Source organism: Melozone crissalis, unplaced genomic scaffold (assembly GCF_028551555.1).
Source record: "Melozone crissalis strain CALT ecotype California unplaced genomic scaffold, PUWL_Pcris_2 ptg000027l_1, whole genome shotgun sequence".
Taxonomy (NCBI): domain Eukaryota; kingdom Metazoa; phylum Chordata; class Aves; order Passeriformes; family Passerellidae; genus Melozone; species Melozone crissalis.
Window position 1 is genome coordinate 36,676,284 of NW_026535805.1, and position 243,793 is coordinate 36,920,076.

A 243,793-nucleotide genomic window follows, 5' to 3' on the forward strand; every position below is an offset into this window, starting at 1 on the left:
CATGTGTAAGACTTTTTTTTGTTAAATAACAACCTCATTCCACCATATTCATACAGCAAGACATACAGTCACTATCACACATACCCTTAACAATCACCTGTGGATAAAAAGGAAAATAATTATTAAATTTGACAAATCATTGAACCAAAGAGACAAAGGGAAAGCATTGCAGCAGTAATCATATTTGCCCAATTCTTTCCTTGTGTACTGGCTCAGATTTCTTTGGTGTTTATCAGCCTGCCAAAACTGATACATTTCCTCCAAAGCTTGGCCAAGTAGAACATTTCATTCTCCATTAAAAGTCTGCCTGGAAGCACTACACTTTTGCTATCTAAATTGTTAATGTAAATTTCAAGTAACTGGTCCAGTTGGCAGAACAGGAAAACACTGTCCATTTTAAGGTAAGAAAATGCTTTTGAAAAAGCTGCAAGTAACTATTTGAAATTGCATTTCAATTAAATGCATTTGCACCAATTGTTTTTGAGAGTCCTTTCTCTAAATGATGACTTAGTTTCTTGCAGACATTAGTAAAAAGGCAGGAGGAAACTTCTGTTTTGTTTGTACCAGCCTCTCAGGAAAGTCTGCAATGGTAAATGCTCAAGGTAATTTGGTGTTCTGCTCTGTCTCAGCAGTTAAATCCTTTCAATAAAGTAAACATTTCATTGACTATAAATTGACTTTTTTCTAAGCAAAGTGGTAAGTTTCTATTTGTATCACTTTTGTTCCCAGACCCTATTTATAGAAGAACCATTTTGTCTCAGTTTCTAGATTTCCCAGACTGAGATTTTCAGTAATTTATGTAGACTTGGGCAATACTGGGTATCCTGCAATGTCTTTTGTTCACTAGGAAAAGCAAAGAAGGACATTAACCCAGAGAACTGAGCAGGAATTTAGCATGCACCAGCATATCACTCTCTCTTTAACATGTAGCCCTCAGTATAAAAGAAATTTTCAGAAAACACAAGCTTGAGAAATCATGTTTATCTGCAAATTGTGGGAAATTTCCTTGCTTTGTGGACTAAGAATTCACCTACATTTCTCCACTTTATAGCTGCCTCATTTTTTGAACACAGTCTACTTTTACTTTTGTAGCTTTTTAGGAAAGGTAGTGGCAGGTTTTCCTGTGAGGCAGTAGCAGCCCCATCTCAAATTGCCAGTGAAATCTTGCTTTGCCTCTGTGAAATAAGGGGCACAGTGTGAGAGAGAGGCAGCTCTCATAAGGATTGAATCTGGCTTGGTACAAGCTAGTATTGCTTTCTGCGTAGGATAGTCTTGAAATGTTAAAAAAATAGCCCTTTGATTCAGCCAGGGCATTTTCATCTCTTTTCAGTCACACTATGAACATCTTTTGCTCGCTGAAAAATGCATCCCAAGGCATTGGAAACAGATTAGCTATTGAAGTCTGAGTGAAGTGGTATTTGCCACCATCTGGTTGTGAACCCTACAGAGAAGCTATCGATCGGTCTGCTTGCTATTTAAGTGGTAGCCATATCCACACTGATGTCCCAATTAAGGAAAAAAAAAAGGCATTTAATTGGAAAGACAAGTTCACACATTTCCAAATTTTATGGCAGGCCCATATGAAACAAAAAATAATAATAATAAAAAAAACACCGCAGCAACAAAACCCAAAAACAAAGCAAGCAAAAATCTTCATAGGAACAAAAAAAAAATATAAAACCCTGAAAAAAAATAGTATGTCAAAATTGGATTTTTTCAAATTGGCACAGATGTTACCATATTTTACTCAATGAAATTATGAACTATCCTGGAAGGGATGGGTGAGGGAAGAAAAATATTTAATTATTTTTCTCATATAAAGAGGCAAAAAAAAAAGCACGTGGACTCCAAAATGGCAACTTTCCAGGAACCTGATGAAAAATCTGTTATCTTTTGAGGGAGAAATTAAGTTTTGTAGGTTTCTAAAATATACAATGATAGGCTTATATTCTGCTAGAATTTTTAACATCTTTTTTCTCTGCATTTTGGAGAGCTCTTGTTGTCCTAGTTTAAAAGGCAACCTATATTTTTTATACTTAAATGAATCAATTGCAGTGAAGCCATAACTCCTTTATGATCTTATTCAGAAATCATTGCTCCCTTTCACTTCTAGTGCAAATAACTAACTTTTTCTAAAGTAACTAATGGCCTGCTACTCAGAACCCTTTATCCCTGTGCAGAGCAGATAAAAGTACATTTCAGGAACTTTATATTTAGCAATTTCATTTTTAGACATTTTTCTTCAAAAGCATGTGATGCTGTAATTCTCATGAGCGTGAGGTGTGTGGTTGCCTGCAGTCCTGAAACTGTAGCAAAATATTAGTCCTGTATTATGGCTTCGGGAATCAATACATAACATATTCAAATAATTCTATTTTCAAAATACTTGATTTGTAGTAAAATTAAGCAAAAAAAGGTCTCCTTGAATCTCAGAAATACTATAACCAGCATGGCGATTAAAATGTCATCAGAGCTTCAGTTTGAGTTTCATTCGACCAGCACAAGATAATGTCCTTCGAACTCTAAATACAATAATGACATTTCAATTAATATTTTTCATGTATTTTTGATTGCCCGTAGCTAGAATGGCCTGTTCTGTTTGCCCTAAAACTGCAGCTGCTTTTTTTTCCACATACATCAGTGATAAATCAGTAGCTTCTAGGTGAGCTGGCATTGCCATATTTTTAGAATAGTTCAGTAAGATTCTACTGAAAACAACCAACCACATTTCTCACCTGTGTATGAATATGGGAAATACTGAAAAATATTTTATATTCCACAGCAATGAACTATCAGAATACAAAAAATGAAAAATGAAATAAAAAACCTTATTGCCTTATACACTGACTTAAATAGCTGTTTTTCCCAAGGCAACCATCAAAAATTTCTGGCACTGGATTATCAACAAAATAATATCTATATCAAGAAATGACACTTGTTCAGCTGAAAAAAGGAAAGAATTAAAAAGAAGTGTAGAAAATATATCCTGTATTCTGAAATACTAAATTACTGCATAGATGTGTACATATTACCAGAGAATGATATGCTTTTCAAGAATCCTTTCCTAAGAAATGGCAGGCCCATATGAAACAAACTTCGGGGGAAAAAACCCCCCCACAATTCCCAAAGAGGCTTTTTCTGCCCAAGGGCTTTGTCTAAAGACATGCAACAAATGCTTATTAAATAAGGATGTGGTGCAAGCCCCCTCTAGACTGCAGGGTTGGATATACTGCAGTGTGTGCTGGGGTCAGCGTATCTCCAAATGGATGTAGGATATCAATGGGTGATGCTTGAAAATAGACCAATACTGACGTCACACCCTAGAAATAGAGCTAGAAATAGAACATTGCCCGCCTTGTCATGCTCAGGCAGCTCCATAGGCTCTCCTGTTCCAGGCTCCACCTTCCCCAGCCCTGCCTGAGCAAGGAGGCCAGGAGCAGAGGGCCATAGAAGTGACTGAGGGGTGCTAGGAATGCACTCTCACATTACAGCATGTGAGGGATCCCTTGCAGTGGACAAGAGCGGTGGAACAGCTCTACTTTCCTTTCTGTACACCAGCCAGCAGAGCTGAGACTGAAAGGAGAGTAAAGAAGAAACTGGAGTGTAAGCTTGGCTCTGAATTACAGTCTCTTCTCCAAGCTGCTCATGAGATGTCACAGCTATGTGCCTCTTTTAAACCTGGACTAAAATGCTGCAGTCTAGATCACCCATTTACAATCTAACAGCTTAGTCCATCACCTGGTTTTGGACTTGTACATGAAATATGTCAACAGCGTGCAATGGAATGTTGGGCAAAATCCTTCAAGATTTTTTAGCCACAGCTTCAGTGTGAGTTACTAAATTGTCTCCTCTGTACAGAGCAAGCTACATGTGCAGTATTTGTACTCTTAGTGAGACTGATGGAACTAATTGAACCAGTGAAATTCAGCAAGATAGATAAAAAAAAGAAAAAAAGAAAAAAAAAGTATATTTGTTTACATGGAGATGATCCATGAAGGAACTAACTGATAAATGAATAAAAAACCTAACAATTCGTCTTGCAGTCTGTGTGCTCAGCACCAGAAGATCTCAGTCTCAAGGCAGTAAATTTCTGGTATTGGTCCTTCTTGATGCACTGAAAGATTTTACTTTAGGAAAGTTCATCAACAAGAGCTGCCCATTTTACCTACTAGAGCATATCCAACAGACCAACCCTTAAATGTAGCAAAGCAGAAGAGAATAAGCCCATGATGAAATGGACAAAGATTTACTGATATCCTTCCCAATGGTAATTTAGAACATCTAACTCTTAGGAGCATATTCAGGCCACTAGTTTTTGATGAACAGTGAATGATGAACACTCCTCCATTTTCTCATAAAAGCTGTTAGTCTGTATATAGGAGACAAAAATATTTACTACAGCTGGTCTCTAACTTGGGTCTCCCAAAAAAGCACACCATCTAGCAAACAAGGAGTTTTTCTTGCTCCCTAGTCAAAGGAAGATGACTTACTGCATTGAACCTGACATGGAGGGAGAAGCTCCTATTTGGCCAGAAGGCAGCATCCTCCTTCCTGAGATTCCCTCTCAGCTGGTTTAGGTGGCCTCCTGGTGAAGGTCTGGCACCTTTGTCCCTTGTGTTTAGGTGTCACTCCAGGAGCAGCAGGTGCTGTAATCCTAGGTACAGTTTCATATTTGGATCTAGATGCTGATAAGGACCTGGCTCAACCCAGGCAGTATATTGTTTTCCTGCTGTGGAGGCTGTAGCCTCACTAGGCCATTGTAGAACAAAAATGTAACCAATATCTTACAAGTAACCTAAACCTCAGCTTCCTATAAAAACACACAACTCATGCCAGAAGCAAGAATCCTAGCAGCATTCTCATATAAACTGATATTACTAGGGCAAATACTTTTTAAAAGAGAACTGTCAAGGAATATTATCCATTTTAGATGTTGCTCTCTTTTCTTCATTAGTCTCAAATTCACAGCTGTTATACTACATTATGCAATTGCAGTGTGTGTCTCAAAAAAATAAAGTAAATTCATGGCTCTACATTAATCAAATGGGTGTGATCTATAGGATTTGAGCTTCAATGGGTTCTAAGAAATCACACACACAAACAAATGAGGCATAGATACATAAAGAAAGAGTTCAGAATGTGCATAAATATAAATTATCTCTGAATGCAGCTTCAATGTGCTCCCAAATGGAAAAACTGAAGAAATGGAATTACTAAAGAGATCAAAATGTCTCATACTTGAATTTTATATGTTTGGGTCATTGGTCATCAGTCTTTTGGGTCTCACTTAAGTTGCTCACATTACCGTTACCATTGTAACATTTTTTGTTACAATATTTTTTTAAAGCTGAAAAGTTTTCCTAAATAAAAAAGTTAAGAAAATAGTAATGAAAACCGAAACCAAGAGAAAGTTTGCATGGGAAAAAAATACTAAAACCTATTACTGCCAATATTTTTCTGTCTAGGCTGGGCTGTCTGATCAAGAGCAGAGATAAAAATCCCGTAAGAGTGAACAGTGTTGCAATGAAGAATGTTAAACTGAATACAGGGGTATGAGAACAGCAACTGAAGACCTCTGTCTTGGCTGTTAGCATTTTGAACAAATGCTTTAAACAAAAGGCTACCAGCCACCCTATAGTCAATGTCTTCTCCTAAGTCTGAAAAAATTTCTGTGAGTCTAAGGTCAGACAAGCACAGAGTAGAAGTCTTGAAGAATCAAAATTTAATAGGACAAAGCCATTGTTCCCTGTCCAGTTCTATTCCTTAGCTGATGGCCACTGAATATAGAAAAGGAAATCTCATGCCCTGACATAGTTTCCTAAAATTTATTCACTTAACAATTTACAAAACTTAAATTATTTGTGAAACTATCATTCAACATTAAATTTCCAATAAACTTCATGTCTAATATACCCAGACCACTCATCTGATCTAGGACAGCATTCCATATTTAATATTGCATCCCATTTCTAACAGTGCTCAGAGAATGAGTTGCATAAGCAGGTTTGAACCTGGAAAACAAAGAATAAACCCTAATTCCTTAAGACACGCATATGCCTGTAGCATTCTCCAGCTAATATTATACAATATAGAACTTATTTTAAAAAGCAGCATATTTCCCCTGTTGCAATAGAAGCAGTATATGCTTTAAACATCACAGGCTCATACTTTTTACATGAGTGTTTTTGAGTGTTTTTTTCTCAAAAGAAAAAAAATAGAGTCATCCAAAAGTTTTATTTTTTGCAGAATGTCCTTTTGTTTCAGTGGAACAAAATATACCTCTTGCTATTCCATTCAATAATGACCTGCACGCTCTGTGTTCCTGACGTCTCACCATGTGATTAGTCCTTCTAGACAAACAGGATTGTTTCTCCACTTCTGTAATTGATTCTGATGTGCAGGTCTGGACATTGCTTCTGTGTTCTGCCACTTTGATTCGCCTACTTAATTGAAAATGTGTTATGTTTACAGAACATCAGAGGGAGTGTATAACCCTTGACAAAACTCTGCTGAAGCAGCTTCAAGCCACAAGATGGCAATAGTGTTTACATTTTTTATTAGCACTTAGCTTGTGCTCTGCTAGATAACCTACACTTCGGTTTATGCTAAAATAAAGTACTTGGGATTCCAGTCCAGAGTGTAATCTTTAAATCTAAAATCACGTATGTGAAGTTTTAGGCATGACTTTCAGGCCAGCAGGGCACATGCAGTGAGCTGTGCTATGGAAGCCATCAAACCACCGCCATCAGTCACCTTTCCCATGCCAAGGGAAGGTACAGTGACACTCTGGAGCAGAGAAGCATCAGTTGGCTCTTTGCAGGACAGCTTGGGTCCAAGGAGCACAATTCATGCCCTGCGGACTACAGCTGAGCTGGCACAAATCTGCAGGCCTGCTGGCGCTGTGCTTTCCCATGCAGATGGATTCTGTGCGCTGGGTGCAGCCCCAAGCACAGCTGTACCTCGCTGCTTCTGCTGGGTGCACAAACACTGGATGTCTCACAGAAAACAAAGCCCCAAAGGCCCTGGCAGAAATTCTGTGGTGGAGTCCAACAAGGCTCCATGCTGTCCCTGGTCAGCTCACTGGACACACAATCTCTTCCAGTCATTCTCCCAAACTTGGGCAGCACAGCACCAACAGTCTCTTACACACTGGCTCCTAGTGTAGGCTGCTATATAAAATAAAAATCCAATTTTTTTTTTTCAGAAAGAAAGTAATTTGCTATCATTTTAGTTTCTTCAATGGCATCCTAATATACCTACTTAACCACCTGAAAATTTAATCCTCCATGTCCTTTACATTTTCTGGGAAACTATCTACCTGAGTTGGTTAGGAGACTTTCTGTACTAAGCCACTTGCCTTACTCTCTTGAGATACAATCTAAAGCCTACTGAAGGGAATGGAATCACTACTTCATTTCAGCAGTATTTGAAACTCCTGGCTTTTCGTTTGCTTCCAGTGCCATTACTGCCAGGCCATCCTTATTCCATAATGAAGTTTATTTATACATATATATAGATAGATAGATGGATACATACATACATATTAAAACACATAACAGAAATATTTTTTTAAAATATTTTTTTAAAAAGTATTAGATCATAGTAAACTCCTAACCTTGCAATGGCAACTGCATTACATGTCTCGGCAAGGACCTTAGCAGTTAGTTTATTTAATGATGTGCTTTAATTTGGAGCATAATATACTAGGCCAGGGAATATTTGGTCTTATTTTTTGCTTAAAAAATCCTATGGTAAAGCACTTTACAGAAATTAGTAATACAATACATAAACACTAGAACATGATAAACAGCTTCACAACAATCAACTCTGAAGAACATCATCTTGTCTGTTTTATTATAATCTCAAATAAAGCAAGTAATGACTTCAGTCTGAGGATGAACCCACAGAGCAACTTAGGACCAAGGAAACCCTTTACAGAGGAGAGTGAAAGGAACAAGATGAATTCTTAAGGAAGAAGGTCTAGTTCAATTTTGGCCATTAGAAGATTAAATCAAGAAGGTAAACTCACAAAATGTATGAGCAAGTCTCCCTACAACACTGGAATTGGGAAGCAGTATGGGAGCAGAGAGGGAAGGTGAAATACTGAGATCTGTTGTGCAGAAAATGGATTATTGATCCCAAAGGCAAAAATGGCAAGGAGGAACATCTCAACAGCTGCTTAGGTTCTGGGTCAGAAAGACATCTTTATTCAATCATTTAAGCATGTGAGATTTAAGATTTAAGATTCATTTTGGCCCTGAACAAAAACTGTGTCCAGTGAGTTTTCTAAATAGATATCTAAATAGATATTGAGAGATAAGAGATGAGACAGTACAAGACTGAGTTCTGAAAACAAAGGGAAGGTAATATTTCAAGGCTGTTACCTTATGTTGAAATCCAAGCAGTGAATGTTGAGATCCAAGGAGAAATGAAGGAGGTTGGATGTGGCATTTGTCTGCAGGGATGGCATTACTTAAGTACAACCTATTTTAACACAGTAGAAAAGGTCTCAAGAAGGACTTTGAAGAAGGGAGATAAGAACAAAGGGGAGCCACAGCTGAAGGAGAGGTAAATGTTCCACAGGGAATTGGGAACAATGTCAGGGAGCATACTATCGTGAACTGATGGGTTGTGATGGAGCAAGTAGACAAAAAAGAGGGTGAGAAGAAATAGAGGGCATTAGAAATGGGGCTGTTGTTGTATGGGGAAAGGGAGTTTAAAGGATACTGTGCAGCTCAGTTGACAGCCAGTGATTTCAATGCGGTCCATGAAATGTTTCAGTTTGGTTCATCACTTTTCCCAGAGAAAGAGGAGAATGATGCCACTCTGTGCTGGCACTTCCACAAAAGGCAATACTTTGTCCTGTGCCAGCTGCTGTCAAAACTGACGATGCCGAGGGACAATGATCTCAGATGGCGACTGAGCTTCCAAACAGCTGTTGCCTCCTCTGGTTTCCTATGGCCCAGCCTTGCTCCATACATGGGACACCAGCTTGCTCTCCTGCTGCCCTCCTTCGTCCTCTTGAGTAGGCTCCTGTGAGGCAAAGATTCAGTGAAGTTAAGAATAAATTGATGTATAGCTTTAGCATGATGGTGCATTAAGACTATTCATCAGAAACCTTCTGTTTTCCTGATGGAAGTGATGGATGAGCTCTACAGGGCCTGCCTGCGTTTACTCAGTCAAAGGCAGCTGGCATTTTGGCTCAGTACAGATTGTAGAATCCATCCACATGAAAGAAAGATTTCAGTATCTCACTCTAAGCCTGAAGAATCAAGACTGGATTTTCAATCCTATTTCTCACCCCAGCTACTTCAGTGACCCATGGTAGCACATTTTATACCACAGCTTTCAAAATGACTGGTAATCTTGCTGCCACACAGCCTGATCTTCAAACATGCTCAGCTCCAATTGCCAACTTAAAAATCAAAGACTATATTTGAAAATGCTGCTATTGCCTCTGGCCCAATATTCCTGTTTGTAATAAGGAGTTAGCTTATTTCCCAAGAATGCAGAGAATTTAATTACATAATGTCTGTAAAGCAATTGGAAGAAAAGCACTATATAAGTGTTAAGCATTATAATTATATTAAATGTGTATGACCAGTATTGCAGGGAAGGGATGTGATTATCTAATAAGCAATGACCTCTCATCACCAGCAATAAAAGACCACAATGTTCTGCTAGCAGAGGCTGAATTAAATGTCTAGGATATCAAGAAATGCTTTTAAAGTTTTCACTGCACAAAAGGTTAAAAGAATTTCTGTTAAAAACATGCGCTGCCCAATCACAATATTCTCACTACTGATGGTTTTCCAAATGCTGGTACAGATATTAACTGGAAGAGCTAATTTGAGACTATCTTCTGTCACCAGTGCAGCTTCAGATGAATGAATTTTAATCTGACCCTCAAGAGTCAGTCTAGCCGAATAATAACAATGAAAAATGCATGAGAATAGCAATTTCAACATGGCTATTTCACAGACAAGCTTATTTTATGCATCACTAGCAAATAAATCAAGAAATTGGATGGACTTTCTGAATGTCTTTCACTGTTTTAAGTAAATCTATCTGGCCAGTGTAACCATCAGTTCAAAGATTGGAGGGTAAACAGAGGAGGAATATTGATTGATTGCTTTATTTGGAACGGAATTCCTAATACCACTTTTACCAGGAATTTAGTTTATAGAGGAGAAACTTGCTATCTTGTTGCTATAAACTGAATCATAGGATATTCTAATTGCTAGCATTTGGATTTCACCAGTTATCTAAACAGAAATCGCATCTTGAAAAACCCTTGTGCAAGCTTCTCATAAATACCATAGAATAAAAACTGACTGTTAGCAACAAGTTGTTATACAGCTCTGTGGAAGGGGCTAATGAAGTGTTTTTAAAAAGCTTCTACAAAATATACTATAATGTGTCCTGATTTGTAACAATAGGAATTACATATTATCACAGAAAAATAGACAATTTAGTTCAAGTTCAGGTGCCAAAAAAAAAAATGTCAGCACATTCTGGCAAAATGCTGGGGCCTGTCATTTTTACTCTAAAAGTTTCCCACTGAGAACATGCAACATGCTATTACTGGGTAAACAAACAAAAATATTGGGATTGGTGCGTCATTTATCTAGTCCTATTATGAGGTGCTCAGGTTTAAATTTCAGGCTGAGTCCCTGGACATATTTAATGTGATTTGGAAGATGGCCCAGTCCTTTGTGTTAACACAAAACAGAAAAGTTTTCACATTAGTGCTTACCAATGGATTCAAGTGGAGTTCAGACAGTTGAAATTTCATTAAAACCATCAAACCCTAAACAGTAGCTGACAAAAACAACAGAACATACTTTGTTTTTAAAGGGAAGTTTGATATATTTTACTTGAGGAGTGTTCACTTTTCCTATATAAGAACTGATGGAGCTTCAAGATATTATTCTTTAACATAAATTGCTGTATATATTTCCATATCTGAAAATCCATATAATCAGATGGTTTTTAGATGATTTTCAGTGAAATCCTCAAGCATGCACATATGCATTCAGCTCATAAAGATTCCCCTTCTATTGAATGAGGCATTGTAATTGTTCTATTAAACACAATGAGTTAGATACTTGATGTGCTATTATACCTTAGCAGATGCACAGGAAATGACTTTGGGGTGTTACGTGTGGCACTGAATGGTGGGGACTGAAGATTATGTTTGAGAAGTCTTAAACAAAAGACTCCTTTCATTTAGTCTATCCTATGTGGATCTCCATTCCTATGGGCAGTTTAAACATGATATCAGAATTATAAAGAAAATTACATACTGCCGATATACTTCAAATTGCAATGCTAAGAACAAAACTAGGCAAATGTGAATGAAACTGCACTTTTCCAAATCTTCAGCAGGAAGGTGATATGAAGCCCTTCTGGGTTTCATTTCCAGTGTCTTTCTCTCCTGGCCTGATATTTGCAGACTGATACAGATGAGAGAGAAATCCTCATGGGCTATTTGAGATAACTGAGCCCATTGCTTTCAGTGGAACTTCCTCTGTAGAATTGAAACTGTGTGATAACCAAGAACCCACCTGGAAAATGGATCTAACAAGAGAGTGGTTGAAGGAAGTATCCAATGAGAATTGAAAAAAAATGTGACTTTAAAAGCAACAACAACATATATAGGAAAGAGAAATTTGTCTTTAAGGACACATAACTAAAACTAAATGTATAGTGTTTCTATTGCAATACAGGAAAGCCTGGCTTCATAGGCTCAGAAGAAAGCCAGAATAAAATTCCATGAAACTCATAGCTGTGTTTGTACTAATAAGATGTGTTTCAGTGAAAAGATAAATTTCTGTGCCATAGGTTTGTATCACATGGTTAACACCACTTTCATCTGAGAGAGTAGCCCAATATAACATTTTGCACTCCCCAGAGTGGAGAAAAGAAATAATAAATCTTAATACAAAAATCCTCTATGAAAATGGCTGTCCTGGGGAAACTTGTTGATAATATACTTCCAGTTCTGTAGGGCTGATTCAATTCAGAAGCATACCTGGGTTTTGTCTGAGTTAGAATTTATTTTCAAACAGTACTATGGCATGTGAGCAGGGAACTGCCATCAACAGCAAGCTCCACAGCATTCTAAAGGATGTCTTGGAAAGCCACAGGGAAGATAAGTACACAGATGCAGCGCTAGATTCTGGTCCAATGGAGACAAAGCTTGAGCCTCCCCACTTTCAGTGGTATCATTTACAAGACTTTCAGAGTGAGCATATTCAACATAATAAATCTGCAGTGCCCTATCAGCAGGAATGGTTGCAATGTTATCCTTTCAATACCTTTCATTTTGGAAAAGGTCTGCTGACAGCATGATAACTATGGAAAAAAAATCTCAATAAAAAATGAAGGCATTTCAAAACAGAAAAATTTGGTGTTTAACGGATATTTTCCAGCAACTTTAATGGGAGGACAAGACTTTCTGAAACTTGGAGGAAGAAGGTTACATGATACTGTAAAATATTTTTGTATATGTTTTGTTTTGTTTGCACAAACCAAAGCATAAATGATGGAGCTGGTAAAAAATAAAAAACAGGAAGAAATAAAATACTGAATCTCTTTGAAGAAAATAAAAAGACTTGCTCTCAAGTAGGTTCTTTTGCCATTTCAAACATGTTCAAATGAAAAACAGGCTTATTGTGTAAAAGAGACTATTATTCATGCAAGGTTAAAAAGTGATCCCAAAGAAAATGTCTTTAAATACCTGCGCATGCTGCATGATAAAACTTGGACAGGACAAACACCTTAATGTTAGCATAGATGCACAGTCAGGAGAACTACTCATAGACTATTTTGTGTGTGCAAAATATTGGGACAAAGCTTAAGGATCTGCAAGGAATAAATAGTTTATAATGAATCTAGCAGAGCCTGGCAACAAGTGACCAGAGACTGACCTGTATGAACCACTATTACTGCTAGTTACTTATTGAAAATTCATTTTCTCAGTAATTCAACAGTGTTATTCAGCACTGGGATTAATCATACCATGGCAGTGTGCATCAGACTTGCTCTTTATGACAAGCTTCTTTCAGCTGGTGGCTCTCCGTATGCAATCAAGGAGCTCCATTGGGTTGCAAAGAATTGGGATTTCATGCCTGTGACTAACAGCCTGAACTAGTACAAGCAAAACAAAATGAGAATAAGAGGCTTAGCTTAGCGTTTGTTAGAACTTGCAGAAGGACATTTACAGAACCACAGGCTTCCCTTACACAGATATATAAGCAGAAGACAAAAATCAGCAAATTTCATCAGATAGTGCTGCCTAATGCTGCAAGCTTTTCAAACCACGACAAAACAAGCAAACAAAACCCTCAAGATACATAGAAAAAGCTAGTAATGCCACTAAACCATAAATGCCTAAACAATTAAGTTTTTTCTTCAGAAGAGGCTCCAACATAATAACAGAAATGCCAGGTGGTCTTTTGTGTCTTGCCATGGTCCCCAAACCAGCCATAGGCTAGAAGATCACAGTCTGTTAGACCTGTATCTTAACAAACTCTGGCACTAGCTACCAACAATAAGGGACTGAATAAAAACAAAAATGTCACATGGTAGGACAACCATGATCTCAGCAGCCTTTGACAGCAATTCACTGCAACCAAAGAGAAAGAGTCTGTCTAAAATCAGTACAGGCACAACCTTTGGAGCCACCAGAACTATACCTGGGAAAATATAAAGAGCCACAATAACCCCATGTATGGGGGAAAGCTTAAACCCCAAGTGTGGTTGGACAAAGAGATATTCTAACACTAGGCCAAGAAAAGCATTGGCATCCGCACTGTTCAATGTTAATTTGGAGAGAAGATTCAAGGGAGGCCCAGGAAACGACAGCAAGAGCCTTATGTCTTCCCTGTATGTGTTTCCACACATGCATATACATAAACAGATGACAGTGCTGAGGTAAGAAGAGAGCAAATTTGAAAGAACTCATTAATAGATGGTTTTTTTAGCTTGTTGATCCTGTTGATGTTGATCATTCGTTCCAATGAGTTCCTTAGACCAAGACACTACAACTACTAAGTCATGAAGTCCTTTGTTCTCCCAAACTCTGTTTTAAATCAGTGGGATTTTTTATTAAGAAGGATTCAATGATCTAAGTTGGAGTCAGTACAATTCCTGGCAATATAAACAGCAAAAAGATCTTGGTGTTAAAATCCCCTATTGTCCAAAGAAAGACATTTCTCTCTTTTCTGTGCTTCCTACAAAGGTGTGCACTTGAAAAACTATCAGTTTTCTTTTTCTTCACCTCCATATACTTAGTTTGTGACTATCTGTTAATGAGCTTCTTCTCTAATACATATCCAAGTGGACAGGGAACAAGAAGATAATAAAAAAGGGGAGTGAGGAAGAAGGAGGATCAAAAGAGATGGACATAGCATCAACGCTTTCTTAAACATCAGGCATGTGGCAAAGAGATAACAGAACACTTTTTCAAAATGCTCTTTGGCCTCCCTGACTGGGGGAGAAGATGCTTCTGCTAGCTGAGGAAAGCCATAAGCCAGAATTTCTTCCGGCTTTTCCTTGGTCAGGAGCCAGGCCCTCTGGCTAACTTTAATTTAAAGTTGCTGTAAACACTCTGTCAGTGCATTTATGAAGGCTGCTTGGATTCCTGGTGGAACAAGTGCACTGTGCAGTTCATAGAAACAATGGAGTGTTACTTTGAAGCAATGTACATTGGTGCCTGAACACGTGCACCAGTACAAAAATTTCTGTCCTTTAGGGCACTGACAAAAAAAGCTGCCTTGTTCAGTGCAGATGGTTTATTTTAGAGCAACATCTTTTGTTAAACTGCAACAGGGAAATAATAAATATGGAGCATTTATTAATTTCCCACTTTTTACTGAATCTTAAAATGGTAAATTCATCTCAGTAAGTTTACAAATCCACGGCATCATGATCTGGTCACCATTCACCCTCTTTACATCTGATGGTGAGAAAAAAGTGCTGTAAAGAACAAATAATTTTACCTGATTTGAAATTTTGCTTTCAAAGGGTCGTTTTCTAGAAATGTTTTTTTTTCTACTGACTATGAAAGTGTCCAGACAATCTGCATAAAACAAACCTACATTGTTACATGTGTAAGAATTCACTAAAGTTTTAAACATTTTTGTGATTATTGATACCTGACCTACATCTTGTTTCTGTCAAGCCAGGACTTTGAAGAGAACCTGAGTGATCTTTTAGTATTTTGATTTTAATGGTGAAGTTTTTTAAAGTAACATGTTTCCTTTTGCTGGACATGTTCTGCTCGTTACACACTGTTTAAACACATCTAACAAATCTAGGATGGAGGGCACATATTAAGATGTCAACTTGATAAATACTTCCAGTCTTTGGAAATATTATTTTTATCTCCAAATCAGCTGAATGATCTATTAATTAGTTAAGTATTAGTTAAGCATGGCTCCATAATAAACAGCTTTATTATTAAATTGGTAAAGAACAGCTCCATTTTGAACTTTCAGCACAGAATCATTAAAATAAGTGTTATCTTTATTGAGAGTTGTGTGTATATATCTTACAGGTTCAAAAGATAATACATCATATTTCATCACTGTCAAAACAATATTTCTCTTGACTTTGTCCAAACACATTCCAGTCCTACCAAATCAAAACATCATAAGATTTACTACTCCAATTAACAGGAGGAGGTGGCTTTTATGTCAAGGGTAAATAATCTGTATTCTATTTATTTCACAGTCTCTAGAGATTTTAGTTTGGTTAAAAAAAATAAAAAGTTAGTTTTTTGTCTCCCTGAAGTCCAGCCTTCTCTTAATAACTCTCATAAAACAACTAAATCCACAACCTTTACGCAGAAAGGGATCCCACCCAAGAAGAAACACATCCTTCAGAAACAATAGCATGTGTTCATGCATATAAATAAGACAGTGGAGTAAAGAATCTGTGGAGCATTCTGACTTACATTTTCACACTCTGGAATGCTTTGATCTGCTACCTTTTAATGTAGGTGTTTGCTAATATAATTAGGGGAAAGCCATAAACAATTTCACCAAACACAGAAGCTCAAAGATTTCTTTTCAGGATCTTACAGTGAGCCTATCACTGTGATAACTAATGCAGTGAAAAGTGCTATAAAGATTTAACTCAGACATGGAAATTATTTGCCTGTCTGCGTCTGATTTATCTTTGCTGTCCCAGGTTATTTTTATTTAACCTTCTGCCAGCCCTCCCACTGCAAATGCTGGAGTGGAAAGTTAAGAAAGGTACTCTGGATAAATTAAAGGACGGTAAAGCTGTTCAGCTTCAACCAGTTGTAGACTAACTATTCCAATACTATCCACACTTGAGTAATGAAAGAAAGCATTTTTAAGTAATGTATTAAACTTTTTGGCAAAGAAGCCTGGATATTTACAGACTCTCACAACGTGTGGCTATTTATATAGAGCAAAGAAGGAATAACTCAACTTTTAACTCGACCTGCATACAATATTATAAAATACATAACAGAAGACAAAACCCAGAAGAAAAGATGACTTATACTGTTTAGAAATAGAGAAGGCATTCAACATAAAAGTGGACCTAGAAACTGCATGTATTACAATAAACTGAAGCGTAGGACCAAAGTTTGCATACTCCCATGCAAATGTTCTGTGTATAAATTTTAGCAGACTGTATCATGGTTGTGGCGGAGCCAGATCCCATATTCCCAGACAGGGCCCTACCCTGAACTGCTGGAAAGCTTGGACTAGGAAGTGATCCAGTAAGCAGTGAGAGCATCTGGTTTGGAGCAGGAGGAGGGAGTTTAGCTGGACAGATGTAAGCCAGGTGGGGGCCAGGAACAGACTCTGGTCCCTGTTCTTTATTAGTTAGTATAGGTGTGGCCACAGGCATACACAGTGGACTGGTGTCTTCGCTTTCCTGTAGAAAAATATGCTTTTACCCTACAAATCATAGGTACCCTAAGCTAAAGGGCTTGGTTGTTGAAGGTGGGAAGGATGGAAACTTTATCATCTTTTATGGAAAAATTCATATCCATTACAATCAGGGTTCCAATCTCAGCAAGTAAACAAGACTTTTAAGTTTGCCTAGGAGAAGACAGAGAGGGAAGAAAGGGGAAATCTTCCCTCTTTTTATCAGAATTTTTCTGTCGTCCATACTGAGTAATTTTACTGTGCTTCCTATATGAATAAAGATTCTCTGTGGTCTAGGCACTGAAGATCTGATTAACAAACCTCATGAAGATGTTCACAGTTTAATACAAATGACACTTATTTGCCTACAGCCATCTTTTTAGTAAGTGAAATAACTTAATGAATAATTGAAACATTGCTATTTGATACCTGCTCAATTATTTAATGATAAAAGACAGAATATAAATTTTTAGGTAAACATTGCTACCCTGAATTTGTTTAGCTGTGCTGCTAAGATCATGGTGGCTGCTGGTTATCCTATGTTCTAACAGACTAAAAACTTTCTTTTCAGAGGCATTAGCAGTGGGGGCTCTCATAGTGTTTGTGAATTTGGGGTGTGTTCAAGAACTCAGAAAGGAGGTCAGACATTTTCATTTTCCTTTTGGTGTTGCCAATTGTATCTTACAGAAAACTCCTAATTCATCACAGAGTGCTGCCGCCAAGTATTCCACTCAATTATTGGCAACTGGATTAAATTTCCTGGGAAAAGGAAATGTAAGGAAGGTAAGATACAACATTTAGGTTAAGGATTTGAATCAATAATCAATTTACAGCCTAAAACTAAATTTTAAAAAGGGCTGCAATCTCCTGGTTGCACAACTAAATTGATGACCAAAAAGTATTATGCACAGATATAGTGTATGTCTATTCATATATTCAGATAAAGAGAAAAAGAATTTTCAGATAAAACTGAGCAGTCAACATTTCACAAGGGATTGTTTGTTTTTTTTTAATCAGACTAGCAAAATCTACCTACTTAAGAAATCTAGATTGTGTCAGCCAAAATTCAGATATGGCCCTGACCAGATATCTGATTACTTGTATAGGGGCCTCACAAGACAGTTTGAATACCTATCTTGGAAAAAGGTGGTCTGAAAGAACTTTGGAGCAGTTGTGGTTACAACCTGCAAGAAGTTGATTTTCACATAGATTGTCAGAACAAAATGTGAAAAACCATGACACAAAGAAGAGATGGAAAACAAAGTTATCCCACTGCAGCAGTTACGCTAGCACAGGGAATGTTACAACTTACCTCAGGAATATTTTTAAAAGGAACTAAATTTTTCCAAAGACATATATTTTAAGTACTTTGTCCAGACTTCTTGGAGTGATGTTTTCTATCTCCACCAGGAATCAGCCAGGGCTTCACACTTGCGTAGCAGGTCAATTAAATGTTCTGAACTTCACTCTGTGGATAGGAATCAGATTCTAAGGCTGAAATCCCAATTGCTTTGTTTCTACAACTCCTTTCAAGAAGTTTCCAGTTCTAACTTGACAAAGTACTGCCCTCCAAGCAATGTCTTATGGTTATATTTGCCCTGGAATAGGTGGATAGGTATAAGTTATTAAACATGCATATTAGACATTTACTTAATAGAAATAAAACTTTCATGTCATTAACCTGTATTCCTGTAAGTATAAATTTTGGATTAGCTCCAAGAGCTGGAGGTGCTAGCAAAAATTTACTCATTGCTCAGTACAAGATAACATATGAATTTCTAGATTTCTTGCAAAGGGTACTGACTAGTCATTTCATTCATTCTGAAAAGGACAAAATATTGCAAGGGGATGCATAATGACTTGATGTCCCAAAGTAATTTAATTGCCCCTGATGCTTTCCTAAGTTTTGATGGCAGTATCAGAAGAAGCAGGGTAGTGCTTCCCCAACTTAATGATAATGCCTTTATGTAGGACAGCAATAATTGAGTTTTAATGTCCTGCACAGTTGCTTGTCATAAATCCTCTCTGTGTGAAACTCTAACCTCTAGAGTTAGGCAAGATTAATGGTTAACAGTGTATATAATATTTATTAAACCTCTTTTTATATTGCTTGGCAATCTGTGCTGCCATCAAACAACTTGAAATAATTGACATTTAGCGCATCAACCTTCTTTTGACTAAGAAGCATGACATTCATGGAGATAGTAAACATTTGGCAATTGCTGTAAATGTCTCCAAATTTAACGCCATGACCTTTTCTCAGGTAAATGTTTTGGGATAAAATGTAAATAGTGATTTGCTGTATGTCAAATATCATGCAACATCAAGTTTACTGTCTTATTATTCTTGAGAGGTTTGCAACTTGATTTTGACCTGTTGGTTAATCTTTTAAACTTTTGTAGAAAATACATACATGTGTTTATTTCAGTCTATTTTTATTACTTGAAGATTAAAAAGTTCATTGAACTTTTTGAGGGGCTAGTTTTACAGTTCTATTGACAAGAAACCAGTAAAATTGCCCCTAAAATAATGAGACATAAATTTTAGCAAGGTGACTTTAGCAATGCCATGCATGTCACAGCATTTTAATTTTTTTGTTTGTTTTTGTTGTTCTTTGTTTGTCCTGTTGTGTACTTTGAAGACAGTGCTCCAGAAACAAACAAACCAAATTCACACTAGGAGAAGCAGCTGAAGAAAAAATTCCTACAGAAGCTCCAATAAATGTTGGACTCATTAAGGTTAAAAAGACATCACTATGTCATGATTGAACTTGGTCCAGAATGAGCACAGCAGGGGTCTGACTGCATGTGAAGTCAGAAGATAATTATTTATATTTAACCAGTTTGGAGCACTGTTACTTTGGAAAGAAAAGTCAGAAAATTTTCTTGTATTTGGCTGTGATCTAGAAATGAAGGCATTAGGTTACTAACACATTTCCTGCCAACGAAAACATGTGCAAGCGAGAAAACCTTCCTGGAGTGAGAGGAGCATGGAGAATTACTAGAAGGGTTGTTCTGCTCAATGGGGAACTAAAGCAGGATGCCATGAGAGCTGAAACAAGAAGCATGCATGTCCAAGTCCCATGGTTTCCCTTCCTATTATCCTATTCCATTGCCATTTGGCTTAACTCCACACACTCCTACAGACCCTTGATCACTTTGAGGCACAGGGAGATGGGAGTAGCAATTCCTGTGTCAGGACATGCCTCAAGTTTGCCTGAAGGCAAACCCAAACCTTTCTACTGTTGCTGTTAGCTGGCACTTTAAGCATGAATTTGAAAAGCATTTCTGATACAGCCTAAGGATAGTTTTAGAGCAGAGCACATATATATTTGCTATGATCCAGCTGTCGTTGCCTTATCATTACCATCCTTGGTCTGTTGCCATCACGTTTCTCCTCTCTAAGATGGTCCTGCTCCTCTGACTCCTTTCATCTGCTGCCTTCGGAATATTGGTTTACACCAAAAATTCCAAATAAAGCACATAAAGCCTAAGCAAGGACTGCTCTTGTAAAACTTTCTCAGCCTTGTTGTTATGTTCCATTTCAGTTCTTTCCTCCCTTACCTTCAGAGTTGTAGGAAGAATGAGGATCTTGGGCTGTCATTGAACAGCAAACCTTTCCCCAGAAAATTTAAAGCAAGACCTGATACAGATATTTTCTGCTCAACTCAGCTAATAAATGTGGGTCTCATGTTTACCGTCAAAAAGCAAACTGCAGTCTCTATTCCTAATCCTACACTCTACAGAATAATATATGTGCCAGGAACAGATGGTTCCTCATACAGCGTATTTCCCTACCAGTGGTCACTAAAGTCTCTGTTCTTTCTACAGGCCATAAAAATCCTTTGCATGGGTAGCCAGATGTTTTTGTTGTAATAATTAAGCTTTCAGTCATCTATTCGCCTGTGTGTGCCTACACTGTATTTAATGGACCCTCTTACAAACAAATATACTGTATAAAATAAAAATAACAACAACAATAATAAAACAGCTGAAATGAATAGCTGAAATAAAATAGACTACCTAGATTCCCTTACCTGGGAACATATTCAGATTTGTGCCGATGAAAAGGATAGGAAATAAATGTCTTCAGGGTGGGAGGTGCACACAGCAGCACCCTTTCAAACTAAATATCACAATATATATTTCAAACATTTTGATGTGTGATAGAAGTTAGAGGAAGTCATTAGTCTGGTTGTTAACCAGAGCATAACCTGAGAACAGTATCAGACATCCTGAAAAAAGTTAAGCAGACCTGCAGAGTAACAAGGAGCAAAATCCTCATCTGAGGACAACCAAAATTGAAAAGGCAGAGCACAGGATGCTGTATTGTTGCTTGACTTACACAACAAATGATGGAGCAGTAAGGATGAAGCATATTCTACCAGTTTGTCAGTGTCTGCAGGCTAACAAACAATAAGTGTGGCTATGTTTTTTAAACAGTAAGAAATTAGCTTTATAATCACAGTGACATACGTGTTCAGTGACTGAAGATGTCAATCCCTTAACTGCCTATTTGCAGAACAGGGAGTACAGAACTCATTGTCTCTTGTCTCAAACAACTATAAAATACACTGATGACTAAGAGAGATAAATCCATCAAGTCATTGGTAGCTGTAATCAATAACCAAATCTATAGGTTGTGCCATCAAACCCTAAGTGGCAAGAGAAGATAAAGGAACCATTTGTTATGATAATAATGAAGCTATAGTCAATAATAATGTTGCAAACATATAAAAGTTTAGTTGCATTTCACCATCCTCCAACTTCCTTAGATGCTTTGCTTCAGGATCACATTGAGAAATTTTGACCTTCCCTATTGATTAAATGGCAATTTCATATAGCCAATGATTAGATAATCCAATCATATCTGCCAAAAGTGATCAACCATATATGAAATAAAGGGCAGAAGTTGTGTAATTTACAGTACAAATGAGCTGGTTCCTGTAGCTCTGATTAAATAAAACAAAAAATCAAATTAGATAGTGATCAAATTATAGGGGTGGCACTCTAACAATTTGAATTTTTCATGATTCATTTAATTTGAGACAGCACTTAGCTAAAAACTAAATAAAGAAGAAAACCCTTTTTACTCTCTCTTTCTTTGAAGTTAATTAGTCTTACTTAAAACTATTTCTTGAAATGGCATGGAGCTATTTTCAAAGTCATTCAAGTATTATATCTGCACCACATATTAAAGTGCTGACAACACCCTCAGTGATAAATTTAATTTGGGAATAATGCTTCCTCTTTTTAAAAATATTTTTCCCAAGCTGTTTCAGTCCAGAGAGATTGCTTCTCTTACACTGCTGAAATTACATCTTCAAAGCATCAGTATGGTTTACTGTGTCCTAAACTTCATTCGACAATTCAGCCTGGAGAATTTAGGAAACTTTTCCTATGGGAGAAAGAGAGAAGGCAGGTGGCTCCCTCAGGACACAGCTCCTGGAGGGAGAAGAAAGAAAGGTGTCTGTGGTCACTGATCTGAATCTGGCAACAGATACAGGTGCAGGTGGGTATGTCAAGCATCAGGAAAGTGATGCATGCCCTGGCAGAGCTATTTCTGGAGATGGACAGACTACAGCTGTGCCTGTCAAAGCAGGGCAGGGAAATACTGTGAGGCTACCTCAGAGTAGCATGCATCATTAGACAGCTTTGTGTGACTTCGCTTTTTCCACTAATATAGGAATGAAGTTCTTTGAATGGAGAATTTGTATTAAGTTCCTGCCCAAAATGACATCTGGACTACACTGTCCATTTTTAATCAAAAACTCAATGCCAAAGAAGTAATTAGATCATCACTGTACCTCCTATACCTGGTTCAATAGGTAACACATACACAAGAATGCTTGGGTGGTCATTTTTTGACAACAGAGATTCAGGAATTAAAAATTACTGTAAGTACAGCATCAAAGCTATACTGTGGACAAACTGGAAGACAGGTTCTTTCTGGGTAAAAAGCAAGGGAAAAATCTGAAAGTGGAAGATAGAAAGAAATAAAAGAAGAATGATTTGGTACATTGTCGATTGATGTAATTTTAGGGTTGAAAAAAAGTCAAGCTAGAGAGTGGTTTAAAAGCAGGTAATTTTGAAAGAAAAGAGCCAAATGGAGGTGTTGAAAGTATGACACCTTGTTTAAATAACCTGTTTCTATTTATAGTAAAAATACTGATTAGATATAAAGAATACAAGCTTTTGAGTGGTCCTTTTGTAGCTTTGTTGTTTTACTAACACTGTTCTGTGTACCTTCATGTCCAGTACTTCAAGTCTTTGGGACCTGAATAGTTCACTCTTTTAGATTCTGACTTCCCTTATGATCCCTGGACTCAGAATTTTCTCCTCTCTTAATTATTAGATTGTCTTTCATTTGTCTGGGAAAACTGATTCTTGAAGACTTGTGACTGGAGCAAAGAAATTTGCAACTTGTTCTGCACATTTTGGCAATGAAAGAAATAATGATTTATATGAGAACAACAAATAATCACTTCCACCTTTCAAGCAAATTTTCTGTTCTCCTCTTTGCTTCCACCATTTTTTTTTTTTTTTTTTAAGTTAAGGTAGTATCTATAAAGGAAATAGTATTGAAAAGCAATCCTTATGCATGATGGTCAAGATTCAACACAAGATTAGTAACCCTAACTTTAATCTGAAGCTTAGGGTAGAATATACCTACCCTGGGTACCTGTGGATGTGCCTTTTCAGCATCAAACTAGTTCCCTGACTGTCTACACACTATCTTCAATGCAATCCTTGGAGGGGGACCTCCCCATAGTAAAGTATGCTCTATCAGTGCCAAAATCTGTCTCGTTGTAATTGAGATTTTTCCCCCTTAGGGCCACTGAGGATTGGCACCATTGACTTAAACATTATGGGCAATTCACTATAATATCAGTACCATTGTTTATCTTGAAGTAATTATATTTTTAAAAGGCTGACGCAGAGCTATAAAAAAATGTACAGCAGGTAAAACTAGACAAGTGCTCACCCATGGAAAAATTTCTAGGGTGATACCTATAAGAAACTATGTAATCAATTTAGAAACCTATGAAATTCCAAACATTATGAAGAACCTTGAAAGTAAACAGAGCCTGAGTAAATCAGGTAGTGATCTACATGATTTCAATGTAGCTGCATATAACAGAATTTGGGTTTATATTTACATAACATACAAAAAAGAAGGAAATTACAGTTGCAAATTCAAGCACATCAAAGATGATGCAGTCTTAAATCAGCTCCCATTTATTATATATCGTGATGTAGTCTTTAATGACATGATAACATACCCCTACCTCATTAAGTGTGCAGAATGTACTGTGATTAAAGGAAGAGTGTTTTACAGTAAGAAAAAAGCACCTTCTGTTACGGCACAGGATGAAAGCCCAGGAAAGCTGGGTGTAATTGTGGTTCTATCACAGACTGCAAATGTGAAGGCTATCAGAAGCTAGATAAAAAGGATTTGGAATATGACTGCACGGCAAAACTTGTACTTGCTAATTTCTGAATACTTTATATTTTCAGAAGTATCTTTCACTTAGCATTCATGTCTGTATGAAATAAGAGTTCCATGCAAGGGAACTACAACAAAGGTATGGGATGCTCGAGCAGTCTTCTACTGGTGATAAATGATTTTTTTTTCCAATTGCATTAAAATACATAATAGTTCTTAGGAACAGTAAACCAGGAAGAGCCATTTTCACAACAATGCAAATTAAATTCTAATAAAGGAATGCAAATCCATGAGGAAATTAAAACATTCTTGGCTTTTTAGCTCATCTGATACAGATTTACACATTGAGTAATGAAATAATGGAAGTTTTCAATATTCAGAATATGAATAGACTTAAACTTTTGATGTCTTCTGTTAATGGTTTTCTGTACAAAACATTTTGTTGGCAGACAGTGCTACTCTACACAAACAAACTCTAATTCTAGACCTAAAAATATCACGGTACAAAGTAAATCGTGCCTTCCATAGCTAACCCATTGTAGATATCCTACAACCATGTTTTCATTAAAACACTTTCTTTCATGTTTCCTTTCAAAGTATTGCAGAACTTCTTTCTGAAAGCCAAGCAGGAGAAAGCACTGTTTCAATTGTACAAGATACTTCTTAGACATAAGAAGCAAGATAAATAAGACGCTAAAAGAGTAATTAGTATACTGAATAATTCACGGTCATATGTTAAAATGTATAGAAACTTACAGATTTATATTCTCTGACTCACTGCTATCTCATTTCATACAGAAACATGTTGTACACTTTTCAAAATGTTAGCTGAATTGTAATTGGCACTTGAAACAAAAGCTTAGTGAGAGTAAGAACTTTCATCAACTGCTAGTGTAGCTTAAATAAGAGTAACTACAGTAAATATTTCAAAATGTTACAAAGTACAAATTGAAAAATTTTAAACCAAGATATTGGTTTTAATGGAATTAAATTTCTACATTTTTTGCATGCTGAAACTCAATACTATTTTTTGAAGGAAGTTCTATTTCTTCTGCTAGCCAATAGTGTCTGTGGGTACACAAGTACCCACAGACACTATGTATAAATCTGAAAAGTAGATGTTTTCAAAACTGTAATGCCACGGCATTTGAATGCTAAAGAAATCTCTTTAGTAATACTGCAAAAAGTAAAAATTCATCACAGAAGAAAATGAGAAAAACACATATGAACTCATTTCGGACTTGTCAACAATTTAGGAGTAATATGATAGAAAACCTGTGATCGGCAATTACCAATACCCAGACAAACTGATAAACCCAGTAAGTACTTTTTGCTCCACTCAAAATATCCTGGCTTTTATTGAGTTCTATACCAGCATTTAGAACTCATGTACTGTTGTATATTTAATTTCTTTCAGCTTTATATCCCCAAATATCTCTGATTTTCCTATGACTGTAATTCTATATATGTTAATAATTTCAGTCAACGGAAAGTACTGACTGTGCTTTGAAATGTGAAAAACAATGTAAAGGTGGTACTTAACAAATACATTAACCATACCGAGTCAATCTTTAATCTTACTTAATAGAGTTTAAGAGGGCATCTATTGTAACTTGAATGTGGAGTTTTTGGTGTTGCTGCAAAATGTGATAAAGATTTAACACATCTTGGAATTTGGGCTGTAAAATAAGCAGTATAGTAAGATATTCAGTAACCATTTATGAAAGATCCCAATGTAAGAAAAAAAGGGTTTTATCATTTTCAAACGACAAATGGGTAACCTGCTATAAAATATTAGGTAGAACATCCCAGTTTCTCTGCTGCTGCACTAACAGTACACTGATTTAACCCTTCATGCTCCTGCTTTATAGCAAGTTAAAATTAGATTTTGTACTAAGATGAATCAAGGCCCTTAATTTCATATTTCCTATGGAATTGGTTTTCAAGAGAAGTTGAAAGCCGCCTACCTGAATTTCTGAGGACAGCTGAAATTGGCCGGGGTTCTGCAAACAATTTGTGGTTTATACCTGAAGGGACCAATAAATATAAATTGTTTATAATTAGTGGATCCAGAGCTGGGCTCCATTTCTGCACCTGTGGCAGCCGCCCGCCCTGCCCGCGCGGAGAGCGGCCTGCTGTAGCGGGGCCGTGAGGCTCCTTCCGCAGCCCCCTGCAGGGGAAGTTTCCAGAAGAAAGCTCCACAGCAGGATGGAGCAATGCAGTGACGGCTTGTCTCAGGGTTGTGGGCACAGCAGGAGAGGGCAATTTGCATCCTCTGGCCTCCTCTGTGCACTGAATGCAGCTGAGCCAAGGCAGAGAATATAAATCTATGCTATGCCCGCACACATCCTGCGCACGGTCGCCGTTGTAACGGGAGGCACAAAATAGCGTGGATAAATATTGCAGGCTTAAATGTAATAAAAGGAGACTTTGGGAGCTCTGTTACCATTAAAAGCCCTTTCAATAAGGGGTTATTAGCAGCATGCATTTTTTGCTTAGACAATGTAATTGCTTCTTAAACAATAGGTGGGCCATCATTCCTGTCCTTACCTCTGGGGGACATTCTTTGCCTCAAAGTGCTTATAGCAAGTTATACAGCAAAAACTAAACATTATTAGGTAGGTGGGTGGCATCTTGATATTCTTTCCTCCTCAGGATTCCTCTGGTACTAAACTGAATGTCTGCCAACATTTGGATGAGCACCTGCATGACAGAATGTTTCTATCTGAGTGCTGTAACTATTCTTAGGCAACACTTATTTTAATATTCCCTTTTGAGTAGACTTGCTTGTTGCTCTAGATTGCTAAATATGTCTATACATTGAATAACCACTCAGCTTATATCCAAAATAACTGGTAATAATTGATCTGTGTCAGTTTTGGGGATCATGATTTGTTTGCTAAATTTGTTTAATCTAAATACCAGAAAAAAAGAAATCAAAAAGCTTGAAAGATTTTCTTCTAAGTTCATGCATTTGTTGAACTTTAAAGGAAGAGTTACGGGAATCCTGATATCCAGACATTATCTCATTATATTTCCTGGAGATATGTCAAAACACACAGCAATGCCCTTCACTAAATAACGGGCAGTCAGGAAATGTTCATACCATTTTTCCTTTAAAATCGCATAATTTTTTTCCTGTATTATCTACAATCTCTGTAAACGCTGCAATACATACAGAAATTTGTAATCAACGGCCATTCACTTACAAACTAATCCCCAGATCTTCAAATATCTTCAGATATCAAGCTCCTGAACTTCCATTGACTCCTGAAGTCTTTAGTGACCTAAAGAGCTTCAAAGAGACTTATAGGTTTTTTCCTTCACATCAGTCCTCACAAAATAATGATTTTACAAATGTATTTGTCCACCATTGGGTGTTATAGCTCCAAGAAACAAGACCCTTGAGTATAAAATTTCATCTCTTGGGGAACAAATGGAAAGGAACCCTGCAGAATGGGTATCCCAAGCCCAAATTTGCCACTGTCTCACATTCAGCAGGGAAGAGTGGCTGCAGGGGAGCCAGTGCTACATCTTTTCTGCACAAGTGGCTCTCGAGAGTTTTGCCTCTCTTTTGTGCTGCTGTGCAAGTGACACAAGGAGGATTGCAGTGTATGCAGATTAGATGTTATTGGACACTCAGTGTTTTCTAATGGAAGTAAAAATTTCCAAAATAACAAGAAGACTGTGGTTCCTTGATAGACACCTATATGTAAGCAAATAAAACCACTTTAACCTGTCTTTCTGCTCAAAAAGAAATTGTCTGTGTAACAGAAAACAAATGGGTAATCAATCTATTTTTGCAATAAGGACAGAAATAATTTCAGGTCTATCTGGCATATTCCATGGAGAGAGGTCATGACAAATGTTTAAAATAAAATAAACAGGAAAAGTGACCAATAGACTTATGCATGTATTTTAGATGGATAGACTTAAAACCCACTGCTTTCCATCAGCTCACTAGCAAAGGGGAAAGGCTACTTCTATGTTTTTTTCAATTACATGCATAGGTCTACCTCACTGAGGTACTAGGGACTTCTTGGGACTGATTAGCACCAGAATACATTGAGTGTCCCCATCTGAAGACCCATACAGAATGCCATACTTCAGAAACTACCAGGAAAAATATTGAGTGAATAAATAAGAAAGTTATGAAGCTGCAGCTATAAATAGAGCCTAGAACATCTTACTTTTAGATCCCTTTCAGCGATCAAGCAAAGCAGTTATTAAGTGCAAAGAAATTACCGGTTTTCAAATGTGGTTATTTTGAGTACATTTACCCAGTAATAGCTGTACTGTTTAAGTTAAAATGCATGCTAGTAAAATGACTCTGAATTGCTAATAATTAACTGGAAAACATTAAAGTAATCTTTTACCTTTGTTAGTGAACTGATGATAACTAGTTTTTATGGCATTCCAAATACATGTATTTAGAAACAATTGTGAGCCAAATGTTAGATAAATAGCATTATAGAAAAATCTCAAAAATAGGCAGCAGCTCAATCCTTCCCTTTTTCATTGGATGAACACAGGAATTTTCTTTAACATTAAACATTTTACAGTGTACTGCACACAAGAATATATAAAATTAAGTGCTGAAAATGATGGCTAATGATTTAGCTTCTAAGATGTGAGCTGCATTTGATAAAATTGACAGCATAACTAGGGGCTTCAGAAGAAGGAACATCAGACTGCTAGCTAACAGAATCAGATTTCTTCCAGCTGCTAGGAAAATGAAGGTCACAGAACCTGCATCCAAGTTGGCTGACATTTGTATAGCACAAGTCATGACCATGTAGTGTCTCTACAGACAGGTGCAGAAAACTTGGTTGCAAGCATAGAATTATCTCCCAGGTCTCAAAGATCAATTGTTTTTGTTGCCTTAGAATTAGGATTAGACAAATGTGAGAGGTCTAAAAATGTAAATCAATTAGGATATTTTAGAGCAGAGGAGTTTCCTATCATTTCCTACAAAACACAAAGAAGCTGGAGACAAAGGGAAAGAAGAAAGGGTCCCTTTTTCCCAGCAAAAGTGACCTGCAAAGCATTTAGCCACATGTTTCAAGGAACTCTGAACACCTCTCCACTGTAAGAAATTATTTTTTATTATTTCCAAGACTTCTCAAGAATGCTACTTTTCTTAAAGATCGCAGTAGCTTCTCTGCCAACAGCAAGTCTGTCCTGCCTTTACTAATCCTGCAGGAGAGTGGCATAGTAAGTCAAATTATTTCACCCTTCTTTGTATGCTTATGTACCTCATTACTATATTGTTTAAGTACTTGAATTATTTTCCCAGATGAAGCAACAAAATGGAGTTCAATTACTACTGCTCAATTACTTCAGTGGTCTGTTTCCTGGGGCTGATCCCGACATTCCTCTTCTCTGTGTAGTCCTTATCTAGAAGCACCAAGATTTTTGTCAGATTTTTATTTTTTTTTCGGGGGGGGGTGCATTTTTCCACACAGAATATTTACAGAATTGTAATTCTTGCACCTATATATCTTGCTGTGAATGTATGGTCAGAGAAAATTTGTCCTGTGACTGAAAGCATCTGAAGCAATGGCATGACAATTTTGTAATGGAAATGCCTAACATAAAAAGCCATATGACACAGTACTTCTACACATACCTTGTCTGAGAAGTAAAGATGAATTCTCAGTTGCATCACCAACAGACATATGGTCTAAAATCTGTTCTGTGAATATGAAATTTTGCCAATGTAATTTATAATTATTTTACAGATTGGCTTAGTTGGTATGGTACTGTATGTGACTTGTTCATATTGACTCTAAATCCTAGCAAAGAAAACAGCACCATTTACACTATAAAGAAATTGTGACATTTTCAGAAAACAGCCAAACAAAGTGTGTTAGAGGTACTTTGCAGGCTCAGTTTAAACAAATTACTTGTTATTAGCAAGAGAGGCTGTGAATGCAGTTGTTGGTATCAATGAATTTATGGTTTACAGAATGGTCATTACTAAAGCAGGAATCACCATGTGGAAGATGAGTTATTTGAGTAATGAAATATATGTAGGTCATCAATGAGAAATAGATGTATTCAGTTCCTCTCCATTTTTTAAGTGGAGAAAAGAATGGCTGAGTGGGAGGAATCAGTGTCAACTCTTTCTTTTCTGTTTTTCTGTTAGTAGAAACAACAAATCTATTCCTACATGGGAGAAGTTGATATGCATATCCTGTAATGGCAATGAAAATAGAAGTAGGAAAGGCAGAGGCTTTGACTCAATTTACAAGTATTATGGATTATTTTTAATGCCCACTCATCTATTGTAATTCCTGTCCAGAAGTGCTTAAAAAGAAGTAAGAGGGAAGATATAATAAAGCTCTCCATAAATCTCCACAAATTTCTCAGTCATAACCTGGTGTCTGAGAGATCTACTTTTGAAGTGGGAGAAGCAGATGAAATAATTTTTCTCTTCTGAAACCCCCTGCGTAGAGCTTCAGTTCTTGATCTTTTGTTCTCAAGACACTTGAGAAGTAAAGTGTTTATTTCTAAATGACTGCATGTATAAAGATGGAGCCCTAAAGACAAATTATTTTTTTCAGGCAGTAAGAAGGTTCAAGCTTATTCACAAAAATACTCTTTGCCATCAAAGTGAAACTGCATATACCAGTGTTTCTCTTTTTTTTTATTTTTTTTTCCAAGGGATCAATGATACAGAAGTTCAAAATCACTTCCAAACAATATTTGGCACTGATCTTAATCTTAATTTGGAGCATGTGGTACAAGCCAGAGATGGGATTCTGTAACCAGTTGCCCTTAAAGTAAATAGACTTAAAGTTTATATAGACACATTATCAGTAAAATTAACCATTTAATTCCTCTTCACATAGACTTATTCAAAAGGGAAGCTTATCATAAGAAATATTAATTTTTCCAGTAAGTGGAAGTGTGCATCTTCACACAACAGTGATACACCCTTGGGATTCCTTCTCCCTTGGGTATGAAGTACCACAGCCTGCTGCCTCTATCACAGGCTATAAACTACAACCCAGAGGAAGCATAAGTCTGGAAGAGTGGTGCTGGATAGAAGTTTATTCTCCTGATCTGAAGCTTGCTGTGCAACATTAGTAATTTCTGAGAAACTCTGAGCAATTCTACCAGCCAATGCACTATCTGTATGTGCTCCTGTTCTTACCACATTCTGTTACCACTGTTAATAATTTCTCAAAAGTGCTGATTTCACTTAGAGTGAACAGCTAAAGGCAGTGAGGTTGATGAAAAGCAAAGCAGACGCCTCTCAGCATTTTGTACCTTTTCTGTCAGTACGTGGTTTCTCTGTAAAATGGTTTCACTTCCGTGAGGGAAAACATCTTGGAGGTACCCACATAAAATGCTTATTTCTAGATCTCAAATATATCATGGCATCTAACTCACAAACGAAGGCTGAGGAGGCCATTTTAATGGAGTCATGCAATAGTTTAGGTTGGAAGTGAACTTTAAAGGTCATTCAGAAAAATCTGCTACTTTACAGCAAAGCCCCAATTTGAAATTATTTCCTTCTCTAAGTGGTGAACTCTGTTGTGCCAGCAACAGCCCTAAATTGCTCTCCTTCCTCCTCTTTTCCCTCCACAAGATGAGAAGCACATCTGAACCTCACTATAGCTTCCCCAAACCTTTCCAGAGGGCACAATCAGCTCCTGGAGCATTTCTCAAGAACCACATATCCTACCTATTTCCCAGAGAGAGCATGGAAATTCCCAAAGTAATTCTGCCATTGGAAAGGACTTGCATCATGTTTTTAAATATTGGGACAGGAAAAAAAGCCTTCCTAGACAAATTCCATCAGTTTATCACTGCTCTGTTCAGGTAAATTGACATCATGATAACCAGTAAGCCCATTCAGACAAATAGCCATCACAGAATTAATTTAAACATTTGAATATTATCCTAACTAATTTAGATACAGTTCGATGTTTACACAGATTAATATGTTGAAAATATCTAACAAAAAAAGAATGCAAAATACAAAAGCGTTCAGGGATAAGCTGTGTATTGTTGCAATCCATGTTTCCATGCTGCATTAAAGGCAGAATTACGGCTAGAAAAGTATATTTTATTGTTATGGTTCTCTTAAACAATATTTGTTTTATTTACCTCAGGAGGACATAATTTAATCTAATGATACACTACCCTATGGACTACCAGAAATGCCAGACCCAAAGTATAACACGAGACACAGTATGAAGCAGAAAGAGCACAGGCAGAGCCTTATCTACCAGATTTATTCTGTGAAAAAGAATGCAATTGAATTACTTGACTATCAGATTTCAGGAGATGGTCTCAAGTACATTTTAATCTTACTAACATTACCTATTTTCTTGAAAGAATTTACAATTCAGAAATTAAGAGGCTTAAAAATGTTGCTTCTTACATTTTTCCTTTCCTTTATTGCCACCTTTTATAATAGGTAGTGAAATAGTTGCTGTTTTGTATGCAATTTCTTCACTAGTTTTATGTAATTTGATTTTCTCTTAAAGCCCCGATACCTTCATGGCAAGCTGAAAACCACTGTGTGATAACTTTGAGTCAGTGATAAAGGGAACAGAATTTCAATCTCTGTGTGTAAGGGCATGCTTTTAAACTCAATGTTTATACTTAGTAGCTCTCAGAACAACTAGCTAGGTACATAAATCACAGTGATAGAAATTTAATATTACACATGTCAACGCAGAGTGTGTCTTGAAGGCCCAATTACACATCTAAATTGCTGAAAGGTTGTGAGACAAATTTATGATCTTTTATACTGATAGAAATAACTTCCTAACTCCAGCTTCAAGTAAATGCTATCTCTTTCCCTATGAGAAAGCTGATTAACTGGAATTGTTGTTTTAAACTAACAATTTGAATCATGTATTTAGACCTTGGTTAATTGCAAATCTTTCTCTTACCACTTCATAATGCAGCTAAATTGTGAAATAAATGTATTCTTCTGTTCTTTTATTTCAAAAGTCACTGAGTTTGAAGTTAACATAGTGAAGTAGGTTTTGAGTAATTCAGTACCCAAACTACATTAATTTCTGACAGGAAAATGGGGTGCTAAACTGTGCAAATGGTACCAGAAATCAGCCAAGTCAGTAGTGCATACTTGTAGCTTGTCTTTGCACCTTGTATATTGTTAGTTCTTTAGAGATTTTATTATGAGCTTTTTATCCCAATGTACAGAGAGATCCTTCAATGATTACAAAATCAGATACCATTGGACAAAACCCTCTATATTACATATACTGTGTGTGTTCTTTCTTATCTGATTTTAGACATCAGAGGATTACATATTGGCTTCATAGAGAGAGAAATATCTTTGTATTTCTAAACTTTTGAATCTATATTAGGCACTTACAGAGATTAAAGATTACTTTGGGTGATTTAACTCAGACAAAGTCAGTCCTGTGCCTATTGTATGACTGACTTCAGAGCTGTCAGCAGCTGAATAAAAAGCTCTGTGGGAGGAAGGCTCTTGTGGACATCTTACTGCCATTAATGGACTGTTGGGTGGAGTACCAAGACATTCCTTAAGATTTCCTGCAGAATTTTAATATTTCAGGCTTCATTTTGTTTTAGATGCCATAGAGGACAAGAACTGCCTCAGTAGTACCAGATATAAGTGTCATATCAAGGACTAAATTTTCCACTTCCACTTTGTAGAATCTTGGAAAATTGGATTAAATTATTTAATTTACTAATTCACCAAACATATCCTATTGAGGTTCTGTTCTGATAAAAACAATATATGAGGTCATATATTACTTATAGATACTTTAAACTGGTCTTATGATGAAGAATGGGTTACAAAGCTGCCCATTATTACTCACTTGAATATAAAAAGATTACATATTGTCCTTTTAGAAGGAAATCACCAAATTAAAGTATTTTTATCGCTAACCTAATTGCAAAATGTAATTACACTTTGTTTTAGATATAATTAATAATCATATAAAAACCTTTAGTTATTTCAATAGTAAGTGGAACTAAGCGAATCAATGTTCTCTTTAGAATTCATTAAAAATAAGAGCTCCTGTACTGTTCTTAAGTGCTGAGAGTTCTGTAATATTTTTCCCTAATACAGAAAAGTTCATTTAATAGTCTTAATCCATCTTTTTTAAAGTTACGCCAGCACACTAGGGAAGAGCTCTGATACCTTTCCACCTTTTAGCATCCAAACCATTCCTTGCAAGGAAGTAATTTCAGCCCTGGTTGCTGTTACCAACTAGGGTGCACACTGAGAATTATCCGTGGGCTATCATCTCCCTCAGAAACGTTAGGGGGAGAAAGGAGTGACCCAGCAGAGATTTGCAGCAGTTCAAGGAGCTGATGTAGCTCAGTTCCATCAGTTACAGTACCACTGGAATCATCACACACCTTTGTCTGTGCTTTTGGAAGAAGCTCAGATGAACTTTCTTCTCTCTTCACTTTCTTTACTTTTTTCCCCGGTACATCAAAGAATTGGAAGTAGGGAAAAGTTGTAGTCAGCTGTTCAAAAAAAAAGGGATGAGGTAAAAAGGAGTAGCATTGTTCCAGAGCAAACACAGAAAGGGGTTCTGGTTCAGGTTCTGTTGGCAGAGATGCGCTCCACGCTCCAGGGTGACTGTTCCTTGCTAGGTCTACAAGGGTTGTTTCCCCTCTTTTCTGAAGACCACTTTCAAAGCCAGTTGGTGCATAAGCTCCCACTGTGCACTTCTGCCTTAAGCATATTTAATCTATGGTGTCACACGTCTTCAATCTTTAAATTAAACTCCTTGATTAGTCTGTTAGTATCCAAATCTAAGATATGAATTTCATACCCTAAAAGAAATAATTTAAGAAGGATGTACTCTTCTAAAGTTAACATAATAGACCATAAATCAGTAAATAACAGAAAAGAAATGTTTTAAATTAAAAATTTTAAACAGAAAAATGTTGACATTCCTTATCTGTATCACTCTGGTAAACTTTCCAAGGGGCCACTTGATATTATGCAGCCAAATGATTTCCAATTGCTCTTACTTCAGAGCTCTGGAGCCTGGAAATAAATTTGAAGAGGGCTTTCTTGTCATTAGCATTCTTGGGGTGTTTTTTTCTTGTAAAAATATCTTTCTTAGGATATGCTATATATTTGTGATGTGCTCTAGTCTTCAGACTTTCCCAAAGACAGATGAAATTTTTGCTATGATCTAAACTCCATCATGTCTGTGATAGTTAGGGAGTATTCTATTGATTCCGCTTTCATTTCTAATCAATGGAAGTTCACTGGAGAAGTTGTGCCAAACTAGTGTTAATTCCCCCATCATGCACACTGTCAGAAGGTGACGTTTACACTTTGTCCTCTAATTGTGCCTTCAGGCTGCCCCTGAAGCAGCCCTGAGGGTGGGCTGGCAGAGAAATCACACAGGAACTTGGGTGGAAAGGAGAAGGAACAGTTCTTCAAAATGTCCCTGCTGAACATACCAGCAAGCACAATCCTTGCCAAGTCAAAGTCAGGAAGGTTACATGAAGCTAGAAGTATTTGGTCTAGCCCTCTTTCTAAAGTCTTAGACATCTTCACAGTGAAATGTTTTCTGAATTTTTTTCTTTCTTCCATGAATAAGGATCTTGCTGTTTAGGATAAGAATTTTAAAACCCCCAAAACCAAACCAACCCTTGTAACAGGGGAAAAGGATTTGAAAATAACTTAACTAGTTAGGAGTCTCCATTTTGCTAGATATTATTAAAGAAACAGATGTAAAATAACCAGAAAGACCTGGGTCCACTCAGGCAAGAAAATTATTATATATGGACTTAATTAATTGCCTTTAGAGATTACATGAGAATACTAAAAATACATCACAGGAAAATATACACAAAATTTTTTCCACCCAGCATGGGTAGTTTTGCAAAATTACTCTTTTGACCACCTTAGATGTAAGACAAAATTTAATTGCAATAGCATCTTGGCAAGTAGAGCACGATTTTCTGAAAAGACCACAACAATATTAATGTGGGATAGGCTATCAATTTTTCTGCATTATACTATGCTGGTTGCAACTAAATTAGGAGAGAACTTTAAAAGCATGATTATTGTATTAAGAGCTTTGTGGAAGCCATTAGTAAAAACTATTTTCCTAAAGTAGCAAGTAATATTTTCAGGGTATTTTTTTCTCTGCTTGTTTTTATTTAAAATGAAATACTCCTATGAAAATTTCTGTTGCTTAGGAGTACATTTGTTCCACAGGGATTTTTATTTCAAGTCAGAAAAAAGCAGCAGCAGATGATAAATTCCTATGTGCATATTTTTATGCAAATATATCTCGTAATCAATAGGGAAATGTGATAAAAAACATATATGCTCTAGAAACAGAACTATTTCTATAGAAAATATTTCCAGAATTTCCCATGAGAAGACAGTAGTTTTGAAAAGTAAGTTGGAAATGCCATTTTTAATCTGAAAAAAAAAAAAACCTATGGCAAGTTTTTCACAATATATTTATGAAAGGCATAGAAGTAAAGATTAAAGAGTGTGTTCACTGTCAACCTTAGAAACAGTACCCCTTAATTAAATATATGCACCATTCTAGCTATTACATTGAAAACATTCCTTTGTAGGAGAATCTGGCTTAGCACTCCCTGTCAACCATTTGCTATCAGGGAGAGCAGCTACTCCATCCATCACCCAAATGTTTCAAGCCTCAAGAACTTCAATAGAGGCCAAATGCTGTCCATGTTTTACTGGCCTTGCTCATTCTGGGGCTGTTGATGTGCTGGTTAGGGACCTCTGTGGAGCTTGCCCTCAAGAGACACTTTGTCCCCTTGCTTTGTTCCTATCAGCTCGTTGTTTTATCACTCTCCACCATAATACAAATCTGTCCTTTCTCATTATTCCTGTCAAACCCCTGAGCTGACTGATTTCCTCTTCAGATCTCTAGAAGGCACGCTATAAACACACAGAAAATAGAGAAATGAAGCTACAGGTAGATGCAGACACACCACAGATTGCCGTAATAGATTACATTTGCCTGCATCGTTACTTTTGACTCAGAAAGATAAAGCTGACAAGTCATTCAAAAACAAACCCACCAGAAAACAGCATAACTTAGGCTTCTCAATTTATCCATTCATGTTTAAAAATACATGCAGCAAATTCCTGGCTTTTCTGTCCTGTCTTTGAAGAGAACTGCACCTTAATACAAACAAAACAAAGGTGAAACTCTTCCTTCATGGCCTGGTCTCCAGCTTACTCCTCCATCACGTCGAGACTATTTTACAAAGTGTTGCATTTAGTTCAGCCCAGTCCCTTTGAGGCATCATTTTTGGCCAGATACAAACAGATCTCCTTCCATTGCAGGGAGTCAATGAGATGCTTCCAGTTTTCTCTAAGGCTTGATGGAGCACTCAGCTCATGGTGGATATTCAGATTGGTGTCTTCATTTGCACAACAAATTCAGGCCTATCAGCTGCATGGTTTTTTGCTCAATTACAAGGCAATCTTGAATCTAAGGCATTTCTCTCTGGCCAAAGAATAATGGAAGTCAAAATAATTGCATGTAAAAATGAAAGTGGAAGTGCCCCTCCTTTACACAAACATCTTTCCTGTGCCACTGCACAGCCAACTTCCCCTGCAGTCTGACTCCATCCCCCATTGTCCTAGAGCAGGTAGGTATTGGGTAAGAAGGGCAGTCATGAAAATTCAAAAAACTTGAGCTCCTCCTCTCACAATGACATTTTGGCTCACAGAGGACCTATGCAGACAAACAGCTCTTAGCCTAGGTACAAGATGGATGTATCTTTCTGATCTTAATTCTTCAGGACAGAAAACTGGCTTTATGTTCAAGTTAATATGTTGAAAAATTCTTAGCATCAGCCTTAACTCCTAAACTGATTTTGCAGTTTATCTCAGCAGGCAGCTAAACACCACACAATCGTATGATCACTCCCTCTCAGTAGGACAGGGGAGAGAATTGAAGAAAAGGTAAAACCAGTGGGTAGAGATAAAGACAGTTCATTAGGTCAGAAAAAGAAAAACAATAATAATAATATTAAAAGAATGTACAAAACAAGTTGTGCAATTGCTCGCCACCTGCTGACTGATGCCCAGCTAGTCCATGAGCAGTAGGTTTCCACACACCCCCCATAGCCAGCTCCCTCCCAGTTTTTTTGTTCAGCATGACACCGTATGCTGTGGAATATCCATCCCGATGGTCAGCTGGGATCAGCTGTCCTGGCTTTCTCTCCTCACAGCTTCTTGTGCACCCCCAGCCTAATTGCTGGCAAGGCCCTCATGAGAAGATGAAAAGTCCTAGACTTGGTGTAAGCGCTGCTCACAACTCAAACATCACCGTGTTATTCTCGTCCTAAATCCAAAACGCAGCACTGCACCAGCTACTAGGAAGAAAATCAACTCCATCCCAGACAAAACCAGGACACTTTTTAGACAGGTTCCTTAAACAATTGTTCCGAGCAGGACACTGATCAGGTCAGGGTGAGGTCAGATTCTCATCCTTCACTGAGAGCTGGGCAAAGAGTAGATAAAGTACAAACCAACTCACGCTCAGCCCATTCTTTTAAAAGAAAGAACATTTTAGACAGAAAGTCTAAGATCAGTTCAATATCAACAGGAAAATAATCAACACCAGACACAAATAACTACCTATCTTGACTTCTTGCATGTATTTTTCAAATTACAAAAATCATCAAAATATTTGTAAAATTCACGGATAAAAGCCAAAACTAATAAACACAAATAGAGTCACAATTATGAAATCTTTATCAGGCAGATGACTATAGGTACCACACAGTTTTAGTGAGAGGCATCATATTTATCAATCATATAAAATGATCAGTTTTCTTTGTATATAAACAGCATTGCGAAAAAAATTCAGATTGTGAAAGGTTTAATATTCAAAATGGTGTGAAGAAACAATTTTCATGAAACTCATCTCCAAAGCTTTTTAAGACAGTTAAACTACTTTAATTATACAAAATATAAGCATCTGGGTTTGACTATTTTAATGTAATTCCTGACAGCTTTCTTTTTAAAGAGAAAAATAAAAATGGAAAATTCAAAAAATATAAAATAGTAGTTGGTTTTGAATATAAAATATTCAGTGTGAACAAATATTGCCAAACATAATGCCATAATTTTGACCAATACAGACTAGACTAAATATTATTCTGTGGTGGAAAATCGAAACTCAATAAACTTTCTAATGGCTTTGAGAACCAGATTTTGGATGCAAGAGAATGAAGTAGAAAAAAAAGGTACAATTTAGTATTCAGTGGACATTCAGGTAGTGAAATTTACATGTATAGGAGACAGAGGGAAGTCATTAAAGGAAAAGCAAATTATGGGAAGGTGTAAGTCAAAATCTGTTCCTTTAGAACTTTAGTTATCTACCCTCATCATTGCTTTTCTCTTGTAGGCTCTTCTGCTCCATCTCATTCAATTTACACCAGTCTGGTTCAGCACCTACATTCAGTGATAAACTGCATTTTAATAAATGCACCCATTCTCTGACAGGCTCAGTTTACAGCCTGCCACTCTGTGATGACACTAAACTAAGGCCAGCTGTGATGGAAGATTCACTCACTACCACAGCCCTGACTAATCTGTCTTGGAAGTACGATCTGAGGAAAGCTACTTATGATTTTAGAAATACAGTAAGAATTTTATGTCAAACATTTATTTTTAAGGATTTTTTATTTGACTAAATATAGTAGTACATACTTTTGTGCACAGCATGATTTATATGGTGTGTCTGAAATTACATTTATTGCATATTGTCCATGCAGTTTCAGTTTTCAATGTACCATAGGCTGTCATTTGTAGGTTTGATAGTTCATTCATATGTGTAGGACACTTCATGTTCCTCAGCAATCATTCCATGATGTCTTTAAGGTCTGGAAACCACCACTAGATCAGTTTACTCTTGATTTATATTCTCAAGGCTGTCATCACAACAAGGTCTAGGATGTGGTTCATTTATTTGTCAACTGAAAGCTGACATCCTTGAACACTGCTCCTGGGAAAAGGGTGAAAAATATTTGGAAGTGAAGTTTTTCAAAGGATGGCAATGTCTTCAGCCCTGATCTTTGTGGCCATCTTCTCTACTGTTACCAACTTTTTTATGTAATTTTTGACTACTGATTCTGGTGTATTTTCCTCTACTGATTTTACCAATGCTATAAAGCAGGTCATATTCCTACTCCTACTCAGGGCTCCCACAACCATTTAGCCGTTGTCTCGCCGACTGTAATAGGAATTCAGAAAGAGTCAGTTTTCTGCTCAAAACCACAAACTTTTCTCAAGTCGCTGCACGCCAGGAAACAAAGCTTCATGCTGTGCATACAATTTTATTCTTACATATATAAACAGACATTCAGAGTGCATTTTTTTTGAAATGGCCCAGGCTGCAGGATTAAACAGCGTGTGAACGTGTCTGGTGTTTCCTCCCCAGGCTGGGCAGGGGATGGACAGACTCCCTGTTCCAGGGAAAGTTCCCAGTCTCCAAAGCCAGTATCAGCCATAATGTCAGGTCAGGGATGCTGGACCAGCTGGCTCTCACAAGCTATGGTAGCAGTTTCCCATTTAAAAAGTATTAATACTACATGGGCTCAAAAATCTTTAGAAGACAAATCATAAATTAAGCAATAAATCTCTTGTGATCTTGCTTTTTGTTTCTTGCTGTCATTCTCTGAAGTGATCTATCTAATCACATTAGAAAACATTTGAGTCTAGTGGTTACATATTACCGTTTTCTTTACTATAACAATTGAGAGTGGAGTTTTTATGTCACATATGAAAAATGTTTCAGCTTTTTCAAAGCAGCATAAAAATAGCAAAAAGACTTATGAACTGCTCATGAGTCACAACCTGTTCATAGTTGTTGTTACTCTTCAAAAAGTCACTTAATCTCCCCTTCTGATTTCCCTTTTAAAAATCACACATCTTTGTCTTACAGAGTTTGATATTAAGACTAAATAGAAATATTTGAACAGCACTTTAAGCATGGCAAGAGCCACCAAAAATGAGTGTATGTTTTTAATGAAAAACACATTATTATATAATTAAATTATATTATTATAGGAATTAAAAATTATATCATAAAGTGCATAGGATTCAAATACAATGAAATGAATATTGAACCAAATGAAACAGAACATTGGAACTGAATTGCTGTTAAAACAATTTTAAAACTAGCATGATTTGTAAATAGGCTTCCCTCAAGGTTATATTTTTATAAAATACATTATAAAAATGTTACTTAACTTTTAAATTAGTAGCAGTTTACTTATAGTCCTTTAAGTGTCTTTTAATTTTTTTTATTCTCAAACCATAGGCAGTTGTTAGAACCTTTACAAGATCTGAAATGAGCAATATCTGGATATAAACCAACTTTAACATCTTCTGGTTTAAAGCACCATGTTGGGAAAGACTTTAAAGAACCTGAATTCATTAGCTTAAGTTGCAACTACAATATAAACAGGCATAGATTAAATACTATAATCACCACATCCTTGCCATTACCTTTATGTTCATACTCACAATAAGGCAAATTTACAGCTCCACAGAAATTGCAGGCATCTCACAGCCTTGAAGAACTTGCAACGTTAATCTAAATTAGGAGCAAGATGATGTAAGGGGTGACTTCCCGGAATGCTGCTGAGGGGGGGATGCCTGTGGAGGGGAGGTGTGGGTGGGAAATGGGGCCAGGGCAGTGGGGGCTGCTGCTGGAGGTGCTGCATCAGCAGGGACACTGCTGGGAGCTGATTTTGCTGCTTGTGTTCTTTCTTTATAAAGCGTGGCAGGGAGCCAGCCTGCCTATGCTGTGGATAGGAGGAAGAAGTCCCCACACCACATCCAAAGGGGAAGGGAGGTGAAAAAAGAGCCTGAGCTGGTCCACTGCTTCATTCTCCATGCTTAGCCTTATGCCCCCACTGCTTAGGAATTACTCCACTACAGGTGCAAATGAATGAAATCAGGGTCTCATTAGAAGGAACCACTCACAATTTAAATGCAAGGACCAAATAATGAGATGGTTTAAACATGTGCAGCCACTAAGTCTTTTATCCTAAAACTTCATTTGTTTCTTTGTCCACAGCAAGTTAAATCAAATACGCCACAAATTGCAAGGCTTCTTACTTACTTGGATCATTGGCATGAGACATTGGAGAAGTCTGACATAGAACTAATTGTTCTTAGTTGCAAAAGCACTGCTTTTAGAATAGATATAGGATGGGGGAGAAATATGCGGGGAGAAGGTGTTGAAACGAGAAAGGCATCCATTGGAAAGCTTTGCTCCCAAGAGCCTTGTTGCTTAAAATATGAAAATACTTTTTAAATATGTCATCCTCCTATTTTTTCTTTATTAATTGTTTCTTCACCTCTTCTTCATGTATTCAATCCTCATTGCTCACCACTGCCTATGCCTCTTCATGGCTTCTTCCCACAACAGAGAGATACTTTACAGACAGTGCCACTGACTTATTTGAATTTCAGGTAATAGAGGCAAATAACATTTTACTGGTAGAGAAATAAGTCCAGAACACTTACAGCTTATGCTTTTATACCTTGCTATACTGCAGTGTTAAAAATGATGGGCTGTAATTACTTTAAAATACAATTTCCCCTTTGAACATCCTAGAAAAATGCTTTCAACTAGGTGAACTCTTAGCTCTTGACCTCTGTTCTGGGCACACTTGTGAACAGCCATCTGGAAAGGTTGTACATATTGCTACTCTTCCTGCATGTGCATATGATTACTGACACCAAGGAGTACATAGGAGTGACCTTTTAATGCTCCTATGCTGGGCAACCTGTATTTCATTTTTAATTTAACATGAAATAGGGTTTAATAATAATCTCAGAATGAATTTAGGAAAAAATATAAAGTCTAAATGAGGAGAAATCATTCACTGATAAGATAACAGATAACATACCGTTTTATCAACTCTGGTAATTTTACTACTATGCAAATAAGGAATTTGCATGATGATGTGTTTTTTGAAAAATGATTTGTAGCACACAGTCATAAAAACACACCTATATACAAGTCCTTATACTAATTAAATTGAAGTCTTTATTTGTGTCATTGCTGCTCATTTTAAGGGTATATGAAGTCTTAAATACCTCTGTGTCCTTCTTGCTATTTTTGGTGTGTCCAGTGAAAAATTTAACACTGCATCAACCAAAATTGCCATAAAATATTCCACTGAAAATACTCAATCTAGCACTCCAAAACATATTCTCCTCATAAAAACGGACTGCTAATCAGATCACAAAGTTCTGAATAAGAGCCAGAAATAAAATCAGACTAATCTAATAACTTCTTCATGAAAATTTTAACGAAAGACAAATTAATTTAGTTAAATTAAATATGCACATAGTCTAGGGTAAGGAACTTCAGAACGCTCCCTTCACTTCGTTCTGGTAAACTAAATGGAAAATTCAGACATCCAAAATGTCTGATATTGAAAGGGACCACTGGAAATCTCCCTGTTCAACCTCCCTTCTCAGAGTTCAGAGCTGGGTCCTCTACACCAGGTTGCTTGGGGCTGTGTTCAGATGGTTATGGAGTATCTCCAAGGAGGGGAAATCCATAACCTCTTTGGGCAATCTGTGCCTGTTACCATCACATTAAGAGTATCTTGATGTTCAGACAAAACTTCCCATGTTCCAGTTTGAGCCCACTGCCTCTGACCCTGAGTATCTCGGCCTTCACTTTGTTTGGACCGTCCCATCAGGTATTTATGCACATTAACAAGATTCCCCTGAGACTGCTGCTCTTTCTCCAGGCTGAACAGTCTCTCAGCTTTCCCCCTCATGAGGGATGGATGCTCCAGGCCTTTAATAATCTTTGTGGCCCTGACTGGACTCATTCCAGCAAGTGCACATCTTTCATACACTGGGTAGCCCAGCTTGTTGCAAAGTCATGCTGACTGTTCCCATCTTGTCTCAAAGTGGTTTCCAGGTAGACTCAGTCCATCGTCTTCCTCAGGACTGAGCTGAGGCTGCCACTTCAGGTTCCCCAGATGTTCCTTCTCGCAGGAGCAAGGGACACTTTCTTTCTTCCAGCCCTTAGGAGCTCACCCAGCAGCTTTGACCTTTCAGAGATGATGGAGGCTGTTGTCACAGTGACACCAGCCAGGTCAGCACTCCTGAGTGTGTTCCATTAGGTTCTGAAAACTTGCATAGGACCAGTTGGCTGAAATGTTCCCTAACCTGATTCTTCTTCACCAAAAGATCACCTTCTATACTCTAGACTTTCCAGGTTGCTTCAGGGCCCTGGAATAACTGAAAGTCAGTTTTACCAGTCAAAATTAAGATGGAAAAGGGTCTGAACTCCTCAGCTTTGCCATGTCCTTTGTCACCAGGTCTCTTCCTTAATCTGACCAATGCTAGAGGGTGTGGAGAGGATTAGATATGTGCAGTAGTATTAAAGAATTGGTTGTGTGCTGATGTGCAACCAGAATCCTTTTATACTCATATGGAATCTCTCTCAAAAATTTTTCCATTGTGTTGGTGATGACCTGGGTCTAGGGGATGTAAATGATGGATGCTACTCATCCCTTTTTCCTCCTGCTCCTTGTTCTTGCCTTTTCTAAACTCAAACTGTTTTCCACAGTATGCTGCCTACAAAATAGCTAAGAGGAAAATTTTTCTGAGTAACCTGTGGACACATCTATTTCTACAAGATTTCAGCTGCTTTAAAGAATTGTTTCCTGTTATTAAGGTGTAAAACTGCTCTTGTGGGAAAACTAGAATTTTGCACATGTAATTAGGAAAGTATTGATACTTTATTTCTGGACATGCACAGTCAAGAGCTGGGAGATTTTGGCACTAACTGAAACAAATAGCTTTTGAACATCTGAAATTGCTCCTGAATATATTTTGATTACAGTGTGAGCATGGCAATAAAAGAGTCCCTTGAGAGAGAAAATATCTGGATTCAAATTTTTTCTGGGAACTGGTTATCTCCCAAGACAGAACTGTTATGTTTCTCATTGATAAACCTTTCTATTGGTTTGAGGAATGTGCTAGAGTCTGCAAATAGGGTGCTGAGCCTTGTTTTAGGCAGAAACAATAGTTGCTCCCACACTGGGAGCACACTCCACACTCCCTTTTAGCCTCCAACATGATTTTAATCCCAGACCCTCTGCATTTTTGCTATGCTATTGACTCCTGCTCTTGACTCTGAAGGCATCCCTGGCATACACTGTGATTCCAGACCCTGGCGCTGCCCATCAGGTGAGATATCCCTGATACCAGTATCAGGTCTGCTAACAGAGAGACAAGAGCTGTTTTATTGCACTGACTAATGGAGTTCAAGAGGAACTGGATCTACAACCAGAACAATTTTCTTCTTCTTTTTAATGGGGTTATGAAACTTTGTTCTGCTTTTCTGGACAGAAACAGAAGCTCTTCTCTCAATTTTGTGCCATTTGACAAATGACTGAGTTTGTGGATGTAGTCAATACTTGCAATACTCTTGATAATTCTGCCAGCTGCATCACAAGTGTTTTGGTAACTGCATTTTTTTGTTGTTGCTCAAGCCCACATTTAGGGCCAAGATTTTTAATATTTTATTAAAAAATAAACACACTGTTACTGACAAAAATCTGCAAATGGGAAGCCAGATGCCCTTGAAGTCTCAGTACTGTCCCCCAAACTGCACACTCTCTATTTTTTACTTTCATAAATTTTAGAACATTCTGATGATTTTTGAATCTCTGGCACTAACAAGGCTGTAATTTCATTAGTATTTTAGAGCTTTGGGGATTTTATGAATGTTCTCAAACTGCAAAACACTTCCCCCATCCATAATGTGAGCGCAGTTTATAAAAGAAAAAAAAATCCATTAACATTAATGAGGCAGTTAAATATAAAAAAATAAAGCCCCACTATGAGAAAATCTCTAAAAATTATATAGCTGGTTTTTAATGCTACTAGTCACTCAGCCACTGTTTATGGAAATTCAGTGTTCTTTTGTAAAGCTAGAATCAGCACTACAGAATAACCAAAGATGAACCTTGGCCTCTGTTCCCTCAAAGTTGTCTTCATAGGGAAAAACCAAAAAAACAAATCCTAAAAAAAACCCCCAGACACACAAACCCAAAACAAAACAAAAAAAAAAAAAAAAGGAAAGGGTTTGATCTCTAATTAACTTCAGCAGTTTCTCTATTTACAAAACTGAATGTTTTATTCAATATATTGCTTATCTTCTTCATTCATCAAAAACAAATCTGCCTTTTGCTTCTTGAACATTTTTGTGAAATATTAAGCCAAGATAATGTAAAAATCAGAAAACACAGCAGTGCTGCCACTTTGTACAGGCTGATACAAAGCATATCCTCTGATACAGTCAGCAATTAAATGGCTTCAGCAGGTCTGCCAACTTACAGCACTCTGAGTCTCAGGATAGCTTGTTTACCTAAATCCATCTCTGAAAGTCACAGAGTGAAGGTTAGAAAGTTCACCCAGGTTACACACAGAAAAAAAGCCAAGAGCACAGGAAAACTATGAAAGGCCTAGGGCAGAGTTCAGAGCCAACTGAAATGATTTTGCCTTTGAGAAACAAGGCAGGCATATCTAATAATAAAATAGGATAGCCTAGCAAAATGAAATATGTGTAGGTATGTGTGTGCAGTCTCATGCTAATAATTAGTCTTGCAAAGGGTAAGCACTGTTCAAAGTACTTTGAAAAAATTACTAACAATCTCAGACAGAGGTTGCTGTCAAATAGAATAGAACTAACAGTGATTGAAGTCTGTAGCAGTAATTGATACAAACATTGACATTAATGCTGAGATACTTATATGGAACAATTCAGCACCTCATAAACCTCTTTCCATGCAAAAACTGACCTTTTAAGCTAATGACAGAGTTGCTTGTCTCTTGCATAGGAACTCAGCATGGCCAACACTGCTTTCTACCCAAATGCTGGAATAAAACCCTTTTAATCCTTTTTCTATGTCTTTTTTAGGGCAGTTGTAGCTCATAATGATAAAACAATAACAAAATGGAACATTATTACATCTTTAATCAATAAAGTGTCCTTTCCTGAGTCTTGTCTGAATCGCTTGTGCTAGAAATTGGCTGAGCTCACTGCAAATCAGTATAATAAAATGATGTTGACCAGGTCCTTTGTACAAAATAAAGAGCTTTTCTGTTAACTTTATGTTTTTATTGAGAGATGCTATACTTGAGACCACACACATTAGCATTATATATGAGAAAAAGCATAGCTGTTTCAACAGACAAATGTTAAAGTGCAGTTGATTCATTGGTTCCTTTAAGAGGACTGGCATCTGGAGCACATGCACTTCAAAGTCAAATGCTGTACTGAGATGTGCTGCTTTGAAGTACAGCTGCTGATCCAGACAAATTTTGGAGCCTAAACCAGCATACGAATCTGCTGTACTCTGAAAAAAAAATCTATTTCAGATGCCAGTTTTAACTCAGTTTAGAAAATTGCTGTCTGGATCGGCTGAACTTCAAAGCCAAACATCGCAGTGCTGCATTTCCCTTTGAAGTGCAGCTAATCCAGATAGTGGATTTTCTCTCCCTCCTTTTTTTTTTTTTTTTAAGTAGTTAAAATTGGCATCTGACCTTACTAGTATTTCTCCTTACTGTCTGCACATTCTTCTTTCCTTCTCCCTTATTTCCTCATTTTTTGACCTCTGAAAAACACAGCAAAATTCACTAGCTTGTTAGCCCCTGCACCAGCAAAGCCGCCATAAAGGGGGTGGTTGGGGGGACAGCCTATATCGGGTTACATAATGGACAGGGGACAATTACTGCACATGGCTTGTCATAAAGTTTGTTAAATAATTCTTAATTTTACCATCCAAGGAAAATAAAGCTCAATGCAAATCTCTCATAAATGCTTACATTCAAAGCATTTGTAATGACACTCTCATGGTTCTGCTAACTCATATTAAAGGCCATTAGCACTGGTTTAAAAAGTAGCTGAGCTTGATAGCATTTCAGCTTTCAGAAATTTTCAGTTATTTTGTCACAGAAGGGTCTCCTTCACAGGCAAGTCAGGAAAGCCTTAAGGAAATGGTTTTACTAGAGAAAGAACGAGATTACTACAGGCAGAATTTGCACAGCTTCTGGCAAGGGGAACCAAGGGTAAATGCAGTGCCCTCACCAGGACATATTCTCATATTATACACACATCAGGGATGCTGCTGTGTGCTACTGCATTAAAAGACAAATCATGAAGAAATGTTGCACCCTGTTCAAAAGACAAAAACAAAGGGAAAAACCCCCACTCAAACACATGCTAGTACAAGAGGACAATTTAATGACAGCATCTCTCATTTGCTGAGAAATAACTTTGCAGAGAAAAAGGACTGGACAATGACCAGCATTTTATTTACACAGATCATGAGACATGTCACTCGGGTGATCTGTTCTTGTCAGGCAGTCTTTAATTAGAAAATTCCTAGAGAGAACTCATGCTCCCATTAGGTGCTTATTAAAAACCAAAGACAAAAAGAGTCGGTAGAAAAGCCAAAGGAATGGACAGGGAACTCAGGTTACACTGAAATGCAAGCGTCAGCTGCTGCTAGCATAGGGAGAGACACTCAGGATGGGATGCTGGATTTTGAATGAAAAACTCTCAGTGCTGTTACTAGTGAGTATTTTTAGCATTAAAAGTCTAATTGGATATATATAAATATTTTAAGCTTGTTTAAAAGACATTTTATGGTTTGCTTACAGTAATACTCCCAAACTTAATGTAAAACTTGCTATAAAATATTCAGCAGCCTTTTTATAACTAGTCTTAAAAACATTTAAAGTCTTAGTGTTTTACTTTTAATTATTTTTAAATCAATGTACTTTAGTCCTTAGGTAAAGGGAACAGGGGTTTGCAATTATAATTGAAATTATATTCTGATATAGTTTTAGACAGTTTGGTGATTTGTATATGGAGAGCAGAGAAAAGAATTTCCTTAGCTCTTAATTCCCTCAGTTTCTATGATTTTTTAATTTTAGCGTTTATTTCCTTTTTAGAGACCAGGTTAAGACCTGTGCTTAAAAGCAAGTTTACCATGACACAGTAAACATCATTTATATCCTTTACTCGAGATCTGGGGGTAGGACTGTAACCCTGAATTTGCTAAAATACAGCCGCACTCCAGCAGGCATTTTTGATTTCTATCATCTGTGAGCAAGAACTGCATTGCACACTTATTCTGAAACATCTCTCAGATTCTCTTAAAACTATAACCATAGCCAGTTTTATAAGCATTAAAAAATATTGTAAATGTCACTAATCTGTAGTCTCTCTGCTTTGTAGCTGGTGTGGCTGGGACTGAACTTCTATTTGTTTATTGATACCTTCCACTGGTATGAAGATGACAATGCTTACATTTATACACGGATTATGCTGGGAGTAAGTATGTGTTTGATTGTTAAAGAGCTTCACAAGAAGAATGTATTCATAGTCTGATTTTATTTACATCCTTCATAAAACTTTTGATGCTTCAACAGTAATTTTCCCATATAAGAGCATTATATTATTATAGTATTTTCTTTCTTTTGCTCTTCCTATACCAAGCTTGTAATTTAATTTCTTTATGCTGTTATATGTACAGTCAACCCTGGCTTGGGCAAGAGCTTCTGCAATGTGCCTTAATTTTAACTGCATGCTAATCCTGTTACCAGTCTGTAGAAACCTTATTTCATTCTTAAGAGGAGCAAGCATTGTAAGTACCATTTCTCAAATAGCCATATTATTCTCTCTTCTTTATTTCTGTAGTTCAGCATATTATCCATATCAAACATGTTCCAAGGAATTTTAATTTTTGATAGAGAAGCCTGTACACTATTGCCTAGTTATTACCATTTAAATTGTCAGTATTCATGACTGAAGAGAAACAAATGACTTGTTTAACACAGTGCTCTAAATGCAACACTGATTTCGGCAGCTGCTGCATAGCATGGTGTCATGAAGAGAAAAGTGAGAAGCCACAAAAGAGGGACATAATAATGCCACTTGGCCAAATGGAGAAAATTCATATCCATCATGTGTATTCTCTGTAGCTGCAAAGTGAAAATCGGAGAAATAAAATGTTCAGACAGATAAAAATGTTCTAAGGATAATAGTGAACATGTTTTTCATGTTCTGTCTGAGTGGCCACAATCCAGGTCTTCATTTGAGGTAAATGCATTTTTGTAACAGACATTCACACTAACCTTGGAATCATGCATAGGAAGTACTTAAGGCTTTAGCTTTAACTTCAACTTGCATTGGATTATTACAGTCAGAGCAATTCCAATGCCACATGTGTGCTTAAAAAAATCACTGATCACTTCATGACTCCAGGAAAAACAGGAATTTAGAGATGGTAAGATACAGTTATTTTACAGTAAGATGGTTCTTATTTCAGTTCTGCCATTTTTTGTTTCTGTGATTGTTAGGCTTAGATATTAAGCAGTCTTCAGACTGGGAATCAACACCTAAATAATTGTTTGAGATCACAAGTTGAACATTTACCTAAAAAAAAGAGAAAAGATGTCCTGGGCTTCTGAATCAGTTTGTGAATCAGCACAGAACCACTTAGATGCTGAGTAAGAACTCAGAGAACTGGAACTCTTCTCACAGATAATATTTGGCTATTCTGGACAATATTCTGCTCTTGAGGAGCATGGTACAGAGCAACTTGACTGCTCCAGCATGGCCAGCACTGGGCTGGATCCAGTGCCTCTCCAAGGAGGTGCTGTGTATTGACATAATATCCTGTGGTGCTCCAGATTTTTGGAAGACTTATTAGCTGGGAAACAACATGGATACGTGCCAGGATCTTTGGCACGGCGCCATGCCAGGTCATGTGAGCAATCCAGACACCCACGCCACCACCCAGAGCCTGAACCCTGCTGTCCATGAGTGCTGTCTGGGTTCCAGCAGAGTGAGTTAGTTTTGGCTCAGTGCAGCCGGCCCCAGGCTGGCTCCGCACCGGGACACGCAGCTGGCCGTGAGCACATCACTGCTGAGCCCTTCCAATAATGGGAGCACGGCTCACTAACACATCAGCATGCAGCCACCTGAGGTCTAGACAGCCTCACCCTCCTGGGGTGTGCATTTCCTGAAAGCAGAGAAAATGTTTTCATTGCAAGCCGGCTTTGCCAGCACTTCAGCTCTGTTTTGCTAAGCTGGCAAAGCAGTGGTGGCCCAGCCTGGTGTCCTTACACCTGCAAATGAGTTGATGTCAGCTCAGAAAACCACTCACAAATCACAGCTAAGTGTAGCAGAGCTTTATCAAACCCTTTTTTGAGCCCCTATATAGGATGAATAGCTTCAGAAACCCTGGAGTGCCACTCAGGAAAGTTACTTGAGTCCTGAAACTAACCCAAAACTTCCACTGAATTCCTTCAGCATTCCATTTTCAAATGTACTGAACTCTTCTCCTCTCCAAAATTTGAGATGTAAACACCAATAAGAATGATATAAAACAAGTTCTGCTTTTTCACCAAGTACTGTGGAGGATCACTGAGGAGACAGCTTGACAAAAACATCACATTTCACAAGATGGTTGCCTATGGAATAGCGTTAAATGCAAGTAAGCTCTTTTGGTTTTATTTTTTTCTTCTTTGCCTTTGAACTGTTTTGAATTTCATAGTGATTCTGCCTAATGCTGTAATCCCCATCAGCTCTGAGATGTGATATTTTAGTGCAATCATTTGTTGACTGCAGCTTTAAATGTGTGTAGGAGTCCCATCTGATTAACCATTTGTAATCTTTTGTCTTGAGAAGAGTTTGACTGTTAAGGAAATAAACTTTCAATTTGAACAGTAAACACCAGTTGCCATTTAGTTAATCTGAACAATTTGTGTGCCCTTAAAATTTAGTGTAAATAACTTTTATTGAATCCCTGAGGGTAGATGTTTGGGGAGATGACATAGCATTACTGTCTGATTCTGTAAGGAAATGATGTTTATGAGTCACACCACAAATCTGCCCATCAATACGTCTTCACTAATTTTTCAACCAGGTAATAAATTTAATCTGAATTTGAGAGAGGCAGGTGTCTCAAACACAATGGATTTCAAGATATTTATTTTTAGTAGGTGATTGATCCAGGAAACTAATGGCCCCCTTGAGGGGAAAACAGAAACTTCAGATAAAAATTTTTCTGTTCTGTTGGCCCTGGTGACTTACTGAGGTGCTTGTTCACCCGGCTGGGAAAAAGACATGGCACCTTCCTGTTCTCTAAGTAGTAAATGGACCTGGAGAAATTTTTAGGAATTCAGGAGACATGAGGGGAACAGGAGATTGCTTGAGTAAAAAGGATGTACAGAGAGGAATGAACAAAAGCCAGTGTGAAGAAGGACATGAGGACACAGAGATGGAAAGGTATCCGTGATAGATAGGTAGATAGATAGATAGATAGATAGATAGATAGATAGATAGATAGATCTCTTAGATAGATAGTTCTCTTAGAAAAAGGGGAGGAGACAGAGGAATTAATCAGGGCTATTTGCAAGCATGAGGCATTGCAGGGTAACTGTTCTACCCCCAGGCTGTCAGGGTGAATTCTGGTCCCAATATCTTTTTCAGCCTGTGTGAGGGGGCTGCTTTTGTGTGTCTATGCTGTTAATGTCCTCATGCCATGAGACAAGAATATGTAGTCAGCTTTGCCAACAGGAACCAATAGCTAAAGTTTGTCTTCTGTATGTCATGCTAAAGAATTCCAAGGGGAAGGCTATGGGATATAAACATTCATCTTGCAATGTATTATGATGAATTACTTATCTGTCAGGTCCACTCATTCATCAGAGTTCAGTTTCACTACAGAACAGATTCCTACAGAGCGCAACATTGCTTCTTTAATTAATAAATCAACCCTGGAATATAAATTAACCAACTTCCCTTGGTGTATAATAGGTCATGTTCTGAAAAGAAAGCAAAACTTTGCAGACAAACCTCTTATGTTTTTGGTTCTTACATTAATATTAAAATGTTTGCTAGTGCATTAATGTCGACAGTTTGGGAAGGGCAAGTCTATCAGAAAAGTGATTACTTTAATGGTTTCACTAATTTCAAGGAAAAAGACACAGAAGCCAATGTGAAATGACAGAAAGCATGCTCATATAATTCTCATTTAAATCACTCTCTAGGGAGAAATCAAAGGTTCATTTTTGGGTTGTTATTTAGTTTGGTTGGTTTATTTTTTCCTAAAATATAAAATGGAAAAATAGTTGATGAGATATTTGAGAAAGAAAACAGAACACAAGGAAGTCTAATAAACAAAGCATGACAACCTATGAATTCCTGTTTCCTTAACAGTCAAGTGAGAAACATTTATCATATTTGGAAAAACACTACATCACTGAATAGCATTAGACTTGTGTAAAGAATGGCCAGAAACTCAATTTCCTGAAATTCAATTTTAAGTTCATAGAAAAATGAAGTCTACAGAACACATTGTGACAGAAAAGCAACACTTCAGAGTGGTACCCACAAGTACACTGAATCCTTTTCAATAAAATCTAACAGTGTTAAAATGATGTGTAAATAGATGCCATTTTCCTCTCAACTGGTATATTATTTATCCTAGTACTACCTATATTGCCTTTTATTACACAAAAACATAGTCAACTCCTATTAGTCTATTGCAATTTAGTAATTCTCAGTTAAATGGATGTACAACCTTGTATGATCAATAGACTAAATGTGGTAGCAAGATGTTAAACCAATTTGAAGATCAGATCAGTAAGTTTAGCCTCACAATATAAAATTGTAAACTCCTTTATTATTAAAGCAACATGTATTCATCTTGGCTTGCCAGGTGGTGTTATTCCAGCATATTTATTTAATAGTGTGCTAAAAATATCAGTGCAGCATTAGTATTGTCTGGCTTCTAACAGGCAGCTAGCTCAGCTGAGGTGTGCCTGGCCTTGGAAAGAGTACATCTGTGCCTTTAATTTTTCATCATCTCTAATACAAATTCAAGAGCAGGCTTTAATTGGTCAGGTCATAAAGGAATATAATTAGAGACTAGTGGAAGAGGGAAGTTGGAGGGAAGAGAGAGCGTAAACAATGCTATCTATAATCAAGGGCATCATTGAAAATTCAGTAAAGGGAATTCTGCTTAGTTTGGCTTCCTGCATTCTGCATGCCTGTCTGTGATAAGAGCTGTCTGGGAGTTATTCAGCCACTAATAAATCTTCCTTATAGACCCGTAACTCTGCTAGAATAAAATCAGAGTTTCATGCACTCTCAGTTTGATCAGTGCAAATAATTCTGTCCTTTGTACTGGAAAGAGACTTTTCAGTTGAGACACAGGGGCTTGAAACTTAAAGACACCACAAGAGATAGTAATAATATTTTCTACAACACCTACTTCTTACTGTACTGTTTTTACCCTCTCAAAAAGGCATATTCATACATTTTCTGAAGTGGGGAGTGTTGGGGGCATTTTTCTTTCTTTACTTTGATATGTTTGGCTTATCTTAAATAAGAAATTGCTTGCATTTTTTTGGTGTTTGCAGAAAGGTCATATAGATATTTTGATCCATCAACCTTTGAATTATGATATTAATAAAGTTTAAGCAATTAAGGGAAAACAGGGGAAGGACAGCAAGGTTGCTTGGAGTTAGGCTGTTTGAAATGGTGATTCCTGTTTGAAATGGTGATTCCTGCTCCTCAAAAACTCCAGCAATGCGTTCTTCTTTAAAAACATGCAAAGTGCAGAAAGAAGTATAGAGATGCCAGGTGTGTCTGGCTTCTGATAAGCACTGAAAAATCTATAACTAAAAATACTAGCAAACCTTTCCATTTTCAACCCATTCTTGGTAAACTATGTGAATGGCTTTGGTGACCTCAGTCACATTTTTGTGTAAATTATTAAGTTTTCAGGGAAGCAGATGCCTATTTTCAAAAGAGGTCTAGCTGATACCTCAGTGTTGTACTTCCAGAAATTACAGAAAATCAAACTTTCAATAAATGTCTTTTTTTGGTTTTTAGTCTGATTGTTTAAATCCAGACTTAGTGCAAATACTAGGAGGGAAACAATATTAAATTGAAGATTGTAGGCCTCCAGCTAAGATAAAAAATGGTCCAAGTCATGTTCTTCTTTGATGTTTATAACCATTCTTAAAAACAAAATGAAATGCAAGCACATGTGTGGTCACTAATTTTTATACAACGTGGACCTTTTTAGTCCACAAAGACATAATGAAATTGAATTAGGGATTCTGAATAACTTGGAACGGCACAAGACAAGGGGTGGCAAAAAGAGCTCCAGCCTTGGTCAGGGGCAGAATTCTGGGTTATCTGCCTGTAAAGCTGTTCTCTTTGCTGTGGGCAGAAAGGCCAGGATTTGACCCTTTGACTTTATCATGATAGGCTGGTTAATCAAAATGTTTAACTGCTAGCAGCAAGCTCCAATTTGATTATTATCCTGTACAGGCATGCAGAAAAAGAGAGAGTTAAATCTTGTCCTCAGATAAACACATGAAATTTCTGTTTAGTTCAATGAGAGTTGTGCATGCTTCACTGAAGGCACAATTGGCTGAATAAGAGTAGCTAAATTGACCATACTTTCAAGATAATTTAATTATATCTCTTTGTATTTAAGGATATGTACAGTAAACACTATGATCTAATAGCAATCCTTTTCCTCCCTCTCTCCTTCCAATAAAGCTTTTCATTTGATCTCAGAGGTGGACTAGATAGAACATCTGAGGGTCAAATACAAATTAATGGATGTTAAGTGCTTCAGAGGTTCCAGATGTCATTGAAAACAACAAAAATCCTTCATTCTTCATAAACTGTTATAAAAAAGAGATTTGTTTAACAGATTGGGTGATTTATTCCATATGTTATATTTGGACATGCAGAATGAGGAAAAAATTGAACTGAAAATTCTGAGATGTAGTCCCTTAAACTTTGCCCTCATGGTTAACTCAGATAAGTGGTGCAGAGCAAATAGCTACCAACTGTGGTAAGCTGAGATTTCAGAAATCTGCATATGTAATTTTGGAATTGCTTAGTAAATTTTATACACTGCAGATGCAAAGACCTTCAGATAATGCACTTTAGGGATGTAAAATATTTTAGTTAATGGTGATGTGTTCGGTGCCAGAATTTTTATTCTGCTACAACTATCATACATTAAATGAACCACACTCAAAATGGAATTAGATCTTTGCATTACTCTTACCATCCAGCTATAATTCCTTTTTAGATAGCATCATTTTTTGCTAGCAGCACAAAAAAACCCCATCAGAAGTATTAATCTAATAATACTCCAGGCAATATCTTAGGATCATGGGAGACTTAGGTAAACCAACATATTGAGTACATCATTAGTCCGAATGTGATATTTTTCAATGTATCATTATTCTCTCTACGTTAACATCTACCACAAAAAAGCTTACAGAAAATAAAAACAACAACAACAACTCTCCTGTTCATTCTGCAAGTCTTCTATAATTGTGATATCCTCTACCTGGATGATGAAAGCTGGAGAGAATGTCACCCAGAAGGGAAGGTGTGGTAGATCCCAAAGAATCTATGATGATGTTTCCATTGACAGAAACACAGGGAAACAGAACAATGTGCAGATGGAACACACAGTGTCCTCTGATAGACTGCACAAAAACCTTACTAGGCTACGTTGCCAGAACTGGATCTCTCCTTCCAGGGGAAGGTTGCAACATGAGTACTCCTCATCAACTACAGTCTCAAGATCTTCTTGAGAAACTATATCCATTTTTCTTCTGTCCAAGGCTAGAAACGCTCTGTTAGGAAATGTGGACCTCTGCCTGTCTGGAGAAAACTAGCACCTCATTTCCCACTCAACACTCAGCATTTACTAGATAGCATTAGATATGCTGTCACTGCTGACATGACTAGAACTTGTGCAAATCATGTAGAATTCTGCACTTTGGGGGAAGTACAAGATTTTTGTAGTTTTCTAAACAACAGAAATGTCGTCATTTCATGTGAATATTTTAGTCTGCAGTATCGCTTTAAAAAAATCTATTGTTTTGAAGGTGAAAGTACAAAGCGCCTTTTGCTATGAACACAGATTCAAACTTCCACAATTAGTCAATGTCACAATTCTAAATGAGCAAAGATAATCCAAAACCTGCAGCTGCCACACTGCAGGCAAGCTCTGGTGTAACAGCCCTATGGATCCTAACTGTGTGAAACTCTCCTGGTCCCTAGGCTATGGGGACTCTTACATCATACCAGAGTTATAAAAAGCATCCTGTAGATATAGAGGGCAAGAGGCCCAAGTTACAGTAATCACTCATAGATGCCAAAATAAAACTAAGTAGAAGTCCACTTAGTGACTCGTTGTCAGGGTTTTCCATTCTTTGAAAGTTTTCTTTCCTCTTCCCCTTAGCCTATACCAGACAATGTGCAGCATGTAACTCCACAACTTACCAAAGACAGAAATATGTTACCCCACACTCCTGTCCTACAAGTGAGCTCTTTCATATGTCAAAGAAATCAGGTCCTCATCAAGCAGCGACTTGGTTCCCCTCCAGCTGGATCAGATAGCATCCTTACCAGGCCAACACATCTGTTCTGAAAGGCCCTTGTAGGAACAGTTCCCCCCTTGCTACTCAGCACTTAAATGTCCTGTTACACTTAAATATATAAACAGTGTTTATATACTGCTTATGCATCAGTTGTACACTGGGGAACAGATTGCCACAGCCCCCACACAGCTGCCATCTAAACCATCCAGCTCAGAGCTTGGGCTCTTGGGTTTTGACAGTCTAAATCCACACATCTCATTTGCTGCTTGTGGTCCAGTGTTCCTTCCTTCCAGTGCTCCCAGCACTGCTGGGGTGCTGGGAGCACAGCCTCATGCACAGGCTCCAGGAAGCATCTTTCACCTGATGCTGGCAAGGCTGTTTCACATGCAGCACTAACCCATAACAGCACGTGCAGAACACGCCAGGCCAGAGTCCAGCACCCTGTGATGCTCACAGTCATGTCATGCACACCATTTCATAAAATGACCAACCTTGGGCTGAAAACTGCTTAGATTGCTTGATCCCATTATCCCGTTTATCAAAAGGTTATTTTAGAGTCTCATTCCTTTGATGGCTTGAATCTGTCTTCTAATTTCCAGGCTCACTTTATCTCTCTGCAGTTCATACCCATTTGGATTCGGTCTCCATCCTGCTGAAGCTATTCCAGCTTGTACAAATAATTTATTATTCATTGGGACAAAGATTCAGGAGAAATGGGAGGTTGATTTTGCAGTTTGGGTGCTCAGGATACTCACCTGGGATGCCTATGTCAATAAATATTGAACTATTTTTATTAAGGGCTTCATCAAGAGACAGCTCAAAAGAGAATAACCAGTCAACCCAGCGACTAGGACATGTGATTTGGTTTAAAGCTTTACTTTAAATTGAATGTAACAGGGATTTTTAAATAGGTCTTTCATCTCCCAGTGAATATCTAAGCATGAGGCAATGAGGTGTCAAGAAGTGGCGGGGGGAGTCCCTAAGTTAACATTACATTTTGAATGAAGTGCATCCTGACAATCAACCAACCACAGCACATCTGCTGCTCTAGAAGGATCACCTCAGAAGTACAGAGTGAAAATAGCCTGTCTCCAGTGCGGACACATGGGATAACTTACTGTTGGGGCAATGTTTTACCTTCTTGCACTGGCTGCTTTAACCATTTCCATGGCCAGCATCTTACTTTAACTCATGCTCCCATGGACACAGCCGTCCCCAGGTGCTGAAGAGGAGCTGCACTCCAGCATGTGGAGTGAGTGAGTCCACTGAGTGGGCTCATAAGTAACCAACAATATGAAGGTCCTTATGCATTTAATCCTGCATTTACATCTATGATTAAACAGTGACTAGTATAGTAAAACATTATTTTCATTCACATAGTCACAATTAAAACAAAGGGAGAAAAGGGCAAGAAGAGGAAAGAAGAAGAGAGAAGAAGAGAGAAGAGAAGAGAAGAGAAGAGAAGAGAAGAGAAGAGAAGAGAAGAGAAGAGAAGAGAAGAGATTTTAGGAGACTATTTTTCAGAGAAGAAGATCATATTTGGTTTACTACAAATACTGCCTTTTAGAAAGGTTTTTTAAATGGTCAGGGACAGAAACAGATAACCACTGAAGGAGAGATGATAACAGGAAGCTAATTATAAAAACTAGAAATAGCTGTGCTGTAAACATATAATTATCTTTCATTGTCATTTTTTCATCCTTTGGCATTTAATATCTTGCATTAATTACAACTTGCATGTAATGGATTTGAGAATCTCTCATATTGAAAAATGAAACTCTGCACCTAGCTTGATTACAACTTTATCTATGTAAGCCAATAATACAACAAAGTCCTTCCTTTTCAGCTCTTGAAATTATACTGTTTCCACCCATGAAAATAGTTACAGGGTTTTTTTTTTTACTTCAAGCTAATGAATTTTTCTAAACTGACCATTTCATACACCTTTTGGGGGCAGGCCAGAAATAGAGGCAATATGTGATACTCTGGACAAATCAGATCTAACACTGAGATTTGCTCTTCTCCCTTTAAATCATAGTTCCTGTGGCTTCGCCAGGCTCCACCTGCATAAAGTAATGCTACAGCTGCTTGTTCATAGGGGACAGATTTTAAAAGCATCCCTAGTGCAAGTTGCAAACTTGCCAAAACTAGTCAACTTAATGTCCTATGTAGCAAGGAGGTAAACCATGGCACATCCTAGTATATTAACTAAAAATAGAAATTTTAATGAATATAACTAATTTTAAACAATTTAAACTCAGAGGCGTACACTTTTATATCAACTCTCAAGATGTCCTCCTTTGATGACACTGGAGACTGCAGGGCACTTGACTGTAAAGCTGGGAGGTGAGGCTGCTGCTGCTCCTATCCTCTCTACTGTGAAGCAGTCGCTTCATATTAGACATGCAGTTGATAAAATTCTCTTTTTTATTGTCAGCTTAATCCATGCAAAACTCTCAATTTATGCCTGAGCTTCTCAGATAGTTCACAGTGTGAGTAATGAAGTTCCTTCTGGTGCTGTGGGCACATGCAAGTGTGCTGTAATTTCACACCACTCTTTCTCTCCTGCAGCCATCCATATTGTGGCCCACTCCATCAACATTGAGCGCTATCATTCTAGCCAGTCCAAAGAAGCTGGCGAGTTACGGAATAAACTTTCTGGTCTTGGCAAGAGCCCAAATGAAAGCTACTTGAACCCAATCAGGACCTATGAAACAGTAAGATGTCACTTTTGAGGTTTCCTCATCTAAAAAGTTTTCCTCTGTGGATTCTATTGCTGGTAAAACTGTATTTCAAAGCCTTTTAACCAGAGCGAGAAGGTGCTGCCAAAGGTTAACCTCAATTTCAGCTGAAAACACTTACTCAGAGCTGCAATTTTCAGGTTACTAAGCTCAAAGAAATGTCTATAGTATTTTAATTAGTTTGTCAGGAGACAGCTGGTGGGGGGAGGATAAGGAGTGTTTTGAAGAGTAGGCAATTAAATAAACCTGCAAAGAATTTTTAAAAACCCAAAACCTAAACTATCAATACATGGAGCAAGTGAAACTTCTTTTTAGAAAGAAAAATAACTAAACAGCAGTAGCACATCACAATTGCTTTTGCATTTGCTATTTGTCTCTCCCCACGGTGGTGCAGCACCTTCCCAATCTGGGGGCTGATCCTGCCTCATTACATGTCAACTGTGGCTGCTCAGGGAAGAGCACCTTCAAAACCATCCAGGGGGTTGCTGCACACAGGAGGCAGAGCAGGGGGAATCTAGAGCTGCTATGTGCTTTTCAGAGACTAGCAGAGATACAAGATCCTCAAGCCATAAATGGTTCTGCTTGTTTTGTGGGAAAAAAGTGACTGTGCCCCCTGTCCACTCTCTTGGATAAGCCACAACAGCATTATAAGCTCTCCCTTATAACATTCATAGCATAAAGAAAAGCTGAGCAGGCAGAGAAGGCATGCAAACCATGCAAAAGTTAATCAGCTTTTTTTCTGGTATTTCATTGTAGCACACATCACATTTATGTTAGATGTTTCCTTGTGTATCCTGTTTCATAGTTATACATTCCAGGGCTGAAATGGCCTTGGTGAGACTCCTATGTATATTGCTCTGCTCTTTAGAAAATGCCCACACAGTCAGCATGGAGTAAGGACTGCCTGAACACCATGGATTGGTGCTCTTTGGAACAGTGATATGCTCCACTGGAACAAGAACCCAAGTGAGAGGATGGCTGGAGAACCATTGATGGGATTCAACAGTGCTTTTAAGCTGCAAGGCTTATCCTGCTTTTTCTTCCTTCCTTTCCAATTTAGATAGCATAGGGTTTTCATCTTTCAAAACAAACAAGTAAACCATTTCAAATTTGAAGAAAATCAAGGTAATAGATGCAGTCAGTGGTATGAAGGCTTAAGTCTTCATGTTAGTGTTGACAAAGCAGTCAGGTCTATCAGAACAGGACAGCAAGCCAAGGGCTCAGCTTCCCAGTCCTCCAGTACACTCAGCGACCCCTTCCATTGCATGGCCATGAGGTGATCCCCAAGAGCAGAACAAAACTCCCAGCTCTGAACAGGATCTTACCATGTTTCAGTAAGCATTTTTTTTCTCCACTAAGCATTCCCATAGTGATATAATTGTGAGGTAGGCCCCTAATTAGCATTAAGATGCTACATACCCTTGAGGAAGAAGGTTAGGATATTTTGAGATTCTTTCTCAGATTTCTCACAGCAATACACTTCACAATTACCTTTCAATTTGCAGCCTAGATTTTACTCTAACCTCTAATATTTATATTTCTTTTATCACTCACTTGTGTCTCAGTAGCTAAACTCAGAATTAATAAATTATGAAGGGAAGCAAACAAAAGATTATTTCTAACTTCAGAGAAGAAAGTTCTGAGATCAACAATTCAGGCTTTCTTTTCAATGTTATCCTACTGCCATTGAAGCAATGTACTGTCTTTGACATTTTGCCTTTTTTCATCTCAATATCCAAACTAGCCACTGTAGTGGAAATGTTCAAAATATCACCTAGATCAATCCTGTTAATATGTAAGAGGATCTGAACACGCTCTTCACAGGTACCCATTTGAAAATGTACTGTGTGCTGTCAAGTGTGAGCATTTGAAAGGATGATTTTACTGTAAAAAGTGACTGTAAAAATGGTATTGTGGAATTTTATCACCTCTAGGATTTCCATATCAAATGAGTGCACTTTACAAATACAATAGAGGGTTGTTTTTTTATCTCCTAGTGTATTAAGCTGTAGAACCAAATCAGGATCCAGAAGATGTGCTGAGCTCCTTCATTCCTGTGCATCAGCACTGGGAAAACAGATATACATGCTTTGTAGGCCAAATGGGGACTTCATTTACACTCCGATGGCATATTTAGCTTGATTCTCATCTTTAGTGTGAGAGTTTTACTGCTGTTCTTCACGATTTGCACTTTATAACTGCAATCAACATCTGACAGTTGTGTTCAAAATACATCTTCACTCTCACTTCAGTTTATTTTGGTGGGTTTACACAGATATACCAGACCTGTGTTGACATCTGTGAGTCATGAACAAGAAAGAACATGTTCCAGCCCAGCATATTAATGTTTATTCTTTGACAAGTATAAAAATATTAATAGAAATATGTATTTTTAAAAATAAACCCAAGTATTATGCAGTGTGTCTCCATATAAATGTAAGGAACAGGTAAAAAATATATATTTTTAGGTAAATGAGAGTATGGTATCTTTGTGTACCATTTCAGGCGCACTACAGCCCCACAAACTTTGAAGTAAAGAAAGCACAAAAGAGTTCCGTACCTTTGCAGTTGCAGGTGTCTTAGCACCTCACATTATCACTTCACAAAAATAAGCTGGTTTCTAGTGCTGTTTTCTTTATTAGACTTCTAGGTTTAATCTCCTCATTTCTCTAATAATTTTTCTTTATTTATGACACATTTTCATTATGTGTGTAAGTAAGTAAAATTGATCAAAGTACAAATGAGACTGTCTTATTTCTTCCTTTCAATCCCTGAAACAGATAAGTGGCAGCAAATATTTAAATATCTGTTTGGAAAAAGCCTGAGTAGAAATGGAACAGAGGGATGTCTTTCAATGCCATTCTGTGGTAAAATGAAGGATTGTCTTGCCTCCATGTCTTGTTCTGGTTTTGTTCCTATGCTGAAGATTTTGGCTTTAGGTGTAACAGCAAAAACAGTAAAAATAATAAAAGTAATAGAAATAGTAATAAAAATAAGTTATAACAATACTGACTAATAATAATAATACTAACAATGTATTCTTACTCTAGAACACAACAGGAGAAGTACTGACCACAATAGCTGGAATAACTGGAGTTGTGATAACTGTGGCTTTAATTCTGATCATGACTTCATCCACTGAGCTCATCAGAAGGTCATGTTATGAGGTTTTCTGGTACACCCACCACCTCTTTGTGGTTTTCTTCATTGGTTTAATAATCCATGGTATGGGGTAAGTGTTTATGTAAACCACATGGGGTATATGTTCAGAGTTTGAGATGAAACATCATCCAAATCTACAATCCCATGCTTTTCAACTAACAAACTGCTGGGATCTTTGGTGAGATTACAAAATGAAAACATTCTGAAATTAAAATATATCACTTTTCTGAGGAATTAAAGCATCCTTCAGTTTATTCAGCCACTCTTCTACCACCTTACAACCTGTACCTTATCAATGAATGAACTTTCATGCTTGGGAACTGGAGACATTAATGATCAGGAATCAAAACTTTGTGGGTTCAAATTAGTAAGGGATGGACCTTATGCTCATAGCTCTTGTAAGGCATTTTTCAAGAGACCTTGCAGAAGCTTGAGAAGCTTTCAGCATGTCATCTACCCTATGGTAGGTGTCTCATTGGCCATTCTCCTCTGCCCCCATAAATGTGAAGTGATTTTGACCTCTCTATGCAGGGACCAGAACCCCAAATTTCCTCACCATACAGACATACAGTGTAGTAGTGCGAGGTACTATACTACAAATCAGGTTGAAAGCACTACAGTAACAAAAAAAGTCAGGCTTATGACTAGCCCAGCCAGATAACTTTTATGGACAGAGATGACTGCCCAGTTGCTGTTTCTCTCCCTGCTCCTTAGCATAAAAGAAAGGTCTATCCTCTTAGTAGAGGACTATGGTTCTTACAGTGAAGGACAGCAGATGCATGGGACCTTCCCTGAGAAGCTCAGGGACTGATAAATCCTCTGTCAATGCAGAGTGAGAGCAGCAAGGTGCTTGGAGCTGAAAATACTTCCATCTTCTGTTTCCAGCTCCACTGGCATCATATTCTTCTCCCTTATGTGCTATCCTCCACTTCCTTTTCTCATTATGTGTGGTAGCCTTCATGTTAATCTACATCCACATTTTCATTCAGGGAGTGCAATTTTGAGGTAAATCTCACGCTTTTCCTCACCCCCTGGACTTGGCTTATACCAAGGTACAGTCCCTGGGCTGCACAACCAGTGTTTGGGGTGGAAATTCAGTGACAGAAACACGTTGCTGTGTTCCAGGAGCTAACAAGTGATCCATTCACAGGACCAAGCCAGACCTGGTCCTAAGCCATAGGTAGCCCTCAACAATTTCCTGTGAAGGGCCCTCAACAAAGATTGCTTTACTCCATGGATCTTTTCCTGCTGGCTAGCTTGTGTGCACATGGCCGTAAGCTGTAGTTAAGATTTTTGGATCCAAGGGCAGTCATTTGGTGTTCACAGAATCACAGAATGGCTTGTGTTGGAAAGAACATTAATGACCATGTAGTTCCAGCCCCCCTGCCATGGGAAAGGACACCTCCCACTAGACCAGGTTGCCAAAACCCCTACCAGCCTGTCCTTGTGATCATAATACACTTTTTATGTCTATTTCATAAAATATTCAGATGCTATTGCCCACCACTAAAGTATGTACAGACCAGGATTCTTTGACAGAGTGGAACTTCCTAGCCCATGGCAGCATGTGCATGTGCCTGCTCTCTGGAGATACATGGATGCCTCATCATGAGGCAGGGAACAGGCCAGTGCAATGGTTTGTGGTGTGTTACTTTCCCCACCTCTTCTCCTGTGGTATGAGAGTTGCCACATCCAGTTTGGCTGTAAGTGTTCCTGAAGTTGGCCCAATTAATTAGTCCCATTTTACAGACACAGAGCTGCAAGCATACACTATAGACTTTATCCTGGACTGATTAAAATGCCCCCCTCCCTCTCAGGCAAAACTTTTAGAATCTAACTTCAAACAACTCTAATGATCCCTCTAATGATCCCTAAACCTTCAGCTTTGTAAGCTCCGTCTAGCCAGCTGACCAGCACTGCTCAGCCAGAAATTGCCCCCGAACTGGGGCACTGGCTGAAGAGCCCTGTCAATACCATTCAGGCTGGGAGTGCACTGCAAGAGAGCTTCTTCCTGCCCCAGAACAACCCCTGCTAATGAAAAAAGAGTCAAACCCCAAGGTTTCATTCCCCTCCCACTTCTTCTTCCTTCCCAGGTGGCTGCACAAACCTCGCTCAAAACTAACTCCTTTTCTTTCTGTCTGAACAGGCATCAGAGGCAAACTAAGTGTGGAAGGGAAAATTCAGAGAAACAATATGAAACAAACAGGATTTCCCCATAAAAATCTTCCTTCTCTGCCCATAATCAACACCAGGTGAAACACATATAAACTGAACAGTCAGGATTGATATATTTTTAAAAATTCACATAATTAACATTCTCAGAATTAAGCACGAGCACGCTAGAATTTAGTATATTTAGAGATTATACATTTAATTACACTCCTCCAACTTTATTCATAGCTTTTAAAAATACATTTAGAAAGCAGTAAAGGAAAGAGAGGTCTGTCACTATTAAATTTTATCACTTTACTAAACACTCTCAGATGCTCAAATACAGAGGAGTCAAAGAGCCTACTCCAAAGACCTTGGAAATCAAATTTTGCCACATACAGTAAAATGTACATATTCTATGCAAGGACTCTCTCCATTTCAGCTGCACTGATGGACACCAATACTACAGCACACTTCTTGCCTTTGGTCAAAAATTCACTGCAAACTAAAGGAAAGATAATTTGAACATGAGAGCAGAACAGGTTTGAAATGAAATGGCCAATTCTCAAACTTTAATTTATCTCAGAACTGGCATTTGATTATGACTGCAAAACCTAGAGAAACACAGAAACCTTGGAAAGAAACACATCATTGATGAACCTTTTTGTTTTAAGTCAGCTTGTCCGAGGTCAGACACCCCAGAGTCTGCTGCTTCACAACGTCACCTACTGTAAAGATCACTACTGGGAATGGGAGAACGCCACTCAGTGCCCTTTGCCTGAGTTCTCTGGCAACAAACCTGTGGTAAGAGTGATGTTTGTCTTCTGCTTTTAACATATTGTCCCTTATTGGGAGGCCAAATGTCCTGGGGTGAGTATGCCAGTAACTGGCACTTAGTGTCGTGTTTAGAGAGTAGCTTCACATCCCTGTCCAGGATCTCTCTCTGTGCATTAAGATAGTGCTCCCAAACTCCTCTGTAATCAGTGCAGGTGAAGAGTTTTGTAAACTTGAATTTTGGTGTCATTAACAGCAATTTTTATTTCTGGAAGATCCTTTAGTTAGAAAACACTAACACTCTCTTTGAAGGGTATGAATATCAAAATTGTACTCTCTCTGAACTGTTGCATACATTTTTTTTTAATAATTCAGTATCACCAATATCACACCACCTTGATGTGCTCACTGCACAAAGAGAGCCTCCAAGTGAAAACCTTATGAAGGTAGAGATAGAGAAAATACAATAGACCTGTAAAGTTAGGGATGCAAATTAATATTATTATTTTAACTAACAGTACTTTAGTATGGGTAGTTTAAATACCAAGGGAGAATAAGGTGCTGAGAAAATCATGTCCTTGCTTTGGGGCACATGCTTCATACTGTCCAGTCTTGATGTTTTAAGTAAGGTAAAAAGGAGAGAATTTGAAATAATGAATTATGAAAGGGAAAGGCAAAAGGCAGGAAAAACGTCCCACGGAAGGGTGATTTTGCTAGAACAAGATTGCAAATCCACAGGGGGTAATTAAGTAGCAGACTTGTACAGTATGTCAGATGTCTTGCATACAAACAAAATCATTTAACATTTTCAGCTCAAGATTTAGGTTGCTCATATGCAAGTTTCTGTTGTTTCTTCCAAAAAGAAAAAAACATACCAAAGGAAATCCTAAAGGAGAAAAATTAGCATTCAGTGTCTGGTAGCTCTTTTAATGGCTGACATAGATTTTTCTTAAACTAAACTATTGTTAGCCACTATCCAACCTGCATATTAATGAGAAAATGAATGCCTCTCTAAAAATTTCAGCTACAATGTCACCATAAAAATCAATACATGGCTACACACCATGAATACAGACACAAGCTTGCTTCCAACAGCATGCCTTGATATTCATTATCATAAAACTAACTGGAAAGAACTTCCACTTCTCTGTGTTAAACCTATTTTGTCACACTTTCCTGCCTACCCAAGGCCATACTTGCAAAGTCACATTACTTTAAATGAATTGTGATAATACCATATGGCATATAGATCATCTATATGAACAGTGCCTTGCTGGATGTGTAATGTGCTATGGTGTGATACCTGCTAGACACCACTGACAAACAGCACAGATTCACTCAGAGGCTAAAAAGCCATGGAGAGGTTTGTGCAGTGCTGGCAGGGGCTGGGGCAGGTGGGACAGCCTTGCAGCAGGGAGGGGACAGCCTTGTGCACGACTGGGACACTGTGAAGTGACCAGAGGGCACAAAATGCTGGCTAGGGCTCCTGTGGAAGGCCCCCACGACAGGGCCCTCTCTCAGTCCCACCACACCTGCTCCCCTGCTCCATATTTCAGCAGGCAGGAAGTAGCCCAGTCTGGCTTCTGCTGAGGATGATGGAGCACTTCCCTTGCACCCAAGACATCCGGACTTTTGTCCTCACAGCCTCATCTGCGTCATCACAGCCCCATCTCAGTTCATTCTCATTACAGGGGGAAACACTGCCAGGGCAAGAATACTGATGCCCTGATTAGCCAGCCAGGAGCCATGTAGCTTAGGAGCCTGTGGTGGATGCCCCATTGTCCCAGCCCAGCCAAGAGACATTTTGGATTGAGTGCTCCGTTGCACTGGAGTGATGGCACATTTAAAATCCCAGCTGAGCTCTCGCCCAGGGTAGCCTGCAACCTTATCATTCCTGTCACATGCTTTTATTTACAGGTAGCACAAATGGAAGGGAGGAAAAACAGATCTCATCATTATTGTGCCTTGATATATGCAAATGTATTCAAGACATGAGATTACCCACTGCGCAGAGACACCTGTAGTATTTAGGGACAACGGATGTGTTGAGTTTCTGCTTTAGCTGAGAATCTTCTGGCTTATGCTCGTTTCTTCCCATTATTAAATCCTGTTTTCTTTTTTTTTTTTGTAATTTAATTTTCAAGAATTAACCTTGGGAAATTGCCTGTCCATCCTCTTAGCACTTTCTAAGGAAGTCACATAATTTTATGGCTTGCTTCTCATAAAAGATACTTTATAACCTGCGCTACCCAGCTTGTGGAGCAAAGTCAATGTTTCAGCAAGTAAAGTCACTCTTTGGCAATTTTAAAAGCCACATGACTGTGGAGCATCCAGTTTGCTAGAATAAGCAGTGTAATTAACGAAAGTGGAAATAAAACAGTGTCTCTTCCTGGGGAAAAAAACCACATTCTTTTTAAATCATGAAGATTCAATTATATCTAATTATCTTAGCTATCAGTGCAACTCAGTGAAATTATCAGCTCGTATAGTGGAATAGCCAAGTATCTCTGATTGTTACCGATCAGTACATAGGATTAGCAAGTACAAGCACAGCAATCATCTGCTATACTTAAAAGTATGACCAACTCAGTATCCCAGATAAAAAAAAAATCCCCATTTATTGATAAAAAGTTGACTAATGGATTAAATGGAAATGTATCCCATTTCTCTAATTGAATATTCGGGACTTAATGTTTTCTCATGCACCATCAGAAAACTCACAGCTGACAATAACAGCTACTCCTATCTGCCTGCTTTGAAATACTTTAGACTTTAGGCGAAAAAAAAAAAATAAAGGTAAGTCTATGGGTAATATTGTATAACTGTATGCATCCATACAGCTTCAGGTCCAATGACAACTATATGTAAACCACATCTAAATAGATTAATCCTTTACCTTTTAATAGAAAAACATTTTAAGGGACTCTTCTTGGCCAGAGTACTGATAGATATTAGCACTGCTTTTGGACTGTGTTTATGAGGGAGTCCCACATGTCTCTTCCACAAGAAAGACAGAACAGCTACAGCAGCAACAAAAATACTCTCTTGAGAAAGTTAAACCAAAAATCACAGAAAATCAAGTAATTTAATTTTAGGCTACCTGCTGATTTAAACCAGAAAAGCAAAGTATTTTTGTAGACATTCAAATAAACATTGCTTTTTAATATGGAATTTTCTACAGGCTTGGAAGTGGGTTTTAAGTCCTATGGTGTTGTACATCTGTGAAAGAATTGTTAGGTTTTGGAGATTTCGACAGGAAGTCATAATTACTAAGGTATGTAACATAGCTCACATATCTGCAAAAAAACCCCATTATGTCAATTGTTTTTTATTGTTTTTAGTTAACCTCTCTATATTAGGGATCTCATTTTTCACTCCTAGCTTCAGCAACTTTTCAATCATTACCATGTTTTCAGCCAAGTATTGATTTTACATTTTGCATTTATTCCAATAGCAAATCCATAAGAATATTCCATATGGGACCAAACTTGATTAATGAAGTACCGGACTTCACACCACCACAACACAAATATCTGTTTCTGGTCTCCCTTTTTAATGAACTAAAACCACGTTCCACTGCAGTTAATGCCAGAGACTACTTTGACTTCAGTAGCAGCACACAGTTTTTACTTTAAAATCTGGAGTCTTCCAAGGAGATGAAGGGTTACACGATCAGTTAGCATATATAGTCAAAGCTCCACTAATACCACTGTAGCAATTTCCCCCATCTGTGTGCCAAGGGACTATTTAAATCACACCAGAATAGACTGAGGATGTTGCTACTGAAGCAAATGAGTCCATGTGTGTCATGCCAGGGATCAGGAACAGGTGTACCTTGTGTGAGGGGAACAGGATGTTGGATAAGTCCTGCTGCTGATTTCACACCGTGGCTGTGATCTGAGAATCTCAGTATATTATGGGCGACGTACAAAACTGTTGCTTAACTGAGATTACCTCTTTATAAAAGTGTATTAGAATTGAGCTCACTGTGCTTTTTATTTGTAATCCCACAGAGTTATCAGTGTTACATGAGAGCAAAACTAGGAATTAAGGAATTATTCTAATTATATTAGAATTATATTATGCACAGGTTATATCAAGAAAATTGACAAATTGTTGAATGGTTACAGCCTTTCCTCTGCATCTTGCACTCAGAAGTCAAACTGTACCACAATACATACTTTACAAGCTCTGTACATGAACAATATATACAACACTGTACATGCTCTCAAGCCATTGGGCAATAACACTGAAACATGCAGGTTAGGATATCTGTGACCTAATGAAAACAAACATTTACCCTTCTGAATGAGAATAATATTTGTCCCTTTATCATTCTTTAGGTGGTGACACATTCCTCTGGAGTTCTTGAGATCCACATGAAGAAACATGGCTTTAAAATGGGAGCTGGCCAATATATATTCCTACAGTGCCCATCGGTCTCACAGCTGGAGTGGCACCCTTTCACCCTCACATCAGCTCCCGAGGAGGATTACTTCAGCGTCCACATACGGCTCGCTGGGGATTGGACTGCAGCCCTCTTCAAGGCCTTTGGAGCAGAGGAAAAAGCTCTGAAGGAATTGCGGATGTTACCAAGGTTTGAATAAGAGACAATATATTTTAAAATGTTATTTCTACATTTAAAAATAAATGCTAATATTTTACCTTTCATTAACTTTGCATGTGTTTCTATGATACATTATTAGATTGTAGTTCTGGATTCATGAATAGAACGTTATGCTAAAAAACACCACAAACTACTAGGCATGAACTAGAGTCAGAAGTTACCAAGAGGAGATGATGACTAATCCAATACTTAAAGTCCATATCAATATCCTTATCTCTGTTGCTTCCATCTGGATCTCTAACACCTATATCTATACCTAAAGGTATCTATTTTGGAAGACTGTTGTTTAATAAATGACATTGGAAGGAATCTGCTAGATTTGTGCCTCTATGCTTATTGTACCCATCACTTAATATCCAAAATTCTAGTTTTTCCCTTTCAGTTACTTAGATATTTTGTGGTCCCTGAAACATCTGCCTAAACCTTACTTCTTTCTGACTGTCTCCTTTGACCTTGTCCCTATTTTCCAAACCACGCTAAACTTTATAAAGGTTATTTGTGTTCAAATTATGTATTTTTGGCATCTTTATACAAGCAAAAAGTTGGTTTTCTGTTGTTCCACGTCAGGCAGGGATCCTCTGAAGTCAAAGGAGCCATTCTGAATTACTCCAGCCAAGGATCTGGCTCTGTACTGAATGGATTCAAACCACGTAGCTCTGCTTCTGCACTGCTTGCAGGAATAGGAGAGATTTTCAGCAAAGAAGAGCCCAGAACAGGATCATTTAAATTCTAGTGGAGTGTGTAGGGCCTGGGACTGCAGGGACTGATTTCCCCCTGGAAAGCTCATAGACACCACTGAGCTGCAGAGTTTTATTAGAGGTTGGGTGCAGACAGGAAAATCTGGTCCAGTCCTTGTATTGTATCAGTTAATAAGAATTATAAATGAAATCAGTGCCTTTGTTAAAGTCAAATGGAATGAGAAGTATGCCATTTCAGCAGAAATGGAGCAAAAATTGTTCAAAGTGATTGACAGCAAGTGTAAAAAATGAAGAAGAGAAAAAAAGTTATCAAATGTTGCTTGCCACAATGCAGGGTTGAAATTAACAGTACTGTCATATATAAACACTCCTCTTTTTAATCTCATTAGGGTGCCTAATGGCATCCTTCAGTTTCTTTCTTGCAATGTACTAAAAAGAATATTTCAATAGTTAAACTAGCAATAAAACAAAAAACAGGTCTTTTTCAGAGTTTCAATATCTAAAATGAGACACCAAATTGGTGACAATATTAAAAAATAACATTCTGTGCAGAAGACAGAAGACAGAGCAACTGAATAATAAGGTAGGGTTAAGAATAAAATGTGTGGTTTTGAATTAGTTAAAGAGAATTAAAGTAAATGTTCATACATATATATAGGTAGCAAAGACAGTTGTGATTTCTGACAAATTTGGGAGCTGAAATCATAGAATAGTCTATTAGCGTGAAAATAATTAAGTTCCATGTTATGTCTCTTCAGGATTTTGGCTGACTTAATTGCTGGTTTAATACACTGCCCCAAAATCTAACTGCTCTCACAGTCAGGAGTACTAGACAATCATCATGCTGATCAGCAAATGCTTAAATTCTAAAAATAATCACAGAATCTGTTAATAATACTTTTTCAAAACTAAACATTTCTCCTGCCTTCCCTATGAATCTAATTTCTTTTCTAATGAAATGGATAGGAAGAATATGGACGATCCAAACCACAGTAAGAAAGTCCATAGCCCTGTTTTCTGCATCTCTTTGGCAAACACATTGTAATACTTTTTGGCCCTTTGTTTACTATCTTCCTACCTTTGTCCACTCTGTCTAGATCAAATGAATGAGCTGCATAGCTCATTTTTCCTTCTCCTCTTTCTCCTCCCTGCTTCTCTGAGGCTTTGTGTTTGGCTCAGCTGTAAAGCAGTGGCTGAGTAAAGCATTCAAAGCAATGATGGGATCTCTGTCACCTGAGGATTTAGGAGCAGACTGACAAGACAAATCTCTTCAAGGGATGATTCAGAAATAATTGAACCTGTCTTATAGCACAGCAACAGACTAGAGAATCCTTGAAATTTTTTCCAGATCAATTTTTCCCCAATCTGCTGACAACAATGAGAATTGCTTCCAGCCTCACATTGAACTACAGAGAAGGCTTATCTGAAAGCTGTTCTTAGGCACTATAGTTATATACCATAAATTAACCATATTTTGCAGGAATTTTTGAGTGCTCAAAAAATACTGGGCTGGGCAATAATCTAAATAATTGTACACATTTAAAAAAAAAACCAATTCTTTATGTCTAGGGTCAGATTTCTAGCAATTATGCCAGAGAAGCTGTTTTGTTTGCTACTGCACTTGCATTTTGAATATTGAAATAAAATGGTGAATGTTTGTTAGGACTTTTAAAAAAGTAACAACAAGGTTTGAGATACATTGTGCCCCTACATTTGTGCTTAGCATTGCTTGGGGATCCCCCTTTCTCTTCCTGTTAAAACACTTAATTTTAATTATGCGTGCCTATTTGTTTGTACTATTTAAGGATATATTTTAAGGATGATTCATGCAGTAAAGAGCACAAAACAACAGAAGATCTAAAAGGAAGAAAAAACCATTTTTTTTCCTAAGGACTGGGTGTTGGTGAAACCATCTTCCAAGCATGTATGTTGTGTGAAGACAGTGCTGGAAAGAACAATCCAAAGTACTGTGTGTATTTACATTTCATGTAGCTAAAGGAATGAATCTGATTATTCAACAATCTTTCTCATCTCTAATTTTGACCAAAATTAATTTCTTGGCATCAGCAACATTGATTACAGGAGGCAGTAATATCAACAAGCATGTCTCCTTACACATTTTTGCCTTTACATCAGATACTAAGTACAGTATTATGCCAAAAATGTATTCCTGAAATACTGCTTTTTCAGAAAGAGCTGAGAAAATAGTAGTTCCCTTGCATATGACGACCTTTTTCTTGCCTTCTCCTTTATTACTTCAACTCAAATACAGAACTTCTAAAAATGATTAATATAATCTGTTCCTCTACTTTGATATGTACAATATAACAAATAAAGCTCTAAAACAGGATGCTTTTCAGTAATTCATAATTAAATATGCAAATTCCACAGCTAAATTTGGACATGCAATTATATGACTAATCACATTTCAGAAAGCCAGAAAATTGCAATTGCATGCTTAAATAGATGGCCAGGCCCCAAATCCACATGGGTGCTCTTGTTCTCTCATTTCAGAGAAGACAGTTGCTTTGCGATTAAATGGCACTCACTGAAAATTAAAAGTCTTTGTATGGGCAATTTATGTGCTGCCTTAGACATGTATTTTCTCTTTTATTTTAACAGAAATTCAGTTTTGACAATGTGTAGCCCAACAAATGTTAACCTTTCTGTCACTTTATGTGTTGTTGACTCCTGACTGAATGTTTTTTGCTGTAGACTGGCTGTGGATGGACCATATGGATCTGCAACCACAGACATCTTCCACTACCGAGTCTGTGTGTGCATTGCAGCAGGAATTGGAGTCACACCATTTGCCTCTATTTTAAAATCCATTTGGTACAAATGCTGCAACCTTAACACAGTACTGGCACTGCAGAAGGTAGGTGGAAAAGTTTATTGCTTCATTAAAAAGTTCCACAAGTGAGCCTACTTAGCCAGGGGAGAGAGGCAATTCAAAGCTAGAGTCTCACTTGAGTGCTTTGACTTGCTCTGAGAAGCAGGCACTCCCTTTCCAGCGGCCTTAGGAACTGCTGGGGGTGAAGTCCCCAGAACTCAGTGTCATTCTCCAAGAAAGAAGGTAGCCCAAGCTGCAATGTTTTTAGTAAAATTTGAAGGATCAGATTTTCAATAGCAACTGGAGATAACTGCGGAATGTTTTTCGCAGCTAGACAGACAATTAGGGAGCTACAAGAGAAACTTAGCCTCTTTCTTATGAAAAATAAATCCTGCAATGTCATCTCAATCAGAAGGGAAGGGCAGCACTTGCTCTTTGCCCAGGTGCAAGTTTCACAAGGGTCCTTCAGCAGCATGTCCTGGTCCAGAAGGCTGCATTCAGCAGCCATTTGCTGCTTTTCTCACATTGCAAAGTCGGGATATTAACCAGCACAGAAGGAATATAAAAGGCATTTAAGCTCTGGATGAGATGCGTATATCAAGATGCATATTACTCCCTCGCACAACTTTAATTATTTTGTTGAAAAAATATGTTAAGATCCATAAGGTAAAGATGGCACCAAATTAATTAACATACTCTTAATTTTCTAACCTGTTACATACCTTCTGCTAATGGCATGTGAGGCAGTACTGGGGACTACAGGTGAAGAAGAGATAAAAGGTGAAGTGGGGTGAGGGCAAGAATGTAGCATAGAAAAAAATCAGCATTAGACATTCTCTTCCATATCCATCATGGCAAGTGGTAGCTTGTGGACCTTACAGCTTTTAGGCCATTTTCCAGTTTAAAAGCTGAATCAGGAACTTTCAACATTTCACATTTAAGGACAAACATTGAAACTGCATTGGAAGGGACAGATCTCTGAAAGGGTCAATACATATGGAGCTGATTGCAGGACCAAGGGGCTGATCTTTTTAAATGAAAGAGTGTTAAAACTGGCATTTTAATGATGAGCTGCCACTGAAAAAGCATCTGGGATTTTAGTAACTGAGGAGTTGAGGACAGGTTCAAATTGCCAGGGGGGATCTTTGAGGCAGAAAAAGCACTGAGAAGGGAGGGAAATAAAAATGGAAATACATGCTATTTGAGAAAAGAAGTGTATTTGCAAACACTATGATTGTACCAGGATGATCTTTTTCACTGGAAGAAGAGCTACACATATGCATAAAAACTTTATATATGTAGATTATGTATATTCTACCTGTATACAAGTAAAAGTGTTGTTGTTATTATTGTCATTGCTGTTATCTTAAGAGGAAAAGAACAGAATTTAACAATGCATCAATAGAATACTTAAATGTGATCATTCATAGGGAGAATTAGGGAGAATTTTGGCTAAATGTGCCTGCAAAAATAAATGCATCATGCATTCTGCCATGGTTTTCTACTATAGAGTTTGGCTTTTCTGAATTCCTGTGAAATACAAAATTATCAGGATTTCTACTTGTCTTTTCTTTATATCTTGGCTTCCTTACTGGTGCAGTGGGAATAGCAATGTTTATTTTTCACAGGTGTTATGAGGCTAAATTTCATCAGTGCTTGTAAAATATTTTGAAAGTGTGGATGAAAGGTCATGGGGAAGTTCACAGCATTACTTAAAAAAATTTAGCAGTGAGAGCGATTAATCTCAGGGTAGCTCCACTTTTTTTTTTTTCCATTGGTTAAAAGCTTCCACTTGTAGTATAATTACAAATAATTTAATCTTCCTCAAAGTATTCAGCACTCTCTTTTTGCCATGATGAGTGCCATAGAAATGTCTATTAAGGAAATAAATAAGAGGTTTTTCTTTTTTTTAACAACTTCGTTTTGATTTGAGTACAGCTATCATTACAGTTATTGAACTAATATTTCTTAGTGTTGCCCACATATGGTTGAGATATAAATACTCATAGTTTCCATAATGTCTGCAGCTGTATAATTTAAAAAACCAACAAATCAAAAGGCGTATACATTTATCTAATTGATTCTTCACAATTAAATAGCCTTAGAGCCCTCATTTCCCCATAATTTTTTGTATGTACTACCAGGCATGGCTGGAAAGTTTCTACTGGCTCTAGATATGCATAATACAATTTATTTTTTTCACACTAGTGGTCTCATTTTTCAGATCAATTGCTACTGAAATTGTACTGATCCATCAGATTCTAGTGTTACCAAACATCCACTTTCTCTTCCCTACAAAAAGACATAAGAAAGGTCCTACTTAGTAACACCAAATATCCATCTAGCCCCATGTCCTGTCTCCAATGGTGGCTCTTCATGAACACCTAGAGAAAAGTACACAGACCAGAAAAATCAGATGGTGATTGGTTTACTGGACACTTCCTCACCATTGAGTGACTTGTAGCTCAGTAACTCCTTGATACAAGAGCTGTGCTTCTGTCTTTAATATCCCTTTGTGGCTTTTTCTTCCATGAAGTAGTCTAATTGTTTTTTGAATCCATGTATACCTTAAACAACCATAGCATGTTATGGCAGTTCAGCTACCTACTGAGAGGAAAACAATCAGCCTCTTCCATTTGCTTTGGGACCGACTTCCACACCTGAGGTAAATATCTGCCCCAGTCTCCAGTCCTGCACAAAAATCTTGTCTCTAAGACCTAAAAACCTAGGCTCTTTCTTCTGTCAAATGTAACCACCTTTCTGATCTTTCTTGATAACAGTTTAAGCTTTTTGCCTCAAATTTAGGAGTATGATGTTGAACCTCGTTATGCATTTATGGGAAAGGCCGTTTGCTGACACCCTAAGTCAGTGCCTCCTGTAGGCTGCCAAACCCCCCTCCTGCATGACCTCTGAGATTTCTTTTGTTGTTGTTTGGTTTGTTTGTTTGTTTTTGTATGCTGCAGCCCACAGGTAATGCAGTATACCCAAGAGCATGAAGGACTGGAGTCTTGCAGGGAGGTGCCGACCTGCAGGTGTAGGAGGTTTTTGCAGGGGTATTCATGCCTAGGAGAGAGCAGCAAGACTCAGGGAAGAGGGATGTCCTTCTCTGACACCCCTTAAGTGAAAAGCTGGCTTTGCCCAGAGCTTCAGCTCCAACTCTGCCTTCAGGGAGCAGGGAGAAACAGATGAATGCTCACCAACAGATAATTACTAATGACTATCCTCATGATGGAAGCTGATTTACAAAGAATGTTCTTTCACCTTACAGAAAAGAGGTAACACAGCTCTTGCTCTTGTCCATTGTACAAAATACAGGATGTGGAAAACTGAAGGATAAATATCCATGAATTGCAAGAGCATTGCAGAAATAAGCAACTATTCAAACCCCTGCTTTGATCTGATTAATAGCAATACTGCATCTAACTCAATTTGCAAAAAGAGCACTTGGAAAATTTAAGACAGTTTACTTGGGCAAGCCATCAAGCAGATAAATGCAATGGATGGCAGTAGGGTGGGTGGAGACTAATGAAACATAAATCTAAACCAGATTTTTACGGGTCCTAAATTGGAGTCAGTTAATAGCATGAGGCTTACAAGAAAAAAACAGGATTCAGAATAATCTTTAATTATATAAATGCACTGGAACTACTTTATTTTACTGTTTTAATAAGGATTAATTTTTTGGTGCATTTATTGTATTTTAATTATATACGTAATATGTTGTGCTATGCTATGGGCAGCCAGTGTAAAGAAAGGAAGACTTCTTTGTAAACACCATTTATTTTAGCATATAAGACTAGAAGTCCTCTTTGATCTAAGGGAAACTAATTCCTTTTACCCATAGGCCATACTTCTTCACTATCTCTTTTCTTTCTAAGATTATAATCACAGCCAAAAATACTTCTTCTAACAATGACAGTCTTTCTTCATCACCAAATGCCTGCCACCTCTTAACGTGAAAATCAGACACAACGCAATGGGTGCCGCGGGATGAGCTTAAGGAAATTTTGCAGCTTCAGAAAGTTGCATCCTCTCCTCAGAGGAGTGTGCCAGAGGTGGCTTGTTCCAACCAGTGGGGCTGGCTGTTCCTGTGACAGCCAGGCCTGCGAACAGATAAAAGCATTCCTTTAAGAGGCATAGTCTGATGTTCTGGAAACCAGCTCCCCACTTTGAAGACTGTATTGTCTCAACTCATTGGCTAGCTTGCCTTCCTCCTTCCCTGAATGCGCTTATGTCCCAGTCCTGCCCACATGCTCCCAGTTGCTACCCCATGAACATTTCTTTTCTCATTTAGAAACACATACCTCCTCTCCACACACGTGTACTAAATATACATTTCCATCAAATGCACTGCTGAAAAAACTTGAGAAATAAGATGATCAAGTAGAGTCTGGGGGAAGAAATTTCTCACTAGAAATCAACAGCTATGGTGTGATACAGACTGACAGCACTCAGTGGGCTGATTTTCGAGGTGCTGAGTATATAGAACAACTTTAGGACTCAGACACAAAAAAGCTACATACAGGTTAAGGCTATAAATCTTACCTAGTTTTGGTAATTTAAAATAATGCTGTTGTTGGCCACAAATTTGAAATTCTAGAACATCAGTGGGCTTGCTTTTTCCTCATAACCTATGCCAGGGTAAATCAGCAGCAAGCCCCCCTCCATAAAGCAATGAGGTCATATTTAAGGCAAAATATTGAAACAGAAGGGGAAAAAGCAAACAGCCAAGATGGTTAGTACTAAAGTTCCACAGACAGTCTTATTTCTGGGCTGTAAAAATACCCTACTTAACCCTGAATGCCTTATCTCTGTTTCTGGGATCATACATCATTTCTATTTCTTACATAAACCACAGATGGTCTCTTACAGTACACTCAGATCTAGGAAACATCTCAAATTACTGTTAGTGTCTTTCACCAAATCTCCACTGAAGCATGGTATTACCACATTTTTCTCCCACCACCTTACCAGAAGTCTGACAACCTAATATATTAAATCTTTGGGAAATCTCTTTATAGCTTTCTGGTTTCTTTCTCTGGTTTTTCATTTCAGAAGTGTCCAACACGCATTTTTACCCCATTGATTCTGTGGAAAAGAGTTAATGATTGCCTTGGGAACATACCTTCCAGATCACCTTTGATATTGCAGTACAATAAAAGACAGAGGGGCTGGTGAGCAGAGAAGGAGATGAGTTGGAGAAAGCTAAAGGATTTTTCAACAAAATAAAAATCACAGTCATAATAAAATAAGTTCCAATCATTCAGGTTTTATAAATTTATACATTGTCCTTCCTGCTGTTCCTTCCACATCTGAAACGGTGTAGTTTTAGACTTCCTCCATGTTTGTGAATTTCTTCTTTGGATAAATTTTGAAAATACCCAGCCTGCAGAGGCCCATTTGAGGTTTGGCACCCTCTGGTCAAAATAATAGTAGAGTGTGCTGCAAGACCTGCAGAATCTGAGTAATAAGAATTGCAATCACACTTATCTTGTAACTGTGCTTCAGACTGCCATCAGGGTAGTGCCTGGACAGACAGCCTGGGAGTTTCAGGCATTCCTCCTCTGGGTAGGACAGGAAGTCACAGCTGAGTTGTCTCCATATCTGTAATGGCTTCATACAGGGCACTGAGCTGAAACCAGGGGATGGACTGGTCCCAGCCCTTTACATACCACACACTGTGAGAGGAGATTTCCAACTGGGAAATCATGACGGTGCTGAAGACTCCCTAAGGTCATTCCTGATGGGCCTAAGAGTGACTAAGTTTCAGTGCACTGATAAGATCCTGGCAAGGGAATTTCATCAGTGCTGAGACAGTTCCTACTGCAAATTTTATTAACTTGTACACAGACAAGACATTTGCACATGGTCATCAGAAACCATTCCTGCAGAAGTGGTCATATAGGACAGCCTTCTAGAAATAGATAATTAGTTAGAAGGTGCTTTATACGCAGTTAAGACAACTGATCACAATAGATCATGCACTTGCAGGAGTGGTCACAATGACCCCTGGACCAGCTGGCCCAAAAACTGGGCAGAAAAAGGTTCTTGTGGATTCCTACTGTTCCAGCTTAAGACGCCAGAGGAAGGACTCTTGAAATAGAAACTCATCATCATATGGACAATGACTAACAGTCTTATTTGAAAGGTTTTTTTTTCCTATGCAAGCATTACCTTATGCCAAGATATTAATAAATTAGCTTCTTTCTTTAAAAAAAATCAAAAACCAGCAAACTCTGCTATGTTTTTGATTTACTGCAATAGAGTAGGAAAAATAAGTCATAGCAATGATTAAAGGATGCCTCTCAGCGGCAGAAACATTTGGTTTGCTATAGACACAATTATAGGAGGACTTGATCTCTAATTTCTGCTTGTAGAACAAAACTTTGATAACAGGGTCTCCAACCCAACAGATAATAAACAAAAAAGATGAAAAGTGAAACTAGTAAAATCTAGATGAGATAAATTGTGTCAGTTTTTGATAGAGAGGAGGGTTTCAAACAATAAAAAACAAATTATGGAATAGTAGTTCATTTTACCCCTTTGGCAACTATAAATTCAGTTTCAGGTTTTCCTAGGAACTAGATGCTCCAAATTAAACATGAAATACATTTCTAAAAAAGCAATAGGGACTATTTCTCACCTGTGTTATACAGGGCATATGACTTGAAGAACTTAAATACCTTTTGGCAACATCAAGAGTTAGCCTATGGCATAAGGTCTTGAGAAACAAGGAATTCCTTGCTTAAATGCTGAATAAAACTAAAACTAAATAAATCCAAAATTTCAAATAATGATCAAATTATTTGCAAGACATGAAGGGCTAGGTATTACAAGTCAAAGCAGAGATGCACTGGCAGGGCTTCACGAGAAGCTTGCCCATTGCCTATTTTTACTAGCACATTAATATTCATTAATTCACTCATTGTTTAAGATGACAATCAAAATTTTAATATGTCAAAATGATGTTCAATTATGTTTACTATAAATTGACTGTGGAGAAGAACCACACACTATATGGTTAATGAGTTGAGCAAGTAATTAGGAAGTTTTGTTGAAAGTTTGCTTCTTGTTAAATCTCTTTACTTTATTTGACAGGTTTATTTTTACTGGATTTGTCGAGACCCATCAGCATTTGAGTGGTTTGCTGATCTTCTCTTCCATTTGGAAACAAAAATGGCTGAAAAATGGAAAAATGATTTTCTAAGCTATCACATATTTCTTACTGGCTGGGATGAAAGTCAGGTAATAATGAAACTGTTACAAGTCAGAGTTAATGTACCTTGTTTTTCCAGTATGGTAACATATGGAACAGGAACAGCTGAATAAATGATGGATGAAGCAGAGAGAAAAATAACTGTAAATATGAAGATCCTAAGACATCTGTTTACATCTCACATTTCGGAAAACAGGAATGGAGAAATCAAGCCAGGGATTCCTCCAATCCTGCATCTTGTCTTGGGTAAAGATGGTTACCAAGTGTCTCACAGAAAAGCGCATAGAGCTTTCAGGAGCTCATCAAGGGATATTTTGTCTATGTCTTAGCAACAGTCTTTCATTAGATTCTGTCATTTTTGTGCTGAAATGTTGAGAACTGTCTAAAAAGTGTAGGTTTCATTTACTCTTATTATTTAATACAACTTCTGTTGTAGTAATTCCTATATATATACATGCATTAATACATATACATATACATATACATATACATATACATATACATATACATATACCTATATATGTATCCAGTGCATTTTTGTAAAGTACTGCACTTTGAAAATTTTGGCAACCAACTCCATGGTCTAATTCATGTTGTTTGAAAAGACATTTTCTCTGATTGACTTTAAATTTGCCATCTCATAATTTCATTCGATCATACCACCTCAGGCACTTAATTCTTAGACTGGGTCAATATTATTCAACCTCTTTAGTCTTTAGCTAAACACAAGTGTTGATTTTCTTTCTCTCTCTCTCTCTCTCTCTTCCCTTTTTAATGGATCACTCAGATCATGCAGTGATAAGTCAGGCACCTGCCAGAAAAACTCTAACAGGGAAGTCTTTGCTCTACTGTTTTATTTCCTGCTGTCTCTGTTGAATGAAGGACTGCCTAGTAGAGATGAAAAAAATACAGATTTCATAGAGCTTTTCCTTTTCTGCCTCTGCTGATACAAAACCCCCATTGTTTCTTTTTGCTTTCCTTAGAGTTTCTGTCAAGTAATGAGGTATGTGCATAAAGCTGTATTCAGAAAAATCCACTCCCATTGTGAAGTATATGGCAGTTGTAGAAACTACTGCTCTGCATTAGCAATATCATAGGGTATTACCTAAAACCTGCTCTTATTGGGGAACCCAAAAACCACAAAGCTGCCCTCGTCTTTCAACTCTCACCTCACTTCCCTCTTGGGCAAATATCAGGCCAGAAGTCAGGCAGAGTGACAATGGTTCTTGACAATGGTGGGTGTCCGTCTCTCTTCACTCGTGTGCCCTGAACTTTTCTGAAGGAACTTTTTCCTCTCTTCAACCCCATGATCTCTCTCAATTCCTGTCAGAGGAAGGTTCTTCAGTGGCTATTTCTCCCACTCTGACCTGGGCACTGTGCTTGCTCAGTAACATCATCTTCTTCAGATACACACAAAGCTCCCTAATCTTATAGGACTTTATTTTTAGTAAATTCCTGTTCATCACTCCTCAAAATTTGAGCTTCTGCACCAGTAATATTTGAATGATATGTTACTTCTCCCCTGGCAAAAACCAAAACAACGATCTCAGGGTTCTCTCCCTGTCTCACCATATAGATGACCAGTGGTCAAGTGAAGTTGAACTCAAGGAGGAAGAAGGGCATTTTAAACCTTCTAGTACCCCCTCCTTTTCTGACATGTGTCTACTCCTCAGACATGTTTGTTCAATGCTTTGAGCTCTTTGCAGATTCCATGTTGGCAACAGATGGTCAAGCAGATAAGGCTTGACAAGGTCTGCCTCTGCTCGGACAAGTCCCTGCAATACCCCTGGGACTCCCAGGCAACCTTAGCACTCTGAGCTATTGCAAAGGCTAATATCAAAAATCCTGGGAAACTTCCACTTAATGAGAACACCCCATCTTATCAATGGGACAATTTTGCTGCAAACAATTAAAAAATTCTGCAGTTTTCTACCTCCCCCTCTTACCAAACACTTTAAGGTCTTTCTTAGACTATTCCAAATCCTTCATGACAGTGGCTCAAACTAACAAGAAGAAGCTTTTAGAAACACAATCTCTTGTGACAACTTTGCTTGACAAGAATAATTGTGTTGGTAAGGAACATGGAAGATCATGAGAAGAAGAAATATATAGTATTCCTACAAAATGGATCTAAATTTCAGCAACCACTTCTGCAAAAAATGATTATGATACTTAGTCCATGCTAGGGCCTGGGCTAAATGCAAAGTCCATTATTAACTTACTTTCCTCTGTTAATTTCTTGATAGTGGCAGCAATGATGATAGTCTGTAGTGGAAACAAGCCTATTACTCCTACACAAGAGCAGTACAGTTAGGAGTGACAGTGGGTTTTGGTTTTTAAATGCACCTGGGAAGCACCCAGACAAGCACAGTAATGGGTGCAGTATAGAAGGTGAAGGACAGTAAATGCCCATGAAAATAAGGATTTTCTTCTGGCACTTGGGAGCTGAGAAACTTGGTTCAGTGCTTCACCTGAGGTGATCCGCTTTCTGTACCTACCTCTACCTGAGGAGAAAATTCAAAACATTGAGGGTTTTACACAGAGCCACAGAATTGTAAGGGATGGAAGAGACCTCTGGAGATCCTCCAGTCCAACCTCCCCTGCCAAGGCAGGGTCACCTAGAGCAGGTTACACAGGGACTTGCCCAGATGGGCTTTGAATGTCTCCAGAAAGAGACTCCACAACCTCCCTGGGCAGCCTTTTACAGTGCTCTGCAGCCCTCAGGATAAAGAAGTTCTTCCTCATGTTGAGATGAAACTTCTTGTGTTTGAGTTTATGGCCATTGCGCCTCATCCTGCCACTGGACACCACTGAAGATAGTCTGGCACCATCCTCCTGACAGCTGCCTTTGAAAGATTTACATGAATTAATGAGATCCCCTCTCAATCTTCTTCTGACTGTTAAACAGGCCAAGCTCCCACAGTCTCTTCTCATAAGAGAGGTGCTCCAGACCCCTCATCATCTTTGTGCCCCTCCACTGGACCCCTGTTTTTACCCCTGCTGAGCTGGTATATCCACTGGGTTTTCCATCAGCACCAGAATGCTCTGGACTTGGCTCTTAGGTACTTTTGGAAAGGCTTTTCACAATTCTAGTAATATTGTGAACTTTCAAATACCCCTTTCCCTCTCCCTCTCCCTCTCCCTCTCCCTCTCCCTCTCCCTCTCCCTCTCCCTCTCCTCTCCTCTCCTCTCCTCTCCTCTCCTCTCCTCTCCTCATTTGATAATTGCAGAGTGCCCTTTCCATCACTCCATCTTTCTCAGCATTATTGCTTTTGCCTCTCACTTGGAATACAGGTTTTTTTGCTCTAAAATTATTATCTTGTAAATTTGCCTTTAGGCTACTCACATAGCCCTCCACTGTGATGACAAGATGGATGTAATTACTGGTTTGAGACAGAAAACCTGGTATGGAAGGCCAAACTGGGACAATGAGTTCAAGAAACTAGCTGAAAACCATCCTAGGTAAGGCAGGCTGGTTTCTAACCTTGTTAGGTAACTCTTCTCTCAGCATAAACAGTGGGAGGAGGGGAGAGCAAACCTTTCTGAATGACCCTTTTAAAACAATTTCTTCTTTTTTGCTGTGTGGAAAGAAGATTTATACTTAATGAAGATTTTAATGAAGAAATCTCGGAAAGAGAATGCCAATAAAATCTAATTTTTGGACAAGAAAATCTAATATTTAGAAGTATTTCAATATCCTGGCCTTTGTCCAGATATAATTGAAACACACAATCCAATTACTGTTCTGCACAAAGGACAAAGTAGCATTAATTTCCCTTGAAGATGGTTATTAAAGAGATAAACTGTGATTTTTTTTCTTATGATGTCAAGGATATGTTTGTTCCCCTAACATATTTGGCCGCTCTTGCAAGACTATGCTGTTCTGTTATTAGTTCATCTCTGCTGGCAAAGACAGTTCATTTGAACTTGGTGGATTTGCTAGTGGTCTGAGAAAAGCTTCTTTGTTCCTGAAAGCCTTTGAAGCAAGAATTTGAAATATTTTGTGTTCAGCAGTAGAAAATTGCAGAATCTTTGTGACTTTGTGATTTCCAAACATTTACCTGCTAATGCAAAATAAAGGCTTGCACTTGGAAGACAGAGATACAAAAAGAAAAAGGAGAAAACTTCTTTTAAAAGATGAAAAAGACGCAAGAAAAAGCTGAAAGGGAGGAGATCAAAGAGAATACAGTAAGCTACAAAAATACCATAAAATTGCAAAAATAACAGTAATAGAGAATTCACTTGATGGAGGTCAAAATAAATACAATCAGGAAATATGAAAGATTAAAAGCATAAAAAGGCCAAGAATAGAAAATATGACTTTTGAAAGACCTTTCATAGGGATTCTACTATATAAACAGAGCTTTTAAAGTTATCGTTGAAACATTACTTTTAAACATTAGTTACTTCTGCAGCTGTAAGTACAGATGAGATAAAAATGTTTTTCTGCTGCTCAGGGGGATGTGGGCATTAGCTTTCCCTACTGGATCTTGAGGTAGTTCCATAGAAAGCCAGTCCTAAACTGACAGGAAAATCTCAATTTTTTTTTTTTTTGTGAACCTATATGTCCATGTTTATGGTCAATGCTGAACCTTTTAAAGATAACCTTGCATGAAATAAGGATTCCTTATGAGAAAAGAATCCCTGTGTTTTCTTGCTCTGAGTTACAGGAGATTCAAGAGTCAAACAGAGTTTCTACTGTGTGATGAAACAATCAGCTTTTAGGATCTGAATAAATTTTGAGTCCCTGTGCCTAGGTTGACAGAGTTCCCCCTGGCTGCAACAGTGTCTTTTAGCTGATTAGCAGGAATACACCACTTCAGGTTAAACCTGGTGCAAATGAGCACCAGAACAATTTGGGCATGACTTCTGGGGGCTACAGCTTGGGCACCAAATCATATCCACAGCCCCTCCTTTACAGGAACAAACCTTTTAAAACTCATTCTTTCACTTGTCACTTTCTCTGCATTTCTGGAGATTGATCTTTCCCCAGCAGCACAGCACATGTGTCAATCTGTGTCTGCATACATGTTTTAAAGCAATATGTGTAGTGTACTTGGAGGCAAACCATTTGGGCAGTTTCTAGCAGGCTTCCAGGTTACCAGCTCCCTATGTGCTCGTGCACGTATGAATGCAATTGTTTGTTACATTTGTCATGTTCTTATTTTATAAGAAGTACCTCTTCACAAATGTTGTAATTAAGTCAGCCATTTTAAAACTGTCTGTGGGCAGAAAAGTATTAGACTAGGTGGCATGGGGGCTGGGGTGGGGGGACAGACAGGAGAAGAAAACTCAGAAACTCACTAACTGAGCATTTTGTATAATTTTTTAGGAAAAAATTAACTCAGCTGGAGAAAAAGCACTTAAAATTTTCAGTGCAAGCAGTATGTTTGCCTCTCTGAAAAAGCTATGAAGATCAAAACCAAACAGTCACCATTTAAAACATTTTGTGACCTCTAATATAGCAATCTAATAAATAACGTAATGAGACATAATAAACATGAAAGTAATAAAATTATTATACTCTAACATAGCAACACTAATTATACAGTACATAACACAAAGTATACAGTAACGCAAGATTTTTCAAATGTATTTCTCAAAAAAGCCATTTGAAAAGATGCAAAGCTGAAGGCAGCCAAAAAGCACAGTTGTATCCATTTCCCCTGCTACTCTCACGTTTGTTGTTGTCATTGTGATTCCAGCAACAGTATTGGTGTGTTCTTCTGTGGACCCAAGGCTCTCTCTAAGATCCTGCAGAAGACATGCAACTCATATTCGTCAGTTGATCCAAGAGGAGTTCAGTTTCACTATAACAAAGAGAGTTTCTAGGCTGTACTTCTTAGCTGTATAATACATATTACCAGACTGTGTATTTTTTCCCCATCTTCTCCCATCCTCTACTCATTCTGCAGCATTCAGGCCGGATATTAAGAGTTGCAAATTGAAATAGGTGTATTGACTTCAGTAGAAAAATGACATCTATGGCAGCTAAAGATTTGGACCCCTTCCTTAGCCTTTTCATTGCTTACTTAATGATCCTGTGAATCCCTCTACACCTGCGTGAAAACACACACAAACCGTAACCTTTGAAGAAAAAGGCATGAGTAAAATGGGTACTCAGAGCTGTACTTGCTGTTGTGTAGATTGCAGGCAATACATCCCTGCTGTTTAAATCATGCCCATTGAAAGCATTTCCTTCCTGGTTTTCTGATTTTACACTCCCACTGCACACACATCCATATCCATATTACATATTGTACCACAGCAACAGTATTTCTATACACCCTGTCAAATTACAAAGGAGCAGATTTGTATTGCCCTACCAAGCTATGCACCATTTAAACCTGACATTTCCATGGGAATGGTGTCTGTGTATCCCGTGGACTAATATGTACTTAGGTCTAATAGGCTAAGGGAACTACAGAAATATTTTCCACTCAGCAAATGGATCTCATAAGACATGCAACTGAATCTGCAGAAAGAAGTTTCATGACAGAATGACTGAGGTGGGAAGGCACTCCTGGCTTCTACTCCAAACCTCTTGCTCAGAGCTGATTCTGTGAAGAGAAGAGCGACATCAGCATTCTTCCATTCCTCAGGAACCTTCTCCCATCACCATGACTATTCAAAAATAAAGAATGGCAAGTTCCCTCAGCACTTGTGGATGCATCCCACCAGTTTCCATGGACTTGCTTAAAATATCCCCGACCTGATCTTCCTTCACTGAGGGTAAGCATGAATTTTTTCAGATCTTCCCATTTGCCTGAGAGGCCAGGGATCTCTGAATGTCAACCTTATCTGTAAGGACTGAAGCAAAACAGGAATTGAGTACCTCTACCTTTCTCCATGGCCTTGGTTGCCAAGTTCCCCACTCCATTCAGCAGCAAAGCAACATTTTCCTGGCCTTCCTTTTACTACTGATGCATGCACAGCAACTCTTCTTCTCTTCCCTCACCAGATTTAATTCCCAATGGGTTTTGATGACCCCATCCCTGCACACTCATTGTCTCTATATTCCCTGCATCATCTGCCCTTGCTTCCACCTCTTGTATGCCTCCTTTTGTGCTTCAGTTCTATCAGGAGGGAATTGTTCAACCATATGGATCTCCTACCATCTTTGGCTTACTCCACAACAAGAGGGATCATATTTGAACCTGCAGAAGGTGATTCTTGAAAATCCTCCAGTTCCCCCAGACCCCTCTTCTCTCAGGTCCTCTCACAGGACCACACTGCATGGAAAACTTCTAGGCATTGAATTCCTCCTGTGTCCTCTCCATGCCACATGTATTAGTGTACATGCACTTTAGAAAGGCATTCAGTCATGTGAGTTTTCCAAAAGAGGTGTTAGATCTTTCCTCACCCTGCTTTTCTGTAGACACTTTCTAGTTTGTGTGGATACCTAGGAGTAGACCCCTTCTGCCCTGTTTTTATTGGTTGTGACATCTCTCCTGTTCACATCATCCTGTACACTTTATTTGTTGCTCCAGTCCACAACCTCCTCATTTGATTGTCGTCCACTCCCTTCCCATCACGCAACATTCCATAAGATACAAAAGGGAGAAAAAATATTTCCCTCTATCTCAGCACAGAGAGTAAAACCACTCCATATTTGAGTTGGACTGAGGTGTAACAGTTCACTAGGATCACATAATGCATTTATCCAGCCACATGATAAAAATGGGAGATAGGAAACATCCTGTGTATGTCAGCATTTGAATGACAAACAGATGACAACATAACATATGTATCCTTACCCACAGGCAAAAAATGCCCATTAGAGGGGACATAACTGTATAGACAAAATAAACAGAACAATGAAAATTATGACAGATAATTTGTTTTATATGTCTTCTACTAGGGGATACGGTGTGTGTGAACTGAAATTGTTCCACAATATACAGTTGTATTATTATTGTTAAGTTTAGGGCAACGCATCTTTGTTTTAAAATAGTTGAAGTTTTTTTAAATGCCTGCCTATGTGAAATGATTAATGCAGAGCATACTGTGTTAGCAGTAGAGTGAGGAGAGAATCAGAGCCTCTGCCAGTTCACCTAGAGGCATTTATCTTTTATTTTTTCCCCTGGTGCTCATGCTGAGCCTCAGGGTAAGCTGACACATTTTCTAATATAAATTAAGCTTTTTTTTTTTTAATGTGTGTTGAAAATCTTGAAGGAAATGAGAAATGTGTGTAGGCACCAATAACAGCTGCCATTGCATGAAAGAAAGAGGTGACAATTTCCTGCAGATTCTGAATGATTGTCTTAATGGGGTTGGATCGGAGGTAACAAGCACAAAGATATTGTGCTGCCAGAAAAACAGGATCTGTTCTCCCCCCAGCCTCATGCAACAAGATGTAACATTTAGCTTCTGGCTCAACATGGCATCTCTTCACTGCTTTGATTTATTCCCACTTTTGCAAATCACTGTGGTATGCTACAGGAGATGCATTTAGAGCCCTTGTTATAGTTCATTGAGTAGCACTGCTGTTATCACCACCAGAGGAGAATTTCTCTTGCATCAAGACTGAGTGACCTAGGATAAAGGAAAAATAATAATAATTTTTAAAAAAAGTGGGGAGGTTTGTTGGACGAGGATGAAACTGCATTTAGGTTGAATGAAAATCCCTTTATTACAAATACAATTTGAATCAAAATGGGAACTAGGAAAATTTGGCTTCCTGCCTTGTTTTGAATAACACAGCACACAGCAGCTATGATAATGTGAGTGCATATGTAACGACTCTATTATTATGTTTATATATGGAAACATCATTCACTGTCAGGGAAAATGAAAGATATCTTCATGGATTTGTCCATTCAGCTGCTTCAGCAGGAAGTGTTCAGCACTGTGTAAGAAAATATTATTAAATAAAATATAGTCATAACAGCACAGACTCACCACATCCTGTGACAGAAAACTAATCATAGACAAGGATCATAAATATACAGATTAATTACTTTGGCTCTTACAATAAAAAGAGTGCTATTATAATGATTGAAGTTTTGTTATGATAATTTAAGTTTATTCACTAGGAATCGTAAATTGAAATACATGGGCTTATACGTTCTGGCTTTCCCCCCTCTCCCCCTTCTCCGAAGTTGTATGTAGTAGACACTATTTTAGTAAATTTGTTCCTTAGTTTACACTAAAATATTGAAGAGAAACTGCCACTCTTAACAGAAAATCCATCATAGGATGTCTGTGCCATATCAACTCTATTACAAGGACTCTCCTGCTTCTTTCCTGCTTTTAGGTATAATCAAATGGCTTAGTGGAAATACTGTTAACTGCAAAAAAGTGAAAAACTTTTCAAAGGTTTGAGTGCTTCTGATTAGCAGGAGATTTTATAAGAACTGCCTTAAAGGCAGCTTAGTTGCCTTCAGAAAAGCAATAAACTAAATTATATGGTAGATTTATAATCTCAACTGGTTAACAATTTCAGTGATTTTTTTTTTCTTGATGGAAAATTACTTGAATTTCTTCAGCAACAGAGAAAAGAAGAAAGTGACAATGCTTCCACCCAGCTTGCTCTATAAATACAAAAAGCTCAAATGAAACATGCATAGTCAACCAAGTAAGGAAGAATGCAAACCTTTGAGGGTCAAAGCAGCATAGCAGGTGATGGGCTGGAAGGTGCAATACCTCATTGCATCTCCTGACACTTCTCAGGCAATCACATACCATGCATGAAGTCACCTTGGTGACCACAAACAAGGTGGAGGACACCCTACCAAGGACTGGCTGTTCTAACCCTTCCTAGTGCTGTAACCTGGCTCAGCTGAGGCTCTCCCACCTCAGTCACATCCTCTATTCTGCAGCAGCAGCTCTGACTCCTCCTGTGTGACCACTTAATTTTCTGAGAAATTCTGCATTTCTGCAAAATAAAACTGGGTGTCCATTTCATTAAAGCTGCAGCCACATTTTTCAAGAATGTCTACTTACATGTTACTGAATATGTTCAAATGAGAGTGGGCTGATGATTTGCATTTTAAAACTCTAACCAGATAGGTCTATTTAACAGGAGTCTACTTGTCCTTCAACAAGTCATATCTTACAGTGAAAAAAAATCTCAATTACACAATGGGTCTTAATATATGGGAACAAATGTGCTAGTTGACATGGAAACACACTTTTTCTCAAAAGCAAGAAAGGACAAAAAAAGCTTAAACTCTTTAAAAGATATATTAGCATCCTTTCAGAATACACAGAAGGAAACAAAAGTTGTATAGTATAACGAACCACTCAAACCAGCATATTTTTTCAAAGGCTATCTGCTTCAAATATTTGCATCTATTATCTCTAAACAATAATGACTTCTAACATGGTAAGACATTTGTATTCATTGAGGATAAAAGCCCTGAGCCTGCCAATACTTACACATGTGCTTTACTAACTTCAAACAATCTTTTTACTATCCTAGAGGACTAAATATGGTTTCCTTTGAAGCTCATGCACAGAGGACTGATGTCAGGCTCAAGGCTGGGTCCTGAAGGCTGATCTCTATTATTCAGCTATTGCTCTACCAGACTGTCTTGATACTTGTCTAGAGACCAATTCTCTGGTACAGTAATTCTGAATATGAAAGATAACTTACAATCATGCTCGCCTTAAGGTACACAGATAAGATTGCACTTATACACTCTAATAAGAGGCCTAGCTTCTAATGGTCTTGCAGCTTTTATTAAGCAAAAAATTAAAAAAAAAAAAAGTGAAAAAAGTGGGCTTGAGGAGAGAGCTTTTATCTTCTTTTATTTTGGCCAAACGATGAATATGCAGATCTGAACATTTTATTCTGTGGATATATGCAAATAAGGAGGAGAGAGGGCAAATAAGAGCCTGTCCTCTGAGACAAAATTCCTGGTCTTCAGCATACTGCAGACCATTCCCCAGTATCACTGCCTTAAATGCTGAACCTCCTGTGCCCTTGCTTGAGACAGGTTCTTTGCACAAAAGCTACATTTTTCCTCCTGCTGCTGTCTAAGGCTGCAAAAACCTTCACAGAAATCATTACTGTCAAAAACCTGAACTAAATGGGGCTTTGTGAGCAAAGATAAGGATGTGTGCCCAAGCCAAAGCTAACGCACAGTGGTTGCAGCGTGGATGCACACAGGAAATTTGCAGATACCTATCTGCTTTAGATATCACACACACAATTCCCTCTTACTGTAACAAGCACAATGTATTTGTTCTCATGTTTCTAGGAATTCACCAAGGTTTAAAAAATGAAAGACAAATTCAAAAGGTCTCAGGCACATAATCAACCTGCAACATATCACACACATTAATTATACATTACCATACAATTACCTTTAGATAAAAATGTTTAAATTTAAGAATTAAGAATGGCCACTATTTTCTCATTAATATTAGTAAAATATCCATGTGATTTTCTGAGATTTTGTGCTGCTAAGAAAATTCAGAGGTCTATGCAGAATGCATACCAATAGCCATTTAAGATCACTCTTTTTTAGATTCCCTACCACACTGGCAAGAGGAAGATAGTTAAGAGGCACAGTTGGACAACTTTGAATTTAATATCAAAGCTTTGAGGACTAAACAAACAAATGTATGCTGTGATACTGGTCAACACTGAAGTTACTTCAAATACAAATCATGGGGAGAACAGATAGATTTGACTGAACTGGACTTTGTGTAATACAAATATGCCCAAATACAATTTCTCTGGCAGGAATGCACATCAACTATCTTATTATGTGTTTGGCATGACAAAGATTTATCTATAGTAAGAAACATCAAGCATAATAACAAATGCTGGCCACCCAACATCTATCTAAGCAAGTCCATCATCCTTCTATAACATTGTGCTTTCATAAAGGAGTCTGAAAATGCTTTAAAAATGGTCTGCTGCTGGGAGGTGCTGAACTGAAAATGCTTTTAGCAAAACTAAAAGAAACTGTATCTGCTCAGCATTCTGCAGAATCAAATTTGGAGTCCAGACAACAAAATTAACCAGAGTTTTCGCCAGAATGAGGACAGTAGAATTTGGATGTTAGTCAATACCGGTGCTGAATGATATATTGCAAATATTGAACACTGAATTCAAAGGAAAAAAAAATTCTAAACCATCTGACTTGTTTATAATAAAGTAGCCATTGCTTTGTTACATGCTGATTGTTGTATTGCTATACATATAGATAGCCGTGAATAAAGTCTAAGTGGAGTTCAAAATGCATTGAATGTATATTTTCTCACAATGTCATTGCTAGGTGGAAAATTTATTACTTCCAGTTTTAGTTGAGGAACTGAGTCACAGAAATGCTAAGTGGTTTGCCTCAAGCTCTCAAAAGAATGTCAGGACAAGGACTAAACAGTCTCCCTCTCCTATAGACTGTATTACATATATTTGACATGACCCTTAAAAATATCTGTGAGCTTTCTGAATGAACACAAAACTGATTTGAATTATTTTCTGTTCTATTGTTATTTGAGCAGCATAGTTTGAAAGGCAGGTGCTTTGATTCTCAGATCAGTATGATTCACACTTGCTTACTACTAGAATTCTATCTGTGATATAACACATGCGCTTGAAAAGTAGATCCTCTGGCAGACAATGAATGATTTATGTGTTAAAATAGGAGATCTAAAACAAACAAAAATATTTATTAGAAAAGAAACAAGGTGTGGGGTTATTACTAAGAAATATTATTAAATATCTGAACACAGATTTTGATGCTGGACTCAAGCCTCATCCTACCCTGAGCAAAGAACACAGGAAAATGCTTGTTGCCTCCCATAAGAGGATCCAGCTAAATACCAGACAGCACAGCATTGTACTGTCAGGAAAGCCAAGATTTCATTTTCAGTTAGGGCAGAAACTGCTTCAGCTTCCTGGGATGCACTCATTGTCTCTACGACCATTTCAAGGCAACGCCACATTTGTTTGCTTTCTGATTTCTGTCACCTTGCCTGTACTTCAAAAATTTTCTCAGATTGCAAAGAGGCATCCAGTTATTTCTTATGAAAATCCTCTATTAACAGCTTAAAACAAATTCTAACATAACCAGATATGAAGTCTTCATGGTGACTCTTCATCACTTCACTTATTGGCTCCCTAGTCACCCAGACTAATGTTTTTGGTTATTGCCCAACTTAAAGATATATTAAATCTGTGTCTGCAATAATACTATTTACAAGAGTAAATTCATTCCTTCTCATTCTATTCTCTAGTATTTTCTATTGTATTGATACTAGGGAAGGAAGGATTTAGAACACTTCACCCTCTGCAGAACTAATCAGAAAACATGAACACTTGCAGTTGTGATGGGAAGAACAGAACAGAAGGCATTTTATTATGCTGACTTCATCCTTTTTCTTTTGATTGGTGTTAACTAGCATACAAAGATTCAAGGCTCATCAGAAGAAAGGGATCTATGCATTTTCAAAATTTGCTTTTAATAAAATAAATTTAAGGGGGGGAATGTCATTCATACCTTACATAGTAAGTTCAACTCAACTAGCTGCCACAAAGCACTGGAGCATACTGTTAAGATGAGGAATGAAAACTATTCTAAAAGACAATATCAGTCTAGAAATTCAGTCATTGAAAGCCTGCTTCATGAACTGAAGCTAATTAATGCTTGCATGTAGGGTTGAACCCAAACCATCAGAATTATAGCAGCTCCACAGCTGAATTACTTTTTTAGTATGCTGCCACTTAAAATTCCACCCAGTCACTTTAAAAGGATGGAGCACATGATTAAACTGTGATATGGAAAGGGAAATAATGAACAATTAAAGTAAAAATCTCCCTAAACCCAGAGATTACCTAAGATATTTAAATACAGAATGACTTTATATTGAAAAAGCTCTTTCTGCAAAAAACATCCTTTAATTATCTTCACAGAGTTACTCCTTGTACATCCCTGCTTAGAGGATCTAGAAAAGGTATTTTTGTCAGCTCAGTCTTACGTAGCTGCTTCAGTAAAGGACTTGAATATCCAAGTATCAAAGTCCAACGACAGCACTGACAGTGTGAACTATGCCATTTTTTAAAGCAGAATGATTTTTGTGTGCAGATGTCTAGAAGAATTTAAATATGAAAATATTAAAATAAAAACCAAGGCTAGACTAGGCAGACCCCTTCACCTTAGGAGCAGGAAAAAGCATAGACCATTCTTATAATAACTATGAATCTACAGTATTTGCAAGATATTTTTCACATTTAGCAAAATTACTTTAACTTGGGATATTGTCCATGACCATGATTTCACAAGCCTTTATGTTTCATTTGCATTCCTCGATGCTCTTGTTTGGATACATTGCTTTGTGAAATAGACAAGAGTAAGATTTCAGTGTGTGTTTAGGCTGGGAGAAGATGATCAGATGAATATGGCTATAAAACCCACATCTGCTAATGTCTCTAAATGACGCTACAGCTGCTGAAAATCATAACATTTAGTTGTCTAGGTTATCAACTACATCAAAATTATATTTAGAACTCGATTTTTCATCAAATGCATGGGATCATCAAAGGTAACATTTCAAAAGGAATTGAGTTAAGAGACTAAATCACATTGACTTTCAATGTGAAGCAGGCATCCAAGTGACATAAATATGTGACATATATAGATTAGTATTTTCAATACTAAGCCATGTCAAAGGCATGAGGGCTTTTGCAGTGTTGGGAACCAGCCCACTGTAATTGTGAAGATGTCAAAGGAAAGGGAGAGGCAGAAGAAGTGCAAGAGGGGGCACAGCATTTCTAGAGACCACTGTTCATTGAAGCATAGCTCTTCCTTCTACCAGGAGTAGCTGGAAGTCTTACTCAGGCTGCCTTGTGGGATTATTGTCTTCTTCCTGGTGTTATTTGTTGGGATATGCAAACTGAGCCAGCTTAAGAGATTCAAACCAGCATGGCTTTGGCAATCCTCTGTCACAGTCAGAAGAGATGACGATCAGTCCCTTAGTGGAGCAAACATGGACAACAAGGCCTTGCTCAGTGGAAAAATGGGTGGTAGGGCAATATAAGCTGCAGGAGGCTGTAGAGTAGGTGGAGCCCATAAAGTAGGTGGAGGCCCTAGCAAAAATTCTTTTTCAGGTATGTCACACAAAGAGAGGGAGTATTAACATGGCAGCAGCTCCTTTACAGATGTTTTAGAGTGATCTCTGAGGCCCATAAATGTCCCAGATGTGAATGAGTTGTTTTTGTGCACAGCACAGGGCATAGAGGTGCCATGCCTGGCTGTAGAAAAGTGATTGCAGATGTCTACTGGTAATTTAAGCAGGGAACACTCTTTTCAGACTCATATTCAGGACAACATCATCACTGCAGCTCAGGAGTTTGTACAGCTCACTCAGAAACGTGTTCCCCTGATGAATCATTGATTTTGAAATAGCTTTCTATCTGTCATCACACAAAGGAAAGTTTTGTTTCTGGCAATGTCTTTAGCTCTGGAAAAATTACATAGCATGTAGAAAACTGATAGGAATTTTGAGTTAGGCTTCAAAACAGCCAAAGGAGTAAAAAGCCTAAGGTCTTGAGCTCTTCAGTTTGTCAACCCCTTTGAACTTCTAGGCTGCCCCTCCTTCTGAATCAATTTTCTCTGAATATACACACTGGGAATCATGGTAGACAATGAAAGTGATTTAGGAGAGGTGACCACCTTGGCAGAAGGAAGAGGTCCTTAATTTCACTGTGAGCAGTCAAAAACCAATGTCTATGGATCCTCATGTTGATCACCAGTAGCTGCATCTCAAAGGTTGATAGAGAGCTTTTAGAACTACAGTGGAAGTACACAGGTATCAGACAAGTCGGAACCCCCAAAGCTGAGTAACAGACCCAAGGTAGGTTTATTGGATGCAGCTGTGGATCCCACCATGTAGCCAAAGAGCCACTGATACTGAAGCCAGATAAGGTGATGGTGATAAGGGCTGTCACCCTACTGCAGGTAGGCTTAGACTTGAAAAAGTCTACCTAGAGCCTGTCTGTTATGGATCAATAATCAAGTTATGTGCACTTGTGCAGCTGCCTAGAAGAAAATGTACCTTCCTCCTACCAGTTCAAAACAATGAAAATCATGTCCAGAATGGAGGACAGTGGTGTATGCTGGAAGTCTCTTCAGGTTGGCTTGGAAACCACATGTGGTTTTGGGGCAGGCAAAATTCCAAGAGCTTAGTTCACTCTGCAGATGACCAGCAAACCAGATACCAGCTTATTCCCTATAGGATCCCCAGTAAAAGGCAGATGTCCTGAGAATAGCATAGAATGAAGTGATCAGAACTTCCAAACACCAGACCTTGAGTCAATTAAAACATGACCATTCAATTACAATAGCCTCTGGGGCAGCATTTGGCAGAGCAGGTTGAGGGAGGTGATCCATCCCACGCTACTCAGCACCTGTGAGACACATCTGGAGTGGTGGTCCAGGGCTGTGCTACCCAAAATGAGACAGATACAAACTCACCAGACTAAATCCAGCACTGGGCCACTAAAATAATTATTGATCTGGAGCATGAGAGAACAGGCCAAAAGAGCCTGGAGAAGAAAAGGCTCAGAGGGACCTTACCAGTGAATTTAGTACCTGATGAGAGGAAATGAAGAAAACGAGATCCAGACTCCTCTCAGCAGTTCCCAGTCACGGGACAAGAGGAAATGCACGCAAACTGAAACACACATCTAGATTATCTCAACAGCTTCCTTCCAACCAAAATGATTCTGTGATACTATAAAGACATTGCTGTATTTCCTGTTTGCAATTTTACAAGTCTCAGGGCCATTTATGTAAGTTTTTGCCTTTTCGTTATTCTACATAAAGCAGCACTAGGGAATACTGTACCTGCAGAGAAAAAAACAGGGACGAAAAGTAAAAATGTAATCTGATTTACACTCAGGCTGGAGCCTTTGCCAATAACCTCCATCCTACACAGTATTCTCAATGGTGATGTAATTCAGTGTTGAGCTACTTACCAAAAATAAGATTTTTACTTTCTGATGAAAAACAACACTCTAGAGTCAGTAATTGTCATGTCTCATTTGAGATACCAAGGTCACTGTAGAAGCTGGAAATGTCATTTGTTTTGTGGGGAAATGGGGCCATGATAATCTACAGCAATTCTGGAAAACAAGGAAGGTGTGTTAAATTCAAGGCTGTGCTGTCCAAACTAACCTTAGCAATTCAAATATGGGTCTCGGCAGAGGTCCTACATGACTCCTCAGAGAAAGCCTATTGTAGATCTCAAAGAGGAAGCCTGTGTACCTCCTCTCAAAGAGGAAATGACTGGCTAAGGATAAGACATTGTCAGATGTGCTTATAATAACCATGTCGGCTGAGTGCCCTTCTAACTATATGAATGAACTCATATACTCATATAGTGCCTAGGAGTAAGAAAACACTTTATGAGGTAGTTATCAAAGACAACCAAGAAACAGTTGCAGAATATATATTAAGACATTTGAAATGTACCAATTGTTTTAGCTTGTAATATCTGCATTTTGTACTGATTACTAGAAGGGTAATAAAAAATGAAGTAGCTAAATTTGACCCACTCTGACCCACTTGGACTCAAAATGCAAGAGACATGGAGAATAGTAATTTTAAAAAACAGCCTGGAGTTAATGAATGGATATTGGCAAGCTCTATTGTTCCTGAAAAATAAAAGTTACACTAAATGCCTTTCTAGCCTCTATATCAGCTGTATCTGTCTCACATCCTGCTGCTACAACTAGATGGAACTTGCAGATGAGGTATTTTGATATTACTGATATTCAGACATATATCTTGATATACCACCTTGCAAACTGAGTCCTTGCACAGAGATCTCCTCAAGTCTCTAAAGACTTCTTTTCCAGCAGTGTCACATACTTGACTGCAGGTTTCAGTAATATCTACAAAGGTATTTAGACCCTGTGCAGCCTAGTTACTGTGGGTTTAATCAAAAGTAATCTCCATTTCTCTCATACCATATATAAACCACTTATCTTCACCCCAAAGTCTCCTGATGTCCTATTTCCACTCTTCTTATGATGTCTTGGTTCACTACAGTGATGCTACAAGTCAGTGAGCTACTGACCCAGGTAAAACCATGTCCTGGACTCCTACTGATTTTAATTCCTGTTCAAGGTCTTTTATTTGACAACAAAACCCAAGTTTCCAAGGTACTTAGAGCAATAAACCTTCAGTCTTGGCTGGATCTTCTCCAATACACAGCTGTCCTTCTAAATCACAGCCAGATCCAGCTTTCACATGCTCCTCATTTTACAGCTTCAGTCCTAGTAAACTCCTCCTTTCCTTCAAACACTTTCCAAATTCTTTCTGCTATCAAATATATGGAGTCTTTTGCAAGTCCTTTCCAATCTCAATTCGCTTTACTCTTAGCAGATAGGGGAGCAAGAGCTAAAGATTTCAGTGGGTGGAACCTCTGTGTCCAGAATGAGGCCTGGGTGGCCTGGACAAAAACCTCCTTAATTTTTTTTTTCTCAGCAATACTTTTTTCTGATCACTGTGATAATCAGATTATCATTATCATCTTGGATATCTAATTGGGCTTTATCTCCAACCTTTGTTTTGCAGATCTGTCTCCACAAAATCTCTAGGTTACTTTTTCATGAATACAGCTAAAATTCTCATCCAATTCTCAACTCTTCATATTTTGCAAAATTAAACCTTCCCCCTAGCTTTTATAAATGCCTATTTGCACCACTTGTCATATCCATCCTTCAAGACATATCTCCCTCCCTCTTGCTTTGGCCTAATCCCTCCTCTCTTTACATCTTCCACTGCTTCACCTTTTATACTGCAACATATGCCACAAACTCACATTCACTTGCCTCTGTACAAATATTTCTGAGGCTGCCTCCTGGAAACTTAGTTATTATGAGAGGCCACGGTTCATGAGAGCAGCCCAGGTTTCAAAGAAGCACCTTGATGTTTCTTCCCCTCTGCCCTCCCTGTAAACATCAGCAGAGTTCTGTCACTGTACCCTTCTTTTGTGATTCTATAGGAAAAAAGCTGCCTTCCTGGGACCACAGCTTATCATGCTGACCAGTGCTACCTCCATACCTTATTCTTTTAATCTGTCAGCATCCACTTCCACCTATTCTTTTGGATTCACAAGGCAAGGTTTCCCTGACAGAGGTCACATCTTCTGCTGTGCTAGTAAAATTTCTGATGTGCCAGAGTTCAGTTGGGGCCTTTTGGGTGTAACTACAATACAAAAAATCCATTCTAAGCTTTGAATACAACATTGAATAGCATCTATTTAATACACAGGGCTAAACAGATGCATTCATTAGCACTCCAAGAAGAGCTGTGGTTCCAAATAAATTTCAAACAAGAATTCCACAAGTGAAGAGCCAGAAAGAAATCCATCTCAATCCACCTTCATTTTCAGATCTCAGTATGACAGAATGTATCTGGAAGTGGGCAGTCCACTGCCGCATTTTGAAGATGTTAGAATATTTTGGTTTTAAATCAAATCAAGCTAACAAGACATAAAAGAATTAAAGAGTATTCACACCTTTTAGGAATCAGTGCTGTCACCACAACTTTAACAGAACTGTAGCAATTTATGCCAGGTAAAGCCTCAGAAAGACATATTTATTTAAAAACCTCACATTATTGATTAGGGGAGCAATGTCTTGGCGATGATTTTTTTATTTCTGTTTAGCGTTTCTCTTAGTCTGGACAGAGAAATCATTGCAGCTAGCTTTAACCTCCCATACTCAGTACTACAGCAGTGGTGGGTATCTGTCCCCTCAGAAATACATGATCAGAATGCTGTGGTTGTTACAGCATCCCAATGATAGAAATAGGTTATGGCTCAAACAGAGGTGCTACGTTTTATTTTGCCAGCTGCGTTAGATGTAAAAAGCTGACTTAAAATCTGTTAATTGTCTTATTTTAAAAACAGATTTTTTAATCAGTTTCTTCACCCTTTTCTTAGAAATATACAAATTCTGACACTGACTTTTTAGGAGCTCGCAACTATGATTAACAACCTACCCTTATACGTGGTATATTCAGCAGACCTGAACTTCCAGGTTTTACTGCTTGGATTTTGCTTACTGAATCTTCCTTTCTTGCTTACTGTAAGCGTCTATCATTGACCTTCTGCTTTTTATTTCCTCTAGGCAGAATATATGGCATTCGTATTCTGGAAGCCTGACTCAACATAAGGACATTCAGTCGAGTCAGTAAACTTTTCAGTCCTTGCTAAAGACACAGCAGCTCACTCGCCGTGGAACAAGAGTGGCACCCAGTGGTCACAGAGCTTGGCCCAACATTCATGTCCCCAAGTTGCTGCCTTCTGCATTTTATAAATCCCCTTCCCACATACTGAAGACAGAAATCCTTTCATGCTCGAGCTCCCAGACCCAAATCCCACCTCTGGACTTGAAAGACAGAAACAAGAGAACTGAGGCTGAAAGGTTTCCTCTCTGCCATCTTTTTTCATGTCACATTTTCTGGGTCCATAAACAATCTACCACAGCTATGAGGCCCCTATAAAGGGTAATGCTTATTTCTGAGGGATCAGGCAGCAACTGACTTGCCTGACACAAGCAAGGAAGATGAGGAGTTCAAGGACCTCATCTAATTCTAACACATTGTTCAGTGGTCCAGATGAGGTAAACATATGTTTTTAAACTGTCCTGCAAAGCACCTGTGTGGCAGCAGGAAAGTAAAATGCAGGGGCATAGCCTGTTTTTTGATCTCTCCTAGTAGGGGACATACAACACTCTGTGCCACTCCTAGTCCATGGTGGGCTTTAAGACCATAAATTAACTATTGCAAAGGAGGCACAGCTGGCAATGCCACAGTGGTGTGGCAATGAACAGTTACCTGTGTGCTCCTCAAAGATTTAGGTGATTTTGTACTTATTTTTTATGATCAGAGTACAAAAATCTGGGTTCCAATTGATGTGGTATGTTTTATTTTTAATGAATATATTTGTGGGAGCTGTTGCAAGTGACAAAGCTTTTCATATTTTTAACCTGGGGATACTTAATGCTTAAAACTGGAACATCAGAGTGCCAGTTAGGATTGAAACAACTATTATCCTCAACAGAACATTCTCCAATACAGACACTTGGATGTTGGGTGAACAAGACCAAGCTTACTGAAATGCCAGGGTTTCACAATGCTTTAAAATTCCCAACGATAAATGGATGAAAAGTGCAGCTGCTGGTAGTACTGACTCTGTGGTTTTGTTTTTAAGTCCTACTTGCAAGTGTGAAAAGCCCCATTTCTACAGAAGCCAGCAGATAACATAAATGAGAGCAGTCTTGATTCTCATCATTCCTGACATTCCTCAAATTTTAACCCAAATTTTGCATTAACTGGTATTTCTTATAAATGCCCTAGCACCTAAAATGGCATGATCAAGTGGAAGTCAAAATTGTCAAGTAAAAATAAACTTTCTAGTGTGGAGACCCTTACAATGTGACCTGCATTGATTAAGTGGCTCACAAATAAAAAGGCACATCAGAAGAATTGAGCAATGAAAGAAAATCAAATACTTTAAAATAAATACAACGATTTTTAGCCATCTGCTATGACATTACCGAAAGCCATGGATCTTTGTACTTCCTGAGTTATGTTAGGAAAGAACCCAGCAGTCTGGACAGAAATTTCTGCCAGATTTTTTGTTAATGTGAAGTCTTTTTTCTTTGAGCGTTTAGTTTTTGCTACACAACATTATTGAAATGGTAACAAGAAAAACACTGTTCCTGGTCAAAATGTGGCCTGACAAAACCACAGTGGTAGACTGACACAAGTAAGAAAATTTCCCCCACAACAGAATTACTTGGCTCTACCAGAAAAAATAGCTGAAGTAATACTCAGGTCTATTGCACACTGAGTATAAATACTGAAGTGAGCAAAACATTTAGCTCAAACCAGGGTCTCTAAAATATATCGCCTCCACTGTCAAAGGGCAAGAAAATATATTACAGAGCCTGTACAGAGTTAATAGTGAAGAGGTTTCATAGTAGTTTGCACTTTTTTTGCAGGTCATGGCTTCTAAAATTCCTTTGACTACACAAATGTACATCTCCTTGCTGTTATATTCCCTAAACTTCTTCCCATTTGCTAATTTATTTTCTTCAATATTTTATTTGGTCTTCCTGAGAGAGTGCAGTCACTGTTCTTGTTTGTACAGTGTCTGGTGCAATGGGCTCCTATCATCTATTTAGGATCCTTATGAGGTAGTGTAACAGAAAAAATAAACATTTTATTTTAACAAACAATAGAAAACAATGCCTTTGAGAGCAAGCTGAAGAATAGAGGCCTTGTGGTATGAAAATACTTCCAGCAGGGTGAAAAATACAAGATTTTCTTTCTCTAACCCCTTTTGGTTGGTACATTTCCTTATCATTTTACGATATAATCTGGGCATTTACATCTTGTTATCTTATTTACCTTAACTTGATGTAAAACAACTGTCAAATAGATTTTTCTGCCTCAGAATTGAGCGGAGTGTGGCATTTCAAGAGCATAGTGTGGATCCTGTTTTTCTCAACAAGATGCCATAATGTAAAACTAGTAACAATATTCCCAAGCAACAAAACATTTAGCCCAGTAAGACTGTATTTCCTTTTAGAGGGAGTTATTTTTAAATTGTAAAAACCTGAATATAGGACCATTAAATAATGAGTATCTACAAATGAGCTCAGCAAGTCTGTAAAATTAACTTCCTGGCACTGGTGAACATGCTTTTTCATCACTGCAGACACAACTTTGGTTTCAACCCTTGCAATGCTGGCAGGTGAACCTGAACCGAAGCTGTAGCCAAGAGAAGAACTCCAGCTGACCCCATGATGGTGTCTCTGCAAAACTGATCTCAGAACACAATTCTGAGCTTCTTCAGATGCTCACTTTAGCTTTCTCTGGCATCCACCTATTCTGTGGAATATGTGCTGACTATTTCTATGGCTTCAAAATTAGCAGGCTCTGCATGTAAGGTTAAGACACAATCGAATGATGAAATAAGCAGATGGTGGATTCCTGCCATTTACAAACGAAAACATTTTTCCAGCACTCCAAAATTCTGCATTATTTTGTTTATGATTGTTTTCCAACTTCACCCCTGTTGAATGAAAGAAGAGAGATAAAGAACTCCTCTAGTAGATTCTTGGGCCAGGTTCCAGTATAAAAATGGAGTTGTCCAAAGTCTGGGAAATCATTAAGATTTTATTATTGCTATTTATACAAGTGCTGTCCATATTCCATCCTCTTTCTGCATATTTAAGGACTGCCTTCATTGTGGTGCTCATAATCCCTTATTGTTACACGAGTACCTTTGTGGTAAGTAACCAGAAATATCTTCCAGGGACACCTCCAGCACATCAAAGGACAAAGAGACTGGAGAGTCCCAGGGTGGGTGGCAGACATTCACAGGAATGGAAAATTCCTTCCAGCTTCCTTCTCTCACATCTTCTTTGTGAACATTGTTAGGACCACAAGAAGGAAGTTCTCCTCCTGCAGGCTTTATCTAACTTGCATGAAAGGGCTGGAATAAGCAGAATAAACAGATGAAAGCTTGGAAGGCTCACTTTTCTTCTTGCAGAATATGCAAGACTTAGTTGGAGACACCTTCTAGAAATGACCAGTTGTTATAGTTTAAAACTAGCTGGAAATTAGGCTCGAATCAGCCATTTACACTGCCCCCACCCTCCTCCAATAAGAAAGGGACAAAAGGCAGAGATTATTATTTGAGATAATAATTTACTGGAAAAACAGCAATTAAATACGGAAAACAAATCATAACAGCAGTAATACTAATAACAACAGTGTATAAACAAGGATAGATTGCACACAAAAAATTCCTTGCAGAAGTCTGACTGATCCAATGTTACGATGGTCCACAACATGGTCTGAAAACATTTCAGCCTTAAACTGCAATTGTTATTTTAGCAAACAATTTTTCTAACAAAAAGTTTCCACAGGTGAAAGTATTAGCAAAGATTACTGGATTTCATTCAACTATTTAATTTACATCTATCATAGTTTGTTATTACAGTAAGAGTTATGACCACATGAAATAAACTAGAAACTTTAATGCAAGTGCATCTAATCAAGAAAAAGTGTTTACTTTTAACTATGTCAGAACAATACCTGTGTACAAATACTGAGGAGATGTGAGGTTGAGAAATGAAACAGTTCAGCCTTGGTGGCAATCAAGTACAAAATGCATTATTAAAAAATTGTTCTGACATGACTTCTTTACATAGAGAAAAACTTAAATTGGCATCTTTTTTTGCTTGAGACCTAAAACAGCCTGGATGCCTCAGCTGGTCATAAAATTGATTGATCCCATGCCATTTTCATACTTGCTTCTCCGGAGATGCAGCCCATTTTCCTTCAAATTTATTCAGATTTCAAGCAGAAAAATCACTCTTTTATCAATTTCTTGTAAAGCCCTTTTGGAACTGAGCTACTACCATAGGGCTAGTAGCAAATATAATTTGGAATCCTACATTTTCACCAACAGGTGGAGCTTACATTTTATATTCAATTTATAATGACTTTAAATTCAAATAATATATATTAAAAATTATACTTTATGCCTCACAGACTCGAAACTTTAGTATTTCAGATAAGACTAGGAGCATGAGCGTTTATGCCAATATTCCACTGCATGCAAATAAACCCTAGGCCAGGTCCTCTTCTTACTGACACCAGTTGCAAAGTTCCCTATATTTTTAATGACTGAGTAATTAGACCCATTTTCACTTGTTTGTAAATGTGGTTCCTTCTATTATATTCTTTCTCCTATCAACACCACCTTTTCCCAGTTCTTCATACACACATTGTCTATCTCACACACATAGATTTCAAATGTAATAAACTTTATTGATCTCAAAACTGAGCCCACAGCTGTAAAGAGAAATTGATGCAAATATTGTGTTTCAGCCTTCTTTGATTTATTTCTTCACAGGACAACACTAATATACACTACAGCATCTGCTGTTATTACTTAACGGGAGTAGGCCATTGGTGGTAGAAGCCATGCCTAATGTAGAAAACTATTTAGAATTACTCCCATTATTTCTCCTGAGTGAGAACTTATGTTTTGCAACTCCTTTAACGTCCTTATTTCTTTGCATCTACCTAGTAATATCCTTTATTACCTCTGGCTTTTTAATAAAGTCTTGCTTACAGCAAATATCTTCTTAACATTGTTGGACTCATAATAATGTGGAACACTAAAGGCAAAATTGAAAAAAAGCCTTAAAATAAAATAGTTATTTAGAAGTGCTGTGGAGAAGAGAACTTCCTTAATCCACCGCGACAGCAGATATTGCAGAAATGCTCCGCCAAAATGGCTTTTGGTGGAACCAGTGTATCTCAGGACGAACAAAACAAGAAAACGCCTGAAAAATACATCCCTAGATATAAATACACCTGCAAATATATGTAAGCACACGCACTTACATAATGTAATTACGCATACGAACACTATTATTAAAAACGCTTCTCCATTGCGAATTCCCTACTCCCCCGCAGCGCCGAGCCCCGCCCTCAGCTTCCACCGCGCACGCGCAAGCAGGAGGCGCGCACGCGCAAGCAGGAGGCGCGCACGCGCAAGCAGGAGGCGCGCAGGGCCTCGCCCCGCCCGCGCACAGCCAGGTAAGGCCATGTAAGCCAGGGACAGCCGCATGCGCAGCGCCGCGGCCCTTTCTCTTCCGGGTTGGCGCCCGCTGCGCCCCGTGAGGAGCGGCGGCGCTGCCGGGACACCGCTCCGAGCGACCCTTTCCGCAGCGGGGGAGAGAGAAAGCCCGTGCGGCGGTGGCGGGGCGCTCCCGGTCCGGCCCAGCCTGGTGCGTGCAGCGGCAGCACGCGCGGCCCCGCCCTAGCCGCGCTGACGGCGTGTGCGCCTGCGCAGTGGGGCGGCGCCGCCAGGAGCAGGCGCGGGCGGCGGGCGGCGGGCAGAGCTGTTGCGGCCTTTCTTAGGGATACGTGAATTAAACACGTTCTGTGTTTACATGGTGCTGTCGGGTCATTCTGCTTACTGACGCTTCTCTAAAGTAATGAAAGATTGGCATCTGGTTTTACCCGAGGTTTTGGCAGGTCTGCAAAAGAGGACTTGCCCAAATACCCCGAATTCGTGCCTAGCATAAACAGTGCGCCCAGAAGTCAAAGTAGTGATGTTTGGAGTTTAGTCCTCCCATAGTGGTTTGTAAATCACGCCTTGGTTTGTAAGCTTAGTAGTGTTTTTAATATTAATTTTAGTTCGTTGTTTGTCACAGAATAATATTTTTGGTGTCTCCCTAGGAGGAAGGAATGAGAGTTTTGTGTTATGGCTGCTCCAGGAAAGGTAGCAGCTTTCCGTCTGCCTCCCCTGCCAACTATTGGAGAGATTATTAAACTCTTTCGCCTTAAAGCACTGAAACAGCTTTCCCAGAACTTTCTACTGGATTTGCGATTGACAGGTTACATATTTTATTTTAATATTTTTAGTTAACATTTATTATATATCACAGTTTCTGTCAGAATCCAGAGTACAGCTAAGGACATGATGTTTGCTTAACAGCATTTGTCAGAGTAATGGCAGCTCAATGGTAAACCTGTATAATAAAGACCTCTTCTAAAACTGTATTCCTAAATTAAATATGGGTTATTGACTGAAATGCAAAAAATCGAAACTGAAGTGGTACTTGTATCATTTGGGTACTATTTTGGTTTATAAGTTTGACTTAAAAATCAGCATTGTTTTCAGATTATTCTGTATCATAGAAAGTATGTTACACGTTGAGCACTTTAGAGTTTGCTATGTGCTGTAGATAGGAGAGTTATTTGTCTCAGTTTATCAGATGTGTAGCTTTTTTGAACCAGTTGCATTGTTCTGAGCAATTTAATTTTTTTTCAGCTTTGTGTCAGCGGTGGGTGACAAAGCTGGCACTGTTCTGTCAGTCAGGGGGGGTGTCTTCACTGGCACAGTGGTGGCTAGATTTTGCATTTAGAAATGCAGTGCAGTTTCATGTAGCTAATAATTTGATTTTGTTTGATAATTTAGACTGATAAAAATTCAGAACATGAAACTCAGTCCCACCTCCTGAGCAACCAGACTCCTACCCCGGAATAAAAATGACTGCATGCCGTTAGTAAAACTTTACAAGCAGACAGGTCTTTGGATATTTTTTAACATAAGAGATCATGGAGTGAGCAGCATAATTTCTGTCAGTATCTTCTCTCCATGCTTCCCAAGGATCCCTTTGTTTCATTAACTAAATTTTATAACCATTAATCTGTCTTCTTTATATATATATCTATCTATAATATTTCCTAATGTTGTATCATTTCACTTACATGTGGGTATTCCCTCCTCACCTTTCAACTGCCCTGTTTTCTGTAGCTACTAGTTGCCTGTGTTCCAGCTCTTCATTTAGTCCAGTTTCTCCCTCATAAAATTTCTCTGTACATAATGCAATCTTCAAAGAGCTTTATTGTATGTTTCTTACTTCTTAAATTGCCTTGAAATAGAGGTGCTGTAGTGAAATTCCTTTATAAGGACAAGTAGTGAGACTTTATGATGTTGGACACAAGCGCTTGCTTGCAGCACAATGGTATTGCTAGTGTACAGATGAGTGATGTTCTCTTTTTATTTGATTCTTTAAAGAGCACAACAAATACTAAAGACAAAAAACTAAAAATAGCTTTTTTTAAATAGCTCAGTATATCTTGCAGTATGGAACAAATCTGAATTCTGTGCAGTCTGGCGGGTGCGTGATGATTTAGCTGGGATGTGTCACTGTTTATGTCTGTTCTGAGATAAGCATGCTTGTGCTTGTGTAACAGTAAACAATGAGGTTATCTTGGTGAACTGAATCTCCTGCAAAATAAAGGCTTAGTATGTTCTTTGTGTCTTGCAGACAAGATAGTGAAACAGGCTGGTGAGCTGAAGAATGCCCATGTTTGCGAGGTGGGCCCTGGGCCAGGAGGAATTACCAGATCCATTCTCAGTGCTGGTGTTGAACAACTCCTTTTAATTGAAAAAGATGCTCGATTTATTCCAGGATTGCAGGTACCAACTGGAGAATAATTTGTGTACATGTAACCACAGCATTAAATAAGAACATTCTGAGAACTTAGAGAGAATCCAGGTGTTTTGTTGGAATCTCAGCACTGAAAATAGGTTTGGTTCTGTGGCAGAAACCAGAGCTATAATTTGCTTGCAGATACACAGTATAGCAATTCATTTGTTCCTGCTTTCTCATAGGCCCTTTAGGACCTTATCCTGCAACTGAGTTACTGCCAAGGCTTGTTGGTTTTGTGGGGTTTTTTTCAGGCTGAGACATTTCAGGTGCATTTCATCATGCTAGTGAAATCATAATTTGAAGGCTGAATGTAATGTCCTTATGTGGGGTCTTATATTTCATTTTAATCCTAATTATGCTTTATAAAATTATGCTTTATAAAATTGAGAAGGCTCCAGTTAATACAGTCACTGTGAGTTAACATCCAGGTAGAGAAGAATAAATCAAGCATCTATTTTACATTTTCAAAAAAACACTCTTAAGCTTTTCTTTCTTTCTTTTAAAGTTGGTATAAGTTCACAAGCCATTGTGCCATTTTCAAACACTCACTATTTGTGTTGCTGGATCTTTATGGAATTTGGCTGTATAAATCCAGCAAGAAAAATAGAATCCAAAAATTTTAAAATCTGTTTTCTTATGTCTCTACAATCTCAAAGCAATTCAAAGGGCTTTTCTTAAATTGCACTGTGTCTTTTTCAGTAAATCAGCAGTGAAAATAAATAAGTAGTTCACTTGAGGACTGCTACTGTCTCTTTATATGATAAAAATAATGTAAGGTATGAATGAAACTGCTCATGCCCTGAAACTTGAATGTTCATGTAATTATGTCTTTGTGGGGTTAGCCATTAATAACATGTAATATGCCATATTCATCCTATGAAATTTGAAACCAAGTTTTTACTTGAGTGGGGGCAATCAATAGTTTTGTTTTAGATTTTGAGTACTGGTTTGGGACTGGAGAGAATTTGAGGTTAAATGACACTTGTTTTACTTAAGACAGCTTTTTAAGTACTTGGATTTTTTTTTTCTGATCTTCCAAAATGCGTCCTCTGCGACAGTTTTATCTGAATAAAAGTATACTTCTTGGCATCTAAAATGAGCTTTTGGTATATAATTATCTTTACTGTTCAAGTGACATAATGTTAGTCATTATTTTTAATTGCCAGTCTCCTCAGAGTAGAAGTGAATGTCTGAATGAGGTTATTGAACATAGAGGTGGTATAACTCAGTAACAGCGGATGTGAATGAGTAAGAAATGTGTTGCAGCCATTAGTGCTCAATTTGGTATTGCTTTTTTTCCATACAAATAAGATACATAGCAGTGAATCTTGCTTTTCTAATAATATAGGTTGTAATAATTTTTCTGGTTTCCCAAACAAACTATCAAAACTCATGCTCATAAAATGGTTGAGATTTGAATGAGGGGAAATGTCAGAGATGAAAATAACAACAGGAGACTATTACTTTAAAATGTCTCTTAGATACTTTTAAAATCACTGGTGAAAAGCATACAGCATTTTTCATTAACTGTTTTCCAAGCTGTGGTCTCTCACAAAACTGAAGGGGGGATATTCTTTACTGCAGAACTCAAATACAGTGAAGAACATATGTGTACTGAGTTAAAGTTTACACCAGCTGAACATCTGTCAGTTCTGTCTCAGTCTTAAAGAATCCCAACCTCTCTATGCCATATGCCCTAATAGTTTTTAGGCTGGAAAGATTGATAGAGAAAGGGAGCAAGAGAATATATTGAATATTAAATTATTCCAAGAACACCATTTCATGTTTTGAACCATGCCCCTTATGTTCCTTTGTGCCCTTTTGTGTGTGAAGAATGAGAGTTTGTGTATGATGGAACACTCTTGGTTGGTGTCCTTGATGCACAGCAGCTCCTGGAGCTGCACTCATTTTCCCTTCAAATAAAAAAAGCCTCACTGGGTTTCCAAGTCTTTATTTCAAATTAGAAATATAAGACAATGATTTTCTGGTCACAAATTAAATGCAATTCTCAGTTATATAAAGTGTGTTACTCAGCAGCCCCTAAACTCAATCTTGATAAGAAAACTGTTATTAGCAAATGACACTATTTTCTAACTTTATTAATCTTACATTATCTTTCAGTACAATCCTGCTAGAGCATTTATGACAACTTCAAAGAAAGGTTTGACAAACCATGGCAGATTAGTGAATTTGTATGTCATATAATTGCTAGTGTAATGCTGAAAAGTCCATTAAGTGGTTTGGAGTTGAGATTAGTTTTATTTTTTCTGTTTGGAAATAATTGCACTTAAAACATGTAGGAATACTTAGGTTTTTTGTTAAGCTTTTATTACTGTACATAAAACTTAGCTTTTTTGATAATTAAAAACCCTAAACTTTTACTCAAAAAATTTCATGACAACATTATGTGAACAGTAGGAGAAAGCAGTATTTTCCTTTGGCTCAGAGAATTGTGAAAGCTCTTTGTGTTTCTGAGCATATAAACATAATTCAGATTGAAAATGGGACTAACAATGATGAGCAGTTTATTTTGGCTGTTAGGCCACTGGCTGTTTGGCAGTTAACTATTTATAAATTTGGATTTCTGTGAAAAGCAAAGTTGTTCTTAAAGCCATTTCTCATTATTGTCTTATAGGATCGATAAATATCTCCAAATGTCATCTTGGAAAAAGTCTCCACTGCTTTTTAATTGTGCTGTTTGTGCATAGTTTCATAGGGTAAGAGAAAAGATTAGTACAACATTAGTAAAGCTTAACTAATTTTGATTATGGGAACTGACACCAGAAATGAAAGAATTGGTCGTCAGACTACAGCCAGCGCTGAGTTTGCATATCAGCTTTATTAAATACTAGATAAGTTGTGCAGGTGGGCTGCAGAAGCTGACAATGGAGATGATTTTGTAATGTCTAGGAAGATAGAAGTTGTTGAAATCTTCCCTCCTGCTAGATACTCATTCCATCGTTTGATTCCTTGTTTTTTAATGGTACAAGTGTTGACTACTACAGGGAATATTAAGAGAATCTCTTCCACATTTTTCATGTTAAAGGAAAAATTAGTATTTCTGCAGCCTTGTGTCACATATGGCTGAAATTGGATAGTAATTCCTAAAGCTGTCGGGGAAACAGAATAAACAACACGAGCCCTTGTTTTCATAGGTAATTGATCTAAAAACCTTTCAAAACCTCTTGCTTACATTATTACTTAAATCAGGTGAGGTCCTGCTAGTGGCCTGGGACTTTTTAATTGTTGTTGTTGAAGAGACTCTTAGCAGTGTTTGCAAGTTTGAATTCTCTATCAAGAATTTTACATCTGTGAATAGTTAAGTGTTTCCAGAATCACACATTAATCCTTATCTAGTGTTTGCTTTTTGAAATTAAATGCTTACTAATATGCTCTCAGTTTTACCTCCTACTGTGCTTTGTTGTATATTGAAGATAAATATATAGCTGTGGTTTGATTCCTGCAGTGGCTGAAACTGGAAATCAGTTTGGTTAACACTCACTGCTTGCTTGTTTACAACAGATATTATCTGAAGCAGCTCCAGGAAAAGTGCGCATTGTTCATGGAGATATCCTGACCTATAAGATGGAGAAGGCTTTTCCAAAGCACTTAAAAAAGAGCTGGGAGGATGGTTAGTATTTGCATTTGGTTTACTTCAGTTTTTAGAGCTTCTGAGTTTGTCTTAAGTAGTGATAAAGCTGAAGTTTACTCAGTGCCAGTGTTACTCTCTTCTGGTACATGTTGAAGATAAAGAGACAACTGTTTGGTTTTTTTCCCCCTAGAGAAAGCAGAGAACTTTCTTCCTTTTCTAATACAAAACAGTGAAATTTGTGTGACATTGACCTTAGTTTAAACTGAGGAGCTTTGCAGTTATTAACCTTAGAGTGTCTTGACTGTACCGGAATGACTTCTGGAAAGCATAAAAGGAGATCAAATGCAGCACTTCCTGGCTTCTTCCTGTTTTTGAAGAAGTCAGAAATCACCACTGCTGCTGTTCCACTGAAGAAATTTCTGTAACTTGCTTTGAAACTTTTGGAAAACTTACCTTCAAAAATTTAGTTTTCTCATTGCTTTGGTTTCAGCTGGATATTTTGTCAAAAGTAGCATCTCATCAGGATTGTGGTATTTTTGCTTTTTTTTAAACCTGAGGTTGCATTAAGGCATTATTTCACTTCCATTTCAAAACATGTAATACTATTAGATAAATCAGATATAACCTCCCAGTCCCCTTTTCCAAATTTATTAATATGAGGTAAAGTCATTCTTTGCAATGCCTGAAGAACAGTTAAGTGCTTTCTGATTTAGGACATAAAAGACCATGGCACATCATGTTCACCTAGAAAATTATATGTTGTATTTGTCTCATTGCAAAAGGTAAGTGCTTCACAGAACAAACTATGATAAAATGTACATGTGAGAGTGTAGAGTAGTTTTAAAAATTTACCTTTCTTGAACCTAGAGTCACTATTAGGTTTTGAGCTGACCAATTAGAGGCAAGATACATTTCTTCTGTATTATTTCCATATGAAAATCTCAAAAGATGATGGGTTTCAAAAGCTACCGTCTCTGATAAATGTGTAATACCACCGATAGATTAGAAATATCACAGCCTAAAAAGTGCTGATAAGTAAAGTGTTCCAGAAAAACAGCTTGAATTTGATATTGTCATCTCTTATTCATGTTATTAAACATTGTCATATCTAAGAAACAGCACACTGGCTTTTGGGTTTTGCCCACTTCTGTTGCACTCCTGCTTAGACATAAGGGTCCCTGCTGCTGAAATCCCTGTGTTGTGTTGTACAGCACACACAGATACTGACATGATGCATGAGTGAAAAACAGATACCCCTTCTTGTTGCTAAGTCTTGTACTTTAACATCTTTTGATTTCAGGGGGCTCTATACAGAAAGAGAGCTCTTGTCCAGTGTAAGTTAGGTGGTTGTTTTGAGGCTTGTTAGGACTCAGAAAAATGCCTCTGGGAGGATGTGTTGGGCAGAAATATGAGTATGGCTATTTACTCTGTTCCTAATAGTCATAGTTTGAAGTGACAGGAATCATGGTTTTGCCATTCTAGAGTAGCTCAGAATTTACTCATCAGCTGAAAATCATCTGAAAGCTACTGATTTATTCAAATGTAAATGAGAACCAGACCTAACCACTTTTATCCAAGTAAATACTGAGGAGAGTAGTACAGTTTTGTCAGTGTAAGATGAGTATAAATGGACAGGCATCATTTTGGTGTGGCATAATAAAAAATTGTTTCCATATTTTAAGTCTAGGTTGATAGGCATGTATCTTTCTTGTGTTTTATTTCTTGGCAAAATCTTACCCAAAACATTTTCACAGCTGTTTTTCTTCTGTCAAATGTCAACAGAACCACCAGATATACATATCATTGGGAATCTGCCCTTCAGTGTTTCAACTCCTCTCATCATCAAGTGGCTTGAGAATGTTTCAAAAAGGGATGGACCTTTTATTTACGGCAGGACACAGATGACACTGACTTTCCAAAAGGAAGTTGGGGAGGTAAAATTTTGGCAGTTTTTCCGTTTTGCATATTGTTAATACAAGCCCTGTCTTAGTTGACTTTGAAAAGAGAGGAAAAGGTTAGTTCAGTTTTTAGTTTATGTGGTTATAAATTTTGAATTTTGATGTGTTAATTATCTACTCTGATCCTTTCACAAGAATGTAATTTATTTTTTTTATGTCTTATACAGGGTTATATTTCATTAAGGTACTCTTTCTCTTCTTTTTGTAGTCTGATTTCTTTAAAATGAATAGATTGCACAGCACTCTTCTGTTTTCAAATATGTTGATTCTCTCACAGTCATTTGTGCAGCATGTCATCAATCTGCTTTTTCTTACCTTTCATCCATTTCAAGAAATACACTTATATTTTTCTTTGTCCTCTTTATAAAGATAATTTTTAAGAAACACCTTCCTTAAAATAAGGAAAAATGGAAGGTTAACATTATTTCCACTTGTGATTAAGCACTTGAAACGCAGGGGGTGTTTGTCAGGACCATGGAAATTGGCATTGGCTTTCTTGAATGAGACTTGATATCAGAATTATTAATGTATTCTACCATTCTTGTGTGTGTAAAAAGTTCTTAATTGACTTCTATCACCACAAGTCCAAGAGCAAATTGATATTTTGCTTTGTATTAGTAGTTTCTCAAGGAAGGCCAGACTGATCTGCAGTGTAGCAGTGTTAATGTCATGTCAGTTGATACTAGGTTGGCTTACTCCATAGTGCTTTCTGACTTAACAGTTTATTTCTATTGACATTGCATGAAACATGTAAAACATACAGAATGGAAAGCTTTTTTGCTTTGCAGTTATGGAAGCAGTCACTTGCACTTAGAGTGAAAAAAGGAGTTGCACATCAGCCTGAAAACTGAATTTCCATCTTATTACCCCACTGTTTGTAACTGTGGGTTACAAACTGTGTTTTGTCTGTGCAGCCTCAGTGTGTATATTGTTTTAATTTTAATCCTTCAAAGAAAAAAATCAAATAGGAAATTTTGTTTTTCTCTGTGAAAATTAGTAACAATTATATATGTGAGTGGGATGTCTGCTGACATTTTTTGGGTCAAAGAAAGCCATATTGTGCCATCATTGCCCTAGCTTTGCAATCAAGATTTAAGAAGTATTTCCAGTAGGTGGCTCTAGAGAACACTAGGGACAAACATTTGCTATGAAATAAACCAGTTTTCTTAATTCAGTTGTGGGCTCATTTGGTTTCAGGCATTACAGAATCCAGGTCTGTTTCCCAGAAGGACTTCATGTCAGGTGAGATTAGGCCTTGTTGCAAAATAAGGGTGATGGACTGTGATGTAAAATGCAGGGTGATGATAGGTAAGATGCATAGTAATTCACCTGATACTGGGTTAGAGCACTCTGTCCTTTACATTGCTGTACCCAGCTGCATGTGCCAATGGTGACATGCAGATTACAATTCTTTTGCACCCAGTAGAGCTCAGTTAGGTGCAAAATACCATGCACACTTAAGCTCTTGTACTTAAAACACTGAGGAGTTAGAAACGCTGGGAAATGGAGTATGTTGTTCAAGGTCATGCAGTGAAACGGTGTTAATTGTTGAGTTTACATTCTGAGAGCTCTTGATTCTTGTTCAACACAGGTCTTCCTCAAAGACAGAATTGTTCATGGTTTTTGGTTTGCATTTCCATTATTGGTTTGATACCATGAAAAGAAATTGTTTTAAAGATATGATTTTATTTTATGATTAGGAGAAAGAGCAGTAATTAGGTTCTGTGTCTTTTCTCCTGACTCTCTGGAGTTGCTTAAGGTAACCACTAAATTGGTGTGTACAGGCATAGTCAGTATCAGGAAAGAGAGAACAGTGTAATGCAGATCATAGTGAGTTGCTACTGGTATTTTGTGTATCTCTGGATTTATAGTCTTGATAGGGGAATTTGGTTTCCTCCCTGGATATTTCTAAGCTAAGAGCCTGAATATCAAACAAAGTCTGTGTATATGTCATAAGCTCAGCGAAAGCATGAGATCATGGAATGGAGTGATGTGCTTTATAATTAGTTAGGATAACTTGATGTTAACAGTAGGAAAGTGAAGCAATGTACTCTTATTTATTGTCAGACTTTGTTTTGCCAGTTTAATAGAGAAGTAGATACCTTTGCCTTTCTTGCTGGTTATATATTCTTGCTTTCCTGTTTCCTTGTAGCACAGCAATGTTGGTGTGAGCTATGTCACTAGACACCTACAACTGCAGCCCACTGTGTTCTGATATGATATAAATAAATTGATTAAAGCTGATGAGAGCCAGCAGTTATTTTATATGCTGAATCTGAGGGCTGTTAATGAGGATAAGGCCAAATACCCACATCAGTAAAAATAGCACTTTGGAGTGTCAAGCAGATATTTTTTTTTACTTTGTAGTTTTTCTAAAGTTTCTAAAATTGCTACTCATTTTGTGGCTAAGAACTTTTGCTTTGTCCCAAACTCTTCAGTGCTTCATCTCAAATCTGTCACCCTAGGCCAGGTTCTTCCAGCCCACTTACTCTAAAATTGATCCTCTAACAGGGCCTGTTGCTATAGAACAAGGAGTAATGGTCTTAAACCTAAAGTAGGGAGATTTAGATATAAGGAAGGAATTTTTTACAGTGAGGTGGTGAAACGCTACAGCAGTCTGCCAAGAGATGGGGTAGATGCCCTGTCCCTGGAAACCTTGAAGGTCAGGCAGGTCAGGTCTCTGAGCAAGCTGACCTAGCTGTGCATGTCCCTGCCCGTGTCTGGGAGTTTGTGTGGCTGATCCATGCGTGGGTGCTGTACACAAGTGTGCTCCTGCTGCTGTGGTTGAAGTGGTTTAAGATGTTACTATCCAGATGTTGAGTTATCCCTTCTGTAAATGAGAAGCAGGAGCTTACTGCCTGAGGCTTGCTAGTTGGTTTCTGGGAGAAGTAAAGATAGGTTTGTGTGAATTGGCGCTGGAAGTATTGCTACAAGTGTTGCCATTAGCTCAGTTTCATTTCCACTGCAGAGGTTAAGGAAGTGCGTGTCAGGTTGCATTGTTGGACTTTGCAGTCTGGGTTTTTTTTAGAGAATAATAATTTCCTCTGACACAACAATGAAGGTAGCTTTACATGCTGGCATAGGCAAAAAGAATCTCTGACCATTCTTTCCAAAAAGTCATTGAAAAGTATTTTATTTGCTCCATGCTGAACTGTCTTTAGGAAGAGTTGTTTGAAAAAATGTGAAACTTTGGCAACTGCTTTAACTTTTAGTTGCGGGCATAAATTGAATAAGCATGGCAGCATTTTATGAGTAGGTTTTCATATGGAGCTGCATGCTGTACAAATACTACCAGATATGCAAATTGGGGTTCAGTTTTTATTTTTTTATTGAGGTGGTGGTAAATAAGAACATGAATCATCAGGATTCTGTTTTTGCATGTGTTAGTGAAATGACTTCTGTAATTTGAGAGTTGTTTTACAAGTTGCTTTATATGTTTCAATTACGTTTGTGCAAGCAAAACACGATAAAATGTGTTTCTTGCCAGGTCACAAGAGCATAGGAAACCTCTGTCCAGGCTACTATTTTGTAAAAAAAATCATGGGAAAATCAGAGGATACTTAAATTGAATTTTAAGACTTAATGCTCTCACTGTTAGGCATTCTAAATTTATATAAAGTAGACCCAGCTTCCTTGCAAATATTGTAAGAGTAGACCAGTAAATGATGAAGAACTTTTGGTTTCTATCCGATCTTGAGTTTATGGAGCTTTGTTTCATCTTGAAGAGGAAAAAGAGTAGTAGTATTTTATACAGAAACAGTGGAAGGAAAGGATTGTGAGAGTACTGTCAGCTGGTGTTAGGTTTGTTTTGAATCCTGCAGTCAGAATAGTTTTCTCTTGTATCCATACAAAATTCTTTTGACATTCATTTAGATCTGCAGAATTTCTAGGAGCTCCTTTTCACGTGCATTTGATTGCAGGACTGAAGTTGTAAATCAGCGTGGTATCTTAGTGAAATGCTGCTATATTGGAGAAAAAAATTTTATATTAACTAGGCATATGATTTGATACAAGTTTTTAATGATTAATTAGTGGCTTTTTCTTAAATTTGATTATACTGAAAATCAAGCTTTAATACAACTGGTCACTTGGCCAGTTCAGTAACACTGATGTACATGTTTTGATTTTCTCCTAGAGACTCACAGCTAATCCAGGAAGTAACCAACGCAGCAGACTGTCCATCATGGCTCAGCATCTCTGCACGGTGGAAAACTGTTTCACAATTCCAGGTCAAGCCTTTGTTCCAAAGCCAGAGGTAGGTTTTCCTGTATTTATTTCTGGTTTTTGTTAATATGTCAGTCAAGCAATGCATTTTATTTTCACTAAGGAACATTGCTGGCTGCTATATTTGAACATCTCCGTATTATGAAGTAGAGTGATGTAAAATTCCTGTAAATGAAGCATGCTTATTCTGAGAAAGTGCTTTTTTTTTTTGTTCCTCAGAATTTGGCTTTGACCTTCAAACCTATCTGCAAGGTCAGCATACTTCTTTGGGTGTTCTGGAGAGGGAGATTAGGATTTAATGTCAGGATAGTCTGCTAGGATTGGAGTATTTTTCAAAAGGCTACTATTTTACCATATGCATTTATAAACAGTTTGGGAATTGTGCCTTAAGAATTTGATGGGTCTTTTGAAAGAGCGTGATAAGAAAAGCTTTTCTTTTGTCAACTTTGTCAAACATCTCTAATTTTACCATGTCTATAATCTTAAAGTTTCATCCCAGTCATCTTCAGCATATTTTATTCCCTCCTATTTGCTACAGCACTTTGTCAGCTGTATCCCACTGATTGTTTAAAAAAGTAACAATCTTTTCTCCCTCTTATGTATTCTTGAGTGAGTAAAGAACAATCTTTTTGTTGTCCTCTTATCTACTGCCACTGGTTTTTATTAATAGCCATTATGAGTACAGGAATCAAAAATTAAGAAATAATTCAGTATTTTGGACAATAAGCTTGTTTTGGTTTGGTTTGGATTTTTTGGTAAAAATTTGTGCCTGACTTTAAGTAATTTCTGTGTCCCTGAATGCATGTGGAAACCATAGGCTCATAGAAGTATTTGAGTTGGAAGGAAGGTCATTTAGTACCATTCCCATGCAATGAGCAGGAATATCTTCAACTACATTAGATTGCTTAGAGCTCTGTCCAATGTGACCTTGAATTTTTCCAGGGATGGGACATCCACCATCTCTCTGGGCAACATGTCCGTATTTTACCAGCCTCATTGTGAAAAGCTTCTTCCTTATTTCTAATTTAAATCAACCCTCTGGGAGTTTAAAACCATTACTACTTGTCCTATCAAACTGTTGCTCTGTTTCAGAAGTGAACTTGCAGCTTCTGAAAGTTCCTCTTAAATTGGTTGGCTCAGCTCTTCAATACATCTCTCTTCCTCTTTATCAGTCTCTCTCTCTTGGTCCTTTTTACTTTTCTGGCATATCTCGTGAGAACCTTTGGAAGGTTATTTTCTCATTTATCACAATGAATTTTAAGGCCTCTATCTGGGTATAATTCTGTTAAAATTCTTAAAATTCTGTTAGTATTTTTTGAGCAAGTAACTGTTCAAACATGTTAAATTACAGAAATTCATTGTGAAAGAAAATGACCATGCTTAAGAAATCTTATTTTTTGCTTTGAGGTTTTGGCTTAGGTTTTTTTTCCCCTGTTTCCTAGCTGAATGGAAAATAATTTCAGGATGCCCTCTCACTGTCAAACATGTGAAATACTTTTAAGTAAGGCTAAAATTCCAGTTTTATGGTGGGGATTTTTCAGTGGTGGGTACAACTTGAGTAGTAATAAAGCTAATCTAGTGAAGTCTTGTGCAGACTGTGTCCCAAAATTGGGAAGCTGTAACTGATATTTCCATTTTCCTGTACTGAAAATGCTGTACAGTTGACCAAGAGAGGTAACACTCAGAGTTATGACAAATATCTTAGTATAAACACAGAGTCAGTTGGTGCTCTGTTGAATGAAAAAAGCAGTACAACTAAAGGCAGGCATGTTTTTATTTAATGTATTTTTTGAGTTAAAACAAATATTGCTTATATTGCAAAAGCAGAAAGTAGAATTCTTTCAGACAGGACTGGCACCTGTTTTCACTATTATTTTGTTTCCTTCACACACCTGTTGTGGACTGATCCTGTGTTTTGTCCTTGTTTTTTTAGCTGTAGACTGACATGGTTTTAAATGTTACTTTTTCTCATAGAATCTGTTTTATTGGAAAGCACTTGCAGCATAGTGTGAATGAAATGGCTCTGTCCTTGATTTTTGTTTCATAGCTGTATGAAGTACAGCTACTTTATGTAAAGTTTCAGGAAGAAAAATTTGCAGTATGTGTAACCAATAAACTTGTTGTGGTTCTCATGGTATGCCATTATTACCTTTTTCTTATACGCTCCTGTAAAAATGCCTTATGATTATCATTTTTTGCAAATAGATTTAACTCACTTACATGGTAGTGATCACAGCTCAGTGTCATGTCAAACCCCTTTCTAAAGGTGGAGATGCTTGTTTATGAGAAGGAGTGGTTTATCTCATTTGCTCAATGCATGAATATTATTTCAACATTTCTATGAGTGTTGAGACATAAAAGATTCTTGGTTAATGGAGTGGTGCTGCACAACATTGTGTCTAGGAAAAAAAGAAATTGGCTTTTTGTTATAATGAAGTCTCTGTGATACCTAATAACTGCTAATAGTTGCATTAGAAATAGGACAAATCAAGCTCCTTGATTAAAACATAGGAAACTCAAAGTAGGTAGAATAGAACAGTAGAATAAAAACAAGATATAATGCCATTCTGTGTGTGAAAAATGAAGACTTTCTATGAATAAAGACTACTTACATATTAAGTCGATAAAACAGTCCACTTTACCAAATGCTGTAATAAAACATCTTTTTCCAACATACTAAATATTTCATGTTTAGGCTCCTTCACGTTCTTTTAGCAAATTTCAGACTAGTACTGTGGGAAATGGAAGTTGTGTATAAATACTCAGAATAAATAGCAGCTGATTTTGAGAGACTCATCCAGAATTGTATTCCTGAATTTAAAGGCCTGTATCATACCTGTATTCATTCTTGATTTAGTTCTCACTTAGGGAAGTATTTAGGTAGAACATACTTTACCGATGACCAATACAAAACAAAATCTGTGTGGTGAAAGAAAAGGTTAAAGGATTTAAGGTAATTATTCAAAATAAGGCAGTTAAAAAAATAAAGAAGCTGTCTCTTTTATCACTGTTGTATATTTTACAGTACATTTTACAGTAATAGAATACCTGGGAGTGGGCCTGGAACAGATCCTACAGGAATAATTAAAATGACTTAAAATGTTCTTTCAGAAGCTCAGAAATGTAGAAGGCAATAAGTGATTACTGTGTTATTCGAGCTGTTAATAACTGCCTTTAGCAAGTGTAAGCCAGAATATTTACAGGTGGTTCCTGAACACAGATAGTTTGGTTTCTATCCTGCTCATTGCAGTTTGCAGGTGTTTTCACAGTTATGGTTACATTTCTCTTGTTGTATTGCTCCTCATCTCTAACATTCACTGTGTAGTGATAGATTAGTAGCAGTTGGTGACTATCCAGCATACTTTCCTATAACAACAATAAATGAAACCCACAGCAGGTGGCAGTTCGGGGCAGGAGAGCTGGATTTGGCAAGAGCTGAATGGTACTGCTGATCCTTCAGCCTGATATGCAGAGCATACAGTGCAGCTAAAGTTTGGAGCCTTGAGCTTTTGTTGTGGATTTGTTTTGGTTGGTTGATTTTTTTGTATTTTTTATTTTTTTAACAAAATCTAGTTACCAAGGCAATTTAGAATTGAAAATGAAAGGCAGATGTGTCCGCTTTTTTAAAACCTTTGAATTGCTCTTCTTGAACAAATAGTTTCTGGGTTTTTTTCCTTGCATCATAAATAAAATCAAGATAAAACTGTAGAATACACTATAAAATGTCTTATGTTATTGAAAGTCTGATTGACTAAACAGAAAGCAGTTTTTAATCATCTTTGCTGTAACAAGATATTGATGTATAAATTGTACAGTCAATTATGTTTTTAAAATAGTTCCTTGTTCTTCAATAAGTGTGACTTGTGAAGTCAGAAAGAAGGGTTTGAAAATCAACAAAATAAAGTACTCTTGTAGCAGACAAGTATCTTTTACTACTCTTTCCTTTTTGTGGATGCCCCTATAAATGAAATACCTTGCATAAGCATAACTGCAACCCAGATACAAGAAAGATTAAGTGCTATGTTACACATTTGTTGAAATAACCAAACTACACTTAACACACAAAAAACCCCCTCAAATGAATAGAAATACTTCGATGGATAGAAACAGCTATTTATACATAGTCCTTCAGGCTGTAACCTGCATTGCTCTCCTGCTCTGTGGATGGGAAATGGTGCTGCTTTGGAGGGTAAATCCATGCTTCTTGCTGCCTTTTAAAACAGGAAGAGCAGAAGATCACACCTGCGATAAGCAGAAACCCTGCTGAGATGAATCCAGTATAAACTGCTCCTCCGGGTTCATGTTTACTACTCTCTGGAATGGTCTGGTCCAGGAAATTTGAAATAATTTCTCTCGTGTACCAGCATGTTGGTACTAATCCAAAGATTCCTGCAAGAATGAAGCAGATTCCTCCAGCAAAACAAGCGTTATTTTTGCTGTCGGTGTCCCCTCCCAGCCTTGTGCATTTCATTCCGACCGTAGTGATGCAGATCCCAAAGGCTGATAGGATACACGACAGTACCATGGTGCTCCGTGCAGCCTGGATGTAGACGGGGAGGGAGAGAATGGAGTATTTCAGGGTGCAGCTGAACATCCCAGTGCTGTACCATGTGCAGTCCATCCAAAGCCCTTGCATCTGTGTGATAGCTGTTATGATGTTTGAGCCAACGTCTGCGTTTACCTTCCAGTTTGGTAGCAAGGTGGCTGCGATATCTCCAAAAACGCCAAACAAAGCCAGAATGAAAGCAAAGAACTGCAGGCTTGCTGATGCCATGATGGTTCTGTCACCTTTTGTCTGCCTTTTCTCTCGTGGGAATGAGTAACTGGGAGCTTCGTAGCCAAGCTGTGGCCGCCTGTGCAACAGGGAGGAAAGGGGGGGAGGAGAAGTTCGAGGGGGAAAGGAAAAGAAATCAGCAAACAAAAAAAGCTTGCATTTAAAATTAGAGCTATCTGAATGAATATCTGAATATGACCCTGCAGCAGCTGAGCTGCTGTACACAAGGTACTTGAACAGAGATGATGGCAAATGGACAGTGCTTTAGAATTGCTTGTAAAAAGGAGCTGCTGCCCTTTCATACATGATTGCAAGCCATCAAGCAAAACTTATTTTACTGCGGTTGGTTTTGGTAATAGCATACAAATTGCAGGCTTACTAGACAGATACACGTAAATGGAACACTAGAAACTTGCAGATTAGAAGCCATTGTGGTAGGAAAACACACTGGTAGAAAAGGTACTGTACTCTTCAGGTACCTTGTTTAAGTGTGTTGATAGCTGCAGTCAGCTTCTGTTGACTTTTTTATAATAATAGGCGCTGTTGTACTAGTTCTTACCTTTACTTAAAGGTAACCCCTTATTTCTTTTTTAAATATTACTTGTTAATCTTTTTAATAAGTGTTACAAATATCTTGGCTTTTGAGGAGAATAAAATGGAATTTAGTTTTTGCATTTTTACAATTAGTCTCATGACTTTTTTAAATCAATATTTTATTCTTTTTATTTAAACTTACAAGTTGGTTTTTTTTCAGTTATTTCCATTTCTTGACTTAGAGAAGCAGTATTTAGGAAGTCATAAGAGTGAATGTGATCTGCTTCTAAAATGTTTTTATATTAGTATGAAACAGCTCATTTGTGGAAGTGCCTTTTTTTGAATCAGTCACCTGTCTGAAATAATTTGCAAATCTGCCATGAAGTGGTAGTTTTAAAAAATTCATTGAAAAAGCTCCTTGCTATTCTTTTATACAGTGTCCAATTTCATTTGACAGATGAGAACATTTTGGGCAGAATGATAACTGTGCAGCTGGGAAGACAGAACTGTTGCTGTCACCTCAGCTGGACTGTTGGGGTTGCAGATGCAGAACAGTGGATTGAACCCTCTGAGAGGAGGATTAGAAGGTGGTACCCTGCTTTGCCTTTTGTGTGGGGCTGTATAGTTGGCAGGTTTTGTCTTTTAACAGTGGTAGACAAAGGGCAGGCTTCTGTCTTAGAAAGCATGATCCAGACTTTTTATCTAAATATGTACCATGATATTAAAATTGGTCTGCAGCATTAGAACTTTTTTGAAAAGCTATAAGGGATAAAATTAAAATAAGAGGAATACAAAATATCTGTAGCATTGTACTCTTGTTTCAGTTCCTTATACATAAGACAACAAGATTTTGATCAGTATGTATTCTATCAGTCTTAAATGGCATTTCTGAACCAGTTAATATATTTATCCTTTATAACACTGTTATCCTCTATTATAATATATAGTATAATTCTCTGTATTCTCTCTATATACATGATTTATATATTTATACTCTAATCTTTTTATATTGTATTTATTTCAGATAATTGTTCAAGGCTGTGCTAACTGTATCCAGCATATATATATTAAATATGCTTAAATTTAAGGTGCAAATATTAACAGCTATTAATTGTTAAAACCTTGTTTCAGAGACCTGCCTATTTCCAAATCCCTTCAGTTTGTTCAGGCTGGGAAGAGCTGTTCTGGCAAATACATATAATTTGCTGTACAGGCCCATGGGAAATATGGCTTAACTTCCTTTTACAGCAGGAACTGACAGGTCTGGGTAGCTCAAAACCCATTCAAAAACTCATTCATATTCTCATTCATGTTCTCAAAAAGATAATTAGTGCTCTGAATCAGCCTTTTTCATTGCTTCCTTTTTTAAAATCAGTATATAAAAACACGCAAGCATAAACACAAAACACTGTGAATGGTAGCCATACATTACATTTAATGGGGTGAACCAAGTTAAAGGCATGATAAATTCAAGTATAAGCACTACAGTTGTAATTAAACATACAGTTATGTTTCATATCTGTTTGTGTAGGACTTACTGCTGGTCGTGAGGTCTGAGATGTTTTCTTCACTGTAGATATCCTGGTAAATGTAGTTTCTCTTGAATGCAGCTATCCCTTCTCATATAAAACTGCATTGGCATGTATTAACAAAATTTCTTGGAATGTTGTTTTTTTTCTGTTCTCCACAGCAAGTGCATTACTGCTGTTTGCTCCCTCTCTTAGTTCCATCTACCCGAGAATAAAGGAGTACTTTGTTTAATGAGTGTTGTTTGAAAAACAGTCAGTGAGGGAAAGCAAAGAGATTATGGAATAAAACAGACGGCGGCCCTTAGTCCTAAATACATAATGATACCCAGGCTCTGTGGTGGAAAGTGTGAGCAGTGATTAAATGGAGTAAAATCTTATGAATCCAGAAACTGTAGACTTGCAGACTGGAGGGAGAATCATTTAAGTTGCACTGAGAGCCAGAGAGTTTTCTTGTTTGTCAGTTGTTGTTCTTTTCATCACAGATAATCTTATTAAGAGTTTAAATTTCCTAGAAAAGAACTGTGCAATTTATTTTAATTTGTAATGGAACAGCAGGACACTTCTATTCAACTGCAGGCTTTGCTTGTCTGTTCCTGATAGCTTTAGCCTTCCATAGGTTATCCTCTAACTTGTTACCTTTGTATAAGGCTGTATAAAAGAATAAGGGAATAAAGCTGCTGGTAAGGCTTCCATGGTAGATGCAGCACATCAGAGAAGTGGCCTCAACAAGTTGGTGTGAGAAATCAAGAAGATTGGAGAAAGGTCTTGCTCATTGCAGCAGTGATATACTCACAGGTTCTGTACCTGACTTTGGGTGTCTTGTGATTCTGTTTGTGAGCCTGGTGTGAATGGAGTTACTGCAGAGCTCTTCTGGCACAGAAATAATTTCTATTAGTGTAGCAGCATAGTTGCTTTCTAATGGAAGTGAGCCAAAAGTAAACTCTCATCAGAACAAAATTGCACTATGAGTTGCACATATCTGGTGTTAGACCTAACATTTGTTTGTAGTAGACAGATAAAATAGTACTGAATACTTGGATTGTGAAAGTGCTGGCTTAGAACTTTCTCAGTAGGATCTCAAGCAGTCTGTTTTAATGAAATTGTAATATATTCTGGTTTGGTTTTAGTTCCCTATGAGCAAATTACATCCTGAGGAAAGGTTATGTGGGTTTGCTTTTAATACAGCCCTGTTGCAGGGTACGTGTATTGCCCATTATGAGACCTTTGTTGTCAACAATTAGTAAAAATTGTCTCATTTAAGCTTATTCTGATTTAGTGTGTTGATTTCATTAGCAAGGCAGCAGACTTGTGTGAATTAAATTGTACTCTGTTATGTGTTCCTCCTACCCTACCAGAACATAAACCTTCATTGTACAGTTATACTAAAACAGTCAGGGGTGAATAATTGCTGTACTAGTGACAATTTGGGATGTATCAGTTGAATGATTTTGCTATTCATTATTTTGTAAGACTTGAGTGTTATTTTGTAAATATTTCTAAAATACTTGGTTGGGTGAAAAGTGTTACTAGTAAAATTATCAAATCAACATGTGTATTTTAAGTGCTCTTATGTACTCTATTGGCTTTCATAATTCTACTCTCTATTTGATGCATATTAAAAGGTATGGGGAAAATAGCATGTGTGATTTTAAAGGAGTGGCCATTTACAAATGAAAAGCTTTCCCCTGTATCTGTTGCTATAGTAACCAAGCAGCTTTCCTGGGGTCCAAAGAAAACAATGTCTATAATGGAACTGAGAAGTGCTGTGTTTTGTTTCAGAAGCAGAAATTATTGCCTACTGGCCTTGAGATTGCAAATTGAGCTGTTTGGCTCTGAAGCTGTACACTGTATCTAGATTATGTGCTTTTTTCCTTCAGAAATTTTTGTTCAAGATGTGTCTCTAACTCCCAAAGAGCCCTCATTTCTCACTTGTGAGCATTTCTGCAGAATTGGGGTGACTAGGTGATGCTATATGGTTGTTTTCTTACCCTTCATTTTGTGGGGGTAATATTGTTATATTTCCTGGCCAAAATGTAGGTAAACATATGCACGTGCCCTTAGTATTTCTGTTCAAGGAGCTGATTGGACATGTGAACTATGTATTTGCTCTGTTCAAAAAGATTAAGTTTTCTTCTACTCAATGTGAACACAGGTTTTTTTTTCTATATCCCTGTGATCTTCCTGGTAGGAGCAACCCATGGCAAAGGCAGATGCTCTGACACTTGAAAAATTAAAATCTGCTTTGGGAAATAATTTATGTTTGCTTCACTGCAGATTCCATATGTCAAGTGATTTTGTCGCCTGATTTTTAAATAAGTTCTTGTGCTTCACATTTCAGTGATTTTAAGTATTTTTTCTGGTGTGTTTTTAACTCTAGCTTTCAGAAAAGGTGGACAACTAAAGAAAAATACTCCAGTAATATATACTTGGGATCAGCAGTGCTAGCACTGGAAACTTGCTGTGGGTTTTTTCTTCATCAGTGCCATTAATTGGTATTTTCTTTCCTTTCTCTAGCCAGTATTTTTGCTTGGCTTTGTAAGTTCTGTCTACATGAAAAACCGATATTGTTTGGATTTTACAATTCCTTTGAAATTTGTGTTGTAGAAGCATTTGTACTGGATAGATGTACTTAACAGCTGAGCTGTTCCCACAGAAAGAACAAAATGGATGGATGGCACCTTTGTGTAAGATTATGTCACATCAGAGGTTGCTATGAGCAGTTTTGGTTGAAGCAGTAGGAGGAACACTTTGTTTTTTGAAGTACTCTTGTGCTCTGGGTTGTCTCGAACAATTGGTACACTGAGACTGTGGTTCAAGCAGCAGCTGTTCTTTGGTCTGATTGTGCCTCTCTTTTCTGTCAGAACTAGCACATGTGATGATAAATTCATGTTCTGTGAGTGCCAGTATTGACTGTCAGATCTTTTTAAAAATTCAGTGATTGCCCATCATTTTAGCAGACTTTTTAATAAGAGACTAAGTATTTTTTAAAATCTGGCACTTAAAAATTTGTACAGTACTTGTACACATTTTAAAAATTTTCATTGTGCTCCTACACAGAAATTTTTCCTTTTTATTGTTAATATCTAGTTTGGAAGATGATCTGCATTATTCATTGTTGTGCAGAACTGGAGTTTTATTCCAGCTCCTAATTTTTAGTACAGAAGTCTGAATTCAGAAAGTTTCTATGTAATACAGTGCCTCTATAATTGCTTGACATACACAGATATATACACATAGACATATAAAAAACATAAAAGTGTGTACATATTATTTCATTCTGTTCTCAGACACAGGGCAAGTGACTACTCAGTGAACCAGTCTGATCTGAGAACTACAAAAGAATATATACAAGCTTATCTTCGTGGAACTGTTCAAACATAATTTTGGATGAACTGTGATACACAGTGTAAATACAGAGTTGTGTGGTCACTTAAACTGAGTGCACTTATTTCTACCTACCATTCCTTTAAATAGACTAGCAATCCTAATACATTAAAAAGCAATTCCTTAGCTTACATTTTAGAAAAGCCCTGGAGCAACAGAAAACATATAGGGAATGAGTTTGATTTCTAATTATAATACCAATTTTCTCCAGCTGCCCTTCAGCCTATATATCAAATATTATCTAATTTGTGTATTATGTCAGAATTATCTTGTGGAAGGATCTGAAGACAGAAGTGCTAATTACTTTACAGATTACGTGAAAGTTGCTCTAAATGGACAAAGTGCCATGGGGGTAAAAAGTCCTAAGTACTGATGGCATGTGAACTAATTGGAAATATGCTGATAACTAAGACTAAAATTCTGTAGGGTCTTGAAAGCTAAGGCAAATCTTTCTATTCCATACCATGCCATTAGTCACTGCATGGCTGGCTTATCTGCTGCAAGAATTCCTTCTTATATTCTGCCTGTTTGCCGATGTCTAGCCAGGTAACTTAGAAGTAATGTGTCTCAGAGGAAGATGTCTACTCGAATTTTTCTTTCTTTTCCATATAGGTGGATGTGGCTGTGGTGCATTTCACTCCATTGGTGCAACCAAAGATCCAGCAGCCATTTGAGCTAGTAGAAAAGGTGGTTCAAAGTGTTTTTCAGTTTAGAAGAAAATATTGCTTCCGTGGAATTGAGTAAGTATTTTTAATGAAAAATTCTCAGGTAATGTTTTTGTAAATGCGCCAGCTACTAAATCAGCTATGCATTTGATTTTATTCTTCCAATTTTAAATTTGTCATCATAGTTCATCAGATCTTTCTATTTCAGAATGTTGATTTCTGGACACAAAAGTATGAGACTAATATCTAAAGTATGTAATAATTACTTGTGCATTTTTGTTGGTGCAGTTGAAGTTGTTAAAAATCCCTAGGATAAAGTGGTCATCTTTTCAATAGTTTGTCTGTCTCAGAAATGAAAAATCCCAGCCCAACCACAAAAACTACAGAATGATTGAGTTAAAAAATGAAAGTATCAAAATCCAGAACCAAAGATAGCAGTGTGAGGAGAACATCATCTGTAGGAAATTTTACTTATTTGGGGATAGTGTCAAAAGGTCAAATTTTTGTTTCTGTGCTTGCCCTTTTATGGAGTTCTTACTGGCTTTTTAAAAATCTCAGTATCTTTATTAGGTTATTAGAATTTATTAGGTTCTCTGATGTGAGAAACCTGCAGGTTTTTTGCCAAGGATCCTGTTTAAACTCCAACACTGCCATGTGTCTGACTTACTGTGGTCAACCCCCAGTATTCAGCACTGTAGAACGTGTGACAGAGATGCTGTTATGACTAGAGGCATCTCATGCAGCCTGGGCTCCCTGAAGGCTGCTGGGCATAGTTTTGGCCCTGATGCAGTCTAGAATAGGGATGGCTACTACTGTACTTCAAGCCTTCTATGTCACTGTTTTAAAGGTGAACAAAACATTTTGCATCTAGTTTTGGGCTGTTGGGTTCTCTTTCCTTGAAGCTGTAGATGCCATTGATATGTGGGGTGCAGACATTGGATCTAAAATGAGTACAGATTTCTTTGTGTTAAAGTTTGCGTATGCATTTCAAAGTGTTTAGAAAATGAGGTGTCCAAACTCTAGACTGGTTTGGTTTTGACTTACAGGGTGGTGGTGGTTTTCTTTCTTTCTTTTTTTTCTTTTTTTTTCTACTGTGAAGGAATGGTCTCTCTTGACAATGTAAGCAAAAGGCACATGCAGTCAGCATATCTGTGTCGTGTACAATATTGTTACCAAAGTTTTCAAAAAACCCTCCTAGCTTCTGTGTAATCTCAAATTGCTAATAACTGCTTTACATTCTTTTGAGGCAAGGAGGGGGAAACTGAACTTTTGGACATCACGTATTCCCCTAGCAGCTTATCATACCTTAGCCCTAGTGTGCAGCTAAAAAACACAATCCTCTTATTCTTTAGCTGACCTGAAAAAAATAGCAAATTCTGGTGTATAAAAAAGCTCTTAAGTTCATTATAAGGCTCTCTATCACACAGACTATATACACAAAAGACAATAGAATCACTTCCTATTTGTGGATGGATTCTGGGCCTTGAGATGTGAAATAAAAGAGTGAATATGAAGTCCATATTGTAGTTTGAGTTCTGATTCACAGCATTTATATGATGGTTCATAGTGTGTAAAAAAAGACTAGGTAGACTTTGCTCCAGGTATGTTTTTTAACTACAGAAGCAAAGGAAAGAGAGATATTGAAATAACCCATTGCTGACCTAGATGCTGCACTAATGGGAACATTTTGACAAAGGCCTGAAGTAACATATACTACAAACAGGTTTCCCAGAAGTTTCATTTTTCACTTATGATTTTAAACCCCTTCTTAACTTCGTGTTCTATGTACCTGCCAGGAACAAACTATCATTTCTTCTACAGAGCCTTTTGAGTAGTTTATCCAGCCAACCTGCCAAACACATCTGGGTGGGGGGGGGGGTGGAAGGCAATGTGTTATTGTATTAGACGCACAATATTTTTTAGGTATTATGTATATAACACAGATGGAACTTGACAATTAAAAAATGCCCATGAATCATGTGCAGCTTTTTTTGCATTTCTGGCTTGTTTTAGACTGAGAAGTACTGGCAATAAGAGCAGATCCTTTCAATTCAATAGTTCGCACTGTGTAGTATGTATTTTGTTGGGTAAAGTTAACAATCACTTACCTAGTATACTTCATTCAAATTTGGGGAACCTCTGAGAGAAAGGTGATAATGCATCTAGCCCTAGAGTAAATGTACTGATATGCCTATTTGTGAACAATGACAAAGCTGTAAACAAAATCAAGGACTCCTGCCACATTCTCCCACATTCTAAATATTAAAAAGTGAATGACAATTAAATGCTCCTTTCCTCTTTCTTGGCTTTTTTTTCTGGTATTAGAATTGGGGTATTAATGGCAAGTGATAACTGTCTTTTCTATTGGAATGAAACAGTCTGAAAAAAGTCATATTTGTTTGAATCTGATCTGTATTGTGCAGTTTAATCTGTTGTTGCTTTCTAAATATGAGGCTAATTCTAAGAAGGCTCTGTGCTTGTATCCATACCCAAAGCTCTAGTTAATGTTAACAAACATGAACATACATACATGTGTTTAGTCTATAATGCATGTATGTGCTTTTCTATGGTGTCATAAGCAGAAAAAGGACCTTTATATGTTTCCATTGCTCAGATTGTGAGATGTGTTAAGGGTGCCAGAGCTAAAATAGTGACATAATTAATGTAGGTTTATTATTAAATTCCACTTTACTCTTAAGGGAAATGTAATTGTCTGTCTGAATTGCTGAAATTTTTCTTCACCCCATATCTTTTAGGACCTTGTTTCCTGAAAATGGGCGCTTGAAAAGAACAGAACAGCTGATGATGACAGCAGATGTTGATCCAACTCTGCGTCCTTTTCAGCTCTCTATGTCACAGTTTAGAAACTTGTGTAATGTATACAGGAAAATGTGTGATGAAGACCCAAGCCTTTTTGTGTTCAACTACAGAGAAGAACTACGGCAAAAGAAGAAGACAAGAAGTTTACTTGGAAGTACTGGTCAACCTGAACAGACTGAAGAGGAAAATCAGCTGTAACAGCACAAGTCTGATTTTTTTTTTATTAGTTTTAGCTCCTTGATCTACAGGTGTTGACTCAGTAAAAGAAAGTCTAGATGGTCCTACATCTAGGCAGATATGAAAGACCTACTTTTGAGAAAGTGGTAGAGAGAGAGGGCATCTCTCTGTTCCAATCAGCAGCAGACAAAAGGGAAAAGGCAATCCAGGTTCTTTTTACTTCAGGGGAGTGGCTAGAACACATACGAAGAAACAAGGTACGTTGTGAGAAAGGTAATTAATTTGCAATACTTCTGATGTAATTGAATTTTGTATGAATGAAAGTGCTTTACTGATATTGAAGAAAAATACTTTTCAGACACCAAGATGGTGTTTGGGTTTTTGTGCTTTTTTATCCTGGAACATCCTCCTGTGCAGAGTAATTTAAAAAACAGAAGCCAAGACTCTTATAAATACACTCAAGTGACTGGCTTATGGGAGGATAAAGTGCACCAATTGCCTCAAGGTCTGCTAATACTCTTCTCATTTATGCAGAAGCAAAGAATTTGGGATTTAAAACTCCAACTACAGAAAAGCAGCACAATAAAAAGTAGAAAACATGGCTAAGTACAATACTTGTTTGTCTTTTACTGTACAGGCTCATAGAGAAAATAAAAAATACAGTCAAATAAAAGATTACAGGCCAAGCTTTGTTTTTGTATTTACACATATGTATAAAGTATAAACAGCATTGAAACATACAAAAATGAAACTTCTGCACTGTTGTGCACTAAAACACATTAAAATAACTTAATTGTGCTTTAAATAAAGCAAACATGAAAACCAAAGAAATAAAATGCCCAAGGTACTAAACATTTCAGTTTGCAATGCTACTTTCCATTGTAAACCCTTCTGCCACTCACTAGCACCTTTTCCACATTACTTAAAATATTAATGAGGCCATCCCCAAGAACACTACATCGTCTTAATAAATGCTTGAAAGGGATGAACTAATTTACAAACCTGGGCCAACTTAATCTATTTTTAATCCACAATAAATTAAAATAACTTAAGAATCCTTTACAGCTGTTTTTGAGCAAAAATGTATTAGTGCACAAAATCAGATAGTAGTTTTCCTGCAGCTTCCATGAATTTACTAGTTTTAAAGCAAAATGTTTGTTGAATTTTATGTGGACTTCAAATGAATGTTTTAATATTAAGCTAGGATTTTCCATGCCTCTCCACAGCTTCATAAAAACAGTCCTCATTAACTACAGATGTTAAACTCTGGACACTAAATTCTCTCTCTAAAATAGAGTTCAGATCCATGTTTGCAGCATCAGAGTGACTGTCAAGGGATTGGTGACGTTCTTGCATTGCCATTAGAGTTCCTCTGCTACGCCTTGTGCTGTTTACTTTTCTCTTCACTGGGCAGAAATGGCCCCGCACGAGCTTTGGATGCTCTGCTATCTGAAAGCCATCTTCTGCCTCATTTTCAGCAGCCTGATCCTGTTCAGAGTCAGCACTGGGTTCCTCTGAAATCTTCAGCCGCTGGAACTGTATTTCAATGTCTTTTGTAGGGCTGCCTTTCTTTAGGCTCCGATAGTCCTCATCGTCATCATCATCACTGAGAATGTCAGATTCTTTGACAAGAACATTAGAAAAGTCAGATGCAGTGCTCTCTGCATGTTTATCGGGAGATGAATTTTTGGGCTCCTGGATGCTCTCAGAGGTGTGGCAGCTGCTGCTCTGGGTGCTGCTGCTTAGGCTGCACTCATCAGAGTCCTGGAAGGTGCCTTTCCCCTGGTCACTGTTCCACTCGCTGCTGGATGACTTCTTTAGTAACTTCAAGGATCTTGTGGAAGCTGTGCAGAGTAAAAATGCAGGTTTATTTTTTTCAGAAAAAAAAATTTGGTTACACCTTTTATCTTAATATCCCACTTACAGTTATGGTGGATATAGTCATTCCAAGTCAGATGTGTCAGCACTCTGATACCGACAGTGTGTTCCTCATGTCACAGTTTTCATTACACCTATCCTAGGGTTCTGTGCTTTCCTTCATGTGTAATATATATCAAATCCTCCAAAAAAGTGTAGTCATGCTCACACTTCTGCATAAAGAAAGATTGACTTGGGCACATCAAACACTGAAGGGCCCAGGTGTAGGCAGCAGCTGAACTCTTCCAGATCCTCTGACATTAAGAGGATTTTACAGAGGACTGATCTGATAGAGAACTTGAAATACTAGTAACTACTCATTTAACTAAAATGTCTGAATCCTGTACTTAATTACAGTATCAGCTTGGATGCAGATTTAGTGCACTGAAAGAACCAAGACCCCCTGCCTCTTCCCTGTTGTTCCAGCTATAAATGCTATTAGGGCTGAGCTACTAAAGGGAGCCCAGAGGAAAGAATGCTAATATTGTATGGCAAAGGGTGTCTATTCCTTCCCAGCAAAATGAATTTGGGCGTTATTAAGTCTTCTCTGAAGACAGCTAATGACACATTGCAGTGTGCTTATCTCCTCTAGCCCTTGTCACATACTGAGAGGTAGAGAAACTAGTCCTGCTCCAGTCCAAAAAAAGAAGAAATGGGATTTGTGGGTCTGACACATGTCACTCTGTGATCACTCTATGGTAATAATTGTGAATGCCCTACCAGCACCAGAGTCTGGATGCTTTAGTTTTCACTTGAGCAGGTGTTTCTTACCCAGTTTGGCTGTTGCAGGTACACGATTCTTAAGTGGGACGAGGCGATCTTTACATTTTTTCTCCAGTGGTAGCTCACATTTTATGTGACGTCTGAAATTCTCCCGCAGAATAGAACGGATGACCTTCACAATGTTAGTCTTGTTCTCAGAATCACTGCAAGTTTAAGAAAACACAAAACTTAATTTCCTTGCTGAAGTAAGACACTGGGATAAAATGTTCCCACTACCTTTCTGCTGATGGGCTTTAGTGCAGTGTTTTATTTCAAAAGCTTGCTTTAGTAGTGGGTTTACAGCTATCATAAGATCATAGAATGTTCTGGGTGGGAAGGGACATTAAAGATCATCAAGTTCCAACCTCTGCACCCTGGGCAGGGACATCTTAACAGTGCTAGACATTTCACACACCTTGTGTTTTGAGATCTTAGTTGCTTCCTCTTAGAAAATTACTTGAAAGGTAGCTTCTGTATGAGAGAATCACAACCTTAAGTGGTCTTTATGAGAAAGTAATCTCTGTTAACCAGCTCAGAGTGATTAAATTAGTTACTTTGCCCATACTGGAGCTTATGTTCATATATCTGCAGATTTCTGACATTGGATCACTACACTTAATTCACCCATTTGAATTTGTTACACTTTATGCAGTTAAAGATTGGCATAGTGCCTAGCTTCAAGTAAAGAGTTCCACTTTGAAACTGCTGATGTAAAGGTCACATAGGAGAAAATACTTTCTTTTTATTTTAAATGCCATTAATGTGATTTGTAAAATACAACCTCCAGCTTACCTGCTGCACAACTGAAAAACTGTTTCTGGCCTGCCTTCTAGTTCTGACTTGGTGTGAATCAGTTCCCAGATACAGCTGTTCTCTGTTCCTGTGCACGGAAGGAAACATTACTTTTGCATACACTTCCCAAAACCTTTGGCATTAGAAAGACCAGGGTAGAGTTCCTGACTCTCTAGAAGACAGTGTTAATTCAGCCATGTGTGGAGCTACAGAAGATCTCACCCAAGGTGGAACCCAAGAGAAAGCTTGGGAAGCCAAGGAACCCCAGAGAGTTCCCTTGCTGTGGCAGCCCAGCACTGTCTTTGATAACGTTTCTCTAGGAGAGAAATGCTTTCCCCATTCCTGCTGCTTCTCTAAGTTTTCCACAGCCTTAACAGGCCTTCACCCAGGTGTGCTCTAAAAACCTTATGACTTTACAGAACATACAGAAGTGGACAGGACTATAAAGATCAGCTTGAAAATAAACCCATGGCCCTTTACTACCACAAATTACAGTCACCTTTCTGCTGTTTGAAAAAACATGAGGATCAGCACACACACAGCACCAGCATGTCATCAGATGTCAACTACAGTAAACCCCCTGCCTTTTATTGGGAGTTTCCATTCTGTCATTCCTTCACATCATGTTACATCTCCCTTAATGCACAGAAGTCAGCATACCAAATTAAGAAAGTCTATAAATGTATCAAGCCTGTACCCCCTGAGTGCAGAGACAACAGTGGACAGATAATACTTTCTCTACACCTGCTTGTTTCCAGAGGCTCAGAAAGACATCTGGAAGAAGCAGTATTACAAAATTCCAGAAAAGCATTCAGTCCTAAAGTATTTACTGCAAGAGAGTTACCTGCTGTGTTCCCCAGTCGAACTTGAAGAGCAGATAAAGGAATCAGCCAACGAAATTTAAATGGATCCAAGTCACCATAATTATGTGCAGCACGAACATTAGTAGGCTGTAAAAAGAAAACAAAGGATATTTCTAAGAAGTAGAAGAAGTGGTGGTGTTTTGTACTACTCTTAAAAATCTATCTTTGAAGAAAAACTAAATTGATTGAACTTTCCTTCACTACCTTAAAATGAACTTGTAAATGTAGTTGAAATGGTGATAGACACAACCTTTGGAATTCATAATTGCTTCAACTTTTAAAAGCCATTTGATTTTAACTGATAAAAATAAAACTTTGCCTATAAGTACTACCAGGGAAGAAGTTTCCTGTGAAAGAACATACAGACTGTCGATTAGCAGAATACATTAATCATGTAGCTGCTGCTGCTACTTTTAGAGCTCCTCCATCTGTTACAATGAGCATGGTGCAGTGTATCACCACTGGTACTTGGAACATACAATTTGCTACCTGGCTTCCACATTTCAGGTCTGTAAGTGGGTGCAGAGAAGGTTATGTATATAATGCCCCTTTTCCTTTCCTTCCAGGAGTATCTAGGGCCCATAAAAGAAAGGTCTTTCACCTGCACCCTGTGGTAAGGTAGGCTGTCATAAATGCTATCTGGAAGAATTAGTTATTTCTGCATAGCAATGTTTCATTTTCCTCTTGATAAATTTAACATGGGGCTCACACAGAAGATGATGCTGCTGCTTACTAAATAACAAAAAATATTTATTGCTACACAGATACTGAGCATTTGTTTTAGCAGGATAGCCACAACTCCAGCCTAGCAAGTGAAAGGGGTGTTTCACCTCAGTAACTCCCCCTTTAAAACTGTTATAGTCCACCTCACATTGCAGTAATATCCTGAACATCCACCATCTCCACTGATACCAGACTTACCATTTTCTTTTTCAGTTTGTAGTTCTCCTTATAGACCAGTATTACAGCCCTCTTAAAAACTGAAAAGAAAAAGAAAAAAAATAAAATGAAAACCGTTAATTATATGCATAATATTACAATATTCAGTGAAAATACTATCTTGGAGAAGTATAGTCATGGGAATGTGAAGGATGAGATAAGCAAACACAGAAAAGCATTTGCCATGTGCTGAGATGACAACTGGGATTTTCATTCTGCACTTTCATGCAATGGCAGTATTTTTCCCTCCAATTTTGTTCTGAATGTTTAGGATGAAGCCATTCTGTACATTTAGATAGTAACCACCTATCTGTCCTCTGTAACTCTTCACATAAACAAATACAGAAGATGTATGTTAGATGTAAAAATTTTCTTTCTGTAGACAGTGGACATTTTCAAGTGGAGCGAAGGGCCTGTAGCAGGAGAGGACACAGTCTGTACTTCGTGCAGTTCAACAGGTTGTTCTTCTGTTTGGAGCATCCCCTTCCCTAACCATGCTTCCCAGGAAAGGAGTACCCTGAGAAAGAGAAACCTGTCTGACATTAACCTGGAGTTCTTCTGAAGGTGTTTATCCACTGAAGTATTAAAATAATCTGTTTTTTTTTTTTAAGAAATGGACTCTTATTTGTATGCTGTCATTTCCACATCAAGTTTCAGGTTAAAATAATCTGGATGGGGATGTCAGTACTGTAGCTGTAAAGCAGAAGTTAGTCTGAATTCACAAGAGTGGAATAAATCATGATTTTCCCACAAGCCTCCTTTGAAAGCCTCATTTAACAGATTGTTCTGAAGACTCTAATATTGCCTCTTGAAAATCTTCCATAGTTTAAATATAGGCAAGACAGCAGCTGAGGGTGGCTCACAGAGCAAACAGTACAAGCAAGCAAATAAATAGAAAGTTTTTTCATGTTAGGAAAACACAAGTATGCATTTTTTCACATATAAATCCACCCTACCTATCACGTGACTGCCGGGAATGGAGTTTGGGGCTTTTATCCTGGGAGGAGATCTAATGTGGCCATCTTCAGATTTGAAAGCACAGAGTCCTTAAGAAAGGCACTTACCAAACACTGTAAGTTCAAGGTCTTTCCTTGCTTTGCCCAGCGAGGGAAAAGGATTCAGCCAGGTAACTGTAGAGTGCATCAGAAGTTCTCCCATTGAAAGCTCTGTCACCTGGATTAAATTATAACAGTAAGTAAAATAAATAAACAGTATAAATATCTACATCAGTGCTGCATTTTAGTATACAGTGATAACTTTAAGGATCTATGTTTTCTTTATTTACTCTATGTATAAAAAGAGATCTTCACTACAGCAGGAAAAGTATGAGTAATCCCTTTTTTTAAAACAGGTTACAAATATACAAAGTAATGGCCCCTAAGTTACAAAAGCTGGGTAGAAGTTCTTACTATTAATAACTTAGAAGAATACTAAGCTGATCTGATAATCTTACATTTCCATACAGCCAGTTATGAACTGCCTGATTTATTAGCTGTAGATATCTTTAATTTCTATAGAGTAATTAGTATTAATGACACTACCAATGGCAGAATTAATGGAGGCCTTGTACTCTGAGGCTCCTTTCTTCTGTGGGACACAATATAATGCTGAAGAATATCAAAGGCTGTCAAGTTTTGTTTCCCCATAAATGATGAGAAACCAGGTAGTCAACAGGGACAATTTGACTTTTACTAGCAGGAAATGAAACGACTGAGATAACATCTCTCATATCTGATATCCGACTTTACAGATTTGATCTGCTTAGTAATTGTTTGATGTAAATGGCTGAGTTGAGGCCTTGCTGCCCCAGTTCTGGGAGATGACTGCACACAGTCTGTATAACTAATGGGTTTTGCTCTGACGAATACCCATGGATGCCTCAGCACTGGAAGTGCAGAGAATGAGAATAACAGACCTTAATGTGAAATCCTTCAAATTGCCATTTTCATTTATACGGGTGAAAAAATATGTTAAGAGCTTAAGAACTCAATAGCATAAAATCTGAATGCCTTGGGGCATGGGTAATCTCTGCAATGTTTTGACAAGAGAGTTTTTCCTGCTGAGAACTATATCTACTCCTGCATGCAATTCCTGTCAGTCCAGAATGCAGTTCTGGCAGCTGTCTGTGAACTTTACCATAACCTACTGACAGAAAGAAATTTGACAGGCAGATACAAAACAGAAGTCAAAATATTAAAGGAGAATGGAGCAAGCCCAGTGGAAGTAAGTTCTCCAAATTACCTGAGGAAGAGAGGAAGCCCCTAGAGCAAGCTGGATAATGCCTCAAGAGTCAATGTGACATGTTGTTCTTTCTCTTACCTCTTTCTCTGTTCCACTTTGTTCTGCAACCAGTTGGTCAAATACAGTGCCATAATCTTCATAAATCTTTTGCATCTCATTTATGTGACTTGCTACTTTTTCCATTGCCTTCAATGCTTCTGTAAGGTTTAAAAATTTTATACACAGCTATGTAATTCATTTTTATTTTCTAAATATGGTCATTTTAAATTCAATTCCCCTTGAGGCATGTAAAATGATGTTGCCTTCTGAAAGTTTGGCAAACTGAATTCTAGCTCTGTATCAATACTTTCTCATAGCAACAGTAGAAGAAAAACTTCCTGGTCAGAGTAAGTGAAAAATGCTCATGTAGTGTCTTAAGTGGCTGAAAAGGCTGCAATAAGCATTCCAGTGACAAGCCCCCAAAGCTGGGGGGTGTATGATAGTACCATGGCAGTATGATAGTACCATGGTTAAATTTTGCATCTTGTAGATACAGGGCAACTAAGTCCTCTGGAGTAATCTACACTCATCCTAGAATAAGTTATCTAATGATCTTCAGGAGAAACAAATTGCATTTGTCTCCTCCCACAATGGACAAAGAAATACAGTGTTAGCCTGTACAAGTTCCTCATAGGCGGCACATATTAAATGCTGGTGGCCAGGTTTTGTTTAAATTATGTTTTCCAAACAAGAATGTCACTAGCTCCATTAGATTTTTGTATTAATTCAGAATGGAATTGGACAGGGATCCTTTGTTTCATCAATTCTTAATTTTAGCAGTTTGGCATCTATCCTGACCTGCAAATAAGTCCCCAGCCCCAGCTTGTTTGGGAAAGGGAACAATATTTGAAGCTTCTTTTGAAGTCAGTAAGATCCTCATGAGTTTTTACTACAGTGTATTTTGTCTACATCCATTTTGTGAAAATGACAATCAATCCATAAAATACATCTCTTGATTTTCATCCACCAGGTGCTGACAGACCTGAATTGGAATTTGCCAGGGTGAAGTCCCAGGCATGTGAGCCTAGAAAAGCAATCAACTCTAATGCATGTCAGATAAGTCTCTCCACATGGGAGAGACTGCAAACATTTGACAAAGATCTCTTCTACACAAACAAGAGTCACAGAAGGACCTCAAACAACAAATATTTCCTTCTGTGGTGCTCTTAAACTTTTTGACATATTTCAAGAGCTAAATAATAACCACAAGATGGAGCCTTGGTCAGTATTTCTCAAGTGGGTTAAGAAAAAAAAAAAGGCAACACTGTGACCTGACATGCTCCTGTGCATGAGGATAAAGATCCCAGTCCTACTTGCCATGGCAAATCTGCCAAACCTACTTCTCAAAGGGACTTGGACATAACAAGTAGGACTTTTAGCTAAAGGAACAACAACAAAAAAATTACTTAATACTTTTAAGGAGAGTGACGGAATTCTCTCTAGGTTTTGACAAGTTCTGTGCTATCAACCAGAATGCCTACCTGTATCTTCAGAAAGGGCAGGAAATAAAACTTAACTCATTCATTCCTGTAGAAGAAAAGAAGTTACCTGTCAAATGATAATGCTCCTCACTCTCGTTGTCTGTCAGAGACACCAACTCTTTTAAAAGCAGAGGATATTTCAGCACTCTCTGAACAGGCTTTATGAGATATGATTCCAGTGTGGAAGAATGTTGCTTTGTGGGATTTCGAGCATCCAGAAAGGTCTTAAAGGCACTATCTGTTTTGGCTAGATTAAAAAAAAAAAAAAGAAAATAAAATTGAATATGAAAGTCATGGAAGCTACAATAATTGAAAAACGTGGAATGGCAATTTGAACCCAGCACCAAAACTCTTGCCCTCTTCAATGGATGATTTACAGAGTAGCATATACTGTCAATTTCATTATAATTTCCTGCATCCAATAACATTCAAAAGGGCTGAGAGAGCAATTTTATGAAGGTGAGATTATTCCTCTAATTTTTCCATTGCATTGCAGTGAATGGCAGAGGAAGTTATTCCTGATTTATTCTACCATTTGTTGCTGCTTTTCTGGAGACTGGGCCTGCAGACAGCACAAAGTTGTGGAAGGTGTTTCTACAGCTCTCCAGGCTACTGCCTGGAGGTTACAAAAGGAATCTTGTTCTTCAGGTCTATACCATACTTCAGCAGAACCTGTGATCTTAGATCTTCCTATTGAAAGATACCTGATTAGTCCTTGTTTGGTACCAATATTTATTCCTTGATTTTATCCAACATTCTCTGCAAGTTGACAAGATTTGTAACAGTAGCTCACTGCGGTTTGAATTCATGCAAGTAAATTACAATAATGAAGACAATAAATTACCTCTCTCAAGAACTTTCTGAACTTTGATGTGGTTTGCACAGAAGCCACTGTACAGTTTGAAGTGGTCAGCATAATACAGAAAGGAGCCACCAAGGGAAAACAGCAATTTCTGAAATCAACACAATCAAAATATTAGTTCACTACTAGAATCCTGCAGGCATATATATGCAGGCATACAACAAACAGACTCAATGGTGAATTATCGGCTATCTTTCTATACATATACATATATATATGTATATAACATGAATATACTACTGGTAGTAACTTGATGATATTTTTGTATTTTGCTGAATGTAGAGTTCAGCCTGCAATTTTCTCCTTTCTTCCTGAGCAGGTATTCTGTTTTACTTTATATTTCAGGCAGCACAGGAACAAAAATCAGCAGACATATAACTATGTTGTTCTGGGAAGAAAACAGGAGCCATAGGAAGCAAGGCATAAAAGTGCCAAAGCCAGAAGGGACAGAGTAAAACAAATACAGGATTGCTTTCCAGCTGTTTTCCTTTTTTCAGGCAGGTGGTAATTACAGGACACCTCTGATGTTCTTGCATGAAGAGGAGGTTGGGAAGATGTGGGAGGGACTGAATCACAAAAGAGGTTTTTAGAAAAATGCCTCCCAAAGCAAATATAAGAAAGAGGAGTAGTGAGGAAGGAGGAAATCAGCCCTCTCCCTTATTTTAATCAATGTTTGCTCCACAAAATGCAGCAAGTGTTCAGGAGGCCTGCCAGCTCAGTCCTGAGCCAGTGACTCCATTGCCAGGGAATCCACTTCCTCCAGTCAGGGCAGGTACTGGGTAGTGCTGCAGCCATTTACGATTCAATTCCTGCTTCTTGGACCTCACTACATGGGAAACTCATGTGGCATTAAACAAGAAAAGCTCCCAGTCTCTTCAGGGTTAGTTGGGCACAACACAGAAAAGCACAGGCAGGGCAGAATTCAGCACAGTGACAATAAACTCTCTACAAAGGAGTTCTGCCTCACAAACACTGCCAAACATTGTGTACTCCAAGTCTACTCTGTCTTTTCCCACATTGCAAATTTTGCCATGGGGAGGAAGATAAGACCATGAAAAATAGCACTAACCCTTCATTGCTGAACAGAACTCTGTAATCCAAAGTAAAGCTTCAAAGCAACCCTACAAAACTTCTAAGAGCCAGAAACTTCTTAAAGCCAGATTTTCACAAACATTTGCAGGCACACTACAAAGTATGAAATGATGAAATATTTACCCGGAACTGAGATGGTGTTTCCAATGTATTAAAATCTGAGGAGGAAGATATTCCATCTTCAAGGGTCTCCAAAAACACCTTCTGGAATTCCAGCATTTCTGGCAGGCTGCCGAACAAGGACTCCATCTGTGGAAAACATCAGGCCATGAAGTACAGCACTCCATGGACCTAAAAGGTCTTTTGAAAACAGTGGACTAAGGAGATGCAACACACAATGAAATTGCAAATGCTAGGAATGTCATTGTTAATACTTTTCAAACAGGTTTTATCAAAAATCCATGCAAAAAATGTAGGTTTCTCAGCAGTTAATTCAGAAAAACAATTACTCTTTAAGAAAAGGAAGTGATGCGCACACCAGAGAGAAAGGCACTGACTGGTGTCATTCCTGTTGACATCTTTGTTGTTTGCTTTTTCTGTCCCACTCTCAGCAATAAAAAATCCAAGTGTCAAGGTGTTAGCCCATAAAAGAATGACAAGGACCTTTTTCAGATATTGCCTCACCTCATCCTGAGTAAGGAAGGTTTCTTTTTGAAGGGGCTCCAAGTATAGCTCGAAGAGGCAGCTCAAGTCCTGCAAAAAAGAATATTTGTTCACTTTTTCTGTACCATTTGGAAACTGTTCTTTATGGGGCAACACTGAGATAGGGGTAAGTTTGGGGAATGAACTAAAGATACAATTCCTTTTCAGTAACAAAATAGCCTGCGTATTATTAGCACTGAAGTTACTGCTAAATTAGAGGCAAAGTGATTTCAGCAGAATGTTATTTTTCATCCTTAAGGCTTTACAACTTGATTAAAACAAATTATATTTTAGCTTAGCATGAGGAAGAATTGTTACAGATGTTTATTTTTGAATGAGTCCATCCATATGAACAGCATAAATGTTTTAATTATTTATGTTACATAAACAATATAAATAGCCACTTATTTAAACATCTGTAGTAATATTCAGAAGGACGTGTAGCATTTTAAAACCCTACAAGTTATTAAAGTGTTCAGTTATTTTGTCAGGTAGGTATGATCAAGGGCTTTGTCAGTCACTTCTTAAAAAAAACTAGTACCATTTTTGAAGACTCACTGTCCCACACCAAAGCATGACAGCAAAGCTGGGGCCCACTACAGGGCTCTCCAGCCCTGGGAAGAAACACACCAGAAATTCTGTGTAGAAGGAATAATGAGCAGCTCCCTGAAAATGCCATAACAAGTATTGCAACGTGCCACGATTTTTCCTGATGCAAAATTTCATGTATATCAGTGGTCTCCATGGTCATGCTTTGTTCAAGTGATTCCTCTAAAAGATATATCAGGTGGACATAAATGAGCGTCCAGCATATGGCTATATCAGTGCACTGGTGGATGAAGTGTTTTCTCCTCCACAAACATTACTGCAGCAAGTACTGACATCTGTAAATACAGGCTTTGAGATAGAGAAAAGGAGATGATGCCTTCTTGCTGGAGGTCGATGAAATCGATGTTTTTATGTTTCCTTTGGCAGCCAGTCACGTGATTTTAGCGTTCATAAAAAGAAGAGAGATACATTGAACAATTTGCAGGTTTATCAGTCAGAATAACTTCCCTGTCATGCTACAACCCACTGGAGTTGTGCCTCTTAGCTTTCCTGGTTCAAAAATAATCATGCACTATTTTCCACATACTCATTTGTATGAGACTATTCTGTTCTTCTACCAGATTTATCTTCATCTTGAAAACTGGGGAGACATCCCCTGGAAAAACCCTTTTTGTTTGCAGGTATCTTCTCCCCACAGATGACTGCTCTCCAATACAACTATAAATTGACTGCAATTAATGCTACTCCATCAGATCCTACAGCCTCAGCTGCAGGAGCAAGTCTGCCAGAAGCAACAGGAACAATTAGATAAGGAAACTTTGTAGGTTATGGCCCTTGTGGAAGGCTGGTTGTGTAAAGACAAGATCGAAATATGTTAACACTGTCCACAAGTCACAATCAGCCTCAAAAACAAGTTTGTTTTTTGTACCTTGACATAAGATTTCTCAGTGTCCATAAGTTCTTGGATGACTTTCCTCAGTCTGTCTGCATCAGAAAGGTGGCGAGCCAGTGGTCGTGGAGGTGGATCCTGGTTGTCCTTCTGTCCTTCCATATTGCTTGCTTGGACTTCTTGGAAGTTTCGGCACAATGCACTGATCTGCTCTGCGCTCTGTTGAGTGAGAAGAAACAAACAAGCAATGATATTTTAGAATACAAGTTGTACTACAACTATTTCTGAATTCCTCCAATTTTGCTTCTGTTGCAAATTCAGCATGCCATCGATTTTTGTCAGATGTGTATCTTGACAGGTTTGAACAGCTTTAATTTATAGCAGAACCAGATCAGAGCAGTAAAAGGAATTTAAAATTGCTAGTGATTTTCCAGCACAAATTATTTTCAGTCTTCAGATACAAGTTCATAGAGTGCAAAAGATGACAGAGCACTCGGATATATCACATACTTTGATGCTTATGACACTAGTTTCACGCTGTTTTGCACCTCTCTTATTTTGCAACACTCACTGCATCAAAATGGAAAGAATAAGCAGATAAATATCTTATAAGCATCCACAATAATTCTTTTGTATTTCATCTCTAACATATTGTGTGTTGTCTTGTTGCTTTCTAAACAATGAGACATGAAGCTGAGGGTTCAGATTCCTATTTCTAGGGATGTCAAAAGATGGTCAGATGTTTTCTTTCCAAGGAAACAACTACATATCAGGATCCTTTGCTTTCAAAAAAAGTAAATGGAAAATTAATATTTGATATTCTTTAGAAGAATTATTAAAAACAGGATAAATAAAACAGAGAAAATTTTCAAACAAGATAGGATCTGAAGATGCAATGACAACAGTTAATTTTGTAATACAACAATGGAAGACAAGGAGATATTTCTGACACTATAAGTACGTCATTTGCTCTTGGGTGACCACAACTAATATCCAAGAGCAACTTTTGCAGGCCATAATCTTCAATGCTCAATTTGAAATTATTCCACTGTTCTCCTTCTTACATAGTGTTTCCCTGGAAGCTAAAACATCGTTACCATTACCCAATTCTATGTTAACAGCATTCAGTATCCACATCTTTGTAGTACATGAAACAATTCTTTAGTGCTTCTGTCATTCAGACATTTGCACAAACTGGACAGTTGCATAAGCTGTGACATTTATCACCTTGTATTTAGCAAGTGCATTCAAATGAGGACTACATGAAGCCTGCCTTATTTCATGTGTCAGTCCTTTTATAGTGATATCAGGACATGAGTGCATTTCAGAGTTGTCTTAATTTGCACTTTATTTATTCCACAAGCTGTTTCAAGTCATCCTTTTTGGGTGTCCTGATTCACCACTGATCACCTGTGTAGCTTGGTTCACCAACACACTAGGCCATCAAATAAACGAATGCAAAAGTTAATCTGAAAATGAACTGAGCTATACAAAGTCTTTCAGTAAATTGGAGGCTAAATGGACTAGCAATATTTAATCTCAACCATTCCTGTGATTAAACATCTATATGATGAAAATAAATGTCAAAATGTCAGATATTTGCCATGTAGTCCATATTACTCAGTAGTTTCCCAGCTCTCAGTTTTGAAAAATGCCACCACTCTAAAAAAAATGAAATTACTTTCCTCACTGATATGTGGAACTCTCTTCATAATCCAGTATAATAACAGTTTGCAGGACTATGAAATTTAGATACATTTAGTATTTTCAACACTTATTAGGACCCAAAAATGGCAATATGAATTGAATGGTGTTTGTTAGAATTATAGCTCCACACTGATGGAATAAATTTTTAAATTGTAGTCAGTCTGTGACACTGAAATTAATTAGTGGCTTGCAAACAAATCCTTTAGGAAGTGGTGTGTGGGTGTGTGTGTATGTGGGTCATTTTAAAGCAGTTTCTAAACAACTGAATGCCAAAGCACTTCACTTTTGTTTTCTTTGTTTCTGATGTCAGAAAGGTTTGTATTTATATGAGAATGTTTCAGATTTTACACTCTCTACAGCTCAAGATGCACATGGGCAGCTTGATTTACATCAGCCTGATGACTGATCAAGGACATTGGGATCAAGGATGCAAGGCAGCCTATTGAAAGCAAGTCACAAGCATCATCATCAGACACAGTTTTACAAGGAAGAGTTAGAAGTCCTCTATTCCTCCTCAACCACCTTTGCATACAGAGCAGGCAGACATTGGGGAATGTGCTATTCCTACATCCCCTTGAGTTTTGGGGTCAGGGCTGCATCTGTCACCAAGAATCACTGTATGGGAAAGCATATGGAAATAGATGATACTCCTCCATATAAATATTTTTTGATCAGCTAAGCAATATAATTTTGCTGTCAGAAATTGTTCTGCATAGCTGGCCTAAGCCCAAGGCACAGGATTACCTCTCTGTACTGCCGACAAGCACTGATTTTTATAAACTTTAATATGTTCCTGGATATATTTGCAAATTTGGCATTAAAGCTATTGTCCTTGACGTTCCTGCTCACAGGATCTTGTCTTTTCCTTAAGTCTTGCTGCTCTGTGTCCTTCCCTCTACAAGAGGGAAGAGTCTTCCAGACCAGGCAATATCCAGACCTCACTCTTTGTACCCACTTTACACTTGGGTCAAAGCAAGCATGAAATGCTACTTGATCACAGGACAAAAGTGCTTCACATGCACTCATATACATTGCATAGACCACAGAAGATGAAGAAACCCATTCTGCCAATGGAACCACTGGTTCTTGACAAGGAGCCTAGTATAAGTGAGAACATAGCAACAAATAAGTTGACAAGCATAAAACAATTCTTCCTCCATGTTTCTTCCCAAAACTCTCTTACCACCCAGGTTGGGATCTCTACCCTTTTTCCCTAGTGTTCTGGATGCTACTTTCTGCCTTTGACAATTTCCTGCTCTTTAAAACTGTTTAAAACAGATCCTTTCCAGAAAGTCTTGAGTGACAGCCCCGAGGACCAGCTCTTCTACATCTGGCATGTGTGGGCAGGAGAGGCTCAGCCTCTGTCCTCTAACTGGGATTGCCCTGCAGCTGGGATTTCAAAGCCATTTGGACATTCTGGATGCCAAATCAAAAGTTGTTAGTCTGGCGTCCTTAAGCCCAGAAGTCTCAAAAGGAACTCCCTCTTGATACTACACACATCCACGTCTATCTTGAATTAAGGAGGGAACTAACACTGAATTTGCTCTGATCTTGACATTGCATTGGTTAATACAGGCAGATATGACTCTCAGATAAAACTGATCAATTCCTCAAGCACACAGCTGATTTTATTTGCACAGGACCAAGACTGTTTTTACTTAGTAAATGGAAAAAAAATTGTTTATGCCAACCTTTATAGTGTGCAGCTTATCAGAATAAAAACATTTAAATCAGTAAAAAAGAAAAGTCCAGATAACTGACTGCAGACAAGGCTGCAGCATAGCTTGGAACAGATAAAAGCTGAGGAAAAACTACAATAGAAGCAGCAAACTTCCTCCAAAATCCATTACTTGAGCTTATGTATGCTGCTTTCAGCAACATGTACGGAGGACTAAAAGTGGCTTCAGCTTACCTTTGGCACTGAAGAGCAGACAGATAAGGATAAATATCAAAAAATTTAAGACTAACAGTGCTAGAGGTAAGAAAGAAAAATTGAGTTTATGCAGGGCTTAAAGGGAAAAAAAACCCCACACATATTTCAGGGAGAAGGAAGCTAAGGAGCATTGTGCTTAATAAACCTTATGGTTTATTGGCCATATTCAAGATTTTCCAACAAAGTTGTATAAACTGTTCTACAGATCTACCAGTCAGGGGAAGCAACCTCCTGACCAACATCTTCTGGCCTCTTAGAAAACAGAAGGATGTGTATAAGTAGTCTGGAGAAATGTTTCTTTCGTCCCTGCATGTTTGAGACTCAGACTTAAGGTTTCATGTCCTTCTGCAAGGAGTAATCTCTGTGCATGTGGACTGCTCAAAGCAACCTTTGAATGGAAATTTCCAGCCCACGGAGATGTCACCTTGACCCACGGCAGCCAGCAACCACAGAGGTGCTTAGATGGAGATGCAGCACATTCCATTTTCCATAATAGTTGCAATAAGAAATATTACAGATTATTCCCCTAAAGTGAGGAAAAAGATACTCTTACAAGGATGTCTTACAGATTTTCTTTGCTCCTCAACATCATTTGAGGTTGTGCTATCCCCACCAGGGTAACAAAACCCCATAAAATTAATCAGTGAGAGAGAAGAAGACATTAATCAGCAGTGGTTAAGAACTAGCACAACGATTTCATGGCTATCTTGTGACTTTCTACTGAATTATACTGATTGAGCATAAACGCTGCACAAGGTCAATTAGTGTTACAGGGTCTCTGCACGCTGCTGTTTACTTTACCCTCATTTACCCCGGTCTGTCAGGGTTTGTTTGAAACAGTGATGGAAAGGAATAGTTTAGTAGACTTAGAAAATTCTACACAACTTAAGAAAGACTCCTTGGTGAAAGCCATGCCTGTCCTTTGAAGAGCATTCAGGATTCCATATCCTTGTGCAGGACACAGACCATATTTATGGGCTGGATCACCAATCCTTTGAACTCTCTACCCTAAGAGGAAACATGCTCAGAAACATCCTGCAGAAACAGATTAGAGTTGTTCCCTCCAAACATGAATAGCTAACATATCAGCTCTATCTGATGGATGTATTTCCAGGAAGACTGAATGCACCAGAAGAAGTACAATTACATGGAATTTTGAGCAATGAATAACTAGCCTGAGACACCTTTACATCCCTCTCTCTGTGCAAAAGGAAAGCTCTTGGAGATGTCCATCCCTTTTACTTTGTGTGCATAACTCTGTGGGCATCTCTGGCATCTCCTCAAACTGGGAAGTACTTTGTAACCAAGCAATACAAATGCTAGAAAGTTGAAGGCTCTAGCTTCCTTAAAGACCACAGAAAAAAAGTTTCTTTATGTTAGAGATCAATAATGTACCTCACTCCTGTAATTTGTTCATTGAAACTGAAAAATGACAGCAGAGCTTTACTGAAAAATACTTTGTGGCATTTTCACCACAGAAGTCTGGGCAAAAGTGCTGCTCAGCTTTCAGCAATAGAAGCTAAACCAAAGCAGTAGCCTCAGACATTAGTTATCTTCTGCTCCTTCTTCTTTTCCCAACTCCAAGGCCACTCAGTATGAACTTGTTCCTGACTGACAAAAAAATTATGGGGTCTGCTTTGTTTCACTCTGTCTCTTGCTTGTCTTTTAATAATAATATTTAAAACTTTGCTAAAAGGGCATTTTTTTCAGTGTCTACTCAGTTGCTTAATAGAAATATGTAAATCATAGTTGGAGTTATGTTTTAAGGAGGGAAAAGCAAATCCTCTGCACCACAGGATTAGAAGGTGCCCTGCTAGAGACACTACTAGATCATACAAAAGGCAAGGAATTAACAAGGGACTTTTGTCTATGAGTTAGAATTTCCCAATTTCAGAGAGATTTACATTAGCAAATCAGCCTGTTAACAGAATTAGACGTCACCAACCTCATTTATTTGTGATAACAGTATTTGTGATAATAGTGAGGGAGGGGCTGCTGATCCAGTATTTCTTTCCAGAGAGCACAGGGTAAGGCCTAAAAGAAGGCTGAACATACAGCTGTGTAAAACAGCCAAGATGTAACCCACCTATGTGGTGCCTGAGATATTGATATTTGCATGGTGGAAAATCTTCCTGCTCACCTGCCACACAGAGAGATGCCCATCTTTCTCTTTGAGCACAGAAGAACCATCAGTGGTGACTGAGGTACTTGACCAAAACTCTTGCTATAAACCAAGTCATGCAGCAGGCACCTGGGCCCAAGAGCCCAAGCACTGACCATGTCCCCAGGACAAGCAGCAGTCACTGAGTTCATAGATGAAATGCTCAACTTCTCTAGAATCAGTCTCCAAAGTCATCTGACCCAACTCATACCAAAGTCAAAAGCAAAACAGAAGTGATTTCCATCACAGGACACTAAATCCTGACTGTACAAAATGTAAAGATGAGAGCAACAGGAAAACAGAAAGAGGAACCCTGACAGCCCAGGTCACAAAAAGGAGAGTCTTATAAAGCAACATCAAAGCACACAATAAAAATTTTCCCAAACTCTGATTTTGTAAAAAGCTGTCAGTTCTTCCTACCCCAGGTCCTTATCCCGATGTTGTCAATTTTTAATGCAGGAGGCTCATGGTATTTTTCTGCAACCTGTGTAACACATATATACATATATACATGTACATATATATATATACACACATATATATACATATATACAGCCATCTGTGTAATACATATATTTTGCCATCTTTACCTTGATTAAAGATCATATTTTCCCCTCCCTATTTCCACAATACTTACTTGATTCTGAAAAAGCAGAGAAACAGTTAAAATATTCATGCTGCAGTTATTTCCAAATTTCCATGAGGAATCTTTTTAAAACCTTCCCACTTCTTGTCAAAATAGGGATCTTACTTAGTCCTTTCTCTGAGAGATGCAAGAAATAACAATTTGCTCGAGCCCAGCAGCAAACAGTGCAGGCAACCAACCCACCCTTCCCTCCCCCAAACTTCAGAAACCCCAACCCTTTTCCCATGCAGAGCACTGGTACAAACTCAGCCCCCAACTACACACTGTGAGAATCCATCATTTGATGACTAATGCTGGGACTGTCATTATTTATTAGGCACAGGCAGCCTGGATGCTCCTGCAGCCCCATCCTGACCCCAGCCCCAGCCTAATTAAGCAGCACCCCGGCTGAAGCTGCAGAACTCACCACGGAGAGCATCCTGTGCAGGGAGCCGTAAGCTGCTGCTGCCTGCTGCTGGGTCTTGCGAGCCAGCGCCAAACTCTTAGCTCTGGCTTTACTCCTCCTGAAGGCGGGCATTGCGGCTCGGGAGCGCAAACTTTGCCAAAGGAAAGAGCCCTCGGAAGGAAGCCGCGGATGTTGTGATCCCCCACAAACACACCTTCCCTCTGAGCTCAGCTGCACCAGTTTCTCTTTTGTGCCAATTACCCAAAAATCAAAGATGCTGACAACATCCCAGTAAGAGGAGGCTAAGCAGCGTTTGAGAGTACAGACAGACCTGCCATGCCTCCCTTTATTGCTACAAATGAAGGAAAAACATGCTAGATGAGAAGGTTTTTTTATAAATAGCTTGATGTGGTGAGTGCAGGACAAAGTTCAGTTATGACAAGGGAAGATGGGTTTGATCTCCCCAGAAATATACCTGCCTCCCTGCCTGTGAAATTTACTGCATAAACAAAACATCAGGTGCTTTGAGAAAGTTAGCCAAATACCTAAAAATATCTAGAGGGTGCTGACTGCCCTGAAGGTCAGCATAATTTGTCAATAGCACTGATGTTCTGTCAAGGGTATATGCTGCTAAATGTTGAGGCATACAAATGCTCTTACAATGATAAAATGAAAAACAAATAGGCAGCTCTCTCGATGATTTTTTTATATAATTATGCTTGTCCTTTGTTTGAACTTTTTAGCCATAATTACATCAATAAAAAGAAATTTAAAATGAGCTCACTAATAAATTCAGGCTTGAAAGTAAGAGTTCTGATGGTGACATATTTATACAAAACCATTTGGGTCTACAGATAGATTACTCTAAGAACAATGCAGCTTTAAATAAAACATTATAGGACATGACAACACTGAACTGAAGAGATAAAAGACTGACAAGCAATTCATTAATAAACGGAGAACTACACCAGTGGCATAATAAAACACATCAACTCCCATGTTGCCCCTATCACAGCACTCGTTGAGTGCAATGAAGCTGAGCTGTAAGGCTTCATTCAACACTGCCCTTGGCAGCACCTACTGCTCCCTAGGAAACCCTTTTCTCGAACCCCAATGATACACCAAGCCTGGGTATCTGTATCCTTGGTTATGAGTGCACTGCTTCCAAGGTTTCAAGGATGTTCACCTTCATACAAGCAAGGGAATAACACAGCTTTCTCCTTTAATTACTGCAATTAAACTTACATCCATCTCTTTCCAAATCATTAGCACAACTTGACAGCTCAGCATTTGCCAAACTGTACAGCTCAGTCACTGAGAGGCTGCCTATCAGAGGAAAAATGATGCTGGAGCCCTGAAACAACACGCTGCTGATAAGACATGCAGAACACATCACAGCAGCAGGAACCTCTTGCTTAGCGGATGGACTGTGCCCTTTCTTCCTCTTGGAGACATATCAGGGTCACTGGGGGAGAAGACTGTAAACAGAAAATTGAGGAAATGGTCTTGAAGGAGCAACAGAGGTTTTGCCTGCTCCCTAACATTTCATTTTTCAGTGGACACACAGTCTGGTTTAAAAATCCAAATTCATAGATTGCTGTGTAGCATGTACATGGTTACTGTTCTTATCCACCATTAGTATGTGCCTCTGCAGTAGTCCACAGATTACAGGGATCCACAGAGCAAGTCTGAAGACATGAAACAAAATTAAGTAAGTAGTTCATGGAAATTAAAAGTTTCAAGTGCTGCATATGGCATTTTAAAAATAACACAAGCCAGGTCACTAGATTAAGATTAATAGAGTGTATTAAGAGTATAACTATACTTTCTAGAGAGCTACTGTTTCTTTGTTTTCTATCTGCATTAGTTGTGGCACTTTCAAGCTCTATTTTTTCTAATAGATACATCTAAAAACACAGCTCATCCACTGGGACTGAGAAAAAAAAAAAAAGAAGGTTGCTAAATTTCAGGTCCAAGCAATATCGTCAATCTTGATGAAAAACAATGACAGGCCTTTTTAATTCCATATTAGGAAGTTATTCTTCCCCAGATTTGCTAATTAAGCCTGCATTATTAGCTAGCCATATGCCAGCTAAAAGATGTTACCAATTAACAGCTTTTTTTTAATGTGTATTCATTAGAAAAAAGACAATTATGTTTCAGTAATCTTTCCATCTCCTATTGAGGGACTTGGACAAATCAAAAAGGGGAACAACACAAACTAAAGCAAAGCAAATGAATGAATGCTTTTCATTTAGCCTTTCTTTTCCTCTAGAAGCACACAAGCAGTACTCAAGCACTTTTCAAAAACAAGTGAAAAAATCCATCACTGTGAAATATTTTTAAGATCACTGGAAAAATGACATAGCCCTGTTGTTTGTTCCTGTGTACTTTGAATAACGCACATTCCCTTTACCGACATCTGGTTTTCATCTTTCCATTTCAGTGGCACCAGCCTTGATAGTTACCATAACAGTGACATCCTTCATAATACAGGCTTCCCTCTATTGTCCCCATATGTGTAGGTGTGCTTATCTGCCTCCAGTTCATTTCCCATCCTGCTTTTGCCCTAAAAGCATCAAGGTAAAAGGCTAATTTTGCTCCATCAGTGCACACTTTGAATGAAAGGAAACACTGGCTTGCCCGCAGGACAATCCCGAGCTCTTGTGGGCTGCTTTGTCACATCAGCCTGGACCACTGGTGACACAGAAGCATAACTCATGTAACTCACACAACATACATATGCAGACACACACGCAGACACATATATTTAAAAATATACATGTACTTACCCTGCACTAACAGGAGCAATGTTAGTGCTCTCTAAGCATTATAAGCTCAGGATTAATACAGCTTGTCTCCAGACCTCTGCACTGATCTAAAGGGAGTCTGTTTTTTACTTTTTATAACTGTGGGTGGATAATTTTTCTGCATATTTTCCTGTCATGCTTATTATACTAATAACATGGTTTTTAAAATGCCGTCAAAATGTATTTTCAAAGCATAATTGACCACAGTGAAGACACTTGTTTTAATTCCAGTGATTAAAAAATCAGTTAGCATTCCAAATGTTTAAAGTGAATTCTTGTTTTATTTTAAATTTCAAGCATCTTAAATATTGCTTGCAACATTCTCACCCAAAGTGTTTTGTGCTGAATGCAAAAACTTTTCTCAAGTATTGCGTTAGAAACTGTAGCAACCATTGAGATATTATCTTTGCAGTTGCACTCATGTTTCACAACACAGTTTTGCAGTGTGACACCTCTGGAGGCAGAGAAGGCAACGCTTATCTGTTCTTGTTAGTAGCCAGCATTCTGCATTCCAAATGTTAAAAGATGCAGTAACTCTCCTGTAAAGACAAATATAGATTCTCTGAACTCTACACCAACCTCTCCCCTGGTTTTGGCAAGGCTTTGTTTAGGAACTACAGGAGAATTCCACTGTCCCAGAAGGAAATAATCACCGTGTGAAAGGATGTCTATGTCTGCTCACAATATGTTAACAAGAGACAACAGGTAACAGAACCTGAAAGTCTGGTGGAACTTCCCTATGCATCTGACTCAACTGACCCCTTACCTTTTCTTTTTTTTTAATTCTTCTGCCTCTTCCATTCTTTCATGTACCTTTTTGTTACCTTTTATTTTGCAGAATTTGCTGCAGGTAGCAGACATTTTTCAGTTTTGGTATTTCAGGTCTACCTTTGTTATTACACGTTCCTGACAGAGCAAAATAGGAATCAAAGTTTTATTGAAGTTATGATGGTGTCCAGGATGCAGTATTTATCTGAAATCCTATACTGAAACTTTGTGCAAATTTAAAGTGACTTTGTGGGCTATGGGTGACTGCTGGGCACATCATATACCTTGGCACACACTCAAATTTGGTTTAGATGCTTTTGCATCACAAGGAAAAAACACATATGTTACTGTCAACACTGCAACTGAACAGTACCTTAATATAAAAAAAAACCAAACCACTAAATATTCTGCAGCTGGCAGAGAGGTTACCCAGTTCCCTGTGTCTATCAGAAGTGTGATTAGATATCTCTGCCTTTCATTGCAAAGTGAAACACTGGCGTCATATCCTGCACTGCAGGTGACCGGGGCTGCTTTTGGAGGCACAGAGAGGTGGGCTCCAGGCAGCTTCCTGCCCTTCATCACTGAAATCACAGTTGTCTCCAGAGACACTGCTAACCATATCCTGTTGCAAATATTCAGGGCCCCTGTCATATGCTTCCCTTTTCATCTGCAGGTAAGCCTTATGGATTTTTCCCAGATGACTACAAAGAAAATCTGTGTTGTAAGTCCTCTCCCACTGGCTTCCTTCATTTGCAAGCATCAACACAACACAATTTCTTTTCCTGATCAAAACCATCTGTATGTTTTACACCAAAAGCTGTCTCAGTACTTTTGAGAGGACGTTTCCTTCAGTTGGAGGAAAGACAACAAATACCCCCTCCCCCTAAGCCCCAGGGCCTCAATGTAACAGCACAAAACAAAGCTGCACAAGATCACACCTCTGCATGCAGGAACTGCACATACTGTGCAGACCCTTCAGTACTCTTTCTAGTGCCTCCCTACCAGTAATTATACAAGCAGGTCTCCATCCACAGCCTGACCTGGTTACAGGTTCACACTAGGTACAGCACTTTGCGTGCTTTAAGCCTTGTGGTTTTGCAGCTCCTTTGCTGTGTTAGCCAAGACTCACAGATCTTACACTTGAATTTTGGGCCATCCATAGGGGATGCAGAACTCCAGAACCAACACAACAAAGTGAAATCCAGGACTGGGCAGCAGCACTCACTGGTAGGTTTAGGCTTTCTGTAACCTGTAGTCTACCAGTTCTGGTGCCTTCTCTGAGTGATAGATTAATACACTGAATAATTCATCTAATTAATTAGATTAATTTGCAAAATTCTTATAAACTTCTGAAGGACCACAGTTTCACTGATACCCTTCTCAAAAGGCACAGGAAGAGAGCAGGGGTCCAGCAGCAGGTCCACACTGCTGGAGCCACCATCTCTGGTAGGGTCACTGTAGGCTGGGCGATCTGCAAGGGAAGCACAATAATTAGCAAAACTCCCCACAGGCTTGTCATGCTTTCAATGCAGAACAGTCCCCTCCAGGCACAAATGAATCAAGGAAACCACTGCTGAGAAACATGCTATTTTCCTGTGTCAGCTCTGAGATTCCCTAAATGCATGTCACATCTGGAAGAAAATGACACTTGGATTGCAGAGGCTATACATGATACCATGTTGTTAATCCCCCACCTACAAAGTAAAAAAAAAAAAAAGGATGTTAATTGCAGACTACTCCCCAGGCTTTTGGATGTCATCAACTGCTAAAAAGAAGTTTTCATTATTAAAATAAAGGAAAAATCCTTCATGTCCTATGGATGCTGAGTACACCTTGAGGCAGACAGCTCTCCTGCAATTAATGACATGCTGTGCAAGTGGGAACTGCCTAGGCAATGCAAAACAGAGCTAATGAGAAGCCATCACGACATTCAGCTGGAATTGCCTCCATGCAAGAAGTGGGTATGGGGCTCTGTTGAGCTTCTGGTCATTTCTGCTAGGTTTTCTTTCAGTGGAGCTCAACAACTTGGTTAGTACTAACATTCCCTTTCCAAGGTTTTTAATTTTTACAGGCTGCTTAACAAAATTATTTCATGTACACTGCCTATATACACAAAGTCAGACAGGTGATCCCATACTCATCTCTGAGAGGGATGAATGTCATCACCAGACCAAAATAAATAAATGAACCACCTCATATATATAACAACATATGATCCATATAAAAAATAGGATTACATTTACTGACAGCAGCAGTAGAAAGCAGTTGGGTGTGTTTTGAACAACAGTGCCCCGAACTACTCCAAAGCCCATCTGCTACAGATCACAATGTACAATGTTTTCTAGGTGATAAATCATAGGAATACATCATTAACAGCATCCAGTTGCATTCTTCTGGAAGAAAAAATACCATTCAAATCTTCCACAAACATTGAACAATTGCATGAATTTTCGGTTGGGATTGGACTGAAAGTATGAGTAATGATTACCAACTACCTTCCACTCCTGTCATTCCATGGCAACTAACACAGTTGCCCCTTCCTCTCCCCAAAAATCAAACCATGCTTTTTTTCTTTAACAACTGAGCATTCAGGCAGACAAGCAATCAGATACATTTTCTCTCATCCTGGTTTGAACTTAGACCTCAATATATATTGTACCTAGGGATTTTTACCCTTGAATTATTCTGCATCAGAAGTTGATGGCTGTGGTCATGCTACTAATGGAGGGGTTTTGAAATCAGCTTTAGAGATTTTGAAGACAAAATGCTAATTTCTTCAACTTATGAAAACCACTCTTCCAGTTGTGGCTATGTTGTATATACAAAAGGCCAAAATTGCAAAAAGCAGCAAGCTCTTTACAATGCTCACTGATTTTCATTACAGAAAGAGCTGTGTGAAATCAGCTAATAGATAACAGAGTGATTTCCTTTTTGAAATCCCAACACATGTATTTTGCATCTGTTCAAAGCACTGTTTTGGGAATCTTCCTAAGGTAGCTGCATGATGTAAAACTTGGAAGATGAGTTTGCTTTCTGACCCAGTCTCTCTCTGCTTTCACACCTCCTGACCACCATCAGATATGAGCAAATGAGCTGCTCAATTGCACATACACTTTTGATTGGAAGGGCTACAAAAAAACCTGAACAGCTGCCCAAGTCAGGCATATGTGCACGTTGGCTCCTTGAACACGAAAAGCGGCGCTGCATGCAGGGAAACCAAAAACCAGAATTCTCACCATGGTCCCAGACATGCCAACTTCCTGGAAATGTACTTCTCACTGCACTGGCCACAATTGGCACCACAATAAACAGAACACACAAGCTTCAAAAACACTGCAAGGATGATTTGATATTACACAGGAAACTCAAGCATCCAGGAACAAGACTTCTGAAACACACAAGGACATATTTTTTCTACTTTCTTTTTGTTTGCTATATCTGTAAAAATGGGTATTTCAAGTAGGGCCATCATATTGACCTAGACCTCATCCCCATGAAAAGCTGAAACCATTGGATGAAAATGCTCCATCCTGTAGGAGATGCAGGTTTGTGTTTGCCAAAAGTGTCATGAACTCTGCTGATCAGACTTGCCATGAATTCTCATTTCCTTATCAGATGAAGGAAAAGGGAACATGGTCATCAACAGGAGGGAAAGATTAATTAGTTGAGATAATCTAAATAAGCTCAAGCTAGGGAAAGGTGTTCTAGAATTTTTAACCGTAACTTCTGTTCATTGCATTAAGAATGGTATTCTCAAGGGAAAAAAAATGGGGTTTGTCTCTGCAGTGTATAGATTTCTTTTTTAATAAGAGATGATGGGGGATAGATTTGTCCTCATATACACACATTCATGTATGATCAATAACCCGTGCTGAGAGTAAAGTGACTATTTCAAGAGGCAACAGCAAAGGCAATTTCCCCAAATTTCTATATTGAACTTATTCCCAGGACCAATTTTCCTTCATTGTTTGAAAGAAATATGGAAGCATTTCAAAGCCTTACAAAGTAAAACCAATTGGCCATTCTTTAAAAAGCCAATTCTTGTTAACATTCAAAGTTTCTCACACAGCAGCTTCCATTTCTGCACGTGCAATGTTAATTTTTGAGGATGCCACCATAAAACAATTCAGTATTCATTGACTGTTTCTTTAATGATTAAAAGCCATCACACTAGCTATTTTTACTGGGTTTCTTGAGTTTCTTAAAGACCTCTAAGATACAGCGGAGGATATAATAAAGTTATGTGAAATATTTGCAGAGAGTATACCCTAAGGTTTTTCTTATGATCTGTAAAATACTTAAAGTGAAAATACATCTTCCCCTTCTCAGACATGCATTTATATGAGGTTACTTTTTTATGTCTGTTAGATTTAATATAATTTCAGAAATGTGTCTCTCTGATGACACTCAAAAGATTTAGAGCAACCAAGAGTCAGATCACAGCAGGTCTCTTTCTAGAGACCTTAAAATAATAGGTAATTATATGGTAAAATTTCCCCTTCTAAATATGTTTCATAAAAGGTTATTTTTAATACACTGAAAATACAAAGTAAAGATAAGTGAGTTAGTAAAAGACTACTAAACCTAATCTTAAACAGTGGGCTAGAGAAAACATTTCTAGCCAATATAGTTTGCAATTAGAAATCACAACTAGCTAAAGGAAGAGTTGCAATTTTTGTTCATTTGACTTCATGTTATTTTGATGTAAAGAGAGCTTGATTCTTGGCAACTGCCAACATACCAGGATTTAATGAGCACCAGGAGCACAGACAATTACTTCTCAAAATGATTAAACATAACTAAACTTAATTGCATTGACAGGCATGCTCAATTCACAGATTTTCTGAGGTCACATATTCTTCTGTCAACAGAACATCCACATACTCCAGAAACAAGAGCAAGGACAACACACTGTTGCCACATAAAAGTATTTTAACAGAGTTCAGAAATGTACTTCAGCACAATGTGTTACAAGCATAATATCTACCCCTGTTAAATAAAATTGAAGATAAGATTAAAGGTATTAAAGTACAAATGGGGTATCCCAGAGAATAGAGAGTTGTCAGAACAAATGTGCATCTGGAATGGATGGTTCTTGATATCCATGTATTTTTAATAATATTTTATAACATAAGGAACAGCTTCCATTTCCAGAACGATACTAGCCTCTCTTGCCCTCCTAAATGCATTCACTTCCCAGTCTACAAAAAAAAATCCAAGAATGACTGACTAAATGAAGGCATGTTTGAATGTAGTACACACGCAAGAAAAGACATATTTCTTTGAGATTATAAGGCACTTCTCAAATGCCTCACTGTACTTTCAGTTAAGATGATGCCTAAACTTAGCTTGGCATGAGATCAAGAAAATAGTGAAAAACAGACAAATGAAAATGCTCAAAACAAGAAACATAAAATCCAGAAATCAGACATGCAGCTATTAAATCCAAAGCTTTAAGACTGTTTTTTTTATTTACTTACATGTTATGGGACAAAAATCAACCAAACTTCAAAGGAGCCTGCTCCCTCAGAGCCAAACAATCACATCTACGGTTGCTGTCAGCTGGAAAGTGAGCATCTCTAGCTGTGTCTCCCCTGAAATAATCCCAAACTGCTGCCTGTTGTTCCAGGCTGTGCTCAGAACCTCTCAGCACCACCAGCCTCTCCTCCACAGGGCTGTGCTTACAGAGCTCCTCTCCCCCATCCTTCTGCAGCATCGCCTACTTGCCTACTGCACTAATGGTGTCCACAGGCGTGGGAGGTCAAGGCAGCACATGCAGGAAACAGAAGGCAAAGGAAAAAAAATTCCACAACCCCAAATCCAGATGCTACACTTTTCAAGGCTGCACAATTTCCTCAAACAAGCTTTTATTAGCAATAGTTATTGTTCATCTGATGAGCAGTCTCAAATCATAGATATAAAAACAGAAATAATTTCAATTCCTGTTATACATAACAACAAAAGCACATACAATGTACACCACCTGAACTTAACTGTTAGGTTTGGGTTTTCTTTACTTCTACATCTATTGGGGATATCAAAAGGGTCAGACAAAAAAGCTCTGACGGTAATAGGCACCCTCCAACAGAAAGACAGCAATCAATTACAAACCATTTGCAGAAATTATAGACCTGTCACAGACGCGTTTACAGCTGCAGTCTGACTGCCTCTGATCGCCAGGCTGTTTTCCACCCTTGTACCTACAAAACCAGGACAGCCTCAGATAATTTTTAAAATTACACTAGCAGACCTGCATGTCAGCTCAAGAAGTGCACTGCAATACAGAATGGGCAATTACTTCAGCAAATCATGCAAAAGCCCTAATAACTGCTGAATCTGACAAATTTGAGGCTGGAGGGAGGACAGGGAGCAGACCTGTCTATTTTCCCCTCTTTTTTTGAGTTTTAATTGCAGCATGCAATTTAGAGCATTGGAGCAAATTTAGTGCATTAAAAGCAACAACTAGTGTACATCAATTGTTCTCTGTGTATTTAAATTCGCAGAACTCTCCCTAATTTTCTGGCACCTGGTGTATTTGACACAGGCAATCAGGACTGGCTTTGTTCTTCTGCTAGGGCAAAGCTGATGCCCCAGAATGTCCTCCCCTACAGCAGGAAGGTCAGCATTTATGTCCACAAAGTGCATGGGGTACACTGCATAGTCCAGGTGAGCAGGGCACCCCAAGGTACTCGGGGAGCCTGGCCTGGTGAAAACAGCCATCAAATCATCCGAAGCCTTGGGGTCACCTCTGCTATGCTCCCACAAAGATCCCTGCCTTCTAAAGCCAGGCAGAAGTCCTAAAGCCAAGCAGAGCAGAGAAATCCACAATACTTCTTTCAAAGGAGCAGTGCGTCCTACAGAGAGAAAATCCAGCTTGTTCTTGTCTGATTGCAAAGACTTTGGGGAAGCATAAGCAATCCTTACATAGGGCACAGATAATTTCTGTGGGAATCCCTTTGTGCAGCAGGAGTTGGGCTGAGGACCCACAATCACTGGGCTTCTCCTTATTCTCTAGGGAAAGGGCATAAAATCACCAGTATAAGACTGAAGTAGGTTATGAAGTAATTCATAAAGTAAGATTGACAGCTCCCCTCAGCAGGTATAGTTAAAGGCACAATGTATCTTCCTATTCCAGTCTTCTGAGTTTTAACATTCTGTCTGATCTCTACCAATTTTTCATACAACCCACCAAGGACAGTAATATATTCCAAAACCATAAAAATTCTAACGTCATTCCTGTTATGCAAGAGTGCTAACACAAGTGTTATCCCAAATTTGCTTGAAGATACAACCAACTCATCAACAGAATTTAAAAACACATCTCTGTTGTCAGAATGGCAATGCCAGGTAAAATCATGGCCACCAACTCAAAAACACTACCCACACTTGCAGTTGGGAGGTTCCAAACAATATGCACTTCAATTGGACACAGGTTGCAATTCGCCTGACTCAGAGCAAAATGGACAAAAAGCTGCTCTTTGGAGACCAGTGCATGAAGGTGGGCACTAATTCTGGGCATTCCTGCCTCAGCCCCCAAAGCCCTTGCTGAGGGAAGGAAAACCATTAGTCCAGCCATGTCAGATAGAAACTGCAGACACATAAAGGGTCTCCAAATTAGAGGGTGGCAATCACTGTCTCTTGAACATTGCACCTCTCCATGCCTGTAGCCAGTCTAAAACAACTGACATAGTAGTATTGCTATGGTCACTGCATTATCAGTAAGCCCTGGAAATATCAGCATAAAGAGAAGACAAAACAAACTGAATCAATTAGCAAACTGTAGCAGCTTTACTGTTCTCTGCAGGAACTGGGCTCAAGCCACACAGAAGAATGAATTTGACAAGTCTCCACCTGCTTGCCATTTGCCCCCATCACACTGCTCCTGCAGATGCAGCAGCTGTGCTGTAGATGCTGACCTGTCAGGGTAACCTCAAGATACCAAAACTCCAAGTGCACCTAAATGGATAAAAAATTTTCAAGCTAATGCCATATGGTAAATTCTTTCCAACAAAATGCAGAGCATTAACACTACAACATTGCCTTTTGGTTCATAAGGATTGTTGTGCCAAGCATTTTCTTACCCTGAAGGGTGGATCAGTCTTCTCCCTGTGTGGCACTTGGTCCAGAGTGCCATCAGTACTGCTCCTTTTCAAACTGGATGTGATGTCAGGCACGTTACTAAAGTCTGCATTTGAAATAAAACACATAAATAAATTAGAGGGTTATAGGACAGGAAAAGGAAAAGTATTTGCTCTTACCTGGCGAACACGTTCAGTTGTCTAGTACAATTACAACAGCAGGAGAGAATCACAGAATTGATTAGGCTGGAAAAAACCTCTGAGACCATTGAGTCCAACCTATGACCTAACACCACCACGTCAACTAGACCAGGACACTAAGTGCCATGTCCAGTAAAAATACAAAATTTGCAATTACCCCTCAGCAAACAATGGGAGAGGCCAAAGCAAGGAGCAACTGCGCCTTGAAATTCTGCTTTCCAAACAGGAGCTGGACATGGGAGAGTGTCTGAAGCAGTGTGCATATCTGATCTACCAAAATAAATGTAAGGCTCTTGCTAACAGCATGCTTTTGAAGGCAGCACTATCTATAATCAGCACATTCTGTGCTGAGACAACCAGTGAAGATTATTAAATGCACTCAGCAGTTCTCCTTGGATGAGCACACCATTGTTCAACACAGCTTAGTACTCAATCCTTTAAAGATTTAAGAAGAAAAAAGAATTTTGTCCTGGAACAAACACCATAATTCATAATACAGACACAATCCCTTCTTCTTGCAAACACTTTACCAATTTTCTCAAGTTTGCAGTCCATCTACATAGTAGCTTGCACAATGCAAAAACCAGAGCACTGCCCTGCTCTACTTACTGACAGACTGTAGCTTTCACTAACATCAACATTTAAACTCAAGAGCTATCCAACAATGCTGAGCATTCATTTAAAAATCATGTTCTTTCTCTTTATATTTCCTCAATTGGCTGCTGAAAATCTGCAGAGATGTTCACGTGGAAATTCTAATTAAAATTTCTGGAAGTGAAGAAGTGATTTTTGATCTGCAGTATTATCAATCCATGTAGCTTAAAATTATAAAGCAACCAACAAATAAAAAAAAAAAAGGACAGAAAAGAAAAGATAAAGGAAAAAGGATTTTCAGCAACCTCACATGCTAAAACAGCAATAAAATAAAGGGGAGGTTAAAGTTTGCTGCTTTGTTTCCTACCCTTTAAACCTCTAGAGTATAATTCACACCACATTACCACATTTTCAAACTCTTTCTCAACACCTACAAATTCTGAAGATTTATTTTTACGTGAAAGGTAAGAGTCTTATTTAATCGCTAACACCAGCAACTGAAATGGTAATTAAAACAAATACCACCCATCTTGCAGTAATATCATGACAGCTTGCAATAAAGAAATTGAGAAGGACAACAGAATTTAGCTGCCTGGGTGTTGTTGTTCTCCTGTCAATGCAGAGCAGGACCAGTTCCTCTCAGAGAAAATTGAACAACATGGACTGAAGCAGAGAGGAAAATGGGAGTTTTAGGCCCAAAAGAGCACCTTGCAATGCACAAAGAGCCCTCCTGGTAAGACAAAACATGGCTGACAGACTCCAGAGGCAATTCAGAGAAAGACATGCAAATAACTCAGCACAATGTCAGCTTGGGTTTTTCTATCTGTTATCAAGGTGCTCAGGTGAAGCTTAGCATCGAGGCTGACATTTTCCACCCCCATGTCAAATACTTGACCACTTTCTCATTTCCCTATCCTTACAGAAACAAGGTCACATCACTTTTCTCCCCTCAGGCTTTTTTACCTTCTGCTCCCAGCCAGGTGCTGCTCCTGATATATAAGAGCCTGTGTAACATGCGATACCCCAAGAGTTATCACTTTTGCAGAAAAAACACATTTTATACAACTCCACTCCAGCCATCCATCATCTTTAAGACCTTAAGAAAGAGTCTGTCTTGTCTATTTCCCTGATTATGCTTTTACCTCTCTTCTTCCACCAAGCCTGAATAATTTTCTCCTTCCCTCTAGACTTTTAAAGTAATTTTGAGGCTCTCTTCTGTCTATGAGTACACATGAGTGCCTATTGACTTCCACCATTGTCAACTCCTGCGTAAGCCAAGCCCTAAAACTTAAATTGACTTTTAAACAACATTTTCTTCAGGGTAAGGTGATGCCAAAGATATTATTTCCTATTGCTTCCCAGGTGAGCTCTTTTTACTTGCCCTCTGGGTTTTAATGCCCTTCTCCCCTCCAAACAGCATGTACCTGAGCTATATTTTGCAATGGCATAAAGGATGTAGAGTTTGATCTCAGGTAGTTAGCTAAAAAAAAAAAAAAAACCTATTTCCCTGATTTTACGAAGTGATCATTAAACATATTTGTTCTTCATGAAGCAGTAAAACTAACTTACACAAGCAATGAAGAGAGAGAGCATAAATGTAGGAAGAGGAAAATAGGGTAAAACAATCAGCAAACAACATAAACAGAAGGAATCAGGACAACAACACCCAAAGCAGGCAAATAGAATATTGTATTGCCTTTTCCAGATGACCCATCTTTTCCTGCCTTTACCCTAATTTTGTTTTTCCTTTGTAGTGTACAGGACTATCAGAGCCAGGTCTATATAGCCTTGCCCATTTTTGTAGCATTTGCTGTTGGCAGAACGTGTTGCTGACGATGGAGAAGCAACAGTAAATGTTATTTTAAATAGCAAAACCTAAAAAAAGTTACACGGAAAGAATCCAAGGTGAAAAAAGACATCCTACTGCATCCCACATTGTATGCAGAACTAACATGGGGAGGGAAGTAAGAAAGGAAGGAAGGATGTATGGGTTGTTGATCAGTTTAGGGTCCACATCCTGTCTCCTCTTCCTTCTTTTGCTGTGGAAGGGGACTTCCTTTGGATCTGCTCCTACAGATTATTCCCAAAAAGCACAGAAGCACCAATATCAGCTGCATAGCTCAACCCTCACCCCACCTCCCCTCTCAAAAAAGAGGTAGTATTAGAGAATGGGTAATTACAAATGTAAAGCTTAAGGACATAAACACAGCAAAAAGTTCAACACTGAAATTCTTTCTACTTCCAGTGATAAATGCAAGGGGACTGGTAAAGCCAAACCCTACAAAATGTATTTTCTTTAAACATTAAAATTTGGATTTAGCTCTACAATAGAATTCACATTATCAAAGATGTTCATAAATAATAATGTGAAAGTTGAAAGTGTTCTCTTACAGGTTGGTTAACCACTATTCTTTCAGGTAAAACTAGCAACAAAACTGTATAGAATTTGCACAAGATTAAGAAAGATGCTATCACTGTGCAAGTACAAATTTGTTCCAGTATATATTATTCTGGTTCTTTGCTGGCCATGAGGATGCATGTAGAGAGATATATGTTCCTAAAAATCATTGAAATTCAAGGTCAAACCAGCACTTCCAGGTTTTCTTTAATCATTATTTTTTAATAAACCTAAACTCTGATGTTACTAGAATTATGCTTCTCTCTACTTAAAGAAAATATGGAACACTTCACTGAAAACATTGCTTGTGAGGCTTTCCAGCATAGTAAATGGTGAGTGTGCCACAGCTAAATCTGCCCCTACAGCTCCATTACAGTAGTACATTTGATTTATTCTACTGACATATTTGTTATAAAGCTGTCTGAAAGAAAAATGGGACTGATAATAATGAGTTAAACAAAACATGGTTTAAATCTTTTAACATAATTTTTCTCTGCTGCAGTACACCTCCGTCCTGTTTACACACACATTCATGCTTGCTGAGTTGAAATGTTTATCACTTCCAGCTGGGATACAGGAACCTCTGAAACAAATGCTTTTTTCCAGTCTAGCAAACAGGAGTGTCTCCAGAAAAGAAAATACTAAATAGTGTGGCAGGTTGACCCTAGCTGGACACCAAGTGTTCACCAAAGCAGCTCGATCACTGCCCTCCTCAGCTGAGCAGGGGAGAGAAATGTTATGAAAGGGTCATGGGTTGAGATAAGCACAGGGAGAGATCATTCACCAGTCACAGGAAAAAACAATGCAACTTGGAAAAATTAGTTTAATTTATTACTAATCAAATCACAGTAGGATAATGAGAAATGAAGCCTAAATCTTAAAAACACCTTCTCCCCACCCCTCTCTTCTTCCCGGACTTAACTTTATTCCTGATTTTCTCTTCCTCCTTCCCCTGAGCAGCACAGGGCATCAGGGAATAGGTGTTTGTGGTCAGTTCATCACAGGTTGGCTCTACTGCTCTTTCCTCCTCATGGGGAGGACTCCTCACACTCTTCCCCTGCTCCAGCATGGAGACCCTCCCTTGGAAGACAGTCCTACTTGAACTTCTCCAGCATGACTCCATCCCATGGGCTGCAGTTCTTCACAAACTCCTCCAGCATGGATCCCCCACAGGGTCACAAATCTGGCCAGCAAACCTGCTCCAAGATGGGCTTCCCATGGGGTCACAGCCTCCTTCCTGCATCCATCTGCTCTGGTGTGGGTTTTCCACAGGCTGCAGGTGGATCTCTCTCTGTGGGCTGCAGTGGAACAGCTGCCTCACCATGGTCTGCACCAAGGGCTGCAACGTCTGCTCCAGCACCCAGAGCACATCCCAGCCCTCCCTTCCTTCTTCACTGATCCTGGTGTCTGTTTTTCTCAGATATTCTCAGTCCCCTCTCCAGCTGTGATCATGCAGGTTTTTTCCCCCTTCTTAAATATCTTATCCCAGAGGAGCTACCACCGCTGCTGATGGGCTCAGCCTTGGCCAGTGGTGAGTCCATACTGGAGCCAAGTGGCACTGGGAAGCATCTAAAAGCTTCTCACAGAAGCCAACCCTGTAGGTCCCAGCCACCAAGACTTTGCAACACAAACCCAATGCAATCAGCTTGTTGCAAACAAGAGTAGCAACAGCAGATAAATGCTAGGATTCCCAGAAAAGCACAGGGCGGAAAAGAATGCCTCTATGCGAAAAGCTTAAACTACATCACATGAAATGCACACTAAACAGTCTAGCAAAGAACTACCAAGTACTAAGAACACACTCACACCTTTAGTTACCAACAGCATCACCAAAGAATGCCATTACTCCTGCAATGTTATGTCTTGCTGGCAGGCAGGTAAGTGACTCAATCATTCAAGAGAAGTTACAGCCCAACCACTAAAAACTGAGAGAAAACATACTTCTTAAATCGTGTTCCTCACTGCTCAACATTCAATTAAAAACAGGCACAGAGCACACAGATGGGACAGTTGGTTTGAAAAACAAACACATGCAGCATATCCAAGAGCTCTATGCCTACGGGAATGTTTCTTCCCATGTTGATGCAGTGACACACGTACAAGTGGTGAATGTGGAAGTTATTCATGTGTTTGTGAGCAGTGAGGTACAATGGAAACTCATCGTCTAGCAGATGTGTGAGACAATAATAATCTCTGCTGCAATCCCAGCCAAGAATCCAAAGGAAATCAACTGGAAAACATCAACACCGACCATCCGGCAATTCATTTACCATAAAGAAGCCATCAGCAATTGCAAATGTCACTTATCTTTCTTCTTCTGTTTAATTAACAAAGAAGCCTTAATTACTTTCAAGTCATAGATGTTCTTACCAGTTCAGCTGCTCACTGCAAAGCCACAATCATCATGAGGAGAGAGTAGGAACTGAGGATCCTGTTTCTTTATTCATAGTTCTCTTTTCATAATGCATCAGAACTTGTTCCATTTCAGACTGCTCTCACTGATTTAAAAAATGCCAATTAACCATCACAAGCACATCAAGTGTTATCAAATGTCAAGCACTGTGTAGGTGGTGTAACCACCTCTTTTTTCAAATTATGGCAAGGAGGAGTGTTTCCACCTGCCACTCCAAAGACAATGATAAATTGAATAAAATCTCCATCTACATGAGAAGACAACACAGATAAATTAAATGTACTCAGTCTCACTCCAAGACAAACTAAGACCACTGCAGGGCATCATTTTCAGATCTGTGAGGAGCAGCAGCTCTGGGCACTACTTGATAACTATCCTCAGCTGTAGGAGAGAGAGGACAAGAGAGATGAAGTCTCATGTTTTGTCAGAATCAGACAAGGGAACTGCACCCAGGTGAGTGGAGATGCTTCATTAACAGTTAGCAGCTGTGAGTCTCTCCTGGTATCCCTGACTTCACCTGATCCACTTACCACATCACCAAACACTCACTAAAACAGAGTCTGACTCTAAAGGCCATGGTAAAACCAGTCCCACAGGGCTTGGCTGAACCAGGCTGAAATATGTCTGTAATCAACAGGGATGAGCAAGGCAAGACAGGAATTAATGATCAGAAAATGGCCATGTCTGAGGTGGGTGTAAGCCATGCTGCACTCAAGCAGATGAGCAAAGGACTAAACTTTAGCTCTCAACATATAAAACTTGGCATATGAAATTGAAACTCAGGAGCAAAGATATCAATGAATTATTCAACTGATGGTGGGGAAAAGAGGATGAGGCTATACAGCTGGTGAATAACATCCAATAGCTAGGCTTAAAGAAAGAATGAGAATTCTGGGGTAATCTAATTTTGGAAAATACAGATCTATAACCTATGTAGTAACCTTAGGCTCTCACAATAAATTCAAGGAAAGAAAAATCAGAAACGTGAAGATAAATGGACTATAACATATATACATTATGGGTAAGCAGATGGTGTCAAACTAATCTGACATCCACCTTCAACAAAGTATTTTTTTAAAGACAAAAATAAAGGACAAAAATAACCTTCTGGAAACTTAGTTTAAAAAGAAAAAAATAAATAGGAAACTTTTATAGTATCCCTGGGGAAATTTTTAGCCAAAATGAAAAGGATAGGAACTAAAACAAGACAGAACTGGCTAGCAGGTAAGATGAGAATAGATTTGTCTGAATTAACTCCTAGGCCTGGGAAAGGCTAGATTGTAGATTTTGTTCAGGGTGGGTCTGGGGGACTAATTTTATCTGGTATTTTCATTATTTGTCTCAGCAAAGAAAGTGCAATAGTAAGTACTCCAATTAAATACTCAAATCATTCAAAGTTACTACAGAGCATTAATTAGGAGCACAGCTGGAGATGCATAAAGGGGATGTGGATGACCTTGAAGATGAAGGCACAATGCTAGAATGAAATCACATGGAAGACAGTTTCAGGGATCTGTAAGAACCATTGCTTCTGTAAGCTGGGACTCTTGAGTTGGAAACACAAAAGAAAAATGTGGAAGTGTGGACAAGGGGTTGACAACATGTAGTTGTGAGCTAGAGCTACTTAAGCAATGGCAAAGGCCAGAAGATACCAACCAGTCATTCCACTGGCCGGGAATCTGTCTATGCTGGCAATCAGAAGACTGGTTTTCAACCATCACACAAATAAATTTCTAGAACAGACTTACCTGGGCACAATGACTGCAAACAATCTATTTTAAAATGGAATAGGATAAATGTATCAATAGGGTTGTCCAAAGCCATAACAAGCAGAGGATTGGACATGCTGAGTCTGGAAACTCCTTCCCATGCTGGGTTTATCTATCACCAGCATAGCACAAATATTACACAAATACATACATACATACATACCAGCTACACAGGTTAAAATAGCCAGAAGCCTCTGTCTCTTCAGTAGAGCACAAGAAATACTTTAAGTTTCATTAGTACTGGCGCTTAAAGATAGTGGCAAAGAATGTTTATGACTAAGAGAACATTTATTTCACAAGTGCATGTGGGTTATGAGCCCTGACAGTTGTCCTACCCCAGTTTCTTGTTGACTCCAGCTCTGATGTTCATTAACAACTCCACTGCAACAAAATGATAATTTTCTTGTTTGTAGTTCTCTGGCACTTGAAAGGGAAAGAGGATTCTCACTTCCGGTCCCCTCTGCTGCAGTTTTTAATCAGCAGTAGTTAGATGCTGTAGATACAGGGGCACTCAAGCAGTTATGATGGGCTTGGCCTAGTCTGTGAAAGACTGATATCCTGACATCAGATCAGAGCAACTGACAGCCTTTTTTAAACACTAGTATTGTCCAGTGATTTCAGACAGATTATGCAAAACAGCAATAAAGCGGGCATCAACTTATTTCTGAGAATAGTAATATGAATTTTAGCTTGAAAGAAAAATAGGATCCACAACTGTAAAAGATTGCAGGAGGTCCAGAATGTCCACTAGGAAAGAATGTATTCAATATTTTCAGTAATTCCCAAATGTTCTAGAAACCACCAATAAAACATAACTCAGCTGATCTTCAGCATGCAGAATATTCCACTCCCTGTTACAGAGAGTTTCCATAATCCCCTGTATGGTTTATCTGGAAATGAGATATTACATTTGGGTAATAAATTTAAGCCAGGTGTATGGAAAGCTGCATTTTTCATTGTTTTGCAAATTCCCCAGACTGATCAGTTAATTATGATAAGCTTACAGTTATCATTTTCTAGCCAAGATTACTATCAAGAGAAAAGTAAACTTCCAAGAGAAGATAACAAATATTTCCAAAATCCCTGGTGCAAATAATACCAAAGTCTGAGCCAACTCTCAGAATGGAACAAAGTTTTGGTGGTCTTCATACCTTCAGACTTACTGAAAAACAGGGAGTGGTAGGTGAACCATTCCAGCACAGCCTGGAGAAGATAAATATCAGCATAATGAGCTCTAAAAATGCTCCCTCAGAGACCACCACTCATAACTTCAGTTAAACAGTTCAGCCTGGCAGGTAGCATGCATGTGCTTATTTCTTTTGGTTTTATACAACCTAATACATTTCAGGTTTTCAACAGTATATTTACTTCTTTGTAATGAAGTTGAAAAATAGGTCTGTAAGCATTCCTTCTGTATCCTTTTCCTTTCTGAAAAACTTCAAGAAATATCTTTCAAAAAGTAACAGTTGATCCAAAAGAATTTATTGAATGGCTTTCAAAAGACATTCTCACAGTCTCTGTTAGAGAAGATATCCAAGTTTCACCAGAGAGATGAAGGGTTCTGGGTTCACTAGTTCAGCTAGGAATAACTCATATGTCTTCTTATGAGACGATAAGTCTTTTCAGCTCTTTGGCTCATGTTATCCCCTGGGATCAGCATGGAAGGGGCACCCACCAGTAGTATACATGACAGAGCCCACACAATCTCTACAGCCCTTTAGATTTTTCTCTAGGTTGCAAAGAACAAAATAACTATGGTCTGAAAGAAGAAAAGCAATAGAAGACTCCATGGAAGATTCATTAACTGTCCCACAATGGCCATTTGCACTGGAAAAATTGCAAGTAAAAGTCAGGAGGGTCTAGAAGATGAAGTTTTGGGGATACACCTAGGTCAGTTTAGTGAAGCTGTGATACAAGAGGAAATGGGAGTTTCTGCTCCAGGGTTTCTGTCATGAAGGCCCATGTCTGGGTAAACATCAAGAGGTGTTTGGAGACATTCAAATAAAAGCAGGTTTTTTTCTCTAAACAATCTTTGGTCAGAGAAAGATTATCAGAAATTTGCTGATAAGTCAGCTGAATAAAAATTCAAAGACCATGACACAAGAATGGTCCAGCTCAAGTAACAAGTGGAGATCGAATTTCCACCTAGGAAAAGTGGACTGTAAGGTCCTACTTTTACCTCATTATTCATCTATATCCTCTGCATGTCAGTAGCAAATAAATAAACAAATCTGTTTTCTGCATTCTTACATCCTACTAGTACAAACCTCAATATGTGAAAAATGGCTGCTATACACTGAGCTTACTCATGAGGAGTTTTTATGGTCACATTTGATTTCTAGGCTGAAAACTGTCTCCAGGTAACTTCTGCATTAAGAAAACAGATTTTTAAGGGAAGGTGGGTAGATTGCAGCCACAGATGAGAAATGCCCATTGAAACCCACCATATTCTCTACCACTTCAAGCTGAAAACCAAAGTAATTTGGTTCACTTTTTTATCTTCATTGAGGTTCTCTGTGGATTTGGGCAAGAGACTGAGGTACCATGGACCCCAAGTGCAGATTCTTATTCATCTCCAATAAATTGAGAGTTCATGTTAGCTCAATTCATGGAATCTGTGTAAGTTTTTAACTATTACACAGTGCCAGTCCTTTTTTTTCCCCACAGCTGGTACTCATAGTGTTCACTCCAATGCTGGAGTAAGCCCAAATGTATTTGCAGGCAGTAATTCTGGTTACTAGCTGTAGAGCTTTCATGCTGCTTTAACCAAAAGTTTAAAAGACACTGAAACACTAAATTTATTATCAATTCAAAATCACCTTCCTCTTTTTGCCTAGGAAATTTTCAAGTTCTTCTGAAAGCCTTTGAACTACTTCAGATAACAACTAGCTCAAGTTCTTATTGCTATATTATCATGACCTGAATCTACTACCACTAGTAACTTCAGTCTCTAGAAAACTGAATGTTAGAAAAACACAAATAAAATTAACTGAATTTAGTAATTCAGAAATTATTAAATCTCTGTAAGATATTTTGACTTTTATCACTTCTTGGTGGTCTGGATATTTTGTAACCTATTTTGAGACTGGCTAGAACATATACTCTCAGGTTAGGCTGTAACAAATGATTCCTTGGTGTAGCTGGAAACTCATTCAGGAATCCTTTCCATATGTTAAAATCTGGAAAGAAACTTAGCATACAGCTGTCATAACATCAGACTTCCTAGACAGGATTCTTAAACACAGCATTACTAGAGGCCTGTCACTAACTAGAATAATTGTTACCAAACAAGACATGCAATTACAGACCAACCAAGAAGATTCCCTTCATGGCCCCTCTCATCCATATGGTTTGGCTTCAGGGAGCAAATTATGAAACATCAGAAGGTGCTTTACATGCTTCCCAATGTACAATGCAACCTGGCTGCTCCTATTTGCATACGTGATACTGCCTAGACAAAGAGAAATTCCTGCTTCTGGCCAGGATCTGAAATGATCAAGCAGGACAAGTCTTTCTCCTTTGTTCTCATCCTTCAGTGAGGAAAGTGACATTTCTCCTTTTAACATTCCACATTTTCAAGTATAGAAAAAGGCAGTATGTTCATGCAAATATTCTTGTATCATATAGCTTTCTTAAGACATTTTGGGCGACATGCTGAACAGTGGCTTCACTCCAATCAACCACCTACTTGTACAAGTTTGACTTTCTATAGGCTGCTTTATGCTCTTATATTTCTTTTTTTTTCTAAATATCTACAGCAACATCCATTTTGACGCTGGAGCAGAGTCCTTTAGATTCCTTTGTCCATTAACAGCTCACGGTGAGGTTAAGTCATTTGACTCATTAGCTAATTCAGCTATCAATGGGAGATACAAATTAGGGACACAATAGGAAATTGCTGCCTACACTTCTGTAGCAATGCCTGATTAGCCCCTGCATCTCAGTGGTTTCTTTCTATACAGTTATTTAACATTCTAAACTTTCTCTGGTTGGGCAGCTGTTCAGCCTTTTCAGCTTCAAGTTTAACAATTCACACCGGCTTCTCAGACTATTATCTAAATGCTTTTGTTTCCTGAGTGTGTAACAAATGCCTCCTTCCATACAGTCTCACTGGAGGCCAGTGTTAGCCATAGCTAATGCATCACCCTGCGATTCCAGTTCAACAGCTGGAGATGTGTGCCTGCAGTAGGAGCAGGAAGACACAGCAGAGCCCAAGCTGGCTCCTCAACACCACCATCCTCTTTAAGTCAGCAAAGGCTGCAACCCACTGCTGCCATTAGGCGTTCCAGGCTACAGCTGCTGGACATGCAGGGATGCTGTTGGGGTTCCCTCTCCTTGTTTTTGCTGCTTCTGTAGGACTGCTCACATGGTAAGCTTTGGCTGCCCTCAGAGGTCACTTGTGCTGGGGAGAGCTGGAAAGCAAATGGAGCTAGCCCTGCCCAGTTTCCAAGTACATCACCTCAGCAGCACATTTTCTTCTCCATCTCAGATTTATAGGCACAAAAGTAATGAAAACAGAAAGGAAAAAGGAGAGGAAAAGTTACCTACTTAATAGTTTAGCAAGAGTTTGTGGCTACCTTAGACAGTTTTTATCATTACTCAACCTACCTTGCCTCTGTGAAACACAGAACATCTGCTGTTTGATGTGTTTTAAATCATGCCTACGGCACTAGTCTATATGTGGATGTCTCTAACTTTATCATAATTAATAAACCTCCTTGCTATCCATATTGTCACTCTACAGAATTCAGTAGGAAGGGCAATATGATGATTTATGCCTACATATCACTGAGCCAGAAGGTGCAGCTATACAGGGTTTAATGAATTTTACACCAGGAAAAAAAACCCCAAAAATTTGGCCCACTGACTTCACAGGGATTAAATCATAGCAGCATTTAGCAAAGCAGAACAGAATGCTCTTCCAGTAGGAAAGCACAACGAACAGCATTTTATAGCATAAGCAATTTTTTAATTTGGTGCACACACATCTAGCAGAAAGCCAACAGGACAGTTTGTCAAGTGTCAGCAAGAGCTCATTAAACTGCCACTCTTGGGAAACACTTGGATTGCAAAATACGCAGTAGGGCAACAAGTGCTCCAATGAATCCAGCTTCTGAAGAGACAAATGCTTTCTCTGAACTGATCCCTACACTGCTACAGTGCCAGGAATTGCCACAGGTCAGACCTAGTCTTTTCCCAGCGATTCACAAGACACTGGTGTCCACAGTGCACAAACAGCTTGGAGCAGGAGCCAACCCTCCACAGCTGTCCAAGACTACTGTCAACACACAGCCCGCCCCTTGCACTTGCTCTGATGAGCATGTCCTATCACATCTTTGTGGTTTCCCACTGAACTGAGTAACAAGTAAGGAAAAGAAAGCCCAGCAGAGTCATCTATCTTCAGGCAGATAAGCAGTCATGCTGCACACACAGATACACTTCTGGGTTAAGGAGAGACTTTCCCAGTACGTTGCCTTACACCACACAAAAGCATCTTATGCCTGGCATCCACCAGGCAAGAGGGAGCAATGTATGCAGGTCTGCACAACTAACAGATATCAGGGCCCATTATCTAACAGGACTGTGGGTGTCCTTGGGACTTGAAAAGCTAAGAAGCAATATTTAGCTCTTCTGAACTCAAAGGAATTTTCTGTGAAAGAATAAAACCAGATTTCTTTGAGATCTCACACACAAAGCACAAGGAAAGAGATGCCCTACAGCACAACATAGACAATTTATGTATTGAAACAGCATCTAGGCAAACAAACAGGACCTGATTAGGCAGAACTAAGAGTAGAACTCATTTTAGGCATGTTTTTCTGTTAAGTTTTAGTTCTCCTTTAGTTTACAAAATGCTTTCAGCAATACATTAAAGACATTTACAAAAAGCTAGGGGCAGACAGAAAGAAGCAGAGTGTTCTGAGCCAGAGATGCAGGCACAGCCTCCAGCTGTCAGAGCTAGAGGCCACCTTAGTGTCAATTTCTTCCTAACTTTATCTCTTCTGTTAAGAAGGACACGCAGGTCTTTCTGATATTCAGGGTAGGTTAGGGCTGAAAAAGGATGTACAGGGTGCTGTGCGGAAGGGTGTGCACAGCAACATGCAGAGAAACACCTGGCAACAGAACCCACACCTGCTTTTCTTTTCCTCCCTTTACTCAGTGGTATCTGACAAAGCTGAATGGAGCGAAGTTTTCTGGAGAAGCAGTGAGTTGTAATCACACTTTACAGAGGCATCTAGAACACCTAGCAAAGTGCATTTGAAACAGGAAGTACCTTGGAATTGAATCCAAATAAGTTGTTATTATTAGGGTCATTTTTAAAATAATCTAGTCATATAAAAATTAAACTTGTGGCCAGCTGATGTGCTTTGCTTCTGTGGGTGCTTACTAAGATTGAAATCAGATGCTGCACATGTCTTGGTGAACAGAAGCGCCACTTTCCATGTGAGGATTCAAACCACTGATCCTCCTCCTGAAGCACTGACACTTTGCAAAAATATCTCAATGTTTAGCAGATCAGGAACTAAAATGTAATTGCTCCTCTCCAGCACACAGCCCAGCCATTTGTCAAAAAACACGAAGCCTGACTCTCTCTCCAGTCATGCCTCTTACAGCACAAAACAGCTTCAGCAGGAGTGACTCAGAGCAGCACGGCCCAGACTACACTGCTGCCCAGACATTAGTGCAAGAGGAGGGAAAGCAGAGGGCAAAAGCCTTGCTCCAAAGTGGCTAGAGCAGTGTTCTGTGTGCAGCTCAGCTGAAAGAGAACTTTCTGCCTCTGAGAGTAGCTCTCCTTGCAACCAGCTCTCCCCTGGCACCTGCCTGCTCCCCGCTCCTCCTCCTCCTTACCTGGCTCTGGCCCTTGTAAGAACTCTGCACCCATCAGTTCAACTCCCTGAGTGTGGGGGCAGAGGAGAATGATTTCTCCTAGATTAGCTGCAGGGGCTGCAGCAAGTGCTGCTGCCAGCACAGGGGTGGGAGGAGTGCTATGGGGCTGGAGGAAGAGGAGGAGGAGCAAGCCTCCTCCTTGTCAGCAGCACCCAGGGCTTCTTCACTGCTCCTGGGACTGTGCCTCCAGAAGGACGGGCCAGACAGGAACCCAGACCCTGCTCAGAAGGGAAGCACCCCACCCCACAGGTGAGGAGTACAACACGGAGCACAGGAACATTGTGGTCATAATATGACCATTTATTTTTTACTTTTTAATTTTCTTCTTCCCTTTTTTTTTAAAGTGGTTTCTTTCCCATTTAGCTCCCATTTAACCTTCTAACCCTCAGAGATGAAAGTGTTTCATAATGGAAAGTTGTTAAAGCATTTCCAACCCTCCATCCCCACCTTTTTTTTCCTCTTTTTTTGCTTTTTAATCACAGATTTCTATTTACAAATTAGGGTTGATTTTAACAGTGTCAGCTAACCAGAAACCACACTTTCTGAGGAAAAAGAAAATTCTGCTCAAATCTGACAGTAACTAACATTCTGCAACCAATTTTCACACCTACTAATGCTTCTACCTCCTGCCTCATACTATAGATATCCATAGATATAGTATATCTATAGATATACCATAAACCCACACAGCATTGCCCTAAATATAGCTTTCAATTCTTGTGCCTCCTCTGTTGTTTTTTCCTCAAATATCCATGCCATCCTAAAATGAGGCACTTTTTCCTTTTTTTTTTTTTGCTCCACAGCTGTAAGAACTTCATTGCAATTTCCTCATTTTTTAATCCTACATAATTTTTTAATCCTACATAAATATTTCTTTAAGTTTCTTGGCACTGGAGCTTGGAACAAATTTAGTTACTCCACATTTATGAGTGCATTTTTTTTTTAAAAGTATTTCATCTCATCTCTTTTCCAGGATAAGCTTATTACTCACCAAGCAGCTAAGCAGCAGGAACATAGTGGTGCCACGTGGGAGATCAAATGATACAACCACAGCAGGTCCAAAATACAGCTACAAGGGTATAACAACCTCTTGGAGAAAATGAATCACTCTCACCAAAAATTCCCTGGGAATAATTTTCAGGAGTGGCAGAATTAGTGGCTTTGGAGAAAGTCAATCACTTCCCTTCCATACAGTAAAAGCTGCCATGGTTTGCCACGAGGTATAATTGGGTATCCTCAACACAGCAGAATATGTAGGAAAAGGCATTCATCAGAGTTATTACAAACAGTTACAGAACTGCAAACAAATGTGCACAAACTATTACTGTCCAAGTTATATGAAGCCAGTGATTCATAACTTACTTTTGAGTAAGTTCTGTTTTGCTTTCACATGGTGGTCATCACCAACCACCAGACAGGGCATTACTGTATGACTCAGTGCTGAAAATTTCCATTTTCTAAGCACTTTGTTAATTTTAGCTCATTAATCCTCATAGCACTCTAGAAAGACAGGGTTAATTTCTAAAAACAGGGAAGCAACAGCAGAAGCATTGAGGGTTTTTTAATTCCTGGTATGTACCTTCAGCCAAATTGAGCTTGATTTTTTAAAAAGGTCCCCTCTTCTAGCACTGACTTTCAAAGGTGCTACTTCAGAAGAACAGACTCAATATGGACAAGCAAATGTTAGAAATTATTTTTGAAAACTGTGGTCTTAACAGTGACTCACTCAACTCTACGCAAGCAGAACAGTATTACACAGGACAACCAGGGGACAGGTTTAGGAAAAGCATGGTTTAGGAAAGCTAACACATGTTTAGGAAAGCCATGTCCTGCTTGAACAACCTGACTTCCTTTAATGACAAGGTGGCCCATTCCCAGGATGAGGGAAAGGCTGTGGACACAGCCAACCTGGCTTTCAGTAAAGCCTTTGATACGGTCTCCCACAGAATTCTCCTGGAAGAACTGCCAGCCCATGGCTTGGACAAGCGCACTCTTCACTGGGTTAAGAACTGGCTGGATGGCTGGGCCCAGAGAGGGGTGGTGAATTGGAGTTACATCCAGCTGGTGGCCAGTCACGGGTGGTGCTACTCTGGGCTCAGTGCTGGGGCCAGTCCTGTTTAATGTATAATCAATGATCTGCACAAGGGATGAAATGCCCCCTCAGTCAGTTTTTAGGTGACACCAAATAGGGTTGGAGTGTTGATCTGCTGGAGGGCAGGGAGGCTCTGCAGGGGGATCTCTGGAGCAGTGGGCTGAGGCCAGTGGTACGAGGTTCAGTAAGGACAAGGGCCAGGTCCTGTCCTTGGGTCACAACAACCCCAGGCAAGGCTACAGGCTGGGGAAGAGTGGCAGAAAAGGACCTGGGGGTGCTGGTCAGCAGCAGCTGAGCATGAGCCAGCTGTGCCCAGGTGGCCAAGAAGGCCGATGGCATCCTGGCCTGGATCAGCAATGGTGTGGCCAGCAGGAGCAGGGCAGGGATTGTCCCCCTGTACTCGGCACTGGTGAGGCTGTGATCAGTTCTGGGCCCCTCACTACAACAAAGATATTGAGGGGCTGGAGCATGTCCAGAGAAGGGCAACAGAGCTGGTGAAGGGTCTGGAGAGTGAGTCATATGAAGAATGGCTGAGGGAGCTGGGGTGCTTAGCCTGGAGAAAAGAAGGCCCAGAGGAGACTTTGTTGTCCTCTACAACTCCCTGAAAGGAGGGTGTAGCCAGGTGGGGGTTGTCCTCTTCTCCCAGAGAGCAAGCAACAGGACAAGAGGAAATGGCCTCAAGCTGCACGAGGGACTGTTCAGGTCAGACATCATGAAGTACTTCTCCACTGAAAAGGTTAAGCATTGGAATGGGATGCACAGGGATGTGGTGGAGTCACCATTCCCAGTAGTGTTCAATGAACAGCTGGATGTGGGACTGAGTGCTGTGGTTTGGTTGACATGGCGGCATTTGGTCAAGCATTGGACTTGATGACCTTTAAGGTGTTTTCACCCTTAATGATTCTATGAATTTCCTCAAGACTGGATATGAATTTAAGAGTTCTTGACCTCCAAATACCTGCTTGCATCATTAAATATCCCCTCCACTAATCTAAAATCTTATTCAATTCCTGAGTAACAGGACACAGAACAGTTAAACCTTTTATGATTATCTATTAATTCAAAGTAATGCCATTTTCTTCTGTTTCCATTTGAACTGATCAGGTAATCAGACACTAAGCACTGAATTCAATTAACATAAAAGTTCTTCTCACAAAGCTTAATTTAGAACTATTTGTTCCCTTTCAGAATAAAATAAATCTTCCTTAACTGCTTTTAAGCAGAAAAGCAAATACACTATGTCCCTTTATCCACTAGTGCTTAAAGTATAATACATACTACAGTAATTTCCTATTATAATGGAATATTTGCACAGGTTGCAAATTTATCCCTGAGGAATGAGGAATCTAGTGAATGGACACATACATTTATTACACTGAATACTCGAGGTAATGCTGGCCTATGATAACAAGCCAACAAGCTTGATGATAGCCCTGATATAATTATGTAATTAATTAGCTCTATCATAATTTTTGGTTTGTGACACTAACTTTTATGTGCCACTAGTCAATTTAATGGCATTTTAAATTGAAATAAGGCCCCTGAGAGAGATGCTACTTACTGAATCACAAATCTTGTATTCAGATTTCTTTTAATTTCAAAAGATGACCTAATAAAATTGCTTTATAATTAAATCCACTCTAACTTCTCCTATGTGATTCTTTCTCTTCTCCCATTTTTAATTACGAAAAAAATTCTAATCAGAAAACACTCGCCATCGTAATTATATGCAAAAATCAGCCATCTCTTTTTGTATCTCTTGCTGCTCCCTTCACACAGCACTGCATCCTGGCTAGCTTTCCTGCAGAATTTTACTAGCACCCTCCAGAGTCATAGCGACGAAACTGCACCTTTTACCCAAAAATCTCGTTAAATTTCCTTCTACCTTGTTTGAAAAATAGTCAAGGCGGCGGACGAAAGGGGAGCAAAGCCCCACATACTTTCTATTTCAGACAGACACTCACAAGTGTTCTGGTATCACAAGATGTGGTGGTCCAGTGAAGTAACATCAGATAAAGGAAGGGAAGGGAGTCCATGGCTTGCCTCCACCCCCAGTACAGAGCCCCTCTATGTGCCAGCTCCTATTTCCAGCTGAAAAGGCAACCCAGCAGTGGGCACTGGCACCTCCTTGGGGCTGGGGGGCTGTGATGTCATCCAGGAGCATTCCTTACCACATAGGCACCTTCCCTGCCTGGCACTCCTCACATCCCACCAGGATCTCACCCTGACACAGCACTGTTAGGAGACATCCTCCACCCAGTGCTTAAAACAGAGGTATTACACTGAGTAAGGAATGTGAGCAGGCAGAAGCAGAACAATCCCCACAAAAGCTCTTTCCATAGGCTTTATTCTACACAATGGCCTCTGTACCCAACAGGAGCACCATGTCACCAGATGGGAGCAGAGCTCAATGACTCCTTTCTGAGGTGATGATGACTACTGCAGTGAAGATACCCTGAATGTAAGTAAGTGGTACTCTGCCACACAGAAAGCATGGCAAACACAGAACAATACTCTGCTTCTGAAAGCCATCACATCATTTCAACTATTGATGCCTGGGAAATGGATGTGCTGGAAATACCCAAGATGACACAGAACAGTTGAGAGAACACTTGATAATACTGAATGGTGAAGACAAACAGATTAAAATATTATCATTTCCCTGCAGACACAATCATATTCTGTTCCATTTCTGCTCCCTAAAAAAATAATAACAGACAGATATTGAGCATAAATGGAACTTAAACAGTTTGTACTTGTGTTTTTAAGGCAAGCACACAATTTTGATCATGACTGAGTTTTAAAAAACAGTTATATTTGAAGTGAGGTGGAAGTAATAGAATTATTGTCAATTTCTTACCATTTGTTGTGTTCTTTTTGAAGTTATCTAGAAACTCTTCCAGGAGCTGTGACTGGTTTGGAGGGGGCAACAAACTCTTTGGGTCTCTGGAAATGTCACCATCTGACCAGGACACACATAAGGGTTGCTGGGTCCCGCAATAGCTCATTCTCACTGTAAGCATTACACTTCTCTCTGAAAACAGTAACTCCATCTGCCTGAGATCAAGATCAGACACAGCCTCTCCATTTATGCTCAGGATTTCATTGCCTACTCGGAGCCCTGGCAGCATGCGAAAGCAAAGGAAAAAAAAAAGGTAATATAATATAAAAAGGGTAACAACTCAAACCTTATGCTGACTTGCTTTTTATCTTTTTGGTTTTAATTCAAATACCCTAATCCTACCACAAGTCCATTAGAACCAGTGGGAGCTTTATTTGTGCTATAATTATACAGATTGACCTCATGCTTGCTTACTTTGATAGGTGCTACCCACAGTACAGCAATCAAGTTGGTTTTGTTTAAAGATGCTACAGAATTGGGTGGGTGGGAGAGCAGCACAGCTTTCAAGAAGATTAGAATAGAGGCACCTCTCACAACCAGATACCATCACTATGCAGCACCATAACACATATTTCATCAGCTGTGAAGAGCAAGGCACTAGTCACAGAGATCAAATTATTCATGCAAAGCTGCAACAACTAAAGATGGAGGTTTTTATCAGCTTTTATATAAATCTAAACAGTAGGAAGTGCTGTCTTTCTAAGTCAGCAAAACCAAGCAGATATTACCATCAGGTAGCAAATTCAGATCTCTGTCTCCATTTCTCTGGGGCTATTTTTCAGCTAGCAGAACCCACATGATGCTCACACGTGCCAATGAAGAGAGGCACATTTTCTGAGCAGTGCAGTGGGAAGGTGCTCACAGAAATGTATGCAGAAAATTGCTCTGGGGAGGAAGGCTTTTTGCCAGCGAAAGTGGAAGCAATGGGTCATAGAAACTGATCAAGCCCCTGAAATTCCCTGGTGTGAGATGAACTCTTTCTCCAGTCTGTTCCTCTGTGCAAAAGCACTCAGTTGGATGGCTGAACACAGACTGTCTCCAAGGGTGAATAAGAACTGTCCCCACTACACTGAAAGGATAATTCAGTTACTCTGTACACAGTATTTTTCCTACTGTTACATACTTTCCATGGTCTTCAGGAAAGAAAACGGTGAACAGTAAAAGCCGAGAAATATTTGAGACAGCATTACAAAAGCTCCTTCAAGTTTTTGGACTCAAAAAAGATAATGAATAGTTTTAAACACAAACAGGACACAATACCTTCCTTGTATGCCAGTCCATCAGGGAGAACATCACTTACAAAGATATGGGTGAGATGTTCATTCTCAGCAACTTGGGCTGTGACAGCAAAGCCTGAAGAAAAGAGGTTTAAATCAAATAAACTTTCTTGGGAACATTTCCCTTTTATTTCCTGTATTTAGCAGACTTAACATGAAAAGAAAGATACTTCTCATGAGAACACACACACAGAGCATACAGAAATTATCACATGGTTACCCAGTCTTACCATTGTAAGACCTGTTAAAATTAGTAAGACTTTTCAACTCACAGAAAATGCCATGCTTTGATGCACAAAAAAAAAAAAAGTTTCAAAAAAAGTATTTTCTACCTCAGCTCCATGACATTTCCAAAACACAGCACAGTCCATCTTTACAGTAAGAACTCTGAAGAGTATCCATCAGACATAGAGGTGCATTAAACAATTCCAAAAAGTGGAAACACAAACTATAAAGCAACAAACTATACTATACTAATGAGTGGGAAAGGCCAAAAAATAATAATTTAAAACTGACTTACAGCTAAAGCACAGCATAAAGCTGCCTTACAAAGGTATCTTTGCAAGGCATGCAATTATTCCTAGGCATAACTACCTCCCCTGGACAAAAAGCCTATCAGAATTAGTTCCAAAGTATACTTTTGATACTGTGCCAACAGAGGATCTCTACCAAAAAAAAAAAAAAAAAAAAAAAAAGGCAGACTTTGACCTGTGCCTGACTGAGAGCACTTATATTAGTCCTGGCAAAGGACATTCATATTTCTGACAAGTCCATGCTTCAATTATTTGGCCACCGTAGGAAAATCAGAAAGTGGACCCTTCCAAAACCTAAGAAATGCACTTGCCAGTGTAAAACAATCAGTTTGGGTCTTTGTTATAATGCCTTGAGTTCTTTGCAGACTCACATTGTGAGCTATCAAGGATGGCTCTGTCTGCTCTCAGAAACGAAGAAGTCCCAAATGAGAAGTATAAAAAGAAGAATTCCTGTGAGCTTACCATAATCACTTATGTTTTCAGTCTTTGTAAGATGAACATGATAAACATTTAATGGACAAATTTCTATTTCATCATACACCTGTTAGGAAAGAACAGTAGCAGAAGTCATCAAAAATGAAAATGCAAGCATCAAACCCCAGATACAGCATGAGAAACAAGCACAAACTTCTTTGCATCAAGACTTGCTGTCTTTACACAGAGAACTGTGCTACTTTGTAAGTATCACTGCTATTAGTGGGACTAAAGTTAAAGACCAAAAACCCACTCTGAAATACAAGCTGACACTTTACTTTTGTACTAAAAGCCTCATTCAAATCTTCAAACATTTCTTGAAGAAAAGTGTTTGCAGTGCCTAGCTACTCAAAACTGTGAACTAAAATGCAGTCCCAGAACAGCTTTAAAACCTCATTTTAGACCTAAATTTCACATGTTTGTAGGTGATAACTCAACTGCAGCTCAACCAACATCACAAAACTTTATCTAAAAGGAGTTACACTTTCCTGGTCTACTATGTATTCATATGGCTCAGGAGCACAATACTCAGTATTTTCATCAACCAGTCTTCTGAGTTGCAGGCCATAGTGTCTTGGCTCCAGCTGTTTCATCTAAAGAAGAAAAAGAATGGAGTTTGGAATTCATTATTTATTTCCAGAATCCTAGACGACAGAGAAATGACACACACAACAAGCTTCTAAAATCATGCAAAACCAAATCTCAAAAAGTAATTTTCTACTTATTTTTGTTGTATAAACAAAACTAGATGGATCAAAATAAAATATAAGATTACAGTGCTATTTCCATTTTGCCTTATGATCCTCCCAAATCCTTTAATGAACACTGTCTTGGCTATTAGATTAACTGAGCACTAATATATGTTTCCAAAGATATCTCAACAGTCTTCTGTCCTTTTGAACTTAACACTCACAAGCACCTTTTTCTATGACTACTTCTGATGATTTACTTCTGCTCAGCAGCTTTTGCTTCTGATGTAGAAAATGTGTGTGCATGTATGGGCAGTTAGGAGAAGAGATGGGATGGCAAGCAGGTTCTCTAAGGGTTTGCCTTTATTAGATTTTATTTTTATTGCTGGATTTCATCTATGATCAGAGAGTTTCCCCTATTTTTTTTTACCACATGAGGTCAAAGCAAAGATCCTGTCTCAACAGGAAGCCAAAGGGAAGTAGGGATATTCCCAAAGGATATTAGCCTGAAAGTGCTGAGCCCCTGATGGGAGGATCTGAAAAAATCAGGATACTGGTGAGACCAAGGCACAAAACATTTCATTTAGCATATTAATAGGCCAACAGTTCTAAAACAGGAGGAAGCAACATTTCCAAAAGAAGAGGACTGACACCCTCCCTGAGGGTTATTTAACCCCTTTAATGCATCTCAGCAGCTTACAATATCTAACTCTACTGAGTAACTGGTAATTAACTTAACTCTCATTACATGCTGCAGTTTACAAGTTACATGTGTTCTGAATCCTGAAAAATTGAATTCAAATGCACAAGTTGTTTTATATGTGCTATCCAAAAACCTCAGATGGAAAACAGCAATGAGAAAAGTATAAACCTCATAAAGGATGGATGAAGGGGTAAAATAAAACCCTAACAACTCTTCTGAACTTTAGCCTTATCCACATAGCAATCAAACATTTTCTGTTAAGAAGAAAGATTCCTTACACTCACCAGAGCAGAATGAAAATGTAAGAAGGAAAAGAACCAGGACAGATGAGCAGAAAGTATTCAGCATTAGAGAATGCTTATGAAAAGCTTTACACACAGAATAGAAAGACAAAATAAAACAGAAAAACATTTAAGAAAAAAACCAAGGAATTTAAAACTAAATTTTCATGAGATACAGACAATGACAATTAAAAGTCAGCTTTACAATTACAAATGTTTTGGAATGACAGAATAAGAGAGGTAGGGAATTTCCTTTTCCAACTTAATTTTACTTTTATAAATTTTATTTCCTCCTTTAGGGGTCTTGCATGGCGCCCCAAGGACTTCAGACTGTTCTGGCTCTCCCGTGCCACCTGGTGGCCAGGCCCTGTATCAGACAATCCCTCCAGCCTGACCGGGTACAGCCAAGTTTTTAAAAATAAAGCCTAACATTAAACATTTTCTCAAGGATTCAGTCTCCACCAGGAGAAGCAACAAGAAGATAATTTCTTCTTAATGATGCCCTGGAGACGCATTGAGACTTGCCTAAATCAGAGTGCTTATTTTCATTTTAAAAACTATAGTTTAGTCTGGATTGTTAAAAGCTTTTCTTTTTTTTTTTTCCCCACCCAATATTAGCACGTGAAAAGAGCCATTAAATCGGGTCCTTTCCTCCATTAAAGCCTCAAACTTCATTAACATCAAGCCAGTTCAATGAGTTCACATGGAAATTCACCGTAACCTATGCCAAAAGCTACAGCTGGATCTTGTCTGGCACAGGACTCCTTTTTTCCTGTTTTTCCCCTTGTGAAGTAAATAAAATATATTTACCAGTTGGCCAGAAAACAGAACTTGGGGGTAAAGAGTAATTTTTTCCAAAAAGCTGTTTAGCATCATTTAAGTGTCTTGAATCGTGAAGTTATGGAGTTCAAGCACTGACACATATGGAGGCAGAAATGTTAGCTATATTACAATGTTCCAGAGGTGCTGGTGTTCTGCCTGTAGCTAAAATGGGTATTTTTATTTTACCTTCAACCTGTGACTCAGTTTTCTGTTCCGTGGCCTACAGCAATCCCTCTCAATTTGCCAGCACTGACTTTCACAAGCGAACTCACTCTTTGAAATTCACAAATAGAGCTTGTATTTCATTAAAAGCTTATAAATGTAATTTCAGAAGCAAATCTATATGATAGCCCTTGTCACAGCAGTCTTAAATGTCTTAATCTCCTACTCTAGCTCAACCAGTCCCTGTTGCTCCTCTGTGATTAATTAGCCCGGAACAACCGGGTTGCTGCAAGGACAACACAGAGTGGACACGTGCTGAGACTGCCCAGGGCTGACTGCCTGGCACACTGTCACTGCTCCTGAAGCACCCCCTGTGTGCTGCCTCCAGCAGGGCTCCTGAAAACCTTTCCACAACCCTGCTGCCTTAGCTACAGCATATAAAAACCACAACCAAGAAAAGAAAGCAATGTGCCTTAAGCATCTCCCTGTTGCTGTCTCATTATGTATTATTAGTATTATATATTATCTCATTACAGTATTATTATATATAATGATAATCTTACCACAGTTTTCCCTATTCATGCATCCACTGATATACTATGTTCCTTCTCAAGTCCACAGCTATTTACACGGAGCAATTGAGCATGAAAAATAAGTACCTTGCATGCCAAAGACAAAACATCCTCCACCCTGTGCTCTGGCTTGAGTGTCAGCGCCACAGCTTGGCCATCACAGAAATGAACGTACGTCTGTGTTTCCCAAGCATTCTCCTTCTGGATGCTCTCTGGCACTGAGCTGTAGACATTCGAAAAATCATCGACTTGCTGCTGGAAACAAGAGAGAAAAGTACAATATATATGAATGTTAAAAAACAAAACAAAAAAACCAAGACAAAACATTTCAATTACATTAACAGTTTGTTAATTTGGCTATGATTCAAAAACAGTGCTGTGTATTTCCCCGTGGCAATCCAGGCAGAGTTCTGTTACCTGCTCTCATTCACTACTGAAGACCTGATTTTCTAGAGCTCAGATTGAACTTGCTGTGCTTTCCCATGGTGGAGTTTCATGCCTTTGTCTCATACTAATCATTGATTTAACTGACTGTGGAAATATGTAGCTACCTGGTTTTATATCACAGTGGAAATAAATTTTTAAGAAGAACTGCAACTACAATTTTACCTAACCAATACATGTAAAATAACTTGGTAAATAAATAGATAAATAAATAAATTGAATTCGTGTCATTTTGACAGAAAATGACAACAAAATTCCAGCAGAGAGCACTGTGGAGCAAGGCTAGCCATAAAAAAATAAAGGCCTAAAGTAGGAATAAAGTGCTCCTATTTTATTTACAGTTTGAGAACATTGTGTTTCATTGGCAGCAGAGGGTATTTTGCCTGTTTACCATTTTGTTCCACATTCTCCCTCTTTCCAACGCCACTGTGCTTAATCAAATAACATCAGTCCTAAATAAATTCCCTGTCACTTTCTCACCCTTCACTTTCACGCTTTCTCCTGTACTGCACTTCAGGCTGCATGGTTCAAAGGAAGCCACACAGGAAAAGACAAACACCAAGAGCTGTTGAGAGTTTGGAGCCTCACATATTTTTTGGGTCAGCCTATTCAGCACATCACTTAATTACCTATATCAAGGCATTTAAGTTTATGCAGATGGGGTCCCTTGATTCCCCATGCAGCCAACTGAAAATGGACAATAACTCAATGGAGTGGCAAGACTTCCAAAGACCCAAGGCATATCTTAAGGTATTCTGAGCTGTTCCCAGGCATCCCTACCTCCTTCATGCTTTTTGCTAGTATTTTTTGTTTGTTTGTTGTGCTGGGGGAATTTGTTGCCTACATAAAGACCCTTGATTACACAATTCTGCCCCCTCTCAACCGGGACACAAGCCCAAGGGTGCGCCACAATTAAAAGCTGCTGTAAAAGCTGCACAGAGCCTCTTTTCCTTGCTGCAGGCAGCAAAGTTATTGACAACAATCTGTCAGTAGCAACAGAGAGACCAATATTCTTTTCTTTTTGCAAATAACAACTGTGGCTGTAAAAACAGTGAAGCAAGCAATCCTATCCAGGTAACTACCAAACAATGCAGAAATTCAGGTTACGGACAACCCAGACTGTGGCATAGTATTAATGCGATGCCAGAATAACACTGGTTTGGTGAAATAATATTAATGAACTAAGTCTTTTCATTAATCTTGTCTGTCTTGCTCAACCGTCCCTTTTAACTAGTTGAACATGAAATTTCAATTAACACAGGTGATGGAAATCCTACTGCAATCCATCAATTTATACATAACAGAAGTCATGTTCTGCTGCTGCAATTAAGACAGTGTTGAAATCCACACCAGGAGAAGTTTGACCTTGGTGGCTGTAGGTGCAGCCTGCTCGTAATGCTGGTGATGTTGAAGAAGATAATTCCTGTGGAACTCTAGTCCTCTCAGCACTGAATCAAATGCCTGAGAATGAAGCCTGACCTACCTCTACAGTGTAAATAACAGAAAGGAGAAAGGGGGCAAGGCAGGGAGGCAGTGAAAGATTAGCACACATGAGTCAGGCTGAATTTCCCTAGTGGCTTTCTCTGGGGAAAACCAATGCTATGCCTGCCTCAGCAAGGGAGGTTTGCAACTACTACAATGGTTTATTGCCCTGGAACCTGGAACCCTAGCACTCCAAATCTATGCAACGGAAATAAATCTCACTATTACCAGAGATGAAAAAAAAAACCATAACCTCGTATCATAGAGGATTAAGGTGATGAGAAATAGGTTCAAGGCCACCTTTTGATGTAAGCTTTTACAACAGGACAGAAAGCTTTGCAGCCAATGTGAACTACATCCTTTCCTTGCCATGTACACTGATGCTCAAACATACAATTTGAGATGAACTTCCCTCTGTTATTAAGCATGACTGTGTTCCTTAACTGCAGTCAAGGAACCGTTGCTTCATCCACATTTTCCGTCTCAGAAAATCTGACATGAAAAGGGTTTTTTTTTTTCCTGTTATGCCTGCAGTGACCAATTCCACAATAGTTCATTCATTCATTGCCACATGAAGTTATAACAACCCATCCAATTTTCCAGAAAAAGGCGCCAGGACTGTCACATGTTGTGCCACAGGGCTGCTGCAGGACCAATAGGTTACTTCATAATTTCCTCCCACTATTTGCCTCTAGTTTTATCATCCTTTTCAGGGAAAATACAGCTTCCCTGGCAGACTTCACTATTTGTCATACCCAGGCAGCATTTTATAAAAGTTTTGATGCTGTTTTTGTTGGGTTTTTTTCATTCTAAATCAGCGAAACCAGGCTGATGCCAGAGTAACGGTTTTCAAAGTTATGATGAATCATTTCTGAGTTGTTGTATGATTCACCAAAATGTCAGGATCTTAAAAATGCCCACGCTGTATTTAATACCCATTGAAAAAAGGTTTCAGAAATAGCATTGAAATAATAAGGGAAAAAAATGTTTTTCTAGCTCCAGAGGTCTGCTCAGCACCTAAATTGTGTGTGTTTTGTGTGTTTTTCTAGTCTTGAAAGACAAGCCTGCTCAATTTTTAAATCCTGGCCCAAAACCTGCAGCCATATTGACCTCTGATGGTCCCCCTCTACCTGGGGAACAGGACTGTGAGCCCCAGCCTGAATTTGGAGAAGGCTGCTTTACCTAGAGCTGGGACAAGAAGACAGACCTTATCCATTTGCTGACACTTCACCAAAGGGAGAGCATTTCATTCTGCCTGCTCTCTAGTTCAAAACATTTCTCTGTCTCCTCAGAAGGGTTCAGAGGAGTAAATGCTCCTGTTAGCCAGAGGATGGGAGAACCACAGCAGGCCCTGTTGTATAAGGCAGCTGCATCAACTTCCCAGCCCCAAGGGGGTTGGCATCCAATCAACCAAGGGACTGCTGTCACAGCCCTTCAGGAGGAACTTCCAGGGGCTGTGCCCAAGAGATTTGGTCACCTCTCACGCAGCAAACTTCTCCACGTTTCTGCATGTTTGACCAGGAATAGATTGTGGTTGCTGTCTCTGAGATGGGAGATGAATGCCATCTCACACCATGGTACACTCTGGAGGAATTTTTTGAGTGTTGTCTACAGGAGTTGATTTCAACCCCATAATTACAATCTATTTTGAAAACAGAGGGGTGATTTGGTTTAAATACTTTCCCACTCCAGAAAATAACAGGCAAGTGGCTAAGTAATAAAAATAATTCTGGTATTTCAATCCATTTTTTCAAAGAACAAACAAAATGTAAAGATACTTTCAGAAGGCAAAACAGTGTTACAGGATTACAGGACAGCTGCTGTCAGTGGGAGATGTCCTTCCAGACTGGGGAATGGCAACACTGTGCCCCAGGGAGGCTGAAGGAATGGAGAAGGACCATGACTGAGGCCAGGCAGGCAAAAGCAGCAGATCTCCTCCTCCTAGGTATCAGAGAAGATCACAGCTATTTACTGGATAATGCTGCTGAGGGATGCTACATTATTCTCCTTTATTTGGGCAATCCCCAGCTTTATATTAAATCTCACTTCTCTGATGGGATGGTCCATAGACTTTGCACAGACTTCATTGCCTTAAAACTCAAAATAAAAAGATTCTGTTGAAACAGACAAAGGGGAAAAATATATCCTGGGTTTCATCTCATCCCTGGAAACCATTAAGATCAGAATGGATGGGATTCTGATCTAGGATGGGAGCCTGATCTAGTTGAAGATTTTCATGTTTCTTGCAGGGGGTTGGACTGGATGACCTATAAAGGTCTCTTCCAGTCCAACCCATCCTATGATTTGCCATACTGTGAAAGATGCTTTCAAACAAGCTCGGCCCCAAGTCTCTCTCACAGTGTTCAGACTGTATGCATTAGTGTGTGAAGAAGCTTCTAGGGGTTTGGTTTGGTTTTTTAAAGCTTACCATGAATGCTCAGAAACTTATGTTGAAGTGGTTTCATTAGCAGAGTTATAATCCTCTCATCTAACAATAAATACATTTTATGAACCTTTTCAGGGTCTCTGAATCAGCCCTGCCATTACGTTAAAAAATGCATTCAGGAATTCAAAAACATGATGATGCAGAATGAGAACAGGCATATCATACCTCTGCAGAGTTGGCTGAATTCTGCACACCAGCAAACCCATGTCCTCCTGCTGAATCAAAAACCTATTGAAAACATCACAGATAAATAAGTAGGTTAACAAATAAACACCTTTGCTTCTGACCTGTTTTGGATAAACCCATCAAAAAAACCAAAAAATAAAATATAATTAAGGAATATATATCAACCTGCTAAGCCCCAGGGATCTTTTGTACCTTTTTTTGATTTATTCTGACTAGAAGTAATAAAGAAATACAACTCTCTCCATATAAAGGACATTTAAGTAGATTTTCTCTTTTAAGCTACATGCACACTCAGATTCTAATATGTATAAAATATGTTCTTGTTTTTTTCTATCTACTAATTAGTAATAAGATTAAAGTCATTTGCCTTCAAACCATACACTGTACTGGAATTATAAATTTCACCCTTCAGGATACTGTTAGGGAGAGCTACAAATCTCATCATGACTTCAAGAGACTATTTCAAATCGTTGTTGCTGGTTTCTAAAACCTCCTACCCTACAGTTTTTCATCTTTTCTAACCAGTTTTGTTGGCACTATTGATTGAAACTATTAGCTTAGCTTTAAAGACATAGTAGACCCAAACCCCATACTATCAAGCAATGAAAGTAGCTGACTACAGTGTCTGCTTTGGAAGTGATGAAGGCAGGACCTCAGATGTGCATTGCCCACATGCTCTGGAAATTTAACTACTGGTATCTCACAAATTTGGCAAGATTTTTATATTTTTTTTAACAAAATAAATGGCTATGGATACGAATATTTCAGTAATAAGGCTGGTGCAAACACAAGGATAGACCTATATACTTTATTTATGACATTGAGATTTGCAAGTAATATCATTGCCCTCCTAAACTGCAAATTTAAAAACCATTTTTTCAACTCCTTCTGCAGTCAACAAATTAGGACAATATCGGACTTAAAAGTTGAGCTTTTGGGGGGTTCTGGTATAAGCAAAAGCCTTTCAGATAATCCAAGACAACAAAGTCTCTATATTTCATACAAAATCCAGTTTCTGCCAATGCAAATAAAAGGTACCACTTCTGAACTTCCTTGTCTCACCCACAGATATAATCAACGTATTTTATTGCCTATGATTTGTCAAAACAGTTCACCATTTAGCCATAAGAAAGCAGATAAGCATTTAAGAAACTGAGGATAATGTGAGCCTAGACATCCCCCATCTGCTACAGTGCAGTTTTATTAACTGATTTGTAGAAGACTGAGCCACTCCATTAATGTTTACGAAAGCTTCCCAGCACAGAAACTCTGAACATTTTTATTAATGCCATAAAAATAAACAAGATAAAATTAAAAGCTTCCCTGACACAATGATCTTCAAGAACATACCATCTGATTTTGAAGCTAGGGTACTGTAGATTAAAGCATACCAGCTACATTCAAATGAACTTAAATCCAAGAAAGCAAGACTTTTTAAAATCTATTGTTTGACAGAAACACCTCAACACAATGAGCAGAGAAGGAACCTCCTCTTCTCTGCTTAATCCAGTTGGCTGAAAGAGACAAGAAAGTTATCCTCAGGCCTGTTCTGATTTTGATATAGAATTATGTGCATATACACAAGTCTGAGCAAGGATGTGGCTCTCTATTCAGCCATCTTCTAGGTTCATGTGTCACTTTTCCAGCCATGCTCATAAAAATTCCTCACTTTTATGGGCAACACTAAGCCTTTAAATTTCCTTACTTATATTGTAGGATGTTTAATTACAAAAAGAAAAAAAAAATCAAGAACTCCAGTTTGTCTATGAAAATGAAAACAATTTTGGACCAGCTGGTTGCAAGGTTTGTAATAAGAAGGGTAAACATCCACTGGGGGCACCTCTGCCTGTGACAGGCCTCCCCTCTCTTTGCTCAGAACAGCACTGGGAGGGCAGCAGGAGTCTCCTCTCCTTGCCAGAGCTACAATATTCCCTGTCCCTGAGCTCCACAGAATCCCCTTCATGGGCTATAAAGCATAAGAGAAGACATATTACCCAGTTAAAAACAGGGCAAGGTATCAGCTCTACTGGGAACAGAGCTAAAGGGTATAACATTCCTTCCCCCAGTGCTCATAGTAATAAAGAAATAGAGGTACAGGACTCCCAGACCACACTCTGCTGCTGGGGAACAAAGGGGAATTTATGTGAAAAGGATGACCTAGCAAAAATTTCTCCTTTGGTTCCTTCTATTGTAAGGCAGAGTTTCATTCATCAATTTCACCATGTTAACACACCTTGATCAATATGTTAAAATGTGTAACAGGCAGAAGTTTAATGCCAGTGTAATACACAGATATTTACCTATTAAAAATATAAACCATTAGACCAGAAAATCCTGATGTGTTATTTTGCAACATGAAATCTGTTGGATCAGCTCTGTGTCTATAGCAGGACATCTACAGATAGGCTTGCTTAAATATTCCGCAACACACTACCACACATGCAAGAACAGCCAATTTTCAAGTGCTGATCAGAGATTTTGTGACTAATAAAATCAAGGGCCAGGAGCAAAGTTACCTAATGAACAATGCACAAAATACTGCTTTACAGTAGCAACAGCAGCAATGGCAGAGGCTAGTGAATACAGTAGTGTTCTGAGTGAGAATGCACCTCTGTAACTTCAGCCTCACTGTCAAGAAGCGTCTCTGCTCTTATTTACCTTTTTTTCAGGGAAAAGGCAGCAAACTTTTGTTTTGCATATAACTGAGCTTTTATTGAGAAAACACAGACTCCTGAAGTGTGGAGCTTGGACTAAATGTAAGCATGGGCCATTAGTTCCAGAAAGAGAAAAAGATGCTGTGGTTTCACCAATGGTGCAGCCCTTCAGTCGGGGCACACATCAGCATAATCCCTCTCCCTAGGGCCAGCCTGACCCTGCACACCAAACCTGTGCCAAGTCTTCAGCAAACTGGTTTGGCATTATTTGTCAGCTGTCTGTACTGAGAGCTGACTCCCTGCATGACAGCAGTCTTCTCCTGGTGGCTAAAATGTACTTCCAGACAGCGTGTGCTGCTTTAAGAGGCCATGCCAAAGATGTCTGTCTTTGCACAGTCTCTTTTCCCCTTGAAGACTCACCTATGTCGCTATATTGAATTGCAACAGTGCTTCAGAGTCCCAGCACAAACAAGCACACACTGTACTAAGGACTGTGCAGAGAGGCTATCTTGAAAGAAACCCTACATCCAAATAGTTTGCAATGTGCCAGAAGAGAAGTTTTGTTACAAATTCCAGCCTGATGTTCTTATGCTGACAATAACTAAATTACTGGGTCAAAGCCTGTCATTCACCAATCTTATTTATCACAAAAAAAAAACCAATTAGACATATACTCTTCACAGGTGATGATCCCATTGCTAGTTTGCTAAACCTACTGAAACCTTGGATGAAGGTTTGATGGACAAATGTCTTCTACCCTGTGCACCAACAGCACCTTGCAGGATGAACTCCAGGAGAGACAAGCCATTCTTTGCCATTCCCAGCAAGTAAGATCTACCTGAGTTATGGAAGGTCGCTTTTCTTTTCCTTTTCTTGCCAACGTGTCCAGTCCTTTTAGAGAAGAAAATAAACCCTTCTTATTTCGAACCCTTTGGGACAGAGACAGGGTACGTTTCCTGAGAGCAGCTTCATCCCTGGAGCAGATCTATTTAAACACAGAGACAGAGCCTCTTGTATCACTTTCATAACAGCAAAATATTGACAGTTATTTCAACCTGAGGCATCAGATGGGGGCTACTTCAGTTCATCTCAGTGTAACATGCCAAAGTGCAAGGACAATGTTTTAAGCTTTTAGCAGTGATGCTTGTTTCAGTATTCCAGTGGCATGGCAGCATAGCTTTTCTGTCATGGGGCAAAATTAGAAGCCATAGGAAGGGAAAATCTGAGAAAGTATTGCTCTGTTAAACAAAAGCTAATGAGAAGGCGCGGAATAAGAATGATAACCTATCATTCAGATATGAAATTTCTAGAGGAAGACAGACTCTTCAAATTGCCAAACATAGGAGGTAAATGCTAGGGCTTTGAGTTATTAACAAGGAATGCACAAACCATACAGATAAAAACAGTGGTGGAGAGGAACACATTCCCTGATGGGTCTTTCAGTGCCACTCTTCAGACTTTTCATGCAGCAAATGTGGACTCTCTGCCAAGATCAGCCTTACAGCCCTGCCAAGGTTGAAGAGCAGAGGCGAACCTTGCTACTGCTGTACTTCCCTTGAAGCTGATGGAGTGGCAACAGGTTACAGCTGAGGATCTCACTCATTCTTCTTTAGAAACACACCCCACAGTTTTTTAAAAAAGTGACATTTAATTTTTAATTGTTTCTAGCTTTAGCCTTTTCTAAGAATACTTCCTTTTTAGGAGGGACTCCAAGTCTGGAGTCCTCTGGGGCAAAAAAAAAAAAGCCATGGCCATATCCCGCAGAGGAAAATGTATTTACAGTCAAGGAGCAGGCAGAGAGGGTGAGAAGGGTACAGGGCTGCCTCAGCAATGCATGTGGGTGCAGCCATGCATTATCCCAGCACAATTCCACATCTAAGCACATGGTGTTTTTGTGTAACACACCCATGGAAGTGCATTTGGACTTACCAGTGCATGGAAAGATGAGACAGAGAAAATGCCAAGCCTCCCCAGTGCCAATTTTGAAGGACGACTGGCAGCAGCCAAAAGGCTCTTGGGGTTTGGGAGCTCCCCACCTTGCAAACTGGCTAGGTAACATCGCATTCGGAAAAGGTCCATGTTAAATTTTTCCAGGTTCTGTTCCCATTGCTGGATCTGTTTGGATATAAAAAGGGACAATTAAATGGGGGGAAAATGCCTTTGTGGGCTGCACTGAAAATTCGAGCGCTTCCCCAAACCCTGAGTAAATTGCTTTCATCTGGTAGTATATGGATTAGATTAGTTATTCCCTGCCAAAACACATTCAGTCATATTGTGTTACATCAACCCAAAAGATGACTTGAAATAAAACAAAGCTGGTGGTCTTAAACACATACTGACAAGATGAACATATCATGAACTTTGGGTAGTTTGATAGCCACAAAAACAGTTACATAAAAACACAACCCTGTGGTTCACAAAAGCCTGCTTTTTTTTTTCCTTCCCTCCCACCACCCCCTTCTTTTTGGAAATTAGTTTTGGGTTTTTTTTAGCTTAGATTGTGTGTAGCTGGCTGGCTGAAAGCAAAGTAGAAAACAGATACTCTAACACACTGTGAAAAGCAAAGTAGCTACAGTGGTAGGTTCTCTTCATTCTTGACTACCATCTTATGGTAGTAAACAGGAGACAATACTGCAAACTGCAAAAAATCAGCTATATAAACCAAATACAAACCACTGTACCCAAAGAAGGAATGTAAATATGCAATTCTTACAATATATCTAGCACAGGTACATGAAGATGTAACAATTTAACCCAGTTTCAATGTAAAATTAGAAAGACTCAAATATTTACTAGACTGAAAGCTCTGAATCAAGGTTTAGATTACAGACGTTAAGTATTTGTGTTAATACACACTCATTTGAACATATTCACAGGCATTTAAAACATACACACTTATTTAAACATATATTCTTATGCACTGCACCGAAGTGATCTTTTGCTCTTCATTTCCCCAACTTACATACTGGTAGTAGCAGCAAAAATTCTGCCCTGGCGATTGTACAATTAATGTACATCACACAGTAATACCTATAGGTAGTGCAAATAAAAAAGGCAGCAAGCACACTGTTAAACGAGAAGGTAGAAAAGGCAAGGAACACTGAGATTGGGTACTGACTACTATTGAGCCCCTGACAACACTGAGCTTCCAATGTCAGCTCCAATCACTGCAGGCTGCCTGTTCAACAGGTGTTTAGGTCTGTGGACAAAGTTCATCACGTTTTCTCTAATGAGCCTTGGCTTCATACCTTTTCCTGGCACACCTGCCTGTCGCCATATGCACAGGACATTATCACCTCACACTGGGATTAGCCAAGGCTGGGACAAGCACCTTTGTGGCTCAGGAAACAAGCTGACAAATATAAAAAATTCAGGCGGACTATGCCCTTTAGGCTTGTTTAGAAGCAAAATCAGTTCAGTTTCCTTATAATGCTGCCAAATATTTCAAGAATTAAACAAGTATTTTGCCACTTTACTTTCAAGAATTAAGACGTAAGCAGAGAAAGGGCAAAATAGGCCCTGTTAACAACATGGTGCTAAGGTTTGTGCTACAACTGATAGAGATCCCACTCAGTCCAGCTTCCTTACACGTGTGCTCACAAATTGTTGCATCAGTTACTTCTGGAAGTAAGAGGAAAATCCTATTTGGTGAGTAGGGTGAAGAAATAGAAGACAATATACCATTTTGTATAGGTATTAATGCAAAATTGTAATTCACTTGAAAAATCTTTCAAAGAATGACTATTAAAACCAAAAGAGAGAATTTACAAATGCTTACAATGAGATCAATTCTCAGAAGTCTAGTGAAAATGGACAGAGACATACACCTAACGAAGATGCCTTGTCTAATCTCTCATCACAAACATTTGAAACATGCATCCTCTGCACTACAGAGAGAATAATCTTTCTTTTCCCTGGGTTTATTTCATAATTTCCCTTTTTTTTTCCTTTTCTTTTTTCTTTCTTTATACTGTTAGATGCCTCTCAGAGCATTTTTCTGCTTGCCAGTACTTTACACATGGGGTGAATTCAATAGGAGATTGAAAGATGGGCTCTTTCTCTGTGTCAACATACAACTAGAATGAAAACATGGTTGTCAGCTCTTCACAAAGCCAAAAGCTACAAGCTCAGGTGCATGTCTTTCCCTTCAAGATGACACCTCTGTGGGTATAGAGCCAAGTCAACTTTTAATAGCTCAAGAACAGAGCAAGCTTTGTTCTGAGCACTGCTGGAGTGGAGCATCCTTTCCTCACTGAACACAGGCTGAGAACAGGCATCCTTGTGTGTCTTAGGCCTTCTTCAAAATCCCCAGTAAACATTTGCATGAAGTTGTATTTTAAAATTAAAAAAATCTGAGAAGGGGAAGTGGGATACGACATGGGGGCATTCTGAAGAAATAATTAAATTACAGTGTTTATCAGTCACACAGGATACTGGCTAATCAGCTCCAAAAGCATTGGTAATCACAATGTTACATTTAATGGCATTAGCAAAAGCTGTAGGCAAGGAATTTCTGGGATTGTCTTGCAGTCTTATCAAAACCAGGGATGTCTGGAACCAATTGCAGACCATGAACCAATACCAGCTGCTATTTGTCTAGGGCTTTTAAACTATGATAATTCTTCCTAGAGATTTATATTCCTGAAGAATAAACGGGAGAAGCACACAAATAAAAAAGCAACAACTTCAAAGCACAGTATGACCTGGTCCATGAAGTTAATTTACAGCCTGCAGACTCGCTGCTGCAATCCCTATTCTGCTATTGTGTGAGGCAAATCTCTGGCCCACGTGGAAGGACTACCCGAAAGAAGGCTCAAGGACTTAACTTCATCACGCACAGAAAAGACGGCCCTTTGAAATCTGCTCAAAAGCAAACAGGAAAAAGTGGATGCAGCAGACAGCTGTGGGAGCAGGAATGGGCAACAAAGGCCAACACCAGCATGAAGTGAGTCCAAAAAGAGATAAGAGATATGGCCAGAAATGAGGCACACCAAGACAAGTGAGCACACATGAAACATGAAAGCATTAAAGGGTTTGTCCAGAGGAAAGGGAGGATGTCATTGTCAGTCCAGGGAAATGTTAAGCAAGGATTTCTTGGTTTAATGGCAGCATGAAACCGCTTGGAAGAAAGGCAAGAGAGGGCCACCCAAATAAATGTATTGAACCTAGCAGGATCCTATAAGGTAGGGTGGAAAAGGAAGCTGTGGTAGAGAGATAAAAAGGAGTAAATATGTGGAAAGCCTTGAGAATTATTTAGCCTGAGAGAACTCATGGAAGGAAGCCTGGTGCAAGGACAAGACAGTAATTATGTGAGGGATAAGTTTTAGCATCAAAGACTTAGAGCAGGAATGATTTATTAAGAGTTAACACACAAAGGAAGATCAGCATGGTACTTTTGGCAGTACTTCAGCAGTAATGATCACATTCAGAACATAAATAGTCAAATGTTCTCCAGGTTAGTGAAAAATCTGTTCAGACACTAAGAAAAAATCGCAAATTAATTACATTTTAAGTTGCACAAACAGAGGAGCTAAAGAAAGTTGTTAGAAAGCAAGTCTCTCTCAGACCAATAAACCTGCTTAGTTTTCTATATCTAAACTTTAAAGCGGGAGCTTGGGAAAACAAGGGGTAAATATATACATGCTAACAGTTTCCAGCATGTGATTTGGGGATCCATAGCTCCTACATGCTCTACAGTTCTCTCTGCAGGTGGTGACATTTGCAGTGGCACCAGCACCTCAGCTGGAACAGGTTTATGGTTTGCAGGTTGGGAAAGGGAAGGCCTCAAGAGTCCCAGCGAAGGCAGGGTGGCTCAGCGATGGCCCCTGGCCCCTCATCCTTCATCCACCACAGTGCAAACAGTATCTTTTGGGAGGCTGAGGAAGAACTGTCGCATTTGCAAACACGTGTTCGGTACAAAGTAAAAAGAATTCAGTACAATAAAACCCAAACCAGCCTGTGAATGGTGTAAAGCCAGGCCAGAAATTACACCATATCAACTCAATGTAACAATACCTCAAGGACCCAGAAGGAGGATGGAAAAACTTCCTGGACAGCTCATCTGATAACACCAGCTTTTCACTTGGCACCTATTCAAAGGAGCACGAAAGAAAAGATGCACAGGAAGGAGGGCCTTCTCCCAATACTTCAGCCTTCAAAATTGATTTTATTCAGTAGTAGTTCTTATACCATATAAAAGCATGAGGGCCTTGCTGACACAATTCACTATCTATAGCAATAAAAATTCTCCATTTTTCCCTACACAATATCTTATTTCCAGATGGAAAGTGTCTCTGCAGGCTGATGTAGGGAACTCTGTGGATTGAGAGGAAACTTCTGCTGCTGTTTTATATGTACAGCTTTTCAACCACATTACAAACAACACCAAACTCTTTGCATTCCAGTCCCTGGTTCTCAGACACAATTCATATTGTATCCATCTGGAAAAATGAGTCACTTGGTTTCTGGGGACAGGGAACAGATTTTTATTGTCATTACTTCCTAAAGAGAACTCGAAGAAGCAAAACCATCACTCTTCCAGAAATTCCATTACTTTAAAAAACACTACTGAGATGCTATCATAAGTTTTAGTTTAAAGAAATAAAGAAGGCATTGTAACAGAGTACAACAACACTCATGTGAAATTAGAAACACTTTATTCTTCATCTGCATGGTGACTTAAAAAAGGTTAAGAAATCTTCCTGAAATAACAAGATAATGGAGGGTGTTTTTTCAATAAATGTCATCTTTTTGGATGCATTGGAAGAACAGAATTTTCATAATTTTTAACCAAAATAGACAGAGATAATTGTATTCCCAATACCACTGATAGCACGAAAGTGGACACGTGTGTTACATCTTGTTGAAAATCCATCGGGAATTGGTGGTACCATATATAGGTCTGCAGCTAGGAATGTAAGTAAGGAAGCCACTGAATTTTATTATCCAGCTGCGCTCTCCAAAACCCAGACCACCATCCCTTTCTGAACAGCCTGCCCATCATATGAGATAATGCCATGCAACTCCACAATAATTTTTCATTACCTTATGCTAAATCTTTGCAAAACAAAGAGGGAAATTCACGAATCTCTAAAACAGTAACAACAGTGAAGAGAGAATGGAGATGAACTTCCCTAACCTTCTGTCTGCCTACTCACTTCACTTGCAGTCTACTACTGCTAAAGAGAAGTACTTTGCTAATGTAGGGAAGGTACAATGAAGTAAAATGTTGCTGAAGAGTAACATCTGGAAAGATATTGAACCAACCTCTCAGGAAGCAGAGATCTGCTTTAGCCAGTTCAAAGACCACACAAACTGAAGGTCTGTTCTAACAAGCTTGGACATTTAATTTTTTTTTATTTTTTTTTTTAGTTTAAGAGGATATGAAAGAATGAAAAGTTACTATGCATTGAGATTCCAGCTGAATTTGTCTGCAGCAATGATGGCATGTGTTAGCAAAGTTCCCTGAAAAGACTGTCTTTGAGTGTTGTTGAGAATTTGGATCTCAATGTCAGAAAATATTTCATCAGATGTTTTATAGAAAGTTAAGACATGAAATTTGAGCTTTGTGGAGGCTGAAGAATAAATTTCCAGACCTATTCCAATCATCCTTCTTGAAATGTGAAAGAAAAGAGAAAGAGTCAGGTAAATTTTAAAAACATAGTAGTGAAGCTATGCTCTTTGTAAAAAGCTGGAGACCACTACAGGGAAAGGAAGAAAGAAAGGTACTAATGGATTTAATGACTACCTAGAATAACCAGACCACCATCTTACTGATCTTTTTTTTTTTTTTTTTATGGCAACAGACAAACTACTTTTAGGTGGAGGACACATTTGAAAACTTACAAAAAAAGTGTCTCCAAAAAAAGCATGTTCCTGTTCTTCTCACTAATGCTTCACCATTTCAGTGCCTGCAAGTAAATACACATGTTCATAATCCTCTGGAAAGTTAAGAAGTATAGGCAGAGAAAATATGAATTACATCAGAAACCTCTGAATAGCTCAGAAAACATGATTATGCCAACATATTAAAATTTGAAGACAAAACTCCATAATGCTTTCAAGCAACTATTAATCATGCTATTGTTCTAAAGTGAGACATCAGGATAGACTTATGCACCAAGTACATAAACAATTACACAAGGGCTGCAGTGGTCTCTCTTGCGAGATAGATTTTCCACCCCATTAAAACCAGTTCTGCAGGCAGAGGCAGCTTCACTTCTGACTTTAATGTGCAATATTTTGTTAAAAGAGCTCTCTTTGTTAAGAGAGAGATTATTGTCTGAATAAGTGCTAATAAACCCTTTCACTAACAGAGCTCTGTATTCACAGCAAACACTGTGGTTTCTCTAGCAGGTTAAACATCTAGGAAAACTAAAAAAATCTAAAGAAAGGCTTTGAAATTCATCTCGGTACCAGAAGATTTTCAGACTTGCTACCTTTTGTCCTAATTGGCTTCACTTGAGGGGAGAAGTTACATGTTGGGAGAATATCATCACATACAACCTATTTATTTCACATAGTAATAATAAACATACATGGCTGTAGGTAGCATGTGCAGACTCCAGATTTCCAGCCACATTGCCATCTTATAGATGCTTCACTGGACTCTTCTAAACTGACCAGCATTACCAATAGCTTAGTGAAGGGCTACAATTTTCTCTTAAACACTTAAAAAGTCTATTATTATTGTTGTTGTCATTATGCCAGTAAACCCAGTTGGAGAGAATCCCTCATGTAAGCCATGAGACTGAAAACATTTCCCAACCAGTTTGATAGCATATAAACAACATTTGATACAATATAAAACAGATTTGATAGCATGTAAAACAACAATTTTTCTAGAAAAACAATGTTTTCTTTGTCTTTGTTGTTGTTGGTTTGTTTGCACTTCTGTTTAACACTGGTTTTATCAATTGATTGCCTTCAAATTCACAAAATTTACCAAACAGTACTGGATGAGCTTCCCTAGTCTAATTGCTGGACACCAAAAAAAGCGTGTCAAAGTATATCAAAATACCCATAGCAACTTTAGAAGTGCAAGTTTCGTTAACTACAATTGTCTTTCAGGTGGTAGAAACTGTGAAATAAAAAAAAGGTTTTGCTTGCTTTTAAAGCCCTGAGAATTAATAAGTCTTCAGCAGAGAAGTATGGGTGTTAAGTCAATACAGAAGTGAAAGAGTAAGTTGACATTTGGTGGTTGCTTTTCTGAGGAAGGAAAAGGAGAAAGGCTATAGAAATCAGAGTTTCCAAGATAATTCCACAGTGAAAATAAATTCTTTTTATGTAAAAAACCACCACAGTCCTTCTGAAGTCAATCACACTGTTTCCGCTGGCTTCCCAAAATAAATCACCAGTGACGATTTCCAGCACAGAATGCATTCTTAAGAAATACAGTATTGGCAATACTATGTAATTCAGCATGGAGGAATAATATCTGCCCCATGATTGACACATCATCAAATTTACACAAAACCAAAACCAGAATTTCTATTTTCTTGTTTCTCAAAATAGGCAAAAGACAACTAAACACCCACAGTTACTAAACAACTATAGCTACATATATGCAAAATATTCCCTCAGGAATAACATTTTCTCAAAATCATTACCTTACTAAGTATATTAAGAGTTCTCAGTTACTAATTGCACCAAGATTTTCTTTTTTCTTTGCAAAAGCCAATCTGAGACAACAAATTAGAAGATTAGGCAACTGAGTTATCTATTGATTTTTCTCTGAAGTGACTTCGCCAGCAAACCTTAGGCAATTGTAAGGAGAGATTTAAAGAGATCAAAGGGATCAAGAATGGGGAAAATTCTTGCTATAAATTTATTCTTTGCTAACTACTGGATGCTTACAGTGATCCATTTCATTCTTTGTGCCAATGGTCTGCCCCCATTCAATGTTCTGAGACACACATAGACAGAAGATTAACAGGAATAAATCTTCTGCAGTCCAGAAGATGGATTTCAGTTCTACAGAATGAAGCTAGCTTCTTACAGAGCTGAGAAACAATGACAATTCTTCAAGGACAGAACACCTAATTAGCAGATATTAAGATAGATCATTAATACTCTTCAGCTGACTCTAAATTAACTACTAAGAGGAATATCTGATGAGGGAGGGATAAATTAAGTTAATATACATCAGGACTTTTCCTCAGTGCATCACATGTTACAAGCACTAGACATCTATAGAAATCTGTATATTCTCCTAGGTCTCAAAGCCTACTGCAATAAAAGGATGCTTAACATTTTTCCTCCTCCATTCACCTCACTCAGCTCTGGACCATGAAATAAAGTGACCTGGAAATAAATTATGAACATCTGAGCACTCAAAGGGCTTATGAGCATCTGCACTGCAAATCCCTACACAAACCTGCATCTTATTTGAACTCTGCTCATAGAGCTTCAGACTCAAGTGTGCCACAAGAGCTTGGCAGTGACGTCAGTACTACTCAGTCTGCTCTTCATCAAGTCCAAACCAGTAGAGTAAGAATTTTAAACATTATAAGCATCAAATCACTGAAACTACAAGTGTTTCGTTAACAGAAGAAAAATAATTATGATGTATTGGTTTGAAGGAAGTAAACCTCATTCGCTGCTCAAGGGGCCATAATATGCAGCATGAAGTACTTAGAGAGGAATAGTTATTCTGACTGGAAAGGCTCTCAAAGACCAGTCAATCAGTTCAAATTATCAGAAGTCTTCTGTAAATGGCCTAATAAAACTAAAGATAACAGCAGCCTCAGTCCACAGACTTATGTAGGCTAAACTACTAGACAAGTTTAGTGCAGAAGAAGCTGTGGGTAGCAAGGTCGTTGACTGAACATTAAGCATGTCTAAATACTTAAAGCATCTTTTTGCCTGTTACTATCTGCAAAACTGGGGGCATGGGCAAGACATCAACACTGCACGATGTACTTCCATAAGGTATCCCTGGAGTCATTCCTGGTTCGCATGCTAGAACTGAGAGCAGAGTTTGTTCATGTTTGTTCACCACCACACAGACAATCAGGTGATCATTAGTCGTGGCTAAATTTCAACTGGAAGCACATGGTTTTGTCTGCCACCACACAAAGTCAGAGGAAGGACTACGTATTCCTCATGTGCTGTCTTAAGGTGCAGAACAATACTGCCAAGCACCTACTCTTCAATCTCTTCTGCAATATAATAATAAATTATTCACAGAACATACTATATATTCTGTGCTATGTGATATAACAGCTAGATCTTATTAACATAAAATAGTAAAAATTAATTACATTTTCACAGAAGAGACAAGAAAAAGCTTTGTGCTCTTGAAACAGAACAGTCTGATGTGTAGCTTCAGGAGCCTGCCTCCTCCACTGCTCTGGATTGCTGTAGAAACCTGGCAATAATTACAACCACTGTGCCAGCTATGCTAACACAATTACTCTCAGGCCTAGAAATCACAAATAGAGACCAAAGCAATAATTATGATAAATATGCTCTCATAAAAAAATTATTTCCAGTACCTGATTTTCTATGGCCTTTCTGTTTTTCGGATCACTAACAATCGAGAGCTGCAACTCTGCCATCTTTTTCATTTTGCCATCCATGTCAATCTTCTGGAAGAGACTCTTGGTCTGATTTTTCAGCAGCCTGACAGTGTCCTCTTTCCCAAGCTTCTTTGCAAAGAGGGAAGCACAGGCTGAATGTATGGCAGTAACCCAGTTTTCCAGATCTGTCTGACTTGTTGCCTGTGAAACCAATCAATGGTGCAACGTTATGAGCAGATAAGAGAAAAATAAAATAAAATCAACAGCTTTAGGGCATGCAGCACTTGATGGGCTCACTGTTGCCTTAGGAACTTTATCTTAATTAAGTGAAATAAAGTTTTCTTTAGAACTGAGCAAATAAAGGTAGTCTGAGATTTTCCTACATTTCATCATGACTTGTCTCCAAACCCCAGCTTCTGCTTCTTAGACCTGCAAAGTCTAAAAGCCCCAGAAGGACAAGAGCCATATAGGCCGTGGGAAAGATGTGACTGGCATCTTTCATCCCTCCAAATAACTAAAGTAATCCCTACCAGATATCAAACCTTCTTCACTGCTGTGACAGCAGAGAAGATTTTATATGTGAGGTACTTGCTTAGTTAAAAAAAAAAATATTGCCAAGTTAGTGGAGAGGCAACATCGAGGTAAAGAGAATGCAATCTGCATGAAGTATCTCTGGAGATATGTACAAGTGTGCCTATCAACATGTTTCTATGCAGGCAGTTCCACATAACCCTGTTCTTTATTGACATCTCCAGTGGCGCCCTTGAGCAACCCAGGTATTTTGATTATTTTTAGCTCTCTTTCCTGAGTATCTTGCTCAAGCAAACTCTCTGTGGCCAGCAGATTCAGGGTTAAACACACCATTCTTTAAGGGTGGAATGCTAATAGATGTGAAAAAAATTGATAAAAAGTTGATTTTTTTAGAAGCTTGTGATCAACCAGGTACCCAGAGCTTCTTGCAGATTTGTGGTCCTTGTTCTTTTTGTTTCTGAACCATATTTGACTGAGCCCACTGGTGTAATACCTGCAGTCATATCATATATTTAATATTATAATAGTGTAATGCAACAGTGCAGTCGTGCTTTTATTTTTAAGTCAATGGCAGAAACAAAATGATGTATGTGTGCAGATGTACATACCATCATATAGATACATGTGCAGACTCACAAACACATCCTAAAATGGAAACAACCACCAAGTTGTGCATGCATCCTATTACCTGAAATAGGTAGACATCTCCAAAAGAATTGCTGAGACAGAACACATTTTCTTTCTTGGGATGTTCTGGAACAGACTGAACTATACTGTCTTCTGCAAACAGCGCGTATCGAGGCAAACTGCTCTGCTCCATTGAGTTCCTTCCATAGGTCTCATAAAACAGTAGAGTACAACCTTTTGCAGTTCAGAGGGACAAAAAAACATGAGGAGAAAGTAAGTCATGGATCTCCCAACATTACATAATGTTTTTGTGAATTAAGACACCCTTCAGAGACAGGGAACATCAGTTCCACTCCTCTTCTGAAACAGATTAAAAAAGGAAGATCTTCTACACAGAAAAACAGTTAATGATCAATTTGCCAATGAAAAGTTGAAATAGACATCTAATAGGGCCACAACAAACATTTATGGACTTTAAATAAATCAGGACACCTCAATATGGAAGCATCCAAGGGTTAGGGTAGGATGGGGTTTGAGCAATCTGCTGTAGTGAAAGACGTCCATGCCAATGGCAGGGGAGCTGGACTAAAGGTCCCTTCTAACCCACAATATTCTATCAATAAACTCAGCCTATTAAAATGTTAAGGCATGTAGAAGAGATTAACTCCTGCTTGGTTAAATCAGCTTTTGTGTTTCTTTATTAAATTGAACCAACTCTCTCATAACAGCCACTTAAGAAATCTTCGTATTTGTTGAAAAGATTTGCAGAACCCTTTGTCTTCATACAACATGCTTAGTGAATAAACTTCTCAAATTTAAACCAGATTTCCTTGAATCCAGCTGAAAATTGGAGACTCAGACAATTTTAGGTAATTTAAAACAGTTTAAAAGGGCTGAGTTTGACCATGTTCAGTCTTGTAAATAGCGTAATATCTAAGGTATGAAGCTTGTATCCAGAAAACAAACTTCATCCTTGATGACAGCAGTCCCGAGTATAACAAGTGGAATTACTTCTGGAGGAGAGTGGAGGAGACTTGATCCCAGCAGAGGACACTTGATCCTAGCCCACAGCAGTATGACTACAGGGCTGTGTTGCCTTTGGCAGCGATGCTGGCTCAAGAAGGGCCTGTGCCCTCCATCCCTTTCCTTCCTGCCTCGGTATAACCCACTGTCCTCCAAGATGCACCAATCTGCCTGTTCAAGGGGTCATGGACTGGAGTGCACTTCTGAAATACCATTACAAAGGGAAACCCATATCAGAGATTTCTGATCAAATCATCTGTTGACTGAAAAGTTTCTAGAGTAAGGAATCTAATACATAGAAATACCTCTATACTACATAACTGCACCTTTTCCTGTTAATGTCAAAAGTCACTGGCAGAATATTTTGGGTAGGAACAAATCCTATAGAGTTGGTCCTATCTATTCCATTGGGCAGCCCTCACTTTATCTTCTTTGTGCCACTAAAACACTTGGAGATCTCTGCAGTTGGAAAAAAGGACATGGTTTGTAACACTCTGCATATCAGAAATGTCATTTGAACATAACAGGGCAAACTAAACAAACAAAGCCAAGTCTTTTGTATTCAGCAGCAGCAGCAACTTATAACCACTTCCACTTCTGCATTTTAGGAAAGTGCAGAAGTTTAAAGTTTTAAAGATTTATTTTAAAATATTTCCATATTCCCATATTTCCCCTATTTGTTCTAACTCAAGATAACTCGTATTTTATCCTGAGAGTTTATATGTACACAAATTAAAAATTTTGAAGGGCATGTATGTATGCTTCGGTGTATGGAACCCCAGGTATATCTTTAGGTCAAGTCCAGTGATCCCTGGAAGCAGCTAGTTTCATAAGCTCTGTCAGACCCACAGGGACTGATTATTGTCCAAATATTTTAATTAAAACTTGAGCTGAAGAGAGAGAGCAAAGAGAAAGCAATTTCCCTCATTAAAGGAAACTAATTGGACAGGACAGATGGAAAAGAGAGTTTCTCTTGGTACACAGTTACTATTCAGGCTCAGGTCTTGGTGGCCCTGAAAGTGGAGCAGAGGCCTCAGGACATGTATACTTTTAAGTATGGCAGGTAACTAGATGGTTATAAGACTTCTGCATATTTATAATTAAACACATCTCAACAGAGTGCAAATAAACATGCTGTTCTCCATTTACATATTTAGAGTCATGCTTTAAAATATCTTGGCTATTTAAACTTCAAGAACAAATTAAATACTGATTCATTCAAAACCTGTATAAAGAGAACCAAAGCAAGTGCCTTGATCTTGATATAGCGATTATGAAAACAGAATTATGCCTTGATATCCATACAGGCAAGTTTATTTTGGAATCAGAAGTCTCCACAGGAAAATAAAGGTAAGAGATCAAGGAAATTAGGAATGTATATTTAAAACAGCTAGCAAAGTGCAAAAGACTCTGTACCATCAATGAAGGCAGATCAACCATTGAAGTAAAAAGCATTGTATCTAACAGTTATAATGTTAAAAGTTAAAGCTTTTTCCAAAGAACTTTTTTGTTCCTTTTTTTTTTTTTGTAGCTGCAGAAATTCAGGCCGTAAGAAGAGACACAATCTTTTCAAAGTTACCAATAAGCCAACTTAATAGCCAAAAAAATGAACATGAAGAACCTAAATTGCTTGCCAGAGCTTCATTATCCCAGAAATGCACAAACTACTAGTTTATAATGTATTTCAGTTTAGAGTTTTGATAGAATTGTTTAGAAAGTGAATTTTAGAAGAGGTAGATTAAACTATATTCACACTCCATAACACAAACACACACAATAAGAGGGTGGAATTCAGGTGCTGTTTTTCCCTTTGTATACACTGCTTGTAAGCATGAATCATGCTATCTGATGATGCTATCAGGACAAGTGATTTAAACTGCTAAGCCTGCCTACATTTTGATCACTTGATAACAAGTCTCTGAATTTTTAGGCAGAATTGCCTCATTCTAGTAAGTTTGCTTCTTTTCAATCAGCACTATCAAGCAGAACATTACCAGGACTTGCTGTTTGCTGTTCGTTTTTCTTCAAGTCTACACTCACTGCACAATTTTAAAAAGGGCAACCTGTGGCAAAGTTGCCATTTTCTCTTCTCTAGTCCCAGATATGATAGGAAATGATCAAGCTTGATCATTTCCTTGCTCATTAACTTAGTATCTGAAAGACAAATCCTTTGGGTGCAATTCAAAATTTTAAAAAGGTGTATTAACTCACCCATTAAATTTCCCTTCCTCCCCACAATAGATATTGTTTTCCTTCTCACATTTCCTGAACCCTGTACACGTCTCACATCACCCTCTGAGCACAAATGGAGCCCAACAATCACACCTGCAGCAGCCCCCTTGAGTGGATTCCCCTCCCATGGGGCTGTTTTCACATCAGAGGCAGCTGCAAGAGATGGGAAGCTGGGCATGCCAAAAGCCAGAAGGGGTTGGTATTGCTGGGAGCAGAGAATGTGAAAGACCTGCTTTCACAGGGAGAAGAAGGGAGACCTTCAACCCCTGGGAATGGTTGCCTTGCGCACCACTTCAGCTTCCCCTGCTCTGAACCACACACACTTCTCTGTGTAAAGGCTCTGGCACTGGGAGTTCACCTCTCCATTATACTGCCACCTAATGTGCTAGAAATGAACAAAACATTTTTACAATAAACTACCCCATCCTTCAGTAAATTTCATAGCAGAGCCTAAGGAACTGTGTCTTTAACAAGGAATTGGGCACCAGCAACTTCTCCTGACCCTTAAATTTTGGTTCAGTTCGGCCTTTGATCTTCAAACATCCAAAAGCATCTTCTAACTGCCCAGTCTGATTGAACACACAAATTGGGAAGTCAGACAAAACAATTCCCACTATGATATGAAACACAAGGCTGCACACAATCCCAAAGACATTGAGCAGCACCTCAGTTCAGTGGGCTGCCTAGGCACAAGCTCCACTTTAGCTGGTGGGTAGACCTTGTAAAGTTAGGTGTGATTTTCTGATCCCCCTAAATCTGCTAACAGACGCCAGCAAGCATGAAATCCTGCTGAGACACAACAGAAAGAACTGCCAAGACGAAGGATCAGCGTGGTGGTTTTACCTTTGAGTGTAACCCAGTACTGCTTCCACTTCCGTCGTGTGACCAGCTCCAGCTTCTTCTCCTTCTGCAGGGTCACCAAGGGTTTGAAGAACAGCCACCCTGCCTTGCGCACCACTCCTTGCTCTTTCTCATACAACAAATCCAGCTGCTCCAAGGAGCTAAGGGACTCGCCACTGGAGTCTTCTGTTTCTGACGAGGTCTCTGTGTTCTCCAAGTTCATCCTGCTCATCTCCAGCTCGCGCATGAAGTTCTCATAAATGTTCTGCCTCAAGGCATCACTGCTGACAGCATTGGTGGACTCGCTTCTCTGGGACAGGGCATGGCTGGAGCCAGGAGACCACAGTAAAGTGGAGAGCTGTGATGGTGCCAGTGTGTCTGTAGTGAAGTTGTCCATTCTGCTGTCAAAGTAGTCACTCCCATCTTTACTCTTTGGCTCCTGTGCATAAAAGGAATTTATCTGCCATCAGTCACCAGAGCTATGATCAAAAGACACACCTCATTTGTCAATTAAATTTTTTTCATGTTTAGCCACTTCCAGTTCCTTCATCTTTTCACCATTACATCATAGCCTTTGCCTCAGCCACTCACACCACCACTGTTACCATTCAGTTTTTTCAGCAGAACTCCATTAAACCCTATCTACTAATGTGAGCGCTTTGGTAATTCCAGTATGCTTTGAGTAATCTCAAATTTCACTAGAAACTACTGTCTGAAATTTGAAGTACTCCAGGAGACAACTACATCCTCCATCTGAAATACAGGCACCATGTTTGGCATCTGTCTGAGTGCAAGCAGGAATAGTGTCACAACAGGTTTTTTTATTATTACACAGTTTTCAGTACTTTGGTGCTATCACATTGGTGCAAGGTAGCCAGGTTTAGCTTCAACACAACAAGGCTGATTTTAACCTCCAGTTTCTATTTGTCGTACAAATGGTGCTTAATCAACAAAAAAAAGGTCAAAAGTAAAGAATGTTTTAAGCTTGTTAGAATTGATCAGTTGATTGAAATCTAATCTAAAACAATATGTGATTTTATAAAAGAAAGACATGCTTGCTGACTGGCTTAAATCCAGTCTCCAGACTGCAGAGCTGTGTATTTTCTGAGCTGCTGGGAACACCCTGAGAGTCTGATCATCCCATCAAGCACTGGCAGGCCTTTCTCCTAATTGCACTGTGCAACTTCATCCCTTGGATTGAGAGGGCTGGCTAATTTTATTTGAAATAATCAGGCCTGATGGTATGACTTCAACTTTGCCTTTGATATGGATGCTAGAGTAGGCCTATTTCTTGCCACTGCTTGTCAACGTGGGACTTTGTTGGCAGTTTGGACCTTTTTTCTTTTAAGCCTTTCCAAGTAATATGCTCTCTGATCCCAACTCTCCCAAGCTCCAGGGATGGACAGGGATTTTCCTACTACCCAAAACAGACCTCCTTGTACTAACTTCACTGTTGAGAACCACACCATCCATCCTAAGAAGCCATTTATTGTCTTCCGAACTCAAGCGATGCCAATGCTATTTAAAAGCAACCAAGGTTTAAGAACCTAAAACACAAAAGACATGTTGCCTTTTGCAGTAAAAGTGCAAGGGAAAAAAAAAAAGATATTGCAATAAACTATTCGAGAAGTGAAGCTATTACCCTCAGTAATAATAAAGCCATTATACTTTCAAGTTTAGACTGCCTCTCTAAAAGCATTTATTTTCTCACAGACTACTGTACTAAGAACAAAGTAAATAAACATTGGTCTCCTGGGAGCTGTTCTCCCCAGCAGCTTTGAAAACAGCTACTTTTTCTTTGCTTCTTACTTGATGCTCTTCAAAACTACAGCAGAAAAGCTGTGCTATGTTTTGGTAGCATCAGGACCTCCAGTGTGCAGCCAAGAGTGGGACTGTACACCTCCCAGGCAATGCCAGACAAACCACTTTTCCAGCAGCAGGACACTGCTGCTTGTGGCCTCACAAAAGCCAGTTTGACCTGAGACCCACACTCTCCTACAGTACATTGAACATCAAGTCTGGCTTTTCAGATCACAATTCCAAGGTAAAAGAGCACCTTCCTCAAATCCTGTTGCAGAGTGTTAATCAGTGTTGCCCAAGAGTAACTCCCTAAACATCAAAAATTTAACTGGTTTTTATATGGTAGAGGGAGGAAGATCAGCACATGGGGTGGCAAGCCAGGATAAAATCCCACATGTAATGCATTTATGCCACAAAGCAACTCCAGAACATGGATTGTACAACTGTGCTGGCGATCTGTATTTCAGGGGGAAACTGAAAGCTTTCTCCACCCTTGTTTTAATTACTGCCACTGTACTTGTGTGCCAAAATCCAGCATTTTGATTGTTTGACTATTCTCCAGGAACTGCCAGTGTCCCCTGGAAAACAGTAGTGTACAGCTTATTAAGAATATGTATTTCTTTCAGTCTCAAAGCACTAGTAAGAGAAACAACACAAGGCAAATACATAGAAGGGGTCTGTTGTGAAAACCCACCACTGGAACAGCAAACACTAAGGAAAAGTGTGGGATGCAACCTGTCAATGACCAGCCACTAACCAAATCCTATGTTTTCACCTCACACATAGAAAGGGGTAGGAAAGAGGAAGTACCAGAATAGACAAAATGGATAAAGAATCCAAAATGAATATATACACTTCACCAGGACACCATCAATTGTATTTTTCTTTTCCTAAAGAACTGAATTGTCAGTCTGCCAGTCTCTGTTGGTCCTTGAGAAGGCTGCCATTGCAGCAATATCTGCCACAACTGAAAAGGTTTGACCTAAGTTGGCCAGGTGGCTTCCCTGCCAGGCTGGTTTTTGCTGGTTTTTGCTCTGTTGAATGTAGTGATGACCGATCTCTGTTTCTGCTCAGTTGCATTCAAGGAGATCTCTCAATGTTTGAGATATACTCTGGAATAGCTAAAAACAAGGCAAAAGATAAAGTGGCTAAGATACCAATTAGACAAAGTGACACACGTAATAATTAGCTGTAAAGAACAGCACAGGAAAAACGCAGCCTGCTGCATTCATTAGGAGACGTGCTAAAAGGAGAATCTAATACCAGTCTTCAAGTCAAATAAAAAGGTTCATTCAACGTACTTTACTTTTAAACTCTCTTTACAGCCCACATCAGGGCTCTGGCTTATAAAGTCATAAAATTTCAGATACGATTCCTGAAGTGAGGCTATTTTGCTTAATTCAAGAACCTTTCTTCAGGAGCTGTTTCTCATGGATGGATTTTCATTTTACACTGAAATTTCTAACGTTCTCCATGTTAAAGAGCTGCACAGAGTTTACACCATCATCTTTAGCCATATCTGGCTGTGCAGCAAGTCTACCTAAATTCTGTCCACGGGTCTCACATACATCACACACACCTTTCAGCTCACACACATTGAATTGCAACTCAGCATCATCCCAATGCCATTTCAGCACAGATTAAACTAAATGAAGGTATGTGTTGCAGTACAGTACCAGTGATGCATTGAGGGAACACTTTAAGACATCCACATGCAAGGAAAACTAGGCCTTGGAAAAGATTATTGCAAGTCTTGATGTAAGACCTTTATTAGAAAGGTAAATTCAATTCCAGGATACGTCAGATCAAGCAGACAGAAGGAAACATCCAAGTAACTGGACAGGGCATAACCAAGAACTCCTCTGGAATATCCCATATGCAAATGTGTTTGTGGATGATTTAAAACAGATGAGGAGGAAGGGCGCCAGAATGAAAAGGAAATAGATTTCCAATCTTAACACAGGAGACCGAGGAAAGTCTGTAGAGCCCCACAAATGCAGGCCAAGAAAAGACACCACTTCTCCCTTAAAACAAATCATAACAGATTAAAAAATAGGAAAGAATAACTAATGTAGAAGGCAGTACTGACATCAGAACAAACTGTCTGGAACTACATTTACTCTGCCTATTAGCAAGCACTGAATAAAATGGTCTGGAAGGAGCCTTCAAGACGGAGAAAATCCTACCTGTGTTTAAGCTGCAATTTGTTCACAAAGGGGATTAAACTCCACTGCCTCTCTAGTGTCAGGGGTCTGGCCTCAATATCCCAAGCCTGTGGCTCCTAGGTCTGTGCTCCCATGAAGCAGGGGGCTTGGCAGGTTTGTTTCCACAGGGGAGCTGGAGGGACTACCCAGGCACCACCGGCACTTAGGCCTACTTACAGGGAAATATTCCAGCTTTCACCTACGTTCAGCCCCAGTGACTCACAGCCAGTCATTACCAATGTACGGAGGAAGGGACGCGTTGTTCAGAGCAGAGCACAGATGCTGCCACGACGAGATGAAGTCGCACAAACAGGGACCAACCACGTGACAGTTCAGAATCATCCACCACACTTCTGTCTTTTTAAGCTAAAGGACCTGTTAAGAGTATAAGCACTACTAAACTAACAACCCAGCAACCCCCAGAAGAGACAGCAGGTTACTCAAAGTGTGAAAGATGGAAATGAACCAATAAAGCCACACAAGGAACTGCAAAACTACAAAGCATTCACTACCTCCCTCTTACCCTTCCTGTTGCTGGATACTTGTCTGATTAAAATCAGTGACTAACCATTTCCTACGCCTTTTTCTAAGAAACCACCGTTTTTGGAGTAAGGGCTGTTTTCCTTCTACCGCAATCTGATTCAAGCTTGATGCAATCTCGCCAGCCAAATTTCCTTGCCGCGTCTGAAGTCAGTGCACTGCACAGCGAATTCAAAATAGCAATGAATTGCACACCACAAATGCCATTCTGAAAATGTCATAACTAAGTAATACATACTAAAGGTCTGGGATGCAGAAATCATATGTAAAGCCTGGAAGTAAAATCCAGAGCAGCTACAGATGTTGAAATCAGTGAAGAATCCTGGAACACAGCACTGAGGCTCCTCCATGATTCCAGGTTTTTTTGCCCTCTCTTTCACAGCTGAGTAAGAAGGTGAAAAGACAGCATCTGATAAAGTACATGAGCACCGACTCACAAAAGAAGTGATGCAAATAAACAGCTTTCATTTTCATTTTCCAGTTCTGTAGCCCCCCAGCCAGGTCACACTCCAGCAAACCTTACGCTGAGCTCATTTCTGAGCCTAAGGGTCTGTCAGAGTTTTACAGTGCAATGACAGATGTACATGGTTAAGCACAAGACCTGTCTGAATTTCCAGCACAGGAGACAAGAAATTTCTGAAGTGGCCAGCACATCAATGTTGCTGAAAGATTACCCTTCATTTAGGGAAGCACAGTGACTCTATGAAAAACACCAGGGAAGATTCAGGAAAAAAAAGGGAGGGAAAAAACCAAAAATCCAAACCAAATCCAAAAATGGTCTCATCTCAGCTTGCAAACTCACACACAGAGACCAGGCACAGTCTGGTATTTAAAGAGCCAATTCTGGGGCCTGCAGCTAGAGATGAGAATTTCATTCCTGACCACAGGCATCCTAAATTCCTATTAATGGGATTAGTCTTGAATTCTTCTAAAGAAACATCCTTTCCCTCCCTCTTGCTCTCCCCTCCCGTCTCCTTCACACTACCATCTCCCAGTGAGCCAGATGGCAACTCAAGTGTTTCCATCTGGTGAACTAAGCTGACACACAGGAAGGAGGAGGTTGCTCCATGTAATGCACCTCTGGTCAATACGGCTGCTTGCCTTGATAGAAATGGACCAACAAGCAAAAAATGAGTGTAAAACAGTAAACCAGACAGGAAACATCTGAAAAGATGGATACAATGTCCTCCTTCTACTGCCTCTTCCACACTCTTCAGATAATGTACGATAATCCATAGCACATATATAGAGAGAGGTTGTATTGCCATACTTGAAATAAAAAGAAGGTTTAAACCCCAAGTCACCTTTTAAGTAATGCAATAATTTCAAAAGCAAATTCACAGAAATATTAGGCTGCAAAAACTGGAGTTAACTTAGAAGGTGACAAAATATGAAAATAGGAAGGGAAAATTTGCACAAAATAATGTGTATCCTTTTTTGCGGCTGACATTTCAGACAGCACCAGGGATGCAGTACTTCTCAAAATTCCACAAATTACTAAATGAGATAAGCAAGTAATTAACCTGCAAAAAAGACAAATATCATGCAATCACTATGCTTATAAGAGGAATATGAAAACCAACTTTCACGCACTTAGGCTGGTTTGTACATACCTGCAGCTTCCTTTTCTTCCTTGAAAGACTTCCTGTCCAGTCACTGATGCGCCGCATTCGGTTCTTTAACGTATCCTTCTTGGATGCATCCTCACCGAGGGGCTTAGACTTTCTGCACGGGAGGGTGTAGGAGCTGTAATGTGCAGGACTTCCCTGCTCTACCCTGGAGGGAACATCAATGTCTGAGGCAAAGGAGACACGGTTGCTTAGGCTACCAGGAGTGTCAATATACTCATCAGACAGCCTGATCCCAGGTGGAGGAGTGCTTTCCAAATTTGTATCCTTATAGAGATCTCGGAGTGAGGAAAGAGATGAACTTTGGTTGAAGGACTTCTTGTTGTCGCTTGCTGGGAAACTGGCATGAATGCTTGTATCTGGAGTGCTCCTGGTCAAATATGAGCCATCCAGCTCATTGATATCCCCAGCATTCCCCCAGAGAGAGTCATACCACGAAGACTCGGAGCTCAGGGAGCTCCCTTTACTAGACCGAAGCCTTGAGTCGGTAGGTGACAGACGATGGCTCGAAGAACAGTCTGCACTGGAGTTCCTCCTGACATCAAGCAGGTTATTTGGCTTAGATTCCAAGGCAGGGGAATACCTCAGCAACTGCACTGGCCCGCTGGACTCCTCGGTTGGTACCTTGCTGTTGTTGCTGTTGTGGAACTCAACCCTCAAGCAACCGTCCAGCTTCCCCAGAGTTTTAATGAGAACTTTAGGACTCCTCCTGTCCTCTGATGGGGAGGTTGATGCAAGACTCTCATTCTTTCCATAGCAATTTAAAATGTGGCCATTGCATTCTCGAGAGGCAGCACGATTACTTCCAGCTTGGAGGCCAATATAGTGGAAACCATTCTCTGGCAAAAACATCACGTTATTCCCTTGGCAGTAGTCCCCTGAGGCATTTGTCCTGTGTTTGGCATGGACATTGCTTTTGGAAACCTTCATCACAGTGTCACCAAGTCTAGAGGAATAAGGCTGACTACTCTTGAAGTGTGAAAGGCAGCTTCTGGCAAGGGACCTTGATTTGTAGTTTGAGCCGCTGCTGGTATGTCCCCATCCATGCACAGAGCAAGACTTTTCATCTTTAGCATGAATGCTGCGAATTTTCAGAGAGCAAGGCTTTTGCTTGGCACCAGCTGTAGCAGCAGCATGATTTTTCGATCCCTGAAGACTGTATTGGCTTTCTGAATTCCCCATTTTCCACTAAATTAAGAAGAGTTTCATTAGAAACAATGGCTAAAAGATAGAGCAAAAAGTAACAGGCCATTTTTACCCTCTACACAGGAAAACGCCTATTTAAAAAAAGATATGAAACAATTGTTTCAAAAAAAGCCATTAAATAGCCATGTACAACATTAAATTCATAACTGAACTTATTTTAGGGGCAAGCTAGAAAAGCCTATTTTCTCTGTGGTTCATTACCCCTCTGTTATAAAGCTGGAATCTAACTCCATTGAAATCATGTCAACACCTTCCTCCACCCACACCCTTGGCAACATCCTTTTCTTATAACTTACAAAATCTCTGGCTCCCAAGAACAATGGCATAATGAAAGGGAGACAGCAAGATAATCATAACTTAGATGTAAAGTGAACTGTACTTTCAGAGAAATCCCTTCTGCCAGCAGACAAGCCCACTGCAGTTTCAGCTTGACTGATTTCTGTGCAACTAAGTGTTGCCTCAATAAAATGTTCAGTAAACCCCAGCTACGTGTTTAAATGAAGCTCATCTAGGAGAAAGGAAAAAAAAATGCCAAAAATCAGACAAAAAATAATTTGGTTAGCAAACAGCCTCATCTTCCACTACAGCACAAAACTGCATTATGTTCATTCAGCACAGCACAGTTTGATAGTTTGCTTGGTGAAATGCTCTTCAGTTTTTCACAGTGTCTGCAGTGAACAGCACACACTGGAGCAGTTAAATTGCCCCACTGAGGTGACTGAAGATTTCAAACCTACATAAAGTGCACCCCACAGTAAAAAAGACAGTTCTGTTCTTTTTGTAACTCAGAATGAATCTCCAGTGTTTGTAACATACAGAAACAACACCAAAATGCTTTTTCCGTTAGCACTACGCTTCTTTACACATGGAATCTCAGACTATCACCTGGAGGAGGATACCCTGCTGCCTCATTAAAAAATTGTCAAAACAAGCCACAGCAAAAGCATAATCTGGAGTACCTTCTGGAGTTTCTATGTTTTAACATCCCTACTTCAAGCCCATAGCACTTTTAGATTAAAAGCACAGTATGAAAGAAAGAGCAAACCTGTAGGAACACTCTCAAACACGGGCACGGTTAGCAGTCAGTATGCTCTGCATTGTCTTCATGGCCAGCCACTATGCTTGCCAAAACCAGAATGGAGCTGCACACAGCCTTCCTAGAAAACACCAAAACAACAAAAAAGCGTTTTCAGTCAAATATAACTTACACTTTACTCCAACTGTATGTAAAATGTATAAAAAAAGAAAAAAAATCAAAAGTTTTAAATTAAGAGAAATTTGATGAGGGGGATTCCTGGAATTTAGACATACATTTTTACAAGCAGACTTTAACAATTGACATTGAATTACTAGAAATAAGTCATCGAGTAAATGTTTCATTTTCTCTCCTCTTTGTTTGTCTTTCCTCTCACTGACTAGGCAGGACCAACTTTCATCCCTCTCCAGTTTTCCTTTTGGAAGACCAATTACAGTTCACAGTATTGTGCAATGGTCCATTACAATGTGGACCAGACTGATCAGAGCAACGTCCCACAGCATCTGTTTATCTCTCCCTATGCCTGGCTTCCAACCACGACCTTTGCAGTGAAAGGCCCCCATGAAATTCACTCCAGCAGCCACTCAGTAACCTCCCTCTTTAGGTTTGTTCTGATTTTAAGTTAATCTGTCAGTGAAACAAGAAAAAGGCTGTACCAAGCATTGCACAGACCCTGAGGTAAAAAGACACAAGCTCTTCCTAACCCTCTTGAAAGTATTGGCTCTTCACTTAGCACACTAAGACTGCAACTCAAAGCAAAAGGACCAAATCTGGATCTCACAGAACACACCAGCCACTTAGGGATTGAAACACTCTATATAAAAAAAATAGTACAAGATGTCAGACTAAGTTTTGGAACACACAATTAAGTTACAAACCATTTTTTAACACACAACCACCAACATTTTTCCTTTCTGCCTAAATGCCATAGCTACTGTTCATAATTTTTAACTGAATAGCTACTTGATTTGACCATGCTGGATTTTGTTCTCGTTGACTCTTTTTGTATAAGAACCTTGAAAGAGTTTAAATTAATCCATTGGTATGTAGCAACCTTAACAAAAACAAAGGTAAATGTTGCCAACCAGAACTAGAAACAGTCTTAACAGCAAGCCTAGAAAAATTTTAACAAATAAATCACTTGGAAGAGACAGATCATGATAGAGAGGCTCCAGACCTATAAACATGAATTAATGTCTGTTATCACAAAGATATCTGATAAACCAGATAAGTCACAGAAATTTCATCTTACACTCAAAAAAGAAAAAACATCTGTAATATGTCTAAAAAACATCTGTTCTTCCAACAATTTGGAAGTCTGCTATTTATGATACCCTTGCCTGTGCAGGTTTGACTTGCCTATGCTGCTAAGTGTACTCCTCTATGTGTCCTATGCGACTTGGATTGGACAAAAAGACTATTGATTCAGGGTTAGCAGAAGACAACACACAAACTTCCTAAGCTTCAAGCTCCTGAACAAATTGCCAACATCCAGCAGTATTGTCTTCCTATATCCAAGAGGCACAGACCATAAACATGCAATGAGTTTACATTCAGAATTCTTCATCTGGGAGCAGAAAATACATTCAACAAGAGACCTTTGAGGGGCTTATATCTATTCATAAGGAAACACTGAACTCAATTTGTCTAAAGAAACAGGCAAAAAGACCATCTGGTCTCCATAGTGATTGTGCAATGGTTAGGTAATCCTTTTAACAGAGTAGGTAGTGAGCAAACTGCTGTCATGAACCTCAAAAGACAGACCTTCAATTTGTCAAGGCTCGAGCCGTGCCTACCAGGATCCATTGTACATGTCTCCAACACACAGGCCACACAATGGGTGAGAGAATAAATTTATCTCAGGGTACAATGTCTACAAAGCAGTGTCTCAGTCTGTGTAGGAACCAGTCTGCACTGCAGGAGAACAGTCAATAAATTCCATAGAAATAGCCCCAAGGGATTTTTCTCAGCATCCCAGGCATTCAGAAAGCTACAGTGGGCTCAACATCTGCACACATTGCAATAACCCATCAGGGCATCTCTGGGGCTGCACAAAGACCATCATTGCCCTGAAAATCAGCTGTCATGCCTTTCTCTTGCCTCTCACTTGTGTGAAGCAATTTTATTTCTGTTATTTACAGTTAGTGGAGGAAGAGCAGAGCAAGTCGGCTTATACCCAAAGACTGCACGACACATGGGCAAGGTGGTGGTCATGGACAAACTCTGGCCGTGCTCACTCCAAATACTCAAGTGTTTTACACTATTTAATCTGTGGAAGCCCTGGAGATTACAGTGCAGGGGACAGAGCTCAGCTTCAGCTGTATTTCTCACAGCTATCCACTGCTGTGGAAGACGTGCTATTCTCGCCTCCTATGCAGAGGGATGAATACTTCTTGTGAGCAAAACCAGTTTCTATGAATATTTTCAGCAATTATAATCAGCATAATTAGAAAGCAGCTCACCGTGCCTGAAGATGACTATTAAGAGTTTATTTGCTTTCAATTATAACCACATTCCCTAAAAAAGTTGTTTTCAATCTTCATCCTGGTTCCCCTTGACACATTCAAAAAAAGCCAGCTATGCAAACATACTAATCCGGGAACCCCACCATCCCCACCACACCCAAACATGAACACCAGTCATAACCCTAGAGCTAAAAATGTATTTCCCCACCTTGGGGCTTCTCCACATAAAGTTCTCCTAGACTTTTTTCACTTCACAAGACAAACACACAAGCTCAGGAGTTGTTTTGGAGAAGTGCCTGCCACGTCTATTCCCTCATTATTACCACTACAGCTGGACTGCTTTACAAATGCTAGAGGAGAAAATTACTTTCTTTAAGGGAACACAAGTACAAGTAGTGCTCAGCAATTTCAGGGGTGCTTTCCTCTCTAGTATTAATCTCTCAAAGATTTCCAAACTTTACTCACTAACCATATTTCAAGCAAAACTGAATTATAATAATAATATTCCAATACTAGGTTTGCTTATGAGATATAACAAGGAATTATTGTGTTATGAATTGGTGGGAGATCTGAGTCAAGGGAGACAGGCTCCCACACTGCTCTCATCTGCTATAGCAGGAACACATACCAAACATGGTTTTGCTACTGTCAGCCATCTGCTTCCCATACAGTCACACTAACTGGGCTGAGACTCTCTAAAACTACAGGTCAGAAAATGGCAAGCTTCCAAATGGGAAGCTGTCAGTAGGCTGAATGCTCCACCACCACAGTCAGCATGGGACAGTGGCCATAAAAAGGCAAGAGGTTGTGGTAGCACCTTCCGAGGGAGGCTCAGCAGATTCGCTTTACTGGGACTGTCTCAGTCCCACCACCTTGGATGTTGAAAGAACTCAACTAAAGTCAACCTTAGCAATGCTAAACTTTAGTCTGGATCACAAAGTTAACCCTCGTGAGACAAACACATGTACCAAAGCTAACTCTCTGATGTATTTTGATGTCTTTATCCCTCTGGCTGGCTGGTGAAAACAAATCTTCACTGGCAGATAAAAAATAAGTGGTCTACAAACCACTTACCCCTGCTGTAGCTTCTCCAAAAATCCTACTGAAGAGTTACAGGGAAGTTGAGTCTCACTTTACTAAACATATCATCTGTGCCAGAGTGGCAAAACCAGTAAAAAATAGAATACGACAAAATAACCCAAAAAATAAAATAAAATAAAATAAAATAAAATAAAATAAAATAAAATATCATTATGGATGAATTCAGATGAGGCTAACATCATGCCATCAAATTGGCATCACTGAATGAGGGCTCATTTAAAAACGCAGGAACTCGAGAGAGTCTCCAACGTTACCAAGAACAAAACTCTTCATGCACAGCAGAAGACATTAAATTTAAAACCTCCTATCATTAAGGAGTAAAAAGCATTTGAAAGGAGAGCTAGATTAAGAGCTAAGAAATAGGTAAGACCTAGAGCTAGCTGTCTCATCCCTATAAAATAAGATCCTACACAGAGTCCTTAAGTTTGGAAAGGGTCTCTAAGATCATAACCCAGCACTGCCAAGTTCACCACTTATCCACAGTGTCACATCCACATGCCTTTTGAACCCTTCCAGGGATGGTGATTTCACCACTCCCTGGGCAGCCTATTCCTATGCCTGACTCACCCTTTCATGTGAAGATTTATTATCTTTTTTAATGTCTAATACAAAGCTGCGCCTGGCACAACTTGAGGCCATTTCCTTTGGTCCTGTCACTTGTTACCTGGGAGACGAGAGCAACCTCCATCTTCTCAGTTCTTCACAATGACACAGCAGAACACAGTTTTAACTTTTTAAGAAAATCTTTCTTTTAGGAAATAAATAAATAAATTTATAAATAGTAGTTTATTTTTACTTATAGCTTAAGCAGCAAGCACGCATCACAAACTCCTCAGACTTTCTTCACTAACAGGAGGATTGTTGCCTGCACCACTCCAGTTCCTTTCAAGACAGGATAGGACCAATCCTGGAATACCTGCCGCTGGGCAGTCCCTCACAGCCACCTAACCAAGTATAAGCATCTGCCAAAGAAAGGCAGAGCTTCAACTCACTCTGCAGTAATAAAAAGGCCCTTAAGAAGGGGCCTTTGAGGGCAGAGTACATCCCACCAACCACTCTCTAGTGATGAAGCAAGAGGAGTCACTTGCTTTCTGCTGTGTCTAAAGCCCTCATTTCTACAAGGGCAGGTAAGGGCTCCCAGCCACGGAGTGGGGCCAGCATGGTCACCTCTGGACTGTGCACATGGAGCAGGGAGGCACAGAGAGGAAAAAGGCAGCACCAGGGTCCTTACACGGGCAGCTGCCCTCAGTGCACCCCAGGAGACTGTCATCAGAACTAGAGCAGCTGGGATAATGGAGAACATGAAACTTCTTCAGAACAATAAAAACTAAACAGAAAAATCCCCTGATTTATGAGAAATTGCCAATTTGTTTTCTTTTAACAGAGGACCAAGTTAGAAATGTTGTAGGGTTTGATGTACAGCAGTTACACTGGTGGAATTTTACATCAGGAAAAGCCTTTTGTGTAATTTTTTGTTTAAATTGCCTGAGCAAATCCTGTATTTTTTTCAAATTACTTTTACATCCTCTTTCACCTAACAGTTCCTACACTGTCCATTTTAAATGGCTTACAAGTCTTTGAGACTGTATGTAACTAACTTAACGTGTCCATAAGTTTTCCACAAAGAATCGCTGGGCTTTGTGAATTCTTACAGGGATACAGAATTACAGGTTTGAAGCTTTAATTAACTTTTAATCTACTTTGGTTTTTAGTATGAAAGTAATACAAAATGCTAGAATGTGAACCTGCCCTCCCCTTCCTGCATGGCTGTGTATGGACGGATATGTGAAATTAATGAGCGGGGCAGGTTAGCACAACACTCTAGCTGGATTAAATGTGGAGTTTCTTACTGGAAACAATTTACTGTATTTTTTCAAACTACGCACTCTGGTCACATGCTTCCACAAATCAGAAGCAGATTTTTTATTCCTGCAATCTCAATCACATTCCTATTATAAAAATATACCATAATAATTATGCCACAGTATTCTTGGCAGGATACTTTGCATTATATATCACTGTATTCAAAGAATGAATAACTAAAACACCACAAGCATGCCCGTATTAAAAAAAAAGTAGGACTATTTTGCCTTAAAAGTTCAACTTGAAGCCAGAATTCCTCACTCACTCATTTGTTTCTATAGAGTTCTAGTTTCCTGTATTAGGAACTGTTTGGTGGCTTCCACATCAAATTAAAGTAATTTGTTTTTCTCATTAAACCTAAGTAGCCTTTATGAGCCTAGACACTTCTTTTCATGTTGTGAATCATACCTACATTGCAGATGGACTTCTAATTTCACAACTTAAGCAAGAAAGGGATACTCTCCTTTTCTGGTTTCTTCTCTTAAAATAACATTAATTCTAATAGATCTACAGTGCTTCACATCTATATCACATCAGAATTAAACATCCCATACCTGGGATGTGATCCCTTCTTTTGCCCAACTCATCACTCTAGGTTCAAGACTCTGGCAGCTTTATTGAATTAGGCTTTATAGCTTTCAAGTTAGTGCAATATGGAAGGCTGAATCGAGCCTGAAGATTCTTATCATATTACACCAGCGCTGATACAATCTAAATCTCTAGAGACTTATTTTTCTTTGGCAGGAAAAACAAATTTCACCATTTGTAAATGTTATTGAATTTATATACAATGGCTAAAGTGCACATCCATTTAAATAAAAGCCATTAAGTTTGTTTAAAAAAAAAGAAAGAACCCACCAGGAACACCAGCTAACATCTTGGCTTAATGCAGTAGCTGCAGTAGTTAAAGAGTTGATATGTCTAAGGGTCTATTCCCTGCCCTCGGAGGGGAAATTAACTCAGTGATCTGAAAGACTTCTCCACCTAGTTGGTTGTAAGGACACTGTCAGGTCCTGGTGCAGAACTACATGGTGCTTTCAGGGCATTCCACAGCCTGAGGCCTCAGGTGGGGAGAATGGTGGGCCTGAAAGGAGCCAAGATCCTCCAAGCAGGGGAGCCTGGGCTCCAGCATCGCTGCCCAGCACTTTGGAGACAAAGCACAAGTCTGCAGGCTTTGCTTAGACAAACTCCTGAAGAGGTCTCTGCCTCAGCCCTCTTTACCTACAGCAACACCAGGAGGGGAGACTTGGGCTTTCTGGTAAAACTGGGATTCCCAATTCTCCACCAGGAAAGTTCGTCCTTCTCCTTTCTTGTCTGTTTCAGTAGCAACCAGCTCATGCTATAAAACACAACCACAGTCAGCAGGAAGCTACAGGGATATTCCCTCACACACCCCCCAAAACTGTAGGTGCCAAAACAGAAGCTTTGGAGAAGAGAGGATAAAGGTTATTTTTGGAGTAGGGCACAGTTCACAACAGCATAAGCAACCACACAGACCCTACCAAGGAAGAGAAACAAATGGCAGAAAGGAAGAACAATTCAAGACAGGAACATTAACACATTCTGCCCACAAAGACTCCTTCTGGCATAGCACATTCCAAGTCTATTGGAACAACTCTTCACCCACGGCGTCAGAGAAAAGTCTCCTTTAGGAACTGGCAGAACAGTGTGTTTCAGGCTGGGGGACAGAGGCTAGAGTGGCTGCAAAACTCCCTGCTTGTCACCTATTACACTGCCTGCTCCACAAGCAGGAGGGAGAAAACAGGCCACAATTGGCATAGTCTTTTCTACTTCTCTGTTTACACATTCATAAATACCTGAGGGTGTCGATTCCAAAGTAAATGCTTCCCTACCTTCAGCCCTGGAACTTCCTGAAGAGGACAGAGGATCTGGAAGTTAGACACCAAAAGTAAACTTGAGACACAGTCCCTTGGAAAATTGAAATCAGACCTTGACTTTTGCATGCCAAGAGCTCTACAGCAGTAACACAGCTGAAGGCTTCCTCTCCTGTACCCCTGTAGTACCAGTATGTTACTCACACATTAAAAGAACAAAAAGAGTAAATTGAGGATTAGGCTTCCTCACTAAAAAAATTTCTTTGTAGCTTCACAGCTACAGACTGCCCTAGTCAGAGTCCATCCACCCATGGTACATGGCTACACCTTTCCCACTGAAGGTGATCAGACTAAAAAAAATCCAGCTCTCACCTCTAAATTGTAACTTACTATACATTGTATAACAAATCATACACCCTAAAGAGAAAGAAATGCGTGATTTCCAGAATGAAGTCACCAGTGTACAAAATTAACTCAGTGACCACATCAGCAACAAGCACAAACAAAGCTGCAAACTCTGATTGCATTGCAAAAGCAATTAATCACCACTCTGGAAAAAAAAAAAAATGGAAACCAAGGGAGCGAAGGCACTTCCCCATTTTTAGGGGTGTTTTCCCAATTTTTATTTTGTCTGCCACGGAACATAGCATTTTCACTATTTGTGTACAATTATGTACTAAAAATTTACATAAAAAGACCAAAACCTGTGCTGATCCTACATCTGGCAAATGCAAGAGCTTCGGTTTTCCATACCATCCCAGTTCAGCAGTGGTAGTAGTGCTGACTGAATATTTTTCCTCTAACACTACGCAAACATTACTCCCTTGCTTGGGTACACTATTTATTGTAAGTCACTCTAAGTATTACTGAGAATAGACAGAACAATTTAAAAAAAAAAAAGATTCAGAGGGATTATCCAATTCAGTGTATTGGAAGAGTCACTTCAACATAACAGAAACCGTCTACTATTAAACACACTTTCTCGTACTTTGCCTTAAAAAAAATTCCAGCCCCATCATAGCAGAGAGATGTAAAACGATCCCAGCAGTGGTTTATTTAGCAATTCAGGCAATAGAGTTTGACAGATGACCACCAAGAGCTGTTTTCTGGAGGAAAACCATCCGCCTTGGGCGCAGCCACCCATGGCAGAGGCGGCAGAGGGGCTGCAAGTGCTGGCACCGCTGCACCCCGCTCCGTTCTCAGAGGCTTCCCAAGTCCTTCCCCACTTTTCTTTCAGCGCTCCAAGCCTGGCCGGAGGGCAGGGAACGGACTGCTGTCCCCCAGCATCTCCCTCCCGGTGCCCCGTCCCGCTTACCTTGCCCGGGGCGCTGCCGCAGCCTCGCGGCTGTCCCGGGGCTGCCACGGGAGCAGGGACACGCAGACACAGCCTCTCCCTGCCCGGGGCATGCCAGGAAACTCTGCCGAGCGCTCCAGAGCGCGGCACGGCCGCCGGGAACTAAAAACAGATCCTGCGCGAGGCTGGATGTATTTTTGTCGGCAGGCTACACACCCTCCTCCTCCTCCTCCTGCCGCTCATTTTTTTCCATTGGTGGAACAGCAGGATGCAGCCCAAGCACAGGGTGGTTTTCCACGGGCCGGCCCGCCGCGATGCCGGGCAGCCGCCGGGGAATACACCGTGACTGAGCTCTTGTCTGACCCCACATTCCTGAGCCTCCCGGCCGCTTCCACAGGAAAGCTGCTTGGAAATCTGCTGAATTGCAAGGCGCTTGCCTGCCTGAAGGTAGCTCCAGGGTCTCCTCCTCTTTTCTTTTCTTTTTTTTTTTTTTTTTTCCATCTCTTTTTGTCTTTTGTGGGGTTTTTATCCTGGCTTTTTGTCTTTTTTTCCCTAAGCTTGCTAGGAGGGTGTAGGTAACCCTAACATCCTTGAGTGAGACACCCTGGCAAAAACGTAATTCCTCAAACCACAGCAGGAATGCTGTAGTCAAGAAAACACACTCTTAGGAGCAGCTCTCAGTTGTGTTTAACTACTCTGCACAACAGCATCACGGGTACAACCACAAACTCTGGTGCTCTCTTCCTTGCCACTTTCTTTTGTCAGACATTTACACTTCTCCCATGGAAAGAATTACCTTTCCCAGTATATTTTTAATAACTGGTTTTTAATAACTGACCTTCAATAAAATGCGTCTCTTCACATGCAAATGGCATCACTGAAATTTCAATATACAGACCCAGGCTATTAATCTGCAGTTAGGTGCATGAGCAATTGCTCTATTACCAGAAAAGCCCAAAACTTCATTGATTGCAGCAGCAGTTGGTGAACAATCTCGGCCAAAAAACAATGCATTTATTCAAATATTCTAATAAAATTGCAGAGTTACATTCAAGTGCCAAGTGTGAAAATACAGCCAAGTTACACTCCAGATGACGTGTTCATTTGAAAATAAATACATGAACACTAGAATAAAAAGCTTTAGCAACCCACAAAAGCCCCAAATCAATATGTAGGTCCACAAAAATTAAGTAATGATTTGCACAGTAACAGAGAAATTGCCACCTGAAAGTGGACCCTTGTTTTAGTGTGTCCATTATTCAGACTCATTATAGAGGAAACTCCAGAATCCAGCAGCTTTGAAGTAATTTGGAACAAAATTTTATTTCATCTCCAAAGCCCAGCTATAACTAACTCATACACTGGAAAACAATGACTTGGATCTCTTTTCAAACTTCACAGGTTAACAGTATCATCACTGAATACACTCTTCTCATCATAGCAAACATCAAATCCTTCAATTCCACTGACCTCTATCAAGTTTTCCATGTGCAAGTTCCAGAGGCCAGTTTTTGTAAAACCTAACTGAGCAGTCCATGGCTTATGGCCATACTCCTAAATTCTACAGTGGAAAATAGGTCTGTGGGCTCCACATCTTGTTCTGGTAAAACCTTTTCCCTCTGGGCAAAGCAGACTATTTTCTTCTTCATACTCCTGGTATAGTTACATTCTTTTCATTTAGCATTGCTGTGGTCCAATTATTTCACTAACAGGCCAGATCCAAGTCCCAGGACCAACATGGAGGTTACTTACTACATTATTTCTAATCTACCTGTGTATTCCCTATGCCTTCCACTTTTCATCAGCCTGTTCTATCAATGCATTCTCTCTCTTTGTGACAAGGCAACCAACATTCATTAAAATTGGTCTTAAGACTCCAGTTGATACCCCCAAGTTCATTTTCAAATAAGTTTTGTTTTCAAAATTTCATCTCTAATATATCTGTCTGATTACTTTTAGCACACAGGCATTGCATGTTAAAGGCATACTTTTCTGACCTCTACTTGCCTTACGTGGCACAGTCTAGCTTGTGGGTTTCAACACGAGAGTCTTATTTATTACACTCCCAAAACTGACTCTCCACGTCCACCTTGGCCCCCTTTTTCTCACCCACTGCCTTGCCATTATCAACTTGGGACAACCTGATAATGAAATATTCTCTGGAGATCAACAAGGATGATGCAAGCCCCATGGAGAAAACAATAGATTAGTCTCTTACTACTATGAGAAGTATTTAGGCACCTCACAATCTTCCACAAATGTATTATCATCACAACATTGTTGGGAAAGGAAAGGGTGTCATTATCCTTATTTTCCAAAGAGCTGCTAGGTCACACAGGAAATTAAGGAGTATTTCAGTAAAGCAAGAGGAGCCTCCCCTAGCTTGTATGAATGTATGTTTCTGGTAGTTTAGTGGCTCTTAATGTCTCTGGTTTGCAATAAGAATAGTTTGTGCAGAGAAGTCCATAAGGGAACTAAAAATAAAGTTGTGTGTATTAATTTTGAGAATTCATTTCTCTCCATCTATAAAGATATTTGAAAGCCACTTAATTTTATAGACGAAGAGAAAAGAATCTTCAAAATTAAAGACAGGTATGTTAATCTATCTTCTATATCACTTTTACCCTAAAAAACCTTAGACTTTACTTCAAAAGTGCTAAGAAATCCCACTGTCACCACAGTTTTGTTTCCTAAGCAATGGAAATCCATGAAGAAAAAGACAGAAAAAGCACCTATCCCCAGCATTCATGCTGAGACAATGACACGCCTCCTTCCCTAAAGTCAGCCCACTGTCACACCCACTGCCATGCCTATAAAATATTTTTTCCTAGACACAGTCCAGTCTGTTTCTGAAATGCCAGTTCTCCATTTTGCCTCTTGACCCCTCCCACCTGGCTCACCTGACATTGATACAGCTGAGCCGTGTGAAAATCCCTGATCCATAAGGTCCCCCAACTAATACTCAACAGATGGGTGTGGATGGGCACATGTGGAAAGATATCAGAGTCTTGCCAGCCATGGCTTAACCACAGACTGTTACACAGATGCATACAGAGCCTTCCCATGAAATCCAAAACAGATTCCCATGCTCTCTGAAACAGAATCTATGTAGGAATTAAAGAATTTTGAAGTAGGAAATTTGGATTCTCAAATCAGAAACCTCTAGTGGAGCTCTCAAGAAAGCTGGGACACTATGCTATACTAAGTGTAACTTATGCTAAAAAATAATTGCATGTTCTTGTCAACAGGAAAATAACCAGAGATGAGTTTCAAAGCCTTGCTGATCTCATGACTGAAACATCTGAATCATGCAACATCTGCTAAAGAAATATTCTCATTAAATCTTACTTCAGATCCATTCTTGGTATCTTTGGCCTTGAAGTGGAATGGCACAAGAAACACAGTGGTCTCCCATTCAACCAGCAGTGAAGGCAAACCTCACACCCCATGAAATTCTTCCATAAAGACATCACTTCAATTTCTGAGAACTCAACCTTCTGCAAGCCAGTGCACACACACTTAGCTTTCTGTTCTCTTCTCAAAACGTTTATCAGATGCAAAGTGACAGAAAATTATCGTGGTCATTCATTATTTAATTCTGATTCAGAGGAGTTTGGGAAAAGACTAGACAGGAGGCCGTGTGTTAGCCCATTCCTGCTCACCAGAAAGCAGGCCATTTCACCTACTGAATGAGATCATCAACACAAGTCTAACAGCTCTGGCTGTAGGTCAGAATAGATGTTAAGCAATGAAAACATGATGTACATGAGCAGTTTTATACCTTTAGTTCTCACAGAGACTTACAATGCCCTAAGTGCCTACCACTTTTCCGCCAGTCTCCTGTTCTCTCTGTGAAATGCTGTAATGAAAGAGATCAAAGGGATTCTCGCCATCCCCACCTCCCTGTGGAGTCAGTGTGCCCTTGCCCAGCTCAGCAGAGAAGAGGGGCTTGCTGTACAGACACTCTCCACACAGACCTTGTGTCCAAAACAGTGAGAATCCACTGCCATTTAAGGCATGCCATAAAACACATTCGATCTTTAAAACAAGATGGAATTTTTCCTTTTTATGTTGCGTGGTTCTTTAGCACCGTTGTAGACAAGGGCTCAGTATTTGTGGTTATCATCTATTTTCAAGTCTTACAGAGGATAGTTGGGGAATTGAAGTGCCTCTAGTTACTGTCTTATTCCTTTCAGTATAAATAAATTAAGAAAGATAAATTATGGTCACACGATGACAAGGCACATGGCATGAGCATTACTGAAAAATGCCAAGATAGGAGAGAAAAAAAAATATGAACTGTGCAGCCTCAATTTCAACAACTAAGCATGCTGCATTCCAGAAGCCTGGCATGCAATGATCCACCAGTAATCTTGCACTTGGGACCAGCTGGGATAGAGCTAATTTTCTTCATAGTAGCCCCTATGGTGCTCTGTTTTGGATTTGTGACAAAACAGCGGTGATAGCACATGACTGTTCACACTGTTGCTGAACAGTGTATGCCTGCACAGCATCAAAAATTTCTCCATTTCTCACTCCATCTTGCCAGAGAGCAGGCTGGGGTGGGCATGAGGACACAGCTAGGATAGCTGATCCCAACAGAGCACATCATCCCACACCATATAATGGCATGTTCAGTAATAAAAATGAGGGGTTGTTTTGACAGGGTTCTCATTGGAACATCTGTGTCCAACAAGGCCCTCACAAGGGTTAACCCCTGAGACAAAGGTTTCCCTCAAAAGCAGCGGTACCGACATCGACAGAGAGGCTTGCCCTGCACAACCTCAAAGGCTCACACTTTTTAGTAGCCTTTTTTTCTTTAGAACTAACAGTAAAAGCTGCATTAAAAAAAAAAAAAGTGAAAAACGCTGATGCACAAGACCAAGGTGGGAACCTGTCCTAAACAGTACTTGCTACATCAAGTATCACTGGAGCAGAACTGATGCATCTTTTTCTGACAAGCACTCTACTTCAACAATATCCTTTTTCAATATCCAATGAACAACAACAAATTTGAGTTAGCCAAATAATTTTAATTAAATAGGTATTTGTATATTTCAAGCTATAATTAAAAGCTCTTTAACTGCAACAGATACATGTAAAAAGGTTCTCAGTATAGGACAGTTAATTTGCAGGAACAAAAATCTAAAGCTTGGACAAATCTCATAAAAATATGAGTGCAAAGGTTTTTGGAATACATTATGTTACGAAATGAGAATTGGAGCCTTCACATAGGCCTTTAAAAAAAAACTTGTCTCTCAAACATGTAAAAATATTTGAAGGTGGAGTCATTTGTCACAAGAATATACTAGGAGATCTAACAACATAAATATTTACAAAGCACACATGTTATTTCACATTGCATTACTACCATTGCTTGTTCCATTAACTGATCCAACAGACCAGCTAATTGCTTGTGCAAAATTGACTATTTGCTGTCATGCATTCAACACAGAAGCACAAACAGTTGCCAGGGGGTAGGAAGCTTTAAGGGGTTGTTTTCTAACCAAACTTATCAATTAACTATTATACAACTTTTCTTTAGAATACTGATTATGGGTTCATCAATTAAGTTAGAGAAATGTGGAGACATAAATAAATGTTACAGAAGCATAAGTATGGCAAAGTTTCTAAGAAAATTGTGTCAAAACACTGTTTACTTCAATAGCATAAACCAAATGGCATATGAAAAATATTGTTGCATAATAAATCTCAGCTAAAGTAGTCCTGAATATGCATATGATTTTATAGGATATTTCAAGACATTAATGTTTCTCCAGAAGTTTGAGATCCTAGGGTTAGATGAGTATACAGCAAATTCTGCTTAAAAATACCTCTATCATTCTGTTTGTAGAGAAGCACTTCAAAATGCAAAATAAGAAATTAACACAACAGAAGTAATATTAAAGAAGTCAAATTTGGAGAGGGGACGGTGTTTACCTTTTTTTTTTTGAGTCTTGATTGTGGTTTCTCATTACAGCTAGCTGGCAAACCTACTAAAACTGGTAAATGGCAGTATTAGCAGCTTATTAAGATATCATTAAATTAACTAAAAGAAATACTTGGGTATAAAAGCTAGATGAAGTCTGGCTAACATGTGTTGCTTACACCCACACGCACTGCCTCAACAGAGCCACACACAAATCCTGCAAAGCCATTTGCCTGAAGCAGAGTGAACAATGAGAACAAGTTCAACATCTGCCAGGGTGTCCAACTGCTCACAACCATTTTTCTGGTCAGAGGGGGCATTGTTTAAGTTGACAGGTTCCTAATGGCCTGAATTATTTAGCAATTCTCAAAAGACTCTTTCTACTCATTAGAGAGGAAAATTGGAACCACCCCAGCCAGAGTTCCCTTGCTCCCCGGGAGCCGATCATGCTAATTAAGGGGAACATCACAATGTGTCCCATTTCAATCACAGGAGTTAAGCAGGCAAGAGGCTTCCATTACCCCTCCCTACAACGAAGGATGGGGGGCGCCAGCTCCCACAATAATATGCACCTCAGTCTATCATCATCTCGATGCTGCTCAAAGCCTTCAGTCTGAACAAAGAGGGTGTGTGTTGCTGCTAAGCACTACACCCACCGAAATAAGCAGAGAAGTAAAATACATTAAAGAGAAAAATTGAAACACACAGTTTGAAGCCTGAATGCTAAGTGAGCAACAGTAAGCATCTCAACAGATGGGAAGTTAGGGGGAGGTAAAATAGCTGTTTATTGATTTTTTTTCTTCTCATCTACCATATGATAGATGACAGGTATAAACAAAATAGAGTAGCAGCACAGAGGTTACAGACAAGTGACACTCATAGCTAAAAAAGCTAGATCTTTCAAACATATTCCCACCTCTAATATACATAGAAATGAAGGGGAATGCTACTAGTAACAGCAGCTTTACCTACGATGGATTATTTCTCAGTCACTTAGAAGCAATCAAACATGCTCTGCAGCACTAATTATCTCACCTAATCCTACCCTTTCTCAACATGGGAAAAAATGCAAGTCTTACAATCAACAGGACTGTCTTCTTTTCTTCACAGCCTCCAAAATTTGGAATCTCTTCAAAACCTAAGTCTGAACAGAGTTCCTCACATAAACTTCATAAGGAACGTTAGTGCAGTAATTAGGAATGTCTGCATTAGACCTCTTTTACCAAAACACAGACCATGTGTGAGAAGAAAGAGATTTACAATTGCATTCAAAAGCTATAAGGGAAGACATGTAAATATTTGGTAGACTACCATTCAGGACACAACAGCTATAGAGAATTGCCAATTTGATGGAAGGACAAATGGAAAGAGAACATTTTCAAATTAATATTATTACTACTGTTCTTAAGCGACCACAATATGAATAAGAAACAGCAAAAATCAATTACCTTAATGCATATAATAGGAGTTCAGGAAACTCTTTTCTTATTCTTTAAAGAGATGTTAGAAAGATAAGCCTTTCAATTAACATGATCAAAAAGTAAGCCACCAGTTTACTTACAAAATCTTTATTTTGTCATCTGCATATAAACATTTCCAGAAGCAGAAGATTAAGTCAGCGAGCTAAATGGAAAAACATAACATCTTCTGCCGGCATGACATTGTGATTAAATAACTAAAAGCCCAAAAAGGCAGAGAGACAACATGATGCTGGCCTATTCAGCCGTAAAATTCATTTCCAATAACCACATTTCAGCATGTAGCTTAGATCATACGTAGCATTTTCCTATTTGAGAGCGTGCAAGATTGATTGTTACAGGCTCAATTGTCCCATACACAGGCAAACAACATGTAAGGAATGATTAAATCAGCAAGATTCCCCCACTGTGCCTCCTACACAAGCTTACACTCAGGCAAAGGAGAGGTGGGGTCTCTCCCAAGAAACAAAAGCAGAGGATTATGTGAGAAGCCCAAGACCATCTGCACAAAGTCATGTGGCTAGGGATTTCCTCTTCCCCTTGCGGTGTGCTGGGCATCCCTTCCCGCTTCCAGTCTGAGCTGCATGGTGGGCAGCAGAGCTGGACTTAATTCCCAGCTCAGGGACAAAAGAGAATCAGAGACCAGGGGTTTCTGAGGCCCTCGTTGCCCATACTTACTGCCTCCCAAGCTAAGCCACTTAGGGATGTAATCCTTAATACCCCAATGTGCAGAAGTTCATAATGTCTGGGTCATTGTAAAATTCTGCATACCTCATCCCAGCCCGGCCCCTCCTGCATTCCTGAAAGTGGAGGCAGCCAGGCACAGCCACCCCACTCCCACCCCTCTCCAGGCACAGAGAGGGGCCTTTTCCACGCAACCATGATCGGAAAGACACAAGCGTTTCCCCCCCGTGTATCCCAGTTTCACGTGAATTAACAAGCAGAGCATCAGCATTTTGTGCTTTCTATTTCCTTTAACTAATTTAAGTTCCTTTCTCCCTGCCTGAGGTAGAAAGATCAGGGAAGAAGAAAAAGTGTTCTTGACCTCAACAGGATACCTTGTTAGGTTATGGCAGCCTCAAGGAGTCTTTCCCGGGATCTGAGAAGGGGGTTACAACTAACACTCCTGCTGTTTCACTTTTTCCATGAGGGCCAGAAGGTAATTCTATAGCATTTTTCCAAATATAATGAAACATTAACTCTATTTGCAGTAAAGGCAACTCACAAAGCAATGTTTGGATGCTCTTTGACTTCAGTATCCCTAAGCAATGTGCTGCAGCAGATCTGTTTTTCCAAAGTGCTCATCACTTTCTAAACAACACTCGTACTGTGTGAACAGTCTGCTGTGTGGCAGCAGCTTCTGTGTCCTGGCTGCTCCTCCCTCCTTATCAAGCTGCCCTTTCAGCTTCCTGAAATGTTATTGTTGACATAATGGCACTGCTAAGATAGAGCCCAATCCAAGCCAACCACATAAAACAGAAAGACTTCTCTGGGCTTTGGATCAGGGCAAAAGCAGTGAAAGTACCCAGAGGAAGAAGTCCCTGCTTTTCATTTCAGAATAGTCCTTAAAATATTATTTACTCCAAGTATTTTATTCTTGGCCCAATGGCAGGCTCCTAAGGTACACTGAGGCAACACATTGAAACATATCCCCCATTTTATATTCAGATTGTTGCATCTTTACAATCTCAAATTTGCAGAAAAATAAAGTAAATTTAAAAAAATCAAATCAAGAAAATATTACATTAAGCAAACTGTCACCTTGTTTAACTGTGTTAAATACAGAAAAAGAGTGCTCTGTTCACCAAACACTCTCACTGCATACTGCGTTTATCAATGCTGGCATTAGTTTTGCAATACACATGGGACAGTCTGCAACCTCTTCTTGCAGGGTGTATTTGTGAAATGAAAGATGACCTCAGGACCATCCCCAGGAAATCCTTAACTCCTTTCTATTCACCAAAATATTAAGCATTCATTACCTTCCAGGTCCAATCAAATCTTGTTAAACACCCCCCAAAGATATATATAAACTGGTCAGCCTTCCAATGCAAGATTCATGTCTGGACCTAGATTTTGAACAGTGCTCAAAAACAAGGAATGTCTGGATCTCAAGGTTTTACTTAATTGTGTCTGGAATAAATCAAATCCACAGTCTAGCGTACACTTCAGCTCTGCATTTCCAAAGTGCTTCCAGTGTAATATTTTAATCTGGTCAAATCAGTATTTTTATTAAATGGAGATAGTAAAAAGTCTTTAAAATGCATGTGTTTGATAAATTAATTTTCTTGAAATGTGAAATTGATGGAGAGGGGGATGTCCATGTAAAATTCTGCAACATGTTTTGGTAACTTACTATTTTTCATTTTTCCACAACAAACTTCTACATCTGACAACTCTGAATTTGATAAATGAGCACATACACAGAGAAAAAAATGGAGAGCACCTCATTTTCCATGTAGTAGTCTGTATTTGCAAAGTTAAGATGAACTGTCATAGCTCAATGTCCCTGACAGACAGCAAGCCCTTTCTAGTGGGGACACTTGTTTGGCCCACCAGCATCTGAAGTACTGAATAAAACTATAATAGTGTGACAACAGTACAGGGCTTTTAATATGCCTAGTCCCAGTTATAAAGTTTGTAGCTGTTACAGCAAGCTAACATCTCAACATGAAGAAAAGTGAAAACTCAGCAGTGACCCTTGCAGAGACTGCAAATATTGTTGAGTTTGTTCCTGGTTACTTTGTCAAGGTACACAAAAATAAACAATTTTAACTATGAGCAATTCCATTACTAGGAAACGAGAATGGCCAATTAACCAATGGTCATGCATCACTGCAAAAAGTGTTTCCTAATCTTCAGAGAGAACCTCCTGTGGCTTCAGGTTTTGCCTGTTGCCTCTGGCCCTGATGCTAGGCATGACTGAAAATGCCTGACAGCATCTTCTTTGTACCCTCCCCTCAGGTACTTCTACACCCCCTGAGCTTTTCTTCTCCAGACTGAACAATGCCACTTCTCAGCCTCCCCTCATCCAAGAGGTATTTCAGTCCATCATCCTTATGGCCCTTCATCAGACTCTCCCCAGTACCTTTATTTCTCTCTTTCACTGGAGAGCCCAAATGTGAACACAGTATCTCAGATGGGGCCTCACCAGAGTTTAGAGACAGAAAAGCAGGAGAACTGCTGATCTAGAGTTTTGGAAGGTTTTTTGTTGGGGTTTTTTGGGGGTTTTCTTGTGGTTTTTCTTTTGCTACCACTGCTAAAGAAAACTGTTACTGCAGAAGAGGTGAGGTTCAGAACTACTTACACAAACATGCAAGAGAAGGAGGGAAACCAGAAATTCCTTTTCACACTTTCTGGTAGCAGAGGCTGAGAAGCCCTTAAGCCAAATGTGCTAGCCACAGGCTGATGGGGAAATGGAGATGCTGGACAGTGCCACAGCAGGAGCCTGATTAGAGCTTTCTGGCCAAGAGCTGAGCTGACAAGCTCCCCACAAGGCCAGAGCCCCTCTGCCTTGGCATGGAGAGAAGCCCAGCATCACTAAAAACCAAAGCTAGTAAATGTAGCTCATTGGCTCACCCTTTGGTGCCCTTTATCATGCCTGCTTCCTACAGGTTTCTGTGATGGCCATTACAGAGGGTAAAAGAAAGCAGCTGCTTTATTTACACCCTTTGGCAGGAACAGGCAAAATGGACTTCTCTCCTTGGCTCTGAAATACAAGGAATTGCAAACAAACACAAATGGATGCATGTGCATTTCCTAAGGATAGAATTACAAATCAAACTTTGTTCCTGTGAAGGAAATACATCTCCCTTTCAAGCAGTCTCTACAGAAAACTCTCTTATTCTGCAAGTACAGGCTGAGTATCAAATTTGACCTATTACAGCATGTAGTGCTGTTCCCCGGTTTTGTACCAACACAAACAAATGCACAAGACAGAAGGATCTTGAAAGACGTTCCCTGCTTCTATCACTTTCTGTTCAAGAATGGAGTGCAAACAGCAGATCTGGTCATGCCTCTGTCATTCAGTCCTATTGGCAGAGGAAACTTTTATAACAAAGATTGTCTCAAGTACAATCAGCAGGGAAAGCAGTCTTTGCAAAATACTGGAAGTTGTTTTAATTAAACACCTGAGTTCAGAGCACTGACTCAGAGGATGGCATTTCTGGCAAGTGTACAACATAGACTAAGAAACAGGCACCATGTTGTTACTCTGGGAAACAGAATTTCTTATGACTTCACAAGTAACATTTACTACCCAGGAAATGCAATTTCCATGGAGAAAAACACCGTGTGGTTCTTTGGCTATGCACAGATTCATATTTAGAACTATTAATTTTCCCTTTCTTTCTGTATTATTGCATGTCTCATACTAGACCAAGCTTAATGTAGGTACTCTAAGGAAGTCCATAAACAGCAATTTTCTTCCTGTACTTGGCTTGTACTGCTCAGCCATTGTACTGCTTTTTCCTCTCCCCTCCCCAGGGACCAGAATCACGAGGTTCTTTCACTTTCTCTTGTAATACAGGTCTCGCTCAATATTGTTTTTTCTGGTTTATATTGCTATTTTGTACTCTATGAAGTGATGCAGCCACTCAGGATCCAAATGAGGTGGCAGATGAAACAGTAACTTTATCCTGCAAGCTCCAAGTCCACAGCAGAACTGGGGGTGGCTAAGACAGTGAAAAGATGAACTCCTCCTCAGAAAAACTAAGTGCAAAACCTTATGAATTCATATTTGGCTGACTCTAAACCATAAGGTCATACGTAAGATTTTCCTTTTAGATTAATATTCAGTTATTCTTTAAAAGGAAAAAAAAATAAAACAAACCCAAAACCCTCAAAAAACCAACAACTAACTTTTGTACTATTTTAAAACAAATTGACTGGTAGCACCTACAAGCCCAGCTGCAGGACAAACAAAGAAAACCACAACAATGCCAGACTGTCATCTCCACATCAGGAATAACTTCAAGAAAATCAATGCGATTATTCTGAAGAAAAGAAGGAAATGTTGGGAAAAAAGGAAAACCAAGCTGTTTTGCTGAGTTTAATTCACCTACTTCACACAGTTTCATCTGTTTCTCTGCTTTCTCTTTTTGATGACAACTGAACATGTGACCACCCTGGAACACAGAGAAACTGAGAAACCTGCATTTCAAGAACACACTGAAGATGTTCAGGACTTAGTTACATTATTCACTATTGCCACTGTTCCCTATTTACTTGCAAAAAATGGTCACACCAGATTTTTCTGAAGACAATGAAAGCTATGTGAAGTGATGGACTATAAGGTGTCTTTTTTCCTTTGCTAGAGCATTCAATTTTCAAGCTGTCTCTGTCCCTTTAGAAAACACAGTGCAGGCTGACAAGTGGGAAAACAAAAACAAAACATTTCACTTAAAGAGGATTAATCC

At 38.9% G+C, this 243,793-nt stretch overlaps 4 protein-coding genes across 9 annotated transcripts; 2 read left to right on the forward strand and 2 right to left on the reverse strand.

Annotated features, from left to right (window-relative positions):
• The first annotated feature begins 48,922 nt into the window (after window positions 1-48,922).
• Window positions 48,923-87,865, forward strand: NOX3 (NADPH oxidase 3). The gene is made up of 13 exons (XM_054280188.1): window positions 48,923-48,967; window positions 49,634-49,729; window positions 49,932-50,042; window positions 51,812-51,896; window positions 60,403-60,548; window positions 63,623-63,804; window positions 66,560-66,689; window positions 69,841-69,933; window positions 71,003-71,256; window positions 74,700-74,862; window positions 81,916-82,062; window positions 85,371-85,495; window positions 87,739-87,865. Exons 1-13 carry the CDS (start codon window positions 48,923-48,925, stop codon window positions 87,863-87,865), a joined length of 1,704 nt encoding a protein of 567 aa, XP_054136163.1.
• Window positions 87,866-107,577: 19,712 nt separating this feature from the next.
• On the forward strand, window positions 107,578-134,253 carry TFB1M (transcription factor B1, mitochondrial). Of its 2 annotated transcripts, none has more exons than XM_054280322.1 (8): window positions 107,578-107,622; window positions 108,268-108,425; window positions 109,866-110,017; window positions 113,553-113,661; window positions 115,405-115,556; window positions 119,716-119,835; window positions 130,638-130,765; window positions 133,447-134,253. In XM_054280322.1, exons 2-8 carry the CDS (start codon window positions 108,293-108,295, stop codon window positions 133,706-133,708), a joined length of 1,056 nt encoding a protein of 351 aa, XP_054136297.1. In that variant the 5' UTR covers window positions 107,578-107,622; window positions 108,268-108,292; the 3' UTR covers window positions 133,709-134,253. The 2 variants fall into 2 exon arrangements, with proteins under 2 accessions (XP_054136297.1, XP_054136299.1); XM_054280324.1 differs by lacking the exon at window positions 107,578-107,622 and adding an exon at window positions 107,788-107,813.
• CLDN20 (claudin 20) lies at window positions 123,782-127,398 on the reverse strand. Its single transcript, XM_054280325.1, has 2 exons — window positions 126,651-127,398; window positions 123,782-124,657 (listed from the first exon to the last, which is right to left on the reverse strand). Exon 2 carries the CDS (start codon window positions 124,576-124,578, stop codon window positions 123,919-123,921), a length of 660 nt encoding a protein of 219 aa, XP_054136300.1. The 5' UTR covers window positions 124,579-124,657; window positions 126,651-127,398; the 3' UTR covers window positions 123,782-123,918.
• Window positions 134,254-134,357: 104 nt separating the features above from the next.
• On the reverse strand, window positions 134,358-222,507 carry TIAM2 (TIAM Rac1 associated GEF 2). Of its 5 annotated transcripts, XM_054280321.1 has the most exons (26): window positions 222,421-222,507; window positions 220,155-221,357; window positions 214,001-214,436; window positions 209,964-210,136; window positions 208,721-208,945; window positions 199,155-199,340; window positions 198,064-198,210; window positions 194,551-194,613; window positions 190,101-190,268; window positions 187,267-187,377; window positions 186,773-186,851; window positions 185,761-185,853; window positions 184,459-184,719; window positions 165,247-165,350; window positions 146,795-146,974; window positions 145,300-145,368; window positions 144,799-144,924; window positions 143,566-143,674; window positions 142,789-142,968; window positions 141,280-141,398; window positions 140,025-140,133; window positions 138,943-139,001; window positions 138,003-138,108; window positions 137,159-137,246; window positions 136,376-136,530; window positions 134,358-135,531 (listed from the first exon to the last, which is right to left on the reverse strand). In XM_054280321.1, exons 2-26 carry the CDS (start codon window positions 221,349-221,351, stop codon window positions 134,888-134,890), a joined length of 5,187 nt encoding a protein of 1,728 aa, XP_054136296.1. In that variant the 5' UTR covers window positions 221,352-221,357; window positions 222,421-222,507; the 3' UTR covers window positions 134,358-134,887. The 5 variants fall into 5 exon arrangements, with proteins under 5 accessions (XP_054136296.1, XP_054136295.1, XP_054136294.1 ...); XM_054280320.1 differs by lacking the exons at window positions 184,459-184,719; window positions 185,761-185,853; window positions 186,773-186,851; ... (8 more) ...; window positions 220,155-221,357; window positions 222,421-222,507 and adding an exon at window positions 165,602-165,674; XM_054280319.1 differs by lacking the exons at window positions 184,459-184,719; window positions 185,761-185,853; window positions 186,773-186,851; ... (8 more) ...; window positions 220,155-221,357; window positions 222,421-222,507 and adding an exon at window positions 165,424-165,670.
• Between the last annotated feature and the right edge of the window lie 21,286 nt (window positions 222,508-243,793).

Coding starts and splice junctions, on each gene's coding strand:
- CLDN20 (XM_054280325.1), bottom strand. CDS start 124,578: ATGGCATCAGCAAGCCTGCAGTTCTTTGCTTTCATTCTGGCTTTGTTT.
- NOX3 (XM_054280188.1), top strand. CDS start 48,923: ATGGGATGCTGGATTTTGAATGAAAAACTCTCAGTGCTGTTACTA. Junction 49,730..49,931: donor ATACACGGATTATGCTGGGA/GTAAGTATGTGT, acceptor TTATATGTACAG/TCAACCCTGGCTTGGGCAAG. Junction 69,934..71,002: donor AGGAAGTCATAATTACTAAG/GTATGTAACATA, acceptor ATCATTCTTTAG/GTGGTGACACATTCCTCTGG.
- TFB1M (XM_054280322.1), top strand. CDS start 108,293: ATGGCTGCTCCAGGAAAGGTAGCAGCTTTCCGTCTGCCTCCCCTGCCA. Junction 110,018..113,552: donor GATTTATTCCAGGATTGCAG/GTACCAACTGGA, acceptor TGTTTACAACAG/ATATTATCTGAAGCAGCTCC. Junction 130,766..133,446: donor TATTGCTTCCGTGGAATTGA/GTAAGTATTTTT, acceptor CATATCTTTTAG/GACCTTGTTTCCTGAAAATG.
- TIAM2 (XM_054280321.1), bottom strand. CDS start 221,351: ATGGGGAATTCAGAAAGCCAATACAGTCTTCAGGGATCGAAAAATCAT. Junction 187,378..190,100: donor TTTTGTCTTTGGCATGCAAG/GTACTTATTTTT, acceptor TTTCTTCTTTAG/ATGAAACAGCTGGAGCCAAG. Junction 141,399..142,788: donor GGAGCATTATCATTTGACAG/GTAACTTCTTTT, acceptor TAAACCTTACAG/AAGCATTGAAGGCAATGGAA.